Below are 237500 nucleotides of genomic sequence, written 5' to 3'. Positions count from 1 at the left end.
GCTTATCTGAGGGCCAATTTGTAGGAGACCTTAATCAACATTAGAGTAGATTCCTTAGATCGCAGAGACAATAAGGTAAAGAATGAGAATAGGGGCAGGAGAGGGAGGCTAAGGCATAAAGACGGTAAGTTGGGTCATCGTGAATTCAAGTTAGTCCCATGCTAAAAACCTGCCTTGTTTTGCAAACTGCGTTGTCCCCCCCCCCCCCCCCCCACTAGAAAATAAGTAGTTCATTCTATTCTGTGTCACCCATTGTCACTGAACCAAAAGGAAATAAGGCCGGGCAACAGACGAAATCAAGTATCCCAATATTTTTGACCGAATACCTCGATTGATCATTTGAAGATACGTTGGGGGTTACTACGGATGTCTTCCAAGATATTTACACGCGAGAAAATGTTGAGAAAGGATTAGGGCTGTGTATTGGCAAGAATCTGGCGATACGATACGTATCACGATACAGGGTTATGGTTCAACATATCGCGATATATTGCGATACTGTAAGAAAGGCGATCTATTGCGGTTTCATAGGCCCGTGTTCTTCGTGCTTATGCTACTGCCTGTCTCGGTTTACGTGGCTGCGTTGGAGTGGAAGAGTCAAACGGCTGAAGATAGATTACAACACTGTTATCTAGCGGTCGTGGAATCGATGTAGTGGTTCTGAGAATCGATACAGCATCACAAAAGATGATACCGTGATACTCGAGTGTATCGACATTTTCTTACACCCCTAGTAATGCTCATTAGTACTGTGGATATGATGACCAAGCAGGCAGAGACATCCATTGTTCATTTCAGTCAGCTGAAACAGTTAAGTCCAGAAAGTTGTCTCACTTGACCAGGAAAAGAACTTGTCAGCTATATCATTGCAATAACCAAAATCCCAGACAATATCTTGTCCCGTGGGATGAGATCGACACTATTATTTCTATATTGGACATACTCTCGTGGTTTTCGAAGGATTGAATAATTTCCCCATTGGGCTGTGTTGAAGCCCAGCGACAAACATTCAGCAAAGCAACGAGTTTCTTCCAGTACTGGAGGGATCGGTGAAGTTTGGTCTGAAATTACGCCTGACAATCTTTTAAGGAAGTCTTGGTTTAAAAAAAAAAGAAAAGTGAACCGATCCTACCTGCTGCTGGAAGCCTCAACGTCTGAGTAGTGGGCTTTTGTCAAGCGGTGTGTACGTGAAGCATGATGGTGCTAAGAGCTAAAAGATATGCGAGCTCATTCAGTTTTCCCAGTGATGCTAAAAAATACCAAAGGGGAGATATTAGGCTAGCGTTCACCCAGAGTTTAAGCAGATGAGATCTAAACCAGTTTGTCAGCATCTCTTCAGACCTAACCGAGAGAATTTCAATGCCTCCTAAAATCCAAATGGTTTTGTAAATAAAGACACAAAGGTTATTCACAACATAAAAGTCATTATTGAAGTTTACTTGGACATCAGCCAATGGTCAGAGAGTACAAGTCAAGTATTTCATGTGGTATTTCTGCTTGAGGAAAACTGTAAATGGAAAGCTTTATCGGGGGGGGGGGCAGCCACTGGTGACGCACAAAGCAGTGCATTCTTAGTGCCAGTACCAAGCCCGGATAAATGGGGATAGTTGCATAAGGAAGGGCATCCAGCGTAAAACCTTTGCCAAATTAAATATGCGGATCATAAGTCAGATTTACATACTGGATAGGTCAAGAACCGGGTTACCAATGACCGCCACCAAAACTGTTGGCCAGCAGGGTGCCGGTGGAAACTGCCTTTGTTAGGTGAACGAGAAGGAGAGTGGGAAGGCATGTGCAGAGGCAGCGGGAGAGGAGGAAGGGTAGGAGTGTGGAGGTGAGAGTCGGAACATTGAATGTTGGCACTATGACTGGTAAAGGGAGAGAGCTGGCTGATATGATGGAGAGAAGGAAGGTAGATATACTGTGTGCGCAAGAGACCGGGTGGAAGGGGAGTAAGGCCAGGAGCATCGGAGGTGGGTTCAAACTCTTCTACCATGGTGCGGATGGGAAGAGAAATGGGGTGGGGGTGATTCTGAAGGACGAGTACGTCAACAGTGTGTTGGAGGTGAAGAGAGTGTCAGAGTGTCAGACAGTTTGAAGCGGGAAATCCAAGATGTGATAATGAATGTTGTCAGCGCATATGCCCCGCAAGTTGGGTGTGAGATGGAAGAGAAAGAAGAATTCTGGAGAGAGTTGGACGACGTGGCGGAGAGGGTACCCCAGGAGGAGAGAGTGGTGATTGCAGTGGGATTCAGCGGGCATGTTGGTGAAGGGAACGGAGGTGATGAGGAGGTGGTGGGTAGGTATGGTGTCAAAGAGAGGAATGTGGAAGGACAGATGGTGGTGGATTTTGCAAAAAGGATGGAAATGGCTGAGGTGAATACGTATTTCAAGAAGAGGGAGGAAGACGGTGATGTATAAGATTGGAGGAAGGTGCACACAGGTGGACTATATCTTATGCAGGAGGTGCAATCTGGAAGAGATTGGAGACTGCAAGATGGTGACAGGGGAGAACGTAGCTAGGCAGCATTGGACGGTGGTCTGTAGGATGGCTTTGGAGATCAAGAAGAAGAAGAGCACTGGAGGGAAGAAGAATAAAAGTCAGTAGGAACAAGATGGAATACATATGCGTAAACAAGAGGGAGGACAGTGGAATGGTGAGGATGCAAGGAGTAGAGGTGGCGAAGGTGGATGAGTTTTAATACTTTGGGTCAACTGTTCAGAGTTACGGGTAGTGTGGAAGAGAGGTGAAGAACAGAGTGCATGCAGGGTAAAGTGGGTGGAGAAGAGTGTTGGGAGGGATTTTGCAACAGGAGGTTACCAGCAGGCATTAAAGGGAAGGTTTACAAGATGGTTGTGAGACCAGCTATGTTATATGGTTTGGAGACAGTGGCACTGATGAATAGACAGGAGGTGGAGCTGGAGGAGGCAGAGTTGAAGATGCTAAGATTTTCGTTGCGAGTGTAAACTACTAATAAGACACGTTAGCCCCTAGCTAACGGGTCTGACCCTTTAGCCGAGCGGTTAGTGATGTCGCCTTGTGGTGCAGTACACCCCGTATCGAATCCCGCGCCGGGCAAGAAAATAACCGGTTACACGAGTGATGAAGAAGGACAGGATTAGGAAGGAGTATATTTGAGGGACGCCTCAGGTTGAACAGTTTAGAGACAAAGCAAGAGAGGCGAGATTGGGATGGCTTGGACATGTGTGGAGGAGAGATGCTGGGTACATTAGGAGAAAGGTGGGGAATATGGAGCTGCCAGGCAAGAGGAAAAGAGGAAGGCCAAAGAGGAGGTTTGTGGATGTGGTGAGAGAGGACATGCAGGTGGTTGGCATGACAGAGGAAGATGCAGAGGACAGGAACGGATAGAAATAGAAAATCTGCTGTGGTGAACCGTAACGGAAGCTGTCGAAAGAAGAGGAAGAAGATCAGAAAAAAAAAACAGTGAGATACAGAGAAATAGAAAGACAGGAAGAAAGGAAGTAAGATTGATCCAACCAATTCAGATGAACCCACGGTGTTTGACCGTCGGCCTTACTGTGGAGAGTAAGGCTCTGAACTGACCATAGGGCCCTACCTGGTGGACTTCTAAAAACCCTTGATTTACATGTGACACTAACACACACATACCGCAATCTCCACTTTTCACTGCAGATGAATCGACACATTACGTAGGGACCTGACTAAACTTGAGTAATAAATACTCGCGGTCTGTGCAGAGGGATATGGAGGAGTTCTTTCATTTTGCACATGGTGATGTGCCATCTGCCAAAAGCAGAGTTACACATAAAGCTGCACGCTGATTTTGTTTCTGGTGGTGCACAAATGTTTCTGCCAATATTTATGATTTATAATTGTCTTAGGGATTGAACAAATAAAATTATGTTATTGTATTTGCATCTTGACTATTAATTCCATGGGCATTCTAACAAAATCTGTTTTTCTTAAGTGTGATAGCACAAATGACAATACCCAACACACCATTAATTTTGCATGCCATGGTAGTATGTACACATGAATTCATATACATTGTCTTGCAATGCTCCATCGCACTTAGAGAGTCTGTTGTCCTTCTACCATGTGTATTAGTTGTGAATTCCTCTACACCAGTGGTATCAAGGCACAGCCACCTGCACTTGTTAGACTTGGCAAATAAAGGGATTCATAAGTGAGGGTAAGAAACTGTTCAGAGTACATTCATATGCGTTATCAGGAATCAGGAACACTTTGTCATTTCACTCTATGTACTTGCACACATGAAATGAAACTAAATATCATTTCCCCAGCCCACAGCAGTGCAACACAAAGACAAAAACACATATCCAAAAACTACAAGAACACATGTATCCAAACTAAGAACACACATGTATCCAAACTAAGCAACAAAAAAAAAAAATCACTGTCCAAGAGAACGAACGCCAGGATGACTGTCGGAACTGCCGGTCTGCATAGGCTAGCAGTTAGCTTAGCCTGCCCCGGTTCTGCATCCTGTCCGACCACCCTCGGTATTTCCTCTTCGGGTGCAGCTCCAGGCAGGGCCGTGATCCTTGGGCCCACCGGACACAGCAGACCAAGCTCCCCAAGCCAATCCAATGCCAGCTCTCCCGGCCACACGACGACACCAAAAACACAGTCAACGCTAGGAGGGGGGCGCGCCAGACCGCCCTCGGTGTTATGGGAACTGCCGGTCTGCATGGGCTAGCAGTTAGCTTAGCCTGCCCCGGTTCTGCATCCTGTCAGACCACCCTCGGTATTTCCTCTTCGGGTGCAGCTCCAGGCAGGGCCGTGATCCTTGGGCCCACCGGACACAGCAGACCAAGCTCCCCAAGCCAATCCAATGCCAGCTCTCCCAGCCAGACACCCTTGACACACCTCCCCTCAGTCCACACGACGACACCAAAAACACAGTCAACGCAAGGGGGGGGGGGCCGCGCCAGACCGCCCTCGGTGTTATGGGAACTGCCAGTCTGCATGGGCTAGCAGTTAGCTTAGCCTGCGCCGCTTCCGCGTCCTGTCAGACCGCCCTCGGTGTTTCCTCTTCGGGCGCAGCTCCGGGCAGGGCCGTGGTCCCTGGGCCCACAGGATGCAGCAGACCAAGCTCTCCCAGCCGATCCAGTGCCAGCTCTCCCAGCCACCAAACGAAGACATAAACTTAAGACACAGACGTGGACAAAGACACCGCATGGATGGTACTGGGTGAGACCAGCGAAAACGTAAGTTCGCGCCGCCATCTTCCCACACCGGTCCTGGGTGAGGTCGCCGCAAACGTGAGTTTGCGCCGCCGTCTTCCCACACCGGAAGCGGAACATGCAGGTAAAGGCTGCACTGGATAGTTTGCACTCTACTGGCAGTTAATCAGTTACTGACGAATTCTTAAGCTGTGGAAGACTGCATGGTTACCACTGTTTTGTAATGAAGAGCAATGTAATCTCATTCCTTGTTATCTAGGCTAGAAGTACCAGGAGTGTGGAATGTTTCTGATGAAGATAAGCCAGAAAACATCAAGTTACCAAATTCCAGCACGCAGTTTGACACCCCCACTAAACAGAAACGTGTGAGGTGTAAACAAGAAGGTCAGGCTGGTTGTAAACAGCCACATAATCAGTGTATCAACCCGCTAGCCAACAAGCCACACAGTGTAGGCTGGGTCTCTAACAAGCACGCCGAGACTCACACAGTCTGCAGACAGTGTGTGTGTGTGTGTGTGTGTGTGTTCATGTGGCACAACTACAACCACAATGAAATAATTACAACGTGAAGTCTGATCTGCAGTCACACTTTCCCGTGTAACTGCCAGATTTGCGTTTGTTCAGAGACTGTGGTGTGTGTCTCTGTGGTAGTGGTCCAGATCTTGCGAGCTGGCAGCTCGATTACGTGGGGGAACACTTCCAAGGAAGCTGTCGGAAACGTGTCTGCGTTTAGCGGGAATGACGCGCCAGTCGAGCGGATGCTCCAACGTTTCTCGGAAGCGTTCAACGCAAAAAACCGGGGCACCCGGATGACATCATTTTAAAGTTGTTACACACGTTTGCCGACTCCTTTGTGTGCGCAACTGTCTGTATTGGGCGGGGGAGGGGGGAGGGCATTATCCATAAAGATGACTATGCTACTCCATGACAATAACGGCATGACCCATGTCCCTGTAAACTTTTAATAGAGGACAGACTGTGGACTCAATTAACCAAGCGTGTCTGCGTGAGCACTCAAATTCATGGCTTAACTCTCTCTCTCTCTCCCTCTCTCTCTGTCTCTCTCTCCCCCCCTCTCTCAATAACACCAGCCAAACAAACTGCAAACACTGTAGACTAGATGCTATAGAACAAAAATGCGTAGATCTGCACTAAACAAAGCAAAGACAGCTTCTTGTCCAGTGTTGCCACAGAATCCATAATAATCAGATTTTTTTGGGGGCCCCCCTCCCCTTTTCCCTGAATTCCATCCATCCATTATCCGAACGTGCTCTCAGGGTCGCGAGGATGCTGGAGCCTCTCCCAGCAGTCATTGGGCTTGGGCGGCAGGCGGGGAGACACCCTGGACAGGCTGGCTGCCAGGCCATCACACACACACACACACACACACATTCATACCTAGGGACAATTTAGTACGGCCGAGTCACCTGACCTACATGTCTTTGGACTGTGGGAGGAGCCGGAGCACCCGGAGGAAACCCACACAGACACGGGGAGAACATGTAAACTCTACACAGAGGACGACCCAGAATGACCCCCAAGTTTGGACTACCCCGGGACTCGAACCCAGGACCTTCTTGCTCAAGTGAGGCGACCGCGCTAACCACTGCGCCACCGTGCCGCCTTTCTCCGAATTGCACTCGGCCAATTACCCCACTCTTCTGAGCCGTCCCGGTCTCTGCTCCAGCCCCCCTCTGCTGATCCGGGGAGGGCTGCAGACTACCACATGCCTCCTCCGATACACGTGGGGGTCGCCAGCCGCTTCTTTCCACCTGACAGTGACGAGTTTCACCAGGGGGACGTAGCGGCGTGGGAGGAGCACACTTATTCACCCCAGTTCCCCCTCCCACCCGAACAGGCACCCCCGACCGACCAGAGGAGGCGCTAGTGCAGCGACCAGGACACATTACTCACATCCGGCTTCCCACCCGCAGACACGGCCAATTTTGTCTGTAGGTACGCCCGATCAAGTTGGAGGTAACACGGGGATTCGAACCGGCGATCCCCGTGTTGGTAGGCGACGGAAGAGACCACTACGCTACCCGGACGCCCGTGATAATCCGATCTGAATCCCACTGAGGCGCACCGGTGACGTCAGCTTTCCATCATTTTGCAGGGAGTTCCACGAAAAGGAGGGCGAGGGCGTGAAAGGCCTCTGGCCCCAACTCAGTTTTGGACCGCCGGGACAGGTAAACCCCGACACGCCCAGCAGTGGCTTCCAACCACGGTTCTCAGAAGTAGAAACAACAGACCGCAGCCAAACAGGAAGTCGAGACAGAAGGGGCCTTAAACAGTAAACACGTGCGGTGAAATGACTCGTGAGAAGCGGTACTTCAGCGCACACTTCTCTCCGCGGGCCAGCCGTCTTCCAACTCCCGCTCATTGGTTGCGAGTACTTCAACAAAGAACAAAAAAGGATGAGAAAATAACTCTCTCGCCCAGTTTTGCTGCATTTTCCACCCGTCACTCACTCGTCATCTCACGCACCGCCTCGGTTGTCTAACCTCAAAAGTTTTGCTGTTCCTCTTTCCAGCGACGCGGACATAACCGCTTCTGTCCGCGTGCGAGGCACGAAGGAAGCCGGGCCGGTTCCCTCGAGCCCGCAGAGCCAGGTCCGCTCCTTCCCACCGCCTCTCGTCAAACCCGCGGACGAGGCGTTGCCGGTTCTGCTGGAAAGCTGCGGAATGCCAAATGGAAAGGGTACTTACGGCACGGCGTTGCCTGGCCGAGGAGATGAGGAGGTACAACCCGGCAGCTCCGCCGACTGAGTAACGTCTGACTCAACAGAGGCCCCCCCCCTCTCTCTCCCTCTCTCTCGCTCTGTCTCTGGTTCGAAACCCCTCCGCCACTCCCTTCCTCTTGACTGACTGACCTTCCCCCTCCTTCCTCTCCCTCCATGCACGACTTTCCTCTCACTACCCATCAGGAAATCCCTCCTTTTCCATTCATTGAACTGAAGCAAAGCAGCGCCTCAGAAGGATGCCCCCCCCCACCCCCCCCACCCCCCCCACCCCAGTCCGTGCCAGCAGACTACTACTAGCGAGGTGAAACGCACGTGTTCTGAGGAAATACTCCACCTCTGGCGGCGATGCATGCTCGAAATGGGGCCTGCGACAAATACGAAACCACAGCGAGGCTCTTCTCTACCGAGTCCCTGCGAAACCGTGAGCCCTGGGTGCAGTTTATAGTGCTGCGAAACTTCTCGGTTTCCTTTACGAGTGACACAGCAGTCGGTTGACCCTGACCGAAAAAGTACTTCCCTCAAGTGTGAGTACACTTTCAGCTTACTTTTTTTTTTCTGATTTTCTCCCAAATTAGTGGCCGGTCGATCCCTGTTTGAATTCAAACACCCACCCTCGCACTGCATGCGTTCGCCAACCGCATCTCTCCGGCCGGGTCACGGAAGTAGGGAGGCGACTCCGGGCCGAACCACTGCTTTTTCCGACACGCACAGAGGCGCATTCAGGTGACGAACACAAGCCGACTCCGCCCCCCCTCCCGAAGAGGGCGCTGCCAATGATTGCTGCTTCAACGAGTCCGGCCATAGTCGGATCTGACGAGACCGGGGCGCGAACCCCCGGTCCCCAGTGGGCAACTGCATCGCCCCAAAGCCGATGCTTTAGCTTACTTTTTAAGTACTTATCAGATATATACTTAAGTATACTACTAGTGCATATACTTGAACTTCACTTGAAGTTTACTTAATAAAATAAACTTCCAAGTATACTTCTGTAGACACGTTAGCCCCTAGCTAACGGGTCTGACCCTTTAGCCGAGCGGTTAGTGACGTCGCCTTGTGGTGCTGTGCACCCCGGTATCGAATCTCGCACCGGGCAAGAAAATAACCGGTTACATTGGTGGCAGCGGTGGGATCCGGAAGTGTGCCGATCTTCGGAGCGCGGGAATAAAAAAGCGCGAGGGCGCGCTTCCGGGGAGAGGGTGACGGCTGTAAACTACTAATAATACACGTTAGCCCCTAGCTAACGGGTCTGACCCTTTAGCCGAGCGGTTAGTGCTGTCGCCTTGTGGTGCAGTACACCCCGTATCGAATCCCGCACCGGGCAAGAAAATAACCGGTTACATTGGTGGCAGCGGTGGGATCCGGAAGTGTGCCGATCCTCGGAAGTCTCTTCGGAGCGCGGGAATAAAAAAGCGCGAGGGCGCGCTTCCGGGGAGAGGGTGACGACTGTAGCCCGTTAGCTAGGGGCTAACGTGTCTTACTAGTAGTTTACACTTCTTTTTCTTTTCTTTTTTTTTAATAAGGGAAAACTCTTCCTGGCTGTGTGAAAGTCAGCTTCCTCCAGAATCCACCGCTTCAGAGGGAGCGACGACGACGTCCTTTCAGAATTGCGACTCGGTGCTCCGGGGGGAACCCGGGCCAGCAACAAGGAAGCGGACGTCGCGGTTACTACGAGATGACCCGCTTATCGAATCTGTAGGCTAAACCATCTGCGCCTGCGCCGTTCTGCTGCGCTGCAAGGAGCAGACATCAGACATATTACGTCTGTCTCTGGGTAACACACACGCACGCACACGCACACACACACGATGAAGAACGAACTCACAAATATGGGACACGGCACGGAAGTGGTTGAACCTAATTACATTTACCCACCGCTGTAGCCTTGTTGCTCAGCTACCCTTTACCCAATCGCTAACCGCCGCCGCCCCCCCCCCACACACACACACGCACACACACACGCACACACACACGCACACACACGCAAGTTGCAACACGTCTCAGCCTCCCAAGCTGCTCTGGTGTTGTGGTTTCTGGTTAGCTGGGTGTTGGTGCTGTTGCCTTGGAAACCGTTTAAACACAGCGAGGCGATGACAAGACGGGGGAGAGAGAGAGAGAGACAGACAGGCGTTTAGACAGACAGGCACACGTGGCAAAAATTAGTGCACAATTAATTATAACGCATGGCTGCTACGTGGTGTTGACATGTGGGACTATTTCTGTTTTGACCCTAACCTGCTGATATTTTCGTTTTGCCCCTCCCCCTTTTCTGCCCAATTGTACCCAGCCAATTATCCTATATTCCCAGCCGCTGCTCCACCCCCCAGGGAGGGCTGCAGACTACCACACGCCTCCTCCCATACATGTGGAGTCACCAGCCGCTTCTTTTCACCTGACAGTGAGGAGTTTCACCAGGGGGAGGTAGCGCGTGGGAGGATCACACTATTCCCCCCCCCAAACAGGTGCCCTTACTGACCAGAGGAGGCGCTAGTGCAGTGACCAGACAGACACTGCGCAGCCATCCATGTAGAGCAGTGTTTCTCAACCCAGTCCTCAAGGACCCCCTATCCTGCAGATGTTCATTGTAACCCTGCATAGGTAGCCCTGCTTGTACTCACTCGACCAATCATCTCGCAGCGCTTAATTATGCAAGGTGTGCAACATCTGACAAAATTCATTGCTGATTGGTTGAATAACTACAAACAGGCAAAGAAAATATGCAGGATAGGGGGTCCTTGAGGACTGGGTTGAGAAACACTGACGTAGTGTCTTTGTCCACGTCTAGGTTTGGGTGTTCGTTTGATGGCCGGGAGAGCTGGCGCTGGACCGGCTGGGAGAGCCTGGTCTGCTGCGTCCGGTGGGCCCAGGGACCACGGCCCTGCCCGGAGCTGTGCTCGAAGAGGAAGCACCGAGGGCCGTCTGACAAAACGCGGAAGCGGGGCAGGCTAAGCTAACTGCTAGCCCACGCAGACCGGCAGTCATCCTGGCTGGCGTTCGTTCTCCTGCACAGTGATTTTGGCTTTTTTTGTTTACATTTTTTTTGTTTTGTTTAGATATATGTGTTAGTTCGGATGTGTGTTTTTGTCTTTGTGTTGCACTGCTGTGGGCCGGGGGAAACGATGTTTCATTTCGTTTCGTGTGCGCAAGTGCATGAAATGACAAATGAAGTGTTTCTGGTTCTGGTTCTGAGCCCTAACACGCAGGTCTTTTTGATGGTGGGAGGAAACCGGAGCACCCGCAGGAAACCCGCGCAGACACACGGGGGGGAACACGCAAACGCCACACAGAAAGGACCTGGGGACGGCCCGGGGTTCGAACCCGGGACCTTCTTGCTGTGAGGCGACAGTGCTAAACCGCTGGACCACTGTGCCGCCACTTTATGATACTTGCGAATCGGAAAAATATTTCCCTTGACAACAGGCTAAATTATTTACTATGTAAAATCTTTACACGCCACCTGCCTTCCCCGACACAATCCGACCACGTCTGAATAAGCATCAGCTCTCACTGCAACACTGGGTTTCTGGGGTTCCTTGAAATCCCTATTTTCAATGTGATTATGAGGAACAAAATTTAACTTCACTTGCTGGACCCTGGTTGGGTTTTCCCATCAATAGCTTTTGTTACCGTAGAAACCAAAAGTTTACCGGCGACGCTCTTAGAGTCGATTTAGAGTACCCGCCCCCCCCCTCCCCAAACATCCGAGTACGGCAGATCATCAGCGTGACTAAAATCACAAGTGATACTGTTGACACCAGATCTTGTGAGCAGGAAAAAGGTGTGTTTCAGTCAAGAGCACAGGAAATAAAAGGGAAGTACAGCGAGGCCGTATGCCATGTTGGGTAATCCTGACAACCCATGTGGTTTTTACTGAAACGAGAGAATCGGGCAACAGCCAAGACGAAGGCGTTTTAGCGTCACACTGCTTCAGCACAAGATAGACCACCAAACACGAAACGCTGTAGGATACCACTGCAAATGCAAGCGTGGCAGAGTGAGGCGTGGACCGGCTGTCCATGTCTCCAGGTCACGGGGGCGTCCGGGGAGCGCAGCCGTCTATTCTGTTGCCTACCAACACAGGGCTCGCCGGTTCGAATCCCCGCGTCGCCTCCAGCTTGGTAGGGCGTCCCCTACAGATACAATTGGGAGGCTGGATGTGGGTATTTGTCGCTGCACTAGCGCCTTCTCTGGTCGGTCAGGGCACCTGTTCAGGGAGGAGGGGGAATAGCGTGATCCTCCCACGCGCCACGCCCCCCCTTGCGAAACTCCTCGCTGTCGGGTGAAAAGAAGCGGACGGCGAGTCCACGTGTATGGCAGGAAGCATGTGGTAGTCTGCAGCCCTCCCTGGATCGGCGGAGGGGGTGGAGCAGAGATCAGGACAGCTCGGAAGAGTGGGGGTGATTGGCCAGGTACAATTGGGGAGAAAAAAATCCCCCAAAAAAAGATGTCTCCAGGTCAAAAGAGCAGTGGCGGTGGATGAAGGCTGCAACAGAGGGGGTGGTCCCCAATCATCGTGGTTCTCCATGCCACTGGACTCTGGCCACCCCCTGCCAAGGACCGTGTGGTGGCTGCAGGCTCATCAGCCACTCCACATAAGAAGCTGTCACACGCAGGCGTCCTCCCATTATGCGGCTCCAGGATCGGCCTCTACGCCCACCTGAGGACCCAGAGGGACCCAGAGGGGGGACGGTCATACTCGACCCAGACGGACCGCCGATGATGATGATGGGCCAGCTGTCCTGAATTGGTCCAACCGACTCAGGACAGATAAATTGATCCACAACCCCAGTTGACAAACCAGAGTCAAAGACAGAGTTGAGGGCTGTGAGGACGACCCCGCCGGGCTCTCCCCCAACCAAAAATACTGTCTAAATGAACGTTTGTTTGTTTTTGGCCTTTTAACACGGTTTCAACTCTGGTATTTTAAAACCTCGGTTGGAAGACATGGCAGAGTAGCAATGAGCCAAGTAATGCTTATTTATGATGGATTTATACCAGATATACAGCAATCAGCCAAAACATTAAAACCACTGACAGGTCAGTGAATAACATTATCTCTTTACATGGCACCTGTCAAGCGGTGGGATATATCAGGCAGCAAGTGTACAGTCAGTAGTCAAAGCTGATGTGCTGGAAACAGGAAAAATGGACAGCCATAAGGATCTGAGCGACTTTTTACAAGGGCCAAATTGTGATGGCTAGATGACCGGGTCAGAGCATCTCCAAAACGGCAGGTCTTGTGGGGTGTTCCCGGTATGCAGTGGTCAGTACCTACCAAAAGTGCTCCAAGGAAGGACAACCGCTGAACCGGCGACAGGGTCATGGGTGCCCAAGGCTCATTGATGCGCGTGGGGAGTGAAGGCTAGACCGTCTGGTCTGATCCCACAGAAGAGCCACTGCAGCTCAAATCGCTGAAAAAGTTGATGCTGGCTATGATAGACAGGTGTCAGGACACACAGTGCATCACAGCTTGCTGTGTAATGGGGCTGCTTAGCCACAGACCGGTCAGAGTACCCATGATGACCCCTGTCCACCATTGAAAGTGCCTACAATGGGCACGTGACTATCAAAACTGGACCCTGGAGCAATGGAAGAAGGTGGCCTGGTCTGATGAATCATGTTTCCTTTTAGATCATGTGGACGGATGCGGACGGACGGGGGCATGTGCAGCATTCACCTGGGGAAGTGATGGCACCAGGATGCACTATGGGAAAAAGATAAGCCGACTGAGGCAGTGTAATGCTCTGGGCAATGTTCTGCTGGGAAACCTTGGGTTCTGGCAGTCACGTGGATGTTACTTTGACACGTACCACCAACCCAAACATCGTTGAAGGTACACCCCTTCGTGGCGGCGGCCTCTTTCAGCAGGATAAAGTGTCCTGCCACGCTGCAAAAATTGGTCAGGAATGGTTTGAGGAACATGATAAAGAGCAAGGTGTTGGCTTGGCCTCCAAAGCCTGCAGATCTCAATCCCATGCAGCATCTGTGGGATGTGCTGGAAAAACAAGGCCGATCCATGGAGGCCCCAACTCGAAACTTACAGGACTTAAAGGATCTGCTGCTAACGTCTTGATACCAGATACCAGGGGACACCTTCTGAGGTCTTGTGGAGTCCATGCCTCGATGGGTCAGAGCTGTTTTGGCAGCACAAGGGGGACCCACACAATACTAGGCACGTGGTTTTAATGCTTTGGCTGATCAGCGTATATACCAAACGTGTGTTCCACGAATATTTAGAAACCTTCGCTGTGCAAGTATTGAAATGTCCTCAGGTAAGTGTGTCATGACAGCAATAACCTGAACCCCAGGACCTTCTTGCTGCGAGGCGACCGTGCTAAATTGCGCCGCCGTGCCGCCCACTTACGGTAACATGCGATACCAAAACAACTTGGCTTTTGTCAGCAAATCTGCCTTCAGCAGGGGTACAAACGGCACCGGAGGTGAACACGGTCCAGTCACAGTCCCAGCTCAGTTTGGCGAACACAACAATGGTCCTCAGTTCAGTAGTAAAACGGCTGGTGTAGTACTGTTTCACACACGCACGCTGCAAAACGAACAGGGCCCCATCTGGAAACAATAAGACGCCTTTGAAACGCCATACACGAAGGAGGCGTCTTGTGCATTTCCTTGGGAATCCCTTGGAAGGAAAAGAAATACCTCAAAATACAGAAGTATTACTTGCCGGTCCAGCTCGGAAAGAAAAGACGTGTCTTAAAAGAGAGCACATGTTTTGACAACCGATCTTCCTCCTTTATTGAGAGTGTTCCTCCCAACACCGTAACCTCAAACGTAAGAAAACGCATCCGGGTAGCGTAGCGGTCTATTCCGTTGCCTACCAACACGGGGGTCACTGGTTCGAATCCCCGCGATACCTCCGGCTTGGTGAGGCATTGCTACGGACATAATTGGCCGTGTCTGCGGATGGGAAGCCGGATGTGGGTGTGTGTCCTGGTCGCCGCACTAGCGCCTCCTCTGGTCAGTCGGGGCGCCTGTTCGGGGAAACCGGGGGGGGGGGGGCTAGCGTGATCCTCCCACGGGCTACGTCCCCCTGGTGAAACTCCTCACCGTCAGGTGAAAGGAAGCGGCTGGCGACTCCACATGTATGGGAGGAGGCATGTGGTGGTCTGCAGCCCTCCCCGGATCGGCAGAGGGGGTGGAGCAGCGACCGGGACGGCTCGGAAGAGCGGGGTAATTGGCCAAGCACATCCATCCAGCGATTATCCAAACCGCTTATCCTGCTCTCAGGGTCACGGGGATGGATGCCGGAGCCTATCCCGGCAGTCATTGGGCGGCAGGCAGGCGGGGAGACACCCTGGGCAGGCCGCCAGGCCATCACAGGGCAACCGCAGAGACCCCAAAGTTCCTCCCCCCTTCTGACAGAGTGTTCACTCTTTCACTCTGTAGCAGGTACAAACTCAACCACTTGGAAGTGTTTTAAGTTTGATACATGAAGAAAATCCCATTTCCTGGACGGGCTAAACTGCGTGTCCCTCTCTCCGTCTTCTGACTGAGGCCTTTTAAACACTGCCCCCCCCCCCTGCCCCCTCAGCTAACCGGTCCTGCACCGGTGGGACCTCAGGCGAATCGGGCATGCCAAACTGGGATGAAGAAGAAGAAGAAAAAAAAATCAAGAGACAGACAAAACCACTGCATCTGTCTATTGTCAGGCACACACAAACCCATACCCACCGGCGGAAAACAACAGGGCACGTAGTTGGACGGCAACCGCATCCACGCCCCAAAAAGCCCCGCGGCAACGGATTCTGAAAGAGCGGAAAACATTTCAGCAGGCTGATTGTCTGGTCTCGCCGCTCCAAACGCTGTCTAAACAGCCAGCAGGCCCCACTCCCAGTTAACCAGCGCTGCCTTGAGACGGACCACGGAGGCCCGTTGCTCTAATCCTTGAACATCTGCCATCTGCAATCATGTGTGATGTTTCAAATGTTGCATTATTTGTTAGTCAGAGTGATTGCATAACCTACCACAAAAACCACATCCACACATCATCCTTTCTGCAAGCACCTTTTTTTATAAGCGTGTTATGTTGTGCGACTGGGAAGTTCAAGGGCTGGGCAAAACTTTTTTTTTTTTTAATCGACTGGACACTCAGCAGTTACGCGGCCTGTTAAACCCCGTCAGTACACTTGAACAATGCACCAGTGGTGCACTTTTCAGTGATAGCAGTGTCTGTCTGCAAGAGGACAACACGTAAAAATGAAGCTGTGACTGGGCTGGTGCTGTTAAAACACACACACACCAGTGCAAAAGTGGACACTAAGCGAGCCTGACCTGGCACTCACATGTGAAAATCCACTTTGTTTATTGTGTCGTTTGACAGGAAAGAGTTGTGAAAATTACACACCTTAAAAAATAAACACCCCATAAAAGACATTATCTAACTTCACCCTGCCAGAGGTGTCCCTCGGGAGCTTTGTCCACACTCATCACAATCTATTTCAGAGCACATCTGGATTTCACAAGTCGAGTCATTTACCTGATAAAACAAACGTGCGTACACCGCAAGCACTCACACCCCCGCCCACAACACCACCCACACTCTCACACCCACACCCACAAGCCTGCGATGGTCAAAAACGAGTAAACTCACTAAACACCGAGTCTCACACCAGACCGACCGGCCGTCATCGGACACCACTGCCGGCAGTCGACTCGCCGATATCCGGGGGGCAGGTGTGGGCTCCTCCGGCGGTTTGACGGCAGGCCAGCGGGGGGCACACCGGCGTGTACCCCTAACACGGCCCGACAGCCACGTTCTGCATTTGCGGGCCCGGTGGTGTGAGAGCTGGGTGCGCTCGTTTTAAATGCCGGGGTGTAACAGGTGTTGCAAAAAAAAAAAATCTGTAACCCGTCACGTTGCGTGCGCGCGTCCCACTGAAACCGAGGCATCTGTAAACAACAACAACAACAAATAAGAGGAAAGGGTCGTTCTTCCTGCTCCGAGTTGCACACGTGTATGTTGACCACGGGACCCCCCCCACACACACACACACACACATCCCTATTTGGATCAGCTAACGGGCCTAGCTGGAACCGCGACGAACCCAGAGGCGTAGTTAGCGGGGGGGGGGGGGGGTTGGTTGCTCCACATTATTTCAGCCTCATCCAGTGGCCCCACCTTCCTTACCTGCGGCATGTGCAGTCCGCGGCGTCGGGCTCGGCTCGGAGCTCCCTCGGCGTGCCACAGCCGCCCGTCTATCAAATCTCCCCGCGATCGCCACAGATTGTTGAGAAACAAAACTCACCGGCGTACACACACGCACGTAATAACTGCATCTGCCATTATCGGCCAATTCTTGCGGCGATAAAAGCCGCGGATCACGTGACAGACGGTCGCGTTAAACGTCAAGCGCGAGAAGAAGAAGAACGCGTTCTGCACGCTTCGGCTCGCGCAGCGGGGTAACGACGACAGCGCGTGTTTTATAGCCCCGGGCCCGCCCGCCGGAGCCGGGCGTTCGAGCTGATTGGAACGGACGAGGGCGTTTTGTCCAAAAATCCGCATCACCCATCCGCCACTTTTCACAAATAGGGTTGTGAAGTAATGTGCGACTGACACGATTCCGTACAAGAACTCGTTTGGGGAAATCAACCGGCAGAAATGACAGAAACGCTGCGCTATGCGAACTAGCGCCTGGCGCGTAGGGACACCCTGTGTTGTAAAACAAGGGCACCGCCTGACTCGACGAAGGCGCGGCATTAGAAACTGTTTTTTATGTGAGCTGGTTCTCTCCGCCGGAAAGGTCAATTACTGCGTGTTTCGTGCTGCTTTTAACAATAAACGTATTTTGTCTATAAAGTAATTGGGTTTAAAAAAATAACTGGTGGCTTTTTTAAAAAAAACAAACGAGCTGTGCATTGCTACGGCATGTGCCCATTTATCTTGGTCCTAAACATACAAACGCAAAGGTTGGATCGTATGAATCAGTTCAGTCTTCTTCTTCTTGGGTTTTATTCTTCTTCTTCTTCTTGTTTATTGGCGGTTAGAAAACAACGAATTGGTGCAATACCGCCACAACATGGTACGGAGTGTGGATCAGAACGTCTTTCATTTACGCCACCCCCCCCCCAAAAACACCCTCAAATCTTCGTCAGGAAATTAGTTACTCTAAGAAACCGAAACGACATTTCATAACACTCGGCTGAATTCTTCCGTAGAATATCCACTAAATCAAATAAAATTGCACTTTTATTTTTCTGAGATTTTGAGTCAGACGCCTTCTTTCCGCCTCATATTTCTGACAATATATCATAACATGTTCTAATGTTTCTTCGGTAACACTTTAGTATGGGGAACGTAGTCACCATTAATTAAGTGCTTATTAGCATGCAAATTAGCAACATATTGGCTCTTAATTGGTCATTATTAAGTACTTATTAATGCCTTATTCTGCATGGCCTTATTATACAACCAGTAAGCCATTAACTATGAGTTTTCCCTCTATAACCTCAGAATAATTGCTTATTAGTAGTACCATCTCAATATGCTTTGCTTAGTATGGCCTTTATAAGGTGGTAGTACCACAAGAAGAGTTATTCTCCCTTACTAACACTTAATGAATATGGTCTGTTCTTACATAACAAAACACAAAACTACAAGTGTTCATAGTGTTACATTACTCTAAATTAAGTTTTGTTACTTAGAATATGTTGCCCATACTAAAGTGACATCTTGATCATTACTAATTCACTAGTAATTAAGTTGTTGTTACTTAGAATATGTTCCCCATACTAAAGTGACATCTTGATCATTACTAATTCACTAGTAATTAAGTTGTTGTTACTTAGAATATGTTCCCCATACTAAAGTGACATCTTGATCATTACTAATTCACTAGTAATTAAGTTTTTGTTACTTAGAATATGTTCCCCATACTAAAGTGACATCTTGATCATTACTAATTCACTAGTAATTAAGTTGTTGTTACTTAGAATATGTTCCCCATACTAAAGTGACATCTTGATCATTACTAATTCACTAGTAATTAAGTTTTTGTTACTTAGAATATGTTCCCCATACTAAAGTGACATCTTGATCATTACTAATTCACTAGTAATTAAGTTTTTGTTACTTAGAATATGTTCCCCATACTAAAGTGACATCTTGATCATTACTAATTCACTAGTAATTACGTTTTTGTTACTTAGAATATGTTCCCCATACTAAAGTGACATCTTGATCATTACTAATTCACTAGTAATTAAGTTTTTGTTACTTATAATAAGTTCCCCATACTAAAGTGACACCTTGATCATTACTAATTCACTAGTAATTAAGTTTTTTTTATGCTCCCCATACTAAAGTGACATCTTGATCATTACTAATTCACTAGTAATTAAGTGTTTTTATGTTCCCCATACTAAAGTGTTACCGTTTCTTCCCGCCCACAGGGGCCCACATCTGCCTGTATGGCGTTTGCCCTACTTTGTAAAGCGTAGCCGCGTAGCCCGGCGCGTCCAAATCTGAGTCTCGATCGAGCGTTTCGGTCGGCCGACGGGATGACGTTTAAAAACGCGCTGACGTCACCAACCCGGAACATCAATACGGGCCGACGCCGGCGGCGCTGTCGACGGGCTTCCGGTCGTTGCACGCGTGCTGACGAAGCTGCCTCAGAACTAAAAAAAGAAAAAAAAAAGATAAATAAATAAAATGACGCCTGCCTTCTCCAAGCACAAGTTCGTGCTGACGACGCTGAGTCTCGCGTTGACTCGCCTGTCGTGCTGCGCTGCCCAGAACCCAAACGTCCCGCCCATCGCCGGCTGCTTCGGAACGAAGGGGCGATACGAAGACGTGAACCCCCGCTTACGGGACGACGTCCTCGCCGTCGACGGGTCGCACCTGAGACCCCCGCCGTCCGGCGGCTGCACCCCCGTCCACCTGACGGCGATCATACGACACGGCACCCGCTACCCGACGGTCAAAAACATCCGGAGAATGCGGCGTCTGTACGACCTGGTGATGGACGAGGCGTCCAACTCCGAGGATTGGCTGGGCGAGATCAAGAGCCACTGGGAGATGTGGTACACCGACAACATGGATGGTGAGTTGTGTGGGGGTACACCCTCGTGGTCCCCGAGTCCCTTGATGTGAAGGAAAAAACCAGTCACCTCATTTTAGGAGATGGTGTGCTTTCACTAGTCACAGATCTGGAGACACACAGCCAATCCTGCAAGTGTGCCTGCCTTCCTTTGTGCCCCCTGTTACGTCACCTGTGGCTTTGGTCAATGCCACCTTCTCGTGGGTGACCTTTAGGGGGTGCTCATCCTGTTTTGACATATTGTGCTTGCCTTGGGGTCTCTCTGTCCCAGACTTCTTACCTCCTCTCGCTGGCCTTGGCTGCACAAGCATCCCCTATCTACATGTAGCAAGTCATATAATTCACATAGTGACATTTAGTTAACCCACCGTCGTTTGATATATATGGTTTATGGTTCCAATAACATTGTAAGTATTACAGTTGCCTCACGTGTTTGGTTTGTCGGTCCGAAATCCTTCCCCGCACGATGACAGTGGTTACCCGTGATCTGAATGACGTTATAACGACATGTTTCTACACTAGTCTGTGGTTTTCTAATTGACAGTGTGGCTGTCTAATGCCCCCCCCACACACACACATACATAAATAAACACATACGTACAAGAACACACGCACACCAATGAAAGTCACTTTATTTTGTCATTGTACAGGTTACTATGAAACTTGTCTTCTGCATGTAACCCGTCCTATTGTATAGGAGCAGTGGGCAGCTGCAGCATCCGGGGACCAACTCCAGTTCTTCTTTCCAAAGTAGAACACTTGTCAAATAGGGCAAGTCTCTCTCTCTCTCTCTCTCTCTCTCTCTCTCTCTCTCTCTCTCTCTCTCTCTCTCTCTCTCTCTCTCTCTCTCTCTCTCTCTCTCTCTCTCTCTCTCTCTCTCTCTCTCTCTCTCTCTCTCTCTCTCTCTCTCTCTCTCTCTCTCTCACACACACACACACATGCGTATATTATATTTTGATTTCCCCTCTCCTCTCCTAACCCCCCCCCCCATTCTCCAGGGAAACTGGTGGAGAAAGGCAGAGACGATCACAGACATTTGGCAGTACGTCTGGCTATGTTGTTTCCGTCTCTGCTGTGTGTGGAGAACCTGAGGAGGCATCGTATCCACTTCCTCACCAGCTCCAAGGAACGCTGCTTAGACAGCTTAGAGGCCTTCCAGCAGGGGCTTCACAAACACTGGGCGGTAAAAGGTAGGGAGGAAAGAAAGGGGAAGGATGGAAGGGAAGGTGGTATTGATTCTTTGTAAACCAATCAATAACTTTCTTAGGTTTAAGTGAAAGTGCCTATTTGAGAATAAATGACTACACTATTTTCAGTTTAATTTTCATTGAAAGGCCCTCACGTGGACCACCTTGATCATTACAAAATCATAGAGATTACTAATTTTGCATCCAACCTCACTAAAACTAACCCTGATGTGCTGAAAGCTCAAATGTCTTCTATGAATCCATGCTGGCATTTTTAGAATGCAAATCAATGAAGCTCATAGGTGTGAACATAGCTGAGTTATTAACATCTTAGTTTCAGCTGAGCTCTCATGTGCAGCTCTATCATGATGTTCATTTCACTACTACTACTACTTTCAACTGCTCCCGTTAGGAGGCGCCGCAGCGGATCATCTGTTTCCGTCGCTTCCTATCCTCTGCATCTTCCTCTGTCACACCAGCCACCTGCATATCCTCTCTCACTACATCCATAAACCTCCTCTTTGGCCTTCCTCTTTTCCTCTTCCCTGGCAGCTCCATAGTCAGCATCCTTCTCCCAGTATACCCAGCATCTCTCCTCCACACATGTCCAAGCCATCTCAATCTTGCCTCTCTTGCTTTGTCTCCAAACTGTCCAACCTGAGCTGTCCCTTTAATATACTCCTTCCTAATCGTGTCCTTCTTCATCACTCCCAGTGAAAATCTTAGCATCTTCAGCTCTGCCACCTCCAGCTCCACCTCCTGTCTTTTCATCAGTGCCACCGTCTCCAAACCATACAACATAGCTGGTCTCACTACCATCTTGTAAATCTTCCCTTTAACTCTTGCTGGTACCCTTCTGTTGCAAATCACTCCTGACACTCTTCTCCACCCACTCCACCCTGCCTGCACTCTCTTCTTCACCTGTCTTCTGCACCCCCTGTTACTTTGGACAGTTGACCCCAAGTATTTAAACTCATACACCTTTGTCACCTCTACTCCTTGCATCCCCACCATTCCACTGTCCTCCCTCTCATTCATGCATATGTATTCTGTCTTGCTGCTACTGACTTTTATTCCTCTTCTCTCCAGTGCATACCTCCACCTCTCCAGGCTCTTCTCAACCTGCACCCTTCTCTCGCTACAAATCACAATGTCATCCGCAAACTTCATAGTCCACGGAGACTCCCGCCTGATCTCATCCGTCAACCTGTCCATCACCACTGCAAACAAGAAAGGGCTCAGAGCCGATCCTTGATGTAATCCCACCTCCACCTTGAACTCATCTGTCACTCCAACCACACATGTCACCACTGTCACGCTGCCCTCATACATATCCTGCACCACTCCTACATACTTCTCTGCCACTCCCAACTTCCTCATACAATACCACACCTCCTCATTCTGCACCGTTGTATGCTTTCTCTAAGTCCACAAAGACACAATGATGTTCATTTTACTAGCTATCGAAATTTCCAATGTGTTATGGCCAATGTCTTAAAAATTATTGAAACTCGACATTTTGAATTCATTGTTTTAGTTGAAAAATCAACGTTGTTTTATATTTCGATAAGTTTAAAGTTAATTGATTTTCACATTCATCCCAGCTGTGAAATCTTATCTTTCCCTCTATTTGATTAAAAAGGTCTTGTAAGACCTTTCACCACTGACATTGTCCTAACCAGTAACTCTGATGGCAGTTATAATTTTGTCTCTTTGCACAAATTTGGCTCTTCTATTAATGACAGCAATTACCATTACAAATTCTTCCAATTCCAGAATAACTACCATTAAAATTCCTCAATTCCTGACCGCTCACAGCTTACTGTATGAAACCCCCAAAGCCACGCGTCACCTTTCACCTTTTTTTGCTGTCCAACGCACCCTTCATTCTTTCAACTGCTTCTCCTGTCCCCTCTGTATTTTTACCAACTGCTGCCCAAATCTCTGACATGACCATTTCAGTACTCATTCATCTGTCAGGAGGTCAATTCCTCCCATAACCTTCAGCTGTTTTTTTTTTATTCCTGAGTTTTTGGGGTGTTCTTGGCGACGCTCCCCTCTAACTGAAGCTACTACCTTTGACTAGACCCACCTAAAACCGGCCCAGACTATCTGGTCACGGAGTAGAAGCAATATGCAAAGAGAACCTTATCTATGCCCGTTTGTCGATGGTTCTTTCTTTCCATTCAGATCTCTTGTGCTTTTTGATGGGAAGCCAACAGTGTTGTGTTTGTCCAGGTACCCGTCTCCCATGCCCTAATGCCCTAATATGAGATGATTTTGACATTCATTTCTTTTGCTGGGCGGCACGGTGGCGCAGTGCTTAGCGCGGTCGCCTCACAGCAAGAAGGTCCTGGCTTTGAGCCCCGGGGTAGTCCAACTTTGGGGGTCGTCCGGGGTCGTGCTCTGTGTGGAGTTTGCATGTTCTCCCCGTGTCTGCGTGGGTTTCCTCCGGGTGCTCCGGTTTCCTCCCACAGTCCAAAGACATGTAGGTCAGTTGACTCGGCCGTACTAAATTGTCCCGAGGTGTGTGTGGGCCCTGTGATGACCTGGCGGCCTGTCCAGGGTGTCTCCCTGCCTGCTGCCCAGTGACTGCTGGGATAAGCTCCAGCATCCCCGTGACCCTGAGAGCAGGGTAAGCGGTTTGGATAATGGATGGATGGATGGGTTTCTGTTGCCCTTCACCCCCCCCCCCCAAAAAAAAGATCCCCGTTTAAAGTGATGATACTAGTGAGAGTAAAAGAAATACACTGACCCACGTGACAGCAGAACCTCATATACACTGCAGGACAGACAATAGTAGTGTATGCATATCACCTATACAAATAGACAGTAGACTATACAGGTCACCTTTTATACAGGCAAGATAGAGCTTTTCCTCGCTCTCACCATCTGTTTCTCTCTCTCTCTCTCTCTCTCTCTCTCTCTCTCTCTCTCTCTCTCTCTCTCTGTCTGTCTGTCCGTCTCTCTCTCCAGGGGTTTCGTATCAATACGACGTGAATAATGAGCTGATGCGTTTCTTTGACCATTGCCGCAGTTTCATTGAGGGGGTGGAGAATAACAAGACAGCGCTGATCGAGGTGGAGAAATTCAAAAGAGGGCAAGAGATGGAGCGAGTCCAGAGGAAGGTGGCCAAAAAACTGAATATTCCTCACAAACGCATCACACCAGGTCGGGAAATATGCGAAAATATGCTGATTGTGTCACACTTTTTATGCATTGTGCAAGTATTAAAGTATTACCCCACTCTTCCCGAGCCGTGCCGGTCTCTGCTCCACCCCCTCTGCCGATCCGGGGAGGGCTGCAGACTACCACATGCCTCCTCTGATACATGTGGAGTCGCCAGCCGCTTCTTTTCACCTGACAGTGAGGAGTTTAGCCAGGGGGACATAGCACGTGGGAGGATCACGCTATTCAAATCAATTCAAATCAAATCAATTTTATTTGTATAGCCCAATATCACAAATTACAAATTTGCCTCAGTGGGCTTAACAGCAACAGCAACATCTTGTCCTTAGACCCTCTCATCGGATAAGGAACAACTCCCTAAAAAAAAACCTTTAACAAGGAGAAAAAATAGGAAGAAACCTCAGGGAGAGCAACAGAGGAAGGCTCTCTCTCCTAAGCTGTTCCCCTTCCCCCCCGAATAGATGCCACGACTGACCAGAGGAGGCGCTAGTGCAACGACCAGGACACGTACCCACATCCGGCTTCCCACCTGCAGACACAGCCAATTGTGTCTGTCGGGACGCCCAACCAAGCCAGAGGCAACACGGGGATTCAAAACCTACAATCCCCATGTTGGAACGCAATGGAACAGGCCGCCACACCACCCGGATGCCCTGAGAGCGTGTACGTTTTAAGTATGGATGGACCGCTCACCCTACTACTGGGCTAGCATAGCGCGTTACCCGTCGAGACATACAGAGACTAGAAACCCTACACTAGACAGAGCTATAGTTCTCTGTCTTCCATGGCGATCATGCTGTCTTTATCTGGCATCTTCTGCCATATACACCAATCAGCCAAAACATTAAAACCACCTGAGCCCACTGCCTTCAGGGGATACCACTGACATGAAGAGGTGTACCTGGTCTGCAACGACGGTTAGGTAGGTGGTACTTGTCACAGTAACATCCGGGTGAATGCCCGGACCCAAGGTTTCACAGCAGAACATTGCCCAGAGCATCACACTGCCTCTGCCGGCTTGCCTTCTTCCCATAGAGCATCCTGGTGACATCTCTTCCCCAGGTAAACGATGCACATGCACCTGGCTGGCCAAATGATGTAAAAGAAAATGTCCTTCATCAGACCAGGCCACCTTCTTCCATTGCTCCATGGTCCAGTTCTGATGCTCACGTGCCCATTGTAGGTGCTTTCGGTGGTGGACAGGGGTCATCATGGACACCCTGACCGGTCTGCGGCTACGCAGCCCCATACCCAGCAAGCTGTGATGCACTGTGTTCTGACACCTGTCTATCATAGCCAGCATCAACTTTGTCAGCAATTTCAGCTACAGTAGCCTTCACTCCCCACATGCATCAATGAGGCTTGGGTGCCCGTGACCCCGTTGCCGATTGTCCTTCCTTGGACCACTTTTGGTATGTACTGACCACTGCATACCAGGAACACCCCACAAGACCTGCCGTTTTGGAGATGCTCTGACCCGGTCATCTAGCTATCACAGATTGGCCCTTGTTAAAGTCGCTCACATCCTTACGCTTGCCCATTTTTCCAGCTTCCAACACATCAACTTCAAGAACTGACTGTTCACTTGCCGCCTGATGTATCCCACCCCCCGACAGGTGCCATTGTAACGAGATAATCAATGTTATTCACTTACCTGTCAGTGGTTTTCATGTTTTAATAATGTTCCATTACATTTTACATGAATATACCTGTGGGCGGCACGATGGCGCAGTGGTTAGTGTGGCCGCCTCACAGCAAGAAGGTCCTGGGTTTGAATCCCAGGGTAGGGCAACCTTGGGGGTCGTCCTAGGTCGTCCTCTGTGTGGAGTTTTCATGTTCTCCCCGTGTCTGCGTGGGTTTCCTCCGGGTGCTCCGGTTTCCTCCCACAGTCCAAAGACATGTAGGTCAGGTGGATCGGCCGTACTAAATTGACCCTAGGTGTGAATGTGTGTGTGGGCGCTGTGATGTGTCTCCCTGCCTGCCCCCAATGACTGCTGGGATAGGCTCCAGCATCCCCCACGACCCTGACAGCAGGATGATTGGTTTGGATAAGGATGGATGGATGAATATACCTATCTCTGCCTCTCTGTACCCTGTCATCTCTCTCTCGCTTTTCCTGTCTCTCTCCTCTCTCTTAGTCACTGTGTCTCGCTCTCTCTCTCTCTAATCCGTTGTATGTGTGGCTCTCCCTCTTCAGATCTGGTCGAGGCGGCATTCTTCCTGTGCTCCTATGAGTTTTCCATCAGGTCCCTCAACTCCCCCTGGTGTCACCTGTTTGATGAGGACGATGCCAAAGTAGGTGTAATGCGAAAGTATGCTTTATCAGGAATTATATAATGTCATCTGAAGTAACAGACTTTAGCGCCTAAGAACAACTTGACATAAAACAACTGGTGGCTTGGAAATGGGAAGCAACACGTTACCAGCCCTTCAAATGAAGGGACTGTGGATATGGGTCGGCTGTTGGACACAGCCTTACAACTGCGTTTTACAGCGCAACCTGAGCATCAGACCCGTTTCAGCAAGTCCAGTTTAACCCAATTAGCAGAACCACATATTTGGAAATCAAGTCTAAAGTGTTAAGTTAAAAGTTTTTACCCAAAATGTCCAACATTATCAACGGTCAGTTGCATTGCCGAGCTACTTCCTGGTTCACTCACAGGAATTAGCTGCCCATACTTACTGTAGGGAGAAGGAACCATCCATAAACTACCCGGCCAGCACAAATGAGATGTGGTAGTTAAGGGAAAATCATGTGCAGGTCCTCCAGGTAGGGTGGCGGTCTATTCCGTTGCCTACCAACACGGGGATCGCCGGTTCGAATCCCCATGTTACCTCCAGCTTGGTCGGGCGTCCCTGCAGACACAATTGGCCGTCTCTGCGGGTGGGAAGCCGGATGTGGGTATGTGTCCTGGTCGCTGCACTAGTGCCCCCTCTGGTCGTTCGGGGCACCTGTTTGGGGGGGAGGGGGAACTGGGGGGAATAGCGTGATCCTCCCACGCGCTACGTCCCCCTGGTGAAACTCCTCACTGTCAGGTGAAAAGAAGCGGCTGGCGACTCCACATGTATCGGAGGAGGCATGTGGTAGTCTGCTGCCCTCCCCGGATCGGCAGAGGGAGCGGAGCAGCGACCGGGATGGCTCGGAAGAGCGGGGTAATTGGCCGGATACAATTGGGGAGAAAAAGGGAGAGAAATTTTAAAAAAAGGGAAAACCATGTGCAGTCTAACCGAGGTACTACGGTTTTTTTTATCATTGTTGTTGTAAAGACAGGTTTAACGATTGTATTCTGTGGCACCATAATATGGCGTTGTAAAGCTTTCTCTAGTAGCAGTCCCATATCCAAAATGTCTAACATTAAGCCAGTGAGTAACTTGATATCATAACTGATACACACAATGGCAAAAACTGAGAAAATAAGACCCAAGTTTTAAAGAAGAAAAAAAAACTATAGTTTTCCTCTAAAGCGGTATTGTGGAAAGTGTTCTAGTTTCAGAGTGGCTGAGGCTGGAAGCGAGGCCATGGCTGTGATATTTTCTCTTCTCCCCCTCCCCTGTTTAGGTCTTGGAGTACAAGAGTGATCTGAAGCAGTACTGGAAGCGGGGTCACGGGCACAGCATCAACAGCAAATCCAGCTGCTCTCTTTTCCACGACCTCTTCGCCAGACTGGAGCTGGCTGTGCAGCAGAGCAGGTCAGGTCCTCTTTGCGTTCTCTTCATCCATCACGCACTTTCTCTTCTGTAGCTTCCTCTCCTTTCCCCCTCCATTGGCTCCCTTTAGGGAAAATCAGATCCCAGCGGGATAATAGTTCCCGTCCCCTCGGTTGCCCTTTTTCCATCTCTGGCTTTTCGCCGTCTCACTCCTTTTTTTCTGTGTGTGTTTCTAAAGCTCCCACGCATTCTCTCTGCACCTCTCTTCCTCCACCATAGTAAAACATGTTTATGCCAAGTTTATTTATTTATTTATTTATTGCTAAGAAGATATGTTCTGTTAAGTTGCTGAAGACCATTCTGCCATTGGCAATTCTAGTCTTCACGGAAGAATGACAGATGGGTTCAAGGTGGAGGTGGGATTACATCAAGAATCGGCTCTGAGCCCGTTCTTGTTTGCTATGGTGATGGACAGGTTGACAGACAAGATCAGGCTGGAGCCTCCATGGACTATGATGTTTGTGGACAACATTGTGATCTGTAGCGAGAGTAGGGTGCAGGTTGAGGAGAGCCTGGGGAGGTGGAGGTATGCACTGGAGAGAAGAGTGGAATGGTGAGGATGCAAGGAGTAGAGGTGATGAAGGTGGACGAGTTTAAATACTTGGGGTCAACTGTCCAAAGTAACAGGGAGTGTAGGAGAGGTGAAGAAGAGAGTGCAGGCAGGGTGGAGTGGGTGGAGAAGAGTGTCAGGAGTGATTTGCGACAGAAGGGTACCAGCAAGAGTTAAAGGGAAGGTTTACAAGATGGTTGTGAGACCAGCTATGTTACATGGTTTGCAGACAGTGGCACTGATGAAAAGACAGGAGGTGGAGCTGGAGGTGGCAGAGTTGAAGATGCTAAGATTTTCATTGGGAGTGATGAAGAAGGACATGATTAGGAACGAGTACGGTTGGACGTTTTGGAGACAAAGCGAGATTGAGATGGTTTGGACATGTGTGGAGGAGAGGTGCTGGGTATATTGGGAGAAGAATGCTGAATGTGGAGCTGCCAGGGAAGAGGAAAAGAGGAAGGCCAAAGAGGAGGTTTATGGATGTGGTGAGGGAGGACATGAATTCCAAACTATTCCTTGAATACTACTCCTACTCATCATCATCATCGGCAGTCACTCAGGGTTGAGTATGACTGTCCTTGGAGGACACCTGTGCGTGACATCTTTTTACGTGGAGAGGTTGATGCACCTGCAGCCACCACATGGTCCTTGGCAGGGGGTGGCCAGAGTCCAATGGCATGGAGAACCAAGAAAATTGGAGACCACCCTCTGCTGCAGCCTTCATCCGCCTTCACTGGCATTGTGACCTGAAGACATCTTCCACCAGTTCTGCCGTTGAGGTCTTTGTGGGATCACACTTCGTCTGGAACCTCCCCCTTGACCTATCCACCGTGGGTGACCCTACCAGGATCCATGCTCCAGACAGCATAGCTCTTGGGATCATTAGTAGTATATGCAAGCTTCTCCACCATGACAAGGTGGTGATCCAGGAGAATACTACATTACATTATAGTCATTTAGCCAATGGTTTTATCCAAAGCGACTTACAATATGTGCATTTAAAGTAAGAAATCAGGAGAACTACTAGTCGTCAGAAGTCATAAGTGCATCTAAAACAAGCATCTAAGAGCAAAACCAGTGCTAAAGTAAAAGTGCAAGAAAGAGGTTTTTTTTTTATTTTTATGAGTGAATACAATAAGTGCTAAGAACAAGTAACAGGGTAGTAGTTCTTGAAGAGGTGAGTTTTCAACCTGCGCCGAAAGATGCTGTCCTGACATCAGTGGGGGGTTCATTCCACCACTGTGGGGCCAGGACAGAAAAGAGCCTTGACCGGGTCGATCGAGAGCAGGGGCCTCTGAGTGACTGGGCTACCAGGCGTCCCGAGGCAGCAGAGCGAAGTGGTCGGGCGGGGGTGTAGGGCTTGACCATGGCTTGGAGATAGGAAGGCGCTGTTCCTTTCACAGCCTTGTAGGCTAGCACCAGAGTCTTAGGGGGGGTGAGGGGGGTGAAGAGAGGGAAAGAGAGTACAACATGAAATAGTGGTCAGAGAGCTGGAGGGGAGTAACAGAGAGTTTGGAAATAGGACAGTGTCTCGTAATGATAAGGTCCAGCTGGTTGCCGGCCTTGTGGGTAGGAGGAGAGGGTGAGAGGTGAAGGTCAAAGGAGGAGAGGAAAGAGAGAAGAGGATCTAGCTTGTTTGTGTGGATGTTGAAGTCACCGAGAACGGATAAGTGCAGAGTCGTCAACAGGGAAGTGCGAGAGAAGTGTGTCAAGCTCCTCCAGAAACTCACCAAGGGGGCCTGGTGGGCGGTACACAAACCACGATGGTGAGTTTGACTGGATAAGAGACAGTAACAGTGGGAAATTCAAAAGAGGGCGGAGAAAATTGTGGGATGGAAACAAGAGAGTATTTCCATTTCAGGGAGATTAGCAGACCAGTGCCACCACCCCGCCTCCCAGCTCTGGGAGTGTGAGAAAAAGAGTACACATCAGACAGAGCTGCGGGTGTGGTAGTGTTTTCTGGCATGATCCAGGTCTCAGTTAGAGCAAGAAAGTTGAAAGACTACTGCTACTACTACAGTTGACCTGGCATGTCCGTCTTCTATTTTCTGCTTTCACTGTCTTCCTCTCCATTGCAGGTTAGGCCAAGAGATCCCTGAGGCAGCAACAATCCAGGTGGGTCATGCTGAGACCCTTCTCCCCCTCCTTTCCCTCCTGGGCTTTTACAAGGACCAGACCCCTCCCACCTCGGAAAACTACTCCAAACAGCATGGTACAGTATGGTGTAGTATGATATGGTGTTGTACAGTATTGTATGGAGAAGTATGATGTGGTGTGGTGTGTTGTATGGTATGATATGTTGTGTTATGGTATGGTATGATATCGTACGATGTAGTATGATGTGGAATGGTATGGTGTGGTATTTGTGTTGCTTGGTGTGGTGTGGGTCAAAGATATTTTACTCCCTGATTAATAAAAAAAATCTGATTTGATGATCAATCAAAGTATATGAGCAATGAGGTCTTGAAAAAATATTTATTGATACATGTACGCATGGAGAGAAAGCACAAGAAACGTTCTTAAGGAGGGGGGTCTTAGAGGTTACTTAGGGGTAAAGGCCTCAAGAAGTATGTTACTGAAAGGTGTGGAAAAATAATACATTGCATGGACAAAAGTATGTGGACACCCAAACATCCCACCCGTATGTTCTTGTTGAATATCTCATTCCAAAGCCTTAGGCAATAATATGGAGTTGCCCACCCCCCCCCTTTGCTGCTCTATCAGCCTCCACTCTTCTGGCAAGGCTTTCTACTAGATTGAGGAACATGGCTGTGGGGATTCGCTCCCATTCAGCCACAAGAGCATTAGTGAGGTCGAGCACTGATGTTGGGGAGAAGGCCTGGCTCACAGTCGGTGTTCCGGTTCATCTCCAGGATGCTGGATGGAGTTGAGGTTATGTCATTGTCCTGCTGAAACAGGAAAGGGCCTTCCCCAAACTGTTGCCACAGAGTTGGAAGCACACAATTCTCTAGAATGTCATTGTATGCTGTAGCATTAAGATTTCCCTTCACTGGAACTGGAACTAAGGGACCTAGCCCAAACCATGAAAAACAGCACCAGACCATTATTCCTCCTCCACCAAACTTTACAGTTGTGACTATGCATTCGGGCGGGTAGTGTTGCCCTGGCATCCTCCAAACCCAGATTGGTCTGTCAGACTGCCAGATAGTGAAGCGTGATTCATCACGCGTTTCCACTGCTCTAGAGTCCAATGGCGGTGCGCTTTACACCACTGCTTTTATGCATCCGTTTGCAATAGGTGGGGCTCAAGTAGTCAAACCCACTAATTAGAAGGGGTGTCCACATACGCTTGGCTGTGTAGTGTACATGCATATGCAGTATAGAACAGGGTGTAATATTTATCGGACACTCCCAGAAAGGTGAACCATGTTGAAAAATAAAATGGTGGCGTCTGGAGGAAGACTGTTGCAATGTAAAGCGCAAGTAAATTTATGCCTCTGCAGGTAGAAGTTTCCAGACCAGCAAAGTCGTCCCATACGCCGCTAACATGCTCTTCGTCCTGTACGACTGCCACCCAGAGCCCAGGCTGCAGTTTCTCCTCAACGAGTCGCCGGTTCAGTTTCCCGGGATGGAGGAGGACGCTCCACTCTACCAGGATGTCCGTCAGAGGTACAGGCACCTGTTGGAAGGCTGCGATTTCAAGAAGGAGTGTGAAGTTAAGCCCAGGGAGAGACACAGCCATGATCGAAACTCTGAGCTCTGAACCCCCTCGGGTCCTAGAACAACGGTGGACGAGTAACATCTCAGATATTCTGATGGACCTCCTTTTTAAAAGGTGGTATTTTGGTTTGTTTTTGTTTTCCTCATATCTACCACTGGGTCCAGTTTGAGATTTTTTTTTTTTGAAGAATAGAGTTACGTATTTATGATTGATTGGTTCTTAATTTATTCTTTTATCCTATTTGACTGTTCAGTTTTAATGTGTCCCTGGAGAATTCCTGTTTGTTTGTGTTCTTATTGTCAATAGTAATGACAGATGAGAGGGGAAGGAGGGATGACATGAGATACATCCAGACAAACTGAACGCCATTTTTACATGTGGGATATCTCCAGCACATGGCAGCTGCCTCAGTTTACCCTCCTGGGTCCTTTAGGTGGGCGGGATTGTGGGGGCTCTGTCATTATGGCTGAGATGATGTCTCCCTCATTAACCATAATCAATATTGTTTGAGAACTAGGGATGCACCCATACAATGCTGGTGCCGGATATCCGGGTGATACCAGACTAAAATGGGTTATTGGTATGGGAGATTTTACCAAAGACTAAAATCTGACGCCAAAGCCATGAGGAACATGTCACATTTAAAGTAAAACATGTCTTGTTTTACAGCATTTTTGGCACATACTAGAAGCCTGTGTTTGTATCTTCTTCTTTCGGCTTATTCCCTGTTTCGCAGGGGTCGCCACAGCGGATTTTACAGTTTCAATTGATACCGTGTGAGGGCACAGCACCAGTGGCGGCCGTTGGTAACCTGGGCTTTGACCGATCCGGTTTGGAGCCTTGACGAGCCGGTATGGTCTTGTCAATCCACATACAGATTTGGCAAAATTTTTACGTCGGCTTCCCTTCCAGACACAACCACTAACCCTACGGATGGGGGGCACAGGTAAAGCGCTGGATGCTGTCCAAGTATTCATGGACTTGCACCCATGCCTGTCACCTGAAAAAAAGCCTTCAAAAAAAGGAAAAAGCCTTTCTCTTTTTTTTGGAAGCCTGTATTTCTATAATGTTGGGGGGAAAAATTGATTCTATCAGATTCAAATGGCTTTATTGGCATGACGTAACGATGTACATGTTGCCAGTTCTATCTCAGTTACTTTGCCAGCTGACCCAAAACTAATGGCCTACGCTGCTCAACAAACGTAATGGATCGGGGGCGTCCGGGTACCGTAGCGGTCTATTCCATTGCCTACCAACACCGGGACCCCGTGTTACCTCCGGCTTGGTCGGGCGTCCCTACAGACACAATTGGCTGTGTCTGCGGGTGGGAAGCCGGATGTGGTTATGTGTCCTGGTTGCTGCACTAGCGCCTCCTCTGGTCAGTCGGGGCACCTGTTTGGGGGGGGGGGTAGCGTGATCCTCCTACGCGCTACGTCCCCCTGGTGAAACTCCTCACTGTCAGGTGAAAAGAAGCGGCTGGCGACTCCACGTGTATCGGAGGAGACGTGGTAGTCTGCAGCCCTCCCCGGATCATGAGAGGGGGTGGGACGTGTGGGGTAATTGGCCGGATACAACTTGGCAGAAAAAGGGGGGAAAAAAGAAAAGTAATGGATCGGATCGGTGCTCTGTACGTGACGATACTTAGAGTTATACTCGGAATCAGTATGGGCAATGAAACATAATAATAATAATAATAAATCAAACTCATATAGCACTCTTCTAATGCTCAAAGTCGCTTTGCATATGATATTGATGCATCCCTGGTTAGCTCTGTGCTGTCACTCTGTCTTACAACAGGTCATGTTTGGAAAGTTCCGGTTTTATTGTCAAGCTTTATAGAAGGTGCAGGGAATAACCTTATATCAGCTGACTGAGGGAGAGGAGTTTTGCACTGCAAGACGAACACTGATTTCTACTAACGTCAGAAAGAACTGGTTGCAGGATGGTGGTGGTGGGGGTTGTTAAGGTGGCTTTGTGGTTAGCTCTGCTGCCTCACGTTGGTCCCTGGTTCTGTCTCAGGTCACCTGTGTGGACTTTGTATATTGTCGATACATTTGCATGGGTTTCTTCCCAGTCCCAGTTACATCCATGATGTGAGCCAGATCCCTGTAACTCTGAACTGGACCAAGGTGTTCTAGAACATGTTTAGTTTGCTGTCGTATAACCAATAAAGGGTGGAACACTTGGCTGCCACTGCAGTTGGTGCTAAAAAAAATTGGGGGGAGGGGGGCGCAATTTACCTTGGCGCAGCACACCTGACAGCTGCTTTAATGTTCACACAGTTATGAAGGACAATGTAGCCTATAGATTTTATCAGGGTTGGTAGACGGTGGATGATTGACAGTCGAGACGAGGCGTCGTGGTGGGTGTGAACATGATTGACAGCCACGAGAATTATCCAATCACATTAGATCCAAAAAACATTAAACCGATACCAATTCACTGCCAGTAAAAGTGGGGGTGTCTGGGGCACCCAGAACTGCGCCCCCATGGAAAATCTGAAGAAACCAATCAGACAGCAGCCTCAGGTCACCTGCTCACCACAAGTTTGAGGGCTTACATGAGGTATGGTTTGGCCGGCGCCCCTCACCCAGGAAGCATATGTATTCAGACAGGAACCAACCAAACACCATTTGAACCCATATTTAATGGCTGCTGACAGGCGCTCAGACTGAAAAACACTTTTATTTCATAATTAATTTGCATTATACAGCTAAATTATATTTAAGATGTTTAAGTAGATGTCCATCTCTTGATGTTTGAAGGGGGCAGCACCCCAGCGCCCTGTACTGGCCAGCCGCCACTGAATAGCACTGCGGGGTCGATAAGGGGATGGGAGACTAGTGTACATCTGTACCTGTGCCTTGGTAGTCTTGAACTGCCTACTGCGATGGATGCCTTTGGTTAGTTTATGGAAGTTCTATGATTTTCTTTTCTTCGCTTGGTTGATGCTTCGACATACATGGGTTGTTCCGCGGTTTCTTTGAGAGACGGGACCTTCGTTTTGAGCAGTAATAAATCGAGGGCCGTCAACGGTGATCTAAACGTAACGCTTCCTACAGTGTTCTTGTGCTTTTCATGTCCTGCTTGACTGCTGCAGTGTGGTGACTACTGAGGATTTGATTGAGAAAGATTATCGCCAAATGGTTTTTTTTTTTTTTTTACTGAAAGCTTTAATAAACATTTTCCAAAGAGCATAGTTCCTCGACGATTATTGTTCATTACAGTCATTTTGCCGACGCTTTCATCCAAAGCGACCTATACAATAAGTGCATGTAACGTAGGAAATCAGGAGAACTACTAGTCATCAGAGGTCATGAGTGCATCTTCTAAGTGACGGGGCAACCAGGCGTCCCGAGGCCGCAGAGCGAAAGTGGTCGGGAGGGGGGGGGGTGTTGGGCTTGACCATGGCCTGGAGATAGGAAGGAGCTGTTCCTTTCACTGGCCTGCTGCAGGACAAGCTCTCTGAACTGCACGTGCCAGATTCCACCTGCAGGTGGATCACCAACGTCGTATCTGACAGGAAGCAGCACGTGAAGCTGAGGAAACACGACTCGGACCCCAAGTTCCTCGCTTCCCCTCAAGGTGGCGTTCTTTCCCCTCTGCTCTTTTCCAGTCAGTCAAATTCCTCACGTTTGCAGACGACACCACCCTCATTAGGCGTATCCCCGGTGAGGATCAGCCCGCCTACAGGTGAGAGATTGACCATCTGGTGTCCTGGTGCGACCAGAAAAACTTGGAGCGCAACACTATAAGACAGCGGAGATGATTATATACTTCAGAAAGAACACACCCCCACCCGCCCCCATCACCCCGTGTGGCTCCCCAGTCAACACGCTGGATTCTTTCTGCTTCGTGGGCACCATCATCACCCAAGCCCTCAACTGGGAGCTGAGCTCCCTCGCCAAGAATGCACGGCAGAGGTTTTCCTTCCTGCGGCAGCTGAAGAAGTTCAACCGGCCAAAGCCAATGATGGCGCACTTTTACACCACCATCATTGAGTCCATCCTCACCTCCTCCATCCCTATTTGGTACGCTGCCGCCGCTGCCAAGAACAAGGCTAGACCGCAACCTGCCAGCCCTCCAGGACCTCTACACCTCAAGGACACTGAGGCAAGCAAGAAAGATTACGGTCAACCCTTCCCACCTAGGCCATGGTCTCTTCAAAATACTTCCCTCCGGCAAGAGGTTACGGTCAATAAGAACCAGAACCACGTGCCACGAGGACAGCTTTTTCCCCACAGCACTAGGCCTTTCCAACAAGCCCCCAGACACCCACAGATACTGACACCGACCCCACCCACCCCCAGCCCGTTTGATCCTCTCTCCCCACCACGAAATGAAATCCACCTACATACACGCATACACACAGTGCAATATATCTATCTGCCCTACCATGCCCTCTGTATATGGACACTTTGCATAAGCCCACACTGCCCCGTAAATAACTCTCATTCTACAACTTCTCATTCTGTACAATGCGCCAACATACCGGGTCAAATTCCTTGTACGTTCTTGAACTTAATGGGAATCGACATGATTCTGATTCCTATTCTGATACTAAGAAATATTTTGATTCACGCCACCTCACAATACGGTCAGCATGAATCAAACGGACGAAGCTCAAATGAACTCGGGTTTTCTTGCGCATCAGATCAGCACGGGCAAAATAATATCTGTTTTAAGCATCATCCCTTTTTTGGGGGGGGGGATAAAATCCCACCCTGTAAAATTCTTGTCATAGACAGTGGAAAAAATAAAGGGTTATTTGTTTTGTGGGCTTGTATATTTTTGTACTGCATACTTTTGTTGATGACATTTTATATTCCACAGAGAGAGGACAATGAAGACGGCCTCCCCTCTGCACCCTGGGTGGACAGGAAGTCTTGTCTGCAGGTCCGTGTCAGCGGGTCTGAGCAGATGATGGAAGCGATGGAGGAGCATATCAAGGAGCTCTCATCTACAGACCCGTCTGGGAGGCTGGGGCGGTCTGCTGTTCTCTCTATGGACTGCATGAAGGATGGAAGTCCGGCAGATAAGAACCACACAGATGAAAATGTGACTGAGCTGTTTCAGCTCCTCGTGTCCAATTTACCGCTGTCATCCGTCCAGACTGTGGAGAACCTCTTAAATGAAGCCATCCAACCTTGGCTGTCCCCTCTGAGAGACTCATTCCTAATCCTGTCCTTCATCACGCCGAATGAAAAGCTTAGCATCTTCAGCTCTGCCACATGTCCTCCCTCACCACATCCATAAACCTCCTCTTTGGCCTTCCTCTTCTCCTCTTCCCTGGCAGCTCCATATTCAGCATCCTTCTCCCAATATACCCAGCATCTCTCCTCCACACATGTCCAAACCATCTCCATCTTGCCTCTCTTGCTTTGTCTCCACACCGTCCAACCTGAGTGGTCCCTCTAATATACTCGTTCCTAATCCTGTCCTTCTTCGTCACTCCCAATGAAAATCTTATCATCTTCATCTCTGCCACCTCCAGCTCCTCCTCCTGTCTCTTCATCAGTGCCACCGTCTCCAGACCATACAACATAGCTGGTCTCACAACCATCTTGTAAACCTTCCCTTTAACTCTTGCTGGTACCCAGGAGAGTTTTAGGAAGATTTCTCACAACAAAAGAAAGGAGCAAAAAAAAAAAGAAGATAAACAGCGAAGACACATGAGAACGTGAAACAGACCGGTTGAGTTAATAAAACGAAAGGGTTTTTTACTTTTACAGCACATCTCAAACACAAAAGCAATTCACAGTGCTCTTACATGAGACACAGAAACACATCAAATATGAAATATGCAATAATAATAATAATGATAATAATAATAATAATAATAATAATGGAATGCATTTATATAGGGTAGGGGGGAAACTCACCTTAACCACCAAATAAACAACAGTTATGCCCAAAATGAAAAATCAAAAGTGCTTGTCTAATAAACACAGCATAAAATATGCTCATTCAAGTACTAAATCATGTTCCTAATAAATAAATAAATGTAAAAAAAACAACATTAAATAAATAAAAGACAAAGAGAATTTAAGAGAAGGACGGAAAAGAATAATGGAAAGAAATAATGGATATGTGGAGTGAGAAAAAGAAACATGCCAGTAACTGTTCGAGCAAACACACATTTATTCGCTCAAACACAACTTGGGTTACGCAAAATGAAATGTGCAACAGCAAGTAGACACACAGACAAAACACAAAGAACATGCCAGAAAAAGAAGCACGTACAATTAATCTCTGAGATTGTGAAAACTAATTTATTCTAAATTGACCCATATGTATGCCCTGCTGCCTTAGGCGTCTCATCTGTACTACGATTACCAATCATAGTCTGACATCTAGTGGCGACGCAGGGAACTGCTATAGCAAACCAACCTCTTCAGGGTGGTTTCCGTCTGTTTGCTTTATCCACCCCTCCATGTTGATGTTAACGCATTACATATGTTAGTATGTCTGCTGTGAAACTAACTGACACCAAAATTAACATCTTAACAACTTTAATACAATTTTTCAAACAATTTAAAATGGCCGCCGTCCAGCGCCTGTAAATACTGCAGCGCCTCGGTGGTTGCCATGGTGCGTCTGTAACGGCGTCTGTACCCAGACATGTTGGACATAATCACAAATCAAGTTTAGACTATTTCTCTGCACTAGAGGGCGCTAGTGTGTTTCTAGGACAGAGCGACGGACTTCACGACGGAAATGACGCGACCAACACGCGTCGTCTATAGTGACATGACGCGCACGATGACGCACAAATTACGCGCAGTCATTTCGACCGCTCACGGTTGTTTTAAGTAGAGCTTATAATTTCTTTTTTTTGCAATTGATCTAAAACTCGTTTTAATGCAAATATATGCAATTTTAGGAGCATTCAGGGAGCGGCAAGTCTTTATCCCCCCGCCCCCACAAAGTTATTAAACTTTGAAAATCCAAAACGGTCAAAATGACCTCCTTGGTCTGAAGAACTGACTCTACCATGTTTTCTGTGACTCATCAGAGAACATTGATTATGTGAGTTTGCCTCGTTTTTGTAGTTGTTTGTACGTTATAGTGACATGCTCTTGACACTGTTTTAATTATCACTCAGTTTTAGTTTCTATGCCTCCACGTGACAGTGATTGCATGGCAGTCTGTCAAGTGCTGCTGAATGTCAAAATATTCGTCAGTCTGAGCCCTCATCACTTTTGTTGTTTTTGTGGGAGTGAATTAATTTTCTTTGTATCTTAGCGTACTCATTCCCGTCTTTTGCAGCTTGGGCATGAGAACAGTATTTTTTTCCCAATTATATTTTAATTTGTTTATTATTGATGTTGTTTGTACTTGTGGGCGGTGCAGCGGCACAGTGGTTAGTGTTTTTGCCTCACAGCAAAAGGTCCTGGGTTCGAGCCCCAGGGTAGTCCAATCTTGGGGCTGGTCCTGGGTCGTCCTCTGTGTGGAGTTTGCATGTTCTCCTCGTGTCTGTGTGGGTTTCCTCCGGGGAGGAGGGGGGCTTTGATGGTCTGGCGGCCTGTCCAGGGTGCCCAATGACTGCTGGGAAAGGCTCCAACATGCCCATGACCCTGAGAGCAGGATAAGAGGTTTGGGTAATGGATGGATGGATGTTTGTAAGTACTTGAAGCCTTGGCGCTCCCTTTGCTGTTTGCTTTGTGTGTGTACATGCGTTTTGGTATTGCGCGCGTGCATGTGTGTCTTCTCCTGGATCACCACCTTGCTGTGGTGGAGAAGCTTGCGTGTATCAATGATCCCAAGAGGTACGCCGTCTGGAGCTTGGCTCCTGGTAGGGTCACCCAAGGTCAAGAGGGAGGTTTCAGATGAAGTGCGATCCATCAAAAACCTTAACGGTAGAACTGGTGGAAGATGTCTCCAGGTCACAACGGCAGTGAAGGTGGATGAAGGCTGCAACAGAGGGTGGTACCCAATCGTCTTGGTTCTCCATGCCACTGGACTCTGGACACCCCCTGCCAAGGACCGTGTGGTGGCTGCAGGAGCATCAGCCTCTCCACGTAAAAGCTGTCACGTGCAGGCGTCCTCCCATTATGCAACTCCAGGATTGGCCTCTACACCCACCTGAAGACCCAGAGGGACCCAGAGGGAAGAGATACTCGACCCCTAGTGACCACTGATGATGATGATGAGTGTGTGTGTGTGTGTGTGTGTCTATTTCACGTGACATTAGACTCCGTAGAAGTCACACACATTGAAGGCTCTGTTACTCGTCTGTGACAGGCACATGTCAATCCAAGTACAAAAATACACAATAATACACACAGACACACACACACACACACACACACACACACACACACACACACACACACACACACACACACATATCGGCAACCTAGGTGGTCACCAAGGGCGACCCCACCCCTCACTCTTGCCCATTACAAATATATATATACTATATTTTAGGGGCAATTCAATCAATTTAACGATTATAAAAATACAAATAATAACACTCTATGACATTTATTTGTTATGCGTGAGATGACGAGAGAGACCGCTTGGCAATTCACTGCTCCATCTGTTGAAAATTTCTGCCGGTCTGTCTGAACTAATGAAAAGATCAAAGCCATTGGGGGCACAGGTAAGAAAGAAGAGGAAAGATGGGGAAGAAAGGAGACAAAAGCGTACAGGCGTTTTTATTGGACATTTTCAAAAGCATCCGTCTGTCTCTGGTTTTGTCTATTTGAAATGTAGTACTCTAAACTAGCTAGCTAGCTTAGCTAGAGCTACTGAGAGTGTAGCAGTAGCTTAGCTAGAGCTACCGAGAGTGCAGCAGTAGCTCTAGCTGAGCTAGCTAGCTAGCTCAGCTAGAGCTACTGAGAGTGTAGCAGTAACATCAGCTAAGCTGCCTAGCTTTGTAGAAGCTCTATCATGCTGTATTATCATTATTTTTTTTTTTTTTTGATATTTCTCTTTTTCTCCCAATTTGTTTCATTCTGTTCCGTTCTTTACTTAACCCTACAGAATGAACGGTTAAAGCTTTACTTGCTTACTTATTACTTTATTAATATAAATCCTTCAATCATACAATTCCGTTACTTTCAGCTCTAGCCAGCATCACCCAGGGTCTGTATCACACTCTAATTGCTCCCCGGAATCACAAACTAGGAATAACAATCCTATTGTTACATCTTTTCTTTTTTTCATTGAAGTAAAGTCCCGTAGTCAACATATAATATACTCTAAGTGGTCCATGTTATCAATAAACAAAATAATTATGTTATCAACACATCAGTGACCAAATCAATCAAAATATCACTCATAAAATAACTAAATTTATGCTCTAACATTATACTCTGTATTCTTGTAATAATTAACAGTATCAATTCAAATATCCATAACCAAACATTTTAAGAAACAAACTGTGTATAAACATTCCACTTCCACATCTCTTTTTCCTTCTTTTCTTTTTTTTCTCTTTGAGTATTACACCATACTCAACATTACACTTTCCTCAGTCCTTGTGTGTTGTCCATTATCACCGGCTCCAACAGAGTGCCTGTGGTAGGATGAAGGGTCCTTGTCCTATTCAGTAGTCTGTGTGCCGGGCTCGTGTTAAGACCTTGGCTCGGTGTGTTGTGATGGTCCAGTATAGCCAAGTATGGACCCTGTCCTGTAGCCATAGCTTTCAGCATGAGACACTTGGCTGTTTTTACAGCTGACTCAGCTTAACCATGGCTCTGGGCGTATGCAGGCGAGGATGTCCTGTGTTCAAATTCCCAGGTTTGGCTGACTCTCTGAAACCCTTGAGATGCATACTGCGTCCCATTATCTGAAAAAACAACATCAGGCATCCCCTGTCGTGCAAAGTGGGCTTTCAGCTTTCTGATTACTGTACTGCTCTTAATGTCCGGTAGGTAATCGACCTCCCAAAAGTTGGAGTGGTAATCCACTGTTATCAGGTATTCCTTGTTATGAAAGGAAAACAAATCTGTACCCCCCTTGGCCCAGGGTCTGCATGCCGTATCATGAGGGTGCAGTGTCTCTCTCTGTTGGTTTGGGTCTATTGACCTACATATGTCACACTTGGGGATGAAAGTCTTTATGTACTCATTCATCCCTTGCCTGTATACACATTCCCTGGCACGCCTGAGACAGCCTTCTATTCCAAGATGAGAGGAGTGGACGTGCCGGGCGATATCGGCTCTGAGTGCATCAGGTATCACTGCTGTCTCTCCTCCGAACGCTACACCCTCCTGGAAACTCAATTCATCCAGGAATGAGTGGTAGTGCTGGATGTCTGTTGGAATGTCATTTGTAAGTTTTTTCTCTGTGGCCACCCGGTCAGAATCCTCTTTGCTACACTCTGTAACTTTGTGTCCTCTCTTGTAGCATAACGTATTGAGCTCAGTCTCTCAGCAGAGATAGGTAGGTAATTAATCATGTTAACAGTCTCTAACTATGTCTCGGTGTCTCCCTTGGTGCTCTCTGGTAAGTATGCCCTGCTCAGTGTGTCAGCCAGCAACATATCTCGGCCTGGTACATACGTAGATTACACTGATATCATACTTTTGCAGCCCGAGTAGCATCCTCTGTAGTCTCTTAGGTGCACTACTTAGAGGCTTTCTGTGGATATTTTCTAGCGGCTTATAGTCGCTCTGTACTGTCACCTGTCTACCATCGGTATATTGATGGGAATTGTCCATCCCAAACACTATTGCCAGGCATTCCTTCTATTTGGGCATAGCCTTTCTCAGTTGGTGTAAGTTCTCTACTTGCAAATGTTTTACTGGTCTACCTCTCGGTGTTAGGGCAGCTCCCAGTCCTGTTTCCAATGCATCACACTGCAGCGTCAACTTTTCTTCCTGGTTGTAGTATTTTAGAACTGGTGCGTTAGCTATTTTGTCGTCCAGCCTCTGAAATGCTTCATCATGTACATCTGTCCATTATCACGCGTTCTCTTTGTGTGTGAGTTGTCTCAAAGTCTCACAATCATCTGACAGGTGTTCATGGAATTTTGACAGGTAGTTCACCATACCCACCAGTCTCTGCACACCTTTGACATCTGTCAGCCTCCGCATCTCTCTGATCGCTGGCGCTTTCTCTGGGTCGATCTGCAGTTCCTCAGCCGTCAGCAGGTGTCCAATGTAGGGTCCCTCCTGTTGTCGCAGTTTGAACTTATCCTCACCTGGTCAGGAAGCGTCTGAGTTTCTCGCCTGGGTGTGTGCTTGCCTCCTCTTGTGTTGCTCCCTCTCCCATGACCAACACATCATCTGCAATGATATATATTCCAGGTAAGCCCTCCAGTGCTTGTATGAGCTTCCTTTGGAAGGCTTCTGGTGCTGGGCTTATTCCCATCAGCATTCTCAGCCACCTGAACCGGCCAAACAGGGTGGCAAATGTGGTGACGTAGCTTGACTCTTCCTCTAGCTTGACATGCCAGAAGCCATGCTTCACATCACAAACTGTGAATACTTTGGCCTTTGACATCTCTGGGAGGACGTCATCTACTGTAGGTAGGAGAAAATGGCTCCTTTTAAGTGCTCTATTCAGTGGCTTTGGGTGTATACAGATTCTTGGCTCCCCATTCGGTTTTGTCACTGAGACCATACTACTTATCCAGTCTGCGCTCCGCTCTACTGGTGTGATGATCCCCCGTCTCTCCAGATCCTGGGGTTCCTCTTTCAGAGGTGCCATCATTGCAACAGGCACTCTGCGCTTTGGCAGTTTCACTGGTGGTACACTGTTGTGTATTTCAATGCTGTATTCTCCCTCCAAACAGCCATCACCGGTGAACACATCTTCAAACTCTGTTTCTATTCTCGCCATTGTCATGTGTTTGTCACATTTTTTCCTCCTTTGTCACAGCACGCAGTTCTTTTTGCACTACACCGTCAATGGCCAGGATATTTTCATACCATACTTTAATTAACTTCATGGCCTCACTGGCCTTCCTGCCCTGTAAAGGTACCCTGTCACTCTGGTCTACTACTTGAAACTCCTGTCTATACAGTTTGTTGTTTCTGGGGTTTCTGACCTTGACCTTACATCTACCCAGTGGACTAAGCCTGGTTTTATTATACATCACAAGCACGTTCTCTGTGTGCTCCAGCTGTGTGTCTGGGTTGAGGAGATGTACTGGAATCAGGTAGCTCCACAGTCTATCTGGAACTTAACTCGTTTCTTGCCTATCATCATTCCTGCATAGTGTTGTTGGCCTTTGCTGTGGCTCCGTTCTACTCGGTTTAAACTCTCCTCCGTTATGGTCATAATGTCCTCATATGTGTCACTGTACTGCTCTGAGACAATATGCTCTAGCTTATATGTCCTGCTGTTCTCTGCTCTTGATTTGCATGGTAAAGCAAAGTGTTTTTCTTTTCCACACTTCTTACATTTTTTTTTCTCAAAAGCTGGGCGTTTGTTGTTACTTCTCTCATGAGTTTTACCACAAAACTTACAGCAGATCTCGTCTTCTTTGCTTTTCATAGCTGTCTGTTTCAGGGCATGCACTTCCTCTACTGTCTGTCCTTGTAGTGTTTTGCTGTTTTCTATTGACAGCTCTGTAGCTCTACATAGTTGCAGACATTTTTCAGGGTCAGATTCTTTTCCCTGAGTAATCGCTCCCTCATTGCAGAGCTATTTGTGTCCGGTCTCTTATTAGCAAGTCTTTAATGTCTCCAAAATTACAACTACTGGCTGGCATTCTCCAGTCTGTGATGTATTGGTCAACGGTTTCTGTCAATCCTTGGTTTCTCATATAAAAAAAAAACCTGTGTCTCTCAACAGTCTCATTTACCTCTGGATTACAGTGTCCATCAAACAGCGCCACCACTCTCTCCTGTGAGATAGTGGAATAGCTTGACTCCTGTACTTTCCTCTGCACTGGGCATGGTAAGGTCGGTGTACGATGTAAACTCATCCAAAGGAATTGAATCAACTGGACTTGGTTATATAAACCAAGTCCAGTGATCTTTTGGTCAGTCGAATCTAAACTAATGTACGTTAGCTAGCTAGCAGCACTCAGTCGCATCTAATGGCAGCTAAACTTGTGCACTGCTGCCACCATGTTTTCTTTTATTCCGTTCTTTACTTAACGCTACAGAATGGACGGTTAAAGCCTTACTTGCTTACTTATTAACACAGATCCCTCAGTCAGTTCCGTTACTTTCACCTCTAGCCAGCCTCACTCAGGGTCTGTGCCACACTCTTAATTGCTCCCTGGAACCACAAACTAGGAGTGGCAATCCTATTGTTACACAGTTGTACTTGACCAAGTACCCCACTCTTCCAAGCCGTCCCGGTCGCTGCTCCACCCCCTCCGCTGATCCGGGGAGAGCTGCAGACTACCACATGCCTCCTCCGATACATGTGGAGTCGCCAGCTGCTTGTTTTCACCTGACAGTGAGGAATTTCGCCAGGGGGAAGTAGCGCGTGGGAGGATCACGCTGTTCCCCCCCAGTTCCCCCTCCCCCTCGAACAGGTGCCCCGACCGACCAGAGGAGGCACTAGTGGAGCGACCAGGACACATACCCACACCCGGCTTCCCACCCGCAGACACAGCCAATTGTGTCTGTAGGGATGCCCGGCCAAGCTGGTAGGTAACACGGGGATTCGAACCGGCGAGCCCCGTGTTGGTAGGCAACGGAATAGACCGCCATGCCACCCGGACGCCACAATGCTGTATTATTAATGTCATTGCATCAAAGCCATTGCTCATCCAGTCTAATTTTTGGAAAGTAGGCTAATTGAGATGCTATATCACATCTGTACATTATGAGGAGCAGTGTGAATTTTATTTTTATTTTTTTTCGTGTTTCCATCCATCCATCCTTTATCTGAACCGCTTAACCCTGCTCTTAGGGTCGCGGGGATGCTGGAGCCTATCGCAGCAGTCATTGGGCGGCAGGTGGGGAGACACCCTGGACAGGCCGCCAGGCCATCACAGCCCCCCCCCCCCACACACACACACACACACACATATTCACACCTAGAGACAATTTAGTATGGCCGATTCACCTGACCTACATGTCTTTGGACTGTGGGAGGAAACCGGAGCCCCCGGAGGAAACCCACACAGACACGGGGAGAACATGCAAACTCCACACAGAGGACGACCCAGGACGACCCACCAAGGTTGGACTACCCCGGGGCTCGAACCCAGGACCTTCTTGCTGTGAGGCGACCACGCCAACCACTGCGCCACCATGCTGCCTTTTTTTCATGTTTATAATAGTAAAATTTAAAAAGTGTTATTTCCCGGCCATTTTTTTGGGGTCGGGGGGGGGGTGTTGGAGATCTCGCCTAGCACGCCAGAATGGCCAGAAACGCCACTGCACACTACATACGCCCATGGATCCATATAGACACATATGGCACATGACATGCTAACAAGCTATTGCTCACCGCATGATGAGAAATATGTTTTATGAGATGTTTATGAAAGCGGTTGCTCGCTCTCTGACCGGTAAAGAGACCGGGAGTCGCTCCACTGGTCCAAAAATAACACACTCACTATTAACTGAAGCAACGAGCGGTAAGACATGAGAGCAGTGTTAAGTGCACTCTTCCTCTTGGCAGAGAGAGAGAGGGAGAGCGAGGGACCGGTGACGCAGACACACAACCCAGAGCACAACGCCACTGAACTAAACCGGATTCAACATAGACGGCTTGGAGCGAGGAGCTGATGGTGGCCGTAGAAATTATTCTAGACAAAATCGTGTGCGTCAACACCAGTCTCCTTGTCCGTCTCCCCTCTGTGTCCTTGGCAAAGACTTGGCCACAAATGATGGCCGTGGTGTATCTCAGAAGAAGGAAGTGTAGGGACAGGAATAGAAAAGAGGCCTTCTGGTGCTGAGGTATGAATTTGTTATGTGCTTACAGATGCTGAAGATTTACAGGATCTGACTACATTGGAAAATAATTTCTTTGATTTTGTTTGAGTCCAACCTTAGGGGTCGTCCCGGGTCGTCCTCTGAGTGGAGTTTGCATGTTCTCCCCGTGTCTGCGTGGGTTTCCTGCTGGTGCTCCGGTTTCCTCCCACAGTCCAAAGACATGTAGATCAGGTGAATCGGCCGTACTACATTGCCCCCAGGTGTGTGTGTGTGTGTGTGGGGGGGGGGGGGGCTGTGATGGCCTGGCAGTCTGTCCAGGGTGTCTCCCCGCCTGCCCTCCAATGGATGCTGGGATAGGCTCCTGCATCCCCGTGACCCTGAGAGCAGGATAAGCGTTTCGGATAATGGACGGATGGTGTATTTCCGGTATACCGTGGAAAAACATCTCTCAGTCGGAGTCTTCCTCTGCCGTTTGCAATAATATGGCAACATTTATTTCAGTTGCCAGGGAGACAACATGCTTTTACTGTGGCACCAATATATGGAAAAACTGCATTGTTTGGTTTACGATTACATAAAAACGAGAGCTAAATGTTGAGTTAGCGCTGATCTATAAACTGTCTTGTAAGGACAATAACTTTTTTTTTCAGCATATCATCATTGGTGGTCACTCAGGGTCGAGTATGACCATCCTCCCTCTGGGTACCGCTGGGTCCTCAGGTGAGTGTAGCAGTTGATCCTGGAGCCGCATAATGGGAGAATGCCTGTGCGTGACAGCTTTTTACGTGGAGAGGTTGATGCACTTGCAGCCACCACACGGTCCTTGGCAGGGGGTGGCCAGAGTCCAATGACATGGAGAACCAAGATGATTGGGGACCACCCTGTGTTGCAGCCTTCATCCACCTTCACTGACGTTGTGACCTGGACTCATCTTCCACCAATTCCGCCACTGAGGTCTTCGTTGGATTGTTCGTCATCTGGAACCTCCCCCTTGACCTATCCGCCTTGGGTGACCCTACCAGGAGCCCAGCTCCAGATGGCATAGATCTTGGGATCATTGGTACACACAAGCTTCTCCACCACAACAAGGTGGCGATCCAGGAGGAGTTTTTTCAGCATGTATTGCTTTCACAGTGTACCCGGACTGAGGTGTAAATTTCCATTTAAAATTGATGAACATACACATAGACAAGAGGCAACATACTGTAATGACCACGGATGAGTAGACTCGCTGGCCCTTGTCTAACAGGTCAGACCCTTTAGGTGACTGGTTCGCGCAATCGCCCATGGTGCAGGAGACCCCGAGTTCGCTTCCCGGCTGCCCCTGAATTCGCTACATTGGCCTCCTGTTCATTCTGATCAGGGGAGGATGTTTCTTCGTTGGCCTCCTGTTCCTTCTGATCAAGGGAGGATGTTTCTTCGTTGGCCTCCTGTTCATTCTGATCAAGGGAGGATGCTTCTTCTTTGGCCTCCTGTTCATTCTGATCAGGGGGAGCTGTTTCATCTTTGGCCTCCTGTTCATTCTGATCAGGGGAGGATGTTTCTTCGTTGGCCTCCTGTTCCTTCTGATCAAGGGAGGATGTTTCTTCGTTGGCCTCCTGTTCCTTCTGATCAAGGGAGGATGTTTCTTCGTTGGCCTCCTGTTCATTCTGATCAAGGGAGGATGCTTCTTCTTTTGCCTCCTGTTCATTCTGATCAGGGGAAGCTGTTTCATCTTTGGCCTCCTGTTCATTCTGATCAGGGGAGGATGTTTCTTCTTTGGCCTCCCGTTCATTCTGATCAGGGGAGGATGTTTCTTCTTTGGCCTCCTGTTCATTCTGATCAGGGGAGGCTGTTTCTTCTTTGGCCTCCTGTTCATTCTGATCAGGGGAGGCTGTTTCTTCTTTGGCCTCCTGTTCATTCTGATCAGGGGAGGATGTTTCTTCTTTGGCCTCCTGTTCATTCTGATCAGGGGAGGCTGTTTCTTCTTTGGCCTCCTGTTCATTCTGATCAGGGGAGGCTGTTTCTTCTTTGGCCTCCTGTTCATTCTGATCAGGGGAGGATGTTTCTTCTTTGGCCTCCTGTTCATTCTGATCAGGGGAGGATGTTTCTTCTTTGGCCCCCTGTTCATTCTGATCAGGGGAGGATGTTTCTTCTTTGGCCTCCTGTTCATTCTGATCAAGGGAGGATGTTTCTTCTTTGGCCTCCTGTTCATTCTGATCGGGGGAGGCTGTTTCTTCGTTTGCCTCCTGTTCATTCTGATCAGGGGAGGATGCTTCTTTGTTGGCCTCCAGTTCATTCTGAGCAGGGGAGGCTGTTTCTTCTTTGGCCTCCTGTTCATTCTGATCAGGGGAAGGTGGTCCTGCCTTGGCATCCTGTTCATTCTGATCAGTGGAGGGTGGTCCTGCCTTGGCCTCCTTTTCATTCTGATCAGTGGAGGGTGGTCCTGCCTTGGTCCTGCCTTGGAAACCTCCTTGAAATAACGGAACATCTTCGGTCCCGGTTCGAGGAGATGGTCTGATGGCTGTCCCCTTGTCTCCACAATGTATCTCAGCTACACACAAACCAAAACATCACATTATGACATAGGCCCAGATGAACAGTGTGACCTCTGCATTTCCTCAGTCACGTCTAGAGAAAAACGGACTGGCAAAAATCTCTCACAGTCTTTGTACTGTAAGCTTTATGTACAAGACATACTGAGGTCTTAAACTGGACACATTAACGGCTAATCTGGAATACTTTCCAGACGCAAACCACATATACTGTGCTAGAAAATAGGATGTACTGAGAGGGCCTTGTCTTAATGATGATCAAGAAAAACAATAGATGCATATGAGAAAAATACAGCTCAACCATACAAACAAAAAGCCTTGCAAACAAAACAAAGGTTATTTCTGTCTGATGTATAGGCAGGTTTACGCGGCACTTCCGGTCCATTTCCGCATTCGGGCCACCCTATGCTTTCCTTTTCCAGTGTAACGAGTAGCTACATGGTCAGCACAGTTCAGGGAAAGGGTTTTCTTTGGTTGGCTTTTTGGCAATGAAGTGATGGGAACAAACAGAGACGTTTTTCGGTGGTTTCTTCCAATTCAAAGCCTTCAGCCACATCCGCGATTCGAAATCTGCTGTTGGTTTTCTGTGGAAGGAAACCAATGGACTGCAGGGGCATCGCCGTTTTGTGGCAGGTCGATGGGCAACACGCTCTCTATCCAACCACTCATTCAGGCGTTTCCGGGTATTAGTACAGCCACGCACCGCACAATGTGTCCCTGAACCATTTGTTGATTTTCTAATGTCCATTTTTAATGGTTAATGTTGTTGAAGGTATCGCAGATCCAGGCTTGCATGTTTACTTCCGGCTACGGATGTTTAGACCGGAAGAACAATGCACCCACCCCGGCGCCCTAGGTAAGGGCGGGAAAACTCGTCTACATGGAGTAAAATGGCAACAAGGTGTCGCTAATCCGGTAAACTGAGCGATTTCTCGAATTTCATGGCGTTACTTTCTTTTCAAAATATCTAAAACAATGACACCTTCACTGGAAAAAAGTAAAACCACCTGTTAACTACCCGGAGATTTGGGTTTATTGGAAACACAAAACAATAGGTGTGTGTGTGTGTGTGTGTGTGTGTGTGTGTGTGTGTGTGTGTGTGTGTGTGTGATGGCCTGGCGATCTGTCCAGGGTGTCTCCCCGCCTGCCGCCCAATGACCGCTGGGATAGGCTGCTGGATAATGGATGGATGGGTGGTATATGTATTTACAATGAGAGAAACTAACTAGTAGTTCCCATTGTGTTTCAAAACCTACTGGTCAGTTAAAAAAAAACAGTAGTATATAGGGTTTAAAAAATAATACGCCATGTAGTTCATGATGGTCACATGATATCAACATGGCAACAAGGCACATTGACCAGTAATGATGTGCATCCACCCATTATCCAAACCGCTTATCCTGCTCTCAGGGCTGCGGGGATGCTGGAGCCTATCCCAGCAGTCATTGGGCGGCAGGCGGGGAGACATTCTGGAGAGGCCGCCAGGCCATCACAGGGCCGACAGACACACACACACACACACACACACACACACACACACACACACACACACACACACACACACACACACACACACACACACACACACACACACCTAGGGTCAATTTAGTACGACCGATTCACCTGACCTACATGTCTTTGGACTGTGGGAGGAAACCGGAGCACCCGGAGGAAACCCATGCAGACACGGGGAGAACATGCAAACTCCGCACAGAGGATGACCCGGGATGACCCCCAAGGTTGGACTACCCCGGGGCTCGAACCCAGGACCTTCTTGCTGTGAGGCCACTGCGCTAACCACTGTGCCACCGTGCCGCCCAGTGATATGCATGTTCAGCAAATGTCCAGTGTCTTGGCCTATTACCTGGCTAGTACCACTGTTTTGGTCCAATTACAAGTGTGTAGGGTGTCGGGGGCTAGAGAGAGGAAAAAAAGAATAAGGGGTTCAAGTTCAACGGAGGGGGAGGGACCGAGGTGAAGAAAGGAGAAAAAAAAAGGATTGGGAAAAGAGAAAGAAGCTTGACTGTTTAGATAAATTATGAATTACCCTAACCCTAACCCTTACCTAACCCTAACCCTAATCCTATCCCTTACCCTAACCCAATCCTAACATAATCCTAAACCTTACCCTAACCTAACCCCAACCCTAAACCTTACCCTAATCCTATCCCCTACCCTAACCCTACCCTAACCCAACTTGAGCCTAACCCTTACACTTACCTAACCCTAAACCTTACCTTAATCCTATCCCTTACCCTAATGCAACCCTAACCCTAACTCTAATCCTATCCTTTACCCTAACCTAATCCTAAACTTTACCCTAACCTAACCCAACCCTAAACCTTACCCTAACCTAACCCCTACCCTAATTCTATCCCCCTACCCTAACCCTAAACCTTACCCTAACCCAACCTTAACCTAACCCTAAATATTACCCTAATGCTATCCCGTGCCCTAACCCAACCCTAAACCTTACTCTAACCCTAACCTAACCCCAACCCTAAACATTACCCTAATCCTAATCCTAACCCAACTCAACCCAACCCTAACCTAACTTTAAACCTTACCCTAACCTAACCTATCCCTTACCCTACCCTAACCCAACTCAACCCAACCCTAACCTAACTCTAAACCTTACCCTAACCTATCTCGTACCCTAACTTAACCCGATCCCCAACCTAAACCTAACCCCAATTTAGCCCTAACCCTTAACCTAATCTCAACTCTAACCTTAACTTTAACCGTAACACTAACCTTAAACCTAACCCCAACCATAACCCTTATCCTACCCCTAACCACAACCCTAACCTAACCCTTACCCTAATCCAACTGAAGTAAGGACCAGCAAAAATGACCTCACTTTGCAAACATGTCCTCACGCTGATGGTTAAAAACTTCAGTTGGTCCTCATAAAGGTAGAAGTGCAAGAGCGCGCGCACACGCACACATAAAACAACACCACACAAACAAACCTCATGTGCACACATGCACTCAATGGCACACAAAGAAGCACAGCGTGCTCAAAGATCTTGTCTATTCAAAAACTGCTTTTTCCAAGACGAATAACGCAATTTATATTGCACACCATTTTGTGGCGAGGACTTACTATGAGCGGTGTAATCACAGCAACGTCAAGTTTGTGTAGCTCAAAATAACAGCTTTACATCCACCCAATAAAGACCAGGTGGATACAACAGTTGACGATGCACAACACCGTCTGGATTCAGGTGAGGAAAATTTGCTCGGAAGAAACAGCAACTCTCAACGCCGCCTATCTGGACCCAGTTGCAGAGAAGAGGCAGAGGCAGTTGGTAAAGTACGAAGTCCCTTTACTGGGCTTCAGCAAACACACAATGACAACAAAAAAAACCCCTCTGCCGAACAGGGCAGGCAATAAAGCACACTCGAACAAACATAAAGTACTACAAAAACTCAGCAAAACACTCTCTCGCGCAGAGGAGGGTTCAGGAGACAAGGACTTCCGCGGACCGACGTGAAGCCTCTCCAAGACTCGAGCGGGAACGTCTGCAAAACGCACGGTCAAATAGTCCCCAGCACGTGCACAACATCACGGGCCAATCAAGGAGACAGGGCGCAGGTGAACCAAAGCACCAATCAGGAGACGGGAGCGTCCAGATCGCAGACCACGGCACGTGCGCCTAATCACAGGCCGACCAGTACGCAGGTGCCGCTCATACTGGCTGATTGCAGGCCGGCGGGGGGGGGGGGGATGTCACCTCTTCATGGGGGAAACCTCAGGGAGAGCGCGGCAGGAGGGGTCCTGCTCCATGATGAATAGGCAGGCAGGCAGGCAGGCAGGCAGGCAGCAGGGGCCGAGTGCGGCAGATTCAGCCAGCGGTTAAGTGTATGAACATAATGTATGAACTGAGTAAATATGACCACTTGGGGGCGCTGTTTTACAAGGCACCGTGTTTCTTCAACGGCTCCCCCCCACCCACCCCCCCCAAAAAGTATCACAACTACATTTCAACCAGCAAGCTTACTGTCTGGTCTGATTTGTGTGTGTGTGTGTGTGTGTGTGTGTGTGTGTGTGTGTGTGTGTGTGTGTGTGTTTGGTCATGTTTTTCCTTTATTGTCCCCGTCCTGTCCAGATCTTCCCTTCTCCATGGACTCCTGCAGTGAGAGGTGGACTTTTAACCTCCCCAATAGCAGCAGCGTCTTTTTTATGTTTTTTTTTTCTGGGGGGGGGGGTTCTGTTGTTTCCTCCTAAAAGTAAATGTTAATTTTTTTTTTCCGTTGCAAAGCTTAAGGTTGCCATCCCAGATAGCAGGACTGCTTTGGCCCGGACCCGCCCCACACCGGACACTTCATCCGGCCCATATACCGCGTGGAATGACATCACTCGGGCGGTCCGCTCCTGTTTGCTAGATCTGGGCCAGAACCAAGCCATAGCAATGCTGCATGTGCCACATATCTGCCAAAGGTGGCCCGTATTTGTTTCACCATTTACCACACGGGCCACTTCAGGGTCACATGTTGCCCAGGGCACCGCATCTTTGCCAGAAAAGGCCCACGTTTGATTCGGCATATTTGGGCCATATTTGCTATAATACATGTGGACCACTTCAGGCTCACATCCATTTTGTCAGGCCCAGAGGAAGGCCGTCAGTGCCGCATCATTGCCTGAAGTGGCCCACATCCGGGTGCTATCTGGGGTTTTTAATATCGGCATAAACAAAGACAGGAGTCCGAGACCAGTGAGGCCATGACAGATACCACATGGTATAAATGGTAAAGACTGTCACTTCACCAGAGGTTTCATTCCTGTCTAGCGAGTTGGGGGGGGCGGCCGGGAACCGCCGCAGCCGGGACGCGAACCCGGATCTCCCGCACCACGGGCGACTACGTTAACCAGTCGACTTAGGGGTCCGACCTGTTAGCAAAGGGCTAGCGATTCTAGTCATTCATGGTTGTGACACCTGTTATGGCTAACGTGGGTTGTGCCGAAGTGCCTTTGAGCAGAGAAGCAAGCAAATAAATGGATAAAATGAAAACCTCATCACTCGCGCTCCATGGGGGCGGGTGATATGTGACGTTGACCCTATAGTGCAGTCTGCCGATGGGCGGGTGGTGTATCGTGTGACGCTAACGGTGTTGATGGCCACCACCTGTCTTCTTCCTGATGCTTTTGGCTCTGCTGTTGCCTAGCAGCGCTGTCCAGGCTGCTGAGGGTCCCTGACCTACCCATCTGAGGCGAATGGAGTTCACGCGCACGCGCACGCACGTCTAGGGACCACACACACACACGCACACGCACACGCACTGCCCAGGCGCTCAAACAGCACGTCTAGGGACCACACGCACACGCGCCAAGCACACGCACCACACACAAATGAGAATACAGACGCCCGCGCGCGCGCGCGCGCACAGAGCGATGGACGGCGATGTAAGTGTTGAAACGCCATCGGTGACAACGTGTGATGAAAAAATAAAAATAAAATAAAAATAAGGAAGCGGTTGTCACACAAACCCTCGTGAGAGAGGAGGCGGGGGTCAAGGAGAAGCGAATTAAGGGGAGAAACGAGAACGAAAGAGGGAAGAAACGGCTGGTCGTCATGGACCACTCACTGGGTGAGCAGACTGAACTGATCCTCTGGACTTGTCTGATTTAACCGGTCACATGGGATCCCCCCCCAACCCCCCCCCCACACACACACACACGCACACGAACTTTTTTGCCGTAGGCTGACGCCAGTAACACAACATTGGTCCATATACATAAAGGGATTGTGTAGGTAGTTATGGTATAAATAGATTGTTTTGCATGTGCTAAACCAAAACTTTCATCCATCCATCCACCCACCCATCCATCCATCCATCCATCTGTCCATCCTTTCATCCTCTCCTGCGACGCAGAGTGAATGCTCTCAGCATGCTTGTGTATCTCCAGCTCTACAGGTGGCTGTGGCCGGCATACAGCCCCATTGTCCTCCGCACAAAGTAGTCACTAAATTAGCGTCGCTCAAAATGCTCCAATATGGCACTTAGCCCTGTGCGCCATGCTCCATACTGTTAGCCCCCCCCCCCACCCACCCACCCAGACACACACACACACACACACACACACACACACGCAGATTTGTCACGCACGTATGCGTCACTTGGCACTGCGGCGCATGGTTAAAACAGAAACGCATTACGGTACATACATATAACGAACGCAGAAGTTGGCGCACACGCACACGCACACGCACACACTTGACGGCAGTCCCAGCTCGGCGTGGCGCTCTGTGCTGTTAGCATGCTGTGGCCATGTGACTACAGCCGACCACATGGCCTACTGACGGGGGGTTGGAACAGGAGCGCGTCCCCCCCCCCCCGCCCCGTCTTGCTGTCTGTCCTCTCCTGAGTCTCACTAAAGCCTAACGCTGACCTCCTCTCACTCCGTTTTCTTCTCTTATGTCGGTGTGTGGCGTGTTGTTGTTCCCTGGCAACTCTCGAGCTCCCCCGAGGACTGTCTCTTCGCAGCGGAACAATGTCCCGAGAATGCACGTGGACGTTATTCCCATTGGAATAACGTCCGCTCATTCCCATAGGAATAACATCCGCCTGCACTTTGAAGGTTCCAGACAGCACCGAGTCTTTATCGTGTTTGTGGCTCTCAGTAATACCAAGCCCCGGAGGTTTGCGTCCCTGTAACGTTAACTGAAGGAGTACCCAGCGTCTTAATGTCTCCTCTTCACGTTCATGGATGTGTTAGTCTGGATATGTGTGTTCTTGTAGTTTTTGGATGTGTTTTTGTCTTTGTGTTGCACTGCTCTGGGATGGGGGGAAACCACGAAACAGAATGGCAAAGTGCTTCCGATTCCTGAGTCTATGTATATGTGGGCAACGATATGTCGTTTCAAGTGAAATGACAAATAAAGAGGTCCTGATTCTCGGCTGAAAGTATCGTAGCGAATTCAAGGGGCAGCCGGGAGCCGCCGCAGCCGGGACGCGAACCCGGATTTCCCCACACCGCGGGCGGCTGCGCTAACCAGCCCGACCCGTTAGCCAACGGGCGAGAGAGTCTAGTCATTCGTGATCGTTACGCTAGCCCGCTCCTTCGGGAAACGTGCCCCCCCCCCACCACCACGCTTCAGCATACCAGCTCCCTCACGCCTCTGGGCGCGTGCGCTTCCCGATGGCCTCACGGTCTCACCATCCCACTTCTGACACCAATGTAGCGAATTTGAGGAGCAGCCGGGAACCGCCGCAGCTGGTACGAGACCCCGGGTCTCCCGCACCACGAGAGACTATGTTAACCAGTCGACTAAGGGCTAGCGAGTCTAGTCATCCGTGGTCGTTACAGTATGTTGCTGAGACAACGCACCCGTGCCTAGTGAACGTACTCTGGGTAAGTAAAGGTTACTAAAGAGTCCCACGCTGGTTATGTCTGTCTGGCTAGTTTGCCTGGTATCCTGTGTATACGTGTAATGTGAACTGTTGTACTTGAGCTTTTGGACAAACATGGCTGACGTCATAGAAGGGGGGGAAAATCGGGATTCCCCACTTTCCAAGTGCTCCTCGCTGTCCACGGCTAAAAAAGAAAATAAAATAGATAAAAAATAAAAATGGGTCAAAAGGGTCAAAAAATGCTAACAGCAATGACAGTACCTTTCGCCTTGATTAGCCAGTTAGCATTTTGCGACCCTCGATCAAAGAATTCTTTAACAGACGTGCAGCCGTCTTACAACAGAAACACAAAGATGAGACTAAGTGGTCACAGATATAACTGAAGGTGACAGAAAGTGGGTTTTGTAATATTGGCCTTTATCCTTCCATGATGAAGGATAACCCTAACCCTAACCTCTCTTTCGTTTTCCCTCCAAAAGCCTTTGGTAGAATTTGGCTATTAGCATAAGCACTAAACAAAACAATGGCAGCGCATAAACCAAAGCTATGTTCAGGAGAATACCGTAAGGACTCATAAAGAAAGTTCACCAAAGTGGAACAAAAAGTCCCCCCCCCCTCCAAGGCATGCATTTAAAAGGAGCATTAAAAAACAAAACAAAAAAATGTTTCGTTTATCAGCTTGTTGCTACAGGATATAGGGTCCTGCATGAACACAGGACTATCTATATGAGAGATTTCTGCATCTTTGTTTTCTATTTTCCCATCTCATTAGTTTGAGTTGGGTGGGAATGTGCTGGAGATTGCTAACCGGAGGTTGTGTCATTAGGTCAGCTATGTCTTTATCAAACTTGGCTCACGATGATCCACAGACCTTGTTGTGAGCAGTTTCATGTAGGAACTGTTTTCTTAGACCAAACTACACCCACATGAAACTGCCCACAACAAGGTCTGTGGATTATCTTGAGTAACCAGGTCATGGTTTCTGGAAAGAGAAATAACTGCTGAGTTTTTCAATTTTATTTTATTTTATTGTTTTTGGCGCTTTGAGCACCACAGGCCGAGTGCCATCCACTTCCATTGTATTGGAGAGAAGACAGACATCCCTACGGCCGATATCTCCAAAACTCAGCAACTCACACCAAAACGATCTAGATAGATAAATAGCAGTGCAGGTAAGGGGAAATACATTATTTTCAATTTTGGGCTGAACTGTCCCTTTAAGATAACATTACTGCTTCTGGCAGCCATCACCCCTGCAGCCTGCTCCCTGCCCTCACTATCTTCCATTTATAGGTGAGTGCAAGATAACGACTGTACCAACCAGTTCACAGTATTGTGCCAGGAAAGAGAGAGCAAGAGAAAGAGAGAGAGAGAGTGAAACAGAAACAAACCCTGTACTGATAGGTATATTTTTTTGTACTTTTTGTGTACAGTAGTTTATCAGAGCTATTCAAAAAGTGTACTGGTTGGGCACCCAGAAGTATTTGTGTGATGTGCAAGCATCATGTGGTTGCACTGCCAAATGTTCATAGCAGACCCAGCATGGGTAACAGAGTCGTGGCTATATCACTGCCACCATTTTTCTGTAGTATATGTGTTGAGCCTGTACTTTAGCTATAAATTCACGTAAATCTATGGTCTTTATGCCCATAGAAAATTTCACTTTTTTACAGGTGAAGTGGGAGGGGGGGGGGCACTTCAAATGTGGTCGCCCTGGGGCACCGCACTGTGTTAATCCGGGCCTGGCAGTAGCAGTGGTGTGCTGGCCATCAAGCATACCAGGACAAATCCCGGTGGGCTGCCGCATCGGTGGGCCAGCGGACCCTCAGAAAATCCATAAAGTTTTTACTGGCCCGTGTGCCTGTCATTCGGGACGTGCTGCATGCAGGTTCTGGTACTGGGCTCACTGGCCAAGGAAAGGAGGGCCCCAAAAAAAAAAAAACTAGAGAAAAAAAAGGCAGCAGGCGTGAAACCGTCCGAACCCATGGTGCACCTGTGCTGCGGATGTAGGTGGAGCAAGTCAGGTATCGATGAGAAAGGCGGGGGGACCAGCGAATAGAGATTATATTCCGAGGATTAGTCAAAATGGTTAGTCCTAAAATGTCATGTGTAAAACTAGGCTAACTAGCTAGCTAGCTTTAGCATGTCTTCGCCTCTGTAATCCCCCAGGGATAAATCCAGGACTGAGTTTCTTTCCCAGTACTCCCCTGAGCAATAGTCCCCTCAGCCAAGGACTACGTTTAATCTGCATCTGGGACACCAGTCCCCTAATGTTTCGAAGGTGTTTCTCAATCCCTACAAGTCACTGTGATTAAAAAATGGAATAATGAAAGCTGGTGAATAATTTAGGGGTTTTTAATCAGCCAATGCGGCCTGTAAGAGACACGATTTAAACTCTCGTCCGAGGCAAAGCGACGTATGCAATAAACCTGTCTACTTATGGACACGTGGCAGACATTGAGATCGTCGACCAATGGGCGAACAGACATGGACAGAGATAGATGGACCGAGAGAGAGAGACAGAGAGAGATTTGTATTTATTCATTTGTAGTTGTGGAAAAGAGACAAGCTTTCATTTTGATTTTAAAAAATCTCTTGTTCTCTGTCCTCTTTATTCTGTCTTTGTTCCTCTTTCTAACACCTCTCTCTTTATCCCCCCCCCCCCCCTCTCTCTCTGTCTTTGCCAGAGTTGATTCCACGGTTTTCTATGCGGTGAAGTTTTTAAGATGGCACTGCCAACTTCTTTGCCAATCTCTTCTGGGAAGCTGCGTGGAGCCCGAGCTCTCCAGGTGTCACCCGGAGTCTTTGCCAGGTTCTCAACACCAGGTTGGCGAGGATTTGGCAGGCGGCTCCAGAAATCAAGAAGAGTCGGTCTTGTAAGACCACGAAGCTGTCTCACGGCGCACCGAGGACGGCAGAAACTGGCACGGCCAACGCGGAATGCCACGTGAGGATTTTCTGCCAGGCTTAGCGCTCTCGGGCAACTGTTGGGGGAGCGTTGAGTTTTGAGGAAGTCAGGCCCGGCGCCAGTTTGACCTCACCGGCCGTCTTCAACAGACAGCCATGACAGGGCGCATGTCAACTAGCGCTGGGATCATTTTAGGTCCTTTGGCAGAAGAGCAAGAGCCAACTGTCCAACTCTGGCGCGTGCGGTTGCCCTGTCTTCCCTATGGCGCATCTCGAACGACACGCGCGCGTGCGCGCGCGCGCTCACACACGTCTCAACTGCATTCGCAGTTCTCGGTGATGTATTGATCCCTGCTCTCCATAGACCTTTAACCTGGGCCGGAGTCAACAGCTGTGAGACTCAGTCTGTCACTTCAGGCCAGCTCATCCCCTTCCACACACACACACACACACACACACACACACACACACACACACACACACACACACACACACACACAAACAAACACACACACACACACACACGACTGGCCATGGCACACCCCTAAATCACCACACACACACACACACACACACAAAACCACACACACACACACACACACACACACACACACACACACACACACACACAACTGGCCATGGCACACCCCTAAAAAAACCCACACACACCCACAGGGACACACACACACACACACACACACACGACTGGCCATGTCACACTCCTAAAACCCCACACACACACACACACACACACACACACACACACACACACACACACACACACACACACACACACACACGCACACACACACGCGCACACACACGACTGGCCATGTCACACTCTCAAACCACCACACGCACAGACGCGCGCGCGCGCACGCACACACACACGGCTGGCCATGGCACACGCCTGAAACACCACACACACACACACACACACACACACACACACACACACACACACACGGCTGGCCATGGCACACGCCTGAGACACCACACACAGTGCTATCAGTCTGCCTCATAGTTGTAGAGACGGTGTTGTGTTTTTATATCCAAATTTGGCCAAGTATCTATTTTAGATGAATAAGCATTTCATTTACGAGCATTATTACACCCCCCCCCCTCCAGCTTTATCCAACCATTTGCTTCGCCACCTCATAAACCGAGCGCTATGGTTTGGAACCTTTGAAGTACTTCAGTAAAACAAATTCCTTTTGACTTGTGGGGGGGGGGGTTAAACTCGCCGATGGGGGGCGTCCGGGTAGCGGAGCGGTCTATTCCGTTGCCTACCAGCACAGGGATCGCCGGTTCGGATCCCCGTGTTGCTTTCGGCTCGGTCGGGCGTCCATACAGACTCGGTGCGTAGCTGTAGTCCACCGACTTCCGGTTCCTACTGCAGCGGTCACACCAGTTTCCTGTTTGTTGGCGCGCGCTACTGACAATGGCATCTTTTTCGCGATGCCTGCAGGATTTAGCATTGGATACATGTCGACCACATGCACACAACTGTCGACACACTTTCTCCTGCACCTGCCAGCACACTGGGGAACAGTTTCAAGTTCAAGCTACGTCCACAGTTCCGTCCGTCCGTCCGTCCGTCCGTCCGTCCGTCCGCTCATCCTCATAACTTGACATGTGCAACTTGAAACCGTTCACCAGTTTGCTGGCAGGTGCGGCAGGAAACTGGTATGACCGCTGCAGTAGAAACCGGAAGTCAGTGGACTACAGTTATGCGCAGAGCCGATTGGCCGTGTCTGCGGGTGGAAAGCCTGATGCGGGTATGTGTACTGGTCGCTGCACTAGCGCCTCCTCTGGTCGGTCGGGGTGCCTGTTCGGGGGGGGGGGGACCTGGGAGGGGGGGGCGAATACCGTGATCCTCCCACGCGCCATGTGCCCCTGGCGAAACTCCTCACTGTCAGGTGAAAAGAAGCGGCTGGCGACTCCACATGTATCGGAGGAAGTGCGCAGCCCTCCCCGGATCGGAAGAGGGGGTGAAGCAGAGAGCGGGACGGCTCGGAGGAGCGGGGCTAATTGAAAAGCCTCGAGTGGTACTTCAAGCACTGACCTGTGGACAATGCACCAGATCAGCTTTAAACTTTAAGATCGCTCTCTCTCTCTCTCTCCCTCTCACCCCCCCCCCCCCTCTCTCTCTCTCTCTCTCTCTCTCTCTCTCTCTCTCTCTCTCTCTCTCTCTCTCTCTCTCTCTCTCTCCCTCTCTCACTCACTCACACACGCACACACGCACACACTTACACGTTTATGCATGCGTACGCACGCGCACGCACGCGCACACGCCCGGGTCAAGGTCAAGACAGCGGCGCTCGGGGAGAGGGGAGATTTATGAAGAACAGTCTCCCAGTCTGGTCTGTTTCCATGTGCCGCCGCAGCCCTCGGAATCCCCTCCTTTGACAGCCACCGTCAGTTTTACGGCGAACGTGGCCAATTAAAAGTAACCCAGGCCAGGTATCCGCTCTGCTGCCCGATGCCGCTGACACCCAACCCCTCTCGCGTTATTCAGCGCAGGGATATTTTCAAATACAGCCTGTCTGCGCTGCGGCGGGATTTATCACACAACTTCTCCGAGCTATAATGAGTTAATTGGTAGTGGAAGAACTCTTTAGATGACTGGAAATACTACCAACCTATTGCCAAGTAATATTCAAATATAGTACTTTTTTGTTTTGTTCCCCCCCCTCTTTTTCTCCCCAATTGTAGTTGACCAATCCACTCTGCTCATATAGTCCACTGACTTCCGGTTTCTACTGCAGCGGTCACATCAGTTTCCTGGTGAGTGAGGAGTTTCACCAGGGGGCCGTGGCGCGTGGGAGGATCACGCTACTCCCCCCCAGGCGCCCTGACCGACCAGGACACTTACCCACATACCGGCTTCCCACCCGTGGACTCGGCCAATTGTGTCTGTGGTGGCGCCCGGCGGGGGATCCGAACCGGCGACCCCCATTTTGGTAGGCAACGGAATAGACCGCTACGGTATCCGGACGCCCCACTTTTAATACACCTTTATCAATACTGTAGCGAATTCGGGGGACAACGCAACCACAGGAAGTGCCGCGACCGGGAAGCGAACCCGTATCGCCCGCACCGCAGGAGGCATCGCTAACCGCTCGACTAAAGGCTCAGACCCGCGAGCCGGCGGCCAGCGTGTCTACTAATCCATGCACGTTACACTACTGATAATGGTGATTAAACATCTTCATTTTAGTAATCATAAACCACTGTTATTAAAATGCTGCTAGCACTACTACTACTACTACTACTACTACTACTATTAACAATAATAACGATAATAATGATGATAATAATAATGATAATCACAATGATAATAATGATGATAATAGCAATAAGAGTAGTTTTAGTAGTGGGCTGCGTATTAAAAGCTGTGTAAGAGCTTCTGCACATTGCTTGTTGTTTCTTTGCAACAGTAACAGGCGGGGATACAAAGCACACAGAAGCTGCTTAAATACGACATCAGCAGACATGTCTCCAAAGCAACAGGCTATTTCTGTCGCGCTGTATTCGACAGAACAAAACATTTCCAGCAGCAGCAGCACGACACAGGCAGGTAAGGGGTTCCCCTCGGCTGCCTGAATGCAAGGCCCGAAATGCTGTCTGCGTTGTCAAAACTGCAGGTTGCAACCCCCGCCACGGTTAACACCACTTCCCCTGCAAAAGTGCCATGGGAATAGGTTTTCATCGTTGCGTGAACGAGGACAAGCAATACGCTAAGCACCAGCATCAATATGAGCTGGTCCTGCCTTTACCTTGTGCGTCATACTCAGACCTTGTCATCACCAAACTACTTGCAATGAGTCAACAGAATATGGTGTCTACTGCTGCTAATAAAGATGCTTCCATCCACAAAAATTCTATAAAAAAAAAAAAAATATATATATATATATATATAATAGCGAATTCGGGGGACAACGCAAACCACAGAAACTGCCGCGGCCGGGACGCGAACCCGTATCGCCCGCACCGCAGGAGGCGTCGCTAACCGCTAGACTAAAGAATCAGACATACGAGCCAGCAGCCAGCGTGTCTTCTTATCCGTGCACGTTACAATATATATATATATATATATATATATATATATATATATATATATATATATATATATATATATATATATATATATATATCACAGTATTCCATACAGTGTTCAAACCACTGTAATGTCAAATAGATTATTATAAAGATACTTCAAACTTGACTTTAACATCTCCCTGGTCATCCAGTCTCTCCTCTGTTTTCTTCTACATCATGGTGACGTGGATGAAATGTTGTGCATCCAGCAGAGAGAAACCGTCGCCACCACCTGCTGCTCCACCATGCCTTCAAACACCCCTTTCCCCCCCTTATATGATACCTTCTTGTTCTTGCTCCATTTTCTTTCTTTTTTTGACATCCCCCCCTTTCCCCTTTCCCTTTCCCTTTCCCTTTCCCTTTTTCTCCCCAGTTGTACTTGGCCAGTTACCCCAGTTTCCGAGCCGTCCCGGTCGCTGCTCCACCCTCTCTGCCGATCCGGGGGAGGGTCTGCAGACTACCACATGCCTCCTCCCATACATGTGGAGTCACCAGCCGCTTCTTTTCACCTGACAGTGAGGAGTTTCACCGGGGGGACGCAGCGCGTGGGAGGATCACGCCCCCCCCCCCTCCGAACAGGCTCCCCGACCGACCAGAGGAGGCGCCAGTGCAGCGACCAGGACACATACCCATCCGTGTGAGAGCGGTGGAATTTATGACTCAAAACAATATTCTCCATTTTGATTCCTGGCAAAACCAGGTCCAGAAAGTAACACTCCGCACCGTATATTTCCCCCACCCATTTAGTGGCTTTCGTTCCCCTACCTAGCTGAGGAATGGCGTTGACGAGAATCAACCGGTTTAGTACATGGGTGGAGCAAATACCCGGTTAGGATTTTGACTCTCTGGACCTGGTTTTAGCCACAGGGCAGCAAAAACATGTGCGTTTAAATTCGCATTTTGTGTGAAAGCAATCAGGGAAAAAAAACCCATTGTATTGTAACGTGCATGGATAAGTAGACACGCAGGCCACTGGCTGGCGGGTCTGACCCTTTAGTCCAGTGTTTCTCAACCGGGGGTCCGCGGACCCCTAGTGGTCCGTGGTGTAATTGCAAGGGGTCCGTGAAAATAAAATATCTTTAAAAAAAAAGATCCTATGACATTTATAGAAATAGGATTATTTTACTCAAATGTGACTGAGACCTTTATCTACCTAAACTATAAAGGGTAACAGGACTTTTTTCTCTAATCACATCTGTTTCACAAGTGTAATCTATTGTATTTTAATAAGAGATCTCGCTCCCGTTTGCATTGTTAAAAGTTACTGCATAACAATTCTGTTGTTACATCTATCTGAAAGTTACTGAATACATATTCTGTTTTGTTACCTATATCTGAAAGTTACTGAATACATATTCTGTTTTGTTACATATATCTGAAAGTTACTGAATACATATTCTGTTTTGTTACCTATATCTGAAAGTTACTGCATACGAATTCTGTTTTGTTAACTATATCTAAGTTACAACTGAAAGCTCTTATTTTTGCCCCAAAGAGTGAATAAATGCTATAATGCAATTTAAAATGCAGTTTCTACTGTTTCTATCAAATTGCAACCCCCCCTCCCCCAAGATCAGGTGGAGGGGTCCTCAGGGTAGATCAAAAATACGCAGGGGGTCCAGGACCCCAAAAAGGTTGAGAACCACTGCTTTAGTCTAGCGGTTAGCGATGTCTCCTGCGGTGCGGGCGATGCGGGTTCGCTTCCCGGCCGCGGCACTTCCCCCCAATTCGCTACACTGGTGTCAGAAGTGGGATGGAGCGACCGTAAGGCCATCGGAAGCGTATGCGCCCTGAGGCGTGACGGAGCTGATATGGAGGGAGTTTGGTTGGAAAAACCTGATAAGGTATTTCATTACAGCCTCTCACAAACCCCATTATGATAGTAACCTCCCCCCCCCCGTTTGCTGGAGAAACTGTGGCAACCAAAATGCAAACCACTGCCACGTTTTCTGGGATTGCCCCGTTATCAGACAATTGGGAGAGCGATACACAATGCCCGACAAGACGTCTTTAAATGTGGAATTTCCCTAGAAAGTAAGACCATATGGGGTATATCCCTCAAGAATGGTGGAAAAAAGATAAATATTTAATGAATATTTATCTTCTTTTTTTTTTACTGGTGGCTGGTAAAAAGACTCTCCCCAGGAAATGCTTATCACAGGAGAGCCCAACATAAACACAGGGATGGAAATTACAATGGACGTTTATAAGATGGGGACGATAACATCATCTGTCAATCATACATTGGAGCAATTTGCTGTACACGGGGGAAAATGGTTTGATTATGTAGCACCCCATAGGCCTGATTTTATTTTCACAAATCAATGATTATGTTGGAAAGAAAAAATCCCTCCCTCCCTGTAGATATTTTTTTCCCCTGTGTTTTGTTCCTTCTTTTCTATAGGTGGATCAAAATATATCTAGAAATATAGAAACAAGCACCAGCATATAGAGCAAAGACGTCCCTAGAAGTGCTTTCCTAAATGAACCTGGTAAAGAATATTCACATGTATTTAACTGAAAGTCACTAGAAGAACCCCGCTACAATGTAGCGGTTTGGTTCTCCACCCGTCTAAATCTGCCTCCTCTTCATCCTGCCAGCTAACCGCCTTCCCCCTGCCCCTAAACCCCCCCCCCACACTCCAACTCCCTCCCCCCAAATGCTCGGAATCATCTGAAATGCCGAGAAAAGTGGTTTTTAGCCATTTTTAGAAAATGCATATTTTGCATAATTATGCATAATTATGCATAATTATTTTAATTTTCTGCTATTTTTCTGGTCCTCTCTGGAACAATACCTACCACCTCCAAAAAAAAAAATTAGGCTCATAAGTGCATTTTTGCAAAAATGCATTTATTTTGCATAATGCCAAAACATTTCTAAGTCCCAGAAATGTTTCTTATATAGTAGGTTAAAAAAATCAAAGATGCTCAGAATCATCTGAAATGCCGAGAAAAGTGGTTTTTAGCCATTTTTTAGAAAAATGCATATTTTGCATATTTATGCATAATTATGCTTAATTTTAATTTGCTGGGATTTTCCCCTTGCTCTCTGAGACAATACCTACCACCTCCAAAAAGAATTAGGATCATAAACGCTTTAGTTTTCGGTCCCGCTTTCTACACTAACACACACACACACTAACACCACACACACACACACACACACACACACACACACACACACACACACACACACACACACACACACACACACACACATTCCGAAAATATATGAGTAGATTCCGGATGTTTAGCTGTTTGTTAATTTGTTAATTCCCACTTCCACTTCCTGCCGTCTAGACTACTGGAACTCCCTCTACTCTGGCCTCAGCCGAGCTACTTTAAATCGTCCACAGCTGGTTCAGCATGCAGCGGCTAGACAGCTAAGCAGAACTAGGGAAGCATGGTTAAAAATGTCATAACCAAAATATGTTGTATAATTACACAAAGTATCACCACATTATTATTATTGTCGTTGCTAACATTATTATTTCATGTTATTATATCATCAGGAAACGTTTATAGTAGCCCCGCCCTGTTGTGACCTCATTTCCTGTTAGTGGCCCCCAAAACGGATGTTTCCCCCTGACCTCTGCCTCTTTCCCGCTCTGGACATGTAGAAAGAGGCTACAGCAGGGAGCTGATCTGAAGTTTCCTGAAACCTCTCCTGTTTCGTTTCTATGCGACAGAATACAGATCCCATGCATGAGAGACGTTGTCCTGTCTTTCCTACACAACGCAAACGAAAAAGTACACCGGTCACACTCGCAGTAGGTCCCATGTTACCCCTACTCTTGCACCCCTCCACTGGCTTCCCGGAAAAATCAGAATAATCGATAAGATTGATTACATTGAAAGCGCTGCGCGAGCTTGCCCCCGGTTACAGCTCTGATCTTCTCATCCCTCATTCCACTTCCTGACCACGCCGATCCTCAAACCTCGGTCTTTCATCCACCCCTCACTCGGTCACTCCAGTTTCAGCCCCAGGCCTCTGGACTCCCATTAGATTCGCTGATCTCTGGACTGTTTTAAGCGGCTTTTAAAAACCCATCTTTCCAGGCAAGCCTTTTTTATAGAGTCTCACCCCTGACTTCTGTTTCGTTTCATTTTCAGCCTGGTCTGTTACCCCCGATGCCATGGTTTTATATTCATTCAATTTATTTTATGTATTGATTCGTATTTTTGTGTGTGGAGTGTAAAGCACTTTGTAACTCTGTGTTTTTAAGAGTGCTATATAAATAAAAAAGTTGCTTGCTTGTACCAAGATTATTCATTTAGAGACGTCTCTTTGGTTTCCGGGTTTGAGCTGTAGAGTGGGTCACTTGCTGACTCCTTCAAGGACTTGCTGACTGCTTCAATGACTTGCTGACTCCTTCAAGGACTTGCTGACTCCTTCAAGGATGATCCGCTGACGGACTGCACAATTATTAACGTCGCAAATGCTGCAGAGGTGATGCTGTGCTTTTGTTCATTCATTGCTGTTTTAGTTATTTTTCATGTGTTTTTTTTTCTCCCTGTTTTTCTTCTCTTTTTGGCCTTCTGTACTTTGTCATTTTGGTATTTATGCTCCTTAAAGAAACTCGATTAAAAACTAAAAAAAATAAATAATAATGAGACGGGATAGGATCGCGAATGCCCCTCCGCCTATCACCGCCACGAACACTGGTACGCCAGCGCCACCTCCGAAGATTCTTCTCTTTGATTGGCTGCTGCTCGCTTCTGCAGCGAGGTGACGACCGCCGTTATGGGGCATTCCCTGCCCGCTTAGGAGCTGGTAAATTACGCAATCCGTCGCTCCGGGACAGCCCATTGCAACCACAATAGGACACAGTCCCACGCGTCGAATACAGTATTAGTTCTACCACAGCTCAGCGTGCAACTAGTTTGAGTCAGCTTCCGTGACGTGTCATATAAATGTCGTGAATAAGGGCGCATGATTGTGGCTCACATTCCATGAAACGTCGCTAGTTTATGGTGATGCGAATATATTGTAACGTGCGTAGATACGAACACACGCCGGCCGCTAGCTGGCGGGTCTGACCCTTTAGTCCAGCGGTTAGCGATGTCTCCTGCGGTGCGGGCGATACGGGTTCGCGTCCCGGCCGCGGCACTTCCTGTGGTTGCGTTGTCCCCCCGAATTCGCTATAATATTATGTAACGTGCATGGATAAGTAGACACGCTGGTCCTTGACTAACGGGTCTGACCCTTTAGTCCAGTGTTTCTCAACCCCAGTCCTCAAGGACCCCCTATCCTGCAGATTTTCACTGTAGCCCTGCTTGTACTTACTCGACCAATCATCTCGAGGCACTTAATTATGCAAGGTGTGCGACGTCTGACAAAATCCATTGCTGATTGGTTGGATAACTACAAACAGGTGCCTATTCAGGGTTGCAAAGAAAATATGCAGGATAGGGGGTCCTTGAGGACTGGGTTGAGAAACACTGCTTTAGTCGACTGGTTAAAGTTGTCGCTTGCGGTGCAGGGGATACGGGTTCGCGTCCCGGCTGCGGTGACGGTATCTCGGACCGCCCCCCCCCCCGAATTCGCTCCAATATATAATCAATCAGTAACTAAATTTACGGAATAATCACATTTAATTTTCAGTTGCGAACCTCGGAATTTTGAATCGGATCAACCCGGGGAGCCAGTCCCCGACAGGTTTAACGGTTTCCATTGGGAGCGGCGTAGGGAAAGCTCTACTTTCCGAGCTGCGCGCCGGCACCCGAACGCGGCCGTCGGTACCTACGAGGAGGAGGGGGGAACCTAATGGAAGCCTTCGTCTCGGCGCAGAGCGAGACAATCGAGCGCGATCTAGATCGGAACTAACCACACGTATCGGAAGGGCCGAACTCGAAATCCGCGTCACGCATCGCCGACCCGCGTGTGATATTCTCCTCGCGTGGGGGGGGGGGGGGGGAGCCGGGGCCGCCCGCTCGGCGTGAAAGTTGACAATTTGGCCCGTGTTTATACTTGTGGTCCGGCAGCCCGGAGCAGGGAAGGAGGCCCGCTCCCGTGTTGAGTCCAGTGTGTTTGGCGCTGTCCGACGCCTTTAGCGCACCGTGTAAGTGGCCACCATTAACGCGTTTGAAGCCGCTACGAAGTAATTGGCGGTGGGGTTTTTTTTTCCGGGTATATTCGTGGCGTCTCGACCCCCGGCTAGTGACGCGAATTGTCGTTATTTTGTAGCCTGCCTGTGATATCAGCTAGGGGGGGGGCTAACCAAGCGCAACCAGCTCATTAGCCCCCCATGATGGCCCGGCTATGCTAGCTATGCTACAAGCTACCTAGCTTGCTGCGCTCGGAACTATTACTCAGTTGTGACCGTACAATACGTAGAGTCCCGCTTTGTGTTTAGATGTAAAACTTTTTCGTATATCCTTGTGTGTGTTTGCGTCGGTGTTTCTTTTCCTTTCTTTCTTTCTTTCTTTTTTGTAATAGTTTCACTCACTAAAATTAGCGTCCCGCTAGTTTCACCACAAGCTAGCTAACTTAAGTTGACGGCTAAGCTTAGCCTCGGTGTGCCATAACAGCTGGCTAAGTTGGAGCAGCTTCACTCAGAAGGGGAATTGAGGCGTTTATTGGTTGCCTTGCAGGGAGGGTTGTTTGTTTTACAAATGCCCAGACGGCCTGATTACTAGCTCGCCATTTGGTCGAAAACAAACGACGGGTCAGTACGAATAAGTGAAGTCGTGACCCAGGTGGTTAGCTCTTGGTCTGCTTATTGAAGACACCCGGGCACAGGGTGGTACATGCAGGAAAAGCCTGTCTTGTTTGTCAACACGTCTGCTCTAAACTGTGTTTTACTTGGTTCTGTGAGTCCAGTTTGGCTGATACCTTTTGTGCTCTTAAAGTTTTAAGGTTAGCGTTTTACCCTGCTTGAGAAGGTGCATTTTAAAAACCGCTACTTTTTACTTCCTTTTCCTCTTCTGCAGAAAATATGAACCAGATGCTACAATGACATCCCGATTTGGTAAAACCTACAGCCGAAGAGGTGGGGAGGGTACGTCCAAGTTTGATGAAGTCCTCTCCAACAAGAGAGCCACCCTCAGCACCAAATGGGGTGAGACCACCTACAAGGCTAAGGTGGGCTCTAAGCGCATTGGTGCCCCCAAAAATGACTCCGTGCTGGATATTCACAAGAAGCCTCGTCTAACTGATGACAGCTCAGAGGATCCATTTGGTTTTGACAGTGATGAAGAGTCCAAACCAGTGTCGTCTCGCAGCGTCCCCCTGGCCAGCAGCAAGGCCTCACCAGCCAAGCCAGCCTCAGCAGAGCCTCCTCAGGCTGAGAGACCAGACTACTCTTTGGATGCGGGGAGTAAGTCCAGCTTTCAGGGATGGTCCCAGACCTCGGTGCCTAGTCGAGGACAGAGCAGTGACAGGAGCCAGCCCAGGGTAGTTGAGGATACAGCCAGGTTCTTCAACAGCATTATTACCACTACAGGTAAAAAGATGGTGATTTTGAAAATTTAGAGCAGATTTTATACTACATTATATTTAAATTACAAAGCACCCAGCTCTTCAGGCAACACATAGAAATAATTTGGCTAATTGGATTTTATTTTTTAAACGGATGATAAGAAGACTAGCCTCTTGCAGAAATTGGTTTAACTCAACAGTCACTGACTGTGGACTCACGGTGATCTATTTACTGAGTAAGCATGCTTTTCTTGCATGTGGTCGCACAGTCACTCTGAGGAGTTTCCTTTTGCACCACAGTCTTGTTGTTAGCCAATAAGAAGTTGGAAGAGTTATGCCTTGCTCAACAGCAGCTCGGTGGATGTTATTTAGGGAATCTAGAGTCTCTCCAGTGTTTTGCACCAATTGAGGCATTTGCATAAGCAACTTCCTGGTTATTTGCTCTTTTCTTGAATCATCGGGCTGCCACTGCCCCACTAAAGCATTAGGTTGATCAAACTGCTAAAGGTGATATCGGCATTATGAGATGAATGCTTTTTATTGACTAAATTGGCCGGAATTTCTCTTCTAATGTGAATTCCTTGGCCTCCAAGGAGCTGCCAGACCTGATTAAATTATTTTAATATTGTATTGGATGTTTGCCTTAGCTTGTCCTGCCAATATATTGGTGGTGTTTTCAATGCTGACAGTCATCATACTTAGTAAACCATGTCTTATTATAGTACTTCACTCTTAGAACAAATACATTTAGACACATGAACACCTCCATAATATCAGTTCTCATCTTGTAGAAGGCAGAGTTTCCAGCACGAGATTCCCAGGAGTGTATTTAGCATCCCTCCGTTGGGCTTCCAAAGACAGGTACAAATCATCAGCTTGGCAAATGCCTTCCGTGAATCTCCTCTAAATCACCCACAGGGGAGATGCAGAATAAAACCAATCAGTTTTTATTGTCTTCATTATGTAGATGCTGAGTGTGGATGTCTATGCGGTTGGCAGACAGGTGTAGGGAGATGGTTATAGATGGAGCTCACAGAGATTTATGCCATGTGGCGGTGATAATGATTTCTTGCTTGGTGTCTTCAGCATTTCAATAAAGCAGATTGTGTGTGTGTGTGTGTGTGTGGGGGGGTGGTGGCAGCTGTAACCAGGACGGTAAAAGTCTTCCTGTTGGCCATAGTGATGTAAAGTGGATTTGTGAATGAACAAGCCGACAAAAACACTTGTACCCTTCACACACTCAATAACTTGAATAGGTCTGTGTTTGAGCAGGTCACATGTTGATTGAGGACTCCCTGCCTTGGCGTCTGCTGACACGGAATTATTCTTATGTTAATCGCTATCAGATATTGCAGTAACTTCAGCAGGACTCATTTTCTAGTAAAACAAATCTAGGCATAATATTTGCTTTCACCCTCTGTCTTCACTGGATGTGCTTGTCATTGTTCAGGGCTGGAAAGCTTAAATAAGGTAGACCAGGAGGATTCTTCTACTGTAAGCCTGTCTGAAGGCCAAGCTAAAGTGAAAGAAAGATGGTTGTACTTATGGAGCCGGAAGCCACATTGAGGTGAGAGGTTAGCTTAGCAGTTAAAGATCCTACTCAAATCCAGCCTTTGGCCTTGCTTCACCCGTGCACTAAACCAGTTGATTCTAATCAACACCATTCTTCAGCTAGGTATGAGGAACTAGTTAGCAGAGTCGGCTGGTTTAATACGTGGGTGGAATAAATGCACAGTAAGGACTTTTACTTTCTGGAACTGATTTTTACAGCTTTGACTACCATGAGTGGTGCCGATCACTCAAAATTACCCCCTTGCTGCTGCTGACCAATCAGATACTGGAGCTTTGTGTACACATGAAAGATGCTGCAACATTTTTTGCTTGTCTCACTTCCTTAGTTCGGTTTTGTTGTCCTACCAAGGCTACCGTTAAACGTTACACCACGCTGTGCTGTTTCACTGTGCTAATTATCATCACCATCAGGCTAAAACAATGTATATAGCAAAGGAGCTAACTTTACAATAACTGTAAAAGTCATTATTTCACTGTTTCATAACCAAACACAGGCTTTGTAAAACACTTAATTTGTATAGGAACATTGATGGGTTCATGTACAGTTGGTTTAATGAAAAGAAAATTACTAAATTTGCTGAAACATGGTTTTTCTCCTGACAGCGATATGTTCTTTAAAAAAAGCACACGGTGTGAAACTACGAGCAGTGTCATCTTGCTATGACTCACCTTTAAATTCACTGGGACTTGAAGCTGTGATGAATGTAAAGCAACCTTTAGAGAAAATCAATATTGAATTTCGCCACCTTCTTAGTCATATTTTCAAGTTTTTCAAAAAACAGAATAAACTGACAAATTTTGTTTCAGTTTATTCTGTCTAGTTGGTACCGCTCCACCTCTCGCACCAGCTCAGGCTCCCTTCTCTGCCAGAATAAACTGACAAATTTTGTTTCAGTTTATTCTGTTTTTTGAAAAACTTGAAAATATGACTTAGGCCATTATTTTAGAAGGTGACGATTTGTAGTCACGGAGTTATGACATGCACAATGGCCAGGTCAAAACCAAAATATCTGACCGGGTGTGACATAACAACTGTCAACAGTGCTGCAACGCATAACAATTTGATTTTTTTTAATTTTTTTTTAATTTTCATATACTCTATTGATCCCCGTAGGCGAATTACACTCTGCATTTAACCCATCCTAGCTGTGTAGCTAGGAGCAGTGGGCAGCCACCGTGCAGCACCCGGGGACCAATTTCAGTTTGTCTTGCCATGCCTTGGCCAAGGGCACAGACAGGCAGAGTATGAACCCTAACATGTATGTTTTTTTGATGGTGGGGGAAACCGGAGCACCCGGAGAAACCCCACCGCAGACGCGGGTTTTCCATACAGAGGATGACCCCCAAGGTTGGACAACGCGGGGGGTTCGAACCCAGGACTTTCTTGCTCTGAGGCGACAGCGCTAACCATTGTGCCACCCTGCCGCCCAATTTATTTATGAGTCAGTCACATTTCACAGACAAAATAATGAGCTACAGATTACTCTTTGAAAACTTGTCACTGAATGGTAAAGAAATTATTTTTTGTTGCACATGTACTTTTTGCTTTTCATTATTAGTAATAACATTCATTTTCATATTTCACCGATTCGGGGTTAAGTGGGCGGACCTACCATTAATCGCTATGGTAGGTGAAATGCTGAAGGCTTTCCCTTGTTCGAAACAAAAGTACACTGTACTAACCTACTGGTGTGGCTCCTTCGTTCATACATGTTAAATTTGGTGTGGCTCCTCAGCACGGACTATTTGTTTTCAGCTTACTAGCTGGCAAGAGGTTCGGTTAATGTTTTGAATCACTGGCCACCCTCTCACTGTATGCTCCCTAGATGACTTAGTGACAAGCCCTGGTCTCCCAGCTTGCACCCTACTTCGGCCCTACTTAATGGTGTGTGTGTGGTGCATACTGTGTGTTGCCAGCTCAATGGTTCTGGGTTCTATGTTGGATTTTCCAACCGTGCTAATTATGTATTGGCCTTGACTGGATTGAAAGTCAGAGCTAGGTCAACAAAGGTCACAGGATGGTGACAGACGGTGATAAGAGGCCCGGCTTTGCTTAGGGCCCTGACACACCAGGCCGATATGTCTGGCCATCGGTGAGCGCCTGTGACCCTAATTTTTGTGGCGTGTCCTGCACCGTCGGCACTAGTCGGACCCCCGTTGGCAGCTTTTTGGCTGTTTCAGCATGTTGAATCGGCGGAGCCCATCGGTGAGAGAGATCACTCCGATTGACTGTTCAGCTTAGTAAATCAGTGCAGAACGTACATGCAAGTTGGCCGTCGGCTGTAGTCTTTGCAGTGTGTTCAAGTGCTATTTTTTGGCCCAGACGGCAGGCAGCGTGAGGCGACGCAACAGTCGGCCTTTGTCGCCGCTAGTCGGTTTGGTGTGTCTGGGCCCATAGACTGATTGGTTCTGTTTTGCATGCCTTTTATAGGCGATTACTGGTATATTGGCTGTAATAGTCAAGTCGAGTTTACTTGTGTTGCCCAAAATCACAAGGTAGTCTTGAAGGGTTTTACAATCGGTGCGGTATACAACACCCCTTATCCTTAGACCTTCGACTTATATGAGGAAAAACTCCACAAGAAAACTTTTGTCAGGAAAAAAAACATGGGAGAAACCTCAGGAAGAGTTACAGAGGAAGGATCCCTCTTCCAGGACGGACAGACATGCAATATGTGTCAAATGCACAGAGTGCACAAAAGTAACAGAATTATAATGTACCACCACAGATACACACAGTAAGGTAATGTAGAATAAGGTTAATACATAGATTTTTAAGTAAATGTAAATGGAGTGCAAAGCATATTTAGCGAATCTGTGACAATCCCAGACAACGTCAGGCAAACCCCCCAGTGCAGTCAAGAGCTAGCCGGGACCCCACACCACAAAACGGGGGCGCTTGAGAAAAGTGCCCGTGACATAGTGAATACAGACTGGCCTTCTTGTGGAAAGCACTTTTGATAGTAAACATCTACCCTTCTTAAGTGTGGTTATTTATTTATTTATTCCCCCCCCCCTTTCTTTTTTTCTCCCCAATTGTATCCGGCCAATTACCCCACTCTTCTGAGCCATCCCGGTCGCTGCGCCACCCCCTCTTGCCGATCCGGGGAGGGCTGCAGACTACCACATGCCTCCTCCGATACATGTGGTGTCGCCAGCTGCTTCTTTTCACCTGACAGTGAGGAGTTTCACCAGGGGGACGTAGCGCATGGGGGGGATCATGCTATTCCCCCCAGTTCCCCCTCCTCTCCGAACAGGTGCCCCGACTGAGCAGAGGAGGCGCTAGTGCAGTGAGCAGGACACATACCTACATCCAGCTTCCCACCCACAGACACGGCATATTGTGTCTGTAGGGACGACCGACCAAGCCGGAGGCAACACGGGGATTCGAACCAGGATCCCCGTGTTGGTAGACAACGGAATAGACCGCCATGCCACCCGGACGCCCCCTTAAGTGTGTTTTAGCAAGACGCTGATTATCCTTATGGGCCTCAATGGAGAATCACAAAAATAGCTATAAGACCCATTGCTGACCCCCCCCCCCCCTGGGGTTTACCAGATTCTTTTCACCCCTTCAAACTTGGAGAATGAGGGGAATGCCAAAGCTCATTCTTCAGATGTTTTGGTTAATGTGTTAGTTTTTTTTCTTTCTTTAAGCTCTGAAGAGAGGGGACAAATGAAACAGTGTAGCCGTGATACCATCCTTTTAAGATGCTGTTACTGCACAAAAATATGGACGTTGTTTTGAAGTTATACTGTGAAGCGGTTTCCCCTCATTGCTCGAAAGGCAGGAAGTCCTACATTCTGACCTGTTGTTCACAGTAAAAGCTCATAACAAGATGTCTCTCCTTATAATCGCAGTATTTTCATTGTCTTAGTAATTCTTCCCTCATTGTTTTGTTTGGGAAAAACCTGAATATTTCAAAGGAACATGCGGAAATTTTGGTAAATAAGGTGTTTTGGTCAGCCTATTGTGGAGCGCTGAGAGGGCTTGCAGTTGTTTCCTATTTGTATGAGTTGGCAATAGTAGGTTTTAGACCTAACTAAATAAAGTAAAATGAAAATAAAGCATGTTGAACCCACACGGACCACTGTCAATCCCACATAACAATCCAACAGAATAAGTCATCTCCGCAGTATAGCATATACAAGGCATTGTGCATGTTGACAAATGTCATAGTACCCACATAAGGGTACATGTGGTAAAAGGACGACAGGAATTTGATGACTTGGAGTCATAATTGTTGTTTTCTTTTAATTCCTTATGGTCAGTTCAAACAGCTATGGGTCAGTTAAGGAGCGTGGAATGTGGTCAATGTTTTTTTTTTTTAAAGTTTGACAGTGTTGTGGATCCCAAATTATGACAATACGTACCATTGGTCAAAGTCTTTTTCTTTCGAACAATGAATGTTTGATCCTGGGGATTCCCTAGGATAGTGTTTTCTGAGCCAGGTTTTCAAGTCAGTGACCTTAATCCATATCTGTTTCATTTCCTTAACATTTTTGTCTCTGATAATCCAATTTGAAAATATCTTAGTTTTCAATTTCTATTGACTAACATAGATAAAAAGTGGGAACTGATGCAGTCAAACACTGATGGTTTGCCTGTGATCTTTTTCAACTATTACAGCCAACTTTAGAGAAGGAACATTGAGGTCAGATGATGGGTTTCTATGGTGATATCTGTCATGAGATTAAATGTTTAAATTGTTTTATCATTGTCAAGTGTGATCTTATTACCTGAATAGACATTGTTCATTTGAGCATAGTTGCTGCTTGTTTCACAGTAACCAAATTCTCTCTCTTTGTGCTGTAGGAAAGTCACAGCAGAGCTCCTCCTCGTCAGAGAAGCAGCACAGCTACTCCTGGTATCGGAATGCTTCAGAAAGTGACAAGAAACCCTTGGCCCAGACCACCACGCTGAAGACCGAGTCTAAGGCAGACTCAACATATGATGCCTGGGATGCCATCATGGGCCTGCACCTGCCATCACCCAGCCAAGGACCCCTCAACCCACCCTCTACCCTCTGGGCATCAACTGTGGTCACCGCTAGCAACAATAGCCTTGGACAGAGCTTAGGTCCGGGGCACACCAGGGAGGAGAAGGTTCCGTCTCCACAGCGGCTGCAAAGCCCAAGTGAGGATTTAGGCAGTGACTTAGATTTTCCAGTGGAGCCTTCCGAAGCGGAGGACCACTCCCACACCTCATCCTCACTTGTTAGAAACGCCAACTGTCGGACCTACAGGAGGCCCATTAAACAGGGCTCTCGCAAAGCCTCGGACTCCAGTAGCTACACCAACAATATATTTGACGCCGAACTTCCCAAAGTCACTTCTGACAGGCATAATAAGACAACCAGCAGTGGGGCGGGGCGGGGTAGGACGAGGGACTACACAGTGCTTCATCCATCCTCCCAGTCAATGTGTAATGTCACCAACCAAGAGCGAGGGGTGGAGGAGTTTAACAGTGGCGGAGCACCCTCTAGCGGTAGCGTCACTGCTGGTTCTGGGGCCACAAAAGAGTTGGGAGAGGCAGGCTGGCAAAGAAAGAAGACGGAACCGGCCACAACCAAACTCAGGTACCGCACTACTCAGCTAGCACTGGGCACCACCGGAAATCATTGTCTACTGATTACTAGGGCAGATAGTTCACCTTCATTACTGGTTCAAAAAAGGATGGTTGCATACGTCATTGGTAAAATTCATTACTGCATTGAAATAACCAGTAACCCACATATTGAGTAAGAAGTTGTACAAAATGTACAAGCTAATGTGCCAGACAAAATTCTCCACAATCACCAAACCTGAAATATTTGGCTTGGAGCAAAGATAATGAAGGTCAGTATCAGTGTAAATGATTATTAATTTATCAAACAACATATCAAAGGACTTACTGAAATTTGCAGTCTCTACTTTATGCAGTGCTTTGCAAAACCTCTTTAACAGCTTAAATATCGCTTTAAACCATGGCCTCTTGTGGCTTATAGGCAAAAACTTTTTAAAATGCTAAAATCCAGTTTTATAGAATAAGAACTTTATTGCTTGATTTTCTGTAACAAATATGCATAAGCTGCTTTTCTGGCCAAAGACAAGTTGATTTCTTTGGCATGAACAAGAGGAAACTTTGTTTTTAGTGGAAAAAAGTAAACATTTAGAATTTTTTGGCACCTTTTAATGCCTTTCAAGTTGATTAGGAATACCAAAAATCATTGTCTCTTCCTACCCAAGGTTTAATTTTCTATTTATTTTTTTTTTGCTCATGGACTTATTCCTTTTTATTTTATTTTATTTTTTAAGAGAGGGTAGTCCATACATGTAGTAATTTCATTGCATTTTTTTTGAGTGAGGATAAAAATGCATTGGAGAGATGGTGCAGGAGACACGGGGGAAGGCACTCTAAGAATGGGCTGACACTACAGCATAATTGGCCCAATTTTAGGTCTGATTTGCCCCTCTTGAGAATCCTGAATCCTAATTTGAGGCTGCTCAGAACCGATTATATTCCCGGATTATCCTCTAGTGTGAGGTATTTATAGATTCAGGAGTTGTATACATGGTTATCACTTGTGTTTCTCTAAGCCATCGGAGCTGAAATCACGACTCGGAAGTCCTGCAGAAAAGCTACAATGACTACAGCAAATGACGGCATGCATCTGCTTCTGTCTACACAACTGAACATGCAACACTGGCACTGGTGTCTCCTCTACTGACCATGACGCAGATTCAGACATTTTTTATTTAGATTTTTTTTCTGGTCTAAAAAGACAAATGCCTGCTCATTGCAATTTCAGTACACACTATAGGATCCATGCAGGATGTAATAATGACACCTTAGGATGTCAACACTGTTTCAGATGGTTGTGACTTGAATGTAAAATCAGTCAGTGAATACTGACATCATGAAGTCCCCCCACTGGCATGAGCTGGCCGTATTGAATGTGGTTTTCAAATGCTGCTGAAAATCCAGCGGGTGGGAAGACTGAAGAACCAGGCCTGGCGGCCTGTCCAGGGTGTCCCCCCACCTGCCGCCCAATGATTGCTGGGATAGGCTCCAGCATCCCCGTGACCCTGAGAGCAGGATAAGCGATTTGGATAATGGATGAATGGGTTAGAACCATTCCAAACTGTGTGCTAATGGGAATGGCAGCTGAATAATTTCGTTCTATTCTCACAACCATTTTACCTTGCTATGGGACAGGGCTGTCAACGAATATTCTAAATTTGTTTATATAATTGAATTACTATTCGACTGTAGGAGAAAAACAAAAAGCAGAACTACCACGACTGTCTGCCTCGCGAGTTCTCGTGTGGGCCTGGGCCACTGCACTGCATGACAGATGGGAGTCATGCAACGTCACTTTGATTGATTGAAAATGAAATGTAGGTGAAGCTGAAACGAGCGACTAATTCAACAACAAACGTGCAGTAATGATGTCAGGGTTCACAACCCAACTCGGCCGCATAGAGAAGGATTTGCTTGCCAAGCAATCTAAAAAGCACCGTTTGGAAATGCTTCTGAATTTTGTCAGTAGACGGAAAAATACTATCAAATTGTTTATTTAAACCAGTATGAATATTTCCTAACCTGCATAAAATTAAGCAATCTAACTATTGAATAATATATCAATTATGAATCATTCATTTGATCTTGCCACATTCTGAGAGAGATTTTTTTTTTTTTTTTAAAAACATGTATTAAAAATCTTTTAAAAATCCAAACATTTTTTTCCATGACAAAAATAGTACAGTACAGTTCAGAATGCAACAATTTCATTCCCTACCTAAAAATTGTATTAAATATTAAGTTGTCCCCTGCAACAGAATATATTGTACCACTCTGATAAAAATCACCCATGCTGCTCATTCCTTTAAAAAAAATAATCTAAAGTCAACCCAGACTCTGGCTTTCACCAATGAGATGGAAACAGGAAGGAATTCCTGTCCTGTCCTGTTTTCTACTGTGTTCTTCCTGCTACTGTAGATTGAAAGATTAGCCTCCCTTACTATCAGATTTAGTGGTTGCCACTTAGACTCATCACATTTTTTGTATCCAACTTCCAAAATGAAGACAGTCTTATGCCCCTTTTCCGCTACATGGTACATGCTCGACTTGACTTTTTTGTTTTCCATTACTGGAAAGTACCGGCATTTTGGTAACTGTTACCACTTTTCTGGTACCACCTTTGTCGAGGTTAAAAAAAAAACAAAAAAAAAACTGGAGCAGGTACCAAAATCAATGCAGACCAGCTACACTGAGGGGGTACTGTTACAGTAATGGAAAACGACACTGTGCGAGTCGAGTTGAGCCGGTACCATGTAGTGGAAAAGGGGCATTAGACCACCTCTCACCAAACCATATAAAAACATACTTAAGTGCATTAAAAAGGTCACAGAGTCTGTTGCGTCTGTAAAAACAATGACAAATGGTCTCTACTTCTCCACAAAATGGACATTCACTTGAAACTGTAGGGTTGATCACAGATATAAAACTATTTACTGCAGTGGTACAATGGTACCTTCTGTCTTGAGGTGGTTTATATAAAACCCTCCATACTGGTTTCACGCCACTGCCCACATCTAGTTCTTCTCTCCACACTGTGTCAACTCTCCCAGCTAGTTTACATTTGTTCAGTGCTTTCACACAACAATTAGACACAATTTGTGCTTTAACTGTGTACAAGGCCACATAGTATTTACAGTCAATTACATTTAATAAGAGTCCTGATTTGGAAAAAAAGCCCAGCTCTGGAGATCATTTTCTTTTCTTTTTTTGGATTTCCCCCCCTTTTTTCTCCCCACTTGCATCGGCCAATAACCCCACTCTTCCAAGCCATCCCGGTCACTGCTCCACCTCCTCTGCCGATACCGGGAGGGCTGCAGACTACCACATGGCTCTTCCGATACATGTGGTGTCGCATGTATTCTACAAACTACAAAAAATTATACAAACTGTAATCTGAATGTAGCTATTGTGCTTTCTATGTGTACTAGACCTTGCTCCTCCTTCTCTTTTTGTAAAAACAACACACTCTGGAGCACCCAGTAATAGTAATAATTATAATAATAATAATACATTTGTGGGCGCCTTTCAGAGCACTCAAGGACACCTTACAGAACACAATTAAAAACAAGCAGCACTATATCAGACAGCATAAAATGAAAACAAAGCAGGGTAGAAAATAAAAAGTTAATACAACAAATAAGTATAAAATCATCATCTGCACAAAACTCAATAAAGCGTGGATCAGATTGAATATGCCAGTTTGGAAAGGTGGGTTTTGAGATGGGATTTGAAGGTTGAAAGAGAGTCAATGTTGCAAAAATCTTGTGGGAGAGACTTCCATAGACAGGGGGCAGAAGGACTGAAGGCTCTAGACCCCATGGTAGTCAAGCGGGCTGATGCTGTAGTGGGTGGACAGCAGAAGAGGGTCTTGAGAGTGTGGGAGGGCGTGTGGATATGAAGGAGTTCGGAAAGATACGAAAGAGTTAGGTTATTAAGGGCCTTAAAGGTGAGAAGCAGGATGTTGAAGTCAATTTGGTATATAACAGGGAGCCAATGGAGTTGCTGAAGAACAGTAGTGATATGATCTATGGAAGGAGTTCTGGTAATGATATGGGCAGCTGAATTCTGGACCAACTGAAGTTTATTAAGGCTAAAGAGGATAGAATTGCAGTAGTCGATACGGGATGTAACCCGGCTGTGAATGAGTATGGTAGTGCTGTTAGGTGTAAGTGACAGGCGAAGACGATTAATATTGCGTAGGTGGAAGTAAGCAGACCGAGTAACATTGTTGATGTGAGCTTCAAAAGATAATGTGCTGTCCAAGATGACACCCGGACTCAACCTGAGGCGATGGAGGCCATTTTCATTTGAGATACATTTATACATACAATACATACAGTATAATACAATAATGCAATACATTGATACATTGTATTTTATCAGATACAATGGAGATACATTTCCAATGTAGCCGGGAATCTGCCACAGCCGGGAACCGAACCCAGGTAGCCCGCACCACGGGCAACTGCGTTAACTAGTCAACTAAAGGGTCCGACCTTTTAGCCAAGGGCCAGTGAGTCTACACATCTGTGGTCGTTACACTATCCCCTTCGGGAAGCGTGTCCCCGCGCTTCAGCATATCGGCTCCCTTACACCTCTGGGTGGTCTCATGGTCTCACCATCCCACGTCTGACACCAATGTAGTGAATTCAGGTCACAGCCAGGAATTGAACCTGGGTTCCCCGCACTACAGGCAACTGTGCTAACCAGTCAACTAAAGGGTCGGACCCTTTAGTTGACTGGTTACATGCATCCTCATGTACCACTGGTTACATGCATCCTATTCGACTTGACATGCATCCTCCAATACATGTGGAGTCGCCAGCTGCTTCTTTTCACCTGACAGTGAGGAGTTTCGCCAGGAGGACGTAGCACGTGGGAGGATCGTGCTATTTCCCCCTAGTTCCCCCCTCCCTCCTGAACAGGCGCCCTGACCGACCAGAGGAGGTGCTGGTGCAGCGACCACACATCCAGCTTCCCACACGCAGACATGGTGTCTGTAGGGATGCCCAACCAAGCCGGAGGTAACACAGGGATTCGATCCGGCGATCCCTGTGTTGGTAGGCAATGGAATAGACCGCCACACTACCTGGACGCCCCACTGTTTGATTTTTAATGGCAGTTGGCATCTGTAGCATTACATACCACCAACTGGTGGTTTAAAATAAACCAGTTCTAAGAGTGTTTGATGGTTAATATGATTAGGAGTGTGATGCCCTGTCTCGGCCTAATCGTGTGTTCTGATGAATGAAGTACAAAAAATATGTGAAATATGTCCTTACGCGTGCCTGTTCTTATGTTTTGAATAGCAGTTGAGTTCTGAAAAGTCCTTTAGCATCTATATGCCCAGCCTAAGAGCATAACACAGATTTGACCCCAGGCCCCTGAGGCTTTTGCTGCTTAGAATAGTATATATAGCTTGATTTTTATTTTCAAAAACGGTCTCGTGAGTTCAGTTTCATTTGATTTTCAGACAAGTTTTGTTACAGTTTTCAGGGATGCCTTATTTCGAAAAGAATTCTTAAAAAATGAAAAAAAAGAAAGAAAATAATAATTAAAAAAAATAGTAAAACAAACTTTTATAGATAGAATTTTTTCACTGCATGGCTCAAACGATGGTAGACCAAACTGTGGCCCTCTTGAATGCTTGGTGTAACAACAACAGCTGCAAAACTGATAAAAAACTACCTGGCTGTTGGTACTGTATCTGTGTACACAGGAAATAAATAACTTTGACCTTCACCCAGAAAAAAGTTAGGTTATTAAGGGCCTTAAAGGTGAGAAGCAGGATGTTGAAGTCAATTTGGTATATAACAGGGAGCCAATGGAGTTGCTGAAGAACAGTAGTGATATGATCTATGGAAGGAGTTCTGGTAATGATATGGGCAGCTGAATTCTGGACCAACTGAAGTTTATTAAGGCTAAAGAGGATAGAATTGCAGTAGTCGATACGGGATGTAACCCGGCTGTGAATGAGTATGGTAGTGCTGTTAGGTGTAAGTGACAGGCGAAGACGATTAATATTGCGTAGGTGGAAGTAAGCAGACCGAGTAACATTGTTGATGTGAGCTTCAAAAGATAATGTGCTGTCCAAGATGACACCCGGACTCAACCTGAGGCGATGGAGGCCATTTTCATTTGAGATACATTTATACATACAATACATACAGTATAATACAATAATGCAATACATTGATACATTGTATTTTATCAGATACAATGGAGATACATTTCCAATGTAGCCGGGAATCTGCCACAGCCGGGAACCGAACCCAGGTAGCCCGCACCACGGGCAACTGCGTTAACTAGTCAACTAAAGGGTCCGACCTTTTAGCCAAGGGCCAGTGAGTCTACACATCTGTGGTCGTTACACTATCCCCTTCGGGAAGCGTGTCCCCGCGCTTCAGCATATCGGCTCCCTTACACCTCTGGGTGGTCTCATGGTCTCACCATCCCACGTCTGACACCAATGTAGTGAATTCAGGTCACAGCCAGGAATTGAACCTGGGTTCCCCGCACTACAGGCAACTGTGCTAACCAGTCAACTAAAGGGTCGGACCCTTTAGTTGACTGGTTACATGCATCCTCATGTACCACTGGTTACATGCATCCTATTCGACTTGACATGCATCCTCCAATACATGTGGAGTCGCCAGCTGCTTCTTTTCACCTGACAGTGAGGAGTTTCGCCAGGAGGACGTAGCACGTGGGAGGATCGTGCTATTTCCCCCTAGTTCCCCCCTCCCTCCTGAACAGGCGCCCTGACCGACCAGAGGAGGTGCTGGTGCAGCGACCACACATCCAGCTTCCCACACGCAGACATGGTGTCTGTAGGGATGCCCAACCAAGCCGGAGGTAACACAGGGATTCGATCCGGCGATCCCTGTGTTGGTAGGCAATGGAATAGACCGCCACACTACCTGGACGCCCCACTGTTTGATTTTTAATGGCAGTTGGCATCTGTAGCATTACATACCACCAACTGGTGGTTTAAAATAAACCAGTTCTAAGAGTGTTTGATGGTTAATATGATTAGGAGTGTGATGCCCTGTCTCGGCCTAATCGTGTGTTCTGATGAATGAAGTACAAAAAATATGTGAAATATGTCCTTACGCGTGCCTGTTCTTATGTTTTGAATAGCAGTTGAGTTCTGAAAAGTCCTTTAGCATCTATATGCCCAGCCTAAGAGCATAACACAGATTTGACCCCAGGCCCCTGAGGCTTTTGCTGCTTAGAATAGTATATATAGCTTGATTTTTATTTTCAAAAACGGTCTCGTGAGTTCAGTTTCATTTGATTTTCAGACAAGTTTTGTTACAGTTTTCAGGGATGCCTTATTTCGAAAAGAATTCTTAAAAAATGAAAAAAAAGAAAGAAAATAATAATTAAAAAAAATAGTAAAACAAACTTTTATAGATAGAATTTTTTCACTGCATGGCTCAAACGATGGTAGACCAAACTGTGGCCCTCTTGAATGCTTGGTGTAACAACAACAGCTGCAAAACTGATAAAAAACTACCTGGCTGTTGGTACTGTATCTGTGTACACAGGAAATAAATAACTTTGACCTTCACCCAGAAAAAAGTAGGAAAAGCTCATTTCAGGCCATTGCACATAGCACTGTTACAGGTCTGACTGACACACACACACACACACACACACATACACACACACACATTCATTCAAGCATATTGTCTCCTTATTGTGTGTTGACTCAAGATTTTACTGTTTTCACTGTACACCTCTGCTCTGGTATTATTTCAGCATCAGAAGTTGAGATTTTAGTCCACATTATGGAGTATGCTTGTTTACTTGAAAATAAATCCTGTTGTGTGTCAGACAGAAAACAACATGGATTGAAGGAACTGTCAGGCCAAATTGTGTCCGGGCTGCCAAAATGTGTACGGGTGACATCATTGCAATGCAATCGTGACAGCTTGCATTCCTGAAATTCTTCTGTCACTGTAGTTCGTAGAGTCATAATATTGCAGGAAAAGCAGGTTTAATAGTGTACTCTTTTTAGCTACATCGTACAATACATGCTCAGGGTCACCTTTTATATTTGACTTGCAATTGTTTATATTAGGACATGTTTTTTGAAAAGCAATACTTTTAGGTGAAAGTTCATCGACGGTTGATCCCCTTGTTAGCTAGCTAGCAAACTAGCTAGCTAATGTTATGTAGTGTGGACGAGATTTTCAATAAAAATGTTCTGTAAACCTATTTTCCATTAAAATGAAACATCCAGTATTTGCTATTAATGATTTTTGACATCAATGACAAGTTAGCTAGGTAGCTAGAAACCTCAAAAAAAGGGTCACGAAATGTTATTTTAAACAACCAGACTTGCGATGATGTCACATTTTGGCAGCCTGGACACAATTTGGCCTGACAGAGCCCCAAAAATTCCCACATACTTAACGGAGAGCCAACTAACATTCCCCCAACTAGGTTATAACAATTAGTGCTCACATACTGGAAAAAACATTTTAAATAAATTGAAAATGACACGAATTATGAATCAAGCAAATAATAGTAGTTGTTTGCAGGCTCTGTGTTGCCAAATTTGGGTTGGCCGGGGTTGAAAATTGGGTGTCCCGTGTGTCCAGAGAACCAATTTGTCTAGACCTGTAACTGCTTGGTAGATCTATTTAACAGCCATAGCTATTTACCAGCATTTCTGTGCTGTTGATTATCCTTCCTCCCTCCCACCCTTACATGTGTCTCTTTTTCTCTGCAGGTTCGGGTCTACACAGAGCAAGTCGAAGAGGGACAGCAAGGTGAACCTGTTTGGATTCGAGGAAGCTGAGACCCTACAGGATGAAAACAGGACCAGCAATGCTGCGGGCAGCTCAAGTTATAAGATCAAATACTTTGGTTTTGACGACATGAGCGACAGTGACGAGGATGAAGACTTTTCTACAGAGAGGAGGAAGGCGAAGAGGGCTGCTGCCGCTAAGGCTGCATTGGCGGCGGCCATGGAAGCGCCCGTTGACAGCCCACCTGATCCATTCGAGATGCTAGAGAGCCATGAGAGACTAGAGGCCAAGGAGAGCCTAGAGAACACTGAGAAAAGCCAGCCTGTCAGCCGGTTAAGAACAGGTTAGTGTAAACACAAACATACCTATGCAACAAACCTGGCCTGTCAGACAGTATGGAAAGTGCAAGGACAGACATTTTGGTGCTTTGTTTACTTAAGGTCAGACCAGTGGAGACGTTTCACTCTTCACACTGCATGTACATACGCCATAAGTCTGCGGGTGGGAAGACTGAAGTGGGTATGTGTTCTGATCGCTGCACTAGTGCCTCCTCTGGAAGGTCGGGGCGCCTGTTCAGGGGGGAGGGGGAACTGGGGGGAATAGCGTGATCCTCCCACGCGCTATGTCCCCCTGGCGAAACTCCTCACTGTCAGGTGAAAAGAAGTGGCTGGCGACTCCACATGTATCGGAGGAGGCATATGGTAGTCTGCAGCCCTCCCCAGATCGGCAGAGAGGGTGGAGCAGCGACCGGGACTGCTCGGAAGAGTGGGGTAATTGGCCGGATACAATTGGGGAGAAAAGGGGAGAAAAAAAAAAGATTAACACAATGTTTTTATACCAGACACTTAACTCCTCACTAGTATTAGTGGATTGCTACTGATTTCCTAGGTGTGAATGTCGGCCCTGTGATGGACTGGTGGCCTGTCCAGGGTGTCTTCCTGCCTGCCGCCCAATGACTGCTGGGATAGGCTCCAGCATCCCGCGACCCCAATTGGGATAAGGGGCTTGGATAATGAAGTTTATAATTTTTCTCCCACTCCTGTTATGCCAGCACTATCTCATTGTGTGCTTTGTAAACACAGTCTCACACACACACACACACACATACACACACACATGTACACAGCATATCACATCCATGAAACTGGATCAGTTCACATTTTTTCCTCCTTCATTCTATTGGAATTGGCATAGTTGTCAGTTAGCCACAGTGTAAAACGTCAAGTTATTTCTTGAGAAATTTAATCAATTTGATATCAAGTTCTATCAAATATGAATGAGGCAGCAGCGACGAGTTGTAAGCCCTTTGGAACAGATAATGCTAAATAAATACTCTGTCAAACACACGAACAGATCACTTTCATACAACGGGTTCGACAAACCAGGAGTGATTCTTCATCTTTCAGATGAAAAGACACTTGCCATGTGCAAAATGGTATCTAAGCCTCTGTGTAAACCAGGGAACTCCATTTTTAAAAAATGTATTTTTATTTTATTTCTAAGCTGAACTTACACTTGCAGGAAGTGCTGGTCGTGCCTCTTAGTTGTTGCTTGGCAACTACTAACAACAGGTTTGAAGCTTGGCACTCTTGTTAAAACATTTAAAAATAATTTCAAATGAATAAGTCCTTACATGCTTAGCTCTCAACATGCAATGAATTCTATTGACGATGACATGTGAAAGAAGCCAGTGCCGGACTGATGAGTTTCTGATGCTTTCCTAGCCATAGTCATCATACTTTCATTTTTCCATGGGCCTGTTAATTGCAGTGCAAACCATATCATGTGATTTTGTCTAATTCTGTTTACGTGTCCTAAGTGTTATCTGCTCAGTGTTCTTGGACCTTCTCTTTTGCGTAATTGCTTTCACAGGGGGCGTCCGGGTAGCGTAGCAGTCTATTCCATTGCCTAGTAACACAGGGATTGCCAGTTCGAGTCCCCGTGTTACCTCCGGCTAGGTTGGACGTCCCTACAGACACAATTTGCCGTGTCTGCGAGTGGGAAGCCGGATGTAGGTATGTGTCCTGGTCGCTGCACTAGCGCCTCCTCTGGTCGGTCGGGGCGCCTGTTCGGGGGAGGAGGGGGAACTGGAGGGGAATAGCGTGATTCTCCCACGCCCTATGTCCCCCTGGTGAAACTCCTCACTGTCAGGGGAAAAGAAGTGGCTGGCGACTCCACATGTATCGGAGGAGGCATGTGGTAGTCTGCAGCCCTCCCCGGATCAGCAGAGGAGGTGGAGCAGCGACCGGGATGGCTCGGAAGAGTGGGGTAATTGGCCGGATACAGTTGGGGAGAAAAAGGGAGAAAAAAAATTTCTTTCACAATCAACATGTTTGCATAATTTCACTTGGTCAAATCCCTTTTGTTCTCATTGTTAAAATCCAGAGAGTACAATGGCAGGCAAACCTCTTCTTGCTTGGGGTGAAGAAATTGACTTTCCTATCGAAACACTGAAGTCCATCTCGTCTGTTAATATCAGAGGAGATAATGCTTATTGACCTATACATTTTAATGCAGACTGAAGGTTTATCACAACTGAGAAATAGTGACATTTTGCAAAATGAGAACCAGGACAGGAACTAACCTTTTTTACTCATCTGTCTTGCTCATGGGCCACTTAATGCCAAAGTTTTCGCAGGCGCTTTTATTATTCTAATGTTATTTGTTTGAAGAGGAATGAGAATGTAATCTTCTAAAGGTTTTTGAACTGCAGCAGTGTCTGATAGAACAGACAAACAGCCACAGTTTACTGTGCTTTAGCAGTACTGCTTAAGTTACTGGAGCTTGACTAAAGCCTCCTACAGACTGTGATTTTAGCAATCCTATAAGTTTATTGCAAGCCACACTGTGCGATATGGATCTAATAAACTTGGGTACAACATCAAGTTTGATGTATGTAGACTGTACGATAACGCCTACTGAATCGCAGGCTACGATGCAAGTCCATAAAAACGTCATCAGCGTGCGCGCCGCATTAGCGCGCGTGATCAATCTGCGCCGCTGGTAGAGCAACATGACACCAAGCAGGAATCGAGTCCTTTCAATAGTCGCCGCAGCTCGTTTTGTTGTTTTGTTTTTATTGAACCCATCACATTTGTGTCACAGATGCTAACAATCTGTTCGTTTGTGTTTAGCACCAGCAGAGATTCTGCGTCACATTGATCAGTACGTCATTTCATGCTGCATATCTGTTGGTTGGTTAGCAGACGTAGGTCATAGCAGCAGTCATATTGTGAGATGGTCATCCTAAATTTCTGACACTGTCAAACTTTTGTCCAAGGTTATCTTCGGTCGCAAGACTGTAATATCGGCCGTCTTTGAAACTGTCTCGCAATACGACGTAGGACCACCGTTTTGGAGCCACGACCAAAAATATCGCCACGTTTAGTCATCGTTCGTCTGAGACTGCCCAAATTGCACAGTCTGTAGGAGGCTTAACACAAACTAGGAGCAGTATGATGGTATTCTGATGCTAGTGCTGATTTAGCTGTTCTAAAAATGAGCAGATGGGATTCTGCTTTTGCTTTATGATGCAGATTCTCTGTTAAGTGCAGTTTTGTGCACAACACCATTCCAACTCTGATGCTGTTTTCTGTGCATGAGGAGCTATAAAGGGATTCTGATTCTGTGCAGCTCTGCTCATACTACTTCAACAGGGTTTCTGATGCTGTGCTCTTATCAACAGAAATCGAGTTCTCGGAAGAAAGTCTCAGGGTGGTTGCCATGGGTCCAAGAAGACCACCTCAGGGCAAACCAGCAGAGAAGAACCCGGACACGCACCGCAGGATATTTAGCGCACCAAAGAAGGTCAGGTGGCAATTCTCTTAGGCAATGGGTTTACTTCCACTCAAACCAATTTCTAGGCAAATTGATCGAGGAAGAAGTTTATATCTACCAAGTTTGGTAGATATAATAGTAGAGAAGTAGTGGGCACAATTTTTCATAAAACAAGGGGCTGAGCGGTTGAGGGATCTTTATCTCAATGGCATGGAACTTTGGCAGGATTCATGGTTATTGATTAACACAAAGTAGTCAAACTGTTTCAAGCATTGTCATTATACATGCCCCTTCTAAACTGCTGTCCTGTGTCGTACTGTCCCACGCTGACAAACTGTGCCTATGCATTCAGTAAGTGTTCCCACTACCAGCAGGACATTTCTAAATTTGGTTTGGGAACTTGCCTTTGGGAACACCTCCTGAGGTAGTACTTATGTTCCCTGAACCAGTTCTAGCTTCTTCTTTTTTTTTTGCTTTTGGATAGAGGTAGTGGTGGGGAACATTGCTGATTGCTTGAAAACAATACCTACAAGAAGTCAATGTCATCTAAGGCCAATTTACAGCCCCGCCATGCCTAATGACATCAGTGGGTAAAACCATTACTTTTTGAATCATTACTTTCCACCTTTCGTTCCTCACTATTCTGGGTTTGTAACAGCCTGCACTCCTGTTACTGTAGATATCCCCAATACAGATACAGTTGTGGCGCAGGGCCTGATGAAGGAGACCTTACAAGGGACCAATTAATGTTATCAGATGTCAGACTAATGTCATGATTTTATAGGCTCACAGAAAGTTGGATCAGTTCATCAGGACACAACATTTATTGGGAGAAACGTTTCATCACTCATCTAAGTGACCACTTAAATCTCAACCGACTGCAGGTACCCCCACCCTTACAAACAGCACAGTGGCATAGCGACCGAAAACGTTCGGTTTCATATGCAAATTACCGTGACTGTCAACTACAATTACAATTGCCATTTGTACTATTCACAGAGGATAGGGGAATAGTAAAATGGTGACAGATGTAGTCTTAGGCCCCCCTCCCCCCTCGGTTCAGGGATGGTCGTTCACTCTTCACATAAATGGCCTCTTTGACTCCTTGTTCAAACCAGCGTTCCTCCCTATCAAGGATGTGCACATCCTCATCCTTGGAAGAGTGGCCACTGGCCTGTAGATGGTGTAGACTGTGGAGTCCTGGCCTTACGTGTTAGCTCTTCTGTGTTGTGTCATCCTCTTGGCCAGCGTCGGTTTGGTTTCCCTGATGTACAAGTCATGGCGATCTTCCCGGCACTTAACAGCGTACACTATATTGCTCTGTTTGTGCCAGGGGACCCAATCCTTGGGGGGGGGGGCCAATTTCTGGTGCAGTGTGTTTTGGGGTTTGAAAGCAAGTGAGACGTGGTGTTTGGAAAATATACATCTCAACTTTTCCGACACTCCCACCACATACGGAATCACCACTGGTTTACGCTTAGGCAGCTGTTGTCCTTCTCCTCTCTTGGATCAGCTGGTGCACTGTTTGGGCATCTTCCTGGCTTTGACAAACACCCAGTTAGGATAATCACACTTAACCAGGGTCTGTTTAATGTGGGATTTCTCCCCTTCCCCACCCACTGTGTCAGTGGGGACATTGTCAGCTCGGTGGTACAGTGTCCTGATGACTCCTAGTTTGTGCTCCAGTGGGTGATGAGAGTCAAACCTTAAGTACTGATCAGTATGTGTTGGTTTACAGTAAACAACAACAACCAAATGTCCCCCATCACCATTTGCAATTTCAAAAGCTAAGAAGGCTGACTTGTCGTTTTGCACGTCCTCCCTGGTGAACTTGATGTGGTTGTCCACAGAGTTAATGTGGTTGGTGAATGAACGATTGATTATATAAGCATTTTCTCTTCGAAAAAATCCCTAATTTTTAGATTTGAGATCAAATGCAACATGTCATAAATCAAAGCAAACCATAATTTTTTTTCACCAAAATATAAGAAATAGATTTACTTGTTGCCTAAACTCTTAATGGTCTGAAAATACTTTTCAGTTAAATTTGTAGTTTGAACAACGGCACCTCTTTAATTACTCCCAAGTCTATTTCAGCAGTGAAAATTGTGCTTCTTTGACTAGATGTTGTGATCGGTAGTCAAAAGGTAAGGATAAAATCTTTGACCCCCTTTGGGGGAAAAAAAGGACTCCTACCCTTCTGTGGCAGTTGATCAGCTCGGAGCCCGGTATGATTCAGTCTCCTCTGTGTGTGGGTGGAGAGCAAAGAGAACCAGCAGTGGTCCAGCTTGTTGGATTATTAATGCCTGGATGAAGGAAAGGGTGGATGTGCCATGGGAGCTGTTTGAATCACTCGTTCATCTTTTTTTTTTATTAATCAGTGTACTAATGGCCTCTCATCCCTGAGTCTTAGACTGGGTCGGTTTGGTGCCATACCCTATTGATTTAACTGAATGGGGACACACAAAGAAATAATGCATTACTACTACTACTACTACTACACAACTACTACTATTACCACCACCAACACCACTACTACTACTACTACTTCTGGCTGTTCCCGTTAGGGAGATCATCTGTTTCCATCTCTTCCTGTCCTCTGCATCTTCCTCTGTCACACCAGCCACCTGCATGTCCTCTCTCACCACATCCATAAACCTCCTCTTTGGCCTTCCTCTTTTCCTCTTCCCTGGCAGCTCCATATTCAGCATCCTTCTCTCAATATTCCCAGCATCTCTCCTCCACACATGTCCAAGCCATCTCAATCTTGCCTCTTGCTTTGTCTCCAAACCGTCCAAGCTGAGCTGTCCCTCTAATATACTCATTCCTAATCCTGTCCTTCTTTGTCACGCCCAATGAAAATCTTAGCATCTTCAACTCTGCCACCTCCAGCTCCACCTCCTGTCTTTTCTTCAGTGCCACCGTTTCAAAACCATACAACGTAGCTGGTCTCACAGCCATCTTGTAACCTTCCCTTTAACTCTTGCTGGTACCCTTCTGTCGCAAATCACTCCTGACACTCTTCTCCACCCACTCCACCCTGCCTGCACTCTCTTCTTCACCTCTCTTCTGCACTCCCCGTTACTTTGGACAGTTGACCCCAAGTATTTAAACTCATCCACCTTCGTCACCTCTACTCCTTGCATCCTCACCATTTCGCTGTCCTCCCTCTCATTCACACATATGTATTCTGTCTTGCTCCTACTGACTTTCATTCCTCTTCTCTCACCTCTCCAGGCTCTCCTCAACCTGCACCCTACTCTTGCTACAGATCACAATGTCATCCACGAACATCATAGTCCATGGAGACTCCTGCCTGATCTTGTCCGTCAACCTGTCCATCACCATATCAAACAAGAAAGGGCTCAGAGCCAATCCTTGATGTAATCCCACCTCCACCTTGAACCCATCTGTCATTCCTACCACACACCTCAGTACCGTCACACTTCCCTCATACATATCCTGCACCACTCCTTCATACTTCTCTGCAACTCCCGACTTCCTCATACAATACCACACCTCCTCTCTCGGCACCCTGTCGTATGCTTTCTCTAAATCCACAAAGACACAATATAGCTCCTTCTGGCCTTCTCTGTACTTCTGCGTCAACATTCTCAAAGCAAACATCACATCTGTGGTGCTCTTTCCTGACATGAACTATATGAGGTGAACTGCAAAATCTTTGGTGACTCTGTGCTAGATTATTATCATCACATGAGTTATTTGGAGTTCAGTATTGTAGGTGACGTTTACTGACTCAGCCTTAAAACACTTAAGGCCTTTTAGAATTAGCATTGTAAGTATTACTGCAGATTGTTGCAATTTCTTTTGTAGTTTTTTTCCAATGGAGAGATGTACTTTGATAAGAAGTGCCATACTAGGAATTGATTATTAACCAAAAATAAAAGTACATCTTTGAAATTGTACTTCTGAAGACTTAGACCATGCCAATAGCCACTAAACTGCATTACGAAAATCCTCATATGCATCACAGTGATTCACTCTCAAGTGTAAACAGTTCAAGGAGTCTGAGACTTAGGGCGGCACAGTGGTGCAGTAGTTAGCACGGTCGCCTCACAGCAAGAAGGCCCTGGGTTTGAGCCCTGGGGTAGTCCAACCTTGGGGGTCGTCCCGGGTCATCCTCTGTGTGGACTTTGCATGTTCATTCCGTGTCTGTGTGGGTTTCCCCCGGGTGCTCTGGTTTCCTCCCACAGTCCAAAGACATGTAGGTCAGGTGAATCGGCCGTACTAAATTGTCCCTAGGCGTGTGTGTGTGTGTATTTGTGTGTGTGTGTGTGTGTGTGCGTGCGTGCGTGCGTGCGCGCCCTGTGGTGTCCTGGCAGCTTGTGCAGGGTGTCTCCCCACCTGCCACCCACTGACTGCTGGGATAGGCTCCAGCATCACCGCGACCCAGAGAGCAGGATAGGCGGTTCAGATAATGGATGGATGATGGAGACTGAGATAACTTTGCCATTAATCCATCCCCCTTCTCTGTAGAAGACACCTTGTGCCAAACTATTAACTTAATTTCGTGTCTGGTGTACTTCAAACAGAAGTAGAGTATTGCCTGGGTATATCTTTGATATAGGGGCGTAACAAGGGACAAAGTTATTTTTTCGTCTTTGTACCACTTTGTTCTCCGTCGCTCTCCCTCTCCTTTGCTTTTCGTCTGTACAGTTCACCGTTCTGAGTCACAAGAACTTTTCCTCTCTTTCCAATAATATAGATTGTTTCCCTCTCACATCCTAATAATGTTTTCCCTTGTTCTAATAATACTGTCTCTGTGTCTCCATGATGTGCTCTCTCCATCTCTACCTTCCTCCCTTTCACACTGATAACCCCCCCCCACACACACACACACACAGCCAAATGTACTTCCCGCTCCCTCACTCTATCTCCAGTTAACGTAAATGAGAGTGCGAGCAGAGTGGAGCTCATTATAAAAGCAATGGCCCTTGGAAGTGACCTGCCTATTCGGCAGTTGTCAAAACTCTGCCTTTTCAATTACAGAAAATTCCTGCACGCTCGCAGCCGGTGGAGCTGAAGTGCCGTTGTATTATCCTGGCAAGGATGGTGGGAGATATTACCCATTATCATAATGACAACGCATAGAGAGACTGATCCATATTTAGGGGGCAGCGTCAGCTTTATTTGGCTTTTTTTTTTTTTTTTCACGAGACGAGCGAGTTACTGGATGTATAACAGTGTTGTTTGCCGTTCTTCTCTCTTGTCACTCCTCTCCCTCCCCCTCTCGTTCTCCCCCTCTGTCTCCCTGGCTGACTCACTGTTGCTCTCTCACGTTCAGCTCACTGTTAACAGGGAGGTTAATAATGTTTTGCATAGTAATCGAAAACCCTCTTGTTCCGAGTGTACTCACCTCTGCCCCGCAGTAAATAATATGTTATCGAACATGTGATGTGGGGAAGACAAAGTTAGTTTTTTCAGACAAAAAGAGGATTGAAATTTGTGTGTGTGTGTGTGTGTGTGTGCGTGCGTGCGCGCGTGCTCACGTGTGTGCGGGTGCATTGAGGGCCATTTACACACTTACTGAAAACGTTTTCCATCACGGCGCTTATGGGGTTGTTTTGAATTTGTTGGCTTTGACACCTACATCATTAGGGCTGGAATTTATGGAGTGTTTGTCCACTTCGCATCTCTTTGACACATCTGCACACTTCTTGAGGACTTCGCTGCAACACCAGATACTTAGGTCCAGACGTTTGCGGAAAATCGGGGTCTCATTCTGCTTTCAGATTGTAGGGACGGAAGAAAAACATTGATTCAGTGAATCTTGTTTTTTTTTATTTTATTTTTTTACTATTTTTATTTGACTCTATGATTATCTCCGTGATTCATGTTGTAACTTGTAGTACAAGTTGGAGAAATACTCAAGTGAAGATAAAATAAAGTCGCGACGAGGATAGATGGCATCCGCGTGTATCCTGCACTCGGTTGGAAGGAGGGTATCAAACCGGACTGTTAGTTTTGGACCCTTTCTGCTGTGATTGTTGGATGCTAGCAAGAAAGCTAATTAGCTTCTTCGTGGGGAGGACGACACGTGGCGGTGAAAAAGAGGAGTCGTGTGTACAGTAAAACTAACGGGAGCAGGCGCAGCGGACTGTAACTTGCTAACAAAGCTAAAATGACGGGGATGGTTGGTAACAGCCCTTATGATGAAACAACAGAGCAGTGGCGCTCCTTTCGAGAGCGTTTTGACTGCTTTGTCCAAGCGAACGGCATTGAAAGAGATAAGCTTGTGCCGACATTTTTGAGTGTGGTGGGTCCAAAGACATGGCGGTCAGGTGAATCGGTCGTACTAAATTGTCCCTAGGTGTGAATGTGTGTGTGTTGGCCCTGTGATGGCCCGGCAGCCTGTCCAGGGTGTCTCCCCGCCTGCCGCTCAATGACTACTGGGATAGGCCCCAGCATCCCCGCGACCCTGAGAGCAGGATAAGCGGTTTGGATAATGGATGGATGGACTCTACGATTAATAGTGTTATTAAAAAAGTAATCAGAAATCACACAAAAAATGTGATATTCATAACAAGCTCAGGGATCATCTTATTTTTAAATAGTTAATGATTGAGTACTAGTACTAATCTTCCCGAGTATGCATTACAATTCTTTTCAGGAAGAAAATAATTGTAATGTACATCGAATCAGCAGCTTATGAATCAATATAATATAGTATTGGGAGGTCCTTGCTGATTCCTGTCCCTGTCACATTGTGGTACTGACCATGTCTGGCGTAAAATCAGTTTCGTAAGTTTCAAACTAAATGATGGAAGTTGTGAAGTGATGCAATGCACTGTGATTGCAAGAGATTACAGAAAAAGAGCAACAGAATGACAAAGTAAGAAGACTCATAGCTGGCAAATTATCGCCCCTCGGCATTTTTAGAACACAGCTCATGGCAATTAATTCTGTAGTTAACCTTTCAGCCAGACTAATTCTCTTCGCCCAGGTAAAAACATTCATCTGTGAAGCCACAATGCACTGTGAATATTCAAGTTCAAGTTTTAACCGCCAACGTGTGCTTGGTAATCGGCAGTGTGAAACCATGCAGACTGAATACAGTTCAACAGCTTTGTTGAATGTGGTTGGGTGATAATGAGTCTTGTGAAAAAGCCCTTAAATCCATTTCTTATCCATTAGTCCTAACGCAGAAATGCAATGGTAACAGTCGACCAAATTCACATTTACAGCGGCCTCACCCAGCACCGTCCATGCAAGTGTTTTTGTGCACGTCTGCGTCTTAAGTTTTGCCTTCATTTGAGGGCTCGGAGAGCTTGGTCTGCTGCATCCTGTGGGCCCAGGGACCATGGCCTTGCCCAGAGCTGGGCCGAAGGAGGTAACACCGAGAGCGGTCTGACAGGATGCGGAAGCGGGGCAGGCTAAGCTAACTGCTAGCCCATGCAGACTGGCAATTCCAATGACACCGAGGGGTGTCTGGCGGCAGCCTCACCTGGCGTTGACTGTTGTGTTTTTGGTGTCGAGTGTGGGGAGATGTGTAGAGGGTGTCTGGCTGGGAGAGCTGGCGTTGGATTGGCTGGGAGAGCTTGGTCTGCTGCGTCCGGTGAGCCCAGGGACCATGGCCCCTGCCCGGAGCTGTGCCAAAGGAGGAAACACCGAGGGTAGTCTGACAGGACGTGGAAGCGAGTTGGGCTAGGCTAACTGCTAGCCCATGCAGACCGGCAGTTCCGACATTTATCCTGGCTGGCGTTTGTCCCCTTGGACAGTGATTATTTTTGGTTAGTTTGGATATATGTGTTAGTTAGGATGTGTGTGTTCTTGTAGTTTTTGTGGTTTTAGGATGTGTTTTTGAGGTGTTAGCATAGCAGGACAAACACAACTACAGATAATTAATAATGGATCTTTTGGATCTAGGTGTACCATAGAACCAGCATTGACAATTGTTGAAAATTGTTAAAGAGCAGGTTAACCAAATTGACAGATTTGCTTCAAAATACTTTATAAATGTGAGAGATGTATTGCTGTTGACATGTTAAAATGTGTTGAACCATGTATAGAACCGATTTGCGGAGTTGGACCGTTTTTGGGTATTTTTCCCGGTTTTCTTTCTTGATTTTTTTGGCCAGCTTCCTTGGTGACATTGCCGTCTTCCTTTCGGTGCCACGTCCCCAGAGTCTGAAACCAGTGGACGTTGCAGATTTTTACATGTTTTTGAAGCTTTTTTTAATATACTTTGCAACATTTTTAATCATACAGAATTGGCTGGGTGGTTACTGATATGTTTTCCAGGGGTATGGGTATCCCAAAACACAGATTTGAGCTCAGGTACCCGCCACTTTAAGAGGTGGCTCTGTCTGTCAATGTTCATTCAATCCATTATTAATGTTATTAAGTGCAGCTATGTTTATCCTGCTATGCTAACATCACAAAGTACCAAGCCCAGGCTGACATGTTTTGAACTTGTAGATTTCAGCAAACTCAGTAAAATTATGTAACCTGTAAATGTCAGCAAACTCACTAGTATGGTCCAGGGTTTAGTTATTCTTTAAGGTCGAATGTTATTGCCAAATGATGAGTAAAAAAGTGAGACAATTAGCAGAAATCAGGTTCTCATTCAGACTTATTCTGCAAACCCCATAGCCATCTTTTTAAATAAGGTAAAGGTAAGGTAAAAATGAATCCAGGTTTTAAACACACGTGTCAACATCCTCTACTAATAAGCACAATACCTGTAACAAAACAATTCACAAAAACGTTAAAAGTGAGACTATTTGTGTTTGAGTGAGTAGGTTAGAATCTGGTTTTTATTGAGGAGCTTTGCACCTAAAAAAACAAACTGTTGATATTGAGCAAAGTTTCTCCGTTTGACTGAGGTGGACGAGGTGACATCTGTAGGTTACATGATCGGGTTTTTCGAATTTCTGCAGCTGTAAATAATACTTATTGCTGTTTCTTTTTTTGGGGGGGGGGTTTCCCCCCCTTTTCTCCCCAATTGTATCTGACCAATTACCCCACTCTCCGCCCCCTCTGCTGATCCAGGCAGGGTTGCAGACTACCACATGCCTCCTCCGATACATGTGGAGTCGCCAGCCACTTCTTTTCACCGGACAGTGAGGAGTTTCGCCAGGGGGACGTTGCACGTGAGAGGATCACGCTATTCCCCCAAGTTCCCCCTCCCCCCGAACAGGCGCCACAACCGACCAGAGAAGGCAGTAGTGCAGCGACCAGGGCACATGCCCACATCTGGCTTCCCACCCGCAGACATGGCCAATTGTGTCTGTAGGGACGCCCGACCAAGCCGGAGGTAACACAGGGACTCGAACTGGCGATCCCCGTGTTAGTAGGCAACAGAATAGACCGCTACCCGGATGCCCTCTTTTTTAAATCCACCACCCCCCCCCATCGTCTTGATAACTTAGTCCTGCACACAGATTTTTTTTTTAAAGTGTAAAAAGATCTAATGGAAATGCAATTGATTAATTAATATTTTTCGCTCAACTTCTAGAAAAATTTGCTCAACATTTTGAACGGAAACGTGGCAAGTGTTTCCTCTTGTGCTGAACACAGTCTTAAATGACAAACTGAGGCAGGGATTACAAAGTAGTGCTCTGAAAGTCGGTTGGCACTGGAAAAGTTTGGTGCAGGCCAACCAGTCGTGTGGAAAGATTATTCAAGGAAGCTCATGAAGCGTAGCTTAGCTGTTAAGTGACGGGCCGTCCCATTATAATTTGCCTGCATAAAGTTAAGCAGTAGAAGAACTGCACCAGTGTCATAATTGAGCTGTGTTTATTTCGAAATAAAGGAAACTTGAGTCAAGGTTATGGTCAATATGGTGTTGCCGCCTAGCACTGTGGTTTCTCTTCCAAAAGAATACAAATGTTGGTCCTACAATGGCAATAGGTTACCTTTCTCTTTCCTTGACAAATGACACTTTCACAAACTGGATATCCTATATTTTACAGATTGAAAGATAACTTCAGGAATACTTTCAATGGCTATTTAGCATTTTTGAAATGCAGTCTTTATTTGTTCCTCACAAACATCGAAGTATGAGGACTGGCACGCACATAAAAATACCTCCCTCTTACTCCTTGTCCTCGCAGCTTATTGACAGGCAGGGCGGGGCGGTGGTAGGTGGTCGCCTGTATGATTCAGATTACAGCAGGAAGGTTTTAATACAGTGACTCCCATGTTCCAGTGCGGCGAGGCTCATCTCCAGTCTTCCCTTTTGTCTCTGCTTATTAACCCCGCCATGCTCTCCTGCTCCCCCGCCGGGCACAGTCCTCTTCTCTCCAGCCAACCCTCTGCTCTTGTTTTCTTCTCTCTCTGGTCTGTCTGTCCCTCCCTCATTCCCTCTTTTGTCTTTCAATATGAATATCCCGGCAACTGCCAGCCCCAGGTTTGGCAAAGTTGCAGAGAACCGGAGACAAGCCAAGGATGAAGATGGTTCTAGTGCGAGGCATGTGTGCGGGTGTGCACGAGCGTGCATTTCCTGCTGTTTGACCAGCCCTGGCTGACTGTTCCCAGCATAATGTGCCTTCGCTTTGATGGTTATCCTCTCTTTCCCTCCCTCTCCACCCATCATTGTCTTTCAATTCCAGCTCCTCTTTCATTTTTTGTAGTCTTTTTTGGCTCCCCTCTTTATTTTTTCCCTCTTTGTAGCTCTATATTTCTGTGTAACTCAGTCAACCCTCATTTGCTGCTAAGATTCAGGATTAAAACATTGAGTTAACTGCTACCAGTGTTCAAGTTCATATTTCACTTTGAATTTCGCATGGTTTCAGTCTCCGTCTTTCTGATTTATTATATTTAAGCAGGACTTTCTAATGATGGAGAGCTATCTGTGGTTGGTGGTGTAGGTGGAACTAGAAGTCATAGCGAGAGATTTACCAAACTTAGGCTGGTGCTAGCTTTACACACACACACACACACACACACACACACACACACAGAATCTCCCTCGCACCCTTTTTTGGGTGGTGTGTGTCTTGCTCAAACTTGGGTCCTCTACCAGAGGCCTGGAAGTTTGAAGGTTCTGCGCAGTATCTTAGCTGTTTGTAGGACAGCACTCTTCTGGACAGAGACCTCAGATGTTGTTCCTGGAATCTGCTGGAGCCACTCTCCCAGTTTGGGGGTCACAGCCCCTAGTGCTTCTATTACCACTGGGACTACTGCAGATTTCACCTTCCACATCCCATCTAGTTCTTCCCTCAGCCCTTGTTCTTTCTCTAGCTTCTCATGCTCTTTCTTCCTGATGTTGCCATCACTCTGGATTGCTACATCGATCACTACTGCTGTCTTCTGTTCCTTGTCGACCGCCACAATATCTGGTTGGTTAGCCAGCACCTGCTTGTCAGTCTGGAAGTTGAAGTCCCACAGGATCTTAGCTCTGCCATTCTCAACCACCTTTGGAGGTGTCCCCCGTGTGGACTTTGGTACTTCCAGTCTGTATTCAGTACAGATAGTCCTGTACACTATACCAGCCACTTGGTTATGCCTTTCAGTGTACGCTTTCCCAGCTAGGATTTTACACCCTGCTACTAAATGTCACAGGGGCGTCTTTGCACAGCCTGCATCTTGGTCTTGTCTGGTATGGTAGACCCCTGCCTCCACCGATCTGGTTCTGAGTGCCTGTTCTTGTGCTGCTATGATCAGAGCCTCTGTGCTGTCCTTCAGTCCAGCCTTTTCTGGCCACTGGTGAGCTTTCTCTATCAGCCACGTCTATCTGTTGATGGTACATCCCATGGAGGGGCTTTGTCTTCCATGATACCTCCTTTTCTTCTTCCTCTCCACTCTTTGTCTTCTGCTGCCTGAGGTAATCAGTCAGCAGTTCGTGGATATTCCTTGTTTCATCCTCAATAGGGGCTCTGATGCTCACAAACCCTCGGCCCCCATATTTTTGCTTATCGTACAGTCTCAGGCTGCTGGACTTAGGGTGGGACCCTCGGTGTGTTGTGAGGTCTCTCAATGTCCTGGTATCTGTGGCCTTAATCTCCTCCTTTGGCCAGCTTGTTGTTCTAACTGGGTATATGATGACTGGTAGGGCATAATTGTTAATGGCGTTGAACTTGTTCTTCCTATTGAGCTGCCTCATCAGGACAAGCCTCATTGTCTGGAGTTATTTTGCTGTAGCTGACCTCCTTGCTGCCTCCTCGTGGTTTCCATTTGCCTGTGGAATACACAGGTAATTGTAACTGTCCTGTATGTCTGTTATCCAGACAACTGGTAATGCAACCCATTCAGTCCTCGCCACCATTCAATGAGAGAAATCGTTACAATACACTGCATGTACACAAAAAATAGAACATTGACCTAGAAATGGGTTGCATGGTTTAAAATGTGGTAATATTCCAACCTTTAGAAAGATGAGGAACAAGGTGTGCAAAAAGCGTTATTCTCTGATTATCTTCTGCTCCTTAATATGATCTAAGTTCGGTAAGAGTCAAGAGACTTAAAATGTGAAATTTATTCTAATGGTTGTGTCCGTGTCCCTTTCCTTGCATGGAGATTTGAGATATCTGTAGTCTTTGTACTCACTGTGTATGTGTTTTGTTTTTGCAGTCTCCTACTAAAGCGGTGTATAATGCTAGACACTGGACAGTGGATAGTGAAGAGGAGCCACCGCCACCTTTCTTCTCACGACCACAGACTACCCCAGTAAGTAGACACGCAAACCAGGAGCCTTATAAACCGGTTCGTCTATGGTCTATGAAACACCAATATGAATTTTTAAAACATCACTTAAATCATACTCTCTCTCGCTCTATTCTCTCTCTTGCACATCCCCACCATACTGAACCTTAAGAGAATCTAGATCATGTTCATCTATCTCTTTCATTCTCTCTTCCCCCGCCCGCTCTCTCTTTCTCTGTCCTTCACTCTCTTTCTTGTTGCATACATACAGGGATTCTACCCCCAACCCCATACCACCCTGCATAACTTGAACTGATGCAGTTATTCTGGCTTCATATATCTCAGTTGCATGGTGGTCCCTAAGGCCTCACTCTCAACCTCTTATCATTAACCAACCTTCATTAGATGCCGTGTTAGACAGCAAGGCCTTCGCTGGCATTCATTAGCCCTTTAAAAAATAACCTTTCCCTCATGTAGAAACAGCAGCGTATGGCTCATGGATAATTGTGGCCATGTTTTATGAACTCTATTAACCAACATGCTCTGGGCAAGAGTTATGCTTGATATATCAGGAAGACATGCGTCCTATGTGGATATCGAAAAGGCTGTACAAGTACAGCAAATTAATTGGCTTTAATTCTGCAGCCTTAATCACATAGTAGCTGTAGACAAATGTGAGGGGAAATGCTGTTTGATCTTTCAGCAAATGCAGCAGCACAATCAATGTAGCTGGAGAAACTACTGATGTTACAAACAGTGTTGTTTAGAAGAATTTTCCTCAGCTCTAGTTAAGGATGAGTACTGAAAGCCGGTAGTAAACGGGCACCAGCGCTAAATTACTAAAGACCGTAGTATTGTTAAGCTCCGACATTAACGGTTCTGCGATGCTGACGATGCTCGTTGCCACAAGTGCAACAAGTGTTTTGCATGTAACGGTGGAAACACAAGCAATCTTTCCAGACATCCGGTGAAAGTGCATCACATACAGGCAGAGAATGCACAGTTTTCCCCTGCCTAGCTCGTAGTTCATCTCTCGTTGGCCCATCAGGTTTGTTACGTATGTTAGCAGCCTGGAGCCCACATGGAGCTAACTACATTATACACACATGGGTTAATTAGTAAAAGTAACCCTCTGCCCACACATGAGAAAATAAAGCAATGTTAATTCTGTTCTTAATTTGTTTTGGGGGTTTTTTTCTCTTAAAAAAATAACAAAAAGAAACCGATAAGAGTACCATTAAAGTAATCGATCGATAAGCAGTATCGGTAAGAGTAGTAGTACCGTTAAAATCTTAACAATACCCATCCCTAGCTCTAGAGTAATGTAGCCCTGTTGACAGTTACTGTGTTGTAGATTCTAAGAATGGGCAGACAAAGCCTTGTGAAGCTTGGGGCTTTCTTTCTGTTTGTGTCGGGAAAAAAAAAGTTCCAAAGCTCGGAAGCATTGAAAACGGAGAGCACAATGACATCCATGGTTTGCAGAAATTATAGCAGCCATTTACACCCGAGACTGCGGACAAAATGTTTATACAACTCGTTGAGTTATGCTGCATTCCATTTAAGTCAAAACTCAGGGGAAAAAATCTGACCTCCTACTCGGTAAAAGTGCAAATGGCCATCTCATTCTGAATTTGAAGTCGGAATCTCAGGCCTGAATTTACCAAGATAACAGACCTGATGTCACAGCAACATGGCAGCGCTTGCGGCTGAAGTGGCTCTCAGCGATTTTTGATTTAGAATACTATTTCTAAGGTTTTATCATACTCTTTTAACATCCCGACAGCTAAGTAGATGCACAGGGAAAAATATCTGGTTTCTGTGCCCCCCCCCCCCCCCCAAGGTGCTGTAAACGAAGACTGCACATTTTCTCTGTACCTGCTCCTTATCAGCTAATCAGAAGAGTTCGTTACTAGCCAGCATCTCTATTGCTCCCGACATGCTGTCAGTCAGTTTGCAAGTTCACAAGGCTCTAAGGGCAGAATTGAGAGGGCGGATTCTTTTGCAGGATGTTTTCAAAATACAGCTACCTATTGCTAACTTCTGCCCAGGATCACCTGCCCCCACTCTAACGGCTAATAAGTTGCCTTTGTAAAGGTTTTTATTTGCAAACACATCTAACTTGGATCTAAAGTACGATTTTTTAATGTCATGATAACATTTGTTTTGTTGCAGCTATTGTTATCCATTTATAACATTATTTGTTTGATGGGCCTAGGCAGAACTCACATGCTTATGGTTAGGTGTGGGGGAAGAAATCGATCCACGTAAGAATTGCGATTCTTTCTTTTTTGGGGGGGGGGGGATTTTCCACCCTTTTTTTCTCCCCAATCGTACTTGGCCAATTACCCCACTTTTCCAAGCCGTCCCGGTCGCTGCTCCACCCCCTCTGCCGATCCGGGGGAGGGCTGCAGACTACCACATGCCTCCTCCCATACATGTGGCGTTGCCGGCCACTTCTTTTCACCTGACAGTGAGGGGTTTTGCCAGGGGGACGTAGCGCGTTGGAGGATCACGCTATTCCCCCCAGTCCCCCCCCCCCCGAACAGGTGCCCCCACCGACCAGAAGAGGCGTTAGCGCAGCGGCCAGGAAACATACCCACATTCAGTTTCCCACCTGCAGATACGGCCAATTGTGTCTAGGGACGCCTGACCAAGCCGGAGGTAACACGAGGATTCGAACCGGAGAGCCCCGTTTTGGTAGGCGACGGAATAGACTGCCATGCCACCCGGACGCCCCGAGAATCACGATTCTTATCTTCTGCGATTCTGAATAGATTCAAAAATTCCAAAAATCGATTTTTAAAAACATTTTTTTCAGGCTTAAGTAGCCTCCTCGCTGCTGGCAATGTCAACTTGCTGTGCACCTGTTCCGGCCTCTGGAAAACACGACAGTGGCTAGTCAGTCACTGCTAATGTTAGCTCTTGGTGGCCTCTCTAAAAACGGAGCAGCAACAAATTCAGCCGGTCCCATCATCATTGAAGGCATGCGTTTGGGCGCATTTTGGATTTTACAATCTCCTGGGGAAGAAGGAGCTTGACACGACTCATTCAGTATGCAAGATGGCAAAACGAAAGCTAAGTATTTCGGGAACACTACAAATATCCAAACTGCTTATCCTGCTGTCAGGGTCGTGGGATGCTGGAGCCTATCCCAGCAGTCATTGGGCGGCAGGCGAGGAGACACCCTGGACAGGCCACCAGTCCATCACAGGGCCGACACATTTACACCTAGCGACAATTTAGTACGGCCGATTCACCTGACCTACATGTCTTTGGACTGTGGGAGGAAACCGGAGCACCCAGACGAAACCCATGTAGAGAACATGTAAACTCCACACAGAGGATGACCTGGGATGACCCCTAATGTTGGACAGCCCCAGGGTTCGAACCCAGGATCTTCTTGCTGTGAGGTGACTGTGCTAACCACTGCGCCACCATGCCGCCTTATTTGAATTTAAAAGCAGGAAATTTAGTGTACGCTATAACCATGATCGAGCACCGAACTCGAACGCTATGATGCCAGTTATGCGACTGTCCCATTTAAAAAAAACATTTGCACGATTTACTGGAAATCTTTACATATCATAATTGATAAATCTATAAGGTGCAAGAGGGTCATGTGTCACTGTACCCAAAACGACTCCAAAAAGCCACAAGGTAAATAAAATAATGAACTCCATTGTGCTATGCGAGAGTGCTTCTCTTCAACACATAAAGTCACATTGTGATAATGTATGTGTGTGTATGTATGTGTGTGGGCCCTGTGATGGCCTGGCGGCCTGTCCAGGGTGTCCTCCCGCCTGCTGCCCAATGACTGCTGGGATAGGCTCCAGCATCCCCGCGACCCTGAGAGCAGGATAAGCGGTTTGGATAATGGATGGATGGGTGTGATAACGTAAGCGTGTTCGGGCCTGGAACTTCAAGCACAACGTGAGTGCAGGCCAGCGGGGGAGTGGGGAGGGGGGGAAATCGTGCCCGGGCATGGTACAAGGCAACCGTGCCTAGTGTGGGTACGCCCTAAGAAGAGTATTTTCATGTGAACGTACTCATAATGTTGCCTCTGATTCTGAATACAAACTACAGCAAATTAATATAATTTCCACATCCTGCTTCTCTCTGGTCATATACATGTATTCATGTGGTTGCAGACGTACTGTCACCCAAGATATTGGTTAATTTCTGTTTTGAAGATTGATAATGATGCTCACATTTCATGGTCAGCGGTTGCAGCCGAGGGAATCCGTGGGACTCGCTGCTGTACATACAATGCGCACTGACCCTCCTTTCTCTCTTCCAGGCTGCTGCATCAGCCGGAGCTACTAGTAAGGACTCCTCCAGCTCCCAGAAGGATGAAGGGGTGTTCAAGGCCCCTCCTCCTCCTACCAAGGTCATCAAGTCGGTCACCATACCCACGGATCCCTACCAGGACTCTGTCACCGCTCTCAAATGTCGCAAAGAGCACAAAGAGGTAACATCCCCCCCCCACACAAACACACACACAGCTTTCACCCCATATTGCTTTTTTGGGGGGGGGGGTTCCCCCCTTTTCTCCCCAATGGTACTTGACCAATTACCCCACTCTTCCGAGCCACCCTGGTCGCTGCTACACCCCCTCTGCCAAGCCGGGGAGGGCTGCAGACTACCACATGCCTCTTCTGATACATGTGGAGTTGCCAGCCGCTTCTTTTCACCTGACAGTGAGGAGTTTCACCAGGGTGACGTAACGCGTGGGAGGATCACACTATTCCCCCCAGTTCCCCCTCCCCCCTGAACAGACTCCCCCAACCAACCAGAGGAGGCGCTAGTGCAGGTACCAGGACACATACTCACATCCGGCTTCCCACCCGCAGACACGGCCAATTGTGTCTGTAGGGACACCCGACCAATCCGGGGGTAACACGGCGGTTTGAACCGGCGACCCCCATATTGGTAGGCAATGGAATAGACACCACGCCACCCGGATGCCCCGTAGTGCTATTTTGCTGAAATTATCCATTGACCCCAAGGAGATAAAATTGTGTACACATGTACATGCACACGCGTACCTGTACGGCCATAACGCTGTGGAGTCACCACACGCCAGACACACAAGAAGTCGGAAGTACCTGCTGGGTACAAGTGGTAGTGGCAACCAAAAAATTAACTATGGCTCAGTGTGCATGCGTTTTCCATTTGAATGCCTAAGCTTTCACACATACACAGGGACCCAAGGATCAGCTTATTTGTTCTTAATGTCAAATTCAATTAATTACTGAATCACTATTGTGTCACAGCACAATCAAGTCAGTGTCTTTCAGTTTGTTTTGTTACCGCTAATTATCGCTGTGTATTATACCTCTGTCTTCATAGTTTATCAGTGTCTTATCAGTTTATTGCATTGTGATTGCTATGCTCTGCATAGCAAGCAGTTTCTGTCTTTATCTGATTAGTCATTGTCCCTCTCGTCTAAACTCTACCATGTGACCTTTTTTTCTTTTTTCTTTTTGCTCTCTGGTCATCCATTCCCTGACTCATCTGACTTGCATGTCTCGCTCATTATTCTATCTATTCTGCCTATGCATTCTCATTTTCTCCATCTCCCCACTCTTATTCCCAGTGTGTGTTAAGGTATGGGGTTGTCTTTCTTAGCTTGGTCGCACAATCTCTCTCTGACGCCATTTTCAGCTTGCTGTATTTCAGCCTGCCACCGTTCCTGCCTTTCTGGCCATGTGTAAATGATAATGTTAATCAGTCGCCTCTGTGCCGCTGTTTGACTTGGTACATGCACACAAACACACCCACAGCCCTGTCTCCTTTGTTCTGAAGTTATATATGTATAGTTGTCAGGGATGTGAAGCATGTTGTTTTTATATAAATACACAGACGCAGGTTTCACAAGCCATCACTCCACAAAACTGACGTTTTCACCCACCAGCCATGGTGACATATGGTCACTCTTTTACAAAGTGAACATTTTTACCAAGACGGCATGGTGGTGCAGTGGTTAGTGCAGTCACCTCACAGCAAGAAGGTCCTGGGTTCAAGCCCCGGAGTAGTCCAGCCTTGGGGGTCATTCCAGGTTGTCCTCTGTGTGGAATTTGCATGTTCTCCCCATGTCTGCGTGGGTTTCCTCCAGGTGCTCCAGTTTCCTCCTACAGTCCAAAGACATGTAGGTCTAGTGAATCCGCCATACTAAATTGTCCCTAAGTGTGAATGTGTGTGTGTGTCGGCCCTGTGATGGCCTGGCGGCCTGTCCAGGGTGTCTCCCCGCCTGCTGCCCAATGACTGCTGGGATAGGCTCCAGCATCCCCTCGACCCTGAGAGCAGGATAAGTGGTTTGGATACTGGATAGATGGATGTTTTTACCAAATAAGTTTCTTTTTGAAATGGGAAAGGGCCTTGTTGATCATCTACCGATGTGTCTTTTAGAGCAGATAAACTAACACATTACGTTGAAAATTACCTTTATTTGGCTGGTATTTTCTCAGACAGATAACCCTTGTTCTCTCTCTTCATTAGCTCTATACAGTTGTCCAGCATGTGAAGCACTTCAACGATGTGGTGGAGTTCGGAGAGAACCAGGAGTTCACCGATGACTTTGAATATCTGGCCGCCGGCCTCAAAAGTGGACAACCTCTCAATACACGCTGCCTTAGGTGAGTCTCCTGGTCCGCTGTGTACATGCAACTAACATACTGCCTTTCCATACACTCAGTGGTCACTTTATTGGGTGCACCTCTCTTGTACTGCAAAAGACCCGGTTTTGTGTGCAGAGCAGCCTGAGTTCTTCGCATCGTAGATTCAACAAGCTGTTGGAAAGATTCTTTAGGGATTTTGGTTAATGCTGACTCGGTCGTATCATGTAGTACCTACAGATTGTTGGCCACGTGTTCATGCTGCGAACCTCCTGCTCCACCTCATCCCGAAAGTGTTCCATTGGATTGAGATCCTGGGCCTGCAGGCAGCTGGAGCACACCGAAGACACCTATGTTGGTGGAACCAGTTTGAGATGATGTGTGCATTGTGACATGGTGCATTATCCTGCTGGAAGAAGATACTGGAAAATGGTTAGACTGTGGACATGAGGGGATGCACATAGTGGGCAACAAAGCCACCCCATGGCTTTCAAATGATGTCCAGTTGGTAATTAGGGGCCCAATGGGTGGTTAAAAAAACAAAAAAACATTCCCACACCACCACCACCACCACCACCACCACCACCACCACCCTGTACCATTGACATAAGGCTGTATTGATTCATACTGTCTACGCAAAACTCTGGCTCTACCACCTACATGCTGAGCAGAAATCAAGATTTATCAGACCAGGCAACATTATTCCAATCTTCATTTGTACAGTTGCTTCATCCTGTACCTGCTGTACCCTCAACTTCCAGTTCTTAGCTGGCAGGGGTAGAACCCAGCATGGCCTTCTGCTGCTGTAGCCCATTCACTCCAAGTTTTGATGCATTGTGCCTTCAGAGATGCCCTTCTGCACACCACCTGCGTAAATAATGGTCATTTAAGTATTTGTGGTTTTCCTGTCAGCTTGAGCGAGCCTGGCCATTCCCTTCTAATCTTGCTCATTAATAAGGTGTTTTTGCCCACAGAATTGCCGCCCGCCGGATGTTTTTTGTCTTTTACATCATCTTCATCACATCATCTCTGTAAACTCTAGAGGGCTGTATTGTGTGTGAAAATCTCAGAAGGTCAACAGTTTCTGAGATGCCGGAGCCACCATGTCTGACACCAACAATTGTTCCATGGTCAGAGTTGCTTCTGACTTTTTCACGCATCTTTCCCATTATAATGTTTCATTGCACAACAACTGAACCCCTTGACTATGTCTGCATGATTTATATATTGAGTTGCAGCCACATGATTCGCTGTTTGGCTACTTGCGGGAACAAGAAGGTATACCTAATAAAGTGGCTACTGAGCGTACGCTGCTGTGTTTTAGTATAGCAGGATAACAGGAAATATACTGTCAATTAAAAGTTTGTGTGGCTGTTCTCTTCTCTAGTGTTATCAGCTTGGCCACACGCTGTGCCATGCCGAGTTTCAGGATGCACCTCAGAGCCAGAGGGAAGGTGGCTCAGGTCTTCAAAACGCTCAACGATGCCCCGCAGCACCCGGTAAAGGACCGCACTGTCACTTAACCAAAACAGCCAGGGAGTCAGCAAACACGTAAACTCAAAACACTCACTTGAAAATGTGCAGTTTAATCCCAAATACAGCAAAACAAGTTTTTACACTCACTTAAGGTCTCTCGCTCTCGCTCTCTCTCTCTCTCTCTCCCCCCCCCCCCCTCTCCTTCTCCCTGTCCCTCCCTGTCTGAGCTTAGAGTTGTGTACAGCTGTATTAAGCCTTGACCTTCTAGACAAGAAAAATCATTACACATGTCTTTTATCTCAATTTATAACCTCAATCTGTGAATCTTTTTAATCGGACTCATCTCTTCCTGTCACTTTGTCTTGGAAGACCGTACTCACTCTGGGAGCACAACAGACAGTTTCCTCAATGGGACGTGTAATAGGCTCAGATCTTACTTTAATCGAAGACCAAATAGAAAAACCTTGCCTGTCCTTTTTATCTTCTAGCCCTCTTCCTCCCTCTCCTTTTTTTTAATTTTTTGTCTCCTTTCTGTCTCTGTCTCTATCACGGAAAACGCTTTGTAATTAATTCTGACCATCTCCCCCTTTGCTTCGTCTGTCTTTCTCCCTGTCTTGTATCCAGAACCTAGCGCTCTGCACAGCCTCTCTGATGTACATCCTCAGTAGGGACCGGTTGAACATGGATTTGGACCGGTCCTGCTTGGACCTGATGATTCGCCTGTTAGAACTGGACCAGGACCAGGGTGGTGGCACTGGGGCAGACTCCACCCCTCAGCTCAGTGCCAGGGAGATCGCCAAGGTCAAGGAGAAGATCAGGAAGCTGTGCGACAAAGTTCACAATAAGCACCTGGACTTACAGAACATCACGGTATTTTATTGTTTTATCTTGTTTTCTGGGAATGAGGGATGCAGTGCAGGGCAGACACTGAAATGAGGGTTCTGGTAGGATTTAAGCCAATAAACGGCCCTATTGTAATGATTATTAATTACCCTTATAAATGATTTCAGCATTAAAACATAAAAATGGAGGTCATGGTTAATTCGTCAACACATGAAAGGTCATTACATGAAATTAAGTTTGAGAAAGTGATTTAAAGCTGGAAATTACATTGCCGTGCAAGCTCCATAGGCAGGTCATTTAAACACCAAGGATGGAAAAGGCTAAATCACGTCTGGATTTAACTGGGTCTGGATGCACAAGGTTTTTGTCACTTAAGTACTTCCGGGCACAATCAGTGTTCTTTAATTACAAATCAGTTGTCGGGGCATCCGGGTAGTGTGGCAGTCTATTCCATTGCCTATCATCACGGGGATCGCCGGATCGAATCCCATTGTTACCTCCAGCTTGGTCAGGCGTCCCTACAGACATAATTGGCCATGTCTGCAGGTGGGAAGCTGGATGTGAGTATGTGTCCTGGTCACTGCACTAGAACCTCCTCTTGTCAGTCGGGGCGTCTTTGCGGGGGAGAGGGGGAACTGGGGGGAATAGTGTGATCCTCCCACGTGCTATGTCCCCCTGGCGAAACTCCTCACTGTCAGGTGAACAGAAGTGGCTGGCGACTCCACATGTATTGGAGGAGGCATGTGGTAGTCTGCAGCCCTCCCCGGCTTGGCAGAAGGGGTGGAGCAGCGACCAGGATGGCTCAGAAGAGTGGGGTAATTGGCCGGATGCAATTGGGGGGACAAAGGGGGGGGTAAATAAATAAATCAGTTGTTGAAGTCATGAGTACAATAAGGCAAAAAAAAACAAAAACAAAAAAAAAACTTGTAATTTCCGAAAAGAGTATTTGTTTGTATAAAACTCAGAATCCTGAAAAAAAATATATATACACTACCGTTCAAAAGTTTGGGATCACCCAAACAATTTTGTGTTTTCCATGAAAAGTCACACTTATTCACCACCATATGTTGTGAAATGAATAGAAAATAGAGTCAAGACATTGACAAGGTTAGAAATAATGATTTGTATTTGAAATAAGATTTTTTTTACATCAAACTTTGCTTTCGTCAAAGAATCCTCCATTTGCAGCAATTACAGCATTGCAGACCTTTGGCATTCTAGCTGTTAATTTGTTGAGGTAATCTGGAGAAATTGCACCCCACGCTTCCAGAAGCAGCTCCCACAAGTTGGATTGGTTGGATGGGCACTTCTTTGAGCAGATTGAGTTTCTGGAGCATCACATTTGTGGGGTCAATTAAACGCTCAAAATGGCCAGAAAAAGAGAACTTTCATCTGAAACTCGACAGTCTATTCTTGTTCTTAGAAATGAAGGCTATTCCATGCGAGAAATTGCTAAGAAATTGAAGATTTCCTACACCGGTGTGTACTACTCCCTTCAGAGGACAGCACAAACAGGCTCTAACAGGTACTATTTAATGAAGATGCCAGTTGGGGACCTGTGAGGCGTCTGTTTCTCAAACTAGAGACTCTAATGTACTTATCTTCTTGCTCAGTTGTGCAACGCGGCCTCCCACTTCTTTTTCTACTCTGGTTAGAGCCTGTTTGTGCTGTCCTCTGAAGGGAGTAGTACACACCGGTGTAGGAAATCTTCAATTTCTTAGCAATTTCTCGCATGGAATAGCCTTCATTTCTAAGAACAAGAATAGACTGTCGAGTTTCAGATGAAAGTTCTCTTTTTCTGGCCATTTTGAGCGTTTAATTGACCCCACAAATGTGATGCTCCAGAAACTCAATCTGCTCAAAGAAGTGCCCATCCAACCAATCCAACTTGTGGGAGCTGCTTCTGGAAGCGTGGGGTGCAATTTCTCCAGATTACCTCAACAAATTAACAGCTAGAATGCCAAAGGTCTGCAATGCTGTAATTGCTGCAAATGGAGGATTCTTTGACGAAAGCAAAGTTTGATGTAAAAAAAATCTTATTTCAAATACAAATCATTATTTCTAACCTTGTCAATGTCTTGACTCTATTTTCTATTCATTTCACAACATATGGTGGTGAATAAGTGTGACTTTTCATGGAAAACACAAAATTGTTTGGGTGATCCCAAACTTTTGAACGGTAGTGTATATAAAAAAAAAGTTTAAGGAAGAGTTTTGATAGAACAGTAAATAGATGGAAAATGAGTGAGAGAATTACGATACTGCAGTAAAATATTAAGCGATCAAAGAAAAAAACGGGAATAATTTATGTACTGGATTCTCATGTAGGTTTGGCAGATTTATTTTTTCAGGCTCTTTTCAAGGATTGGAAGGAGCAAAGTTCGGAAAATGTGTTCACGTCTGGTGTAAAAACACTGTTTTATGTAACTAAACCCTTGTTAATGTAATGTACAGTGAAATTGGCTTATGGGGCTTATCGCAGTCAAAATCTAATTTGCTAACTACACTGTTAGCACAAATCTGATTGTGCCAGTCAAGACATTAAGGTTTGCAGGAGGTATGGAGTGTTATTTAAAGCATATCTGATTGTAACCGGTTCATTTTCTTTAAACTGTATTTGTGGATCAGTTTAGAAAGTCGGATTATTGGGCAAGCTTTTTATCAATAAACTAAATATTGACTGATAAAATGCTTTTGTTTCCCTTTTGCTGCTTTCTACCTCCTTTCCCCTGGTTCACACCACGTCTTTTTGCCATCTTTACCACTGTCCTTTATTCAATTTCCTCCATCCCGCCTTCTCTCATTCATATCTCTATAGACGGGTCACTTAGCCATGGAAACACTGTTGTCTCTGACCTCCAAGAGAGCAGGAGACTGGTTTAAAGAAGAGCTGCGACTACTTGGAGGATTGGACCACATAGTAGACAAAGGTAGCCCATTATCATACCCCTCTCACACCTGACAGGTGACCCGGGAAGTCCATAGGGTTTGCCAGCAATATGAAAGGACTGACCCCCTGTAAAACAGTCCCACTCAAATTCGCAACTGAGGTCCGGGTCAATTTCTGCTCCACTCGGTGAAAAAATTAGCAGAGAGCAAGCTGATCATTTAAGTTGACAGCCCAAAGAGAAGCAATGATTACAGAAGCACACTGGGGGTGTGCCGGGTTTGGTGAGAGGAATAATGGTGCAGAACATTCGCATGCATGAGGCTCAGTATGAATTGCCTCCAGATTATTACTGTACTGTAATATTGCTGGGTTTGTAAATGAGATTCTAGCTCCTGTTATTGTTACAGTGTGGATATATCCACTGATGGCAAGTCAAGGTAGATGTTAAAAAGAACAGAGACAGGCATCCAGGTAGCATGGCGGTCTATTCCGTTGCCTACCAACGCCGGGATCGCCGGTTCGAATCCCCGTGTTACCTCTGGCTTGGTCGGGCGTCCCTACAGACACAATTGGCCGTGTTTGCGGGTGGGAAGCCGGATGTGGGAATGTGTCCTGGTCGCTGCACTAGCGCCTCCTCCGGTCAGTCGGGGCACCTTTTCCGGGGGGGGGGGGGACTGGGGTGAATAGCGTGACCCTCCCACGCGCTACGTCCCCCTGGTGAAACTCCTCACTGTCAGGTGAAAAGAAGCGGCTGGTGACTCCACATGTATCGGAGGAGGCATGTGGTAGTTTGCAGCCCTCCCTGGATCGGCAGAGGGGATGGAGCAGCAACTGGGACGTCTCGGAAGAGTGGGGTAATTGGCCGGATACAATTGGGGAGAAAAAGGGTGAACACCCACCCCCCACCCCACCCCAAAAGAAAAAAAAGAACAGACGCCTGGGGGACTGTTCACACATGCAAGAACTAGCCCATTTTACATGTTTAGTAGACGAAGGTGGTTTAGGTCTTCAGTCAAACTAGAGGCTTTTAAGGCAGGCACATTGCTTTACAGTACTAACCATCAGGTATACCTCATACATAAGTTACCATTTTCAAAATGACTGACACAGCAATCGACCAATCAGCTCTTAGCAACCGCCTCTACTCCCTCCAACATCCAGCACTGCTCTGATATCCCCACTGAGAGTGACGTAGAGCAGCTTTGATGCAACGTATGATGCATAGCTAAAAGAAAGGGAAATTGCGAAAGGTGTTCAGGAAATGATTACGCAGATGCACGCAGTCCCTCATGTGTTTACCAGACTTGGTATTGGTGGAGCTCGTCTTGCAAGTTTATTAGACAAGCTAACAGTTTATAATGCAGGAGAGACCTGGAGAAACTGACAATTTTTGCTTAATTTCTGACAAAAACAAAAAACAAAAACTTATTGAGACTATGGTACACACTTCACCTTGTCTTCTCAAATAGAGGAAATCAAACTAATGTCTTATTTTTTCTTGTTCAGGTTTTCAGAGGTTAAATAATTGATCATTAAGAAAAAAGATCATTGTCTGCTCGAAAGCTTTTTAAAATACATTTAACACAATTGTCATATTGCCAGTATTGTATAGCCATGGCGGCAACAAGGTTCATTTTGCTCTTTCATCTGACTCTGTCTCTTTCTTCTCTGTTTGTCTGTTTTCTGTTTGCCCCTTCATCTCTGATTGTCTGTCTTTTTTTCTGCAGTGAAAGAATGTGTAGATAATCTGAGCCAGGAGGACGACAAGGAGAAGCTAGTATCATCTCTCTGGGGGGCTGAGAGATGTTTACGAGTACTGGAGAGTGTAAGTTGCTCACACAAATAACATGTTTATTTGAAATGCTGTGTATTTGAACCCACAAATTTCATTGTGTATTCATCACGACCGTCATTTAGACGGTTTTGGATTTTCAAAATTTAATAACTTTTTGGGGGGGGGGGGGATACAGACCTGCCGTTCCCTGAATGCTCATAAAACTGCATATATTTGCATTAAAATTAGTTTTAGATCAATTGCACAAGAAAAAAAAGGTTATAAGATCTACCTAAAACGACCAAGAGTGGTCAAAAAGACGTCTCATAATTTGCGTGTGATCGTGCGCGTCATGTCACTATTTATGAAGTGTGTAAACCACATTGCGTGCCTTCAGGCTAGCATTGACAAGGTTAGGTGTAGTGCCTCCCTTTACCACTGGAAGGATTTGCCGGAAGTCTCCACAAAGCATCGTTGGAATGCGTCTTTCACAAATAAATCAATTTTTTAACTTGGTTTTTGAAATATTTTTCGAACTGTGCAATCCTTGGAAAGTGCTGATTCTAAAGATACCTTTCTTTTTGTTCTACAATGAGTATTTCTGGAGTTTTAAGTGAACATACAAGCATACACTCGCTTTATATAGAGAGAGATGATTTAAACTGTGATTATTTGTTTGGCTGATAGTTGGTGTAGTCTCTCTTCAACCGTAGCTGGTGTTACGGTCTTGTTTCTTCTCAGCCTGTATTGACCTGAGTTTATAAACCCCAGCCTTAAAGCACTGTAGCATAAGTGTTGGTGTGTGTTTGGGAGAGAGAGGAAGCAAGAGATTTATAGAGTGCAACATATGCACATTCATTACAGAGCTCCAGAGTTTCGCAGTAGTAGTAGTCTGAGCTTGAGGGTATTGATTTGTTCAGGGTTGCGAGGACTCCATTTCAGAAGCCAATATTTAGTGTTCTCAGATGTTTTCCAAACAGATACAAGAAAGTTATTTGGTCATTTGTAGTTACTGAGAGACGATTACGAGTGGAGGTTAAAAGTGCCACCAGCCAAATGTCAGGTCATTTTTACTATGTGAGGTCCATCTAAAGTCCATCTACTCTACGAGTCAGTTTGGCAGGTAGCCAACCATTGATAAGAGGTTATTTTCCTTTCTTGAGTTTACTTTGGGCAGTAATCTAAAGTGGCTGCTGTTTTTTTTTTTCTTCCCCCAAGCATCAGCAGGAAATGGCCAGAAAAAGTAAATTCCCCACTCTGTGGTCAAGTACATGTGAGAGCTGTGAAAGGAGTGATATTCCAGTTTTGATATGTTAATTGTGAAAATCATTTAAACCCACAGTCATGAAAAGTTATGATTGAAAATGAAAGGAAAGCAACTTTATTTGTCATTGTACGGTTACAGTGATATGTTTTTTCTGCATTTAACCCATCCTGTTGTATAGGAGCAATGGGCAGCTTGTAGGGCAGTGCCCAGCGACCAACTCCAGTTCTTTTTCCTATTGCCTGTGAAATTAGAAAAGCTGTTTTCCAGACCTGGAAATGGTTTGAAATTAACAGAATGTTTTGGAAGTTTTGAATGTACACTGGTTTTGGCTGTTGCTTACAATATTTTCATAAAAATCCCAAAATATATCTAATGTTATGAGTTAATGAGAGGGAGGACAGTGGAATAGTGAAGATGCAAGGAATAGAGGTGATGAAGCCCTATGAGCTTAAATACTTGGGGTCAATTGTCCAAAGTAACGGGGAGTGCGGAAGAGAGGTGAAGAAGAGAGTGCAGGCAGGGTGGAGTGGGTGGAGAAGAGTGTCAGGAGTGATTTGTGACAGAAGGGCTTTGTAAAAAAAATTTTTCTTCTACATCATGAGAGAGGGGAAGTGAACCCGCAGGACATAGGATGGTATGGTGACACAGGGGAACTGTGGCATCTCTGACACCACCTTATAAGAACTGATGTGAATGGATCTACCGTGTCCTTTTTTGGTATGGGGGCTTTTTGGGGTTGGTTACCTGACATTTCTGCTCTCAAAAATAACCAGTGTAAATGCAGGGACTTGGCATAGACTGTCGTTGCAGACTTTTATTCCACATACGTTGGATTATTTGTTTTATAGTCAACCATCAATTTTCATTGTTTGTTACCCGTGCCTTTCAGTTTTTACTGTGTACAAAGGAACGCTATAAAACACGTACCACTTTTCATACCCAACTTTGCATGCAAAACTTTTTTTTTTTTTTTGCTATAAGTCAGTAAAACAAAGAGTTTGACGCACAGCAATTCAAATCTGAGTCTAGTCTGGTCATATAAAAAGGAAAAAAAATACAGTTTGCGACAAAAAAAAAAGCAAGAGTTAAAGGGAAGTTCTGAGACCAGCTATGTTATATGGTTTGGAGACAGTGGCACTGATGAAAAGACAGGAGGTGGAGCTGGAGGTGGGAGAGTTGGAGATGCTAAGATTTTCATTGGGAGTGACAAAGAAGGACAGGATTAGGAACGAGTATATTAGAGGGACAGATCAGGTTGGACAGTTTGGAGACAAAGCAAGAGAGGCAAGATTGAGATGGCTTGGACATGTGTGGAGGACAGATGCTGGGTATATTGGGAGAAGGATGCTGAATATGGAGCTGCCAGGGAAGAGGAGAAGAGGAAGGGCAAAGAGGAGGTTTATGGATGTGGTGACGGAGGACATGCATGTGTGGCTTGTTTGACAGAGGAAGATGCAGAGGACAGGAAGAGACGGAAATGGATGATCTGCTGTGGCGACCCCTAACGGGAGCAGCCAAAAGTAGTAGTAGTAGTAGTAGTAGTAGTAGTAGTAGTAGTAGATGCGAAATACATTCTTTGATATTACTAATTTAAACTCTTGTGCTGCGCCATATGACCATTGAAATGTCACGAGTATCATGTGATACACATTGGCGTATGCAGTTATTTGGCAGTGAGAATGTCTGATGAGCGAGTAAAGTTAGCAAGCGCTAGCACTTTGCTCATCTGCAAAAATTCCTAGGAAGTGCGTGTTTAGTAATGTATGACTTTAAAACAACAAATATAATACATGCCTCAAGAGAGGCAGACCCTAGTTCTGCTTGAATGTAGGCTCTGCACCAAAACATTTGATGTTGGCAATATTGGGGAAGCGGCTCTGGTCAGCTATGCTAAAGAGAAAAAGCATCAAGGCAACCAAAAGGCCGCTCAATAGACTGCGTCGGCACATATTTCACGCCTACTGTAGCCAGGCCAGATTATGTTACCACTTCTACCAGCATGGCAAGCATCGGTATAGCTGCTAGACAACTTCAGTCGACGCTCAACCAATCCAGTGCCTCATCCAATGATCTGTTATTGGCTGAACTGATGTGGGCACTGAGGACAATGGACTCATTATTATTCGTACAGCTAGTGTACTAACACAGGTGAGGTTTTCGGAGCTATGTTTCCCGACAGCGGAATAGCAACCAAATTTAGTATTGGGGAAATGAATTGTGCGCACCTCTCCACATTTGGAATTGCGCCTTACTTCAAATTGCTTGTTGTCAGAGAAGTGTCCACGCAGACTTGTTATGCAATGATGTTCGATAAAAGCCTGAACAAAACTCTCCAACTCAAACGGATGGACCTGCCTGTCCAGATTTGGAATTGGGGGGGGGGGGGGGGGGGCAGGTGAAATTCCGGTATGTAGGCTCAGCGTTCCTGGGGCACACAGCTGCCCAGGACATTGTAGAGCGGATATGCTCTCCGAAATCAGAATGAAGAACGTTGTGCAGCTATCAGTGGATGGACCTAATGTAAATTGAGGTATTTTCGATTTACTTCAATCCAAGCTTCTCCAAGTCAACAAATCTCTGCTGAACATCGGGGTCATGTGGACTGCACATTCTCCATCATACATTCCGGGTTGTATATAGGGCAAGCGAGTGGGACTTGACCGTACCCTCTTCATTCTGTATTGGCTATTTAAGAACAGAGAAGACTTCATAAAAGTCAGGCTGCGGCACACCCATGCTTAGAATCTGCCAGCACCGATGGGTTGAAAATGTGACTATTTGTGTCAGAGGACTGATACTGTGGCCTCACTTGATGAACTACGTCGATGCAGTCTCCAAGAGAATTACCTGAGCCAAAGATCAGGTCTTTCCCGGAGGTCAAGAAAGCCTGTGCAGATCTACTTTTTCCAGTGATATCATCAATATTCCAGAACATAGCCAAGCAAATCACCCCCTTCCTCGTCTTTTCAACTACTTAAAGTCGTGGAAATGGGGTAAAATATTATGGAAATGTTATGGAAAAGTTTGGAAAATTCATTGGTAAAAATTTGTGGGAACCCTGGGCTTTCAGCCTTATGCTTCTCATTTTCTCATCTTTCCCCTTTACCTCTATTATTCCACCTGTAGGCGAGATACATTAACAGCATGAGGACCCTCTTCTGATTGTACAGATTTATTATTTTTAGTTCATGTAGAGATATGAATTGAGACAAACATGTCATCTGTTCTTTTGCATACTCTGCGAACATTAACAAGTTGAAAAAACTGATTGTGAGCACCTTGTTTGCTACCCTTGGGCCACCATAGAACTGGTACGTGAGGAGTGATTTAGCTGTGAGTGTGTGTGTCTTTTGTAGTACCGCTGTCTGTGATCTAACAGTCACAAATCCCTTGATGCAGGTTTAATCAGAATCAGAAATACTTTATTCATCCCCGAGGGGAAACTGGGTACCAAAACCAATATGAGGATGGCAGTTGAACCAAAGTTAAAATGACCCCCCACCCCCTATAAACCTGATTTTATGATTTTTTTTACAGAAGAATGTATCTCCCTTTTGTCTTTGCTGTGTGTAGGTAACAGTCCACAACCCAGAAAACCAGAGCTACCTGATTGCATACAAAGATTCCCGGCTTATCATCTCTTCTGCCAAGTGAGTACATACACACCCAACGAAATATTGGTTGATGGGTTTTGCTGGGGTCGCTCCCATGCAGTGGCTTAGCCTCCACCCCACCCCCCACTCATAAGAACAAATGAATCTGTTAATTTTTTTTGAAAACTTGCTTGAGAAAACATTTTTATTCCATTGGCCTTTTTTGCTTTATTGTCATATTTTATTTTTATTTCTTTTTTTTAATTTTTGTTTACACTCTCGCTCTTGTTCTGTGAAGCGCTTTGGTTCAGACTTGCTTTGTCTATAAAGTGCTACATAAATAAAGTTGGACACACACACACACACACACACACACACACACACACACACACACACACAAAGTCTAGCTGTGCTGCATAGTTAAATATGTAGATGCGCAGGCACTCTACATCTGGTCACAAGTCAAGTCAAGTTTATTTATATAGCACATTTAAAACAACCACAGTTGAACCAAAGTGCTGCACAAGCTTAAAATACAATATAAAGTAAGTAACACATATGAATATAAAAATACATGTAAAAGTAAAATAAAGGAATTAAAATGTTAACAATAAAATACAAGAGTATAAAAGTATATTTCCACAATAAAATCACGGTGTCTAGCTCAACTTGAATTGAATGCCAGCAAGAAGAGGTAGGTCTTTAACCAAGATTTAAAAGTCTCTAGGGTCTGAGCAGATCTTATGTTTATTGGTAAGTTGTTCCAGAGATCAGGGGCAGCAACTGCAAAGGCTCTGTCACCCCTATTCTTAAGCCTGGATCTCGGGAACATGTGAGAGCATCTGGTTTACTGACCTGAGTGCTCTGATTGGTGTATGGTATATATTAGCTCAGATAAATAAGATGGTGCCAGCCCATTTAACGACTTGAAAACAAGTAATAAAATCTTAAACTGGATCCTAAAACAGACAGGAAGCCAATGAAGGTGACCTTGTCTTTTTGCAGTTTCTCCTGCAGACCCTAGATGTGTCACTAATTGCTTTCAATGACTTTGTATCTGTCTGTCTGCCTCCTTGTCTGAGCATCTGTTTTTTCTGTCTGCCTGCTCACTTATCAGCCTCTTTGTCAGTATACAGTGGCTTCAGAAAGTATTCAAGACCCCTTCACTTTTTACACACTTTATTCCATCCATCCATTTTCCAAACCGCTTATCCTGCTCTCAGGGTTGCGGGGATGCAGGAGCCTATCCCAGCAGTCATTGGTCAGCAGGCAGGGAGACACCCTGGACATGCCATCACAGGGCCCACACACACACACACACACACACACACACACATTCACACCTAGGGACAATTTAGTATGGCCGATTCACCTGACCTGCATGTCTTTGGACTGTGGGGGGGGGGGGCACCCGGAGGAAACCCATGCAGACACTGGGAGAACATGCAAACTCCACACAGAGGACGACTTGGGACGACCCCCAAAGTTGGACTACCCCGGGGCTCAAACTCAGGGCTTTCTTGCTGTGAGGCAACCGTGCTAACCACTGCGCCACTGTGCCTCCAATATGGACCAGGTGGACTTTATTACTCATCGCCACAACTCTGACAACCTGACACTTGATTGTGTTTTAGATTTAATTTTAAATGGATAAAATTGCCATTTTTGTCCATCAATCTACATTCAATAACCCATAATGACAAAGTGAAAACATGTTTTTAGAAATGTTCACAAATTTGTAAAAAAATGCAAAAATTGAAATCTCTTAAGTATTCAGACCCTTTGCTGTGGCGCCACAAATTGCGGTTGGGTGCATCCTGTTTGCTTTAATTATCCTTGAGATTTGTCTAGAACTTGATTAGAGTCCACCTGTGGCAAACTGAATTGATTGGACATAGTTTAGAAAGGCACACACCTGTGTATATAAGGTCCCACAATTTACACTGCATGTCAGGCCAGAAACCAAGCCATGAAGTCCAAGGAACTCTCTGGAGACCTCCATGATAAAATTATGGCAAGGCATACAACAGTGCAAGGGTATAAAACCATTGCTAAAGCTTTGCGTGTTCCCAGGAGCACAGTGACCTCAATAATTGTGAATGGAAGAAGTTTGGAACCACCAGGACTCTTCCTAGAGTTGGCGGTCCAGCCAAATTGAGTAACTGGGCAAGAAGGGTCTTTGTCAGGGAGGGGAGGGGACCAAGAACCCGAAGATCACTCTTAACAGAGCTTTGCAAGTCCTCTGCAGAGATGGGAGAACCTGCCGGAAGGACGACCATCTCAGCGGCACTCCCATCAATCAGGCCTTTATGATAGAGTGGCTAGACGGAAGTCACTCATGACTAAAAGGCATATGACAGCCTGCTTGGAGTTTGCCAAACGGCATTTAAAGGACTCATAGAACATGAAGAAAAAGATTCTCTGGTCTGATGATGCAAAAATTGAAGAGATCTTTGGGCAGAACTCCAAGCGTTATATCTGGCGAACAGGCACTGCTCATCACTTGGCTAATACCATCTCTACGGTGAAGCATGGTGGTGGCAGCATCATGCTATGGGGGTGTTTCTTAGCAGCATGGACAGGGAGACTGGTCAGAATTGAGGGAAGAATGAATGCAGGCAAATACAGAGAGGTCCTTGAAGAAAACCTGCTCCAGAGTTTATGCAACCTCAGACTGGTGCGACCGTTCACCTTTCAGTATGACAATGACCCGAAACATACAGCCAAGACAACGCTAGAGTGGCTTCAGGACAAGTCTTTGACTGTCCTTGAATGGGCCAGCCAAAGCCCAGACTTAAACCTCCATGTAACATCTGTGGAGAGACCCGAAGAAGGCAGTTCAAAGACTCTTCCCATCCAATCTGATGGAACTTGAGAGAATCCGCCAGGAAAAATGGGATAAACTGCCCAAATCCAGGTGTGCAAACCTTGTAGAAACTTAGCAAAGAAGACTTGAAGCTGTAATTTCTGCCAAAGGGGCTTCTACAGACTACGGAATTAAAAGTCTGAATACTTACATAAATGAGAGATTTCAGTTTTTTATCTTTAATAAATTAGCAAAAATTTCTAAAACATGTTTTCGCGTTGTCATTATGATTTATTGAGTGTAGATTGATGGGCAAAAATGGCAATTTTATCCATTTAAAATTAAATCTACAACACTAAGTGTATAAAAAGTGAAGGGGTCTGAATACTTTCTGAAGCCACTCTGTGCCTGTTAGTCGGCGTATGTGAGGAAATGCAACTCTCCGTTTGTGTGTCCTTTGTGTTAGTTTTTCCTCTCAGCTCGGCAAGTGTGTGTTTATACAGTTACGGATATTATGTGAGTTACCTTTGCTGGGAGGAAAGGGTTTGTTTTGCCCATTTCTTGATTTTTCAGATCCTGCCAGTCTTATTCATGACATTTAGCCTTGGCCCCGACTCAAGAGTATGGGCCAAATGCTAACCATGCCACCCCACCCATCTCTGTCACTCTCGCCGTACATTCTTGTTCTTTTTGTTTGTCACTTCCTCCCTCTTGCTCTTTTTTGTTGCTCTCGCACACACACATACCTAGTGTGGTGTAGAGCAGTGTTCTACCAGTAATATTATTAGTGCAGACCGCTGAAGTTAAGGCACCGCTCACCTCTCAACTCTCCCCATTGCTCCTCGCCCCCCGTGTGTGACCGGTCCATACCCCCTTACGGGAGGTCTGCAAGAGGAGAGGAAGAGGGGGGACAGGAAGGCTGTATATGGGTCAACAAAGAGCTGTTGTTTCTGTGTTGGACACAGGCCTCACTATCAGCCATCAGCTGTCCTCTGGTTTAACTTAATTAGCTCCACAACCCCAGGGCTAGTTGGCTAGCCGGCAGCTATACCGCTACCTTGACACACACAGGCCTGGGTCTGTCCCTGTGTTAGCTCATTTGCTCTGTCCCATGCCATAGTTTACCCTCATCTTGAACCACAAGCGCTGTCGTTCACCCGCCTCTTCTTTGGCTCTACCCCTCTCACATCTTCCTCCTCCTCCTCCTCCTTGGGTGTCTGCGGTGTCGTGCACATACGTGCTGCATCAACAGTTAACCCCCCCACCCGCCTTACACCCCCCCCACCCCCCCCTCTCTCTCCTTCAGCTGTCTTCTGAGTTTATTCAATTAGCCCCCAAACCACAGGGCTAGCTAGCAACCCACACTGCCACCTAGACACACACACGCCAACACACACACTGTTGTTTATCTGTCCTTATGGGGACCGAAAATGTATGTCCGAGTCAAGATCCCCAAACATAAGCTTTAGCCTAACTACAACCATATCATCTTCTTTTGGCCTGTTCCCCAGGGGTCGCCACAGCAAATTTGATAGTTTCCATCAGTACTCTGTGACGGCACAGCACCGATGGTGGTCTTGTCAATCTGCATAATCATTTGGCAAATTTTATGTCGCATGCCCTTCCTGACACAACCGCTGACCCTATATACCCCCCCCCAAAAAAACCCAACCTCAACCACCTATCCTTAACCCTAACTAACTTTGATACTAAACCTAAACCCAACCATGATGCCAATTATAACTGTAGCCGTAAACCTAACCCCCCCCCCCCAGCTTAGAAATAACTCTTGACCTTGTGGGGACCAAGAAAATGTCTCCATGAGGTAGTTTGTCCCTGGTTTTACTTTCCTCATAGGGACATGTGCTCCCACGAAGATGGATAAACAAAAAGCATGCACATGCATACATGGCATCGGCAACCTAGTATGTGTATATCCTCTTTTTATTTGTCTAATCCCATTGAATCATTTGTTTTCAGGATTTAGTTTATTTGTGCTTGCTTGCGGTGTGTCCCGCACCGTCGGCACTAGTCGGACCCCTGTCGGCAGCTTTTCGGTCGATTCAGCGTGTTGAATCGGTGGAGCCCGTCGGTGAGAGAGATCACTCTGATTGGCGGCTCAGCTTAGCGAATCAGTACAGAACATACATGCTAGTTGGCCGTCGGCTGTAGTCTTTGCGGTGTGTTCAAGTGCTACTTTTTGGCCCAGACGGCAGACGACGTGAGGCGACGCAGCAGTTGGCCTTCGTCACCGCTAGTCGGTTTGGTGTTGTGTCTGGGCCCTAAGAGATAAAACCCAAGAAGGGGAGAATCGTAAAGAATTGTGTGGCCAGATTAAGAAAGTCTAAGAAGCTTATGGAAACATCTCTGCTTAAAAGAAAACCCCAAAATCAATATGAGCAAGATGTTTGAATTACCTTATGCGCATGGCTTCTCTCTCTCGCTCTACCTTCTCTCTCTCTGTCTACCCTCTCTCTGTCTCTGTCTACCTTCTCTCTGTCTCACTCTCTCTCTACCTTCTCTCCCTCTCTCTTTCTCTCCCTGTGTCTACCTTCTCTCTCTCTACCTTCTCTCTCTCTGTCTACCCTCTCTCTGTCTCTGTCTACCTTCTCTCTGTCTCACTCTCTCTCTACCTTCTCTCTCTCTGTCTACCCTCTCTCTGTCTCTGTCTACCTTCTCTCTGTCTCACTCTCTCTCTACCTTCTCTCTCTCTGTCTACCCTCTCTCTGTCTCTGTCTACCTTCTCTCTGTCTCACTCTCTCTCTACCTTCTCTCCCTCTCTCTTTCTCTCCCTGTGTCTACCTTCTCTCTCTGTACCTTCTCTCTCTCTCTTTCTACATTCTCTGTCTACCTTTTCTCTCTCTACCTTCTCTGTCTCGCTCTCTCTATCTTCTCTCCCTCTCGCTTTCTCTTGCTCTCTGTCTACCTTCTCTCTGTCTCTCACTCTACCTTCTCTCGCTACCTTCTCTCTCTCGCTCTGTCTACCTTTTCTCTCTCTCTCTCTCTCTCTCTCTCTCTCTCTCTCTCTCTCTCTCTCTCTCTCTCTCTCTCTCTCTCTCTCTCTCTTTCTGGCTGGCTTTCTTGGCTTTGTGTTTGTGTTGTTTTTTGTCTACACTTCAGTCTCCTCGCTCGTTTGTTTTCCTCCTCTCTTACATTGCTTATTAGTTATTTCTCACTTTATATTTCTGTATAGTTCTGCTGATTCAGTACCTCGCCCTTGATGTCATACTCTGGCTTATTCCAATTCTCCTGCTGTCTCCCTCAGTTCAAATTCCCCCACTATTTTCTCCTCTCTCCCTCCACACATTCACTCTATCACCACCACTGTGACACCCTTCCTCTCACTCTTACCCCCCCCCCCCCCCCGCTCTCTGTCTCTGTCCCGGCACATGCTGTAACCCTCCTTCTCGCCCTCTTCCTCCCGCCCTCCCTCTCTCCGATGCGATTGGCTGAACTCTGTTCTCTCTTTGTGTTCAGATGCTGATGACCTCCCATTACATCTAATCTAGTTATTTACATGGACACCATGAGGCTGGTGACCCCCTAAGCCTCTGCCGCTGCAGCCGGCCTCCGCGCGAGCGTGTGTGTGTGTCTGTGTGTGTGTGTGTGTGTGTATGTGTGTGTGTGTATCTCGCATGCTGGGGAGGGTATGCCTGCCTGTGACTTTGTGACTCTGTATTAATTTGCGCATGTGGATATATGCATGTTCTCTGAATACTGCTCTGTTTAATGGGGAAGGGGGTCGGTCAGCGTTTAATAATACTCAACTGTACCGCTCTCGCACTTCGTCAGGGTAAAGCCTTTCATTGTTGGCTAGATGATCAATGGCTGGCGTCTTTCTTGAATGCTTGTCCCATAATTCTGAGCGCCTAAATCATTAAGAACCAGCTGCTCTGTCACGGGCCTGCCCAGGTGAACTCGGGCAGAAGCGAGGATCTGATGTTGTTGAGTTGGTTTAACTTTTAGCTGTTAAATGTGCTTAAACTGTTGAGAATAAAGGTAGAAGAGATGGGAGGAAACCACTTAAGAAAGATTTTAAACCTTTAAACATCTGAGACATACATTCTGCAAAGGTTGTAAAGACATTCGGAACTTGGTCCTCTGTGATTTGCTGTTTCTGACTGTGTGGCTTCTACCTTGTGTTCTGTCCCCTCTGAGATTGACAAAACCAGGTGAATTCTGAATGTAGATCTGTATGTCTTTAAAGCTCTGCTGTCTCAGGGCTTCCCTCCCCTCTGCTCTCTTCTTCATTTCCGACGGAAATGAAAGATGGCGGCTCAAATTCACGTTTGCGGTGGCCTCACCCAGTACTGGTGTGGGAAGATGGCAGCGCGAATTTACGTTTGTGGCGGCCTCACCCAGTACCGTCCATGCAGTGTCTTTGTCCACATCTGCGTCTAAGTTTGTCTTCGTTTGATGGCTGGGAGAGCTGGCGCTGGCTCGGCTGGGGGAGCTTGGTCTGTTCCTGTGGGCCCAGGGACCCCGGCCCTGACCGGAGCTGTGCCCAAAGAGGAAACACCGAGGGCAGTCTGACAGGATGCAGAAGCGGGGCAGGCTAAGCTAACTGCTAGCCCATGCAGACCGGCAGTTCCAATAACACTGAGGGCAGTCTGGCGGCAGCCTCGCCTGGCCTTGACTGTTTTTAGTGTCGTCGTGTGGAGTGCGGGGAGGTGTGTCGAAGGTGTCTGGCTGGGAGAGCTGGCGTTGGATCGGCTTGGGGAGCCTGGTCTGCTGTGTCCTGTGGGCCCAGGGACCCCGGCCCTGACCGGAGCTGCTCCCAATGAGGAAACACAGAGGGCGGTCCGACAGCACACGGAAGCGGGGCAGGCTAAGTTAACTGCTAGCCCATGCAGACTGGCAGTTCCAACAGTCATCCTGGCTGGCGTTCATTCTCCCGGACAGTGATTTCTTTTTTTTAATTTTTTTTTAAGTTGAGATATATATGTTAGTTTGGATATATGTGTTCTTGTAGTTTTTGGGTGTGTGTTTTCGTCTTTGTGTTGCACTGCTGTGGGCTGGAGGAAACAATGTTTCATTTCATTTCATGTGTGGAAGTGCATGAAATGAAATGACAAAGTGTTTCTGATTCTGATTCTTCCTCTATGCATCACCCACCTTTACTGCTTCAGCCTTGACTCAGCCATCCCCCTTGTTGTCGTTCGTCTCTCCAGGGCGTTGCAGAGGTGCGAGGCCATGATTCAGCGGTACAGCAGGGAGGTGAACAGTGCCGGCCACAACCTGCCCTGCAGCTCCAACAGCAACGTGGGCAAGGCTGTAGAGGACTGCACCAGGGCCATCATCGGAGTGCTTCTTAACCTGACGCACGACAATGGTTAGCAGAATGGAGACCTGCTCAAACACGAGCCACGGTCGACGGAAAGACGCGCTGATAGATGAGCAAAGATGCACACAAACACAAATGCATACACGCTCAGTGCCATGGAGGAAAGCCTGTGTAATGCTGCTGCTTTGCCTCACTCATGATGACGGTTATCTGCCTGAATGTGTCTCTATCCATTTAAGTCAGCGGGTGCAAATACACACACACGGCTCTAGTGGACTACACAACTCGCATCTCAAGACTGATGCTGAGATTAAAACATGACGGGTTAGTTGGACTGATTATTGCAGATGCAGATATCGACAGAAATAGAAAGATGGGCGTCCGGGTGGCGTGGCGGTCTATTCCGTTGCCTACCAACACGGCGATCACCAGTTTGAATCCCCGTGTTACCTCCAGTTTGGTCGGGCGTCCCTACAGACACAATTGGCCGTGTCTGCGGGTGGGAAGCCGGAGGCGAGTATGTGTCCTGGTTGCTGCACTGGTGCCTCCTCTGGTCCATCAGGGCACCTGTTCGGGGGGGAGGGGGAACTGGGGGGAATAGCGTGATCCTCCCACGCGCTATGTCCCCCTGGTGAAACTCTTCACTGTCAGGTGAAAAGAAGCGGCTGGCGACTCCACGTGTATCAGAGGAGGCATGTGGTAGTCTGCAGCCCTCCCCGGATCGGCAGAGGGGGTGGAGCAGCGACCGGGACGGCTCGGAAGAGTGGGGTAATTAGCCAAGTACAACTAGGGAGAAAAACGGGGGGGAATCCAAAAGGAAAAAGAAATGGAAAGACGGACATACACACACATTTTCATACATACCATACAGGACTGCATGAGACCTAATATGAGGTCACTATTCAACTTGATCTGTGGTCATACAGAACAGCTCTTAGAGAGGTGTGGAGTACTGTGTGGAGGCTGCCATAGCAGTACACAACTAAAGCAGGCTGTTATTATTTCATTTTCATTGACTTGGACAGTATTGACCCATATCTGGTGTTGGAGCGGTAATTAATTTCTCTGTTCGTGTGTGGTGTACAGAATGGGGCAGTACGAAGACCGGAGAGCAGGAAGACCTCATCGTGACGGCTTTGAACTGTGTGCTCAGAGTTCCTCAGTATCTCCCTGCGGAGCAGAGATTTGACATCCGAGTACTGGTCAGTAAAACACATCCACACAGAGGGCACATGCACACACACACCAGCGGGTCTGACTCGGGCCTTTTTAGTTCTGCTGGTCTCGGTAAGCAGGCCTAATTTGATAGGCCTTGTTGTTCCCCACGTATGGTTTTTTTTTTTCTTCTTCTGTGGTGTATCTGACAGGGATCATGCATATTAATTAACCAACAGTGTTTCAGAGGTCGCCAAAAGCGGTGGTATTCATCTAGCCTTATGATAAAGTTGATTCCAATTTAAAAAGAAGATAAAAAATAAGTTGGCGATATGTAAACACGTGGGAAGGCAAAGCTAAAGCGCAGGTAGAAGTCAGAAATTAATCACCAAAAGTGCTGTTGGCATGACAACAGAAAGGCAACAGAGGAGTATTTGTGCAGTGTTAAGAGTTATATAAAGGTTAAAAAGTATTTGCACGAATTTGCAAGGTGGCAGCAAATGGAACAAACACCCGACTTTAGTCATGGCAAATGTGATTATAGATGAGCTCAGTGTTCTTCACTGATGGGCAGAGCAGCGGCTGTGTTTCTCCACCTTATTTATGCACCACACATGTTCTGTAGTGGAATCCCATGACACACCGCTCTCCACCCAACCCCTGTTACAACATCAGTTTTGTCAGAGGTTGTGCGGTATCGAGTGGTTTGTCAGACCCATTCGTACAGGATAAGAAACCTCTGTAATTTCACCCAAACCGCCACAGACTGCTCACACATGAACGTCATCGACATACTTATATACACAGTTGTGATACTTGTATTTTGTTGTTCTGTTGTTAACACTAGAACGACCGGGATTTTACTCCTACCCAAAACGACCACGGGTGGTCAACATGACCGCCAGTTTTTAAACTCTATATTCTGTCAAGATAAATATCCAACTGAGATATTAATGCATTACATATGTTAGTGTGTCTGTTAGGAAACTAACTGACACCAAAATTAATATTTTAACAACTTTAATACTATTTTTCAAACAATTTAAAATGGCCGCTGTCCAATGCCTGTAAATACTGCAACACCTCGGTGGTAGTCATGATGCGTCTGTAACCAGACATGTTGGAAATAATCAGAAATCAAGTTTAGACTATTTCTCTGCACTGGAGGACGCTAGTGTGTTTCTAGGACAGAGCAATGAATTTCACGAAGGACATGACGCCACCAACACACATCATAAATAGTGACGATGCACATGATAATGCACAAATTACGAGCCGTCTTTTTGACCACTCGTGGTCGTTTTAGGTAGATCTTACCATGACTCTTTTTGGTACAGTTGATCTAAACCTAATTTTAATGCAAATATATGCAGTTTTAGGAGCATTCAGGGAGCAGCAGGTCTGTATTTTTTTATTCACAAAGTTATTAAACTTCGAAAATCCAAAGCCATCAAAGTGACGGCCTTGGTCATTCTAGTGTTAAAAGACAATATGGTTTAGGTTCTTGCCAGATCTAGGTGAAGCCAGATCTCCTCTTGTACGTACACGTAAAGATTCTCCCACATGTTTCCGGAACAAACCTGCAGTGAAGCAAAAGCTGGTGGGCAGCTCAGTGCAAATTAGGCCTTTTTTACCTCCTTAAGCTCTCAAAATGTTCCCCTCTGTCTAGTGTGTGCAGTACACACTCACACATGCACTTCACCATCTTTGAAATGTGTGTGTGTGTGTGTGTGTGTGTGTGTGTGTGTGTCTTCTGTCCAGGGTCTGGGTCTGCTAATTAACCTGGTGGAGTACAGCGCCAGGAACAGACACTGTCTGATGGAGATGGAGATGGAGGGGGGCCAGGGGCCCTGTGACACCACCGTCCTCCTCAGTCCACAGCACCAAGACATTACCAACACTGGCCCCCTCAGCGCCATAGCAGCGCTTGTACAGGTAGGCCTCTGTCAGCGCTTGCGTGTTTTGTGTGTATACGAGAGGGAACACAATAAGAAAAGGAGAGTTTAGCATTTTCCACATACATGGTCAGTAGAGGGATTCATCTTGGACTGTTCCAGTTTTAGAGGTGACCTACTGCTACTACTTTTGGCTGCTCCCGTTAGGGGTCGCCACAGCGGATCATCCGTTTCCATCTCTTCCTGTCCTCTGCATCTTCCTCTGTCACACCAGCCACCTGCATGTCCTCCCTCACCACATCCATAAACCTCCTCTTTGGCCTTCCTATTTTTCCTCTTCCCTGGCAGCTCCATATTCAGCATCCTTCTCCCAATATACCCAGCATCTCTCCTCCACACATGTCCAAACCATCTCCATCTTGCCTCTCTTGCTTTGTCTCCAAACCGTCCAACCTGAGCTGTCCCTCTAATATACTCGTTCCTAATCCTGTTCTTCTTCGTCACTCTCAATGAAAATCTTAGCATCTTCAACTCTGCCACCTCCAGCTCCACCTCCTTTCTTTTCATCAGTGCCACTGTCTCCAAACTATACAACATAGCTGGTCTTACAACCATCTTGTAAACCTTCCCTTTAACTCTTGCTGAGACTCTTACCTCTTGCTAGTTTTAGAGGTGACCGTTTCATAAAACAAAAATCCCGTCATCCCTCTTCTAGCTGTTCCTCCAGCGGGAGGCGGCTGCTGTCCTAGCGGAGGCGCAGACTGATGACCTCATCAAAGAGGCACCTAAACCGGCACTGGACCAGAGTGGGGAGTGGCAGGAGACGGGAGGGGAGATCCAGTGGGTCGCCAACGACAACAATACAGACAGACAGGAGGAAGCCAAGGAGAAGGTGGAAGAGGATGGGGAGGAGCTGGACCTCAACAAAGGTTAGAACACTGACTTTCTAGACTCGGGTCTAGAAAAGTACAGAAAACTTTTTTTTAACAACTACTAAAGATTGAAGAGGAACACATTGACCCACAAGTCACTGTCATTTGGTGTTGGAAGCAGTGATTTTTGGGTACAGAGGGATACAACCTAGTTTATAATCACATGACCCAACCACGACCAGCAGTAAACGTTTGTAGGCCGGTCAAAATGGTTTTAACAAGTCAATGTAGTAAGGTCTGGGTAAAGTCTCGTCCATTTGCTGCTGCTAAAAAAAAAAGAAGCTGTTCTGGGCCCCTGGGTGGCGTGGCGGTCTATTCCGTTGCCTGCCAACACGGGGATCGCCGGTTCGAATCCCCGTGTTACCTCCGGCTTGGTTGGGCGTCCCTACAGACACAATTGGCTGTGTCTGCGGGTGGGAAGCCGGACGTGGGTATGTGTCCTGGTCGCTGCACTGGCGTCTCCTCTGGTCTGTCAGGGCACCTGTTCGGAGGGGGGGGGGGGACTGGGGGGAGTAGCGTGATCCTTCCACGCGCTACGTTCCCCTGGCGAAACTGTCAGGTGAAAAGAAGCGGCTGGCGACTCCACACGTCTCGGAGGAGGCATGTGGTAGTCTGCAGCCCTCCCCGGATTGGCATAGTAGGTGGAGCAGCGACCGGGACGGCTCGGAAGAGTGGGATAATTGGCTGGATATAATTGGGGAGAAAAGGGGGGGGTGGCCCCCGCCGTATAAATGAGTGAAGAACCGATGGGATCTGTTGGGATAACTCTTTCCAAATACCGATGCCTCCATAAAGCACCCTTTTACCTTCAGAGACAAAGAAGAGACCACAAAGAAAACTTAGTAAATCGAGCAGGTGTAGAGTTGTGGAAGGAGAGCACAGAGCAGCGAGTGTTTAGTTCTCGGGTCGTAGTCAAAGGAACGGGGGTGAAGGTGCAAAGAAGAGTTTCATTTTCCTTGGTATGTTCAAAGAGCGTTCATGCAGTGAGGCAAGACCTCTTAAGAGGAACAAGAAAAAGGGAAAAAACTGTGGGGTCTGCTCTCAGCGGCCCGACATTTATTGAAGTCATGAAGAAGAAAGAAACTGAAGAAATACATTTGCCCCCCCCCCCTTTTATTTCTTGATATGTTTCACAAGATTTTTGCCGAGCTTAGAAACTCTTCATTTCAGAGGTTCACTGAAAAATGAAATGGTGCATTAATAATGTTCTCCCTTCTCCCCCCCCCCCCCTCTGTCTCCCCCCTCTCACCCGGTCTTGTTGGTCTTGTCCTCCACTCCTCCTCCCTCGCTTCTCTTATCTTCTCCCCTACTTCAACTCTCCCGCCCCCCATCATCCTCTCCTCATCTTGTCCTGTTCCCTTTAACTGCCCCTTCGTCTTCTTTACCCCCACGACCCACTCCCCTCTTCTCCGTGCTGCTCTTCCATCCTCCTCTCCTCTTCTCAACCCCCCCCCCCCCCGCCTGACCCCCACCTCTTTGCCTCTTCAAGCTCTGCAGCATGCAGGGAAGCACATGGAGGACAGCATCGTAGCCTCCTACACAGCACTGCTACTGGGCTGTCTTTGTCAGGGGAGCCCGGTAAGACACACACACACACACACACACACACACACACACACACACACACACACACACACACGTGCACAGAGTCATTGCCTGCCCAACTCTTGTCCGCCCGGCCAGGTTGGTAACCAAGCAATCTTGGAAATGAATCTGTCTGGCTCTGCAGCCTCCCAGTGGGCCCATACGTGGTTTTTTTTCCTCGACCTGCTGCGGTCAGAGTTCTGCTGTCTGTCTGTGGAGGCTGTCAGACGAGGAAGGGAGCGCCGCTCTGCTATTCTGCCCTTAATGGGCTCGGCTCCCTCAATGGGGTGTTAACAACCGTGCGTGTGTATACAGGGAGGGGAGTTGTTTGTGCGTTTGGGTTGTATGTATGCATATGGGAGAGCGAGAGAAAAGAACGATGATGAAAGTAGACAGAGAAACGTGTGTGTGTGGGTGTTTTTCCAAGTGTGCATTTTAGCATCATGATCTGTGGCCACCTACTCTGTCCTGGAATGGGTGCAGGCTGAAGAGGAAAAAAAAGGGAATAGAGGGAGATGGGGGGGTAAGAAGAGGTAGGGAGGAGAGGTAAGGTAGAATGGTGCCAAAAAAGAGGAAGAGAGAATCAGCCTCCTGGTTTCAATTCAGGTTCAATTTAGTAATCATTTATTAATCATTTATTAATGACCACACGACCGAGGTCGGTGGAATTTGCCGTCGGTACAGCAAGCAATTGTTCACAGAGGGTTCATAATGCATGGGTAGTGCTGTTCCACAGTTGTTGTGTTTTGTTTTTGTTTTTTTTGCTCTGCCAAATGATGATCCGAGTTGGTCCCGAGGAAGACTCGGAGGTCCTTTATTACACATTAATTAACATTCTACCTTGACGAGGTTGATAAGGTTAGTCACGGTAGGATGTGTTAATAACCTCTGCCCCTCTCTTTGTGTGTCTGTCTCCCAGATGAATGTGACTACTGTTAGGGAGAATCTGCCGAAAGGGGACTTCTCCATCATGACGGAAATGCTCAAGAAGTTCCTCAACTTCATGAACCTCACAGTAAGTGGCAGCAATGGCGGAGCCAGGTGAAACCGCTGTGGGTTTTCCCGTTACACAAAACACTACGCTGCGGCTACACAGGACCTACCCCGGGCTCGGGGTCGAATGTCGATAGCTGTCACTTTCCTCATAGAAACACCCAGACATCCTTCACATGACTTGAAAAACGCCAGTATTTTTATCCCCCCTTTTTCTCCCCAATTGCACTTGGTCAATTACCCAACTCTCTGAGCCGTCTCGGTCGCTGCTCCACCCCCTCTGCCGATCCGGGGAGGGCTGCAGACTACCACATGCCTCCTCCCATACATGTGGAGTCACCAGCCGCTTCTTTTCACCTGACAGTGAGGAGTTTCACCAGGGGGACGTAGTGCGTTGGAGGATCATGCTATTCCCCCCCAGTTCCCCCTCCCCCCTGAACAGGTGCCTGGACCGACCAGAGGAGGCACTAGTGCAGTGACGAGAACACATACCCACATTTGGCTTCCCACCCATAGACACGGCCAATTGTGTCTGCGATCCCCTTGTTGGTAGGCAACAGAATAGACTGCCACGCTACCCAGATGCCCACAAATGCCAATATGTTGCATAGCCCATACTCTGAGGGGAAAAGAGTCCAGCAGCATAGAATATGTTTGGATTTTAACAGTATACCTCTATTATATTCATTCCAAACCATGTGCAAATGTAATGGAGAAACCAAGATACAGTCTTCCACCATGGGGTGGCATGACACTTAATAGGGCGGCATGGTGGCACAGTGGTTAGCACGGTCGCCTCACAGCAAGAAGGTCCTTGGTTCGAGCCCCGGGGTCGTCCAACCTTGAGGGTCATCCCTGGTCGTCCTCTGTGTGGAGTTTGCATGTTCTCCCTGTGTCTGCGTGGGTTTCTTCCAGGTAGTCCAGTTTCCTCCCACAGTCCAAAGACATGTAGGTCAGGTGAATCAGCCGTACTAAATTGTCCCTAGGTGTGAATGTGTGGGTTCTGTGTGATGGCCTGGCAGTCTGTCCAGGGTGTCTCCCCGCCTGCCGCCCAATGACTGCTGGGATAGGCTCCAGCATCCCCGTGACCCTGAGAGCAGGATAAGCGGTCCAGCAGGATAAGTTGTGAGTCAGCCACTTGGTAGGGTTCTCAGGTTTTGTCTAGGCCTGCATAAGGTCAGTAGAGTTTGCAGCTAATTTACATTTGCAGTTGGGTTTATCTGTGAACAGATACTGCAGTAACTACAGCCACAAAACTGGATAGCTAGTGGTTCTGAGCAAGACGGATGAGTTTTTGAATCTTTTATGCTGTGCCTACTTCAGCTTGCAAAGATAGCTAATCAAGGGGATAGGTTCCCAAATTCACCATCCATCCATCCATTATCCAAACGCCTTATCCTGCTCTCAGGGTCACGGGGATGCTGGAGCCTATCCCCGCAGTCATTGGGCGGCAGACCGCCAGGGCACCACAGGGCCCACACACACATTCAAAAAAACACATTCAAAGAAAAAATGAGTGATATTTGACCAGTGGTTTCCCTTAAGTGTTGAACATCAATCCACAATATTTTGGTACACATGCAAAAATGAAAAGATATGACCAGTGGTTTCCTTCTCTGAACCACAAGATTAACAGACCGTAGATTGAAAGTAGAGCTGCAGCGTCAGGTTTCGCGAGTAAAGTTGTCCTTCATAGTTACCACAGGGAATCTGGTGATCAACCACATGTATTGACCGTTCAGGGTAGATTTACCATGAGCTGCAAAATTGTGAGATGATGCTCATGAAGAGGTCGTAGGTCAGTCCCCACAGATTTCCCCTTCGTTTTTTGTTTTATTTCCGAACGCCTGGTGAAGTACTACACTGCCCACAGTCCTTCAGCAAATTCCACCAATCAGAGGCCTTGCTGTTACCATGGAGATGTAAACCGCGCCGAAGTTGTGAAAGTCGGCTAACAGCGTGCTCCACCGTGGGTTTTCTGTCAGGCCTGACGTGGTGTTTAGGGACAGTTCACCAGTCATTTTCAACATTTTCTCGCCTGTTACGGTGTGATGACGGAGAGGAACCTCCGAGTCACGCCGGGACACCTGATGAACTTACCCGGGGACTGTCTCTTATCCCCACAGGCCTTTTCTGCAACTGATAGCTGTTGACTTGTTTACGGGCAGCAAACAATCCTGTCAATTACAACAAAAAAGCAGTGAGCTGGAGAAGTGTTGCTGTTGGTCATTGCAACAGAGAGTTGAGTCACGGTTTGAAACCGAAACTTGTCCATGTTTGATGCCATCGCTTGTCCAGTTGTTTGACTCGTGTAGAAAGTCAGCTTCATGAATTGAGGGAGAATTGACCTTGCTCATGCATCAGAGTGTGTGTGAATAAGGGTGTTGTACTGGGACGTTTCTGTGTGTGGTAACTGACCTGTTCTACCCCCCCCCACCCCCACCCCTACTGCCCTCGTTCTTTCACCCTTTGTCACTTCCCTCTCTCTGCCCTCTGCTTTGCCTCGCTCTCTCTCTCACTGTCTCATGCGCTCTTTTTACCTCTATCTTTCTCCTCTCTCTCTTTTTCTCCCCTCAATAGTGCGATGTTGGCACCACGGGACAGAAGTCCATATCCCGGGTCATCGACTATCTGGAGCACTGCTAGAGAGAGGCTCGTCGCCCACACATTCGCGCCACCCGCCAACCGACTCTTCACCATTACCTCTTCAAGACTGTTTAGAGCACTGACTGATGGGAGACCCAAAGCAATGCTAGAAACAGGCTACACACACACACACACAGACACACACACATGCAGACATAAGCACCAATCTTCTCCCTCTGCTCCGGCACCAGAGCTTCAGGCTGTTGCAGTGGAATTCTTTAATCAGTCTTCATCTGAAAACCACAGAATCCACATCAGCAGCCAAGACCAAGGACTTCACGGGACCTTTCGCAGTTTTAAGCCCGGTAACGACTTTGAATTGCAGACAAAAAAACAAAAACACATTTCTGGAAAAAAAAGGAACAGAGTAGTACTTTGGCGAGCAGACAGAGTAGTGCTCTGGTTCCATTGGGTTTGTTTTCGATGATACCATACTGAGACCGGGTGTCCTGGGCCCGCCCGCCATCAAACTCATCCAACACAGAACCAGCCACACTCTGGTTAACGATTGTCGGAAATGCGCTAGGAATTTCTGAAGCAACTGTCCAGCCCACCCACCCACCCACCCACCACCACCTAGGGCGTAGTGTTGACCAGAGCACGTTTCTCTACCGTCGAGGTTCTCCTTCACATTTTGCTTCCAGAAGGAGTCCGTGGAAGGAGTCTGTGCTGTTTTAATCCTGATCTCACCTCCCTTTGTGACATCCCATTTTTTTGGGGGGGGGGTTGATCTTTCAAGATTTGAGTGACACGCCCCCCCCCCCGAGACCACCGTCACCATGTCAGTGCCCCTGCTTTACCCTCTAAGTTCATTAAAACAAATAGGTAGAAGAACCTCACCTGCAGCAGACCGACCGCAGCCAGGCGACTCCGTCTCGCTCCTCTTTTCCTTTTTCTTATCAAGTGGCGGGACCCCTCCGGCGTCCCCCCCCCCCCACCCGGCAGCCAGGCCCCGTTTTCTCCCCTCTTTTCAGCCTTTTATCTGTTGGGTGCTGGAGGACCGAGGCGGAGAAATGGGCATATCGATCCTTTTGGTGGTTGTAAGTGGAAAAGAGGGAGGACACTTGTGAGTCACAATCACAGCGTTTTTCTTTTCTTTGAAAGGTTCCAGTCAAGCAAAGTTTTAGCAGTTGTGTTTTTGTTGTTGTTGTTGTTTTGTTTTGTTTGTCCGTGGCGGAAACCCCGCCGTCGGCCTGTCAGGGTTTCTTCATACCGAGGGATTGCCAAGTTGTGCGCGTGGCAGCCTCCACCGATCGTTGAGTTTTACCTCCTTAAAAAGAAACAAAATCCGTTTAGACAATTAGTTTGTGACCCTAATGCGTTTCCGTCAACATTAAGTCGCACGTTTGAACCCTCGCTCTTGGCGAGCTCGTCTGTCTTTGGTCCGACTTGGGAGATCGATTGGTTTTTTTTTTTTTTTTCTAAGTCGACAGCTTTCTTTTCTTTTTCTTTTTTTGCCGAGCTGCCCTCCTGCAGATGCCTCGCTTACTGCAGCCCACCACCCCCCCCCCGAGCTGTGGAGACCCCCGCTCTGAAAGACTGTTACACCTGAAACTCGTTAAAGTGGAGGGGCTCCTGCTTGAGAAGCCGTCGATTGCCCCCTCGTACTTGACCCCCCCCCCCCCCCCCCGCCGGAAACTGGTGTCCACATCAAAGTGGGTTGTCTCAGTAGGAGCTGAGCCCTGTGGGTCAGAAACCTACCCCCCCCCCCCCCCCGCCCCCGAGAGCCTTCCAGTAATGTGTGTGCGTGTCCCCTCAGCGAGTTCGGCGGTGCTGCGAGTTCGGCGAGAGCCGCTCGCACAGATTTGTTCCCGGCAGCCGGGCGGCGACGAGGCGGACGCCCGCCCGCCCGCCTTTATAACACCTCTCCACCTTGTCTTGTCAACGGCGGCGTGTTGTGTGTCCTCCCCGCGGTGCCCCGCCGGCGCCAGAATGCCACTCGAAACACTGCTAAAACGACCACAACATTTGGGTAATTGTCGCTTATTTATTAACGGTGCAGAAAGTCGCCCCCTTTCGTTGGTTCACAGGGCGTTTCGGCCGGTGAAAGCCCAGAATTCAGTCGGCGATGTGGTTCAGGTGAATCCCGTTGACTGTCGGGTGAGTCGGGTGTTGTGTGTTTTACCTGAGCAGCTTTTTTGAATTTGGCTTTATGTGGAAGAACGCGTCATGTTCCCAGTCATCATTTGATGTAAAGATGAAATAAGGAATAATTTCGGAAATCCAGTGCCCACACTTTAACCCCCGTACCCCTCAACTGGTTCCTTCAACCCCCCTACCCCTCAACTGGTTCCTTTAACCCCCCCCACCCCTCAATTGGTTCCTTTAACCCCCGTACCCCTCAACTGGTTCCTTTAACCCCCGTACCCCTCAACTGGTTCCTTCAACCCCCCTACCCCTCAACTGGTTCCTTTAACCCCCGTACCCCTCAACTGGTTCCTTTAACCCCCCTACCTTTCAGGTGGCTCCTTTAAACCCCCTACCCCTCAGGTGGTTCCTTTAACCCCCCCTACCCCTCAACTGGTTCCTTTAACCCCCGCTACCCCTCAACTGGTTCCTTTAACCCCCTACCCCTCAATTGGTTCCTTTAACCCCCCCTACCCCTCAGGTGGTTCCTTTAACCCCCCCTACCCCTCAACTGGTTCCTTTAACCCCCCTACCCCTCAGTTGGCTCCTTTAAACCCCCTACCCCTCAACTGGTTCCTTTAACCCCCCCTACCCCTCAACTGGTTCCTATAACCCCCCTACCCCTCAGTTGGCTCCTTTAAACCCCCTACCCCTCAACTGGTTCCTTTAACCCCCCCTACCCCTCAACTGGTTCCTTTAACCCCCCCCTACTCCTCAACTGGTTCCTTTAACCCCCCCTACCCCTCAGGTGGCTCCTTTAACCCCCGCACCCCTCAACTGGTTCCTTTAACCCCCCTACCCCTCAGGTGGCTCCTTTAACCCCCCCTACCCCTCAGTTGGCTCCTTTAAACCCCGTACCCCTCAGTTGGCTCCTTTAACCCCCCCACCCCTCAGTTGGCTCCTTTAAACCCCCTACCCCTCAGGTGGCTCCTTTAACCCCCGCACCCCTCAACTGGTTCCTTTAACCCCCCCTACCCCTCAGTTGGCTCCTTTAAACCCCCTACCCCTCAGTTGGCTCCTTTAAACCCCCTACCCCTCAGTTGGCTCCTTTAAACCCCGTACCCCTCAGTTGGCTCCTTTAACCCCCCCTACCCCTCAATTGGTTCCTTTAACCCCCCTACCCCTCAATTGGTTCCTTTAACCCCCCCCACCCCTCAGGTGGCTCCTTTAACCCCTGTACCCCTCAACTGGTTCCTTTTATTAAGGGTTTTTTTTGTGCCCCAAAATGTGTCACCAGTGACCCCCCCCCCCCCCAAGGTGGGTAATCCCTGTCTCCTGGGTGGCGTAGGTTCCGGTCGGTCGGGGGCGTTTGCGGGTCGACTTTGTTTGACTGTACAGGTTTCGAAGCGTTACGTTCACGTCACACGTTCGAGATGAGTTGACGTTGATTTACATCGGTAGTGATCGTTGGTAGTTTGTATGTCTTTTCATGCTCGACCAAGCATTACATTTTCAAGTCTCCTATGCACGCATACACACAGACACACACACAGACACACACACAGACACACACACCAGCGGCGGCGTCTCGAGCCGCCCTTCTGTAGAGCGTACCCTCACACACACACCTTCTAAAGTTTACAAGAGCTTTATTCACAGAAATCTGGAAGAATGAATAGAACAAAACAAGAAATTGTAAATAACTTCCTGTAAATAGATTGCCTATTGAGAAATAAATTAGACCGGTAGACTCTACTTTTCTGAATCCGATTCTATTTTTTATTTTATACAGCCTTTTTCCCAACTGTTGTTTGTTTCGACAGACAGGCAGAGACGTTCTTACACACACAGAAAAAAAATTAAAAAAAAATAAAAAGCAAACTGCCGGAAACACTCTTTGTACCGATTTCCAGAATGATGTCTTTGGTTACCTGTACATAATTTTAAAACGAATAAAAATTGCTACTTTCAGTACATCCTCCCCGTGTCTGTCTCGTTCGTGATGGCTACTTACTATACACTCCGCTCTCTGATAATGATAATAATAATGATAATGATAATAATGATAATAATAATGATAATAATAATAATAATGATGATGATAATGATGATAATAATTATAATAATAGTAATGATAATAATAATGATGATAATGATAATAATAATAATGATAATAATAATAATGATGATAATGATGATAATAATGATAATAATAATGATGATAATAATGATAATAATAATGATAATACTAATAATGATGATAATAATGATAATAATGATAATAATAATAACGGAGTATGGATGGGGCACATGTGGGTAACACAACTCAGTTTTTCATCTACCAGCAACGAAAACGGATTTCTCTTTCTAAACCTACCGACAAACAGCTTTTATCGCTTGCTGGGGAGAGTGGACTCTGCATGGCCAGCCTACACTACATCTACACCCTATCTACAGACATCCCTGTCTCCTCACCGTCTACAGCAAACCTCTGATTGGCCGGGACATTATTAGGAGAAAGTCACCTTGTTCAGAACAGCATTCCAAAAGTTTTGCAAAAATTTTTAAAAAAATTAAAAAATGAAAGGCGTCTTTCGTACAGGCGGTGTACAAGGAACGACACAAGTCTGATGGCGGACGGTGCGCAGAAACCGTCCTCTGCCCCTTCACTTATTCCCGTTGCTCCTCTCCCACGCGCTGCCGTTCGAACCCCGCGCGTCGCTCCTCTGCTCCTCTCCCTTACGCGCCACGCCCGCACCGCCTCTGCCGGCGTGGGGCTCCCTGGCCGGGCCCGGGAGGAGAGCCGGGGGTCCGCGGGCCCCGTCCTGCAACAGCTCGCTGAGAGTGGCGATGTAGATCTGGGCCATCTGGAGGGTCTCCGACTTGGACAGTTTCTTGTCGCTCTCGAAGTTGGGGATGACGCTGCGGAGGCGGTCGAAGGCGACGTTGAGACCCAGCATCCTCCTCCTCTCGCGGGCGTTGGCGGCGAGGCGGCGCCGCCTCTGCGCCCGCTCCAGCGCGCACTCGTCCGGCTGCAGGTAGCGGAGCCCCCCCGCCGGGCCCAGCCGAAGCTCCAAGATCGCGCACGGCGGCTCGCCGCGGTCGAAGCCGTTTGCGCCGCGCTCGGTCCCGGGCCCCTCCTCCGCCCGGCGCCGCTGCGCCGGAGCCTGCGTGCCGGCGTGGGGGCGCGGGGCCTCGGAGGCATCCGGGACGGGTTTGGCAGCGCCGCGCGTCGCGTCTCTCGGGAGGAAGGGCGCGAAGAGGCTTCTGCGGCGCGGCGGCATTATGCGGCTTCTTCTCTGGAAGCGGATGAACCGTTGCTGCGGACTCGGGGAGGGGGGGAAGAGAAACTCAACCAAGTCCCTCTGAGAGGAGCCTTTGAGTCCCGGGACGTTTGGTTAATAACTTTCTAATTGCGACCCCCACAACCCACCACCACCTCCCCCCCCCCCCAAAAAAACCCACCGCAATTTATTGACAAACGCCCTGAGCTGGAGCGGAGAGAGGGGGGCATGGGGTGGATGCTGGGGAGGGGGGGGCGTGGTGAGGGTCGTGTGCGCCTAATGAACAGAGCCAAAGTCGGCTGTGTGATAAAGCAGCGACGGGAGGTCCATTAACCAAGTTCATCAAAAGAGGATTAGGCGCGTCTCAGTGACCGCTCATCGGCAATATGCACGGCCCCGGTATGCGTGGCCCGGCCGGGGAGAGCGGAGGCATGGAGAGGGATGGAGAGGGATGGAGGGATGGAGAGGGATGGAGAGGGATGGAGGGATGGCGCTGCAGGAAAACACCTCGCGCCCTCCACCGGGGCCGCCTCGAGAGGAGCAGACTGAATTACTTGTTGGTTTTTAACAAGTTGCTGGTTAAGTTTGGAGCGCGCGCGCGCGCGCGTTCAGCTGTCTAGGCTGTGTCTGTAAGGATACGAGTGTTTAACTGCAGACGGAGCGAGGACGCTTCTGCAAACTGGAGGCGCGGGATGGGATTCAGGACTTGGTCAGGTTTAAGGTTTGAGCTGGGACGAAGTTAACTCTAGAGCAAGGGTTGGTCATGAATTCTGATCGGGTCAGTTAGTTGTACGGGCTTGGGGATCCACGAGGCGCGTCACACACTAGGCTATAGGCGAGCGCGTGTGCGTGCGCGCGCGCATGCGTGTGCGTGCGTGTGTTGGGGGGGGGTTGATTTAGGGAAGAACCACAGCCTAAAGGTGGTTTTGTAAGACGCGTTAAGGCCGACTAAATGTAGTCGGTGTGCGTTTTTGGTTCACAGCGTCGTGTTAATTAGGGGAACGCGGCGCCACTCAGAAGGGTGATAATTTCGGAAGAGGCTCGAGCGTGACCCGTGTACGATAATCACCAAATAAACAAGAGGCTCGTCAACAAAACCGAAAACGTACCGCAAACCAAACGAAGCCCCCCCCCCCCACCCCCAAAACAGAGACTGACGTTTGACAGTAATTGGCACACTCGCACATCCGCTGCGCGCAATTTAATCCCATTTAGGGCCGTGTCGTGACAAAACCAGCGGGGGGGGGCGGAGGGGGAGGATGGAGGAGGGGCTGCTCCGCTTTGACCAGCAGCAGTCTGCCAGGCCTCCCGTTTCCAAAACAGCTCAGCATGCTCATATGCAAACACAAAGACGGGGATATGAAATATAATAGATCCCGTATCTATTATATTTCATATCCCCGTCTTCACGCTGGGGTTTGTATTCCGCCGCCCCACCGTTATGGAACACGTGGAGGGGCTGGGCCGTGTGCGCATGTCTGACAGCCGTTGGCACGCTCCGGTTATTAAAGCTGATGACGCGGCTCATTGAGAGCAGCGCGCGGACGCGGGCCGGTGATCAAACCCCTTTCACACGCAGAGGGGGGTGAGAGGGGGGTAACATGGCTGTCAGAGGGTGACGACAGGGAGAGCAACGGGACCTTAAATTGTTCCACTGAAAGGTAAAGAAGGGGATTAAAAAAAACAAAAGAAAAGAAAAGGAGAGTGCGAGAAGGGGGGCGACCTCTTTTCACTGGTTTGCCTCGTTTCTGCCAAGGGAGGGACGCGGCGGCCCGGGCCGAACCCGAGAGCCAAAAAATAAAAAATGGCGCCGTGAGGCGTAGGCAAATCTCGTCATCAGCTGACAAAGAGTTACTCTGTTACGACGCCGGATCATACTGTAGCGGATTGGGGGGGGGGGGGCAACCTCAGGAGTTGCCGCAGCCGGGACGCGAACCCATAGCTCCCGCACCGCGAGAGACATCACTAACCGCTCGACTAAAGGATCCGACTCTTTAGCCAGGGGCCAACGTGACTACTTATCCATGCACGTTACAATATTGTTGCGAATTCAGGGGCGGCCGGGAAGCGAACCCGGGTCGCCCGACTGCGATAACCAGTCACCTAAGGGTCCGACCCGTAAGCCAAAGGCTGGCGACTCTAGTCATCCGTGGGCGTTACACTACCCCGCGCTTCAGCATGAGTTCCCTCGCGCCTCTGGGCGCACGCGCTTCCGATGGCCTCGCGGTCTCACCATCCCACTTCTGACATCAATCTGGTGAGTTCAGGGGCAGCCGGGAAGCGAACCCGGGTCGCCCGACTGCGCTAACCTGTCAACTAAAGGGTCCGACCCGTAAGCCAAAGGCTGGCGACTCTAGTCATCCGTGGGCGTTACACTACCCCGCGCTTCAGCATGAGTTCCCTCGCGCCTCTGGGCGCACGCGCTTCCGATGGCCTCGCGGTCTCACCATCCCACTTCTGACAAAAATCTGGCGAGTTCAGGGGCAGCCGGGAAGCGAACCCGGGTCGCCCGACTGCGCTAACCTGTCAACTAAAGGGTCCGACCCGTTAGCCAAGGGCTAGCGACTCTAGTCATCCGTGGGCGTTACAATATTTAGCTTTAAGTTCGGCTCACTTTGGAGACGGAATGGTTAGGCCCGGATCACATCTGTCTGTCTGCTTAGGAGGTTTGGGGTCATGTGTTAGGTCAAATCTTAACATCATAAGACTCCGGACTCAATTTAACTCCAGAATCTGTTATTTTCTGGTTTAAAGGATCTGGTTTCAGAACGCTGCCTCCATTGAGAATGGATGAAAGCCACCTGAAATATGTAACACCCCTCCTAAAAGTGTGGTTTCTTTGTTAGCCTAACTGTGAAGGTCTTTTTCAAACCCAAGTCCATATGAAGTGCTAGCACTTGTGACAAACCAGAAAGTCTTCCTGCGTCCCCTCGGTACCCTGCATTATTGTTGTAATAATTGAAAGTAATGTCAGTAGTACAAGTACTCCGCTTCCGGTGTGGGGAAGATGGCGGCGCAAATTCACGTTTGCGGTGGCCACGCCCAGTCCCGTCCATGCTGTGCCTTTGTCCACATCTGCGTCTGAAGTTTGTCTCCGTTAGATGGCTGGGAGAGCCTGGTCTGCTGCGTCCTGTGGGCCCAGGGACCACTGCCCCTGCCTGGAGCTGCGCACGAAGAGGAAACACCGAGGGCGGTCTGACAGGACGCGGAAGCGGGGCAGGCTAAGCTAACTGCTAGCCCACGCAGACCGGCAGTTCCGACGGCTAAGCTAACTGCTAGCCCACGCAGACCGGCAGTTCCGACGGTCATCCTGGCTGGCGTTCCTTCTCCTGGACAGTAATTCTTGTTTGTTTATTTATTATTATTATTATTATTATTATTGTAGTTTAGATATATTTGTTAGTTTGGATACAGGTGGTGTTGTAGTTTTGGATGTGTTTTTGCCTTTGTGCTGCACTGCTGGGGGCTGGGGGCTGGGGGGGGGGCGATGTTTCGTTTCATTTCATGTGCGCATGCGCATGAAATGACAGGGCGAAGTGTTTCTGATTCTGCAGCGTAGCAGTGTAGCTCTCTCTCTCTCTCTCTCTCTCTCTCTCTCTCTCTCTCTCTCTCTCTCTCTCTCTCTCTCTCTCTCTCTCTCTCTCTCTCTCTCTCTCTCTCTCTCTCTCTCTCTCTCTCTTTCTATCTAACTCTGTCTATCTATCTTAACCATGCCCGGCACAGTGACCCAGAATTTAACCTGCCCGAATTAATGTCCATAGTTTAAGAATGGGGGAAGCCTTATTAACGCAGGTTGACTGGTGCTGCTGTGACGCCATCTTCCCGGTGCGACTGTCCTCATGTACCTGGGCAGGACTGGCGGCTCTTCTTCAGCATGACTTTAGGATCGTTATCCTAAAATGAGCAGCGCAGCCGAGGTCGCAGTGTTAATGGACCGCTCGGTGTGCGTCAGTCCAGCGTCAGTGTTGTGCTCCTAGCTCAGCTCATGCCCGGGCAGGGGCCAGGAGGCAGGAGGCAGGAGGCAGGCGGCAGGAGCCAGGAGCTGACTTCTGGGCTCGATCTGCTGTAACTCAGAGTCGAGTGCGCCCTTTCTTCTGTGTCAGGGACCAGCAAAGGATGGTCAGCTCAAACCTCTGATGTTTCCACTGGTCATTTACTCACCCCCCCACCCCCCCCACACACACACACATCTCCAGCAATACATACACACACCCTTCCTAATGCCCATCAACATGCACCGATTCATCCTTCCTCCTTTTGCTTCCCAGTGCCTCCCCTAACCAACACACACACACACACACACACACACACACACACACACTTGTTTCGCTATGCATCACGGGGTCTTCCCACCCCTCTCACTGGAGCGCTCCCTACAGGTCTAATTACTAGTCATTGATTACACCAGCTGGCACTGTGTGTGTGTGTGTGTGTGTGTGTGTGTGTGTGTGTGTGTGTGTGTGTGTGTGTGTGTGTGTGTGTGTGTCCGTGAGGCGCTTGATCAGGCGTGCTGCTAATGAAAGATCGTCCTCCCCTATTGCCCCCTGAGGACCTATGCCCTGTGTGTGTGTGTGTGTGTGTGTGTGTGTGTGTGTGTGTGTGTGTGTGTGTGTGTGTTTGAGAGAGAGAGGAGAGAACATTTTGAGACTCTTTTGAACCAGCCCTCCCCAACAGATCCCTCGATCTTGGATGAACTACCTGTCCGCCCCACCATCCAAGACCTTGACCTTCCACCAACCTTTGAAGAGGTTCATTGTGCAGTTAGGTCGCTGGAAAATAACAAGACCCCTGGCCCTGACAGTATCCCTGCAGAGATTTTTAAACAGGGAGGCTACCTCTGCACCCGTGCACTTTTCCTGTTCATCTCACACGTATGGAAGAACGAAACTGTCCCTCAGCAGTGGAGGGATGCTAACATCATCTCCATATACGAAGGCAAAGGAACAAGTCCCTCTGTTGCAACAGCCGTGGCATTTCACTACTGGCTGTTGCTGGAAAAGTCCTGGCCAAACTCATGTTACACAGGCTGGTAAAACACATCTCAGAGGAGCTGTTGCCTGAGTCACAGTGTGGGTTTAGGAGGAATATAGGAGTACTGTGGACATGGTGTTCACAGCACGGCAACTCCAAGAGAAGTGCAGGGAGCAACATCAGAACCTCTTCATAGCCTTCATCGACCTGTCAAAGGCTTTCGACACAGTCAACAGGGACATCCTATGGAACATCCTCCTGAAGTTTGGCTGCCCACGAAAGTTTGTCAACATCCTTCAAAGATTTCACGTGGGGATGATGGCACGTGTGACCATTGGAGGCCAGGAATCCGAGCCCTTCAGGGTGTGCACCGGGGTACGTCAGGGGTGCATCCTTGCTCCAGTTCTTTTTAACATCTTCCTCCTGTGTGTGACATTGCTGCTCCACAAGGAAATCAGGAAGGACAGTGGGGTTACTGTGGACTTCAGACTAGATGGAAACCTATTTAACATCCGTAGGCTCCAAGCGGTCACAAAAATGACATCAGAGCACATCATTGAGTTACAGTATGCAGATGACTGTGCAGTTGTGGCCCACACACCCGAGGCACTACAAGCTACCCTTGCAGCTGCTGCAAGGGCGTATGGTAGGCTGGGGCTCTCTATAAATGTGACAAAGACTGAAGTAGTATGCCAGTGGGCATCTACTCCTCCATCTCATTCACCAACCTTCAACATCTCCGACAAACCACTTGCAACAGCGGAATCCTTCAAATACCTGGGCAGCTTCCTCTCTGACGACTGCAGCATCGACAGGGAGATGCAAAACCGGATTAAACAAGCGTCATCCTCTTTTGGCAGACTTAGGAGAAGGGTCTTTCAAAACAAAGACCTCAACCTCCACACCAAAATATCTGTCTACTTGGCAGTTGTCATCACGACTCTCCTCTACAGCTGTGAGGCGTGGACCCTGTACAGCCACCACCTCAGGATGCTTGAGGCCTTCCACATCAGATGCCTACAATGCATCCTGAGGATAACCTGGCGTGACCGAGTGCCCCATACTGAAATACTCCGCAAGACCAACTGCATCAGCATGGAGGCTACCGTCACCCAGCACCAACTTCGATGGCTCAGTCACGTCATCAGGATGCCAACGGAGCGCTTACCGCGTAAAGTGCTGTATGGCCAGCTACATCTTGGCCGCCGCTTGGCAGGGGGCCAGAAAAAACGGTACAAAGACCAGCTGAAGACCATCATAAAGAAGTGTGGCCTGAACCCGAGCCAGCTGGAGGACACTGCCGCCCAACGCTCCATCTGGCGGCAGCTCTGTCAACAAGGGGTGCAAAACCTCGAGAAGGACCGCGGTGATCGACGGACCAGAAGACGTCTGAAGAGACATGAAGCCAGTACCACACCTACACCCCCAGTCAGTGATTTCACCTGTTCTGTCTGCGGCAGACATTGTGGATCGCGGAGTGGGCTTTACAGCCATAAGAAGACTCACAAGTGACAGAGGCAGGATTGTCATCATCGGACACGACGGACAACCTAAAGCAAGCAAAGTGTGTGTGTTTGAGAGAGAGAGGAGAGAGCATGTGCCAGTATGAATGCATGTGTGTTGTATAGTAAGTATGTGTTTTTTCTGTGTAATCAATGCTAATTTTGGTAGGAATTTTCAATTTAAGGGGGCGTCCAGGTAGCGTAGTGGTCTATTCCGTTGCCTACCAACACGGGGCTCACTGGTTCGAACCCCCGCGTTACCTCCGGCTTGGTCGGCGTCCTTACAGACACAATTGGTGTCTGCAGGTGGGAAGCCGGATCCCAGATAGCAAAATTGATGTGGCCTGGACCCGTCCCACTCACGACACTTCATCCGGCCCACATACCGCGTGGAATGATGGCGCTTGGGCGGTCTGCTCCTGTTTGCCAGATCTGGGCCAGAACCAAGCCATAGCAGTGCCTCATATTTGCCAAAGGTGGCCCATATTTGTTTTGTGATATTTGGGCCATATTCACCATTTACCACACGGGCCACTTCAGGGTCACATCCAGATTACATGTTGCTGAGAGCACCGCATCTTCGCCAAAAAAGGCCCAGATGTGATTTGGCATATTTGCTATTATACATGTGGACCACCTCAGGCTCACTGTTAGGGTTTGTGGAAGACCCCAAGCATACGACACCAGGCAGAGATAGCCGAAACTGGCATAGTTTATAAATAGTTCAGACAAAGGTCAACACAGGAGGACAAGGAGCAATTTAGGAGACAGGAAGTACAAAATGAACCGAAATATCCCTTTAAGGTCCAACGAGAAACTAGAAAACTGCTTTTCCACAGAAAAGGCGTGTGAATGCTGAGCTGCTGAAAGAAATCGCGAAAGCATTGCTGAAAATGGATAAACAGGAAAAGTCAGAAAGTCACTAGCCTACCTGAAATACCTGGAAACTGAAATGTGAAATGGCTGAATATTTTAAAGTTATTAAAAAACGGAAAAATTTGCCATAATGTGCTAAATACATAAATAGTTTGATTGCTGAATGGTTTCTGTAGTTTAAAGTATGAAAAAGTGGAAGAGGCACAAAGATTTCAAAGTGCTCCCAGTCCCATTACAAACACACACAACAAGGCTGTAACAAAACTTGTAAGCATTTGCAGCAATGGTTTATGTATGGAAAAGGTCTGAATAGTCTGAAATATGTGACCCCCGCTGGTAAAAGAGTCCCCAAGTAGGCCTAGGTCATTGAACTGCAAAACCTGACCTGAACATTGTTCTTCTAAAAGAGGAAAAAAGAGCTACAGTACATCAGAAGAAATGGTCTTTATTTGTTATGAGAGGAGGGGTAGAATGAGAGGAGAGGTAGAATGAGAGGAGGAATGGTAGAATGAGGGGAGGGGTAGTGATGAAGATGAAGCGTGATGAAGAGGAAGGGTAGTGATGAAGAGGACGGGTAGGAAGGAGGATAAGAAGGTACGATAGCAGGGAGGTTGTAGGAAGGAAGGTAAGGTTGTAGGAAGGAAGGTAGGAAGCAAGGTAGGAATGAAGGAAGGTAGGTAGGAAGGTAGGTTGTAAGAAGGAAGGTAGTAAGGTTGTACAAAGGTAGGAAAGACGGTAGGAAGCAAGGTAGGAAGGTTGTGGGAAGGAAGGAAGGAAGGTAGGTAGGAAGGAAGGTAGAGAAGGTTGAAGAGGGAGGAAGAGCAGTTACGAAGTGGCAGAAGCTGATCAAATCTACCAGGTGTTGAGAGTTGACAGTAATCAGGCTGGCAGTTGAGTTTCAAATTGATATGTGATGTCACAATAGGACTGAACATTCTAACAGGCAAAGTGTATGGCAGAATTGCTAAACTTTAGAGCTGAATTGTTCAAAAACTATAAAATATTTTTAAAATCTGAAAGAGCCGAATGTCCTGAACTGTTTAAGCTTTAAATGGGGTTTCTAGCTCAAGAAATGAAGGAGGAGATACAGTTCAAAGGTGATGAGGGTTTCAACCTTTCCCCATAGACTTCCATTGTTTTGAAAAAGCTTAATATGTCTAAAAGTATAAAAGATTTCAAAAACCGAAATGTGAGCCTTAATGGACTTAAAGAGAAGAACATTTTGATACCTGAATTGTTTCAGTGGCTAAAAGTATGAAGGAGTAAAAGAGGTGGAAAGGTTGCAATAGTCCTCCATTGACTCCCATTCAAAAAATGGCTGAAAACAGTTGAATATTTCAAAAAGTTCAATAGGTAGTCCAGATGGTGAACGACTGTTCCGCCCCCTCCGGCAATGGCGCCACTCCTCCAGAGCAGCCACCACTGCCAGCAGCTCCCAGTTCCCAACATCGTAGTTCTCCTCGGCGGGGAGGAACCAGCGAGAGAAGAAGGCGCATGGATAGACCTTCTGGTCAGACGCTGACCGCTGGGAAAGGACAGCCCCCAACCCGGTGTCCGAAGCGTCCACCTCCACGATGAACTGCCTCTTGGGGTCGGGGTGGAGCAGGACCGGAGTGCTGGTGAACCTGTCCTTGAGGGACTGGAACGCAGAGCGGACAGCCGGGGACCAGATGAACGGCTGGGAGGGGGAGGTCAGCCTGGTGAGAGGTTCTGCCATGCGGCTGTAGTTCCTGATGAACCTCCGGTAGAAGTTCGCAAACCCGAGGAAGCTCTGTAATTCCTTCCGGGATGTGGGATCGGGCCAGTCCACCACAGCCTGGATCTTGCGGGGGTCGGCTCGGGTCTGTCCCTTCACAACAATGAAGCCTAGGTAGTCAACGGAAGGGGAATGGAACCGGCACTTCTCTGCCTTGACGAAGAGCCGGTTCCGGAGGAGACGTTAGAGTACCTGGCGGACATGCTGGACATGTTCCTCGAGGGTCCTGGAGAAGATCATCGAGGTAGACCACAACAAACTCGTCGAGCATGTCGCGGAGAATGTCGTTCATGAGAGCCTGGAATACTGCCGGGGCGTTGGTGAGGCTGAACGGCATGACCAGGTACTCGTAATGACCTCGGGGCATCTTAAAGGCTGTCTTCCACTCGTCGCCTTTCCGGATCCGGACCAGATGATAGGCACACCGGAGGTCCAGCTTAGTGAAGACAGTAGCCTGGGTGAGGGGCTCAAGGGTGGAACTCATGAGGGGAAGGGGATACTTGTTCCTGATGGCACCCTAGGATCACAGGGACTAACGGGGACTGGATGATGTAGAACCGAAGTCTCTCCACATGGTTCCCTGCTATGGTGAGAGAGACAGGGTGGGTGTGTTGGGTGACACTGGCCAGGCAGCGCTCGTCCAGCGCAAAGGCCTACATAGGCTTCTCCAGTGTCTCTAGCGGGATGTTAGCCTGGGCAGCAAACTCTGAGTCCAGGAAACACTCATCAGCTCCCGAGTCGAGGAGTGCTCCCACCGTGAGCCGCTGGTCAGCCCAGGCCAGGGTAATGCTAACCAGATGGTTCTGTGGGGCAGGGCGGCGAGAACAGGAAAGGCGGCTCAATAGGATCTCCCGGGGTCCCAGTGAGCCTAGTCTTTTGGCCGAGTGGGGCAACTGCTTCTTCTGGCCACAGTAGAGGCATTGACCCGCCTTGAACCGGGCCTCCCGTTCGGCCGGACTAAGGGCGTGCGCCCCAGCTGAATAGGTTCCTCCCCCGTTGTGATCTGGGGCGCGGAGGGAGAAACGGCCACAGGGAAAGTGGGGCGAGCAGGCGTAGGGGTCCTTTCAGGAGTGCTGGACGATTGGGGAATGGACGGGGATCCACGCAGGGCTCGCTCACGCCTCCTCTCCCGTAGGCATCCATTGATGCGGACGGCGAGCATGATCAGGTCATCGAGGGAGGTGGGCTCCTCCCGGGTGGCTAGCTGGTCCTTGACAACCTCGCTGAGACCTCTCCGGAAGGTGACCTGAAGTGACTGGTCGTTCTAGCCGCTCTCAGCTGCGGCCAGCCTGCATCATTGCCTGAAGTAGCCCACATCCGGATGCCATCTGGGGTCTGGATATGTGTTCTGGTCGCTGCACTAGCGCCTCCTCTGGACACCTCCAGCAGGGACAAAACGTGATGCTGATCTGTCGATGCTTCTGTCGGGACAGACAGGAGGATTGCATGCATGTATTTTTGATGGTGGGAGGAAAACGGAGCACACCCACCGGGAGAATATGCAAACTCCACACAGAGGACGACCTGAGATGACCCGACCCCCCCAAGATTGCAAAACCCCGGGATTCGAACCCACGAACTTTCTGCTGTGAGGAAACAGCGGCTAACCACTGCACCACCGGGCCGACGAGGATGGGATTCGAACCCACGCGTGCAGAGCACAATGGATTAGCAATCCATCGCCTTAACCACTCGGCCACCTCGTCCGTGTAGTGTAATGTTGAGTGTTTTAGTAATACTCGTGATTTTCATCACAAAAATAATCCCTGATTATATATAATTTGTTAACTTTGAGAGCCCCGTCACGTGGTGGTTGTGATTTTTACGTCCAAACTCTCGTTTTCACCAGTGTGTGGCTGTGGCGTCTCATGGGTTTAGAGTTACCATGTGGTGGTTATCATCATCATCACCCCCCCCCTTTCTCCCCAATGTGTCCGGCCAATTACCCCACTCTTCCGAGCCGTTCCGGTCGCTGCTCCAGCCCCTCTGCGTATCCAGGGGAGGGCTGTAGACTACCACATGCCCCCTCCCATACATGTGGATTCGCCAGCCGTTTCTTTTCACCTGACAGTGAGGAGTTTTGTCAGAGGGAGGATCATGCTATTCCCCCCAGTTCCCCCTCCCCCCTGAACAGGCGCCCCGACTGACTAGAGGAGGCGCTAGTGCAGTGACCAGGACACATACCCATATCCGGCTTCCCACCCCCAGACACGGCCAATTGTGTCTGTAGGGACGCCCGACCAAGCCGGAGGTAACACGGGGATTCGAACCGGCGATCCCCGTGTAGGTACGGAATAGACCGCCACGCCACACGGACTCCCCCGATCATCATCGCTTTTAGTGATGGATGTCTACGTGACTTTTGACCCACAATACATATTCAGAGGACTATGTTAATATTGTCATTTTCAAACCACCCTCCCTACACCATCCTGACACGAGTCCCAACTATTACACCACTCTCCACTAGTCTACGCTGCTGTTCCTGTGACCCAGGAAGAAACATGACGGAGCGGGCTGAAGGAAGTAAGACTGACAAAAACAAGTTTTTCTGGCAACACATTAAATTTGTAATTCGTGGGCATAGCGGTCTATTCCGTTGCCTACAAACACGGGGCTCGCTGGTTCGAATCCCCGCGTTACCTCCGGCTTGGTCGGCGTCCTTACAGACACAATTGGCTTTGTCTGCAGGTGGGAAGCCGGATCCCACATAGCACATTTGATGTGGCCTGGACCCGTCCCACTCTCGACACTTCATCCGGCCCATATACCGTGTGGAATGATGGCACTTGCGTGGTCCGTTCCTGTTTGCCAGATCTGGGCCAGAACCAAGCCATAGCAATGTCGCATGTGGCACATATTTGCCAAAGGTGGCCCATATTTGTTTTGTGATATCTGGGCCATATATTTACCACACGGGCCACTTCAGAGTCACATCCAGATTACATGTTGCCGAGAGCACCACAGCTTTGCCAAAAAAGGCCCATATTTGGGCCATATTTGCTATTATACATGTGGACTACTTTAGGCTCGACTCCATTTTGTCAGGGCCAGAAGAAGGCCGTCAGTGTTGCATCATTGACTGAAGTAGCCCACATCCGGATGCTATGTGGGTATGTGTTCTGGTCGCTGCACTAGCGCCTCCTCTGGTCGTTCGGGGCGCCTGTTCAGGGGGGAGGGGGAACTGGGGGGAATAGCATGATCCTCCCACACGTTACGTCCCCCTGGAGAAACTCCTCACTGTCAGGTGAAAAGAAGCGGCTGGCGACTCCACATGCATCGGAGGAGGCATGTGGTAGTCTGCAGCCCTCCCCGGATCAGCAGAGGGGGTGGAACAGCGACCGGGTCGGCTCGGAAGAGTGGGGTAATTGGACGGATACAACTGGGGAGAAAGGAGGGGGGGATTAAAAAAAAGAATTTTCAATTTAGTTTTAGTCTTTGTCTTTTGCTCAAATCTGTAATTAATTTTTAGTATTGTTTAACTCATCTGTTGTACCTGAGTTTCAGTCAGTGGAACCTTAATTTTAATTTTAGTCTCATCTCAGTTAGATGATTTTGTCACAGTTTAGTGAAAAGGCTTTATTTTTGTCTTTAGGATACTGCTTAATGTGTTTTCTCCCAACTATCGGCTGTTACCATTTGCAGATGAGTTGAGGTTTGGCCTGAGGTCTGGGAGGTTCGGGCTGAGGTCTGGCAGTCAGTTTTGAGGCGGGTCCACACATCATCCATCTGTGCCCGTCATGGGGTTTTATGGTGTAAGGTGGTTCATAGAGTGCACTGGTCTACAAGCAAAGTAGCCCATATCTACCCTGGAACTGATCCAAACTGTGAGAAATGTCACTCAGGACCAGCTGATCTCATCCACATGTTCTGGGCTTGTCCCGCACCGTCCTGGTTTTGGAAGTCCACGACTCCACCCCTCTCCCGTACTTGCCCTGTTTGGTGTCCTACCCACGGGCCACTCATTGCCATCCTATTTTGCAGAACTTGTAGCCTTTCTCGCATGATTAGCGAGGCGTGGTATACCGGAAGAGCCCCCCTGCCCATACCCACTGGATGAAGAATGTCCTATTGTTTGTGAAGTTGGACAAAATTAAACACTCCCTTCACGGCTCTCATGGACAATTTTATCAAATCTGGCCATCCTTCCTGGGACACGCCAGGTCCCTCCAACTGGATTCTGTCACCACTGACTAGTCCCCCCCCCCCCCCGTCCCTGCACTGTACCAATGTCTTGCACTTCCTGGCTGAGCCCTGTTTCCCCCAAAGCACACAGTATGTATAGTATGTTACTGTCACCAAATTGTCTTGTTTTGTCTTGAAAGTTTTTTCGTTGCTTTCTTTTGAAAATGATGTATGTGTGTTTTATGGTATGCTATGTTGTGTTGTTGTATGTGTTGAAAACCTCATGAATAAATCATATTTTAAAAAAAGCTGAGATTTACAACGCCCACCGCCCAGTAAGTAGTCATCTTATCCATCTGAATCATGGATAATACTGTTGCCTTCACCGGGGTTGGAGCTGCTCTCCATGATCTGGACACCGCTGTTGAAACGTCTTGGTCAGGTCATCCCATCTGGTGCAGCAGCAAACACGCACGTGTTGGAAACACCTCCAGCAGGGACAAAACGTGATGCTGATCTGTTGATGCGTCTGTCGGGACAGACAGGAGGATTACATGCATGTCTTTTTGATGGTGGGAGGAAAACAGAGCACACCCGCCGGGAGAATATAAATACTCCACACAGAGGACGACCTGAGATGACCCGACCCCCACAAGATTGGAAAATTCCGGGGTTCGAACCCAGGACCTTTTTACTGTGAGGAAATAGCGGATAACCACCATGCCGACGAGGATGGGATTCGAACCCACGCGTGCAGAGCACAATGGATTAGCAATCCATCGCCTTAACCACTCGGCCACCTCGTCTGTGTAGTGTAATGTTGAGTGTTTTAGTACTACTCGTGATTTTCATCACAAAAAGAATCCCTGATTATATATAATTTGTTAACCTTGAGAGCCCCGTCACGAGGTGGTCGTGATTTTTACGCTCAAACTCGTTTTCACCAGTGTGTGGCTGTGGCGTCTTATGGGTTTAGAGTTACCATGTGGTGGTTATGATCATCATCATCACCCCCCCCTTTTCTCCCCAATTGTGCCCGGCTAGTTACCCCACTCTTCCGAGCCGTCCCGGGCGCTGCTCCACCCCTTCTGCCGATCCGGGGAGGGCTGCAGACTACCACATGCCTCCTCCCATACATGTGGAGTCGCCAGCCGCTTCTTTTCACCTGACAGTAAGGAGTTTCGCCAGGGGGAGGTAGCACGTGGGAGGATCACGCTATTCCCCCCAGTTCCCCCCCCCCCCCGAACAGGCGCCCCGACTGACTAGAGGAGGCGCTAGTGCAGTGACCAGGACACATGCCCATATCCGGCTTCCCACCCGCAGACACGGCCAATTGTGTCTGTAGGGACCCCCGACCAAGCCGGAGGTAACACGGGGATTCGAACCGGCGATCCCCGTGTAGGTACGGAATAGACCGGCACGCCACACGGACTCCCCCGATCATCATCACTTTTATTGATGGATGTCTACGTGACTTTTGACCCACAATACATCTTCAGAGGACTATGTCAATATTGTCATTTTCAAACCACCCTCCCTACACCATCCTGACACGAGTCCCAACTATTACACCACTCTCCACTAGTCTACGCTGCTGTTCCGGTGACCCAGGAAGAAACATGACGGAGCGGGCGGACGGAAGTAAGACTGACAAAAACAAGTTTTTCTGGCAACACATTAAATTTGTAATTCGTGGGCGTAGCGGTCTATTCCGCTGCCTACAAACACGGGGCTCGCTGGTTCGAATCCCCGCGTTACCTCCGGCTTGGTCGGCGTCCTTACAGACACAATTGGCTTTGTCTGCAGGTGGGAAGCCGGATCCCACATAGCACATTTGATGTGGCCTGGACCCGTCCCACTCTCGACACTTCATCCGGCCCATATACCGTGTGGAATGATGGCACTTGCGTGGTCCGTTCCTGTTTGCCAGATCTGGGCCAGAACCAAGCCATAGCAATGTCGCATGTGGCACATATTTGCCAAAGGTGGCCCATATTTGTTTTGTGATATCTGGGCCATATATTTACCACACGGGCCACTTCAGAGTCACATCCAGATTACATGCTGCCGAGAGCACCACAGCTTTGCCAAAAAAGGCCCATATTTGGGCCATATTTGCTATTATACATGTGGACTACTTTAGGCTCGACTCCATTTTGTCAGGGCCAGAAGAAGGCCGTCAGTGTTGCATCATTGACTGAAGTAGCCCACATCCGGATGCTATGTGGGTATGTGTTCTGGTCGCTGCACTAGCGCCTCCTCTGGTCGTTCGGGGCGCCTGTTCAGGGGGGAGGGGGAACTGGGGGGAATAGCATGATCCTCCCACACGTTACGTCCCCCTGGAGAAACTCCTCACTGTCAGGTGAAAAGAAGCGGCTGGCGACTCCACATGCATCGGAGGAGGCATGTGGTAGTCTGCAGCCCTCCCCGGATCAGCAGAGGAGGTGGAACAGCGACCGGGACGGCTCGGAAGAGTGGGGTAATTGGACGGATACAACTGGGGAGAAAGGAGGGGGGGATTAAAAAAAAGAATTTTCAATTTAGTTTTAGTCTTTGTCTTTTGCTCAAATCTGTAATTAATTTTTAGTATTGTTTAACTCATCTGTTGTACCTGAGTTTCAGTCAGTGGAACCTTAATTTTAATTTTAGTCTCATCTCAGTTAGATGATTTTGTCACAGTTTAGTGAAAAGGCTTTATTTTTGTCTTTAGGATACTGCTTAATGTGTTTTCTCCCAACTATCGGTTGTTACCATTTGCAGATGAGTTGAGGTTTGGCCTGAGGTCTGGGAGGTTCGGGCTGAGGTCTGGCAGTCAGTTTTGAGGCGGGTCCACACATCATCCATCTGTGCCCGTCATGGGGTTTTATGGTGTAAGGTGGTTCATAGAGTGCACTGGTCTACAAGCAAAGTAGCCCATATCTACCCTGGAACTGATCCAAACTGTGAGAAATGTCACTCAGGACCAGCTGATCTCATCCACATGTTCTGGGCTTGTCCCGCACCGTCCTGGTTTTGGAAGTCCACGACTCCACCCCTCTCCCGTACTTGCCCTGTTTGGTGTCCTACCCACGGGCCACTCATTGCCATCCTATTTTGCAGAACTTGTAGCCTTTCTCGCATGATTAGTGAGGCGTGGTATACCGGAAGAGCCCCCCTGCCCATACCCACTGGATGAAGAATGTCCTATTGTTTGTGAAGTTGGACAAAATTAAACACTCCCTTCACGGCTCTCATGGACAATTTTATCAAATCTGGCCATCCTTCCTGGGACACGCCAGGTCCCTCCAACTGGATTCTGTCACCACTGACTAGTCGTCCCCCCCCCCCCCGTCCCTGCACTGTACCAATGTCTTGCACTTCCTGGCTGAGCCCTGTTTCCCCCAAAGCACACAGTATGTATAGTATGTTACTGTCACCAAATTGTCTTGTTTTGTCTTGAAAGTTTTTTCGTTGCTTTCTTTTGAAAATGATGTATGTGTGTTTTATGGTATGCTATGTTGTGTTGTTGTATGTGTTGAAAACCTCATGAATAAATCATATTTTAAAAAAAAGCTGAGATTTACAACGCCCACCGCCCAGTAAGTAGTCATCTTATCCATCTGAATCATGGATAATACTGTTGCCTTCACCGGGGTTGGAGCTGCTCTCCATGATCTGGACACCGCTGTTGAAACGTCTTGGTCAGGTCATCCCATCTGGTGCAGCAGCAAACACGCACGTGTTGGAAACACCTCCAGCAGGGACAAAACGTGATGCTGATCTGTTGATGCGTCTGTCGGGACAGACAGGAGGATTACATGCATGTCTTTTTGATGGTGGGAGGAAAACAGAGCACACCCGCCGGGAGAATATAAATACTCCACACAGAGGACGACCTGAGATGACCCGACCCCCACAAGATTGGAAAATTCCGGGGTTCGAACCCAGGACCTTTCTACTGTGAGGAAATAGCGGATAACCACCATGCCGACGAGGATGGGATTCGAACCCACGCGTGCAGAGCACAATGGATTAGCAATCCATCGCCTTAACCACTCGGCCACCTCGTCTGTGTAGTGTAATGTTGAGTGTTTTAGTACTACTCGTGATTTTCATCACAAAAAGAATCCCTAATTATATATAATTTGTTAACCTTGAGAGCCCCGTCACGAGGTGGTCGTGATTTTTACGCTCTAACTCGTTTTCACCAGTGTGTGGCTGTGGCGTCTTATGGGTTTAGAGTTACCATGTGGTGGTTATGATCATCATCATCACCCCCCCCTTTTCTCCCCAATTGTGCCCGGCTAGTTACCCCACTCTTCCGAGCCGTCCCGGGCGCTGCTCCACCCCTTCTGCCGATCCGGGGAGGGCTGCAGACTACCACATGCCCCCTCCCATACATGTGGAGTCGCCAGCCGCTTCTTTTCACCTGACAGTAAGGAGTTTCGCCAGGGGGAGGTAGCACGTGGGAGGATCACGCTATTCCCCCCAGTTCCCCCTCCCCCCCGAACAGGCGCCCCGACTGACTAGAGGAGGCGCTAGTGCAGTGACCAGGACACATGCCCATATCCGGCTTCCCACCCGCAGACACGGCCAATTGTGTCTGTAGGGACCCCCGACCAAGCCGGAGGTAACACGGGGATTCGAACCGGCGATCCCCGTGTAGGTACGGAATAGACCGGCACGCCACACGGACACCCCCGATCATCATCACTTTTATTGATGGATGTCTACGTGACTTTTGACCCACAATACATCTTCAGAGGACTATGTCAATATTGTCATTTTCAAACCACCCTCCCTACACCATCCTGACACGAGTCCCAACTATTACACCACTCTCCACTAGTCTACGCTGCTGTTCCGGTGACCCAGGAAGAAACATGACGGAGCGGGCTGAAGGAAGTAAGACTGACAAAAACAGGTTTTTCTGGCAACACATTACATTTGTAATTCGTGGTAGTAGCGGTCTATTCCGTTGCCTACAAACACGGGGCTCGCTTTTTCGAATCCGCGTGTGGCCTGTGGTTTGGTCGGGTGTCCCTACAGACACAATTGGCCGTGTCTGCGGGTGGGAAGTCGGATGTGGTTATGTGTCGTGGTCGCCGCACTAGCGCCTCCTCTGGTCGGTCGGGGCGCCTGTTCGGGGGGGGGGCTGGGGGGAGTAGCGTGATCCTTCCACGCTCTACGTCCGTCTGGCGAAACTCCTCACTGTCATGTGAAAAGAAGTGGCTGGCGACTCCACATGCATCGGAGGAAGCATGTGGTAGTCTGCAGCCCTCCCCGGATCAGCAGAGGGGGTGGAACAGCGACTGGGACGGCTCGGAAGAGTGGGGTAATTGGCCGGATACAACTGGGGAGAAAGGAGGGGGGGATTAAAAAAAAGAATTTTCAATTTAGTTTTTGTCTTGGTCTTTTGCTCAAATCTGTAATTAATTTTTAGTATTGTTTAACTCATCTATTGTACCTGAGTTTCAGTCAGTGGAACCTTAATTTTAATTTTAGTCTCATCTCAGTCAGATGATTTTGTCACAGTTTAGTGAAAAGGCTTTATTTTTGTCTTTAGGATACTGCTTAATGTGTTTTCTCCCAACTATCGGCTGTTACCATTTGCAGCTGAGTTGAGGTTTGGGCTGAGGTCTGGCGGGTTCGGGCTGAGGTCTGGCAGTCAGTTTTGAGGCGGGTCCACACATCATCCATCTGTGCCCGTCATGGGGTTTTATGGTGTAAGGTGGTTCATAGAGTGCACTGGTCTACAAGCAAAGTAGCCCATATCTACCCTGGAACTGATCCAAACTGTGATAAATGTCACTCAGGTCCAGCTGATCTCATCCACATGTTCTGGGCTTGTCCCGCACCGTCCTGGTTTTGGAATTCCATGACTCCACCCCTCTCCCTTACTTGCCCTGTTTGGTGTCCTACCCACTGGCCACTCATTGCCATCCTATTTTGCAGAACTTGTAGCCTTTCTCACATTATTAGCGAGGCGTGGTATACCGGAAGAGCCCCCCTGCCCATACCCACTGGATGAAGAATGCCCTATCCTTTGTGAAGTTGGACAAAATTAAGCACTCCCTTCACGGCGGTAATGGACAATTTTATCAAATCTGGCCATCCTTCCTGGGACACGCCAGGTCCCTCCAACTGGATTCTGTCACCACTGACTAGTCCCCCCCCCCCCCCCGTCCCTGCACTGTACCAATGTCTTGCACTTCCTGGCTGAGCCCTGTTTCCCCCAAAGCACACAGTATGTATAGTATGTTACTGTCACCAATTTGTCTTGAAAGTTTTTTTGTTGCTTTCTTTTGGAAAATGATGTATCTGTTTTATGGTATGCTATGTTGTGTTGTTGTATGTGTTGAAAACCTCATGAATAAATCATATTTAAAAAAAGGCTGAGATCTACAACCCCCCGCCCAGTAAGTAGTCATCTTATCCATCTGAATCATGGATAATACTGTCGTGTTTACCGGGGCTGGAGCTGCTCTCCATGTTCTGGACACCGTTGTTGAAACGTGTTGGTCAGGTCATCCCATCTGGTGCAGCAGCAAACACGCACGTGTTGGAAACACCTCCAGCAGGGACAAAACGTGATGCTGATCTGTTGATGCTTCTGTCGGGACAGACAGGAGGATTACATGCATGTCTTTTTGATGGTGGGAGGAAAACGGAGCACACCCGCCGGGAGAATATGCAAACTCCACACAGAGGACGACCTGAGATGACCCGACCCCCACAAGATTGGAAAACTCCGGGACTCGACCCACGAACTTTCTGCTGTGAGGAAACAGCGGCTAATCACTGCGCAACCGTGCCGACGAGGATGGGATTCGAACCCACGCGTGCAGAGCACAATGGATTAGCAATCCATCGCCTTAACCACTCTGCCACCTCGTCTGTGTAGTGTAGTGGTGAGTGTTTTAGTACTACTCGTGATTTTCATCACAAAAAGAATCCCTAATTATATATAATTTGTTAGCCTTGAGAGCCCCGTCACGAGGTGGTCGTGATTTTCACGTCCAAACTCTCGTTTTCACCAGTGTGTGGCTGTGGCGTCTCATGGGTTTAGAGTTACCATGTGGTGGTTATCATCATCATCACCCCCCCCCTTTTCTCCTCAATTGTGTCCGGCCAATTACCCCACTCTTCCGAGCCGTTCCGGTCGCTGCTCCACCCCTTCTGCCGATCCGGGGAGGGCTGCAGACTACCACATGCCCCCTTCCATACATGTGGAGTCACCAGCCGCTTCTTTTCACCTGACAGTGAGGAGTTTCGCTAGGGGGACGTAGCATGAGGGAGGATCATGCTATTCTCCCCAGTTCCCCCTCCCCCCTGAACAGGCGCCCCGACTGACTAGAGGAGGCGCTAGTGCAGTGACCAGGACACATGCCCATATCCGGCTTCCCACCCTCAGACACGGCCAATTGTGTCTGTAGGGACGCCCGATCAAGCCGGAGGTAACACGGGGATTCGAACCGGCGATCCCCGTGTAGGTACGGAATAGACCGGCACGCCACACGGACACCCCCGAACATCATCGCTATTAGTGATGGATGGCTACGTGACTTTTGACCCACAATACATATTCAGAGGACTATGTCAATATTGTCATTTTCAAACCACCCTCCCTACACCGTTCTGACACGAGTCCCAACTATTACACCACTCTCCACTAGTCTACACTGCTGTTCCGGTGACCCAGGAAGAAACATGACGGAGCGGGCGGACGGAAGTAAGACTGACAAAAACAAGTTTTTCTGGCAACACATTAAATTTGTAATTCGTGGGCGTAGCGGTCTATTCCGTTGCCTACCAACACCGTGATCGCCCGTTCGAATCCGCGTGTGGCCTGTGGTTTGGTCGGGTGTCCCTACAGACACAATTAGCCGTGTCTGCGGGTGGGAAGTCGGATGTGGGTATGTATCGTGGTCGCTGCACTAGCGCCTCCTCTGGTCGGTCGGGGCGCCATTTCGGGGGGGGCTGGGGGGAGTAGCGTGATCCTTCCACGCTCTACGTCCCTCTGGCGAAGCTCCTCACTGTCATGTGCAAAGAAGCGGCTGGCAACTCCACATGCAACGGAGGAGGCATGTGGTAGTCTGCAGCCCTCCCCGGATCAGCAGAGGGGGTGGAACAGCGACCGGGACGGCTCGGAAGAGTGGGGTAATTATACGGATACAACTGGGGAGAAAGGAGGGGGGGATTAAAAATTTTTTTTTTAATTTAGTTTTAGTCTTGGTCTTTTGCTCAAATCTGTAATTAATTTTTAGTATTGTTTAACTCATCTATTTTACCTGAGTTTCAGTATGTGGAACCTTAATTTTAATTTTAGTCTCATCTCAGTTAGATGATTTTGTCACAGTTTAGTGAAAAGGCTTTATTTTTGTCTTTAGGATACTGCTTAATGTGTTTTCTCCCAACTATCGGCTGTTACCATTTGCAGATGAGTTGAGGTTTGGCCTGAGGTCTGGGAGGTTCGGGCTGAGGTCTGGCAGTCAGTTTTGAGGCGGGTCCACACATCATCCATCTGTGCCTGTCATGGGGTTTTACGGTGTAAGGTGGTTCATAGAGTGCACTGGTCTACAAGCAAAGTAGCCCATATCTACCCTGGAACTGATCCAAACTGTGAGAAATGTCACTCAGGACCAGCTGATCTCATCCACATGTTCTGGGCTTGTCCCGCACCGTCCTAGTTTTGGAAGTCCACGACTCCACCCCTCTCCCGTACTTGCCCTGTTTGGTGTCCTACCCACTGGCCACTCATTGCCATCCTACTTTGAAGAACTTGTAGCCTTTCTCGCATTATTAGCGAGGCGTGGTATACCGGAAGAGCCCCCCTGCCCATACCCACTGTGAAGAATGCCCTATCCTTTGTGAAGTTGGACAAAATTAAGCACTCCCTTCACGGCTCTAATGGACAATTTTATCAAATCTGGCCATCCTTCCTGGGGACACGTCAGGTCCCTCCAACTGGATTCTGTCACCACTGACTAGTCGTCCCCCCCCCCCCCCTGTCCCTGCACTGTACCAATGTCTTGCACTTCCTGGCTGAGCCCTGTTTCCCCCAAAGCACACAGTATGTATAGTATGTTACTGTCACCAAATTGTCTTGTTTTGTCTTGAAAGTTTTTTTGTTGCTTTCTTTTGAAAATGATGTATGTGTGTTTTATGGTATGCTATGTTGTGTTGTTGTATATGTTGAAAACCTTATGAATAAATCATATTTTTAAAAAAAGCTGAGATTTACACCCCCCCCCCGCCCAGTAAGTAGTCATCTTATCCATCTGAATCATGGATAATACTGTTGCCTTCACCGGGGTTGGAGCTGCTCTCCATGTTCTGGACACCGTTGTTGAAACGTGTTGGTCAGGTCATCCCATCTGGTGCAGCAGCAAACACGCACGTGTTGGAAACACCTCCAGCAGGGACAAAACGTGATGCTGATCTGTTGATGCTTCTGTCGGGACAGACAGGAGGATTACATGCATGTCTTTTTGATGGTGGGAGGAAAACGGAGCACACCCGCCGGGAGAATATGCAAACTCTACACAGACGACGACCCGACCCCCACAAGATTGGAAAACTCCGGGACTCGACCCACGAACTTTCTGCTGTGAGGAAACAGCGGCTAATCACTGCGCCACCGTGCCGACGAGGATGGGATTCGAACCCACGCGTGCAGAGCACAATGGATTAGCAATCCATCGCCTTAACCACTCGGCCACCTCGTCTGTGTAGTGTAGTGGTGAGTGTTTTAGTACTATTCGTGATTTTCATCACAAAAAGAATCCCTAATTATATATAATTTGTTAACCTTGAGAGCCCCGTCACGAGGTGGTCGTGATTTTCACGTCCAAACTCTCGTTTTCACCAGTGTGTGGCTGTGGCGTCTCATGGGTTTAGAGTTACCATGTGGTGGTTATCATCATCATCACCCCCCCCCCTTTTCTCCTCAATTGTGTCCGGCCAATTACCCCACTCTTCCGAGCCGTTCCGGTCGCTGCTCCACCCCTTCTGCCGATCCGGGGAGGGCTGCAGACTACCACATGCCCCCTCCCATACATGTGGAGTCACCAGCCGCTTCTTTTCACCTGACAGTGAGGAGTTTCGCTAGGGGGACGTAGCATGAGGGAGGATCATGCTATTCTCCCCAGTTCCCCCTCCCCCCTGAACAGGCGCCCCGACTGACTAGAGGAGGCGCTAGTGCAGTGACCAGGACACATGCCCATATCCGGCTTCCCACCCGCAGACACGGCCAATTGTGTCTGTAGGGACGCCCGATCAAGCCGGAGGTAACACGGGGATTCGAACCGGCGATCCCCGTGTAGGTACGGAATAGACCGGCACGCCACACGGACACCCCCGATCATCATCGCTATTAGTGATGGATGGCTACGTGACTTTTGACCCACAATACATCTTCAGAGGACTATGTCAATATTGTCATTTTCAAACCACCCTCCCTACACCGTCCTGACACGAGTCCCAACTATTACACCACTCTCCACTAGTCTACGCTGCTGTTCCGGTGACCCAGGAAGAAACATGACGGAGCGGGCGGACGGAAGTAAGACTGACAAAAACAAGTTTATCTGGCAACACATTAAATTTGTAATTCGTGGGCGTAGCGGTCTATTCCGTTGCCTACCAACACCGTGATCGCCCGTTCGAATCCGCGTGTGGCCTGTGGTTTGGTCGGGTGTCCCTTCAGACACAATTAGCTGTGTCTGCGGGTGGGAAGTCGGATGTGGGTATGTGTCGTGGTCGCTGCACTAGCGCCTCCTCTGGTCGGTCGGGGCGCCTGTTCGGGGGGGGGGGGGCTGGGGGGAGTAGCGTGATCCTTCCACGCTCTACGTCCCTCTGGCGAAGCTCCTCACTGTCATGTGCAAAGAAGCGGCTGGCAACTCCACATGCATCGGAGGAGGCATGTGGTAGTCTGCAGCCCTCCCCGGATCAGCAGAGGGGGTGGAACAGCGACCGGGACGGCTCGGAAGAGTGGGGTAATTGGCCGGATACAACTGGGGAGAAAGGAGGGGGGGATTAAATTTTTTTTTTTTAATTTAGTTTTAGTCTTGGTCTTTTGCTCAAATCTGTAATTAATTTTTAGTATTGTTTAACTCATCTATTGTACCTGAGTTTCAGTATGTGGAACCTTAATTTTAATTTTAGTCTCATCTCAGTTAGATGATTTTGTCACAGTTTAGTCAAATGGCTTTATTTTTGTCTTTAGGATACTGCTTAATGTGTTTTCTCCCAACTATCGGCTGTTACCATTTGCAGATGAGTTGAGGTTTGGCCTGAGGTCTCGGAGGTTCGGGCTGAGGTCTGGCAGTCAGTTTTGAGGCGGGTCCACACATCATCCATCTGTGCCTGTCATGGGGTTTTACGGTGTAAGGTGGTTCATAGAGTGCACTGGTCTACAAGCAAAGTAGCCCATATCTACCCTGGAACTGATCCAAACTGTGAGAAATGTCACTCAGGACCAGCTGATCTCATCCACATGTTCTGGGCTTGTCCCGCACCGTCCTGGTTTTGGAAGTCCACGACTCCACCCCTCTCCCGTACTTGCCCTGTTTGGTGTCCTACCCACTGGCCACTCATTGCCATCCTACTTTGAAGAACTTGTAGCCTTTCTCGCATTATTAGCGAGGCGTGCTATACCGGAAGAGCCCCCCTGCCCATACCCACTGGCTGAAGAATGCCCTATCCTTTGTGAAGTTGGACAAAATTAAGCACTCCCTTCACGGCTCTAATGGACAATTTTATCAAATCTGGCCATCCTTCCTGGGGACACATCAGGTCCCTCCAACTGGATTCTGTCACCACTGACTAGTCGTCCCCCCCCCCCTGTCCCTGCACTGTACCAATGTCTTGCACTTCCTGGCTGAGCCCTGTTTCCCCCAAAGCCACAGTATGTATAGTATGTTACTGTCACCAAATTGTCTTGTTTTGTCTTGAAAGTTTTTTTGTTGCTTTCTTTTGAAAATGATGTATGTGTGTTTTATGGTATGCTATGTTGTGTTGTTGTATATGTTGAAAACCTTATGAATAAATCATATTTTTTTAAATAGCTGAGATTTACACACACCCCCCGCCCAGTAAGTAGTCATCTTATCCATCTGAATCATGGATAATACTGTTGCCTTCACCGGGGTTGGAGCTGCTCTCCATGTTCTGGACACCGTTGTTGAAACGTGTTGGTCAGGTCATCCCATCTGGTGCAGCAGCAAACACGCACGTGTTGGAAACACCTCCAGCAGGGACAAAACGTGATGCTGATCTGTTGATGCTTCTGTCGGGACAGACAGGAGGATTACATGCATGTCTTTTTGATGGTGGGAGGAAAACGGAGCACACCCGCCGGGAGAATATGCAAACTCCACACAGAGGACGACCTGAGATGACCCGACCCCCACAAGATTGGAAAACTCCGGGACTCGACCCACGAACTTTCTGCTGTGAGGAAACAGCGGCTAATCACTGCGCCACCGTGCCGACGAGGATGGGATTCGAACCCACGCGTGCAGAGCACAATGGATTAGCAATCCATCGCCTTAACCACTCGGCCACCTCGTCTGTGTAGTGTAGTGGTGAGTGTTTTAGTACTACTCGTGATTTTCATCACAAAAAGAATCCCTAATTATATATAATTTGTTAACCTTGAGAGCCCCGTCACGAGGTGGTCGTGATTTTCACGTCCAAACTCTCGTTTTCACCAGTGTGTGGCTGTGGCGTCTCATGGGTTTAGAGTTACCATGTGGTGGTTATCATCATCATCACCCCCCCCCTTTTCTCCTCAATTGTGTCCGGCCAATTACCCCACTCTTCCGAGCCGTTCCGGTCGCTGCTCCACCCCTTCTGCCGATCCGGGGAGGGCTGCAGACTACCACATGCCCCCTCCCATACATGTGGAGTCACCAGCCGCTTCTTTTCACCTGACAGTGAGGAGTTTCGCTAGGGGGACGTAGCATGAGGGAGGATCATGCTATTCTCCCCAGTTCCCCCTCCCCCCTGAACAGGCGCCCCGACTGACTAGAGGAGGCGCTAGTGCAGTGACCAGGACACATGCCCATATCCGGCTTCCCACCCGCAGACACGGCCAATTGTGTCTGTAGGGACGCCCGATCAAGCCGGAGGTAACACGGGGATTCGAACCGGCGATCCCCGTGTAGGTACGGAATAGACCGGCACGCCACACGGACACCCCCGATCATCATCGCTATTAGTGATGGATGGCTACGTGACTTTTGACCCACAATACATCTTCAGAGGACTATGTCAATATTGTCATTTTCAAACCACCCTCCCTACACCGTCCTGACACGAGTCCCAACTATTACACCACTCTCCACTAGTCTACGCTGCTGTTCCGGTGACCCAGGAAGAAACATGACGGAGCGGGCGGACGGAAGTAAGACTGACAAAAACAAGTTTTTCTGGCAACACATTAAATTTGTAATTTGTGGGCGTAGCGGTCTATTCCGTTGCCTACCAACACCGGGATCGCCCGTTCGAATCCGCGTGTGGCCTGTGGTTTGGTCGGGTGTCCCTACAGACACAATTAGCTGTGTCTGCGGGTGGGAAGTCGGATGTGGGTATGTGTCGTGGTCACTGCACTAGCGCCTCCTCTGGTCGGTCGGGGCGCCTGTTCGGGGGGGGGGGCTGGGGGGAGTAGCGTGATCCTTCCACGCTCTACGTCCCTCTGGCGAAGCTCCTCACTGTCATGTGCAAAGAAGCGGCTGGCAACTCCACATGCATCGGAGGAGGCATGTGGTAGTCTGCAGCCCTCCCCGGATCAGCAGAGGGGGTGGAACAGCGACCGGGACGGCTCGGAAGAGTGGGGTAATTATACGGATACAACTGGGGAGAAAGGAGGGGGGGATTAAAATTTTTTTTTTAATTTAGTTTTAGTCTTGGTCTTTTGCTCAAATCTGTAATTAATTTTTAGTATTGTTTAACTCATCTATTGTACCTGAGTTTCAGTATGTGGAACCTTAATTTTAATTTTAGTCTCATCTCAGTTAGATGATTTTGTCACAGTTTAGTCAAAAGGCTTTATTTTTGTCTTTAGGATACTGCTTAATGTGTTTTCTCCCAACTATCGGCTGTTACCATTTGCAGATGAGTTGAGGTTTGGCCTGAGGTCTGGGAGGTTCGGGCTGAGGTCTGGCAGTCAGTTTTGAGGCGGGTCCACACATCATCCAACTGTGCCTGTCATGGGGTTTTACGGTGTAAGGTGGTTCATAGAGTGCACTGGTGTACAAGCAAAGTAGCCCATATCTACCCTGGAACTGATCCAAACTGTGAGAAATGTCACTCAGGACCAGCTGATCTCATCCACATGTTCTGGGCTTGTCCCGCACCGTCCTGGTTTTGGAAGTCCACGACTCCACCCCTCTCCCGTACTTGCCCTGTTTGGTGTCCTACCCACTGGCCACTCATTGCCATCCTACTTTGAAGAACTTGTAGCCTTTCTCGCATTATTAGCGAGGCGTGCTATACCGGAAGAGCCCCCCTGCCCATACCCACTGGCTGAAGAATGCCCTATCCTTTGTGAAGTTGGACAAAATTAAGCACTCCCTTCACGGCTCTAATGGACAATTTTATCAAATCTGGCCATCCTTCCTGGGGACACGTCAGGTCCCTCCAACTGGATTCTGTCACCACTGACTAGTCGTCCCCCCCCCCCCCTGTCCCTGCACTGTACCAATGTCTTGCACTTCCTGGCTGAGCCCTGTTTCCCCCAAAGCCACAGTATGTATAGTATGTTACTGTCACCAAATTGTCTTGTTTTGTCTTGAAAGTTTTTTTGTTGCTTTCTTTTGAAAATGATGTATGTGTGTTTTATGGTATGCTATGTTGTGTTGTTGTATATGTTGAAAACCTTATGAATAAATCATATTTTTTTAAATAGCTGAGATTTACACACACCCCCCGCCCAGTAAGTAGTCATCTTATCCATCTGAATCATGGATAATACTGTTGCCTTCACCGGGGTTGGAGCTGCTCTCCATGTTCTGGACACCGTTGTTGAAACGTGTTGGTCAGGTCATCCCATCTGGTGCAGCAGCAAACACGCACGTGTTGGAAACACCTCCAGCAGGGACAAAACGTGATGCTGATCTGTTGATGCTTCTGTCGGGACAGACAGGAGGATTACATGCATGTCTTTTTGATGGTGGGAGGAAAACGGAGCACACCCGCCGGGAGAATATGCAAACTCCACACAGAGGACGACCTGAGATGACCCGACCCCCACAAGATTGGAAAACTCCGGGACTCGACCCACGAACTTTCTGCTGTGAGGAAACAGCGGCTAATCACTGCGCCACCGTGCCGACGAGGATGGGATTCGAACCCACGCGTGCAGAGCACAATGGATTAGCAATCCATCGCCTTAACCACTCGGCCACCTCGTCTGTGTAGTGTAGTGGTGAGTGTTTTAGTACTACTCGTGATTTTCATCACAAAAAGAATCCCTAATTATATATAATTTGTTAACCTTGAGAGCCCCGTCACGAGGTGGTCGTGATTTTCACGTCCAAACTCTCGTTTTCACCAGTGTGTGGCTGTGGCGTCTCATGGGTTTAGAGTTACCATGTGGTGGTTATCATCATCATCACCCCCCCCCTTTTCTCCTCAATTGTGTCCGGCCAATTACCCCACTCTTCCGAGCCGTTCCGGTCGCTGCTCCACCCCTTCTGCCGATCCGGGGAGGGCTGCAGACTACCACATGCCCCCTCCCATACATGTGGAGTCACCAGCCGCTTCTTTTCACCTGACAGTGAGGAGTTTCGCTAGGGGGACGTAGCATGAGGGAGGATCATGCTATTCTCCCCAGTTCCCCCTCCCCCCTGAACAGGCGCCCCGACTGACTAGAGGAGGCGCTAGTGCAGTGACCAGGACACATGCCCATATCCGGCTTCCCACCCGCAGACACGGCCAATTGTGTCTGTAGGGACGCCCGATCAAGCCGGAGGTAACACGGGGATTCGAACCGGCGATCCCCGTGTAGGTACGGAATAGACCGGCACGCCACACGGACACCCCCGATCATCATCGCTATTAGTGATGGATGGCTACGTGACTTTTGACCCACAATACATCTTCAGAGGACTATGTCAATATTGTCATTTTCAAACCACCCTCCCTACACCGTCCTGACACGAGTCCCAACTATTACACCACTCTCCACTAGTCTACGCTGCTGTTCCGGTGACCCAGGAAGAAACATGACGGAGCGGGCGGACGGAAGTAAGACTGACAAAAACAAGTTTATCTGGCAAAACATTAAATTTGTAATTCGTGGGCGTAGCGGTCTATTCCGTTGCCTACCAACACCGGGATCGCCCGTTCGAATCCGCGTGTGGCCTGTGGTTTGGTCGGGTGTCCCTACAGACACAATTAGCCGTGTCTGCGGGTGGGAAGTCGGATGTGGGTATGTGTCGTGGTCGCTGCACTAGCGCCTCCTCTGGTCGGTCGGGGCGCCTGTTCGGGGGGGGGCTGGGGGGAGTAGCGTGATCCTTCCACGCTCTACGTCCCTCTGGCGAAGCTCCTCACTGTCATGTGCAAAGAAGCGGCTGGCAACTCCACATGCATCGGAGGAGGCATGTGGTAGTCTGCAGCCCTCCCCGGATCAGCAGAGGGGGTGGAACAGCGACCGGGACGGCTCGGAAGAGTGGGGTAATTATACGGATACAACTGGGGAGAAAGGAGGGGGGGATTAAAATTTTTTTTTAATTTAGTTTTAGTCTTGGTCTTTTGCTCAAATCTGTAATTAATTTTTAGTATTGTTTAACTCATCTATTGTACCTGAGTTTCAGTATGTGGAACCTTAATTTTAATTTTAGTCTCATCTCAGTTAGATGATTTTGTCACAGTTTAGTCAAAATGCTTTATTTTTGTCTTTAGGATACTGCTTAATGTGTTTTCTCCCAACTATCGGCTGTTACCATTTGCAGATGAGTTGAGGTTTGGCCTGAGGTCTGGGAGGTTCGGGCTGAGGTCTGGCAGTCAGTTTTGAGGCGGGTCCACACATCATCCATCTGTGCCTGTCATGGGGTTTTACGGTGTAAGGTGGTTCATAGAGTGCACTGGTGTACAAGCAAAGTAGCCCATATCTACCCTGGAACTGATCCAAACTGTGAGAAATGTCACTCAGGACCAGCTGATCTCATCCACATGTTCTGGGCTTGTCCCGCACCGTCCTGGTTTTGGAAGTCCACGACTCCACCCCTCTCCCGTACTTGCCCTGTTTGGTGTCCTACCCACTGGCCACTCCACCCCTCTCCCGTACTTGCCCTGTTTGGTGTCCTACCCACTGGCCACTCATTGCCATCCTACTTTGAAGAACTTGTAGCCTTTCTCGCATTATTAGCGAGGCGTGGTATACCGGAAGAGCCCCCCTGCCCATACCCACTGGCTGAAGAATGCCCTATCCTTTGTGAAGTTGGACAAAATTAAGCACTCCCTTCACGGCTCTAATGGACAATTTTATCAAATCTGGCCATCCTTCCTGGGGACACATCAGGTCCCTCCAACTGGATTCTGTCACCACTGACTAGTCGTCCCCCCCCCCCTGTCCCTGCACTGTACCAATGTCTTGCACTTCCTGGCTGAGCCCTGTTTCCCCCAAAGCACACAGTATGTATAGTATGTTACTGTCACCAAATTGTCTTGTTTTGTCTTGAAAGTTTTTTTGTTGCTTTCTTTTGAAAATGATGTATGTGTGTTTTATGGTATGCTATGTTGTGTTGTTGTATGTGTTGAAAACCTTATGAATAAATCATATTTTTAAAAAAAGCTGAGATTTACACCCCCCCCGCCCAGTAAGTAGTCATCTTATCCATCTGAATCATGGATAATACTGTTGCCTTCACCGGGGTTGGAGCTGCTCTCCATGTTCTGGACACCGTTGTTGAAACGTGTTGGTCAGGTCATCCCATCTGGTGCAGCAGCAAACACGCACGTGTTGGAAACACCTCCAGCAGGGACAAAACGTGATGCTGATCTGTTGATGCTTCTGTCGGGACAGACAGGAGGATTACATGCATGTCTTTTTGATGGTGGGAGGAAAACGGAGCACACCCGCCGGGAGAATATGCAAACTCCACACAGAGGACGACCTGAGATGACCCGACCCCCACAAGATTGGAAAACTCCGGGACTCGACCCACGAACTTTCTGCTGTGAGGAAACAGCGGCTAATCACTGCGCCACCGTGCCGACGAGGATGGGATTCGAACCCACGCGTGCAGAGCACAATGGATTAGCAATCCATCGCCTTAACCACTCGGCCACCTCGTCTGTGTAGTGTAGTGGTGAGTGTTTTAGTACTACACGTGATTTTTATCACAAAAAGAATCCCTAATTATATATAATTTGTTAACCTTGAGAGCCCCGTCACGAGGTGGTCGTGATTTTCACGTCCAAACTCTCGTTTTCACCAGTGTGTGGCTGTGGCGTCTCATGGGTTTAGAGTTACCATGTGGTGGTTATCATCATCATCACCCCCCCCCTTTTCTCCTCAATTGTGTCCGGCCAATTACCCCACTCTTCCGAGCCGTTCCGGTCGCTGCTCCACCCCTTCTGCCGATCCGGGGAGGGCTGCAGACTACCACATGCCCCCTCCCATACATGTGGAGTCACCAGCCGCTTCTTTTCACCTGACAGTGAGGAGTTTCGCTAGGGGGACGTAGCTTGAGGGAGGATCATGCTATTCTCCCCAGTTCCCCCTCCCCCCTGAACAGGCGCCCCGACTGACTAGAGGAGGCGCTAGTGCAGTGACCAGGACACATGCCCATATCCGGCTTCCCACCCGCAGACACGGCCAATTGTGTCTGTAGGGACGCCCGATCAAGCCGGAGGTAACACGGGGATTCGAACCGGCGATCCCCGTATAGGTACGGAATAGACCGGCAAGCCACACGGACACCCCCGATCATCATCGCTATTAGTGATGGATGGCTACGTGACTTTTGACCCACAATACATCTTCAGAGGACTATGTCAATATTGTCATTTTCAAACCACCCTCCCTACACCGTCCTGACACGAGTCCCAACTATTACACCACTCTCCACTAGTCTACGCTGCTGTTCCGGTGACCCAGGAAGAAACATGACGGAGCGGGCGGACGGAAGTAAGACTGACAAAAACAAGTTTATCTGGCAACACATTAAATTTGTAATTTGTGGGCGTAGCGGTCTATTCCGTTGCCTACCAACACCGGGATCGCCCGTTCGAATCCGCGTGTGGCCTGTGGTTTGGTCGGGTGTCCCTACAGATACAATTAGCCGTGTCTGCGGGTGGGAAGTCGGATGTGGGTATGTGTCGTGGTCGCTGCACTAGCGCCTCCTCTGGTCGGTCGGGGCGCCTGTTCGGGGGGGGGGCTGGGGGGAGTAGCGTGATCCTTCCACGCTCTACGTCCCTCTGGCGAAGCTCCTCACTGTCATGTGCAAAGAAGCGGCTGGCAACTCCACATGCATCGGAGGAGGCATGTGGTAGTCTGCAGCCCTCCCCGGATCAGCAGAGGGGGTGGAACAGCGACCGGGACGGCTCGGAAGAGTGGGGTAATTGGCCGGATACAACTGGGGAGAAAAGGAGGGGGGGATTACATTTTATTTTTAATTTAGTTTTAGTCTTGGTCTTTTGCTCAAATCTGTAATTAATTTTTAGTATTGTTTAACTCATCTATTGTACCTGAGTTTCAGTATGTGGAACCTTAATTTTAATTTTAGTCTCATCTCAGTTAGATGATTTTGTCACAGTTTAGTCAAATGGCTTTATTTTTGTCTTTAGGATACTGCTTAATGTGTTTTCTCCCAACTATCGGCTGTTACCATTTGCAGATGAGTTGAGGTTTGGCCTGAGGTCTGGGAGGTTCGGGCTGAGGTCTGGCAGTCAGTTTTGAGGCGGGTCCACACATCATCCATCTGTGCCTGTCATGGGGTTTTACGGTGTAAGGTGGTTCATAGAGTGCACTGGTCTACAAGCAAAGTAGCCCATATCTACCCTGGAACTGATCCAAACTGTGAGAAATGTCACTCAGGACCAGTTGATCTCATCCACATGTTCTGGGCTTGTCCCGCACCGTCCTGGTTTTGGAAGTCCACGACTCCACCCCTCTCCCGTACTTGCCCTGTTTGGTGTCCTACCCACTGGCCACTCATTGCCATCCTACTTTGAAGAACTTGTAGCCTTTCTCGCATTATTAGCGAGGCGTGCTATACCGGAAGAGCCCCCCTGCCCATACCCACTGGCTGAAGAATGCCCTATCCTTTGTGAAGTTGGACAAAATTAAGCACTCCCTTCACGGCTCTAATGGACAATTTTATCAAATCTGGCCATCCTTCCTGGGGACACGTCAGGTCCCTCCAACTGGATTCTGTCACCACTGACTAGTCGTCCCCCCCCCCCTGTCCCTGCACTGTACCAATGTCTTGCACTTCCTGGCTGAGCCCTGTTTCCCCCAAAGCACACAGTATGTATAGTATGTTACTGTCACCAAATTGTCTTGTTTTGTCTTGAAAGTTTTTTTGTTGCTTTCTTTTGAAAATGATGTATGTGTGTTTTATGGTATGCTATGTTGTGTTGTTGTATGTGTTGAAAACCTTATGAATAAATCATATTTTTAAAAAAAGCTGAGATTTACACCCCCCCGCCCAGTAAGTAGTCATCTTATCCATCTGAATCATGGATAATACTGTTGCCTTCACCGGGGTTGGAGCTGCTCTCCATGTTCTGGACACCGTTGTTGAAACGTGTTGGTCAGGTCATCCCATCTGGTGCAGCAGCAAACACGCACGTGTTGGAAACACCTCCAGCAGGGACAAAACGTGATGCTGATCTGTTGATGCTTCTCTCGGGACAGACAGGAGGATTACATGCATGTCTTTTTGATGGTGGGAGGAAAACGGAGCACACCCGCCGGGAGAATATGCAAACTCTACACAGAGGACGACCTGAGATGACCCGACCCCCACAAGATTGGAAAACTCCGGGACTCGACCCACGAACTTTCTGCTGTGAGGAAACAGCGGATAATCACTGCGCCACCGTGCCGACGAGGATGGGATTCGAACCCACGCATGCAGAGCACAATGGATTAGCAATTCATCGCCTTAACCACTCGGCCACCTCGTCTGTGTAGTGTAGTGGTGAGTGTTTTAGTACTACTCGTGATTTTCATCACAAAAAGAATCCCTAATTATATATAATTTGTTAACCTTGAGAGCCCCGTCACGAGGTGGTCGTGATTTTCACGTCCAAACTCTCGTTTTCACCAGTGTGTGGCTGTGGCGTCTCATGGGTTTAGAGTTACCATGTGGTGGTTATCATCATCATCACCCCCCCCCTTTTCTCCTCAATTGTGTCCGGCCAATTACCCCACTCTTCCGAGCCGTTCCGGTCGCTGCTCCACCCCTTCTGCCGATCCGGGGAGGGCTGCAGACTACCACATGCCCCCTCCCATACATGTGGAGTCACCAGCCGCTTCTTTTCACCTGACAGTGAGGAGTTTCGCTAGGGGGACGTAGCATGAGGGAGGATCATGCTATTCTCCCCAGTTCCCCCTCCCCCCTGAACAGGCGCCCCGACTGACTAGAGGAGGCGCTAGTGCAGTGACCAGGACACATGCCCATATCCGGCTTCCCACCCGCAGACACGGCCAATTGTGTCTGTAGGGACGCCCGATCAAGCCGGAGGTAACACGGGGATTCGAACCGGCGAGCCCCGTGTAGGTACGGAATAGACCGGCACGCCACACGGACACCCCCGATCATCATCGCTATTAGTGATGGATGGCTACGTGACTTTTGACCCACAATACATCTTCAGAGGACTATGTCAATATTGTCATTTTCAAACCACCCTCCCTACACCGTCCTGACACGAGTCCCAACTATTACACCACTCTCCACTAGTCTACGCTGCTGTTCCGGTGACCCAGGAAGAAACATGACGGAGCGGGCGGACGGAAGTAAGACTGACAAAAACAAGTTTATCTGGCAACACATTAAATTTGTAATTTGTGGGCGTAGCGGTCTATTCCGTTGCCTACCAACACCGGGATCGCCCGTTCGAATCCGCGTGTGGCCTGTGGTTTGGTCGGGTGTCCCTACAGACACAATTAGCCGTGTCTGCGGGTGGGAAGTCGGATGTGGGTATGTGTCGTGGTCGCTGCACTAGCGCCTCCTCTGGTCGGTCGGGGCGCCTGTTGGGGGGGGGGGGGCTGGGGGGAGTAGCGTGATCCTTCCACGCTCTACGTCCCTCTGGCGAAGCTCCTCACTGTCATGTGCAAAGAAGCGGCTGGCAACTCCACATGCATCGGAGGAGGCATGTGGTAGTCTGCAGCCCTCCCCGGATCAGCAGAGGGGGTGGAACAGCGACCGGGACGGCTCGGAAGAGTGGGGTAATTGGCCGGATACAACTGGGGAGAAAGGAGGGGGGGATTACATTTTTTTTTTAATTTAGTTTTAGTCTTGGTCTTTTGCTCAAATCTGTAATTAATTATTAGTTTTGTTTAACTCATCTATTGTACCTGAGTTTCAGTATGTGGAACCTTAATTTTAATTTTAGTCTCATCTCAGTTAGATGATTTAGTCACAGTTTAGTCAAATGGCTTTATTTTTGTCTTTAGGATACTGCTTAATGTGTTTTCTCCCAACTATCGGCTGTTACCATTTGCAGATGAGTTGAGGTTTGGCCTGAGGTCTGGGAGGTTCGGGCTGAGGTCTGGCAGTCAGTTTTGAGGCGGGTCCACACATCATCCATCTGTGCCTGTCATGGGGTTTTACGGTGTAAGGTGGTTCATAGAGTGCACTGGTCTACAAGCAAAGTAGCCCATATCTACCCTGGAACTGATCCAAACTGTGAGAAATGTCACTCAGGACCAGCTGATCTCATCCACATGTTCTGGGCTTGTCCCGCACCGTCCTGGTTTTGGAAGTCCACGACTCCACCCCTCTCCCGTACTTGCCCTGTTTGGTGTCCTACCCACTGGCCACTCATTGCCATCCTACTTTGAAGAACTTGTAGCCTTTCTCGCATTATTAGCGAGGCGTGCTATACCGGAAGAGCCCCCCTGCCCATACCCACTGGCTGAAGAATGCCCTATCCTTTGTGAAGTTGGACAAAATTAAGCACTCCCTTCACGGCTCTAATGGACAATTTTATCAAATCTGGCCATCCTTCCTGGGGACACGTCAGGTCCCTCCAACTGGATTCTGTCACCACTGACTAGTCGTCCCCGCCCCCCCTGTCCCTGCACTGTACCAATGTCTTGCACTTCCTGGCTGAGCCCTGTTTCCCCCAAAGCACACAGTATGTATAGTATGTTACTGTCACCAAATTGTCTTGTTTTGTCTTGAAAGTTTTTTTGTTGCTTTCTTTTGAAAATGATGTATGTGTGTTTTATGGTATGCTATGTTGTGTTGTTGTATATGTTGAAAACCTTATGAATAAATCATATTTTTAAAAAAAGCTGAGATTTACACCCCCCCCCCCCGCCCAGTAAGTAGTCATCTTATCCATCTGAATCATGGATAATACTGTTGCCTTCACCGGGGTTGGAGCTGCTCTCCATGTTCTGGACACCGTTGTTGAAACGTGTTGGTCAGGTCATCCCATCTGGTGCAGCAGCAAACACGCACGTGTTGGAAACACCTCCAGCAGGGACAAAACGTGATGCTGATCTGTTGATGCTTCTGTCGGGACAGACAGGAGGATTACATGCATGTCTTTTTGATGGTGGGAGGAAAACGGAGCACACCCGCCGGGAGAATATGCAAACTCCACACAGAGGACGACCTGAGATGACCCGACCCCCACAAGATTGGAAAAGTCCGGGACTCGACCCACGAACTTTCTGCTGTGAGGAAACAGCAGTTAATCACTGCGCCACCGTGCCGACGAGGATGGGATTCGAACCCACGCGTGCAGAGCACAATGGATTAGCAATCCATCGCCTTAACCACTCGGCCACCTCGTCTGTGTAGTGTAGTGGTGAGTGTTTTAGTACTACTCGTGATTTTCATCACAAAAAGAATCCCTAATTATATATAATTTGTTAACCTTGAGAGCCCCGTCACGAGGTGGTCGTGATTTTCACGTCCAAACTCTCGTTTTCACCAGTGTGTGGCTGTGGCGTCTCATGGGTTTAGAGTTACCATGTGGTGGTTATCATCATCATCACCCCCCCCCCTTTTCTCCTCAATTGTGTCCGGCCAATTACCCCACTCTTCCGAGCCGTTCCGGTCGCTGCTCCACCCCTTCTGCCGATCCGGGGAGGGCTGCAGACTACCACATGCCCCCTCCCATACATGTGGAGTCACCAGCCGCTTCTTTTCACCTGACAGTGAGGAGTTTCGCTAGGGGGACGTAGCATGAGGGAGGATCATGCTATTCTCCCCAGTTCCCCCTCCCCCCTGAACAGGCGCCCCGACTGACTAGAGGAGGCGCTAGTGCAGTGACCAGGACACATGCCCATATCCGGCTTCCCACCCGCAGACACGGCCAATTGTGTCTGTAGGGACGCCCGATCAAGCCGGAGGTAACACGGGGATTCGAACCGGCGATCCCCGTGTAGGTACGGAATAGACCGGCACGCCACACGGACACCCCCGATCATCATCGCTATTAGTGATGGATGGCTACGTGACTTTTGACCCACAATACATCTTCAGAGGACTATGTCAATATTGTCATTTTCAAACCACCCTCCCTACACCGTCCTGACACGAGTCCCAACTATTACACCACTCTCCACTAGTCTACGCTGCTGTTCCGGTGACCCAGGAAGAAACATGACGGAGCGGGCGGACGGAAGTAAGACTGACAAAAACAAGTTTATCTGGCAAAACATTAAATTTGTAATTCGTGGGCGTAGCGGTCTATTCCGTTGCCTACCAACACCGGGATCGCCCGTTCGAATCCGCGTGTGGCCTGTGGTTTGGTCGGGTGTCCCTACAGACACAATTAGCCGTGTCTGCGGGTGGGAAGTCGGATGTGGGTATGTGTCGTGGTCGCTGCACTAGCGCCTCCTCTGGTCGGTCGGGGCGCCTGTTCGGGGGGGGGCTGGGGGGAGTAGCGTGATCCTTCCACGCTCTACGTCCCTCTGGCGAAGCTCCTCACTGTCATGTGCAAAGAAGCGGCTGGCAACTCCACATGCATCGGAGGAGGCATGTGGTAGTCTGCAGCCCTCCCCGGATCAGCAGAGGGGGTGGAACAGCGACCGGGACGGCTCGGAAGAGTGGGGTAATTGGCCGGATACAACTGGGGAGAAAGGAGGGGGGGATTACATTTTTTTTTTTAATTTAGTTTTAGTCTTGGTCTTTTGCTCAAATCTGTAATTAATTATTAGTTTTGTTTAACTCATCTATTGTACCTGAGTTTCAGTATGTGGAACCTTAATTTTAATTTTAGTCTCATCTCAGTTAGATGATTTTGTCACAGTTTAGTCAAATGGCTTTATTTTTGTCTTTAGGATACTGCTTAATGTGTTTTCTCCCAACTATCGGCTGTTACCATTTGCAGATGAGTTGAGGTTTGGCCTGAGGTCTGGGAGGTTCGGGCTGAGGTCTGGCAGTCAGTTTTGAGGCGGGTCCACACATCATCCATCTGTGCCTGTCATGGGGTTTTACGGTGTAAGGTGGTTCATAGAGTGCACTGGTCTACAAGCAAAGTAGCCCATATCTACCCTGGAACTGATCCAAACTGTGAGAAATGTCACTCAGGACCAGCTGATCTCATCCACATGTTCTGGGCTTGTCCCGCACCGTCCTGGTTTTGGAAGTCCATGACTCCACCCCTCTCCCGTACTTGCCCTGTTTGGTGTCCTACCCACTGGCCACTCATTGCCATCCTACTTTGAAGAACTTGTAGCCTTTCTCGCATTATTAGCGAGGCGTGGTATACCGGAAGAGCCCCCCTGCCCATACCCACTGGCTGAAGAATGCCCTATCCTTTGTGAAGTTGGACAAAATTAAGCACTCCCTTCACGGCTCTAATGGACAATTTTATCAAATCTGGCCATCCTTCCTGGGGACACGTCAGGTCCCTCCAACTGGATTCTGTCAGCACTGACTAGTCGTCGCCCCCCCCTCTGTCCCTGCACTGTACCAATGTCTTGCACTTCCTGGCTGAGCCCTGTTTTCCCCAAAGCACACAGTATGTATAGTATGTTACTGTCACGAAATTGTCTTGTTTTGTCTTGAAAGTTTTTTTGTTGCTTTCTTTTGAAAATGATGTATGTGTGTTTTATGGTATGCTATGTTGTGTTGTTGTATATGTTGAAAACCTTATGAATAAATCATATTTTTAAAAAAAGCTGAGATTTACACCCCCCCGCCCAGTAAGTAGTCATCTTATCCATCTGAATCATGGATAATACTGTTGCCTTCACCGGGGTTGGAGCTGCTCTCCATGTTCTGGACACCGTTGTTGAAACGTGTTGGTCAGGTCATCCCATCTGGTGCAGCAGCAAACACGCACATGTTGGAAACACCTCCAGCAGGGACAAAACGTGATGCTGATCTGTTGATGCTTCTGTCGGGACAGACAGGAGGATTACATGCATGTCTTTTTGATGGTGGGAGGAAAACGGAGCACACCCGCCGGGAGAATATGCAAACTCCACACAGAGGACGACCTGAGATGACCCGACCCCCACAAGATTGGAAAACTCCGGGACTCGACCCACGAACTTTCTGCTGTGAGGAAACAGCGGCTAATCACTGCGCCACCGTGCCGACGAGGATGGGATTCGAACCCACGCGTGCAGAGCACAATGGATTAGCAATCCATCGCCTTAACCACTCGGCCACCTCGTCTGTGTTGTGTAGTGTAGTGGTGAGTGTTTTAGTACTACTCGTGATTTTCATCACAAAAAGAATCCCTAATTATATATAATTTGTTAACCTTGAGAGCCCCGTCACGAGGTGGTCGTGATTTTTACGTCCAAACTCGTTTTCACCAGTGTGTGGCTGTGGCGTCTCATGGGTTTAGAGTTACCATGTGGTGGTTATCATCATCATCATCACCCCCCCTCCCTTTTCATCCCAATTGTGTCCGGCCAGTTACCCCACTCTTCCGAGCCGTCCGGGTCGCTGCTCCACCCCCTCTGCCGATCCGGGGAGGGCTGCACACTACCACGTGCCTCCTCCCATACATGTGGAGTCGCCAGCCGCTTCTTTTCACCTGACAGTGAGGAGTTTCGCTAGGGGGAGGTAGCACGTGGGAGGATCACGCTATTCCCCCCAGTCCCCCCCCCCCGAACAGGCGCCCCGACTGACTAGAGGAGGCACTAGTGCAGTGACCTGGACACACACACACATCCGGCTTCCCACCCGCAGACACGGCCAATTGTGTCTGTAGGGACGCCCGACCAAGCCGGAAGCAACATGGGGATTCGAACCGGCGATCCCCGTGTAGGTACGGAATAGACCGCCACGCCCCGGCTAACCACTGCGCCACCGTGCCGACGAGGATGGGATTCGAACCCACGCGTGCAGAGCACAATGGATTAGCAATCCATCGCCTTAACCACTCGGCCACCTCGTCTGTGTAGTGTAGTGGTGAGTGTTTTAGTACTACTCGTGATTTTCATCACAAAAATAATCCCTGATTATATATAATTTGTTAACCTTGAGAGCCCCGTCACGAGGTGGTCGTGATTTTTACGCCCAAACTCGTTTTCACCAGTGTGTGGCTGTGGCGTCTCATGGGTTTAGAGTTACCATGTGGTGGTTATCATCATCATCACCCACCCCCCCTTTTCATCCCCAATTGTGCCCGGCCAGTTACCCCACTCTTCCGAGCCGTTCCGGTCGCTGCTCCACCCCCTCTGCCGATCCGGGGAGGGCTGCAGACTACCACATGCCTCCTCCCATACATGTGGAGTCGCCAGCCGCTTCTTTTCACCTGACAGTGAGGAGTTTCGCTAGGGGGAGGTAGCACGTGGGAGGATCATGCTATTCCCCCCAGTTCCCCCTCCCCCCCTGAATAGGCGCCCCGACTAACTAGAGGAGGCGCAGAGGGGGTGGAGCAGCGGCCGGGACGGCTCGGAAGAGTGGGGCAATTGGCCGGATACAATTGAGGAGAAAAGGGGGGGGGGCAAAATTGTAATTTGTGACTTTATTGTCATGTGTGAAAACACAATTAGGGCACAGCGGATGCAACGAATATGTGACTGGGTAGTGTCATGGCCCTGTAATGTTTTCTGGGGAATTGTCCACCTATAACGCAATATTCATTCCATTCAATCAATCAATCAATCAATCAATCAATCAATCAATCAATCAATCAATCAATCAATCAATCAATCAATCAATCAATCAATCAATCAATCAATCAATCAGGCTACATATTAAACTGCATGTTTACATTGTTTCATCTTTTCACAATCGACGTCCAAAGCACCACAGTAACACCCTGCAAGGTTGTGTTTTACTGTGTGTGTGCTTGCGTGTGTGTGTGTGTGTGTGTGTGTACATACACACAGGGTGTTGTGATGCGTCTAGTGCAGCAGTGTGTAGTTGGAGGGAAGGTGCATGTGTTCTTCCAACCCGCTTGTGTCCTTCCTGCCCTTAGCTTGCTGCCGCTAGCTAGCCTTTGTGGTGAATAGGGCAGCATCCTAGCGTGTTAGCCTTCCCTTGCCAGTACATAGCCTCTCCTTCACCAAGACTCCTGCCAGGCCTCCCTGTGGCCACACGTGGTAACTGGGGTCTTGCGGCCCCAGGCTAACTTGGCAGGGGATCTCGGAGCAGCAGTGGGCCCCAGAGATATGGTGTGCAGGCCCACCCTGGTGGACACGCCCTGGCACCTATCAACCACTGCCCCGCTGCCTTGTGGGTGAGTCTGGAAGACATAAGGCTAAGGGAGCTCACCCCAACAGAAAAGCAAGCTGTGGCGGTACGCTTCGAGGCGGTTCCCGAAAAACTGGATTTCCGGCAGCCCCCTGCAGTTGTGTGGAGGTGCCGGTCGTCTAGGGATCCCCCTTGCCATCGGAACCATCTCCTCTACAATCAAGTCATGTGGCGTTGGGAGAAGCGCCCCACCCCCCATGCCACTTTAAAATCCATCTCTGCTGCGCAGGTATCTTCTGCTATCTGAGTCCTCAAAGGACCCACAAATAGAAGAAGATGGTCATCATCGGGCACGATGGACAACCAGCAAGCTTGCGTGTGTGTGTTTGCAGCTCGTTGTCTGCAGAAACGACACGTGATCAGCATCTTGCTCAGCGCCGTCTGACGGGCTGGCGCGTGGGGGGAGGTCTTTGAAGGACGGATGTCACAACCTCACCTCGTTATTGTAACACGACGTCCCTTATCGACCCCCAGATCCAGAACCTCATGTCAGTCCCCCTGCTTTCATCTCTGTTTCTCTTCTTTCTTTCTTTTTTTTGGTTTTTTGTTTTGTTTTGTATTTTTTGGGGGGGGGTGGGTCTGTGTGGCTCAATCTCTGTCCATGTCCTCTCTTCTTCCCGCTAAACTTTGTCTTTCTCTTCCCTTTTTTGCAAGCTTGTAAGGAACCCACACACACCCCACCCAAGTCTGGTACCAGCTTCATACCAGCCTGTCTGTCTGGTCTGGTCTGGTCTGGTCTGCTCTGGTCTTGTCTTGTCTTGTCTATCTCTGTGTGTCTGTCTTTCTTGTCAGTCTGTTTGTCTCTCTCTGTCTCTCTTGTCTGTGTGTGTGTCTCTCTCTCTGTGTCTTTCTGTCTGTCTGTCTCTGTGTGTCTGTTTATCTGTGTGTGTGTGTGTGTGTGTATCTGTCTTGTCTCTTTGTATCTGTCTGTCTGACTTTGTCTGTGTGTGTGTGTGTCTCTCTGTGTGTCTTTCTGTCTGTCTGTCTCTGTGTGTCTGTTTATCTGTGTGTGTGTGTGTGTGTGTGTGTGTGTGTGTGTCTCTGTGCGTCTGTCTGTCTGTCTGTCTGTCTGTCTGTCTGTCTGTCTGTCTGTCTGTCTGTCTCTCTGTGTGTGTCTTTCTGTGTTGTCTGTCTGTCTGTCTCTGCGTGTCTGTCTGTGTCTGTCTTTCTGTGTGTGTGTGTGTGTGTATGTGTGTATGTGTGTGTCCGAGTGTCTGTGTATGTGTGTGTGTGTCTGTCTCGCTGTCTGTCCATCTCGTCTGTCTCTCCTCCACATCAGTGTGAGGAACCACAGTGTGAGGCTGCATTAGAGACAATCTTCACGTCTGTCGAGACCAAACCCTATGGCAACAGACTTGCTTGTGTGTCCACCCTCTTCTTTTAATTTCCACACACCACGCAACACCTCCCCTGCCCCCCCCCCCCACACACACGTGTGTAGAGAGAGTGTCTTTGAAATCCTCATTTGTGGGCAGCTCGCAGGCGACCAGGGAGGTCAGGGTCTCTGGGGAATCAGGTGGTCTCGGCCGCGAGACGCGACGTGTCTCCAGAGAAGGAGCTCCAGCGAGGAACAAGCGGTGCCTCGCTTGTTGACAGTGGGGGCAACACGTTTAGGCTGCAGACGGCGGAGCGGAGAGGAGGCCCGGAGGCGCGGCGCGTGATGGGCCCTCTGTGCTCGTCGGCGGTTAAAACTAATTAAACCGAGAATCAATATGGTCTCAATATATTCTGTCGTGCTCTCGCCGCTTGTCTTTTTAATTGCCAGTAACCACTTTGTGTGTTTATTCTTTCCCTCCGTGTGTCTTCTTTCCACGGCTTCGTTTACCCGGCACGGGTTTTTGCTAAAAGCGGAAAAGTTTTTCCTTTGCGTTTTAAAAAGGTTCCGCGTTCAGACGACACCGTTTTGAATAGGATCCGCACGCACACGGATCCGCCAGAAACGACTGAAAACGCTGTAGTACGCACGCCAGGCCAGTAGGTGGCGGTGAAACGTTACAGTACAGAGCCTTTCCGGTGGCGCCCAATAACACCTGGCGCCTGCGCACAAACGTTCTCATCAACAACGCCGTTCTCAGTTGTCCCACCGCCGGCTTGCTCTCCAGCTCTTGTCCGAAAGCGTCTTTTGGTTGCCCTCCGTCGACGTATAGGTGGATTGAGGATTTGGCGCGTATGAACAACGCGTCTCCGCTGACCACAGTAATGGCGCCGCAAATTTACGCTTCGCCGGAGGAGCGTTAAAAACGAAGCAGAGATAACGGCACAAACACAGCTCGGTAATCCGCCATTGTTGACGTTCTTGCTCGCGCATGGCTATTTGACTGAAAACGTGTAATTTTTTGTTTTTTTGGACCGACTGAGAAAAACGTAGTACGCATGTGCGAAGTGGAGCAGTGACGTCACCGTTTGCACCGTTTATACGGCGGCGCTGGAGTTGCGTGTTCAGAAGATTTCACTCTGTTGAAAGGACATTTTCAGCACTTAAGAATAGAAACATATTCCGGGAATGCAATGGGACAGACACGACTCGCAGCACTGGCCTCCATTGCCATTGAAAAGGACATTCTGATGGGTTTAAAAGCCAAAGGAGTGCTCTATGACCGTGTGATCGACCGTGTCATCCAGAAAGAAAGGAGAATGGATTATGTCTTCAAATAGACAACAATAGTGAGTCAAATGTATTTTTTTGTACAGTTAGTTCATTTTCTAAATGTTTGATTGTTTTTATGCTTGGGCTGGGATGTGTTTGTTGAGTTTCTTGACAGCATAATATGCCCAGCGGGATTACTTCCAGTAAGGCTGTACGTTACACCATGTCGCCACACGGTGTCACTGTTGTGAAAGTGAAAAGTGTCAAATAACGTGATGATGGCGATGGTTGTTGTGATAACCACTTTTGCGACTAAAACGTTGTAGCATGGCGACATGACGGTTGTCTTTGGGTAATTATGAGGAGGTGACGTCTCACCGAAGGCCTAGGTCTGAAATGCACGGTCCGCTCCTGGACACAGGTGTACACGGCGGCGTGTCTCGCTGTACACTTGTGATCCGATCGCCCGGAACGCATTTTAAAACCAAGTGTAAACAGGGTTTCTGCTTCTCTACATGTTCCCACTCTTGATCAGTCTCCTTCATATCTCTGTTTTCCCTCGCTTACTTTCCCCCCCTGTCTGACATACGTGTCTTCGTTGCTCATCCTCTCCAGTTGTCTTGGCTGTTTTCCTTTCCCCAGCCTGTTTGCTGTCTCTGTGTTTATGTATAGCCATGTGCCGGCTCACGGCAGGTTTTCCTTTTTTGGAGAAACCGAACAATAATTACTCTTCAACTGAGCAGTGCTCATTGTTCCGCGGGGATCAAGTTTGCCCTGCTTTAGAAATAATTCAGCAGTCCCCTCGGTCATTCATTAGCGACTAGCGCAATCAGTGTCATTATTACACAATGTCTGACTTCAGGCTGTGTAATTGCCAGGTAGGTGTGGTGTGGTGGGGCGGCAGCGTGGCGGTGTACTCCGTTGCCTACCAACACGGGGATCGCTGGTTCGAATCCCCGTGTTACCTCCGGCTTGGTCGGGCGTCCCTACGGACACAATTGACCGTGTCTGTGGATGGGAAACCGGATGTGGCTATGTGTTCTAGTCGCTTCACTAGCGCCTCCTCTGGTCGGTCGGGGCGCCTTTTCGGGGGGGGGCTGGGGGGAATAGCATGATCCTTCCACGCTCTACGTCCCTCTGGATATATGTGTTAGTTTGGATATATGTGTTGTTGTAGTTCTTGTAGTTTTTGGATATGTGTCATTGTGTTTCACTGCTGCGGGCTGGGGGAAAAGGTGTTTCATTTCATTTCATATGTGCGTGCATGAAATGGTTCTGATTCTGATTTTATTATATATCAGTGTGAAATTATGTTTACGTTTGAACCTTTCATTGACATTTGATCACAAATGCCCTTTTTATTAAGTGTTTTCGGCGTTGTTCTGTAGGATATGAATTCAATATGACACATGGGAAATTAGATTACCGCACCCTTCATGCTGTTACGTGCATGGATAAGTAGACACGTTGGTTCTTGACTAACGGGTCGGACCCTTTAGTCGACTGGTTAACGTTGTCGCTTGCGGTGCAGGAGATATGGGTTCGCGTCCCGGCTGTGGCGGTTCCCGGGCTGCCCCCGAATTCGCTGCAATGCTGTATCTGGCACGAAGATGCGTCTTGTATCCAGACTGACTTATGATTTGACTAGAATACATATTAGCTTGGGCGGCACGGTGGGGCAGTTAGCGCGGTCGCCTCACAGCAAGAAGGTCCTGGGTTCGAACCCCGGGGTTGTCCAACCTGGGGGGTCGTCCTCTGTGTGGAGTTTGCATGTTTTCCCCGTGCTTGCGCGGGTTTCCTCCGGGTGCTCCGGTTTCCTCCCACAGTCCAAAGACATGCAGGTCAGGTGAATCGGCCGTACTAAATTGTCCCTAGGTGTGAATGTGTGGGCCCTGTGCTGGATTGGCGGCCTGTCCAGGGTGTCTCCCCGCCTGCCGCCCAATGACTGCTGGGATAGGCTCCAGCATCCCGCGTCTCTACGTAGGATAGGCGGTTTGGATAATGGATGGATGGGTGGACTTTGTTTTGTCACCGTCCAGTTGTTCGGTTACAATGAAACGTGTCTTCTGCATTTAACCCATGCTATTGTGTAGGAGCAGTGGGCAGCTGCAGCGCCCGGGGACCAACTCCAGTTTTTCTTTCCATTGCCTTGCTCAGGGGCACAGGCAGGACTACTAACCCTGGGGTCCGCGGCGGTGTAGCGGTCTAAGCATCGGCTTGGTGTCGACGCGCCTCGGTCTCGTCAGATCCGACTATGGCCGGACTCGATAAAGCAGCAATAATTGGCGACGCTGTCTTCGGGAGGGGGGCGGAGTCGGTTTGTGTTCGTCACATGAATGCGTCTGTGTCGGAAAAAGGTAGGGGCTAGTTCCCATCGATGCAGAGAACGGAAATGGAGTAGAGAACGGTCAACTGAGCATGCGCGAAATGCCTCTACCACGCCTCCACACGCCCCGCGTAGCATCCAGGCCCTAGGATTCTAGGAAGACCCGCCCCTACTCTGCGTCTGATTCGCTAACTTTAACCCTAACCTATCCGACCAACGGAGGCAACGAGTACTTGCGCATGCTCAGTTGACCGTTCTCTGCATCGATGGGAACCAGCCTCTACCGTCGGAAAAAGAAAGGCGACTCCTTCGAGACTTCCGGCCGAAGAGATGCAGTTGGCGAACGCATGCAGTACGCGGGTGGGAGTTTCAACTCAAATAGGGATCGATTGGCCAGTAAATTGGGAGAAAAAGGGGAAAATCAGAAATGAATTTAGAAAAGAAAAAAGAAGAAGAGTAGTAACTCTAACATGCATGTCTTTTTGGTGGTGGGAGGAAACCCACGCAGACACGGGGAGAACATGCAAACTCCACACAGAAGGGACCTGGGACGGCCTGGGGTTCGAACCCAGGTCCTTCTTGATGTGAGGCAATAGTGTTAACCACTGGGCCACCGTACCGCCCCCTTAAAACCCACCTTAAAATGTCCTCTTAAAATCAGACTACTTCAACCCTCACCAAAACTCCAGCACCTGACATCACTTCCGCCAATAGTATGCGCATCCTCAGTCCTCAGCTGGCGTCACACTGGGAAACTTTCACAACGCTGGTTGCTCGAAACTCAGCTGAAAGTAATTGCGCTTGACTTGCAGGGTGTAAAGCCATCAGCAAGGCGCTTAAAATGTGTTTGAAACTCACTAGTTCCAGACATTTCAACTTAGTTAAACTAGCTTTATGAAACAGCCAATCAAAATGCAAGGTTAGTACACCGGTTTTCACTTCAAGTTAATCGGCAGCAAACAAACGTGAGCTGGACGTAGTTTGTTCACATTGCAGTTAGACAGCAATCAGCTTGCTGTCTGCTTGCTAAAACATGACGAGTTGGTGACCGTTTTGCCAACATTTATTCTATTCTGTTAGCTAATGTTAGTTTTATGAAATCTGTCGCTGTTAGGGCCCTCATGACATGTCACTTCACACAAAGTGGAGATTCCTATGGGACCCAAAGTGGAGATTCCTATGGGACCCAAGGTGGAGATTCCTTTGGGACCCATAGAGCAAACTTGTTACAGGAGGAGGCAGAGATGCGGTCCTGGATGAGCAAGGCGTCATTAGTAGAATAAACAACAATGTCAGTGTGTTGTATGCAACTTTGATGGTTTTTGATTTGGATTGCGTAACTGTCAAACCAGAGGTGAAACTGCCATATATGCAGGTATTGCAGCTGCATTGGGGCCCGCAGCAGTTTAGGGCCCGCAGCCTCATGGACCCCTCTATAGCTGGCCACTATCGTATCAAAGATCTCAAGCACTGATTCTATGGTATATGGTGTGGACAAAAATGTGCAAAGTGTGCCTGCGTGTAGCAAAATCCACACAGAAGAGTTAGCTAGCTGGCGAAGTGTCAAGAGTCTGCACAGCGAGAAGCCCGGAGAGTACACCAATTATGTAAGTAGAACTTATTATTTATTTGACTAACAGTCAACCTACACAGTTGTGTTTTGTGTTTATAAGGCGTATGCACACACAAGAATAATGTTGTCAACGCAATGTGCGGGTGCACTGTCACCGATTATGTTTTCATCTGTGTCCAGGTGTGCTGTCATCAATGATGTTTTTTATGTTTTCATCTGTCACCAGGTGTGCTGTCACTGATTACGCTTTCATCTGTGTAAAGGTAAGCTGTCACGATTATGTTTTCATCTGTGTCGAGCTGCGTTGTCATGATTATGTTTTCATCTGTGTCAAGCTTTTGAGTCTCCTGGGTAGAGATGAAAGGACGGCATTGTAAGTGGGAGATAGGTGGTGTCGCAGACCTCCTTCTCTGTTGAGGGATGGTTTGTCCAATTTCACATAGATGGCTTCCTTCACCCCTCTTTCAAACCATCTATCTTCCCTGTCCAAAATGTGTACGTTGCTGTCCTCGAAGGAGTGTGTCTTCTCCTTTAGGTGTAGATAGACTGCTGAGTCTTGTCCTGAGGAGTTTGGTCTTCTGTGTTGGGCCATCCGTTTGTGTAGTGGTTGTTTGGTTTCTCCTATGTATAGGTCAGTGCAATCCTCATTGTATTGTACAGCATACACCAGATTGCTTTTTTGGGTGTGTGGTACACGGTCTTTGGGATGAACCAGTTTTTGTCGGCGTGTGTTGCTTGGATGCGGCGTTTGTTAAAAATTCTCCTGAGTTTCTCTGAGACCCCAGAAACATACGGGATGACTATGTTATTCCTTCTGTTCCTCTTCTCCTCATCGCTCATCCGGTTGGTCTTTCTGGAATGTGTTTGCGGTTCATCCCAAAGACCGTGTACCACACACCCAAAAAAGCAATCTGGTGAATGCCGTACAATGCAATGAGAATTGCACTGACCTATACATAGGAGAAACCAAACAACCACTACACAAACGGATGGCCCAACACAGAAGGCCAAACTCCTCAGGACAAGACTCAGCAGTCTATCTACACCTAAAGGAGAAGACACACTCCTTCCAGGACAGCAACGTACACATTTTGGACAGGGAAGATAGATGGTTTGAAAGAGGGGTGAAGGAAGCCATCTATGCGAAACTGGAACAACCATCCCTCAACAGAGGAGGAGGTCTGCGACACCACCTACCTCCCACTTACAATGCCGTCCTTTCATCTCTACCCAGGAGACTCAAAAGCTTAGCCTCCAAGAACAACAGTCGCTCACTAACGGCTCCAACAACTCAAGACCACTGAATGGAGCACTAACGAAGTCGACACTAACACATCCAACGACTGTCGTTGTTAAAAATCGGAACACAAAGAGCCATGGACATCAATAGCTCTGATAACGACTCCAAGAGGATAAATATCTGAGTCTCATCACCAGCCAGTCAGACTAGCTTGGTCTAGTCAGAAAGGCACGAACTGAGGAAGCCTCTTGGATGAGAGGTGAAACGTCTTCACGGATATATACCAAGTCCAGCTGCACTTGATTCAACTCCTTTGGATAACCATGACCTGGATGAATGAGAACATTCACAGACATGTCACCAATTACGTTTTCATCTGTGTCAAGGTACACTGTCACCAGTTATTTTTTAATCTGTTAAAGTGCTCCTGACACCAGATTTCGTTAAGTAGGCTAATCTATCACTATCTTGACCTCGCTATTATGCCTCCTCTTCCATAGTATGGCGGTCTCCTAGTAATCAATTCATTGCAGTGCATTTCACTGGTGCTGTACATTTTAAAGCTGTGTGCTTTCAATTCTTTTGTTCACCACTGCCATTATGTTATGTCTGATTGTGATGGACAGTCTGGGGCCTGCTTTGATCATCTTGCATTGAGACTTAGCACTGACTTGTTAAGCCGGTGCGCGCAATTTGCGGCTAGTTGCGTGAAAGTTCCACCGTGTAAAGCCAGCCTTGCAAGTAAACACTCCTCCCCTTTATACAATATGGACGTCTGTTTTAAGTCTTGTCATAGAGACAACTCAGCAGATCCACCTCTCCCTGGCTTTGGCGTGTCCTCTTGAGGTGTGGAACCAATTTATCTGTCCTGAGTTAATTGGCTCAGGACAGCTGGACCACACCTCAATCTACCACAGTGGCATGGTCCATCTAGTTTGTGACTTGGCTCTCCTATTCATCTGCTTAAAATTATGCTGCGTTCCAGGCAACTCAAAAAGTCGAAATTTCCACCATTTTAAAATGCAAAAGAACATCACTTGATGTCAGACTTCCAAATTATAAACTCGGGTGTAATTCAACAACCCTGACTTCGCTGAGAGGTGGTTATATGATGTCACATGAACATAGTGGCACGCAGGGATAAATACACTGTTAATTTTAAACATCTTAAAACAGTTTAAATGCATTGAGTCAAATTTCCTTCACGGCATGTTAATGAACCTGTTATGCTTGCAGAGACAAGTGTGTAACCTCACTGATTAATCACAAAACCTCGGCGTTACCTTAATGATGTTAACGTTTATATAGTGCTTTATCTTGATACCGAAAGCGCTTCACAGCGTGAAGGGGGGAAACTCGCCTCAACCACTACCAATGTGTAGCATCCACCTGGGTGATGCATGGCAGCTATTTTGTGCCAGAACACTCACCGCACATCAGCTTGAGGTGGAAAGGGAGGAATCACTGACCCGATTACATTGTGTGTGTGTGTGTGTGTGTGTGTGTGTGTGTGTGTGTGTGTGTGTAGGGGGGATGATTGGGTGGCCAGATGGAGAAATCCAGGTTGGAAATGTTGCTAGGACACAGGGTACACCGTACTCTTTGTGATAAGTGCCATGGGATCTTTCATGACCACAGTGAGTCAGGACCTCGGTTTAATGTTTCATCTGAAAGACACAATCCCCTACAACACTGTGTCCCCCGTCACTGTACTGGGACTTTTTTTTTAAAACTCGGACCAGAGGGAAGACTGCCCCCTACTGACCCACCAACACCACTTCCAGCAGCAACCTAAGTTTTCCCATCCAAGTACTAGCGAAGCCTATACCTGCTTCTCTTCCATCATTCACAGACCCAGGATACATGTTGGTATGGCTGCCGGCATATGCCAGCTTAGTTAGCAAGCATAACTTTTTAATGTAAAACAATGGATACAGAACAGCAGCGGCCTAAGCATAAACCAGTGGTGATTTCATACGTGGCGGGAGTGTCGGAACAGTTGAGACACGTATTTTCCAATCACCACGTCTCAGTTTCTTTCAAACCCAAAAACATACTGTGCCAGAAATTGGTCCACCCCAAAGATCGGGTCCCTGGGCACAGAGCAATATAGTGTATGCTGTTAAGGCCAAGAGGATTGCCGTGACTTGTACATTGAGGAAACTGAACAGAGGATGACAACACAGAAGAGCTAACATGTCAGGCCAGGACTCCACAGTCTACACCCATCAACAGGCCAGTGGCCACTCCTTCAAGGATGAGGATGTGCACATCATTGATAGGAAGGAACGCTGGTTTGAACGTGGTGTCAAAGAGGCCATCTATGTGAAGAGAGAACAACCATCGCTGAACCAAGGGGGGGGGTCTAAGAGTACACCTGTCGCCATCTTACAATGCTTTGATTGCAACTATTCCCCAATCCTCTGTGAATAGCACACGTGGCCATTGTAACTCTAGTTAATGGTCATGGCAATTTGCATATGAAACTGATCATCGGCTTTGGTCGTTATACCACTGTGTTGCTTGAGGGATACCTGCAGTCAGTTGAGACTGACAAAGTCTCTTGGATGAGTGATGAACGTTTTGTCCAGATGAACTGATTCACCTTCTGTGATTTCCTTACCTGGATTATTGAGCAGGCGTAATGACAATGGATAAGCCATCTTTCCGAACTGCAGACTGGGACACTTCTTGGTTGAAAGTGGCACAAATCAAGGTGGAACTTCCTACATTCCCGCTTTGTTTGGAACGCAGCATTACACTGAACCCACTTGACATGACATGCCCTCTTGGCTATGACATCGTTACCATTTAGGACTCTATGATGCCTGTTGGAAACTGCACTTGTAATTCGCTGTGGGCAAAAGTGTTGGCTAAATGCGTAATTATAAAGAGTATAAAGGTCCATCACCCAAAGACTTGGCTCACACTCACAGTCCTCCATAAACTAGTGATTGTGGAAAACCATACCGCAGGCGGTTGAAAAAGGCAGATATTGACAAACGTGCTGGGTAACTGTTAGCTCTCTTTTTGAATATCCTGATCTTGCTTGCCCGTCACATTGCTGCCCGGTAGAGGGCAGCACTCAGGTAGATATTACAGACAAACCCCTTCAGTGTCTGCTGTGGTGTCCAGTAGTCTTTGGTGCTCAGTGATGCGGGCAGTTTGTCCACAGTGATAAATGGAAGCAGTTCTCCCCATATTCCTGAGAGCCACCACTTGCACACATGCCATTCGACTCTCTACCCCGCTCCGCACCCCCGTTCTTCCTACGAACTGCACATTTGGGTGTGTCTCTATCGCTTGTCTAATCTGTCGGGTTGTTTGACGAAAGATTCATTTGGGCATGTTTTTCTCACCTCGATAACTTGACCCCCTGACCTCTCCCTGTTTCCTGCCTGTCTGACACCCGCATCCTCCCCGCCTCCCACCCCTACGAACCTGGGCCCGGCCTGTTAATTATGGATGTACGAGGCAGAAGAGAGAGGGTTCAGACAGGGGTTGTCAGAAACGTCAGGTTGGATTATGAGAGCTGCCTGGGAGGAGTGGAAGAGGAGGAGGCGGAGAAAGGGAGAGAAGGAAGAGAAACCAGTCAGAGAACACTGAGCCAAGTTGTGAAAAATTTGTTTCATTTTGCAGACGCAAGTTCCCTTTTATTACACCTCGCTGGCCCCTGTTTACACTTGTCGTTTTATGCGACTTTCATCCCGATTGCATCAGGAATCAGGAAAACTTTATTTGTCATTTTACTTCATGCACTTGCGTACATGAAATGAAACGAAATGCCGTTTCCCCCATCCCACAGCAGTACAACACAAAGACAAAACACACCCAAAAACTACAAGAACACGCATATATCAAAACGAAACAAACAAACAAATCACTGTCCAAGGGAACGAACGCCAGCCAGGATGACTGTCGGAACCGCCGGTCTGCATGGGTTAGCAGTTAGCTTAGCCCGCCCTGATTCCGCGTCCTGTCAGACGTTTCCTCCTCGGGCGCAGCTCCAGGCAGGGGCCGTGGTCCCCCGGGCCCACTGGACGAAGCAGACCAAGCTCTCCCAGCCAATCCAGCGCCAGCTCTCCCAGACAGACACCCTCGACACACCTCCCCACACCCCTCAAAACACCACAGTCAACACAGGGTGAGGCCACCGCCAGACCGCCCTCGGTGTTATTGGAGCTGCCAGTCGGCATGGGCTAGCAGTTAGCTTAGCCTGCCCCGCTCTCCCAGCCATCAAACGAAGACGAAACTTGGACGTGGACAGAGACACTGCATGGACGGTACTGGGTGAGGCCGCTGCAAACGTGAGGGAAGATTTTTTTTTTTTTTTGTGGATTTTCTACCCAATTGTATCCGGCCAATTACCCCACTCTTTCGAGACATCCCGGTCACTACTCCACCCCCCCCCCCCTCTGCTGATCTGGGGAGGGCTGCAGACTACCACATGCCTCCTCCCATACATGTGGAGTCGCCAGCCGCTTCTTTTCACCTGACAGTGAGGCGTTTCACCAGGGGGGACGTAGCGCGTGGGAGGATCACGCTGTCCCCCCTCCCTCTCCCGAACAGGCGCCCCGATCCACCTGAGGAGGCGCTAGTGCAGCGACCAGGACACATACCCACATCCGACTTCCCGCCTGCAGACACGGCCAATTGTGTCCGTAGGGACGCCCGACCAAGCTGGAGGTAACACGGGGATTCGAACTGGGATCCCCGTGTTGGTAGGCAACGGAAGAGACCGCTATGCTACCCGGACGCCCCGGTTTCATGTTTCTGTGTAACATTAAATCCTGTCAGCAAAACGACCTTAAAAGTTGTCTCTTTGAACGAAGCCTACTCTGTTACCCTCCTGAGGGAGGAGAACTGACAAACAGCTCTGTTTTACTCTGAGCTAGCTTGCTGCCACAGTGCCTTCTCAAGCCACCACAGAAACGTGGTTTAACCAGTTGGATTTAATTGCATCTTCAGTGCTTTTCAGACAGTGACACCTCAGGTGGTAGTGGAGACTTCACTCTTGTCAGTTTCGATTAGGGCACATTGGAACACTAAATGGCGGCACTAACAACGTAAGGCCGTGTGAAGTGAAGTCATGCTGGCAGCTAAATTGGCCAATTAAAGCACCTTTATTTGCATATCATAAAGAAACTCTACCCATCGCACATTTAGATTCAGAGAGCCACAGTACTTACTCTCAGGGTCGCGGGGATGCTGGAGCCTATCCCAGCAGCCATTGGGCGGCAAGCGGGTAGACACCCTGGACAGGCCACGAGACCCCCTCCTCCACCACCACCACACACACACACACACATACACCTATGGAGAATTTAGTACAGCCGATTCACCTGACCTACATGTCTTTGGACTGTGGGAGGAAACCGGAGCACCAGGAGGAAACCCACGCAGACACGGGGAGATCATGCAAACTCCACACAGAGGACAGCCAGGGACGACCCCCAAGGTTGGACTACCCCGGGGCTCGAACCCAGGGCCTTCTTGCCGTGAGGCGACCGCGCTAACCACTGCGCCAGGGTGCCGCCCAACATATCGCATGCAAATGTCAGTGATTCCCGAGGCGTTGGATGGTGCGTGTGTACAAGGATGGGTGAAGTGGAGAAGATGGCATCCTTTGGAACAAGCTTTATCTCTCCAAGTTGTTTAAAATTTGCCAGTTTAAATATGAAACGGGAATGATAATATATGTCTGAGAACTTGAGATATAAACGACTCCTCGTTGGGGGAAAAAAACCCCAAAAAGGGCTCTAGTCGTTTAGGTCAAGAACTTAACGCCCTGCAGCGTTTCCAAGACGGCACCTGAGTGAACCGTCCTCTCCTAGACAGCCTCTGTGTCACTCGCATTTAGACCTGCATTTTGATGCTGCTCGGTGTAACCAGCTCGCTGTCTGAGCACCCACAGGCATCGCAGCGGCAGGCATAAAGCAGAAAGGGAGCTGAGGACTACCAGCTCTGGCGGCACGGTGGCGCAGTGGTCAGCACGGTGGCCTCACAGCAAGATGGTCCTGGGTTCGAGCCCCGGGGTAGTCCAACCTTGGGTGTCGTCCCGGGTCGTCATCTGTGTGGAGTTTGTATGTTCTCCCCGTGTCTGTGTGGGTTTCCATACTAAATTGTCCCTGTGTGTGTGTGTGTTGGCCCTGTGATGGCCTGGTGGTCTGTCCTGGGTGTCTCCCCCCCTGCCGCCCAGTGACTTCTGGGATAGGCTCCAGCATCCCCACGCCCCTGAACGCAGGATAAGCGGTTCGGCTAATGGATGAATGGAAACGCTCCACGTTCATGGACTAAACTGTTCCCTGTTAGCACCGCCTGAGGAAGTCAAACACCACCACATTGCTGTGCTCTTTGTGCTAGTGCAGGAGTTTTTGGTGCCACAGCGCCTCCTGCTTGTTTGGGCTCGGGGGGGGGGGCAATACGTCAGCGTGCTCATACATCTGCAAAATAAATACTCCAATGAAGCACCGCCGCTGACATTTGCCTCAGCTCTTGACGCTGTGCAGCGAAGCTCAGCAAGCCTCACAAATGTGTTGATATTTTGCTTCACTATTAATTATTTATTGTTATCGTTTCTTAAATAATTTGCATCACCTCTGCAGCAGCATTTCATGCAAGCGCCAGTTCTATTTCTGCACTGATGGATTCAGCTGAGACGCCCAGAGACACCCAGCCTTCTAGTCCTGTACTGTGTCGCTTCTGAGCGTCTCTTATTGCACGTTTTACACGTTAACCAGAATGTACAATGTAACAAATACCGCGTGATGCACAGTGTAACGAATACCGCGTGATGTACAGTGTAACGAATACCGCGTGATGCACAATGTAACAAATACCATGTGATGTACAGTGTAATGGATGAATACTATGTGATGTACAGTGTAGTGAATACTATGTGATGTACAGTGTAATGGATGAATACTATGTGATGTACAGTGTAATGAATACTATGTGATGTACAGTGTAATGAATACCAATGATGTACAGTGTAGTGAATACTATGTGATGTACAGTGTATTGAATACTATATGATGTACAGTGTAGTGAATACTATATGGTTTACAGTGTAGTGAATACTATGTGATGTACAGTGTAGTTAATGCTGTATGGTGTAAAGTGTAGTGAATACTATATGGTTTACAGTGTAGTGAATACTATATGATGTACAGTTTAGTGAATACTATGTGGTGTACAGTGTAGTGAATACTATGTGATGTACAGTGTAGTGAATACTGTATGGTGTACAGTGTAGTGAATACTATGTGATGTACAGTGTAGTGAATACTATGTGGTGTACAGTGTAGTGAATACTATGTGATGTACAGTGTAGTGAATACTATGTGGTGTACAGTGTAGTGAATAACTGTATGGTGTACAGTGTAGTGAATACTATGTGGTGTACAGTGTAGTGAATACTATGTGATGTACAGTGTAGTGAATACTATGTGGTGTACAGTGTAGTGAATACTATGTGATGTGTGCCATCTCTTGTCATCACAACACACAGCACATAGCTCAACTGGGAACTTTCTGGAGTGCATGTTACCTGTTTTGTGCTATGTGAAGGCTGTCTGGCTGCCTGTCTTTGTCTTTCTGTCTGTCTGTCTGCCTGTCTTTGTCTTTCTTTCTGTCTGTCTGCCTGCCTGCCTGTCTGTCTCTCTTTCTGTCTGTCTGTCTTGCCTGTCTTTGTCTTTCTGTCTGTCTGTCTGTCTGTCTGTCTGTCTGTCTGTCTCTCTCTCTGTCTTTCTGTCTGTCTGCCTGCATGTCTGTCTTTCTTTCTGTCTGTCTGTCTTGCCTGTCTTTCTTTCTGTTCTTCTGTCTGTCTGTTATTGCCTGCCTGTCTTTCTGTCTCTCTGTCTGTCTGCCTGTGTGTCCGTCTTTTTGTCTGCCGGTTCTTCTGTCTGCCTGTCTTGCTTTCTGTCTGTCTGCCTGTCTTTCTTTCTGTCTGTCTCTCTCTCTGTCTTTCTGTCTGTCTGCCTGCCTGTCTGTCTTTCTTTCTGTCTGTCTGTCTTGCGTGTCTTTCTTTCTGTCTGTCTGTCTTGCCTGTCTTTCTTTCTGTTCTTCTGTCTGTCTGTTATTGCCTGCCTGTCTTTCTGTCTCTCTGTCTGTCTGCCTGTGTGTCCGTCTTTTTGTCTGCCGGTTCTTCTGTCTGTCTGTCTGTCTGTCTGTCTGTCTGTCTGTCTGTCTGTCTTTCTGCCTACCTGTGTCTGCCTGCCTGTCTGTTATTCTGTCTTCCTGTCTTTCTGTCTGTCTTTCTCTCTGTCTGTCCTGCCTGTGTGTCTGTCTTTTTGTCTGTCTATTCTTTTGTCCGCCTGTCTTTCTTTCCATCGGTCTGCCTGTCTGACTGCCCGTCTGCCTTTCTTTCTGTCTGTCTGCCTGTCTTTTTGCCTGCCCATCTGTGTGTCTGTCTGTCTGCCTGTCTTTGTCTTTCTGTCTGTCTGTCTGCCTGTCTTTGTCTTTCTGTCTGTCTGCCTGTCTTTCTTTCTGTCTGTCTCTCTCTCTGTCTTTCTGTCTGTCTGCCTGCCTGTCTGTCTGCCTGTCTTTTTGCCTGCCCATCTGTGTGTCTGTCTGTCTTTGTCTTTCTGTCTGTCTGCCTGCCTGTCTGTCTTTCTTTCTGTCTGTCTTGCCTGTCTTTGTCTTTCTGTCTGTCTGTCTGTCTGTCTGTCTGTCTGTCTGTCTGTCTGTCTGTCTGTCTTTCTGCCTACCTGTGTCTGCCTGCCTGTCTGTTATTCTGTCTTCCTGTCTTTCTGTCTGTCTTTCTCTCTGTCTGTCCTGCCTGTGTGTCTGTCTTTTTGTCTGTCTATTCTTTTGTCCGCCTGTCTTTCTTTCCATCTGTCTGCCTGTCTGACTGCCCGTCTGCCTTTCTTTCTGTCTGTCTGTCTGCCTGTCTTTTTGCCTGCCCATCTGTGTGTCTGTCTGTCTGCCTGTCTGTCCATTATTGTCTGCCTGTCTTTTTGTCTGTGCCTGCCTGTGTGTCTTTTATTCCGTCTGCCTGTCTTTCTGTCTGTCTGCCTGTGTGTCTGTCTTTTTGTCTGTCTGTTCTTCTGTCTGCCTCTCTGTCTGTCTTTCTTTCTTTCAGTCTGTCTGCCCGTCTGTCTGTTTGTCTGCCTGTCTGTCCGTCTTTCTTTGTGTGCCTGTTGTCTGTCTGTCTGTCTGTCTGTTATTGTCCGCCTGTCTCTCTGTCTCTGTCTGTCTGCCTGTGTGTCTGTCTCTGTTCTTCTGTCTTCCTGTCTTCCTGTCTGTCTTTTGTCTGTCGGTTCTTCTGTTTGTCTGTCTGTCTGTCTGTCTTTCTGCCTGCCTGCCTGTCTGTTATTTGGTCTGCCTGTCTTTCTATGTGTCTGTCTGTCTGTCTGCCTGTGTGTCTGTCTTTTTGTCTGTCTGTTCTTCTGTCTGTCTGCTTGCTTGTCTGTCTGTCTGCCTGTCTGTCTGCCTGCCGCCCATCTGTCTGTCTGCCTGTCTTTCTGACTGTTCTTCTGTCTGTCTATTTGTCTGTCTGTTATTGTCTGCCTGTCTTTCTGTCTCTCTGTCTGTGTGCCTGCTTGCTCATCTGTCTGTCTGGCTGTCTGCCTGTCTGACTGTCCTCACCAGACAAAGTGCCGTGGTGTCCCTCCCTTGGTGGAGAAGTAATGAGTTCAGCGGTTCACTTGGTCCTGAATTTTGGAGAACAAGAAGAGCTCAACTGATGGTTTCTGCTGTTCCACTTTATTATTTTCTTTTTCTACCACCTGTCTCTTGTTTCTATCACTTGTCTCTTGTTTCTATCACTTGTGTCTTGTTTCTATCACTTGTCTCTTGTTTCTATCACTTGTCTCTCGTTTCTATCACTGTCTCTCGTTTCTATCACTTGTCTCTCGTTTCTATCACTTGTCTTGCCTTTATGTATTTTTTTTCTTGGTTTTTTGTTTTTGAACCAATGTCCAAGAAGTCTGTCTGTCATTTAATGTAGGACATAACAGGACTGCAGTAACCCGATCATGAACACTTGCAACATGCAATAGCTGATAAACGTAGGGTGGATTTTTTTTGCTAATTCAGTCGCTGAAGACATAATTGAAGGAGGACAGGGCAGTTTGTTTGATGTACAATGTCCACATTTACCCAAGAAAGTCTTCTTTTTTAAAATTTATTATTTATTTCTGATTTTTCCCTTTTTCTCCCAATTTAGTGGCCAATCACTCCCTATTCTGATTCAAACACCCACCCTCGTACTGCATGTGTTCGCCAACTGCATCTCTCCGGCCGGCAGTCTCGATGGAGTCGCCTCGCCACTCTCGTGACAATGTGAATCCAGGCCGAACCGCTGCTTTTTCCGACACACCCAGAGACGCATTCATGTGATGAACACAAGCCGACTCCGCCCCCCTCCTGAAGACAGCGTGGCCAATGATTGCTGCTTCATCGAGTCCGGCCATAGTCGGATCTGACGACACCAGGGCGCAAACCCCGGTCCCCAGTGGGCAACCGCATCGACACAAAGCCGATGCTTAGACCGCTACACCACCGCAGACCCTCCAGGCAAGTCTTCTTATGTATATATGTCTTTTCTACAGAGTCAAAGCTGGGTGCACCGGTGCAGTCCCGGTGGCACCAGGTTACTGCTGGTCTCTGAATGGTTTCCTTGAGCACATGGCAGTTAAATGCCTCGTGGAAGAGCAACTTGAAGCGTATTTGATGATGTAGGGGGCGGTGTTTTAAAACGAGCTAACTAGTCTGCAGAATTACTACTGAAGAAAGGGGAACGCGTTAGATCACAGGCTGTCCATTCTGCTGCGATAACCAAGAAACAATCTGTACCAACGGCAGTTTTATTTCAGGTGTGCTTTCATTTGGAAAACCCGTAACTACCGCTCATTGATACGCCATATCCGGGTGGGAGGTTCTGCACGCAACAGAATCACCCACAACATAGCAAACGGTACTTTCTGTAAAGAACACAGACATATCATGTAACATTACTTGTGTTTTTATTCAAACCCAAAACCACAATTTTCAGGAATATAATCATGGTAGATGGCCTCACAGCAAGAAGGTCCTGGGTTCGAGCCCCGGGGTAGTCCAACCTTGGGGGTCGTCCTGGGTCGTCCTCTGTGTGGAGTTTACATGTTCTCCCCATGTCTGCGTGGGTTTTCTCCGGGTGCTCCGGTTTCCTCCCACTGTCCAAAGACATGTAGGTCAGGTGACTCGGCCGTAAAAAATTGTCCCTAGGTATGAATGTGTGTGTGTGCGTTAGATATACGAGTGGTTATTACTGGTAATAACGAGTGGTTATTACTGAGTAATAAATGTAGAGTAAAATGGTGGATTTTCTCCAGTTTGCGTCCTTGATATTATGTGCTGTTGATTAATATCTACATTAAACACCAGCAAGGCCGTCCAGGTAGCGTAGCGGTGTATTCTGTAGCCTACCAACACGGGGATTGTCGGATCGAGTCCCCATGTTGACTCTGGCTTGGTCAGACGTCCCTACAGACACAAATGGCTGTGTCTGCGCGTGGGAAGCCGAGTGTAGGTATGTGTCCTGGTCGCTGCGCTAGCGCCTCCTCTGGTCGGTCGGGCGCCTGTCCGAAGAGGAGGGGGAACTGGGGGGAATAGCGTAATCCTCCCACGTGCTACGTTCCCCTGGCGAAACTCCTCTTTGTCAGGTGAAAAGAAGCGGCTGGTGACTCCACATGTGTCGGAGGAGGCGTGTGGTAGTCTGCAGCCCTCCCCGGATCACTAGAGGGGGGTTGGAGCAGCGACCGGGAACAGCTTGGAAGAGTGGGGTAATTGGCCGGATACAAGTGGGGAGAGAAAAAAAGGGGGGGGACCCCACTACTTGCATAAATTCACCAATCACATTGTTCCAAACACAAGTATCTTGAATCTTCTCTACCACAAGGATAAATAGTAATTAGTAGCTTCTAAACTTGAATAGAAGGTGAACGTCACAGTTCAGTTACATCTACACTGCTTGGCATCCTCCTCAACATATTCTTCATAAATTTTACAATTCCATTATTATCCTCTTTCAGTGTTGTGTTGTGTAAAATGTGTACACACAACATCCATTGCACGTTGTCTGTCTTGGGAGAGAGATCCCTCCTCTGTTGCTCCCCCTGAGGTTTCCTCCTATGTTTTCCTCCCTGTTAAAGGGAGAAAAAATAGGGAGTTGTTCCTTATCCGATGCGAGGGTCCAAGGACAGGATGCTGTGTTGCTGTAAAGCCCCTTGAGGCAAATTTGTAATTTGTGATATTGGGCTGTAGAAATGAAACTGACCTGACTTGACTCGTAACGTTATTGAGTTATTGGGTTAGCAAAGAAACTCTTCAGCTACTTAAATCTTACATCGTGAAATTAATTGTTCACTCTCACGATGTCAAGCTGAAATGTCCTGTCTTATTTAACCGCCAGGCATTTTCTAATCTATTGATTTTCTCTGTTTGAAGCAAGACATGAATTGCTCCGGCGAGTAGGTCGATATTTGTGTGTTAACGTCCATCTACATACACCTGTATGCAACATGTACTGTGTGTATGTGTACACATTTGTGCTCAGGTGTGCATGTTTGTACATGAATGCGTCAGTGCGCGTGCGTTTTTAGATTTGCTTGTTTGCATTCATGTGTGTGTGTTTGTGGCCACAAGGCCCGCCCCCCACCCACCCACCCCTACAACCCATCCACCGCCACAGACAGCCCTGCTTAATCCCCCCACGTCAGTGATGCTGGGGGTACTTCATGGTGAAATACTGCCAACTGGTACCCCCAGCACACACACACACACACACACACACACACACACACACACACACACACACACACACACACACACACACACACACACACACACACACACACACGTGCACTAATAAGTAATTTAATTTAGGAGTATGATTTACATCTCTGGGTTTAGAGTATTTTAATACAATTCAATTTAGGAGTATGATTTACATCTCTGGGTTTAGAGTATTTTGATACCATTTGTAATCATTTACAAAGTTGAGCAGGCAAATGGATAATCCTGAAATGTATTACGCAGAGGTACGTCTCCAACTGTGGCCCTCTATGAAGAAGGATGAGAAAAGGCGAATGGAATGGTTTCCTTCTCTGACTCAAAGGGCTCAGCTCTCCGAGTCCCTCTCTGTAACTAACGACACCGTAGCACTAATTTCCTGTAGGTTTTCGGTTGGCCTCGACACTAATGGATCCCACTGTGTAGCTCGGAAACATCCATCCTCTTTAATCTGTTGCTATGTTTGGCGCTCTCCTTGTGGCCTTGGGGATTGACGTGCTGCGGTTCCTGTCTTTCGGCGAGCGCAGGGTGAGAAGAGGAAATTCTGTCCAGAACATGTGCATCGTTGTGGGAGGGGGAAAAAAAACAAAAAAGGTTTTCCTCTTGCTTTCACGTTTTCTCTTATTCAACAGCAGCACCCTCCTGACCTCCTCGCCGACATGGACAAACAAACCTCCCGCGTTTCTCCCCCTCCCACACCTCCCTACATATCCACCTCAAACAGACATACATAAATAGAGGACACTACAGATTTTTTTAAGTTTTATATTTCTTATAGCAAATGAAAGGTAACCACAGAGTAGGAACAACAATGCTGTCAGATCTCCTACCGATGTGCAAACCCGGATGGGTTTTTAAAGATGGTGCTTACTTGGTTTGACATATCATGAGTTGTTGTTGTTGGTTTTTTAGACACCCCCCCTTTTTCTCCCCAATTGTGCCCGTGCAATTACCCCACTCTTCCGAGCCCACCCGGTCGCTGCTCCACCCCCTCTACTGATCCGGGGAGGGCTGCAGACTACCACATTCCTCCTCCAATACATATGGAGTCGCCAGCCGCTTCTTTACACCTGACAGTGAGGAGTTTGCAATGAGAGCAAGTTAGAAGTGAGAAAGAAAAAATACCTTGTCAACTGAAGAGTGCTCTTCAGCGTTTACAACTCTGAGATGAATTTTTTGTCAATAATGTCTTTAATGTGATAACATAAACGGGTTGTTAAGGCAGAGGCGGCCCGGTGGCGCAGTGGTTAGCGCGTTCGCCTCACTGCAAGAAGGTCCTGGGTTCGATCCCCGGGGTAGTCCAACCGTGGGGGTTGTCCCGGGTTGTCCTCTGTGTGAGGTTTGCATATTCTCCCCGTGTCTGCGTGGGTTTCCTCCAGGTGCTCCGGTTTCCTCCCATAATCCAAAGACATGTAGATCAGGTGAATCAGCCGTACTAAATTGTCTCTAGATGTGAATGTGTCGGCCCTGTAATGGTCAGGCGACCTGTCCAGGGTGTCTCCCGGCCTGCTGCCCAATGACTGCTGGGATAGGATCCAGCATCCCCTGACCCCAATTGGAATAAGCGGCTTGGATAACAGAATAACGGATCTATAATATATATATATATACAAAACCCAGCCACTGAGGACAAGCCAGTGCATCCTTAGTGCCGGTCCCAAGCCCGGACAAATGTTGAGGGTTGCGTCAGGAAGGGCATCCGGCGTAAAATCTTTGCCAAATCAAATATGTGGATCATAAATAAGATTTACATACCGGATTGGTCGAGGCCCAGGTTACCAACAACCGCCACCGGTACTGTTAACCAGCAGGGTGTCGGTGGAAACTATGCTACTGTTGGGCGAAGGAGAAGGAGAGGGGGAAAGCATGTCCAGAGGCAGCTAGAGAGGAGGAAGGGTAGGCATGTGGAGGTGAGAGTTGGAACTTTGAATGTTGGCACTATGACTGGTAAAGGGAGAGAGCTGGCTGACATGATGGAAAGAAGAAAGGTAGGCATACTGTGTGTGCAAGAGACCAGGTGGAAGGGGAGTAAGGCCAGGAGTATCGGAGGTGGGTTCAAACTCTTCTACCATGGTGTGAATGGGAGGAGAAACGGGGTAGGGGTAATTCTGAAGGAAGAGTATGTCAAGAGCGTGCTGGAGGTGAAGAGAGTGTCAGACAGAGTGATGAGTATGAAGCTGGAAATTGAAGGTTTATTGCTGAATGTTATCAGCGCATATGCCCTGCAGGCTGGGTGTGAGATGGATTCTGGAGTGAGTTGGACGACGTGGTGGAGTGGACCCAAGGAGGAGAGAGTGGTGATTGGAGCGGACTTCAGTGGACATGTTGGTGAAGGGAACAGAGGTGATGAGGAGGTGATGGGAAGGTATGGAGTCAAGGAGAGAAATGTGGAAGGACAGATGGTGGTCGATTTTGCGAAAAGGATGGAAATGGCTGTGGTGAATACATATTTCAAGAAGAGGGAGGAACACAGGGTGACGTACAAGAGTGGAGGAAAGTGCACACAGGTGGACTATATCTTATGTAGAAGACGCCATCTAAAAGGGATTGGAGACTACAAGGTGGTGACAGGGGAGAACGTAGCTAGGCAGCATCGGATGGTGGTCTGGAGGATGACTTTGGAGACCAAGAAGAGGAAGCGAGTGAAGGCAGAACCAAGAATCAAATGGTGGAAGTTGAAGAAGGAAGACTGTTGTGTGGAGTTCAGGCACGAGGTAAGACAGGCACTGGGTGGTAGTGAAGAGTAGCCGGATGGCTGGGCAACCACGGCAGAAATAGTGAGGGAGACAGCTAGGAAGGTACTTGGTGTGTCATGAGGACAGTGGAAGGAAGACAAGGAGACTTGGTGGTGGAATGAGGAAGTACAACAAATTATACAGAGGAAAAGGTTGGCAAAGAAGAAGTGGGATAGTAAGAGAGATGAAGAAAGTAGACAGGAGTACAAGGAGATGCGACATAAAGCAAAGAGAGAGGTGGCAAAGGCAAAGGAAAAGGCGTATGGTGAGTTGTATGACAGGTTAGACACTAAGGAAGGAGAAAAGGACTTGTACCGATTGGCTAGACAGAGGGACCAAGCTGCAAAGGATGTGCAGCAGGTTAGGGCGATCAAGGATAGAGATGGAAATGTGCTGACAAGCGAGGAGAGTGTGCTGAGAAGGTGGAAGGAGTACTTTGAGGGGCTGATGAATGAAGAAAATGAGAGAGAGAGAGAAGGTTGGATGATGTAGGGATAGTGAATCAGGAAGTTCAGCGAATTAACAAGGAGGAAGTGAGGGCAGCTATGAAGTGGTTGAAGAGTGGAAAGGCAGTTGGTCCTGATGACATACCTGTGGAGGCATGGAGGTGTTTAGGAGAGATGGCAGTGGGGTTTCTAACTAGATTGTTTAACACAATCCTGGAAAGTGAGAGGATGCCTGAGGAGTGGAGAAGAAGCATACTGGTACCGATTTTCAAGAATAAAAGTGATGTGCAGAACTGTAACAACTACAGAGGTATAAAGTTGATCAGCCACAGCATGAAGATTTGGGAAAGAGTAATAGAAGCTAGGTTAAGAGGAGAGGTGACGATCAGCGAGCAGCAGTATGGTTTCCTGCCATGAAAGAGCACCACAGATGTGATGTTTGCTTTGAGAATGTTGATGGAGAAGTATAGAGAAGGTCAGAAGGAGTTACGTTGTGTCTTTGTAGATTTAGAGAAAGCATATGACAGGGTGCCGAGAGAGGAGCTGTGGTATTGTATGAGGAAGTCGGGAGTTACAGAGGAGTATGTAGGAGTGGTGCAGGATATGTATGAGGGCCGTGTGACGATGGTGAGGTGGGTGGTTGGAATGACAGATGGGTTCAAGGTGGAGGTGGGATTACATCAAGGATCGGCTCTGAGCCCTTTCTTGTTTGCAATGGTGATGGACAGGTTGACGGACGAGATCAGGCAGGAGTCTCCATGGACGATGATGTTCGCGGATGACATTGTGATCTGTAGTGAGAGTAGGGAGCAGGTTGAGGAGAGCCTGGAGAGGTGGAGGTATGCACTGGAGAGAAGAGGAATGAAAGTCAGTAGGAGCAAGATGGAATACCTATGCATGAATGAGAGGGAGGACAGTGGAATGGTGATGATGCAAGGAGTGGGGGTAACAAAGGCATTTGAGTTTAAATACTTGGGGTCATCTGTTCAAAGTAACGGGGAGTACAGTAGACAGGTGAAGAAGAGAGTGCAGGCAGGGTGGAGTGGGTGGAGAAGTGTGTCAGGAGTGATTTGCGACAGAAGGGTACCAGCAAGAGTTAAAGGGAAGGTTTACAAGATGGTGGTGAGACCAGCTATGTTATATGGTTTGGAGACAGTGGCACTGACGAAAAGACAGGAGGTGGAGCTGGAGGTGGCAGAGTTGAAGATGATAAGATTTTCATTGGGAGTGATGAAGAAGGACAGGATTAGGAACGATTTTCTTAGAGGGACCGCTCAGGTTGGACGGTTTGGAGACAAAGGAAGAGAGGCAAGATTGAGATGGCTTGGACATGTGTGGAGGAGAGATGCTGGGTATATTGGGAGAAGGATGCTGAATATGGAGCTGCCAGGGAAGAGGAGAAGAGGAAGGCCAAAGAGGAGGTTTATGGATGTGGTGAGGGAGGACATGCAGGTGGCTGGTGTGACAGAGGAAGATGCTGAGGACAGGAAGAGATGGAAACGGATGATCCGCTGTGGCGACCCCTAACGAGAGCAGCCGAAAGTAGTAGTAGTAGTAGTAGTAGTAGTAGTAGTTAGTAGCAGTAGTAGTAGTGGTGTGTGTGTGTGTGTGTGTATGTGTGTGTGTGTGTGTGTGTGTGTGTGTGTGTGTGTGTGTGTGTGTGTGTGTGTGTGTGTGTACTGAACCAAACTAGCAGACTATTAAAGTCAGAGGTTTTCAAACTGTGGGTCACGGGATAACCACAAGAAACCAATTTTGTTTGCAGAGAAAAAGGTGCATTCATTATCAATTATCGGTAATTAATGATAAATCTACTATTAATGTTTAGGACGTTTGACAGAAGTGATCTTATATATTCTGTTAAACTTGTATTTTTCCACTCCAAGTGGAGAGCACCTGACCACAGCCTCGTGATGTCATCACATTCTACAACTCGCATTCTAGAACACTGCTGTATGGATGAGTGACAGTTGACCGGTAACCTTCATTTGGTGATTCTTCCACTTGCTGAAAGGAGCCTAACTGTGTTGCTGAAGACAAAACTACTTTTAAACTGCTTGTTTTGAACTGTTAATTAATTGATAACAACCAGAAACAAAATGGCTTGTTTCGACTGCTGCATTTGCTGGCCTTGCTTTCGTCGAAAGGTTTGTTTCAAAGCCTCCCTACTTTGGGAACCGCACATTTGAACAACACCGACAGCTCCACCTGCAGTAGCTGTGTACACACTTTGGTTTCAAAAACATTTCTTTTTCTAACTTGCAGAAAAGCGGGGTTGACCCTAAACCACATGTGCCAAAGGAGGAGAGACCTCGCTCAGTCTCGCACAGCAGGTATTTAAAACCCTCTCGACTAAATGTCTTGTCTGAGACGTCTTCGTTATATTAGTAAAATACGTTCTTCCTGAGGGCCCCAGTAGGAGTCTCTAGTCCTCCCTGCGGTTCAGCTCTCTGGAGGACTGACTACCAGTAGAAGTGAGTCAGGTGGGCGCCCGGGTAGTGTAGTGGTCTATTCCATTGACCAACACGGGGATCGCCGGTTCGAATCCCCCTACAGACACAATTGCCCGTGTCTGCAGTTGGGAAGCCGGGCGTGGGTGTGTGTCCTGGTCGCTGCACTTGCACCTCCTCTGGTTGATCGGGATGCCTGTTTGGGGGGGGGGGGGAACTGGGGGGAATAGCGTGATCCTCCCAAGCGCTACATCCCCCTGGTGAAACTCCTCACTGTCAGGTGAAAAGAAGCGGCTGGCGACTCCACATGTATGGGAGGAGGCATGTGGTAGTCTGCAGCCCTCCCCGGATCAGAAGAGGGGGTGGAGCAGCGACCGGGACAGCCAGGAAGAGTGGGGTAATTTGGCCGAATACAATGTGGGGGGGGGGGGGTGAGTCTGGTGTATCTGTAGTAGGGCTGGGTGATATGGACCAAAGTTTATATGGGGGTATTTTAGGCTGAATGGTGATACACGATATGTATCTGGGTATTTTCTACGACGTGGGTAAATGTCCAGTTGTAAGTCAAAGCCACATGTGAGATGTAAACACTTTCATTAAAACGGATCGAAATAAAATGCAAAGACAGGGTTTCCTTCCCTGTTTTACAATATACAGCTGCACAATACATCAACATGTCGATGAAAAATCATCTAAAATAAACAACCTACATTAAATAAAAACAGGCCTGTTTTTAAAGTTTAAAAACTTTGTGGGGAAAAAAAAGATACTGACCTGCCGCTCCCCGAGTTCTCCTAAAATTGCATATATTTGCATTTAAAATGAGATTTAGATCAATTGTACAGAAAAGTGCCAATCTCTTAGACATGCTGTCCTGATTTCTGTTTGGTTGGAGAGAGGGGGGTGTCTATATTTTAAGCGCATGGTCTAAGAATCGATTTGTGCTAGTTTAGCAGCGGCGGATAATCTGAACACAAAGTAAGGCGCCTGGTTCACAGTGGGGGTACTGAGTCTCCTAACTTATCATGACGTGTGTTTTGGGCATACCATGAAATAAACCAATCAGAGGGTCACTTCCCATGAGCACCTTGGTGGATTACTATTATAAAGGTGGATTTGCCAAGTAGCAGCAAAGGTGTGCCTGCCTATGTAGGCGCGTATTACTGTCTTAATAATGCGCTAGAACAACCAAGGCCGCCATTCTAACGGTTTTGGACTTTCAAAGTTGAATAATTTTGCGAGGAAAAAAAAGATACAGACCTGCCGCTCCACGAGTGCTCCTAAAATTGCACATATTTGCATTAAAATGAGTTTGAGATCAATTGCACAAAAAAAGCTTATGATATAAGATCTACCTAAAATGACCATGAGCGGTCAAAATGACCACTCGTAATTTGCGTGTGATCGTGTGCGTCATGTCACTGTTTATGACGTGTTTTGGTTGCGTCATTTCCTTTTGTAAAGTTCACTGCTCTGTCCTACAAAAAACAAAAACTAGCATCCTCCAGTGCAGAGAAATAGTCTACATTTTATTTCTGATTATTTCCAACGTGTCTGGGTACAGACGCCGTTACAGACGCGCCGTGACTACCACCGAGGCGTTGCAGTATTTACAGGCGCTGGACAGCGGCCATTTAAATTGTTTAAACATTTTAAAGTTGTTAAAATGTTGATTTTGGTGTCAATTGTTTCCTAACAGACATACTAACATATGTAATGCATCAATATCTCAGTTAGGTGTTTATCTTAACAGAATATAGAGTTTAAAAACCGGCGGTCATTTTGACCGCCCATGGTCGTTTTAGGTAGGAGTGAAATCCCGGTCGTTCTGGTGTTAAGAAACGGGTCACGTATTTTGACACAACAACAAACTGTATCGATATAAACGGTATTGTTTCATCCTATATCTTGTTTAAAAATATATTGATATAAGGTAAAAAGTCCATGTAGCGCCCAGCCCTCATCCGTAGGAACTAGAAAAGACAAATAAATGTCTCTTTACCACCAGTGTCCACACCAATAAGACCTCCAAAGATAAACCTGAGGTCCTAAACACTGCGGCTGCCCATACCCCTCCGGTCCAGCTGCCTAAAGAGAGTGAAAAAAAGCAGAAAGCCAAGAAGAAGCCTTGGTGGAGCCGTTGGTGGCCTTCTTGTGTTCGTAAGGTGCACTGTGCTGCTAGAAAACATGATCAGAAGATGAACATTAACCAGGTTCGAGCTCTGAGACTGTAAACATCAACACCTCAAAAGTGCCATTTGCAGTCTCTTACTGTCTTTATTTGTCCTTTTTCTGGTATCTCTGCAACATTCCCCATGTGTATGTCTCTCCTTACGACAGGAAAAGAAGGTGACCGATGACAAAAAGTTGGAGGATGAAGGAGGTCAGATTGTCCCCACCCTCACCGAGGAGCAGCTCGACTGTCTCAGGTAAGACCTGGAAATGGCATTTGTACACATGCACATGTGCATGTTTGTGTATATGTGCACACACCTTTACACGTGTGAATCTTATACACAACTGTGTCATGTCATGTGATGCTTTATACCACTGAATTTATTCATTTATACATTTATTTGTCCAGGGAGCTGAGGAGCCTGGTCGATGCCCCGTCGGAGGAAATTGCAAACCACGAACAAGTAAAGATGACATGAAATGGGGGCGGGGGGGGGGGGGCAAGTGTTTCTGTGCAAACTTGTACCCAAACTTTACGCCTGGGCACTTCAACATTTTAACAGTGATTATCAGTTTGTTTTAAAGGGTGAATGTGAATCTTGCCTCTCGTCTCAGAACCAAGACGCCGTCCAACCGCTGAATCAGGAGGAGCCGACTCGCCCTCCTGTCTGCCCTCCTTCTGCCACAGGTTTGAGACTAACACTTCAACACTTAGCCTATGTGCTAATTTAGAGAAATGATATACATTACACAGACAATGAATGGTGTGTACATTTACACCTTCATACCTGCAGAGGTGTCACTTGAGGGGTGTCTGGGTGGTGTAGCGGTCTATTCCGTTGCCTACTAACATGGGGATCCCCGGTTTGAATCCCCGTGTTGTCACTGGCTTGGTCGGACGTCCCTACAAACACAACTGGCCGTGTCTGCGGGTGGGAAGCCAGATGTGGGTATGTGTCCTGGTTGCTGCAGTAGCTCCTCCTCTGCTCAGTCGGGGCATCTGTTCAGGGGGAAGGGGGAACTGGGGGGAATAGCGTGATCCTCCCACACGTTACGTCCCCCTGGTGAAACTCCTCACTGTCAGGTGAAAAGAAGCAGCTGGCGACTCCACATGTATCAGAGGAGGCATGTGGTAGTCTGCAGCCCTCCCCGGATCAGCAGAGGGGGTGGAGCAGAGACCGGGATGGCTTGGAAGAGTGGAGTAAATGGGTGGGTACAATTTGTGAGAAAAAGGGAGGAGGGGGGGGGAACTTAGAATATGTTGACACTTGAAGTATAGGGATGTGTATGTAGAGGAATATATAAATCTCATCAAAACACATTTATGGACAAATGCCCAAACTCACTTGTTTTACCTGATGTCCGTTTGTTGTCCAGTCACTGACAGAAGCCAGCAGACAGAGGAGGAGAGAGATGGCAGCAATGCTTTGGTGAGGACAGAGAGAGAGACAGAAGGTGTGTTCTGGTGTCTCTGCAACAGTGCCTCGTGTGGATGTCTCTCCTTACGACAGAAAAAGGTGACTGATGAAGAAAAGTTGGAGGATGAGGGAGGTCAGATTGTCCCCACCCTCACCGAGGAGCAGCTCGACTGTCTCGGGTAAGACCTGGAAATGACACTTGTACACATGCATGTCTGTGTATATGTGCACTGGACTTTACACATGTGCATCTTACATACAACTGTGTTATGTCATGTGATGCTTTGTACTACTGAATTGTTCACCATCTGTAGAAGTTTGATTTCTGCTTTTTTTTCCTTTTTACTCACTTTTCTCTTTCTGTCTTTGTTTTAGACTTCCAAATTTTGCACAGACGTGTTATATGAATTCAGGCCTTCAAAGTCTCCTGATATTGAAAACCTTCAATCGGGAGATTGATCTGCAGCGTAAGGTTTGGAGCTCTGTCAACAGCTCTAGACTCATCAGGTACACACACATATACACACACACACACACACACACACACACACACACACACAAAATAACACACTCGTGTACTTCTATCTATGTGAGGACCCTTCATTGACTACATTAATTCTCTTGTCCTTAACCCTAGCCTTAACCTAATCCTAATTCCAACTACTACCACCACTACTACTACTACTACTACTTTCGGCTGCTCCCGTTAGGGGTCGCCACAGCAGATCATCCGTTTCCATCTCTTGCTGTCCTCTGCATCTTCCTCTGTCACACCAGCCACCTGCATGTCCTCCCTCACCACATCCATAAACCTCCTCTTTGGCCTTCCTCCTCTCCTCTTCCCTGGCAGCTCCATATTCAGCATCCTTCCCCCAATATACCCAGCATCTCTCCTCCACACATGTCCAAGCCATCTCAATCTTGCCTCTCTTGCTTTGTCTCCAAACCGTCCAACCTGAGCTGTCCCTCTAATATATTCATTCCTAATCCTGTCCTTCTTCATCACTCCCAATGAAAATCTTAGCATCTTCAACTCTGCCACCTCCAGCTCCACCTCCTGTCTTTTCATCAGCGCCACTGCCTCCAAACCATATAACATAGCTCAGGGGTGGCTAACCATGTACCACAGAGAGCCATATGTATGCAGATTTTAATTCCAGCCGGACTCCACACCAGGTGATTTCACTTCTTAGCAACCCTTCAACCGAAGAGGAAGAATGTATCAGTGAAATCACCTGGTGTGGAGTCGCATTGGAATTAAAACCGGCACACACATGGCTCTCCATGGTACATGGTTAGCTACTGCTGCCATAGCTGGTCTCACAACCATCTTGTAAACCTTCCCTTTAACTCTTGCTGGTACCCTTCTGTCACAAATCAGTCCTGGCACTCTTCTCCACCCACTCCAACCTGCCTGAACTCTCTTCTTCACCTCTCTCCTGCACTCCCCATTACTTTGGACAGTCGATCCCAAGTATTTCAACTCATCCACCTTCGTCACCTCTACTCCTTGCGTCCTGACCATTCCACTGTCCTCCCTCTCATTCACCCATATGTATTCCATCTTGCTCCTACTGACTTTCATTCCTCTTCCCTCCAGTGCATACCTCCACCTCTCCAGGCTCTCCTCAACCTGCACTCTATTCTCACTACAGATCACAATGTCATCTGCAAACATCATAATCCTAATTCCAACCCTCACCCCAAAATAGAAGGACAAAAATATAGGACCAGCCAAAATGTCCTCACTCTGATGGTTAAATACTCAAACCAGTCCTCACAAAATAGAAGTACAAGAACACACACATACACACACACACACACACACACACACACACACACACACACATACACACACACACACACGCTGAACCTCCATGGTCACAATCCTGATTAAGTCAGTGACGTTGAGGCTGTTTGACACTGGTCAGTAAAACACTACCGGGTATCTTACCTCTCTTTTTGTTTTGCTTTCTCTCCCTTTTCTCATCTCCCTCCTCCAGCTGCTTTGAGGCCATCAGACAGTGTTGTAACAGCGACAACTGGACCCACAAATGGAACGTCCTCAGCACTTTTAAGAAGTTGGTCTCAGCCAAAGCCCCCGAGTTCAGGGGCGACGAACAAAATGTCAGAAACTTCACACGTTCATCTAATACTGACAGACGTATCGTTAAAAATCATCTTAGTTTTAAACCGATGGACTTTAAGATATACCTTTACCTCGAAAGTAGTTGTCATCTTTAATTTTCCAGGAATCAGATGATTATGCTTTTTCACTACGTGTTTTTATATGTATGCTACCTTGTACTGAAATGTGTGTATTGGTACCTGTCTGTTTGTACAGGATGCCCATGAGTTCCTCATGTGTGTGCTGCAGCAGATGAGGTCTCTGTCCCCAATTCTGAGAGGCGTAGCAGAGAACATGGGCAGAATCTATACCTGCCCTGTTCAAACTCATCTCACCTTTCAGATGCAGAGCACCAGGACCTGCAAGGGGTAGGATCACACTGCCAAACACGACACAGACTGAAAGAGTGACTAAATCCCACACCATTCTAGTAGGTTTGCTGATGTCTGCAGGTTAAAAACCATATAAAGGGTTAAAAGGGTGGGTGAGGAGTGTGGGGAGGTGGGTCGAGGGTGTCTGGCTGGGGGAGGCGCTGAATTGGCTGGGAGAGCTTGGTCTGTTTCGTCCAGTGGGCCCGGGGACCACAGCCCCTGCCTGGAGCTGTGCCTGAGGAGGAAACGCCGAGGGCGGTCTGACAAGACATGGACACGGGGCAGGCTAAGCTAACGGCTAGTTCATGCAGACCGGTGGTTCCGACAGTTATCCTGGCTGGTGTTCCTTGGACAGTGATTTTTTTGTTTAGTATACGTATGTGTTAGTTTGGACATGTGTGTTCTTGTAGTTTTTGGATGTGTTTTTGTCTTTGTACTACTGTGGGCTGGGGGAAATGGCATTTCGTTTCATTTCATGTACACAAGTGCATGAAGTGAAATGACAAATAAAGTGTTCCTGATTTCTGAAAAGCATGCCAGGTTGGTCTTGGTACTCTGTGATGTAAGCTTAGCAGGATAAACACTGCTGCAGCTAATAACATTAATAATGGATCCATTTGATGTAGGTGTATCAGCACACCTATCAGCATTGATAGACAGGCAGACGTCTCTAACAGTCGTCAATAGTACTTTTAATGCTGGTTCATCCAACAGACTCATTATTAATGCTACTAGCTGCAGCTGTGTTTATCCTGCAACGGTTGCATCACAGAGTACCAAGACCAGCCTGGCATGCTTTTAACCTTTACATGTAGATACCTGTATCTATGTAGATTTACCTGTAGAGATCAGAAAACTCACTAATTAAGTCACTAGGATATCCTATCAGACTGCAACGTGTCTCCTATAGTCGCTAGTTTTGTTTTCTTGGTGGAGTTAAGTCTTGCAGGTGGCTATTTTGAGGTCAGTTTTTTTCCCCACATTGCACATTTGGTACATGGAAATGCAATGAGAGCAAGTTAGAAGTGAGAACTGAAGAGTACTCTTAAGTGTTTACAACTCTGAGATGAATTTTTTTGTCAATATTGTCTTTAATGTGATAATATAAAAGGGTTGTTTAGGCAGAGGCAGCACAGTGGCACAGTGGTGAGAGTGTTCGCCTCACAGCAAGAAGGTTCTGGGTTCGATCCCCGGGGTAGTCCAACCTTGGGGGTCGTCCTCTGTGTGGAGTTTGTATGTTCTCCCCGTGTCTGCATGGGTTTCCTCCCACAGTCCAAAGACATGTAGGTCAGGTGACTCGGCCATACTAAATTGGTATGTATGTGTGTGTGGGTGGGTGTTGGCCCTGTGTGATGGCCTGGCGGCTTGTCCAGGGTTCCCCCCCCGCTTTCCACTCAACGACTGCTGGGATAGGCTCCAGCATCCCCGCGACCTTGAGAGCAGGATAAGCGGTTTGGATAATGGATGGATAGATGTTTAGACAGACATATGTCATGTACTCATGACATCACGTGTTCAATATGACTGAAGATCTCAGCCAAATAACCTCAAATTACCCCCCCCCCAAATACACACACACACACACTCTGAATAAAAAGCAGCCTAGTCAGAAATGTTAACGTGAATCATCTATAGCCGCCCTCTGATCAGCTTTGCCTTAAGACTCTGATGCTTCTGCACAGTTCAGGATAATTCTTAAGTCCACTTGTGGTCAAAAATTAAAGTTTTAATCAGGATAGCTTTTCTCTTAACGTGTGATTGTTTTTTGTGGATGTCTTCTTCATAGATGTGGCATGCAGTCTATAAACCAGGAAGACTTTTCCAACCTGTCCCTGGACCTTGTGGCTGGATCCTCAGTCAGCCAATGTCTGCAGAGATACCTCACGGTGTGCCATCAGATATAAGTTCACTGTGTAAATTCAGCTGCACTTTTTCCAATTCCCGATGTGAACATTCAAAGTAAAACCTCCTGCATGCTCTCATATAGGAAACACAGGTGGAGTATCGCTGCCAGTGTGGAGCGCAGACATCTGGCCAAAAGTGGTCTTTCCAGACCCTGCCTAGGTTTGTAACACCACATCAGTCACGAATGGCGTGAATCTTGACTCCAGTTTTCAGTGATAACATTCGATGTGCCGTTTCTGCCACAGTTGGTCCATCTCTGAAGCCTCTCCTAACAACAGCATCTCTCCCCGTTCTCTCCACGTCCCTCTCTGCCTCTGTTTTCCACTCCACAACCCCTTTAATCTTAATCTGTTCTTCTTCCTATGTTCCAACTACTTCTCCTTCTCCCCATCTCCTCCTCTTCATCCCTCCCTCTCCTTCCTGCAGTGTATTGATTCTTCATCTGAAGCGCTTCACATTTACCCCAACCTGGAGCGTGATGAAGCTGCACAGGGAGGTAACCCTGTCCAGAGAGCTGAGGCTGGTCACTGGACCGTCGGGGGAAACCGCAAACCACGAACAAGTAAAGACGATATGAAATGGGGGCGGGGGCAAGTGTTTCTGTGCAGACTTGTACCCAAACTTTACGCCTGGATGCGTCAACATTTTAACAGTGATTATCAGTTTGTTTTGAAGGGTGAATGTGACTCTCGCCTCTTGTTTCAGAACCAAAATGCCGACCGACTGCTGAATCAAGAGGGGCCGACACTCCCTCCCGTCTGCCCTCCTTCTGCCACAGGTTTCAGACTAACTCTTCAACATTTAGGCTATGTGCTAATTTAGTGGAATGATGTACATTACACAGGCAATGGTGTGTACATTTGCACCTTTATCCCTGTAGTTGAATGAACCGAATAGATGTCAGAAAAGCTAAACTTGTAGAGAAGGTAAAACTGTTCAAAGGGATTCAACCTTAAATAACCAGAGGTGTCCGCTGCCTACCAACACGGGGATTGCCGGTTCGAATCCCCGTGTTACCTCCGGCATGGTCGGGTGTCCCTACAGACACAACTGGCCATGTCTGCGGGTGGGAAGCCAGATGTGGGTATGTGTCCTGATCGCTGCACTAGCGCCTCCTCTGGTCGGTCGGGGTGCTTGTTAAGGAGGGGGGAGGGGGAACTGGGGGGGAATAGCATGATCCTCTCACGTGCTACGTCCCCCTGGTGAAACTTCTCACTGTCAGGTGAAAAGAAGTGGCTGGCAACTCCACATGTATGGGAGGAGGCATGTGGTAGTCTGCAGCCCTCCCCGGATCGGCAGAGGGGGTGGAGCAGCGACCGTGACGGCTCGGGAAGAGAGGGGTAATTGGCCAAGTACAACTGGGGAGAAAAAGGGGGGGAAATCCCCCCCTAAAAAAAATACCCCCCCCTAAAAAAAATAACCAGGGGTGACCAGAAATGCAAATTGTTAACCTAACAGTTGAAATTAGAATATATTGACACTTGAAGCGTAGGGATGTGTATGTTCAGGAATATATAAATCTAATCAAAATACATTTTGAAACATTCCTAAACTCACTTGTTTTACCTGATGTCCGTTTGTCATCCAGTCACTGAGAGCGGCCAGCAGACAGAGGAAGAGAAGGGTTGCAGCAACGCTTTGGTAAGGACAGAGACAGAGAAAGATAGAAAGAATGAGACAGAACAAGAAAAACTGAATAGATTTGGCAGACTTGTTCTCCTGAGAGTTAGTTACCAAATATATCTAGAGGGAAAAAACGGATGTAGACAACAGACATCCTAAAGTGAAGATGCAGTAAACGTGTGCACTAGTAGCTAACCGCCATTTTGCTCTTCAGCAGACGTGTCAGTACGAGTTGGTCAGCGTCATCAGCCACATCGGCTTCTCAACCTACTCCGGTAAGACGGGCACACATTGTATTCAAAAGTATATACATGTTTGTATTGAGTATGTGTAAGTATTCAAGGTCAGGTAAATGATGTGGGTTGAGGTGAGTAGGTCTGCATAGTACTTCTAGCCTCTTTAGAAACCCCATTGAACAGGGTCTTCTTCTGCCCCAGGCCACTACATCAGTGAAGGGGTCTGTCCTTATGGACCGGCGGACCAGGGAGACCGGTGGCTTTCATACAACGATGATTTTGTGACCGAGACCACCGGTGCGTCTGTGTTTCGGCAGAGAAAGAAAACAGCGTACGTCCTGTTCTACGAAAAACAGGTAAGACCATGAAACTCTCAACAAAATAAAAATTGCCCACTATTTAGGGTTTTATTAGGGGTCCCAGCAGTGAAGCTGCTGGAACCCTGTTGTGTCTGTTAGGATTATTATTATTATTATTATGCCCTAAAAGTATCTTGCCTCGGGCATCTGGGTTGGCGTAGCAGTCTATTCCATTGCCTAAAAACACAGGGATCACCAGTTCGAATCCCCGTGTTACCTCCGGCTTGGTCGGCCGTTCCTACAGACACAACTGTATGTGTCTGCGGGTGAGAGGCCGGATATGGGTATGTGTCTTGGTCGCTACACTAGCACCTCCTCTGGTCGGTCAGGGCGCCTGTTCTGGGGGGATGGGGAACTTGGGGGACTAGCTTGATCCTCCCATGAGCTACGTCCCCCTGGTGAAACTCCTCAGTGTCAGGTGAAAAGAAGCGGCTGGCGACTCCACGTGAATCGGAGGAGACATGTGGTACTCTGCAGCCCTCCCTGGATTGGCAGAGGTGGTGGAGCAGCAACCGGGACGGCTCGGAAGAGTGGGGTAACTGGACAGGTACAACTGGGGAGAAAAACGGGTTAAAAAAGTGTCTGGGTCTCAGGAACCATAACAGCTGCAGTTCGCAACCTTGGCAGATAGATTGGATATCTCACCCTCTAGTCAGACAAAAAAAAAAAAAAAATACAGATTGGCCAGCTTGTGGCGCTCTAACAACTAACTTCATGTGTTGGCCTATAGCTTTTGAACCCCAAGTCTCAGAAACATTATTTTTGTCCTGGATTTGGTGGGTCCAGACGAATCTAAAGATAGATGCCACGCTCATATGAGCCCAGAAAGATTTTCCACCATTTTTAATTTTGTCCAAATCATTTTTTTTCCACTACTCCGCCTACAAATTTTGACCACTCGTCACCAAATTTGGTACAGAGCATCTCTGGACCAAGCTGGTAAAAGTTACATTTTTCAGATTATTGATATTTCATACGGTTTCAATTATACAAGCTGATCAATTTTTACCATAATAACTAATTCTCCTCCTGCGATGCAGCAAAACATCTCAACCTCAAAGCGAGCGCAAAAAACAAAAAAACAAAAAACAAAAACTCAAACTCAAAACTCATTCAGATTTGCTACAAACTTTCAAATGCTAATTTACACAGCTAGCAGGGGAGAGCGGGGGCAGTTGTGTGTAGATTGTGAGTAAATTAACGTGATGCTTGACAAGGTAAGGGTGTGCTGAAGCAGTCTTTTCTCCATTGTGAACTTTGTTTTGCAGTCAGTGTTGACGCAGGCAGCGATGCAGCAAACACAGAGAGAGGAGAAAAGGAAAGAGGAGAAAAAGAGGAGGAACAGAGAGATGAGAGAGGAGAAAAGGAAAGAGGGGGAAGAGAGAGAAGAGAATCAGAGAGAGGACAACCCATATATCTGGATTGGAAAATGACACCATTTTTTGTATATATTTTTATTAAAAAATTTGTAGTATCAACAAAAAAAAATATCTGTATGAAGGACGCAAATCAATTAATAAATCAATCAAAAAACGACGCCATTTCTATTTTTTTTCATACTGCCTTTCACTGTTTTTGCGATCCGTCAAGCTTCCATCATGGAATCCGCACTCATTCGTAATAGAAAACTCGTAAGAGAAAATATTAATGACAAAAAAAAGAAATCCAAGATCCATAATACAAGCTCGTGAGGCAAATTAAATCACATGGAAACCTATCTATTAAAAGATGCAGCTGCATTGTATTGGATGCCAATGAAAATTCAGCAAACAAAAGCCTGGCATGCACTTGCAGCTTTTCTACATGCTTATATAGGTGATTAAGTATAAAAAGCTTTACATTCTCTACGCCGCTCCCTGCCTGGTAAACAAACTGCAGTGGACCAAGTTTTCCATCCACAGTTCATTATTAATGATGTTAGCACGACTGGTCTAAAATAATTAAGTTGTCTGGGATTGGTGTTCTGTGGTACAGGTTTCACATTAGAAGCTTTCCAGATAGCAGGGATTTGGTTACAATCAAGTGACATCTGGAAGATATGGTGATGGACAGGTTGACAGATGAGATCAGGCAGGAGTCTCCGTAGACTATGATGTTTGCAGATGACATTGTGATCTGTAGTGAGAGTAGGGTGCAGGTTGAGGAGAGCCTGGAGAGGTGGAGGTATGCACTGGAGAGAAGAGGAATGAAAAGTCAGTAGGAGCAAGACAGAATACATATGTGTGAATGAGAGGGAGGACAGTGGAATGGTGAGGATGCAAGGAGAGAGGTGATGAAGGTGGATGAGATTAAATACTTGGGGTCAACTGTCCAAAGTAACGGGGAGTGTGGAAGAGAGGTGAAGAAGCAAGTGCAGGCAGGGTGGAGTGGGTGGAGAAGAGTGTCAGGAGTGATATGTGACAGAAGGGTACCAGCAAGAGTTAAAGGGAAGGTTTACAAGATGGTTGTAAATCCAGCTATGTGTTTTAGTTTGGAGACAGTGGCACTGATGAAAAGACAGGAGGTGGAGCTGGAGGTGGCAGAGTTGAAGATGCTAAGATTTTCACTGGGAGTGACGAAGAAGGACAGGATTAGGAACGATTATATTCGAGGGACCGCTCAAGTTGGACGGTTTGGAGACCAAGCAAGAGAGGCAAGATTGAGATGGTTTGGACATGTGAGGAGGAGAGATGCTGGGTATATTGGGAGAAGGATGCTGAATATGGAGCTGCCAGGGAAGAGGAGAAGAGGAAGGCCAAAGAGGAGGTTTATGGATGTGGTGAGGGAGGACAAGCAGGTGGCTGGTGCGACAGAGGAAGATGCAGAGGACAGGAAGAGATGGAAACGGATGATCCACTGTGGCGACTCCTAACGGGAACAGCCGAAAGTAGTAGTAGTAGTAGTAGTAGTATTGGCAGAACCAAGAGAAATGGAAAAAAAAACCCACTATAAACTCAAGCCCTATACATTCAAGCAATATTTTTCTTGAATTTCTCCGAGTGCAAGTCTGGTTTATTGCAGTTTACGTCGTATGTCTTCAACAACGAAACAGTGTGCCCTTTTTACGGTGCACTGGTGTTTAAACCGCTGCCTGCCATCGATGTCTTGAGGTTCTCATCCAGAAATTTTGACAATAGACCAACAGGCCACACCGTGGTGATGCCAGCTGTCGACAAAGGGTTTTACCATGTTCTTTCAAATCAGTGACTGATTACAAGGTCAGCGTATGTTTTTTTTTTCTTCTGTCATCGCCAGCACCCAAAAGCCATTTTAACAGCCCAGTAGATAAAATAACTACCCTTGTCTGAATCTGACTCCTTTAGAACACCATCCACCCATCTCCTGTCCATCCCTTCGATGTGTGCACACTACAAAAGCGTTTCTCCGTCGGTGAGGGCACATGCTTTTGTGATCGCCTTTGTTATCACACGTAGGACAGTAAATGAAAATACCAGCTCAGTTAGTGTCCATTTTGCTGTTTCACTGTGAATTTTTTACTCAATGTGCTGTGGTCTGCCTAGCAGCTGTTTCCCGGGATAAGGCCTAGGCGGCCCAAAGTGGGGCTCGCGGACTGCCCAAAGGTTCTAACTGGCCCGCCAGATGTTTCTAGTAAAAAAAGATAACAATAAGAAAATAAATTTCCCAAAGATTAGAAACATGCAGCAGCTTTTGGAAAGTACGGCAGTGACGCACGAAAGCTAAAGACCAGCAAGCCGCTAGCTAAACTTTGCTCACAGCAAGGCGCTCTCATCCAGCGCCTGACAGTCCAGGAGAGCGCGACACGGGCCAGCTCCAAAACTGCAGCACTGATTGCTAAAAGAGGACGTTTATTTGCCGCTGGGGAGTTTGTCTAACAGTGCCTCTCTTCCGCGGCCGAATCGATGTGTCCTTCTCAGGCAAGGTTGCTCTCCCAAATTGGCTTGTCACGGAATACGATGACACGCCGCATTGAAGACGCGTCTCAGGACATCGGCGAGCAAATTAAGGCAAAAGCTGTTGAATTTGCCGCCTTTTCAATTGCGTGTGATGAGAGCGCTGATATTTCAGATTCAGCGCCGCTTTCGGTGTTTTTGCGGGGAGTGGGTGCAAATTAAGGCAAAAGCTGTTGAATTTGCCGGCTTTTCAATTGCGTGTGATGAGAGCGCTGATATTTCAGATTCAGCGCCGCTTTCGGTGTTTTTGCGGGGAGTGGGTGGAAACTTCGACACAACACAAGAACCGGCTGGCCTCGAGACACTGAGCAGCACCATGGAAGTGGAGGATTTGTTTGCGGCTGTTGGGAGAATGCTGGAGAAGGACGGCTTGGCCTGGGAGAGAATGGCTGGGATTACAACGGATGGCGCCCCTGCCGTGGTTGGGAGAAAATCTGGCCTCGCCACCCTTGTATCCCAAAAGGTCGGTGAATGCGGAGCTGGGTGGCAAAATACCACTGCATCATACACCAAGAACAGTTTTGCGCCAAATCCATCGGGCTGAGAAATGTGACGCATGACGTTATTAAAATAGTCAACCACATACGCTCAAATGCCCTTTCACACCGCCAGTTCAAGGCTGTGTTAGAGGAGATGCATGCAAAGTACGGTGATGTGCTGTACCACCACGAGGTTAGGTGGCTGAGCCGCGGAAAAGTCCTGAAGAGATTTTTTTGGATCTGTGTCATGCAATCGGAGATCTTCTCGCCAGTAACGACATTGATACTCAAGTACCCTCGGATGAGAAATGGCTCTCTGACCTGGCTTTTCTGGTGGACATCGCAGACCTGCTCAGTGTGTTGAATGTTCAGCTTCAGGGAAGGGAGCAGATCATCACACGTCACGTCAAAGCCTTCAAGCTGAAACTTCAGCCACTCTGTTGACATCTGACAGCAGGTACACAAATATAGCTTGTACCTTTCATCGTTATAAAAATATAATGTACCTAATAATATATGTTTTATAATGTTCAGTTATATCAGTTCGGGCCATTTTTAATTCACAATACACCAGAGATACAGTTGTTTGAAAATTAGAATGATTATACAGTCTTTCAAACAAATGTATCTCTGATGTATTGTGAATTAAAAATTAGAGACAAAACATTTTGGTTTTGTCTCTTGTCCTAATTTGTATCTATCCTTTTAACAGTTATGAAACATGAATTACCTATGAGCTATGACACAACAAGGGTTCTTTAAATGTAATGCTAAGTTTTGGTAGGCTATTTATTTATATAAAATAGAATTTCTCAAAGTCACATCATGAATAAAGACAAATAGGGCTAAACCCCAATTATGAATAAACACAAAACAATATCAAATAACATCAATCATAGCCTGCCCCCCCCCCCCACACACACACTCACTCTGCCACCTATGGTCAACCCACTAGAAACTGTAGAGGCCACTTCACTTCGTCACACAAGTAAAATAAAAGAAACGTTTTCAGTACTCCCAGATCCAGGGAACATTTAGAGGGGGAAAGACGAGGGGAAACTGGGTGATGGCACCTGGCAGAGCGCAGAAAAACAGCAGCGAAGAAACAGCGGCGACAGTCAAGTAGCACGCCAACAGAAAACAGTTTTCCAAAGTAGTCCAACGGCGCTGTCCTCTCTTACCGTCACAAATCATCTGTCTCCTGAGTCAAATAAATCAGCTAAGCAACAAGTCCATACACTATTTGGTGGCGAACTAGCAATAGCATGTCTTAACCAATTCTTCAAAGCTGAGCTAACGGCTGCTATGCTAATACTAATCGTCATCATCATCATCAGTTCCGTAACCTATGGAGGTCGCAGGAGCACAGCTGATGCCTCAACAGGTTGAGTCATCATTGTGTTTCAGTAGGGGGGGGGAGTACCTGGTGGTCCCTATCTCCTCTCCAGGTATGGATGGCCGTTGGCTCACAGAGGAACTCATCCGCCCTTTGACAGGTTTTGTTTTTAGTGCTGCTGGGTGTCCACACACCCTCCTCACAACAGCCCAGGGGTTGAAGTGGGGGTGCCGGTTTAGTCGCCAGGGTGGGGATACCTGCAGTCAGTTTAGACTGAAGATGTCACTTAGCTGACACGTTTCTGTCAATAAACGCTGTGTCCCGATGAACTGATTCAACCTTCTTTGATGAACACAGCTGAATGTTCAGCTCCCATCTCCCCACAAAGTGCAGAGAACAGCCACGCTCTTCTCAGGGGTCTTGTTTCGATGAAACTGACCACGCTAGCAACATACTAGGTCAAAACCTCGTTTACGTCAGGGCTAATCTGTCTTGACGCTAGCGCTTCTCTGTGAATGGCACAGTGCCTCCGCTGCGCATTTGGCGAGACTCTCTTGACTAGTGCCTGCAAGCCCTTCGTTTTCCCTGCCATGGTCTGTGCTCCATCCGTGCAAACGCCCGCACTGTTCTCCCATTTCCGCCCATGTTCTGTCAGGAAACGGTCAAGAAGCCTCAAGAGCTCCTCAGTTCTCGCTCTACTTGGGACGCACTCGCAAAACAGCAAATCTTCACACAGTGACTGACGTGACGAAGCGAACATAAGCAATAAACAAGCGGTCTTTATCGCTGTCAGTAGCCTCGTCCCCTTGTGAGGCGAAATGTCTGTCTTTCAGCTTTTCAGTGAGTTGTTCTTCAAGCTCATTTGAAACGTTGCACATATACGTCTTGCAACTGTGTCATCGGACAGAGGGCCACTTGTCTCATCAAACATAGTTGAAACCATATCTAAAGCCGCGGGAAGTATGAGACCCTCTGCTGCTGCTGTGTGGTTTCTTGCACTGGGCGATTGTGTATGCGGCTTTGTATGATGCATTAGTGCTTTGCTGGTCACTGATGCAGCTTTTACGAAGCGATGTTCCTGCTGACGCTATGCACCAAGTTGTCTCCTAAAGAACTCGAGTGGCGTGACCGGGGTGTAATGTCTCTTAAGTGTCTTCTTAATTTGTCTGGTCTCCTACCGCCAGCTGCCAGTTTTCAGCCATAAAACGCACACTGGTCTCTCCTCATCTCCCACCACATTCACCGTGAACCCAAGAGCAGGACAGGCTTCGTCATATTTCCTTAGCTGGATTACCGTCAGCTAAGCACTTCTGCCTTGTTTGTCTCGGAAGCGTCTCCCGTCTTTCTTTTCGTCCCTGTCAAATATGTCTCCATTCTGTGAACCTACAGACTCTCTGTCGCGTGAAAGCACGTTTTGTTGATTGTTCTGCTGCCGTGAAAAAGATGCCGAAGTCAAAACAGTAATTCCGTACTACCCCCCCCCCCGGTCACACGCGTCCCCCCCTGTCATGCGTCTGTATCAAAATGTGTGGGAACATGTGCCACACACTTTGAGAAACGCTGCCCTAGACACTGAGAAGGCCTTTGATAAGGTCCCATGGCCTTATCCGTTTGACACTTTAAGGAACTTTCCAAACGCCAGAGTCAGAGTTAATGGGGTAATGTCTAACTTCTTTTTAAGATGGCAAAAGGTGCTAGACCAGCGGATCTGTTATCATTCATCATTCGTTCATTCGTCATTCATCATCAGCCGCTTCTCCGGGGTCGGGTCGAGGTGGCAGCAAGCTAAGTAGGGCACTCCAGACATCTCTCTCCTCAGCCCCGCCCTCCAGCTCCTCCTGGGGGATCCCAAGGCGTTCCCAGGCCAGATTGGACATGTAGTCCCTCCAGCGAGTTCTGGGTCTACCCCGGGGTCTCCTCCCAGTTGGACGTGCCCGGAAAACCTCCAAAGGAAGGCGCCCAGGAGGCATCCTAATTAGATGCCCGAAGCACCTCAACTGGCTCCTTTCGACGCGAAGGAGCAGCGGTTCTACTCCGAGCTCCCTCCAGATGTCCGAGCTCCTCACCCTATCTCTAAGGCTGAGCCCAGACACCCTACGGAGGAAACTCATTTCAGACTCTTGTATCCGCCATCTCACCCTTTTGCTCACTACCCAAAGCTCATGACCATAGGTGAGGGTTGGAACCAAGACTGACTGGTAAATTGAGAGCTTTGCCTTCTGGCTCAGCTCCCTCTTCACCACAACGCTCCAGTACAATGTCCACATTACTGCTGATGCTGCACCAACCCGCCTGTCAATCTCCTGCTCCATCCTACCCTCACTCGTGAACAAGACCCCACTCAAGTATCTCAATCAATGGGGATCTGTTATCCCCATTGATTTTTGCTCTATGTGTTCAACCACTGGCAGAACATATTACGTTAGAAGAGAAAATAAGCTATATATATATATATATATATATATATACATATATATATGTATATAATATATATATATATATATATATATATATATATATATATATATATATATAGGAAAAAACTAATACATTGCAGTACAAGCTTGTTTTGTGCATCATGCACTCAGCTGCCAATGTGTGTGTGTGTGTGTGTGTGTGTGTGTGTGTGTGTGTGTGTGTGTGTGTGTGTGTGTGTGTATAGCAGAAGAAAAATCATAAATTGTCATTGTACGCGGATGATAATTTATTTATTTATCCAAGGCTGAACAGTCAATTGAAGTGCTAATGAACGTAACACATACATGCATTCAGTTGGGATGTGGAAAGGATAAAATGTCCTGGGATAAATATAACAAAGAATGTGGACAACTTGTATGCAAATAACTTTGGAAAATCAATAATTCAATAAGTCAAGTTAAACAAGATTTAAATATATGGTCTATCATCACATTTTCCCTTTGGGAAAGAGTTGAAATTATACAGATGAATAAATTGCCAAGATTTTCATTTCTTTTCAAAGCACTACCATATTGTCTATGTGTTCAAATAATGTGATTCTATTATAATGACATTTTATGGAGTGGCAGGAAACAAAGAATAAAGATAATGAAGTGTCTTGAACCGCCAACAGAAACGGGCGGTCTAGATTTGCCAAGCCTGCAATTTAATATCAAGCAGCACAAATGAAAAAAAAACAAAACAAAAAAACAACTGTCAAATGTCTTGTATCTGGGATAGGAAGCCCAGATACACGATGGAGACAGACTGAATTAGATTGTAGAGACATACCACGAACTGTTCTGCCTTTTTATGAATATAAGAAATCATACATCAATAATCTAGACCAAAAAGAAAATGGGAGTCGCTACACTCAGGGGTTCGGAGAGAGGTCTTCAGAATCAAAAACTAAATGAAGCTTCTTTTTTTTTAATTGGACTTGATCCAGACCTCCCTCCTAGCCAAGTTGATGGGACTTGTAGAATGGAGCCTTCTAAAGGTTGGTGTAAATTTGGACAAAAGTTTGGGGGTAAAGAAATGAAATCTTTCGAGTGGCTGGCATCACAATATGGTCCACCCGATTCTCATTTATTCAGAGTCTTCCGGGGGAGAAGTTACCTGTTTAATCCCTCAGAAAAGACTTGTATTGAAAAAATAAACCCACCGATAGGACGTATGCTCAGGACCTATGGAGTCAAAACAGAATTCTTAGCTAAGGTGGTTAAAACAATACAAGCTTACCATCTAGATAAAGAAATTAGCATTGCTGTAAAAAATACATGGGAAAATGGACTCGTGCAATATAGCGATAGCTTATTGGGAATATTTGTGCAAAAACAACTAACTCAAACTACTGTAAAGAATATACATGGGGGAGTATAATTCGATATTTTGAGACACCCCAAATTCGAAGTAAAAACAAAGAAAATTGAACACGAAGACGTTGGGGAGGGTGCGGTGAGCGGACGGCAGACCACAGTCCAGTCGTGTAGTATTTTGCTCGTGTACAAGTGGCTTCTGGGAAAACTCTATTAGAGAACTGTCAGATATCTTCGGTGTTTCTCTAGAGAAAAACCCCACTCGTCCTACTCCCCGGAAAATACCAGGAGAGATCAAGAAGGGAGATTCTCACTTGCTCCTCATAATAAGGGTGGCAATAGTCAAACAAATCACAAGAAATTGGTTAAAAGACGACAACTTAATTAACTCCAAATGGAAGGGTCTTGTAAAAGAAATAGCCATCCATCATCCAAGCCGCTTATCCTGCTCTCAGGGTGGCGGGGATGCTGGAGCCTATCCCAGCAGTCGTCGGGCGGCAGGCGGGGAGACACCCTGGACAGGCCGCCAGACCATCACAAGGCCCACACACACACACATTAACACCTAGGGACAATTAAGTACGGCCAATTCACCTGACCTCCATGTGTTTGGACTGTGGGAGGAAACCCACGCGGACATGTGGAGAACATGCAAACTCCACACAGAGGACGACCCGGGACGACCCCCAATGTTGGACTACCCCGGGGCTCGAACCCAGGACCTTCTAGCTGTGAGACGACCGCGCTAACCTCTGCGCCCCCGTGCCGCCAGCTGTATCTTATGAGCTGATGTTTGTGTATAGAGTTATGTTATGTACTACTTTTTATTCCCCTTTTATCTGTGTTTTTATTCTCTGTAACTCCAGTAGTATGTTCTATCTTCTTCCTTCGGCTTGCTCCCCGTTTCTCAGGGGTCACCACAGCGGGTTATTCCCCTCCACAGCTTTCTGTCTGACGCAGTCCAACCCTCCTCACGTCCTCCTCCGTGTGGTCTCGCCATCTTATCCTCGGTCTTCTTGCCAGGTATTTCTTCTTTCCTACGTAGCCTATGCCTCCTCTCTGCCTGTACGTGTCCAAACCATCTCAGCCTTGTCTCTCTCCACTTCTCACCCATTCCCCTGATCTTGAACGTAGCTCCCACGTCTTCGTTTCTCTCCCGGTCTTTTCTAGTCACTCCCGAGGACCACCGCAGCATGTTCGTGTCTGCTGCCTGGAGGATCTAGCCCCCCTCCTGTCACTGCTTCCATGCTGCACAGCATGGCCGGGCCTGGCCATTGGTATGTATTGATTTGTATACTTTGCCCTTTCCCCCCAACGGCACTCTGTTGTCACAGAGTGCTCCAGCTGCCTTTCTCCACGAAGGACACCCAGATTGTGTCCTTTTCTTTTTTCTCTTCCTTTATAGTTTCTTATAATAGGGTGGCGCAGTGGTTAGCGTGGTCGCCTCACAGCGAGAAGGTCCTGGGTTGGAAGCCAGTGGCGGCTGGTGCAAAAACTTTTTTTTGGGGGGGGGGGCGCAATTCACCTTGGAGTAGCACACCTGACAGCTGCTTTAGTGTCCACACAGTCACAGAGTTATTAAGAAGGACAATGCAGCCTATGGATGTTATCAGGGTTGGTAGGCAGTGGGTGATTGACAGTCGAGACGAGGCGTGGTGGTGGGTGTGAACATGATTGACGGCCACGAGAACTGTCCAATCGCATTAGATCAAAAAACATTGAAACAATACCAATCCGCTGCCAATAAACAGGTGCATGAGCAACATAAAGCCGTTGGTTATGTAACAGAAAAGAGCAGTAAGAATTATCCATGAAGTGGCTCCAGGACAACACACAGACGGGCTGATTATTAAGTCAGGATTAGTGACACTTAAAGATTTAGTTGTGTTACAGACATTGTTAGTTATGTACAGGGCAAAAAGCAGAGTATTACCGGAAGATTTACAAAAATTATTTGTTTTTAGTTCAGAGGACGAGGACCATAGAAGGACATTTAATTTTACATGTCAGTATGCATATATTACTTTAAAGCAGATGTGTATTTCAGTATGTGGCATCAAACTGCGGAATTCTTTAGAGAGCGATCTGAAGGGTTGTATAAATATCTCTCAGTTCAAGAAAATGTATAAGGACAGAATAATTAGACAATAAGGAGTTGTCAGGTAATGGGTTTTCAGTTGATGGTGAATTATTGTGTATGGCTTTTTGGTTCCTTTTCATTTCCCATGTTGCTGTAAATATTAGTTGTTGAGTAACTGAGTGACAGACCATCCAGTCTGTTGTGTATTTATGTTGAGTAAGGGGCAGGCAAAGTGAGATTTTCTCCTCCCTGCTCCTTTTCAGTCAAGCAATGTGTAAATTGAGTTGTGTTTGATCAGGAATCGCTTGTTTCTTTCTGCAGCTGTGCATTGCCATGAGTGGAATACATAATAATGACATGAAATGAAAGTGGGAGTGTCTGGGGCAGCACAGAACTGCGCCCCTGGAGAATCTGAAGGAACCAATCAGACAGCAGCCTCAGGTCACCTGCTCGCCACAAGTTTGAGGGCTTACATGAGGTATGGTTTGGCCGGCGCCCCTCACCCAGGAAGTATATGTATTCAGACAGGAAGTATATGTATTCAGACGGGAAGTATATGTATTCAGACAGGAAGTACATGTATTCAGACAGGAAGTATATGTATTGAGACAGGAAGTATATGTATTCAGACAGGAAGTACATGTATTCAGACGGGAAGTATATGTATTCAGACAGGAAGTACATGTATTCAGACAGGAAGTACGTATATGTATTGAGACAGGAAGTATATGTATTCAGACAGGAAGTACATGTATTCAGACAGGAAATACATGTATTCAGACAGGAAGTATATGTATTCAGACAGGAAGTATATGTATTCAGACAGGAAGTACATGTATTCAGACAGAAACCAACCAAATACCATTTAAACCAGTATTTAATGCTGTTGACCGGCGCTCACAGACTGAAAAACACTTTGATCTCATAGTTATTTGCATTATACAACTAAATTATATTTAACATGTTTAAGTAGATTTTCATCTCTTGATGTTTGAAGGGGGAGGCGCCCAGCACCCTGTACTTGCCAGCAGCCACTGGTTCGAATCCCGGGGTAGTCCAACCTTGGGGGTCGTCCTGGGTCGTCCGCTGTGTGGAGTTTGCATGTTCTCCCAGTGTCTGTGTGGGTTTCCTCCCACAGTCCAAAGACATGTAGGTCAGGTGGATCAGCCGCACTAAAAATTGTCCCCAGGTGTGTGTGTGTGTGTGTGTGTGTGTGTGTGTGTGTGTGTGTGTGTGTGTGTGTGTGTGTGTGTGTGTGTGTGTGTGTGTGTGTGTGCCCTGTGATGGACTGGTGGCCTGTCCAGGGTGTCTCCCCGCCTGCCGCCCAGTGACTGCTGGGATAAGCTCCAGTGTCCTGCAACCCCGGTTGGGATATGCGGCTGGATGGGGTGGGGGGTGGGGGGTGGTTAACGGCGAAAAATCCCATGAAACCGGCGTGACGGCGTGACATAAAACCAGCTGAGGCGGAAACCGTTGATGTTTATAGTTTGCATGTTGGATTCCAGCGCCTCTGGAAGGAGGGAGGAGACCTCGCAGCGCCGGCAGAGGAGGGGGTAGCGCCGAGGGGTCGTGAGTGACACGCCAACAAGTGGGACCGGTAACAGGAGTTGTGTTGTGACGCTGAGACCTTCTCACTGATCCTTCCCTCCCCTTGTCTCACTGAGACAACCGGCTCCCCATCCAAGCAGAGAAACCTGGCCTTGGTTTTGTTTAGTCCAGCCATTAGCCAAACCGCTTATCCTGCTCTCGGGGTCGTGGGATGCTGCAGCCTATCCCAGCAGTCGTTGGCTGCCAGGCGGGGAGACACCCTGGACAGGCCGCCAGGCCATCACACACACACACACACACACCTAGGGACAATTTAGTGAGGCCGAGTCACCTGACCTACATGTCTTTGGACTGTGGGAGGAAACCGGAGCACCCGGAGGAAACCCACACAGACACGGGGGGGGGGCGGGCAACAGTATGGCGTCACAAAATCTCCTTCTGTGGTCACCTATCCACTACACTTCACTAATAGGCATCGATGATAGCCTTTGGAAACAGGCCTCTAACCCGTCTCCCACTGTTGCCTAGCAACGTGAGCCGACTCGTTTTGCAGTCGGCGAAAAAACGTCCTCTGGAGGGTCCACAGCCCGACGGTGAGGGCGGGGATCAGGGGCACTTCCTCCTGCAGGTGCGACGCCGATGGACGGAGCTCCATCTCTGTGGCTTTCCTCGACAGCTGACCAGCAGCCAACCAGCAGAGACGAACGTTACGGCGAGGAGGCGAAGCTCTCGGGTCCTTCTGACAAATGACCCCCTCCCCGGTAAATCTCACCGTCCCCCACGGCTCCGCCAAAAGGGGGATTATCCCATTTCCGTTGGCGTCTTGATAATGATATATAAACACTGAAGTTATTCGTGGCGTCATCATTTTCTGCCCCCCCCCCCCGAGCTTCATCAACTCAAACTAAGTGGCAGTTACCACAACAGCTGAGGCTGTCAAGTCATGCGTGTTTGGGGGGGTGGAGGGGGTGGGTGGGAGTAGAGGGGGGGCAAATCGAATGCCCAAATCAAATAAAACCATTTGGAAAACAAACATAAACTGATAAACTGAAGTCACTACAGAGGGGTGTCCTTGATAATCAGTAGAGGGCGCTATATCCCCACTGTAAATATTTGGCATCTTCTTTCTAAATCTTTTATGTGGCGCGTGTGTGTGAGGGA

At 47.9% G+C, this 237500-nt stretch overlaps 3 protein-coding genes and 12 non-coding genes across 15 annotated transcripts in view; 2 read left to right on the top strand and 13 right to left on the bottom strand.

The window, feature by feature from the left end:
- Nucleotides 1-7970, bottom strand: part of LOC130127581 (phosphatidylcholine:ceramide cholinephosphotransferase 1-like) — a 26980-nt gene extending 19010 nt beyond the window's left edge. The window contains exon 1 of the mRNA XM_056297257.1: nucleotides 7899-7970. The gene's annotated coding sequence lies outside the window, so the exon portion shown is untranslated. The remainder of the gene's footprint in view (nucleotides 1-7898) is intronic.
- Nucleotides 7971-19347: 11377 nt separating this feature from the next.
- On the top strand, nucleotides 19348-35493 carry minpp1b (multiple inositol-polyphosphate phosphatase 1b). The gene is made up of 7 exons (XM_056297222.1): nucleotides 19348-19986; nucleotides 20982-21173; nucleotides 24147-24341; nucleotides 26557-26654; nucleotides 27919-28049; nucleotides 30696-30829; nucleotides 32082-35493. The coding sequence occupies exons 1-7, from the start codon at nucleotides 19596-19598 to the stop codon at nucleotides 32339-32341; spliced, it is 1401 nt and encodes a 466-aa protein (XP_056153197.1). The 5' UTR covers nucleotides 19348-19595; the 3' UTR covers nucleotides 32342-35493.
- A 34421-nt stretch (nucleotides 35494-69914) lies between these two features.
- LOC130127562 (wings apart-like protein homolog) lies at nucleotides 69915-140136 on the top strand. The gene is made up of 20 exons (XM_056297236.1): nucleotides 69915-70057; nucleotides 70929-71440; nucleotides 77804-78566; nucleotides 87291-87652; nucleotides 90995-91116; nucleotides 103621-103716; nucleotides 107990-108160; nucleotides 110191-110327; nucleotides 111694-111805; nucleotides 112407-112652; nucleotides 115444-115555; nucleotides 117243-117340; nucleotides 122130-122206; nucleotides 130127-130287; nucleotides 131326-131441; nucleotides 133156-133329; nucleotides 134005-134218; nucleotides 135711-135799; nucleotides 136725-136820; nucleotides 139379-140136. The coding sequence occupies exons 2-20, from the start codon at nucleotides 70951-70953 to the stop codon at nucleotides 139442-139444; spliced, it is 3702 nt and encodes a 1233-aa protein (XP_056153211.1). The 5' UTR covers nucleotides 69915-70057; nucleotides 70929-70950; the 3' UTR covers nucleotides 139445-140136.
- Nucleotides 140137-155524: 15388 nt separating this feature from the next.
- Nucleotides 155525-155606, bottom strand: trnas-gcu (transfer RNA serine (anticodon GCU)). The gene has a single exon. It is a non-coding gene; the product is annotated as a tRNA-Ser (tRNA).
- Nucleotides 155607-158749: 3143 nt separating this feature from the next.
- Nucleotides 158750-158831, bottom strand: trnas-gcu (transfer RNA serine (anticodon GCU)). The gene has a single exon. It is a non-coding gene; the product is annotated as a tRNA-Ser (tRNA).
- Nucleotides 158832-161992: 3161 nt separating this feature from the next.
- Nucleotides 161993-162074, bottom strand: trnas-gcu (transfer RNA serine (anticodon GCU)). The gene has a single exon. It is a non-coding gene; the product is annotated as a tRNA-Ser (tRNA).
- A 2745-nt stretch (nucleotides 162075-164819) lies between these two features.
- Nucleotides 164820-164901, bottom strand: trnas-gcu (transfer RNA serine (anticodon GCU)). The gene has a single exon. It is a non-coding gene; the product is annotated as a tRNA-Ser (tRNA).
- A 2749-nt stretch (nucleotides 164902-167650) lies between these two features.
- Nucleotides 167651-167732, bottom strand: trnas-gcu (transfer RNA serine (anticodon GCU)). The gene has a single exon. It is a non-coding gene; the product is annotated as a tRNA-Ser (tRNA).
- A 2763-nt stretch (nucleotides 167733-170495) lies between these two features.
- trnas-gcu (transfer RNA serine (anticodon GCU)) lies at nucleotides 170496-170577 on the bottom strand. The gene has a single exon. It is a non-coding gene; the product is annotated as a tRNA-Ser (tRNA).
- A 2761-nt stretch (nucleotides 170578-173338) lies between these two features.
- Nucleotides 173339-173420, bottom strand: trnas-gcu (transfer RNA serine (anticodon GCU)). The gene has a single exon. It is a non-coding gene; the product is annotated as a tRNA-Ser (tRNA).
- Nucleotides 173421-176225: 2805 nt separating this feature from the next.
- On the bottom strand, nucleotides 176226-176307 carry trnas-gcu (transfer RNA serine (anticodon GCU)). Its single transcript has one exon. It is a non-coding gene; the product is annotated as a tRNA-Ser (tRNA).
- A 2756-nt stretch (nucleotides 176308-179063) lies between these two features.
- trnas-gcu (transfer RNA serine (anticodon GCU)) lies at nucleotides 179064-179145 on the bottom strand. The gene has a single exon. It is a non-coding gene; the product is annotated as a tRNA-Ser (tRNA).
- Nucleotides 179146-181908: 2763 nt separating this feature from the next.
- Nucleotides 181909-181990, bottom strand: trnas-gcu (transfer RNA serine (anticodon GCU)). The gene has a single exon. It is a non-coding gene; the product is annotated as a tRNA-Ser (tRNA).
- Nucleotides 181991-184747: 2757 nt separating this feature from the next.
- Nucleotides 184748-184829, bottom strand: trnas-gcu (transfer RNA serine (anticodon GCU)). Its single transcript has one exon. It is a non-coding gene; the product is annotated as a tRNA-Ser (tRNA).
- Nucleotides 184830-185477: 648 nt separating this feature from the next.
- On the bottom strand, nucleotides 185478-185559 carry trnas-gcu (transfer RNA serine (anticodon GCU)). The gene has a single exon. It is a non-coding gene; the product is annotated as a tRNA-Ser (tRNA).
- Nucleotides 185560-237500: the final 51941 nt, after the last annotated feature.

The sequence above is a fragment of the Lampris incognitus genome, chromosome 17 (assembly GCF_029633865.1).
Source record: "Lampris incognitus isolate fLamInc1 chromosome 17, fLamInc1.hap2, whole genome shotgun sequence".
Taxonomy (NCBI): Eukaryota; Metazoa; Chordata; class Actinopteri; order Lampriformes; family Lampridae; genus Lampris; species Lampris incognitus.
The sequence above is the reverse complement of the archived record's forward strand: the minus strand, read 5'-3'. Positions and strand labels throughout refer to the sequence as shown.

Bases quoted from the DNA above. Each gene is read 5' to 3' on its own strand.
- minpp1b (XM_056297222.1), top strand. From the start codon at position 19,596: ATGACGCCTGCCTTCTCCAAGCACAAGTTCGTGCTGACGACGCTGAGT. The intron at 21,174-24,146 runs GTAGGGAGGAAA...CTCTCTCTCCAG, and splicing joins CAAACACTGGGCGGTAAAAG to GGGTTTCGTATCAATACGAC. The intron at 30,830-32,081 runs GTACAGTATGGT...ATGCCTCTGCAG, and splicing joins AAACTACTCCAAACAGCATG to GTAGAAGTTTCCAGACCAGC.
- LOC130127562 (XM_056297236.1), top strand. From the start codon at position 70,951: ATGACATCCCGATTTGGTAAAACCTACAGCCGAAGAGGTGGGGAGGGT. The intron at 91,117-103,620 runs GTCAGGTGGCAA...TTGTTTTTGCAG, and splicing joins TATTTAGCGCACCAAAGAAG to TCTCCTACTAAAGCGGTGTA. The intron at 108,161-110,190 runs GTAACATCCCCC...TCTCTTCATTAG, and splicing joins GTCGCAAAGAGCACAAAGAG to CTCTATACAGTTGTCCAGCA.